The sequence below is a fragment of the Oncorhynchus nerka genome, linkage group LG15 (genome assembly GCF_034236695.1).
Source record: "Oncorhynchus nerka isolate Pitt River linkage group LG15, Oner_Uvic_2.0, whole genome shotgun sequence".
NCBI classification, from domain to species: domain Eukaryota; kingdom Metazoa; phylum Chordata; class Actinopteri; order Salmoniformes; family Salmonidae; genus Oncorhynchus; species Oncorhynchus nerka.
The window spans coordinates 76,795,140-77,043,256 of NC_088410.1; the positions used below are offsets into that span (position 1 = coordinate 76,795,140).

General features: G+C 45.8%; 2 protein-coding genes and 1 pseudogene across 4 annotated transcripts; 1 reads left to right on the top strand and 2 right to left on the bottom strand.

Moving 5' to 3' along the window:
• The first annotated feature begins 15,779 nt into the window (after positions 1–15,779).
• On the top strand, positions 15,780–91,017 carry slc25a26 (solute carrier family 25 member 26). 3 transcript variants are annotated; one of them, XR_010458844.1, is made up of 11 exons: positions 15,780–15,974; positions 17,556–17,712; positions 21,291–21,409; positions 30,785–30,889; positions 31,021–31,068; positions 61,878–61,922; positions 67,457–67,526; positions 71,279–71,343; positions 75,353–75,639; positions 85,783–85,856; positions 90,647–90,661. XR_010458844.1 is itself a non-coding variant. In XM_029683613.1 (10 exons), the coding sequence occupies exons 1-10, from the start codon at positions 15,942–15,944 to the stop codon at positions 90,741–90,743; spliced, it is 813 nt and encodes a 270-aa protein (XP_029539473.1). In that variant the 5' UTR covers positions 15,781–15,941; the 3' UTR covers positions 90,744–91,017. The 3 variants fall into 3 exon arrangements, 2 of the variants coding, with proteins under 2 accessions (XP_029539474.1, XP_029539473.1); XM_029683613.1 differs by lacking the exon at positions 75,353–75,639 and having other exon boundaries at positions 15,781–15,974; positions 90,647–91,017; XM_029683614.2 differs by lacking the exons at positions 75,353–75,639; positions 85,783–85,856; positions 90,647–90,661 and adding an exon at positions 75,708–76,370.
• An 895-nt stretch (positions 91,018–91,912) lies between these two features.
• On the bottom strand, positions 91,913–146,000 carry LOC115143321 (leucine-rich repeats and immunoglobulin-like domains protein 1). The gene is given in 19 exon segments (XM_029683611.2): positions 91,913–93,491; positions 93,494–93,679; positions 94,053–94,328; positions 94,467–94,598; positions 94,713–95,141; positions 99,256–99,537; positions 102,170–102,490; positions 102,731–102,894; positions 103,084–103,155; positions 103,581–103,652; positions 105,707–105,787; positions 114,728–114,871; positions 116,309–116,452; positions 116,734–116,877; positions 118,008–118,151; positions 118,278–118,415; positions 127,460–127,534; positions 128,455–128,526; positions 144,893–146,000. Coding segments are annotated over 19 exon segments (3,105 nt in total). The 5' UTR covers positions 145,096–146,000; the 3' UTR covers positions 91,913–93,465.
• A 70,791-nt stretch (positions 146,001–216,791) lies between these two features.
• LOC115143832 (U7 small nuclear RNA) lies at positions 216,792–216,850 on the bottom strand (annotated as a pseudogene).
• Positions 216,851–248,117: the final 31,267 nt, after the last annotated feature.

Genomic DNA, 248,117 nt, shown 5'->3' on the forward strand with positions numbered 1-248,117 from the left:
TAGAGAGAGAGAGAGGGCCTTGAGTGCAGATGCCTGGGCATTGTTGAACACACACCTCCTACCCTTTTTGTTTTTGAAACACACACACATACACGCCAGCACACACACACACACACGCATGCACATGGCTTTTCCGTAATTATTTTTCTTCGTGACAGACTGGGGTGAGAGAGAAAACGAGAGCTTCCAGTTCATTAAGGGGTGAGATACAATTTTAAAACCATTTTATTTAATTCAAAATATTAAGTACATACAGTTTAAAGCATGTCATAATTAATTACACCTTTTTACTATTCCTTTCTTACAGATAAAGGGCCTGGTTATCCCTGACCATTTTCGTATCCAATTCACCATCGCCATGCCGGGCTCTCATGCACACTCTAACAAAGCTCCATAAGTTTTCACTCCATGGGTAGATAATCAGTCGGGCTTGTAGGTCCTGGGTATGTCTCAAGGATAGCCGCGGCCAGCGCCATAATTGTTCACGATTTTGGAAAAGACTGTCCAGCTTATTCATAAGGGTTATGAATATGGGATAATCACTCCATTTAAAGCTAAACACTGGCATAAAAAGTTGACATCTATGCATGCCTTGGAAGATACATGAGAACTGACAGACTTTGTCGTATCTCCACTATATCTGTCATGTTACTGTGGTCTTTTTAAAAGTCAGTAAACATGTGTGTAGATTGTACACTTTTGTTTCACAGTAGATTTGTTTAAGCCAAACCAAGAAACACCTGATTTATCACACAGCATTAATGAATAAGATGGGTAGAAAATGAATCTGTTTAAGTCATAAGTAAAGGCCTTTCATAAAGAGGCAGTCATGATTGACTGTGGCACATATTTAACACGTATTGCTTGTTACAGAAGACTACTGTTGTACATTAAATATCCATTCATCCCTGTTACACCTTTATGTGTTGGCTCTCTATGTCTGTACATAGTGTGAAATGTGGTTTCCCTAAAGTTATTACACCCTAAACCTGAATCTGAAATGACCTTTAGGATCTTACTTACCCCCTATTACTTTGGGGTTCTAATCTCCCTCTTTCAAAATCCCCCCGGTGTACATGCACCGAACATCCATAGGCTGGAGCCACCTGGAAGCTCAGTGCATGTACATATAAAGAGAACTAAATAGGAAACTCAACAGTGTGTTAGGCCGAGAAGCATTATTTAGGTGGTTGTTTTATTGTTGTTGAAAGCTTGAAATGTACACAATGCGAAGGGACCTTCTTTCTAACACCCCATGCAGAGACACACACACACACACACACAATCCCCCTCCCAGACATTCCTGCTTCATAGACAACAACCCTAAGGGCAATAAAATAGGGAGTGTGGGGCCATTCTCTTTCAAATGTTCAAACACAGACCCCCCCCCCAGTTCAACCAGGTCCCTACACATCAATCATCATGACAACTTCAAAGGAATATACATAACTTCACACACCCTCTAAGGCGTGACAACAGGAACAGGAACAGGGTGTCCTGACCGGATTCCCTTTATTCTCTCTCCCATGATATTAACACTTAAGACCATGCCTCAGGACAACCTGGCCATCCCCAGTCCACCTGGCCGTGCTGCTGCTCCAGTTTCAAATGTTCTTCCCGCGGCTATGACACCCTGACCTGTTCACTGGACATGCTACCTTGTCCTAGGCCTGCTGTTTTCACCTCTCTAGAGACAGCAAGAGCGGTAGAGATACTCTGAATGATCAGCTATGAAAGCCAACTGACATTTACTACTGAGGTGCTGACCTGTTGCACCCTCGACAACCACTGTGATTATTATTATTTGACCCTGCTGGTCATCTATGAACATTTGAACATCTTGGCCATGTTCTGTTATAATCTCCACCCGGCACAGCCAGAAGAGGACTGGCCACCCCTCGTAGCCTGGTTCCTCTCTAGGTTTCTTCCTAGGTTCCGGCCTTTCTCTGGAGTTTTTCCTAGCCACCGTGCTTCTACACCTGCATTGCTTGCTGTTTGGGGTTTTAGGCTGGGTTACAGTACAGCACTTTGAGATATCAGCTGATGTACGAAGGGCTATATAAATCAATTTGATTTGATTTGATTTGAAACATTATAGTAAAACAAGCTTATATTTTGGGTTCTGATGGGATACGACAGTTAAACTAAGCTCATGAGTTATATTCTTCAAAAATATGAATTCATAAGTCTACAAATTGATGTAGCAATGGCCGATTGCCCCTTTAAGCTTTGGTAGCCATGTCTAATAGTTTGCTTTTGTGAGAGGTTTAGCAGTACTAACAGATGGCATGTACAGTCTCTGATGATAGGTAGAGGTACCGCAATCTGGCTAAGAAAACTGAGAGGGCTTACTTTTCTTATCGCTTTGGTGCAATTATCACAAGTATGTGGTCACTTTTCACAACTGTTAGTACAAAACTCAAACCAGTAACTAGTATTTCACAGTAAACATATTTTGGATCAATGGTTGTGTGGTGAAAGACGTGTACAAACAAAATGCACAACGAAAGCTTTTGAATGTACGACTGGCTGTTACCAGTTTGGAGTTTTATACTAAGAGTTTTAAAAATGTTCCACATACTTGTGAAAATAATAATAATAATACCTTTATAGAAAAGATAATTGGTTTGAATTCTTAAACGTTGATGAAATACTGCCTCTTGAATAAGATGGCTGTGATATTATCTGGATACCATCCCACTTTAAACACTACTAATATCAGTATGCAGTTGACACCCACAACTGTTTGGGAAACTTGAGATCTTACTCAAATCCCTTGTCAGCAGAATGACCATATTACAGAAGGGAGTAATCTTCAAATATACACTCCTTTATAACGAAAGGACGGAAGGCTTGGATCAATGGGCTGTATATCCAATCCCTTAGATATACAGAATCACTGACTGAAGTACAAAGCCAACTATAGAGCTTTTGAAGCTTCAATGTCATCATAGAACCCCCCTATAATGACTGCAACATTGGATAGATGTCCACTACTGTTGCATGCCTGTGTCTAAATTTCAATTGAGAAACTGCTCACTGTCAGGCAATGGAAGATTTCTTCAACAGTTCAGGTTAAGGTCCTTTCACATGAGGAATGTGAGGAATATTGTCAACAATGTCATAAGATACAGACAAAATGTCATAAGAATTAGTATTACATTTTTGTCATTTAGCAGATGTTTTAATCCAGAACGACTCCATGAGCAATTAGGGTTAAATGCCTTGCTCAAGGGCACATCGAGAGCAACATTTCGGTTACTGGCCCACTAGGCTACCTGACGCCCAGGAGTATCTCTGGCATGAGTAAAAATATAGGCTAAATTAAGCTGACATGCATGACAGTGATACATCACTCATTAGTAAGCCATAAGGAGCTGGGAGAGCTGTACTGGAAATGAGAGCTGTGATGTTGGCATTTAGGGTCGCTGGCATTTAGGGTAGCAGGGTAGCCTAGTGGTGAGAGTGTTGGACTAGTAACCGGAAGGTTGCAAGTCCAAACCACCAAGCTGACAAGGTACAAATCTGTCGTTCTGTCCCTGAACAGGCAGTTAACCCACTGTTCCTAGGCCGTCATTGAAAATAAGAATTTGTTCTTAACTGACGTGCCTAGTTAAATAAAGGTAAAATATTGATGGAGGCAATTATTGGAAAAAGTGAACTTGTACAATTAGCACACAAATTTGATATTATTGCAAAGAACGAACATGAGTCTCCTCGGTTTCAAAGACACATTATCACCAAAGCAGTTTTATCTGTCTCTTTTGTTGAAGGTCAACAGGCAATATGTTAATTTGTGACAGTTGATATATGGGATGACACACACACACACACACACACACACACACACACACACACACTCCCCGATTGTATCCAATGATGACTTGCACTCCTTGAATCACACTGTTTGTTGAAGACCACTTCATCTCTCTCTCTGTGGGGAAATGCAATGTTATTAGTAATAGTTTCAAATAACATATTTTCCATATAACAATGTCTGATTGAGATCACCTGTAAATTGATTGTGGTTCCTAATGTCACGATGAGAATTTTTTTGTTATTGTACTATTTCCCTGCGTGTTTCATGCCACTAGATGGCAATATAAGACCATGAATGGTTCAAATATGTTCTCAGCTTTTTTAAATCTGAAAGTCGATTTCTCCCTCAGCTCTGCTCAGCTCTGAGTCTTTGCTATCTGCAAGGTCGTTATTTCCACATAAGCCAAGCAAATTAAGATACTAAGCTTAGCATAATGTATTTTAATCAAAGTCATTTAAATCTTCAACATTAAGGCTTAGATAACTAATTCTCCTGTCCAGAAATTGAGACATTAAACCCTTGTAAAACATTGTAAAATATTGACAATAATGTTCATGCTGAGATTTGGTAACTGTATAAATCTGACGATCAAATCCTTGTAGCTCTGCATCCACATGGTGGCAGTGTTATGGTATCTTGAGTTTATCATAATACAGTAACACTGTCTCCCCAAAGACCTCTGTACATTAATATCATATCTGCATAATCCATCTTGGGAAAAGGGCAGGTTTATGCAGTACTGAATAGTATGTTTTGACAGGTTAAATCAACATCTAATCAAATAGAAAGAATTGGCTACTATGTTATTGTTATACCTGTAATATATCCAGACCCCTCTTGACTAATTTGGGATTTCTTGTGTTGTAGCTGAGATGTGTGTTATAGAGGGCTAAGTCACATGACGCTGTGAAAGGATTCCTCCCATAGATAATCCATGTTCCCATTACGGCTGACACATACAGTACCACAAATAGGATTGTATTGCAAGGCATGTTTGTGCATATTTCACAGAAATATCTGCTTTTCATTTATTGACCCAAACAGTCGATGACAATCAGTGACGTTCCCCCGGGCAAGCAGCAGGGACTCTCCTCTCTTTCCCCCTGCCTGAGGAGTGTCTGTAGCAGAGACACATCAATCTGTACAGCATTGCCATGAGAACCACTCAAAGACATTTAATTCCCACCAAGACAGGCACTCCTGCTATTGATCTATGCGCAGTGCCTGACTGGGGGGGGGGGGGGGGGGAGATTGACAGGAGGGTGGATGCAATCTCCTTTTACACATGTGATCTCTTGCTGCAGGCTGTGACCATTGTCAGGATAGACCACTGACTTGCCATTTTGCTGCATCCAGGTCCATGTATGAATGCCGTAAACTGTAATCCTGTCGAGAAAGGCCAGTTATTGATTGACTCCTGTCCCGTGATATAGAAGATAACGTCTGTGGATAGTAGCCCGGCTGTAGCTCTATGTGGTCCATTGATAAACTACACCAGGCTGCAGTGCTGATGATAGGTCAGTCACCTTATCCCTGCACAGTGCTACCTGTGGGAACATTTGAGACATCTATTGAGGTATTGCTATTGAGTCATAGAACACCTATCCTTCCATCCACATCTCTGCTTGACTGACTGACAGCTGGGGTGAGATTCTGAGAGATGATGTGGCACAACAGGAACCGTGTCTGGTGCCATGAATTTTAACACAGCATATACAGAGGTTTTTACATGTGGAGGAGGGAAGTACCTGATATCAGGCCTGAGGTATGCAAGAGCAGGAAAATCTTCCCTGACACATTAAAGAGATTCTCCAGTACTTTTGTCCCGGAAAATGTTGTACTACAGTACGTAGTAAGTCGCATCATTGCTCCCTCGCTCTGCTGTGTGTGCATCTTAGCTGTCACTCAAATGGCGAGAGGCTGAAGCTCATTGAGTAGAACTGGAATTGCTAGGGGGCTGACCCACGTAGCGGAAAATCTAGGTAAAATGGCGTAACACAGCTCCCAGAAAAACTTTTGCTTTCAAGCTAGGGATTTCATGTTATTACAGTTAAGACAGTAATTCTGCTCATAGACGATGCATGTATGAACTACACATGGACACATCCAGCCCAAAGCGGGAGGTTTAAAAAATACTTAGTAGTCGCCAACATTCCCGAGCATGTGTTTTAAATATAGAGCTTGTCTTTTCAGTTGTGTTGTAAAAACTAAAAGCATTTTTCATACAAACCATACATGGTAATATGGTGGGATTTCCCCCAAAGTTCTCAATGCCTTATTTGGGTATAAACAGGAGTCCGGGAGGTGATTGTTGATTGGCCAGAGACTTTAATGCAGGGAAACTTAATCAGTTCTACCAAATCTCTATCAACATGTTAAATGTGCAACCAGAGGGAAAAAAAAGTCTAGATCACCTGTACTCCACACACAGAGACGCGTACAAAGCTCTCCCTCGCCCTCCATTTGGTAAATGCGACCACAACTCTGTCCTCCTGATTCCTGCTTACAAGCAAAAATTAAAGCAGGAAGCACCAGTGACTCGGTCTATAAAAAATGGTCAGATGAAGCAGATGCTAAACTACAGGACTGCTTTGCTATCACAGACTGGAACATGTTCCGGGATTCTACAGATGATATTGAGCAATACACCACATCAGTCACAGGCTTTATCAATAAGTACATTGAGGACGTCGTCCCCACAGTGACTGTATGTACATACCCCAACCAGAAGCCATGGATTACAGGCAACATTCGCACTGAGCTAAAGGGTAGAGCTGCCGCTTTCAAGGTGCGTGACTCTAACCCGGAAGCTTACAAGAAATCCCACTATGCCCTGCGACGAACCATCAAACAGGCAAAGCGTCAATACAGGGCTAAGATTGAATCATACTACATCGGCCACGATGCTCGTCGGGGCCGGGCTTGCAAACTATTACAGACTACAAACGGAAGCACGCGAGCTGCCCAGTGACACGAGCCTACCAGACGAGCTAAATCACTTCTATACTCACTTCGAGGCTAGCAACACTGAGGCATGCATGAGAGCATCAGCAGTTCCGGACGACTGTGTGATCACGCTCTCCGTAGCTGACGTGAGTAAGACCTTTAAACAGGTCAACATACACAAGGCTGCAGGGCCAGACGGATTACCAGGACGTGTGCTCCGGGCATGTGCTGACCAACTGGCAGGTGTCTTCACTTACATTTTCAACATGTCCCTGATTGAGTCTGTAATACCAACATGCTTCAAGCAGACCACCATAGTCCCTGTGCCCAAGAACACAAAGGCAACCTGCCTAAATGACTACAGACCCGTAGCACTCACGTCCGTAGCCATGAAGTGCTTTGAAAGGCTGGTAATGGCTTACATCAACACCATTATCCCAGGAACCCTAGACCCACTCCAATTTGCATACCGCCCAAACAGATGCACAGATGATGCAATCTCTATTGCACTCCACACTGCCCTTTCCATCCTGGACAAAAGGAACACCTATGTGAGAATGCTGTTCATTGACGACAGCTCAGCGTTCAACACCATAGTACCCTCAAAGCTCATCACCAAGCTGAGGATCCTGGGACTAAACACCTCCCTCTGCAACTGGATCCTGAATTTCCTGACAGGCCGCCCCCAGGTGGTGAGGGTAGGTAGCAACACATCCACCACGCTGATCCTCAACACTGGAGCTCCCCAGGGGTGCATGCTCAGTCCCATCCTGTACTCCCTGTTCACCCACGACTGCATGGCCAGGCACGACTCCAAAACCATCATTAAGTTTGCTGACGACACAACAGTGGTAGGCCTGATCACCGACAACGACGAGACAGCCCATAGGGAGGAGGTCAGAGACCTGGCCGGGTGGTGCCAGAATAACAACCTATCCCTCAACGTAACCAAGACTAAGGAGATGATTGTGGACTACAGGAAAATGAGCACCAAGCACGTCCCGATTCTCATCGACGGGGCTGTAGTGGAGCAGGTTGAGAGCTTCAAATTCCTTGGTGTCCACATCAACAACAAACAAGATTGGTCCTAACACACCAAGACAGTCGTGAAGAGGGCTAAACTAAAAAGATTTGGCATGGGTTCTGAGATCTTCAAAAGGTTCTACAGCTGCAATATCGAGAGCATCCTGACCGGTTGCATCACTGCCTGGTACAGCAATTGCTCGACCGCAAGGCACTTCAGAGGGTAGTGTGTACGGCCCAGTACATCACTGGGGCTAAGCTGCATGCCATCCAGGACCTCTACACCAGGTGGTGTCAGAGGAAGGCTCTAAAAATTGACAAAGACCCCAGCCACCCCAGTCATAGACTGTTCTCTCTGCTACCGCATGGCAAGCGGTACCAGAGTGCCAAGTCTAGGACAAAATGGCTTCTCAACAGTTTTTACCCCCAAGCCATAAGACTCCTGAACAGGTAACCAAATGGTTACCCAAACTATTTGCATAGTGTGCCTCACCCCAAACCCTTCTTTTACACTGCTGCTACTCTCTGTTTATCTTATATGGATAATCACTTTAACTATACATTCATGTACATACTACCTCAATTGGCCCGACCAACCAGTGCTCCCGCACATTGGCTTACCGGGCTATCTGCATTGTGTCCCACCACCTGCCAACCCCTCTTTTTACGCTTCTGCTACTCTCTGTTCATCATATATGCACAGTCACTTTAACCACATCTACATGTACATACTACCTCAATTGGCCCGACCAACCAGTGCTCCCGCACATTGGCTAACCGGCTATCTGCATTGTGTCCCACCACCTGCCAACCCCTATTTTATGCTTCTGCTACTCTCTGTTCATCATATATGCATAGTCACTTTAACGATACCTTCGTGTACATACTACCTCAATAAGCCTGACTAACAGGTGTCTGTATATAGCCTTGCTACTCTTTTTTCAAATGTCTTTTTACTGTTGTTTTATTTCTTTACTTACCTACACACACACACACACACACACACACACACACACACACACACACATACCTTTTTTTCACACCATTGGTTATAGCCTGTAAGTAAGCATTTCACTGTAAGGTTTACACATGTTGTATTCGGCAAACGTGACAAATAAACTTTGACTTGATTTTGATTTGATTTGATTAGCTGATGGCAGTTCTGTGCCCAACACTTACTATTGGGTGGAAATCTATCTTCATCACTAGCAATTATGCCTAATTAAGTAATTGACATGTTTACATGTTGTATACACACGGCCAATTCATTACTGAAGCGCTGTAACGAACCAGAGCCAAACATGATATTACATTCAACAGACGGCTACTGGAGTGGACTGAGGTCTTCACAAGTCCAAACAGTAAAATGGTTGAATGTTGTAGGCTAAATCAAGGATATGCTCTGTTGTCCTTTGTTTAGAGTGATACAAAGAGCAACAAAAGGTTGCCTATTTGTGTGAGAGCCTTGGTGGAATGATTTATCAGTTTGTACGGAATGTAGCAGCAGTGTTATTTTATTTATTCACAGGAATGTTGTGAGGAGGCATTGTATTCGGGGCTCTCACCCCCTCTTCTTGAGGAGTTAGGGCATGACAAATACAACTGTCATCTCCCAATGTGAGGCAATGAAAGAAAAAAGTGTCTAAGTTGAATCCTGCAGGAGAGGGAAGTCACACAGGCTAGTTGTGATGAATAGACACTGTGTCTCCTTTGTGATAAACCATTTGTGTAAGTCACTCCCACTCAGGAGACGGTGACTGTGTATTTGTGCTCCTATTACACCGGTCATCCTCTCTCCTCTGGACAGACATAATCTGTTGGGTTTATTCCTGGTTTGGATCACTGTTATTCATACTCACATGGACACTTGTTCATTTCTTCTAAATACTCAAGTATGAAAGATGAATACATAAACACCATGCAATGTCTATGAAATTCACCTATTTGACCATTTGTCCTCTGTATGCACCAAGCAAGGCAAAATAAAGGATCGTACTACTTTCACGGTAGTGACTTCCATTATTAACATCATGTGCATATTCAATTAAGTCTACAGTACACTACACTGTCATCTCATTCTATGAGGTCATGTTGGATGCTGATGTGAGTGTGGAGTGGAGTGGGTGCTTCAGACCAGGCACTCTGGCCTCGACAGCTACAAGACTTTAATGATTACAAACCTCTCAACCAATCGATGGCTATCAGAACCTGGCCAGTGACAACTTTTTCCTCAGCCGCCCCGATCGCACAACGACAACAACAATAAAAAGAATGGGAGTAGGGAATTAATCAGCAACTGTAGAAGTTAAATTCATCATGACAATCGATAGCAGCCATTATCCCATTGGCACGGACGCGGAGGAGCTTTTGGGAGAGCTTTGGTTTGCCCGTGATATATCTATATTTAGGCAGGAGCGAGGCATGGGATCAATATGCTACAGGCAGCTCATATTTCAGCCAGGCAGCAACCAGGGACCAGGAACAAGGGAAGGGGGATGACATGGACTGGGGCAAACTACTGACAAGCAGGTACAGAGGCCATGATGGAAAGGAAAGGTAAGAGGAGGACAGGAGGAGAGGATGTGTGATAGCCTACTACTCCTACAGTATCATAGAGCAACTGGTTCTCTTTTGTCCACTGACTGTATTTTAATGTTGGGGTCAAGTGGTGCTAAATGATAATACTCCAGCTTTTGATCTCCTTACCTGTCTCTCACTTTTTCTCTCCCAAACTCTGCCCCCCAAACACACACAAAGCCGTTGTATTGTCCAACAATATGTAAACCACCAAAAAGCTACTGTTTGAGAAAGGCCTTTAGTCACATCACCCCTATGTTCCTCTGTCCTGATGATGCAACTGTTAGCAAAGTTAATGAACATGAAGGATGTTTTAGCTGAAGTTAGAGCACAACTCGACCCCCTGTCTCATGAATAATCTGAGTGTGTGTCACAGAGCGGAGATGTGTGTTCCCCTCAAGTCCCAATAAATGGCTATTACAGATGGTGCTCTCTCTAATCGCCTGTTCCGCAGAAGAAGAAGAAGAGAGAGAGCAGGATGTTAATGACGCACGGTGACTCTGTCCAGAGGAGCGATCTCAAAACCAGAGAATAATGAAACTCATTTCAAACTGGGGGGAACAATGCACCAACAATCTGGCCTTTAAGGCCAACACAACAACACAAAGTCAGGGGTGGGGAAACTATTTGAGCTTTTGAAAACTTTGTCAGCACTCTGAGCGGCCTTTCATCTCTTCACTTGAGTAGCTAAGGTGTTACCCGGGTAACCTTTTGAACCGAGGTGCACCCTCCCCGACGCTCGATAAGACGCCTCCAGCATAGACGACGGCTTCACGTTATTACAATAAACTGTGCTTCTGCCCGTGTATCTCCCCTCCCTGCCATAATCCTCAGTCGTTTGCCCTTTACCTTTTCAAAGGCAGCCTGCGGGGCAGAATTGCCCTGTGTTGAGTGGAAGCTGACAGTGAATAAGTTCCCATCTCGTCTGATGCCTTTTATCTCTGAGATTATACTCGGAGCAGGTCAAGATCAATGCTGCTCCCTGCAAATCGGCGAAACACACTCCGGCTCTGCTAACTCACTCTGCACACTCATATATCCCTCCAACAGTTTCATTCAAAGTTTTAGGTTCTGGGTCCATGTGTGTTTTCAGACACCTCAGGGTGGCAGTAGATGAAGTGTGCCAGCTCAGATCGCCACACCAGGAGATTATGGGGTTATGCCAACACTATAACACAACTGGATATAGGCTATGATATAGAGAGGTACAGTACAATGTGAGAGAAACATGACAAGACTGATTAGGTGACATTGGGTCGCTTTTGTTTCAGTGGCTTCGGCAAGTTACTTTAAAAACTGTGTTGCATTGAAAGTCTATAGCCTTTATTGTATCCCTTCTATCTTTCTATCTAATCTGGTCCTGGGGAACTTAATTTTCTGGGTCTGCTGAGGAGGAACAAACTGAACAAATTACAAGGATGTAGCCAAAGACAAGGACAAGGTATGACAGGGTGACAAATTACTTTATATGAGGAATCAGACAGGATACTGCAAACATCTCTGAACTGCACAACCACAGAAATCAATACAGTCCCTGGCTTAGAATTAATGCACCCCATATTGATTCAACTCAGAAACAAAACCCCAGTCCTGAGGGTCAGAAACAAAACCCCAGTCCTGATGGTCAGAAACAAAACCCTAGTCCTGAGGGTCAGAAACAAAACCCCAGTCCTGAGGGTCAGAAGCAAAACCCTAGTCCTGAGGGTCAGAAACAAAACCCCAGTCCTGAGGGTCAGAAGCAAAACTCTAGTCCTGAGGGTCAGAAGCAAAACCCTAGTCCTGAGGGTCAGAAGCAAAACCCTAGTCCTGAGGGTCAGAAACAAAACTCTAGTCCTGAGAGTCAGAAGCAAAACCCTAGTCCTGAGGGTCAGAAACAAAACTCTTGTCCTGAGGGTCAGAAACAAAACCCTAGTCCTGAGAGTCAGAAGCAAAACCTTAGTCCGGAGGGAGGAATTAAGTCTCATATTAAACTGTTTCATGGCTGCATTATATGTGTAGACATTATAGATATTATGGACAGTATGTTGATAGAATATTTAGTATATCTGTAGAATACGTAGGATAGAATATTTAGTATATCTGTAGAATACGTAGGATAGAATAGTATATATACAGCAATAGTTGAATAGGATGGACTTGACTAGAATACAGCATATACATATGAATAATAACTTTCCTCCCAAAACAACTGAAACTATTATTTATCCATATGAAATATTTAAATGAGAGAGTTTTAAGGCATCTGTAAAGGAAATGATGTCCTCCTCCTCACTCATTTCGTGGGAAGTTTTCCCAGGTCACACCAGTTGAGGCCGGCTGCTCTCAGTCATTTCTGCCTAGACGTCTCTCCAAATGTTTCTGGGTCGCCCCCTCTGTTTATTTGGGTCCTGGGGGTTGCATTTCAGAGACTGGCGAGTGATGTTGCTGACTGATTTTTAGTAGGCCTAAAAGGGCAGTAAACTATCTGTTGAATCTACACAGAGTGTACCAAACATTAAGAACACCTGCTCTTTCTATGACATAGACTGAACAGGTGAATCCTGGTGAAAGATATGATCCCTTATTGATTGTTAAATCCACTTCAACCAGTGTAGATGAAGGGGAGGAGACAGGTTAAATTATTTTTAAGCCTTAAGACAATTGAGACATGAATTGTGTATGTGTGCCACTCAGAAGGTGAATGGGCAAGACTACATTTTTTAAGTGCCATCCAGACAACTTGACACAACTGTGGGAAGCATTGGAGTCAACATGGGCCAGCATCCCTGTGGAACACTTTTTACACCTTGTGGCGCCCATGCCACAACGAATTGAGGCTGTTCTGAAGGCAAAATGGCTTCTGTCCTCCGTCCTATTACAGATCCGAGCAGTAGAGATAGAAGTCTATTCCTGCCACAGCTAAAGCTCTCGCCCAATGGGATCAGTCTGAGCGACACATCAACAAGATGGATGTTAGGCATGGAGCTTCAAACTGAGCGTGCTGGGCCCAGACATCATTGGGGCCAAGATGAGTAAAGGGTTGTAGCCCTTCTTCTGCCCCCACCTAATACGAGGTGCTGCCTGGGTGACAGGAGCCCATAAATAACCAAGCTAGCGTGCCAACTCACCTGAACACCGACATGGACCCAGCACAGCAGAATGCTATGGCAGGAGAGTACAGGGCACAAGACCGCAATAAATGCCCTACAACTTTGTAATGTCACAGGACAAGGAAGTGTGTGTGTGTGTGTGTGTGTGTGTGTGTGTGTGTGTGTGTGTGTGTGTGTGTGTGTGTGTGTGTGTGTGTGTGTGTGTGTGTGTGTGTGTGTGTGTGTGTGTGTGTTAGCGAGAGGACGAAGAACAAACACTAGTGTAAATATAACCCATATTTGTATTTCCTTTTGTACTTGAACTATTTGCACATCGTTATAACTCCTGAGTGGCACAGCGGTCTAAGGCACTGCATCTCACAACTGACTGTGATTGGGAGTCCCATAGGGCGGAGCACAATTGGCCCAGCGCTGTCCTGGTTAGGGTTTAGCCTGGGTAGGATGTCTTTGTAAATAATCATTTGTTCTTAACTGACTTTCCTAGTTAAATAAAGGTTAAATACATGTTTTTTAATAACGCTGTACATAGCCATAATATATTTGAAATGTGTCTATTCCTTTGAAACTTGTGGGTGTAATGATTCCTGTTCATTCTTGATTGTTTATTTCACTATTGTTTATTACCTCTTTCACTTGCTTTGGCAACGTAAACATTTGTTTACCATGCATATAAAGCCCTTTGAATTGAATTGGGAGAGAGAGAAAAAGTGTCACGATCGTCGTATGGAAATGTCGCCAACAAAACATTAATACAACAAACAACCATGACGCTCCGTAAGGCTATACATGCACAAGCGAAGACAACTACCCACAACTCCCAAAAGGAAAAAAAGCTGCCTATGTATGATTCCCAATCAGAGACAACGATAGACAGCTGTCCCTGATTGAGAACCATACCTGGCCAAAACATAGAATCAAACAACATAGAATGCCAACCCCAAATCACACCCTGACCTAACCAAATAGAGATTTAAGGCTCTCTAAAAAACGGCTCTCTAAGGTCAGGGCGTGCCAAAAAGAGAGAGAAAGAGAGAGTGTGAGAGTGAGAGCTAGGAGAGAGAGATAGACAGCGAGAGAGAGAAAAAAGGAGGATTAGGCCACAGACAACACAATTAAACTATATTCACAAAATCGTTTTATTCTTCATTCTTTAGCTTACCCCTTATCTCATTAAACATGCCTTTCATGTCTCAAAGTAAGGTTATCAGAGACTCAATATTTTGAATGGTCAGCCTTCCCACTGGGTAAAAACTGGTTGAAGCAAAATTGTAATTTCAACCAAAAGATTATGTGGTCACATTGATTTAACGTGGGAAACTGATTGAATTTGCAAAAGGTAATCAACGTAAGTGAATTTAGTATTTTTTTCACCCAACTTTGAAAGTAAATCCAATGACAGGTTGAAATGTTTTGTTGATTTCACATTGGATTCACATTAGTTGACAACTCAAGCAAACGTAAATCAAAACTAGACGTTATGTGCCCAGTGGGTTGTCTCTGAATTTGGCAAATCTGCTCATACAAAATTACAAATCCCTGCAATAGATTTAGCATGTAAACAGGCCCTTAGGATAGATGGATGTGGAGGAGCCAATGAGCAAGGCAGATGCTAAAGGAATGATACGGATGGTGGTGCAAAAATGGTGGTAACAATGAAACAGAGACACTAAGGTCTGGCATGTATTCCAAGTGCAGAGGAAAGTTGGGGAGGGGAGGATGGCAGGAAGAGGCAGAAGAGAGGAGGACATCTTTACGAGGCTGGGTGGGACACAGCCAGTTGATTAAGACATTAAATGTGATAGGAAAGCATCCAACAGGAAGGTGTGATTACTGCCAGGAAACAGAGACAGTGGAGCATGTATTGAGATAGTGTGGGCATTGAGGGAAAGAGAAGTTTTGAGATCCAGTCAGTGGAGGCTGCTGACGGGAGGACAGCTCATCATAATGGCTGGAATGGATTATAATTGAGTGAATGGAATGGTATCAAACACATGAAAACCATGTGTTTGATACCATTCCATTCACTCTATTACAGACATTATTATGAGTCATCCTCCCCTCAGCAGCCTCCACTGGATCCAGTATGAGGGAGAAGGGGTTACATGTATTGAATTTAAAGAGCATACAGAGTAAAACATCATTAGATACAGTCATATATTTTGTTATATTTTTTAAGAGAAACGGGTCTGACATATAGGATTTACAGTAGTTTCTCCGTGTCTCTGGGCCACACACCAGTACAGTAGGTGGCGGTAATGCACCATAACGTCAGATGCCAGCCGCCGATAAACCCCCCGAAGAAGATATTTCTCGTGATCCGCAGGTTACTCATAGGACGTCACGCGGAAATACATTCAACAAAGATGGCAGCGTCCTTGATAAGCAAATGTTGACTGCAGTGAAGTGTCAAAAAATGCCCCATAGTTGTAAATCATTCTCAGAACGGCAACGTGAAAGCTGACAATAGAAGACTGTGAACAGCTAACATGGAAAAAAGAGAATTCACTGCTTCGCTAGTGGTAATGTCTTTAATTTCCTCCATCGTGTAATACCACGCTGCTCGTCTTCTTATCGTGCTTGCAATAATAATTAAGCTAACTTGCAAGCAAGCAAATTGTCTGTATTTCGACTAATTTAACAGCCAAAACGATGTTGCATTATTGCCTAAACAAGTGCTCACGATAATGTTGCGTGCTAACTGTCCCTAGTCTTCAGCACCGCTGACAGCAAAGGTTTGGCTCACAATGAACTGTCACCCTCACTTGGAAGGTCAGTAATGGATAAGGAAGTACTGGCAACACCATTAGCTAGCTGAAAATGCTCAGCTACAACACCACTTGACCTTTTCAAGTGTGTTATTTTATGCAGTGTTGTGTGTCATTCTGCAAGTGTGCTTACTGTGCTTGCTATAATATGGTAAAGATGTCAGTGGTTATCATGGGTGAGTTTGATGAGGAAAACAGAAAGGTAAACGCAGCATAGTTTGATAAGGACCGTATGATCTGTCTCACCCATTCCAATAGTCAACATTGCTACACTTTTAGAGACTTATTTCCTTTGCACCAATGCAAAGTTTACGGTCTCCCGAGTGTCGCCGCGGCCGAGGCACTGCATCTTAGTGCTAGAGGCGTCCCAACAGACCATGGTTCATATCAGGCTGTATCACCACCGGCCGTGATTGGGAGTCCCATAGGGCGGCGCACATAGGGCCTCGTTAGGGTTTGGCCGGGGTAGGTCGTCATTGTAAATAAGAATATGTTCTTAACTGACTTGCCTAGTTAAATAAAGGTTACAACGTGTGCACCTATTTCAGAAGGAAAAATGACTAACACATACAACAGCCACTTCACTCCATTAGCTATTATGGTATTACAAAGCAAATACTAGGCTATGTAACAACATATTGACACAATGTTGTATCCTAAGTAATTACCGTGCTAATACACAGTTATAATAGCAACTTAGTATAAAGGGCCTTATGTTCTTATTCCTAAATGTGTGCATTGTATGACCATCTGGGTTAGAATCTGGGTCGTCTGCAGACCGCAGGACTATGCTAGCCCGCTGAGCTAAAGTCTTGGTATTTGCTCGGGAAACTAATGCAAATTTCCAGGTCAGGCAATGTAACTCATCACGGGACTATGGTCCAGCAAATCACTTCCTTAACAGGTGTAAATGTTGCACTGGACCAAAGGGGTTGGGCAGTACCCAAAGATAATGTCATTGCTCAACCATAATTATTTGAGTTAGTACCAGCATCATGGAAAACATTCAGAATGGCCTGTTCCTAATTATTTCCAAATGGGTTAAAAGTAGGGAAAGACAGTAACGTATCCAACTGTTCCAGGACATGTTCGTTATGGTGATGGCTCAGTGTGGGAGAAAAAACAATGGCTCCTTGTTGAATTCCTTATCACTATGCTGTCAGAATATCTCTTAAGTCTCTCAGAGGTAGGTAGGTGTGTGTATTTGGATTTTTGTATGAGTGTGAGTCGAGTTTCCCGGATGAGTGTTTGTCTCTGTGTGTCATCTCTCTCTGCTAGACTATGCAGTGTTTCTGAGATGCCTGAAGATGACTGTGTTTGTTCGCTACATGCTAGGCGGGGGGCTGTGCTGGGATGTGCGTGGACCTCACCCTCTTCCCCCTGGACACCATTAAGACCAGACTGCAGAGCCAGCAGGGCTTCACCAAGGCTGGGGGTTTCCGTGGCATCTATGCAGGGGTTCCATCTGCTGCCATCGGCTCTTTTCCCAATGGTGAGAAACGTATTATTAGTCTCTGTCACCACTAAGACCCCACAGAAAGACTACCTGTTGACACACCGTAATAAAGCCTACACATGGAGAGCATCTGATTGGCTTGTTTATTAATGTTTACTCAAATAACCTCTTCAATAATTAAGTAAATACATGAAACAAATGTTTTATTATTGTTAGCCTTTTCCTTGTACGACCAGCCTATGTTTGCCCACAACTGTTGATTGATTAAATAATTTGAATAATAAAATGAGAGCAGCTCACAAACGTATTAATGAGATGGGAAAGGCTACACGGACACCTCTGGTGCCCAAATTGACGACGTACAGTACCAGTCAAATGTTTGAACACACCTACTCATTCAAGGGTTTTTCTTTATTTTTTACTATTTTCTACATTGTAGAATAATAGTGAAGATATGAAAACTATGAAATAACACGTATGGAATCATGTAGTAACAAATCAACTTTGCCTTGATGACAGCTTTGCGCACTCTTGGCATTCTCTCAACCAAATTCATGAGGAATACTTTTCCAACAGTCTTGAAGGAGTTCCCACATATGCTGAGCATTTGTTGGCTGCTTTTCCTTCACTCTGTAGTCCTACTTATCCTGAATCCATCTCAATTGGTTTGAGGTCGGGTTATTGTGGAGGCCAGGTCATCTGATGTAACATTCCATCACTCTCCTTCTTGGTCAAATAACCCTTACACAGCCTGGAGGTGTGTTTGTTCATTATCCTGTTGAAAAACAAATGATAGTCCTACTAAGCGCAAACCAGATTGGATGGTGTATCGCTGCAGAATGCTGTGGTAGCCATGTTGGTTTCTAAATAAATCACTGACAGTGTCACCAGCAAAGCACCATCACACCTCCATGCTTCACTGTGGGAGCCACACATGCAGAGATCATCCGTTCACCTACTCTGCGTCTCACAAGACACGGCGGTTGGAACCAAACATTTCCAATTTGGACTCTAGACCAAAGGACAGTTTTCCACCGGTCTAATGTCTATTGCTTGTGTTTCTTGGCCCAAGCAAGTCTCTTCTTATTATTGGTGTCCTTTAGATAATGGTTTCTTTGCAACAATTTGACCATGAAGGCCTGATTCACACAGTCTCCTCTGAACAGTTGATGTTGAGATGTGTCTGTACTTGAACTCTGTGAAGCATTTATTTGGGCTGCAATGTCTGAGGCTGGTAACTCTAATGAACGTATATCCTCTGCAGCAGAGGTAACTCTGGGTCTTCGATTCCTGTGGGGGTCCTCATGAGAGCCAGTTTCATCATAGCGCTTGATGGGTTTTGCGACTGCACTTGAAACTTTGAAAGTTTTTGAAATGTTCTGTATTGACTGACCTTCATATCTTAAAGTAATGATGGACTGTCATTTCTCTTTGCTTATTTGAGCTGTTATTGCCATAATATGAACTTGGTCAATTACCAAACACATCTTCTGTATACCAACCCTACCTTGTCACAACACAACTAATTGGCTCAAACGCATTAAGAAGGAAATAATTTCCAAGTCACACCTGTGTGTGTATGTATATATATATATATATATATATATATATATTAATTTGTTTAACACTTTTTTGGTTACTATATGATTCCATGTGTGATATTTCATAGTTTTGATGTCTTCACTATTATTCTATAATCTAGAAAATAGTAAAAATAAAAATAAACCTTGAATGAGTAGGTGTGTCCAAACTTTTGAATGATACTGTACGTCATCAATTTGGGCACCAGACGTGTCTGTATAGCCTCTCTCTCTCTCTGTCTCCCCACTCTTTCGCTTTCTCTCGCATTCCCCTATCTCTCTCTCTGTCTCCCCACTCTTTCTCTTTCTCTCTCGCATTCCCCTCTCTCTCTCTCTCTCTCTGTCTCCCCACTCTTTCTCTCTCGCATTCCCCTCTCTCTCTCTCTCTGTCTCCCCACTCTTTCTCTCTCGCATTCCCCTCTCTCTCTCTCTGTCTCCCCACTCTTTCTCTTTCTCTCTCGCATTCCCCCTCTCTCTCTCTCTCTCTCTCTCTCTCTCTCTCTCTGTCTCCCCACTCTCTCTTTCTCTCTCTCATTTTCTCTCTCTCTCTCTCTGTCTCCCCACTCTTTCCCTTTCTCTCTCGCATTCCCCTCTCTCTCTCTCTCTCTGTCTCCCCACTCTTTCCCTTTCTCTCTCGCATTCCCCTCTCTCTCTCTCTCTCTGTCTCCCCACTCTTTCTCTTTCTCTCTCGCATTCCTCTCTCTCTCTCTCTCTCTCTGTCGCCCCACTCTTTCTCTTTCTCTCTCACATTCCCCTCTCTCTCTCTCTCTCTCTCTCTGTCTCCCCACTCTTTCTCTTTCTCTCACATTCCCCCTCTCTCTCTCTCTCTCTGTCTCCCCACTCTTTCTCTTTCTCTCTCACATTCCCTCTCTCTCTCTCTCTCTCTCTCTCTCTCTCTCTCTCTCTGTCTCCCCACTCTTTCTCTTTCTCTCTCACATTCCCCTCTCTCTCTGTCTCCCCACTCTTTCTCTCTCGCATTCCCCTCTCTCTCTCTCTCTCCCCACTCTCCCTCTTTCTCTCTCGCATTCCCCTCTCTCTCTCCCTCTCTCTGTCTCCCCATTCTCCCTCTTTCTCTCTTGCATTCCCCTCTCTCTCTCTCTCTGTCTCCCCACTCTTTCTCTTTCTCTCTCGCATTCCCCTCTCTCTCTCTGTCTCCCCACTCTTTCACTTTCTCTCTCGCATTCCTCTCTCTCTCTCTCTCTCTCTGTCTCCCCACTCTCCCTCTTTCTCTCTCGCATTCCCCTCTCTCTCTCTCTCTCTCTTTCTCTCTCGCATTTCTCTCGCATTTCTCTCTCTCTCTCTCGCTCGCATTCCCCTCTCTCTCTCTCGCTCGCATTCCCCTCTCTCTCTCTCTCGCTCGCATTCCCCTCTCTGTCTCTCTCTCTCTCTCTCACATTCCCCTCTCTCTCTCTCTCTCGCATTCCCCTCTCTCTCTCTCTCTCTCTCTCATGCTCACGCTCACTTTCACGCTGGTACTGTACGTCATCAATTTGGGCACCAGGCGTGTCTGTATAGCCTCCCCACTCTTTCTCTCTCTCTCGCTCACACTGACACACACTCACTCTCCCAATTCAATTCAAGGGCTTTATTGGCATGGGAAACATATGTTAACATTGCCAAAGTAAGTGAAGTAGATAATAAACAAAAGTGGAATCAACATAAAAAATTAACAGTAAATATTTCACCCACAGAAGTTCCAAAATAATAAAGTAATTTCAAATGTCATATGTCTATATACACAGTGGTAACGTGTCTCTCTTTCTCTCTCTCCCTCCCCCCACTGTTTCTTTCTCCCTCCTTCCCCCACTCTCTATCTCTCCCCTACTCTTTTTCTCTCTACCCACCCTCTCTCTCACTCTACCCACCCTCTCTCGCTCTCTCACCCCTACTCACCCTTCTTCTCCAATCCCTCCAACCCTCTCTCTCTACCCTCTTTCCAACCCCTCACATTTTCTCACTCTACCCAGTGTTATGAATTGCTGTATGCAGGTTGACTAATGATCCCTAAACTGTGACGGTTCTGCTTGGTTTCAGCTGCTGCGTTCTTCGTCACTTATGAAAGCACCAAGTCCGCGCTCGGAGCCCACGGAGCCCTCTCAGCCCCACACATGGCACCTGTCACTCACATGCTTGGTGCCTCCCTGGGAGAAGTAGTATGTCTCCCATCTTCTTTATTTCTCTTGCATGCATCACAGTCCAAATGCAGCATGCTTGTTTACTTAATTGCCTGAAATTTTCACAGACAAATATGCGCTGGGTTAGAATGTGGTTTTGGCTGTCGGCCTCGGGCCCAGCTGGGTCCTTGGGGTCCTTGGGCGTCTTAGCATTTCGCCACCAGCTGGGTAAATAAGAGCTCATTATTGGCTATTGACTTAGCTGTTTTCCACGCGAGGCCCCAGACTCCCTCAATTTTGTCTGGGGATTTGGGCTTTAAAGCGGTGAGGAGCGGCACAATTTCCTTTGTTGATCCAGTCCTAATCGCTCACTGCCAAGGAATCCGTCCCTTTGGGGCTGGCTGTTCACGTTGGCATGAGAGGAGGGGTTTCTCCTGTCTTCTCCTGCCACCATCTCCATCTCCACCACCTCCACTAGTACTGGTTCTTACTATTCATAGCTTTTGGATAGATGTCATTTAAAGTTTTACATGTTTATGAAATGCCTCTTCCAATTGTATTGTGAACATTGTAAGCATTTTCTGTTGTCTTTTTGTTCAGTCAGCGGTGAGGTGAGCGCTGCTTTTAACCCTTAACCCGCTACTGGGGATTTGAGCAGTTCAAAAGGGGAAGCCATGTAGCAGAGCAGGGGTGGTGCCCCGCTGCATTCTGAGTACGCGTTACGTGACTCAAAGGGAGTCATCTCCCGGCTTCCTCATAAAGGCCTAACCCAGGGCAGCCCAGAGAGACACCGACAAGCGAAAAACATCTCCCGGCTTACTCATAAAGGTCTAACCCAGGGCAGCCCAGAGAGACACCGACAAGCGAAAAACATCTCCCGGCTTACTCATAAAGGCCTAACCCAGGGCAGCCCAGAGAGACACCGACAAGCGAAAAACATCTCCCGGCTTACTCATAAAGGTCTAACCCAGGGCAGCCCAGAGAGACACCGACAAGCAAAAAACATCTCCCGGCTTACTCATAAAGGCCTAACCCAGGGCAGCCCAGAGAGACACCGACAAGCAAAAAACATCTCCCGGCTTACTCATAAAGGCCTAACCCAGGGCAGCCCAGAGAGACACCGACAAGCGAAAAACATCTCCCGGCTTACTCATAAAGGCCTAACCCAGGGCAGCCCAGAGAGACACCGACAAGCAAAAAACATCTCCCGGCTTACTCATAAAGGCCTAACCCAGGGCAGCCCAGAGAGACACCGACAAGCAAAAAACATCTCCCGGCTTACTCATAAAGGCCTAACCCAGGGCAGCCCAGAGAGACACCGACAAGCAAAAAACATCTCCCAGATTACGCAACTGTTTCCAAATGTCATTCTGTCTTCTACCCATGATGCATAGTTGGAGTTGATTACACATTTTTATATGAATTACAGTATATATACTTAACATTAGTGGATTCGGCTATTTCAGCCACACCCGTTGCTGACAGGTGTATAAAATAGAGCACACAGCCCTGCAATCTAATCTAATTTATGGGCTCCCTAGTGGCGTAGCGGTTTAAGGCACTGCGTCTCAGTGCAATAGGCGTCATTACAGTCCCTGGTTCGAATCCAGGCTGTATCACATCCGGCTGTGTTTGGGAGTCCCATAGGGCGGCGCACAATTGGCCCAGCGTTGTCCGGGGTAGGCATAAATGTAAATAAGAATTTGTTCTTAACTGACTTGCCTAGTTAAATAAAGGTTACATTTAAAAAAAAATCTCCGTAGACAAACATATTAATGCGTGTTATTTTGGAATGAGATGTTCGGTGTCCACATACTTTTGGTCTTGTAGCTTATCTCAGATCCCTAGATAATCATTGTATCAATTACAGAATTCTCAACAAAAAATAGAATTTGCCTTAAAGTACTTAAAGTAACTTTTTCAAAGTACCCGTGTCTCTGCCCTAGATAGAGGTTGAGTTAGAACTGAGGTGGTAATCTTTGTGACCTGTGCAGTCGTCATTAAGGAGATAATGAAATACACTGTATATCCCTGAGTTAAATCCCTCAGCTTCAGCCTCTGTCTTAGAGTTCCTGTCTCCACCACCAAGTTTCAGTTTAAAGTGTTCAAGTCTGGTAGCAGCAGTTGTGATGTGTGTGTGTGTAGCATGAATGTATGTGTGCATGTGTGTTAAGGTGTGGAGAATCAGAGCAGGTGTTCAGTCCAGTTCAAGTGTTCAGCAGTCTGATGGCTTGTAGATAGAAACGGTCTCTGAGCCTGTTGGTATCAGACCTTATGCTCTGATACCGTCTGCCCAACAGTAAGGGAGAGAACAGCTTTGAGAAGATATCCTGGATGGGTGGGAGCATGGTCCCGTGGTCGGAGCAATACCTGTACCAGGCCTTGATGCAACCGGTCAGAACGCTCTCGATGGTGCAGCAGTAGTATTTCGAAAAGGGTTGGCCTGCCTAATTTCTTCAGCTGCCTTAGGAAGTAGAGGCTGTTGCGCCCTCTTAACAAGAGTGTTGGTGTTGGTCCATGACAAGTCCTCAGGGATGTGGACGCCTCTAGCAGGGCGACTCTGCTGCAATCATCCAATCTGATAGGTCACCCTGTGCCCTATGACAGAGGGTATATATGAATCTTTGTATATATAATTTATTTTAGATCTATGGCTGCCTCAAATGACTATTTTCTTCTTTAACTTCTCTTCTTGTGCCCAACATGATGAGAAGTTGAGCTTCTGGAGAGGTTTGCCAGAGGCTCTGTTAGACACACACACACACACACACACACACACACACGTGTGTCATCAGGCCCCATCTTTGCTCATCTCCTGCACTTCTCTTAACAGATCAGGCCCACCTTGTCACCACCAAATGAAAACATCAGAATCCCATTATGTCCCCCACTTCTCCACATTACATTAACCTTCCTTTACTTCTGTCTGTTGCCAGGCAGGTACAGAGCACAGATGCCAGTTAGATTCTTCCATTCTCTCTCTCTCTTTCACTGTCTCTGCTTCGCTCTTTCTCTCTCTCTTTCTATCCCTCCCTCTCTTGATGATTCTCTGTCAGCAGCTGGCTGCAGGTATGGTCTCACAAACGCCAGAATGAGGTGTGATTTGGTCCTAGTCAAAACTCAGGGGACCCCATTTAGTTGTGTTATGCCACCTGTGTGCAGGTTGGAACATTCTGGACTAGAGGCACACAATCAGGATTCCAGTTTTGTCAGGGACAATCACGATTTACCACAGAAGATGTTTCTTTAGTTCACGTGTTTCGTCATCCTAGGGGAATCGTGGGTGACCTTGTTCTCCAAGGTTTGTTGCAGACGACAACTCTCTATTGTCTTCTTTTTGCAACCTTTCTAACAGAAAGAGAAGAGGAAACAAATAAAGAAACAACCAAAGACAGGGAGGAGGAGGAGGAGGCAGGAAAGAGAGAATAGGAGACAAGCCTCAGCTCCATTGTTTTAGTGACTGTCCCTCCCATAAAGAATGGTGGAACTGATGGTGTCTGTCAGGGGCTAGCAGGTTGTTATCCAACTATTATATCACATTTATCTTCATTCCCATTTGCCCGACACAGTCCCTGAAAGCTCATTTGTCAAGCGGAGGGAGCAGCTTTCTTGCATTTATAAACCTTGTCTCCTGGAGGATGTACTGGGAAACAGAGTGTGTGACATGACAAGGGGGGCGGGACGGGGTGGCAACTGGCAGCTACTTAACTTGGCACAGCCTGGAATAATCCATGCATGGGCTCCCTGAAGAGAAGAGATGGCAGTATGTGATTTATTGGGTGTGCATCATCCTCATCTCTCCCTCCTCACCTCGCCTCAAATTGAGTTGTGCTCCAAATTGGATGTTTGATGAAAATGCATGGTGTCAGTGGGAGATTGGCTCAGCCATGTCTAATATGACTATCCAGCCTGTCTGTTGGTCGTCATGTGTAGAAATTGCTCAGTGCCGTTGGTCATTGAGGTGTTTCTGCAGGACTGCTCCCAGGAGCCTCCTCATAGGTTAAAAAAACCACATTAGCAGGACGTAGCGGATGTTTATGCAGTTATTACTACCCAGAGGAGATGTCTGAATGGATGTTCTGATACAATGCTTACTTCCTGTGGGAAATACTGCTGGGCGGCTGAGGTGATCAGGGATGCCCCGGAAGTCTTCCTGATTCTGAAATAACTTCAGTGGAGACAGATAGTGTGTGTGGATAGCCATTGATTGTCTTATGAAAGTTAGACTGAAATGTGTGGTTGGCTAAAGTGAGATTGTGGAAAGATATAAGCTGCCCTCTATGAACTGCTGAACTACTTCTTTCACTGGTCAAATTGGTCACTGTGTTGGTCTGTGTTTACTGTCAGCTCCCCAGTGCTGCAAAAATGTTTAGTTATTCCATCTGTTTGAGTTATTTCATCCCACATCACATTGAGCCTGTCTCTCTCTGCTCACGCCTGAGGCTGCTCCATATGTGTGGATTCCACCCTGTTGCTTTAATGACAGTTCTTTCTATGTTAGTGAGACAGAGGGTTCTTTTAAAAGTGGCATTGCCAAAAACTTTGAATGACAAATGAATCAGTTGTCTTACCTGCTGTCTGGAGCCTTGCCTATTGTCTCTAAATCCTCTGTTCTTCTACCTGTGGCTCTCTTTGTCTGTCGCCCAGACTGGCCACAGGAGCAGGATTGTAGGGGATTAACTAGCCATGAGCCGGTGGGTGGGAGGGATGAAGGGAGGAAACGACTCAAGCCCTGGATTGATTTGCCTGCATGCTGATTGGTGCGGTGAGCCTTCGTTAATTTCCCCTGTTCCTTCCACAGCGTTTCCCTAGTGATTGAGTGTGGGCTCGTCAGTTGTTGTTTGGTGGCGTCGTGGAATTTGAAAGCCGTCGTCATTAGGATTTACAGCAGCAGCCAGGCAGGGAGGCAAGCCGGAGGAAACACAGGCTCAGATCACACACTACCTCTAATTAACGCCACACACTCCAAATTGCTTGTAAATAAAGATGAATTGCTTAGGGAATGTAAAAGACGCTGGCAGTGGATTTATCATACATTTAGCCTACCAGGCCAGCCTGTGGGATATGGGGGGGGGGACATGTCTGTCACAGCCACACACCTCCCTCTAAACGTGAGATAACAACCCAGTCCCAGACAACCCAGTGGGGTACACCTAAATCTGCCTCCACCCTGCCCATCACTCATGGGTCTGATCTCAGATAGTGCTTTCACACACATGCTCATAAAACCCTCCTCCTGAAATGATCTGTTCAGGGGATGTACACTCACTCCCCATAGCAGTCCTCAATTACTCCCAAATAAACAATGTCCCTCATTTATTTGGTATAATCTCTGTCTCATTCCGCAGCCTGCCGTGAGCCGATGTGAAAGGGCGCCCTCCACCACTACCAGCCCACAATATAATTGTCAGCAATTACTTGTCATAGTCACTTTTCTTTCCACTTAGCAGCATCATTCTGATCCTTTGGCGAATTAGGTGGGGAAACATGATATACAATGTATGATAAATGTTAACTTAGCCAAAGGAAGAGTAAATTAGATCTTAGAAATGGATCCTGTCAGGTTGTATAGCGGACAGACAGCAGCTAGTGCTCTGTCTCACCTCTGGGGGGTACTCTTGCACCATGATTTGGAGGGAGAAAACAGTCCTTGGAATACTGTAGAGAAAGGCTATGCTCACAATTAGACACCTTTGCTATGTGGGTTCTGGAGCAAGGGTTTGTTTCTTGTTTGACAGAACATTTCAAAGTCAGAAGCCATGTCATTCTAACCTCGGAGGAAGTGGAAACAGTCAGTACTCCAGGACCTGTTGGAGTGATATGAGACCCACATTCAACACATGCTGGTCTCCTGTACTTGGGTGACCTTGAAAATGATCTGAGACAAATTGTCAGCTACTGGTCACTTTCTATTCATTCCACTTGAACTGTAAAATTGCTGGCTGTTCCCAAACTGAATTCTCCATCTCTCAATCACCAGTGGTCACCCTCTCTCTACTCTCCATCCCCCATGTGCAGTCAATACATATATTACATGTAATGACCTGCTCTGGCAGAGGGGTACAGTGGGGGTGAAAGAGGGGAATATATGGGGATGTCCTAGCAGCTGGGCTGAATCCTGGCTAGACCCTGCCCTAGACCAGAGGGGGCTGACTGGGCTGAGAGCTGAGGATGGCCAAACCCGCATACCAGTAATCACCATGGTGCCACTATCACCTCAGTGTCATACTCTCCTTTGCGGAGTGAGATTGCCACTGCAACAGTAACGATAGCCATCTCGTGCCAGAGGGAGTCTGGTGCGGGGAGCTCCTCACCTCCCTCGGTCTGGGAGATTGCTTCCCGTTACTGGTGCTCTCCGCTGCAGCATGAATGGATATCAAGCGGAGCAGTCTGGCTTCAAGGGAGCAGGAGGCAGCAGTCATAAATATTCATTATCTTGACGAATTGTCTGCATTCCGTATTTCTGTTGACATGGGGGCTGTGTAGGAATTTGTATGGGTGAAGTAGGACGGATGGTGGGGCGGAGGGCTATGTGTGTTATGCAGAGTAGGACACAGATGGGCAATGAGGCGGTGACGGTGACCTTTTTACCTGCTGCTCAGGTGTCAATGTGATTAAGGGTTGGATTTTCAGTCACACAGGCCATTGCTGGGGCATAAATTGGCTTACAGAAGCACTGGGCCTACACTAACACAAAGACCAGGTAGTCTACTCGTAGTATAATTGCTAGGTCAGGTAGTCTACTCGCAGTATAATTGCTAGGTCAGGTAGTCTACTCGCAGTATAATTGCTAGGTCAGGTAGTCTACTCGCAGTATAATTGCTAGGTCAGGTAGTCTACTTGCAGTATAATTGCTAGGTCAGGTAGTCTACTCGCAGTATAATTGCTAGGTCAGGTAGTCTACTTGCAGTATAATTGCTAGGTCAGGTAGTCTACTCGCAGTATAATTGCTAGGTCAGGTAGTCTACTCGCAGTATAATTGCTAGGTCAGGTAGTCTACTCGTAGTATAATTGCTAGGTCAGGTAGTCTACTCTCAGTATAATTGCTAGGTCAGGTAGTCTACTCGTAGTATAATTGCTAGGTCAGGTAGTCTACTCTCAGTATAATTGCTAGGTCAGGTAGTCTACTCGCAGTATAATTGCTAGGTCAGGTAGTCTACTCGCAGTATAATTGCTAGGTCAGGTAGTCTACTCTCAGTATAATTACTAGGTCAGGTAGTCTACTCGCAGTATAATTGCTAGGTCAGGTAGTCTACTCGTAGTATAATTGCTAGGTCAGGTAGTTACTCTCAGTATAATTGCTAGGTCAGGTAGTCTACTCGTAGTATAATTGCTAGGTTAGGTAGTCTACTCTCAGTATAATTGCTAGGTCAGGTAGTCTACTCGCAGTATAATTGCTAGGTCAGGTAGTCTACTCGCAGTATAATTGCTAGGTCAGGTAGTCTACTCTCAGTATAATTGCTAGGTCAGGTAGTCTACTCGCAGTATAATTGCTAGGTCAGGTAGTCTACTCGCAGTATAATTGCTAGGTCAGGTAGTCTACTCTCAGTATAATTACTAGGTCAGGTAGTCTACTCGCAGTATAATTGCTAGGTCAGGTAGTCTACTCGCAGTATAATTGCTAGGTCAGGTAGTCTACTCTCAGTATAATTGCTAGGTCAGGTAGTCTACTCTCAGTATAATTGCTAGGTCAGGTAGTCTACTCGCAGTATAATTGCTAGGTCATTTCCTGCTTGGCACCTGTGGCATCTGGCAGCTTACATGTTTCTCTTTATCTAAAGCAAACAGACGACATACAGTACAGAATAATAGATAGCAACTATTTCTCATCTGTTTCCTTAACTGTTTTACTGTTTCACTTGAGTTTTAATATTCTTTATACAAATCGTGCCGACTACAACAGGTGTAGAACTTACAGTGAAATGCTTACAAGCCCTAACCAACAGTACAATTTTTAAGTAAAAAATATGTTTTAGGTAAACAATAGATAAGTAAAGAAATAAAAATTTCAAACAGTGAAAATAACAGTAGCGTGGCTATATACAGGGGGTACCAGTACAGAGCCAATGTGCGGGGGCACTGCTTAGTCGGGCTAATTGAGGTAATATGTACATGAATGTATAGTTAAAGTGACTATGCATAGATGATAAACAGAGATTTGCAGCAGTGTAAAAGAGGGGTTGGCGGTTGGGAGGGCACACAATGCAAATAGCCTGGGTAGCCATTTGATTACCTGTTCAGGAGTATTATGGCTTTGGGGTAACAGCTGTTGAGAAGCCTTTTGGTCCTAGGTTTGGCGCTCCGGTACTGCTTGCCATGCGGTAGCAGAGAGAACAGTCTATGACTGGGGTGGCTGGGGTCTTTGACAATTTTTAGGGCTTTTCTCTGACACCTCCTGGTATGGAGGTCCTGGGTGGCAGGTAGCTTAGCCCCAGTGATGTACTGGGCCGTACGCACTACCCTCTGTAGTGCCTTGCGATCGGAGGCCGAGCAGTTACCATACCAGGCAGTGATGCAACCAGTCAGGATGCTCTCGATGGTGCAGCTGTAGAACCTTTTGAGGATCTCAGGACCCATGCCAAATATTTTTAGTCTCTTGAGGAGAAATAGGTTTTGTCGTGCCCTCTTCACGACTGGCTTGGTGTGTTTGGACCATTCTAGTTTGTTGTTGATGTGGACACCAAGGAAGTTGAAGCTCTCAACCTGCTCCACTACAGGCCCGTCGATGAGAATGGGTGTGTGCTCGGTCTTCCTTTTCCTGTAAGTCCACAATCAGCTCCTTTTGTCTTGACTACGTTGAGGGATAGGTTGTTATTCTGGCACCACCCGGCCAGGTCTCTGACCTCCCTATAGGCTGTCTCGTCATTGTCGATGATCAGGCCTACCACTGTTGTGTCGTCTGCAAACTTAATGATGGTGTTGGAGTTGTGCCTGGCCATGTAGTCGTGGGTGAACAGAGAGTACAGGAGGGGACTGAGCACGCACCCCTGAGAGGCCCCCGTGTTGAGGATCAGCATGGCGGATGTGTTGTTACCTACACTTACCAACTGGGGGCGGCCTGTCAGGAAGTCCAGGATCCAGTTGAAGAGGAAGGTGTTTAGTCCCAGGATCCTTAGCTTAGTGATGAGCTTCGAGGGCACTATGGTGTTGAACTCTGAGCTGTAGACAATGAATAGCATTCTCACATAAGTGTTCGTTTTGTCCAGGTGGGAAAGGGCAGTGTGGATCTGTTTGAGCGGTATGCAAATTGGAGTGGATCTATGGTTTCTGGATAATGGTGTTAATGTGAGCCATTACCAGCCTTTCAAAGCACTTCATGGCTACGGGCGTGAGTGCTACGGGTCTGCAGCTAGCGAGTGAGAGTGTGAGAGAGATCTGTTCTGGGTGTTGTAATGTCCTGTTTTCCTCCCCTAGGTGGCATGTCTGATCAGGGTGCCTACTGAGGTGGTGAAACAGAGGACGCAGGCCTCGCTGTCCTCCAACACCTACCAGGTGCTGCTGGCCACTCTCAGAGAGGAGGTAGGCCGACACCATGACCCATCAATGCTACAATATTTGTTTTTACATTCTCTCCATATGTTTCATGCATGTGTGTGTATCCAGACTGTGTGTGGTGTGTGTTCCCTAACACCTATCTTATCCTTGTGCAGGGTGTCAGAGGCTTGTACAGGGGCTACAATAGTACGGTACTCAGAGAGGTAGGCCTGGTATCCCACACACACCTACCTTCTACACTGACAGTGCCAAAAGTACATCAAAGCTTTCTCATTGCATTAGCCTCTATCAAACATCATTGGCAGCTTCATGGACTTGGTAGTTTTTTGTCCCTCAAATGCTGTGTGTGTGTGTGTGTGTGTGTGTGTGTGTGTGTGTGTGTGTGTGTGTGTGTGTGTGTGTGTGTGTGTGTGTGCGCGCAGCCTGTACCACGGTAACATGCCAGGCAGTGTACTTGCAGACTGAGACTATTCAGAATTGATTCATTCATGATAACTGTGAAAGACGGTTGTATTTTCTCCCATTATTCCTCTGAAAGCCTTTTAAATCCCGCTGGGCAGAGAGGAGTGGATGGAATCACTCAACTATTCGGTTTTTCTCTGTTTCATTTTGCACAATTACTTAACCGAGACCGGTTCCCTCTAATGGAATATCTTGATTAATTAAAGTAATTAGAGATGTTATAAATGCAAAACAAAACAAGGAGTAAAAAAAGGAGAGATTGAACATTGAACCAGTCCTCTTGATGATGGCTCACCTTTGTAGTGGAGCGCCTACTCTGCTCCCACTCTTTGTTTCATTATCTGCTAGTTAATTGCACCTGCAGAGCAGGTCATGTGGGATGGATTCAGGAACGCTGCACCCCACAGGCTTTTTTCTTCTTTCTAATTTTCATTAGAATGAGAGAGAAACCACGAGAGGGGGGAAGAAAAATAGTATGTGAGGGTGACAGTTGTTCTCCCCTCTCTTTTTTTGGGTACTGTCCCCTACCGCTGTGCTAGCCTGTACTTATTTTCTGCCTCACTAAACCGATGTTATTCACGCAAATTCCATCTGGACAGTGAGGAAAAAAAGGACAACAAGGCTCTGTGATTTCTCCAAGGGGCTGTGAATAAATGAATACATTTGGAGGCTGGCACCTGGCCTGTGTGCATACTAAGGGCCAGATGAAACGGCGGGGAGAGGGAAAGAGGAGTGCGCAGGATCCTCCTCGTGATTGGCTTTGACGTGTGGCAGGATGGTAATTCATTTTCTCATCCGGCTATCCGCTATCTCATCCTGCTCGGCGACCCTGTCAAGATAACTTTGTTTATCCCGAGCAGTGCTCCCCCAGTACGGTCACCTAATTGAGGTCCTCTCCGTGATGTATATTCATTAAGGATCCTTCAGAAGTGATTTCTGATGGCAGAGATCTCTCAGGTGACTGCAGGAGGCCGGAGGGAGTGTAGCTGTGGCCAGGTCGAGGGGTATGAGCAGTAGGGAGGGGTGGAGGCCTAATTCACAGCTGACATGATAATGTTAGGTAGCACATCAATCTCTTAATGTATTTATATCTTCAGATCTATCGTTTTCTAAATGTAATATTTGCTCTTTGTAAAGCTGAGGTAGGAAATACCCAAGGCCAGGTGTCCTCAACTCTGACCCTACGAGCTCCGGAGCCTGTTGGTTTTCTTTTCTACCTGATAATTAATTGCACACACCTGGTGTCCCAGGTCTAAATCAGTCCCTGATTTGGAACAATGAAAACATTTAGTGGAACTGGCATCGAGGTCCAAAGTTGAATTTGAGGGCCCTGTGCCTAAATGAGAAATGCATAAATGCAAGCAAAGTGATTTCGCTTTGTCTGTGCCAAAAGAAAGTACTTAAATCCAAATACAGGTTCTGGGGAATAATTTGTTTGGATTCCTATGCACTAGGCTGTTAGTTGCAATTGTTGTCCATTTCAATCATTGTAAATGCCAGTAAATCACCACCATTAGTATTATGTAAATGCTCAACATTTAATTAAGGCCTTGCTTAGGTCTTTTGTTAATGTACTTTGGCATGTTCCCAGTTTGGGGGGTTTACGGTACGTTCTCTCGCCTCACCACCTGTTCAGAGTACTGTTCCTGTTCACCACTAGAGGGCAGAAGAAGATTATTCCACTCAGAATCGTATTATTTAACCTTTATTTAACTAGGCAAGTCAGTTAAGAACAAATTCTTATTTACAATGATGGCCTTCAGCGGAACAGTGCCTTGTTCAGGGGCAGAATGACAGATTTTTACCATGTCAGCTCAGGGATTCGATCTAGCAACCTTTCGGTTACTGGCCCAACGCTCTAACCACTAGGCTACCTGGCGCCCCTAATACTATGTTCTGAGAGCCCTTGCCTTCCTCTCCTCTCCAAACTGGTGTTATGACATTTATGAGCACCAATCACCCTGATGAAATTGATAGGCTTTTTCTGCATGACAGTAGTGAATATGTTTGAGTGCCATTATACTCTGGCATAACATAAGAATTTATCTTGGAGTTGAGCTAGACTGCTTTAATTACTTTTTCATTAATGAGCTTCAATTATGTTATTCGCTAGTAATTTAGTCATTTGCTAGTTTGCATTGAGGAGGGCTGTGTAAGTGAAGCAGACTGTCATTGCTCTGACAAGGTGAAATGATGGAGCTGCATTATCCTCTCTAACCCTCAAGCACAGCTCAATACTCCTATTGCTCTCCCTTTCTCTCTCTCTGTCTTTGCCTCTCTGTGTCTCTCTCTTCCCCCTCTTTGTCTCCTTCTCTCTCACTCAACTGTGGGCTCTTGTCTCCCAGGGAGTTGTTATAGGAGAGAGAGAGTGACAGAGAGCGAGAAAGAGTGAGCGACCTGTCTTCCGTGCATCTGTCTGACAGGAACAAAAGTGTGATGATTTATGTGTCCCCGGTCCTCCTCCCAATAAGACAGGGCTGGAACAGCCGTCTGGAGCACTGAACTGAAAGACAACCTGCAGTCTCTCTCTCTCTGTCTGTCTATCTGTCTCTCTCGCTAGCTCACTCTCTCTCTGCCTCAGCAGACAGGAGCTGGCATCCAGCTCAGGGAGAGCGACCAGTCTTACCAAACGCATTACTCCTCTATCCTGCTCTCCTGGGCTGAGACTCCAGAAGGAGTTGCTCTCCCTTGGGGCATATCTTTCTCTTAAAGCAGTCATATGTAACTATACATTGTCACCAAAGTAAATACACTTTAACTGCACAGGTAAAAGGGCAACTTTGACTATATAAATGAACTCGTCTGTTCTCCTTTTCCTCTCACTCAAATCTTCTCTCTCCTTTTCTCCCTCAAACACTGTTGACATGAGGGCCTTTGGCCCCTGTGGCTCAGGTCTAACCCCAGTTATTTTAATTGTTCTATCATTTACTTTCCTTCTCTGCCTCAGTCACAGTGGAAAATGTGTGTGTTCTGATGCAATAATGGTGTTATACACTGAGTATATATGACATTATGAACATCTGCTTTTTCCATGACAGACTGACCAGGTGAATACAGGTGTCAGAATAAGATCCCTTATTGATCTCACTTGTTAAATCCACTTCAAGCAGTGTAGATGAAGGGGAGGAGACAGGTTAAACAATTGTTAAGCCTTGAGACAATTGAGACAGGCATTGTATATGTGTGCAATGGTTAGGGCCAGTTTGCGCTGTTCTGTGAAGGGAGTATTACACAGTGTTGTACGAGATCTTCAGTTTCTTGACAATTTCTCGCATGGAATAGCCGTCATTTCTCCGAACAATAATAGACTGACGAGTTTCAGAAGAAAGTTATTTGTTTCTGGACATTTTAAGCCTGTAATCAAACCCACAAATGCTGATGCTCCAGATACTCAACTAGTCTAAAGAAGGACAGTTTTATTGCTTCTTTAATCAGAACAACAGTTTTCAGCTGTGCTAACATAATTGAAAAATTGTTTTCTAATGATCAATTACAGTTTTAAAATTATAAACTTGGATTAGCTAACACATCGTGCCATTGGAACACGGGAGTGATGGTGCTGATAATGGGCCTCTGTACGCCAATGTAGATATAACATAAAAATCTGCCGTTTCCAGCTACAATAGTCATTTACAACATTAACAATGTCTACACTGTATTGCTGATCAATTTGATGTTATATTAATGGACAAAAAAAATTCTTTCAAAAACAAGGACATTTCTAAGTGACCCCAAACTTTGGAACGGTAGTGTATACAAAGACATTTCTATAGAAAACAGGTGAAAGGAATCTAAATGCACCTAGTTTGCAGTCTTTCCAGTTTCAGTTTGAAGTGATTGTGTTAGCTGTGTTGTTGGCTAGCTCCTTTGAACAGTGTCCTGGAGAGAGAGCCAATGTTCTATGCCAGGCGAAATCTCGCATCATTTAGCTCATTGTTATGGATGTATCCAAATAAATGTCACTAGAAAACAGCTTAAGCAAACGCAAATGCAGCCACTTTGCTGTTATTCTGACTGCACTGTTTGACTCTAAGTTAGCCGTTATTGGCCAACTAGCAAGCTAGGGATAAGAACGTTGCCAGCCAGCATGGCAACGGAACATTTAGAACGTACGCCTGGATCTAGAACCAAGATATAGAACAAAAAGACTTAATGACTGGGTCGCGTCTCTGGCAACCTAACAGATAGAATGATTGACCTGCCGGCTTGTGTAGCAAGTAGCAACCCTAGATTTGTACCTGGACTATATCTCGTGGAATAATTAAATAGTAGGAATACATTCACCAAAATCATTATTTGAATATGTTGGTAACCCTTTGTATAAAAGTGATAATACCCTCGAAGACGGTGTTTGGAGGATATATTGGCACAACTTCCTCTCGGGCCTAACAACACCCGTGCCTATATATCCTCCAAACACCGGCTTCTCTGACATTCTCACTTAAACACCCTCATCTGACTCGCTGGCACAGATGGAGAAAGGGAAAGACAATATGGAAGATTTACTCTGCACATGTGAGGGAATGTAGGCTTCCTCCCTCCCTCCCTCCCTCCCTCCCTCCCTCCCTCCCTCTCTAACGTGGACACATGGGCACAGTCTGTTGTTTAATAATACTGGGTTGGACTGTATATCTAGTCCAGGGTTCCCTCACTAACATCAATATCTACAGTCCAAAATACTCCTCAAACAACCCCCCCCCCCAAAAGGGAGATGAGACTGGTACACATGTCAGTGTGGGTAAATGTAACTGGGTGTTGTTGAGAAGATGGAATCCTATTGATTCACATCTGCTTGTGCATTGCTCTGTTTACATAATGGGATCAATGAGTAGCAGGGAGGCCTGGCGGATATAATGGGCCTCGTTGACCTTTGTGTGTTTGGCCTGACCTGTCCGTGTGTGTAGAGGTCTGTGTTGTGTATGTGTGGGGGACAGAGAGAGAGGGAGGGGGAATATAAAAAGGTGTGTGTGGGGGGTGAGGTATCTGGTGTCAGCACATAGTTGGAGCTGGTATTGGCTGTGCAGACAGGCTGAGGGAGAGGAGACACAGCTGTTGCATGCTGTTCCTACCAGGCAGGGAGGAACCAACGTTCACACTACAGCCTCCTCGTTTCCCCTAGAACCCCTATCCCCTAGAACCCCTATCCTATAGCACTAATTAGGCCAATAGAATGAGATCAGAGACATCATTAAAAGGCATCATTGAATAAAACATTGAATGGAATTCCAAAGTTACAATGATGGAATTTGCAAACCCGTGTCCCTCACTGACTGACTCATATTCTGAACTCAGCTTTGAGTGACTCAACTATTATTACACGTCATTGGTTTAGCTTGTTGTAGTAGGCTACACATAGGCTATGTGCAAGGCCATCCCAAACTCATTTAACAGACTCAAGTCTGTTCTGGGGTGTTTGATGGTTTTCTGTGTCATGAACAGGAAGTCCCCCACACACATCATGATACAGACACATGCCCCGCCGTTCAGTCTACAGGACGTTGTAGAGACTAGCGTACTGTCTGTCTCTGTCAGAAACCTCACATTGGACTTTACTGGCCTTGTTTTGCCGTGGTTGGAGATTGAAGTTTACTATATATGTTTATGCTGGCTCTCCCCTCTTTTTGTTAGTAAGCTCTCTCTGGTTGATGTGTTTGTCAGGACTATGAACGAGGGTCTCTCCCTCACACACACACGCACGTATGTACACACTCCCAGTGGGATGCAGTTTGGCAGGTGCTCCTCGACAGCTCCTGGTGTATATCTGAGAACAAGCCTGGTGGCCTCCGCTAGAACAACAAGCAGAGGTACTGATGACTAATGGACTTGGATGAGGAGGTGGACTCTAGATGAGTACACAGGGAGGATGGAGACTGACAGACACCCCACTTACAGGTCCCAGGGTTTTATCCTTGGCTGGGGGACAGGACACGGCTGTGTTCAGCTGGATGAGGAGAGGAGCATGATGATCCATAGGAGGTTGAGCTACTGGACCCATGCATCCTACACAGTATCTCATGGTGTTGTGTGTTTCTGTATGCTGCGAAGAATTCCTCAGAACAACCACAGTGCTCAGGGAAGTGATTCATTTTGCAGTCCCGGGCTGGTTCAAACTAAAACCAATGATTATAAAGTTAAACAAACCATACAACTCTATGCTCAAGGACTACATTTAACTAATTCTAGTGAACAGTTTGCAAAACACATTTCTTGAACTATGGTGCAGATGCAGAGTTTGGTAACAGAATGATCTGCAATGATCTTCAAGAAAATGTGTACAAAAAGAGTTGTGTGGTTTGTTTAACTTTGCCATCATTGGTATTTGTTTGGCATACATTATTAAGTGAAGAATCTCGGCATCACTCTGTTACCGTGGAATTGCCCCTATACTAGTATTTATTTATTATGATTTATTATTTTACACCATGTTTTCTCCCCAGTTTCATGGTATTCAATTGGTAGTTAGTCTTGTCTCATCGCTACAACTCCCATACGGACTCGGGAGAGGCAAAGGTCGAGAGCCGTGCGTCCTCCGAAACACAACCCAGCCAAGCCGCACTGCTTCTTGACACAATGCCCACTTAAACCGGAAGCCAACCGCACCAACGTGTCAGAGGAAACACCATACACCTGGCGACCGTGTCAGCGTGCACTACGCTCGGCCCACCACCGGAGTCACTAGTGCGCGATGGAACAAGGACATCCCTGCCTGCCAGACCCTCCCCTAACCCGGACGACGCTGGGCCAATTCTGCGCCGCCCCAAGGCGGTTGCGGCCGGCTGCGACAGAGCCTGGAGTCGAACCCAGAATCTCTAGTGGCACAGCTAGCCAGTGCCTTAGACCACTGCTTTAAACCACTGCCTTAAACCACTGCCTTAGACCACTGCCTTGGACCACTGCCTTAGACCACTGCCTTAGACCACTGCCTTAGACCACTGCCTTAGACCACTGCCTTAGACCACTGCCTTAGACCACTGCCATAGACCACTGCCTTAAACCATTGCCTTAAACCACTGCCTTAAACCACTGCCTTAGACCACTGCCTTAGACCACTGCCTTAGACCACTGCCATAGACCACTGCCTTAGACCACTGCCATAGACCACTGCCTTAGACCACTGCCTTAAACCACTGCCTTAGACCACTGCCATAGACCACTGCCATAGACCACTGCCTTAGACCACTGCCTTAAACCACTGCCTTAGACCACTGCCTTAGACCACTGCCTTAGACCACTGCCATAGACCACTGCCTTAAACCACTGCCTTAAACCACTGCCTTAAACCACTGCCTTAGACCACTGCCTTAGACCACTGCCATAGACCACTGCCTTAGACCACTGCCATAGACCACTGCCTTGGACCACTCCGCCACGCAGGAGCCCCGCCCTATGCTAGTATGTCTTACTACCCACTCTGATTGTTATTAAACACAAACCAAAGTGACCAGAACACAATGAAGTGATTACAGCTTTTCACCCGTTTCTGATTATTTCCCAGGCCTCTGACCTATCAGAGAAGCAGCAGGGACACCTGCGCCTGATGTCAGTGTGCAGCAGATCCAGGCCAGGTCTGTAGCAGACACACGTGTACACAGGAAGTATGGATTCACAACCAATAACACTCTGACAGGGTTATTACAGCTGTATATCTATTATCCAGGGCTAGGAGATTGTTGCGTTTGACAGCGTTGTGTTGTTGTTTTTACTGGTTTCCCTTAGCATCAACTGTACTGTGAGCAGAGTTTTGGTGTCATGGTCAGTGGTGTGGTTGTGACCAACATGGCTGCCGTTAGCGATCGGTAATGAGTGTATATATCTCCAGGTCTGGGGGCTATGCTTTCTTCCCACAATTTTCTGCATGTTTGCCTCAATCCGAGCAGAAAATGATCCGGGCCTCACATGTGTTTCCAATAAGGACTGCATGCCTGGCGAGGAATTTAGAATCACAGAGTGGGGGGGGGTCAAGAGAAGGGGAGAGACTGGACTGGGTCAAGAGAAGGAGAGAGGGAGAGACTGGAGGGGGGTCAGGAGGAGAGAGGGGGAAACACTGGAGCGGGGGGTCAAGAGAAGGAGAGAGGGGGAGACTGGAGGGGGTTAGGAGAGGGAGAGACTGGAGGGGGGGTCAAGAGAAGGGGAGAGACTGGAGGGGGTCAAGAGAAGGAGAGAGGGGAGTCAACAGAAGAAGAGAGGGAGAGGGGGAAATACTGGAGGGGGTCAAGACAAGGGAGAGGGGGAGAAACAGGGGGATCAATAGAAGGAGAGGGGGAGAGACTGGAGGGGGTTAAAGAGAAAGAGAGGGGGGTAAAGACTGGAGATGGGTCAAAAGAAGGAGAGAGGGTGGAGGGAGGTCAAGAGAAGGAGAGAGGGGGAAAGACTGCAGGGGGTCAAGAGAAGGGAGAGAGGAGTCAAGAGAGGGGGAGAGACTGGAGGGGGTCAAGAGAAGGAAGGAGAGGGAGAGTCTGGAGGGAGGTGAAGAGAAGGGGAGAGACTGGAGGGGGTCAAGAGAAGGAGAGGGGGAGTCAAGAGAGGGAGAGACTGGAGGGGGTCAAGAGAAGGAAGGAGAGGGAGAGTCTGGAGGGAGGTGAAGAGAAGGGGAGAGACTGGAGGGGTCAAGAGAAGGAGAGTGGGGAGTCAGGAGGGGAGAGACTGGAGGGGCTCAAAAGAAAAGAGGGGGAGAGACTCGAGGGGGTCAAAAGCAGGGGAGGGGGAGAGACTGGAGTGGAGGTCAAGGAAAGGATAGAAGGGGAGACTGGAGGGGGTCAAGAAGGGGAGAGACTGGAGGGGTCAAAATAAAGCGGGGGAGACTGGAGGGGCGTCGAGAGAAGGAGAGCGGGGGAGAGACTGGAGGGGGGTCAGGAGAAGGAGAGACTGGAGGGGTGTCAATAGGAGAGAGGAGGATAGAGACTGGAGGGGGGTCAAGAGAAGGAGAGTTTGGGGAGAGGCTGGAGAGGTTGAGAGGGGTGATCATGACGGCCTGCAACGAAAACATGCGGTCTCTCCTTCACTGCAGCCGAGGTGAGTAAGACATTTAAACGTGTTAACCCTCGCATGGCTGCAGGCCCAGACGGCATCCCCAGCCGCGCCCTCAGAGCATGCGCAGACCAGCTGGCCGGTGTGTTTACGGACATATTCAATCAATCCCTATACCAGTCTGCTGTTCCCACATGCTTCAAGAGGGCCACCATTGTTCCTGTTCCCAAGAAAGCTAAGGTAACTGAGCTAAACGACTACCGCCCCGTAGCACTCACTTCCGTCATCATGAAGTGCTTTGAGAGACTAGTCAAGGACCATATCACCTCCACCCTACCTGACACCCTAGACCCACTCCAATTTGCTTACCGCCCAAATAGGTCCACAGACGATGCAATCTCAACCACACTGCACACTGCCCTAACCCACCTGGACAAGAGGAATACCTATGTGAGAATGCTGTTCATCGACTACAGCTCGGCATTCAACACCATAGTACCCTCCAAGCTCATCATCAAGCTCGAGACCCTGGGTCTCGACCCCGCCCTGTGCAACTGGGTACTGGACTTCCTGACGGGCCGCCCCAGGTGGTGAGGGTAGGCAACAACATCTCCTCCCCGCTGATCCTCAACACGGGGGCCCCACAAGGGTGCGTTCTGAGCCCTCTCCTGTACTCCTTGTTCACCCACGACTGCGTGGCCACGCACGCTCCAACTCAATCATCAAGTTTGCGGACGACACAACAGTGGTAGGCTTGATTACCAACAACGACGAGAGACGGCCTACAGGGAGGAGGTGAGGGCCCTCGGAGTGTGGTGTCAGGAAAATAACCTCACACTCAACGTCAACAAAACTAAGGAGATGATTGTGGACTTCAGGAAACAGCAGAGGGAACACCCCCTATCCACATCGATGGAACAGTAGTGGAGAGGGTAGCAAGTTTTAAGTTCCTCGGCATACACATCACAGACAAACTGAATTGGTCCACTCACACTGACAGCGCCGTGAAGAAGGCGCAGCAGCGCCTCTTCAACCTCAGGAGGCTGAAGAAATTCGGCTTGTCACCAAAAGCACTCACAAACTTCTACAGATGCACAATCGAGAGCATCCTGGCGGGCTGTATCACCGCCTGGTACGGCAACTGCTCCGCCCTCAACCGTAAGGCTCTCCAGAGGGTAGTGAGGTCTGCACAACGCATCACCTGGGGCAAACTACCTGCCCTCCAGGACACCTACACCACCCGATGTTACAGGAAGGCCATAAAGATCATCAAGGACATCAACCACCCGAACCACTGCCTGTTCACCCCGCTATCATCCAGAAGGCGAGGTCAGTACAGGTGCATCAAAGCTGGGACCGAGAGACTGAAAAACAGCTTCTATCTCAAGGCCATCAGACTGTTAAACAGCCACCACTAACATTGAGTGGCTGCTGCCAACACACTGTCATTGACACTGACCCAACTCCAGCCACTTTAATAATGGGAATTGATGGGAAATGATGTAAATATATCACTAGCCACTTTAAACAATGCTACCTTATATAATGTTACTTACCCTACATTATTCATCTCATATGCATATGTATATACTGTACTCTACATCATCGACTGCATCCTTATGTAATACATGTATCACTAGCCACTTTAACTATGCCACTTTGTTTACTTTGTCTACATACTCATCTCATATGTATATACTGTACTCGATACCATCTACTGTATGCTGCTCTGTACCATCACTCATTCATATATCCTTATGTACATATTCTTTATCCCCTTACACTGTGTATAAGACAGTAGTTTTGGAATTGTTAGTTAGATTACTTGTTTGTTATCACTGCATTGTCGGAACTAGAAGCACAAGCATTTCGCTACACTCACATTAACATCTGCTAACCATGTGTATGTGACAAATAAAATTGTATTTGATTTGATTTGAGATTGGGGGGATTGAGAGGGGGAGAGATTGGGGTGAGGGGGGGTCAAGAAAGAAAGAAAGCAATAGAAACAATACAGACATAGAGGCTGAAGAACTGAATAATCCATGTCCACAATGTCAGTGCTGTTTCACCTGAGAATGGGGGATGGAAGAGCGAGGTAGAGGATAAATCTCTGTATCACTGTAGAGGTGTTGGGAGGGAGCACCCTGTAATTAGAGGTTAACCTCACACTCGTTCAACAACGCAACCACTATTTCAGGAGGGGAAACCGCTTAGCTGGATCCCTCTCCTCTATCTCCACCCGGCTTGCTCTCACCCCTTTCATCACATGGCCATCTAATTCAATTTCAGCCAATTCAGGTGTTGAATTGAAAGTCATATTAATTAACAGTGTGTTCTAGCCTGGTCACTTTTAAATGGTGATGTCCTTTGTGGATTTGAAAATGAATAACCAAATCTAGAATATTTGTAGAAATTATTTTCTGTAAGTAAGCTCCTGTATTTCTGAAGCATGGATGTGTAGCATAGTTGTTCCCTGGAGGCTATAGTGCTGGGACGTTGGCCAGATGATGGCATCTGCTGCAGGCTGAGAGCCCTGGCCCTGTAGGACCCCAGCAGCCTGGCCCTGTAGGACCCCAGCAGCCTGGCCCTATAGGACCCCAGCAGCCTGGCCCTGGAGGACCCCAGCAGCCTGGCCCTGTAGGACCCCAGCAGCCTGGCCCTGTAGGACTCCAGCAGCCTGGCCCTGGAGGACCCCAGCAGCCTGGCCCTGTAGGACCTCAGCAGCCTGGCCCTGTAGGATGCCAGCAGCCTGGCCCTGTAGGACACCAGCAGCCTGGCCCTGTAGGACCCCAGCAGCCTGGCCCTATAGGACCCCAGCAGCCTGGCCCTGTAGGACACCAGCAGCCTGGCCCTATAGGACCCCAGCAGCCTGGCCCTGTAGGACCCCAGCAGCCTGGCCCTGTAGGACCCCAGCAGCCTGGCCCTGTAGGACCCCAGCAGCCTGGCCCTGGCCTGGGAGAGCAGAGCTCTGCTGACACGTCTGTTTAGTTTAGCTCAGCTAACAGCTCCGCTAACAACTAAACCCCCACTGGAAACATCTAGACCAGCCCAGAGAGATCAGGGGTCAGATGATGATGTCACTGCATCATGTCGAATGGAGAAGAAAAAACATTGACTATGTAATTAATAGCCATTCTCACCCCACCCCAACTCACTGGCTGTGGAACAGGCTGAGGGGGTTCTCCATCTGCTTCCCTGGAGCAGTCATGAACTGTGATGTTGTAGCTAGGCTAATTGAGTATCTTCATGACTGAAAGGTAAATGATTGCTTTATCTATTCAGTCAGTGACTGCGTAATGCGGTTTGTTTCTGAGGAGTTCTGTACAGTCTTGTTGAGGAGTGATCAGGTCCATACATGGGAGTGTTGGCTTCTCTCCTCCAGCAGTGTGTTTGACCCAGTCGGTGTGTTCCTACTGTCACTGCCAATCAGACCCCAGCTCTGCTATTCCCATCTGTGCTGAGTTTATCTGAATCCCAGCTGATAAAATGTGTGCGTGTTAGAGAGAGAGACTCCCTGAGTCTGTGTCTCGTGGCTCTGGGCTTGGCTCCCACAGTGCACAATGATGTATCTTTGGGGGGTGCACCAAGCCCAAAGACTCTCTGTTTATGTGTAGAGCTGGCAGAGGTAAAATGACTTGTTCTATTGGACTGAGCTTAATCTACTGTAATACTTTGATGACGCTCCCTGGCTCCTCCTCACCTCTCCTCACCAGCTCTCCTCTCCCCCAACCCTTCAGAGTCATTCCAGATTGTTCTGAAGTAGTTTCTGTGGTTAGAAACAGATAAGATTAGCATTCCTTCAACATTATTTTGTTGACATTGAATTTGATCTCTGAGAAATTAAGTCAATTGTTTGCACCCAAATTGGCCCTTTTTTAATTTATAGGATTCACATAATATTCAATGAATATAGGACCCGACATCCGATTTGGACCACAAAAGACATGAAGAATCCAATAAAATGGTTAAAAGCCACTCACGGACCCCGCACACCAGTCCCAACCCAAAAACCAATATACAGTACAGCGTTCTGTATAGGAGTATGTAGCTGCAGTTTGGAGTATTGATTCTTCATCCTTGGAAACTACATACATGATTTCAGCATAATCTGAGATGGATAGTGTCAATCCTCTTGTGCTTTTTGAGGTGGAACTACCTTCACCTTCATAACCACTCACTCACTTTGTAACCTCCAACGTAGGCTGTAGTCCCACCCATGCCTTCAGTCGGCCGTAGATCTCTTCCGAGCTGTCAGCACCTAATTGGTTGACCCAGAGGGCATCGTGTGTCATACCACAGGATAATTAATTGACTCCCTCTGACATCATCAGCAGTGGCGGTAGATACACACATAGAAAAGTCCTCCATTACACCGACCAGGCAAAGAGCCACACAACATCAAATGGAATCACGTCTCTCATGTCGATGGAATTGCTCTCTTGAATGTTTGCCAGCCTGCTGCTTCCAGCTGCGCTTTCTCTCTCTCCCCCTGGCCAGAGCTCAGAACAAGTCTTCATTGGTTGGGAATATTATTGCCCTCCAACTCCACCAACACCTTGTTGATCTGATGGGAAGCCGGGCCAGCTGGTCTGTAATTGGCTGGTTGGAGCACGGTGTGCTGGAGCCCTAGCCCTTGTTTGGTTCGAACACACACACACTGCAGCGTTGGGCCATGGCATTCAAAATCTGTCATGTGGAATTCTTTAGAAAGTGGATTAACACTTGTGCTGGGCTGCATCTGTACAGAACCAGAGGGGTAGGGAGGAGTGGGTGATTAAAACCCACTGAGCACTCCTTAGTTAACCCCCTATACTGAGCACTCCTTAGTTAACCCCCTATACTGAGCACTCCTTAGTTAACCCCCTATACTGAGCACTCCTTAGTTAACCCCCTATACTGAGCACTCCTTAGTTAACCCCCTATACTGAGCACTCCTTAGTTAACCCCCTATACTGAGCACTCCTTAGTTAACCCCCTATACTGAGCACTCCTTAGTTAACCCCCTATACTGAGCACTCCTTAGTTAACCCCTATACTGAGCACTCCTCAGTTAACCCCTATACTGAGCACTCCTTAGTTAACCCCCTATACTGAGCACTCCTTAGTTAACCCCTATACTGAGCACTCCTTAGTTAACCCCTATACTGAGCACTCCTTAGTTAACCCCTATACTGAGCACTCCTTAGTTGACCCCTATACTGAGCACTCCTTAGTTAACCCCCTATACTGAGCACTCCTCAGTTAACCCCGATACAGAGCACTCCTCAGTTAACCCCCGACACAGAGCACTCCTCAGTTAACCCCCGACACAGAGCACTCCTCAGTTAACTCCCGACACAGAGCACTCCTCAGTTAACCCCGACACAGAGCACTCCTCAGTTAACCCCTGACACAGAACACTCCTCAGTTAACCCCCGACACAGAGCACTCCTCAGTTAACCCCCGACACAGAGCACCCCTCAGTTAGCCCACGACACAGAGCACTCCTCAGTTAACCACGACACAGAGCACTCCTCAGTTAGCCTCCGACATAGAGCACTCCTCAGTTAGCCCACGACATAGAGCACTCCTCAGTTAGCCTCCGACATAGAGCACTCCTCAGTTAGCCCACGACAACAGAGCACTCCTCAGTTAGCCTCCGACACAGAGCACTCCTCAGTTAGCCCACGACACAGAGCACTCCTCAGTTAGCCTCCGACATAGAGCACTCCTCAGTTAGCCCACGACAACAGAGCACTCCTCAGTTAGCCTCCGACACAGAGCACTCCTCAGTTAGCCCACGACACAGAGCACTCCTCAGTTAGCCTCCGACACAGAGCACTCCTCAGTTAGCCTCCGACACAGAGCACTCCTCAGTTAGCCTCCGACACAGAGCACTCCTCAGTTAGCCCACGACACAGAGCACTCCTCAGTTAGCCTCCGACATAGAGCACTCCTCAGTTAGCCCACGACACAGAGCACTCCTCAGTAAACCCTCTACACATAGCGCTCCTTTGGGAAAATGCTTCTCCCCCGATCTCTCTCCCTCTCCCCCTATCCCCCACACCTTCCCAGTCCAGTTTTTCGTTAGGCCAGTCACAGACCCAGAGCTCCGTATCAGACTTCCCCTATTGATTGGCTGTATTTATTTATTTATTTATTTTATTTTTTATTTTATTTATGTGTTTGTTTATTTATTTAGAGGTCCTGTCCCAGAGGGGTGCTTGTACAGCCAGTCTCTAGCAAACTCTCCTGGTCCGGGTCCTGAATTGATGTGCTCATATGTTTGGCCAGCTTGGTGATTCAGCTCGGGCCTGTCCTACTCATGGAGGTGTGACCATACAGTGAATTGAAGTGGTTTGGACTGCATTTCTGCCAAATACATTTAAACTCAGTTTTTCACAATTCCTGACATTAAATCCTAGTTAAAATTCCCTGTCTTAGGTCAGTTAGGATCAGCACTTTATTTTAAGTATGTGAAATGTCAGAATAATAGTAGAGAGAATAATTTATTTCAGCTTTTATTTCTTTCATCACATTCCCAGTGGGTTAGAAGTTTATATACACTCAATTAGTATTTGGTAGCATTGCCTTTAAATTGTTTAACTTGAGTCAAACGTTTCGGGTAGCCTTCCACGAGCTTCCCACAATAAGTTGGGGGAATTTTGTCCCATTCCTCCTGACAGAGCTGGTGTAACTGAGTCAGGTTTGTAGGCCTCCGTGCTCGCACACGCCTTTTCAGTTCTGCCCACACATTTTCTATAGGTTTGAGGTCAGGGCTTTGTGATGGCCACTCCAATACCTTGACTTTGTTGTCCTTAAGCCATTTTGCCACAATTTTGAAAGTATGCTTGGGGTCATTGTCCATTTGGAAGACCCCTTTTCAACCAAGCTTTAACTTCCTGACTGATGTCTTGAGATGTTGCTTCAATATATCCACATAATTTCCCTGCCTCATGAGACCATCTATTTTGTGAAGTGCACCTGTCCCTCCTGCAGAAAATCACCCCCACAACATGATGCTGCCACCCCGTACTTCGCGGTTGGGATGGTGTTCTTCGGCTTCCAAACCCCCCCTTTTTCTCCAAACATAACGATGGTCATTATGGCCAAACAGTTCTATTTTTGTTTCATCAGACCAGAGGACATTTGTCCAAAAAGTACGATCTTTGTCCCCATGTGCAGTTGCAAACCGTAGTCTGGCTTTTTTATGGCGGTTTTGGGAGCAGTGGCTTCTTCCTTGCTGAGCGGCCTTTCAGGTTATGTCGATAGAGGACTCTTTACTGTGGATAGATACTTTTGTACCTGTTTCCTCCAGCATCTTCACAAGGTCCATTGCTGTTGTTCTGGGATTGATTTGCACTTTTCACACCAAAGTACGTTCATCTCTAGGAGACAGAACGCGTCTCCTGCCTGAGTGGTATGATGGCTGCGTGGTCCCATGGTGTTTACTTGCGTACTATTGTTTGTACAGATGAACTTGGGACCTTCAGGCGTTTGGAAATTGCTCCCATGGATGAACCAGACTTGTGGAGGTCTATGCTGATTTCTTTTGATTTTCCAATGATGTCAAGCAAAGAGGCACTGAGTTTGAAGGTAGGCCTTGACGTACATCCACAGGTACACCTCCAACGGACTCAAATTATGTCAATTAGCCTATCAGAAGCTTCTAAAGCCATGACATCATTTTCTGGAATTTTCCAAACTGTTTAAAGGCCTACACTACCTACTTAGTGTAGGTAATCTTCTGACCCACTGGAATTGTGAAATAATCTGTCTGTAAACAATTGTTGGAAAAATGACTTGTGTCATGCACTAAGTACATGTCCTAACCGACCTGCCAAAACTATAGTTTGTTAATAAGAAATTTGTGGAGTGGTTGAAAAACAAGTTTTAATGACTCCAACCTAAGTGTATGTAAACTTCCGACATCAACTGTATATTTAGGCAGGGAGTCCCATTGAGACCAAGGTCTTTTTTTTCAAAGGAGCTCTGCATGACAAGATTAACATAAACCTCAGGAAATTTGACAACAGAAAGAGAGAGAGAGAGTGTGTGTAATGTGGCTGGTGGCCAGTGGATCCAGTGTGCAGTCTGGCTGCATTAGCAGGTAATAAATGTGGACTTAAACTCTGGGCTGCTCTCTCTCTCTCCCCGTCCTTAGTCACTAACACATATGGGTTGTCATATGGCCCATGGTGCTCTGCTCTTTCTTCCTGCTCATTCAGACCATGCTGATGGCTAAACCATCTGAGCCCATCTGCTTCATGTTGTGCCCCAAGGCCTCCCTTCCCAACCCTGCTCTATAAAAGCACCAATAATGCCGCCGTCTGTCTACCAGGCTTTCCCTCCCCAGCTCCAGCCCCACTCTAAACCCCCCAACCACCCCTAATATGGCCGCCATCTGTCTTCCAGGCCGTCCATCCCCAGCTCCAGCCCCACTCTAAACCCCCCTACCACCCCTAATATGGCCGCCATCTGTCTCCCAGGCCCTCCATCCCCAGCTCCAGCCCCACTCTAAACCCCCCAACCACCCCTAATATGGCCGCCATCTGTCTCCCAGGCCCTCCATCCCCAGCTCCAGCCCCACTCTAAACCCCCTACCACCCCTAATATGGCCGCCATCTGTCTCCCAGGCCCTCCCTCCCCAGCTCCAGCCCCACTCTAAACGCCCCTACCACCCCTAATATGGCCGCCATCTGTCTCCCAGGCCCTCCCTCCCCAGCTCCAGCCCCACTCTAAACCCCCCAACCACCCCTAATATGGCCGCCATCTGTCTCCCAGGCCCTCCCTCCCCAGCTCCAGCCCCACTCTAAACCCCCTACCACCCCTAATATGGCCGCCATCTGTCTCCCAGGCCCTCCATCCCCAGCTCCAGCCCCACTCTAAACCCCCAACCACCCCTAATATGGCCGCCATCTGTCTCCCAGGCCCTCCATCCCCAGCTCCAGCCCCACTCTAAACCCCCTACCACCCCTAATATGGCCGCCATCTGTCTCCCAGGCCCTCCATCCCCAGCTCCAGCCCCACTCTAAACCCCTACCACCCCTAATATGGCCGCCATCTGTCTCCCAGGCCCTCCCTCCCCAGCTCCAGCCCCACTCTAAACCCCCAACCACCCCTAATATGGCCGCCATCTGTCTCCCAGGCCCTCCCTCCCCAGCTCCAGCCCCACTCTAAACCCCCTACCACCCCTAATATGGCCGGCATCTGTCTCCCAGGCCCTCCCTCCCCAGCTCCAGCCCCACTCTAAACCCCCAACCACCCCTAATATGGCCGCCATCTGTCTCCCAGGCCCTCCCTCCCCAGCTCCAGCCCCACTCTAAACCCCCCTACCACCCCTAATATGGCCGCCATCTGTCTCCCAGGCCCTCCATCCCCAGCTCCAACCCGCTCTATAACCCCTTCAATATGGCCACTGTCTGTCTCCTCTCTCTGCTCTCTGGACAGCAGAAACACCTCGGCGGGATAGGAAATTATTCTCACTTCCAAGTACTTTTTTGAAGTTCTGCCCTATCCTCTTCCCAGGAAGTGAAGAAGCTCACAGCCTTCTGTCTTGCAGACTAGTCTACCTTTGATTCCCTGTCTCTCCTCATTGGAGGAGCAGGACAGCTGTCCCCATTCTGCTGGAGATTTGATCTATCTCCCTCTCTTTCTTACCTCCTGGAACTGTGGTTACTGACTTCTCCTTTCTTTCTGATTGTGAGAGCTCGTAAACCAGCCCCTGTCCAGGCCTGCAGTGTAGTCCCTGCTCCAGTGCTGCTCAGAACAGAGGGAGTCAAAGAGGTAGATGACTAGACAGGCTTGGGGGTTGGAATGGTGCAGGAAAAGGCTTAGTGGTGTAGGTGGACAGCATTTAAAATGTGTAAAAGAGAGTGCTCGAGCAGCACCAGTCCAGCTGTGTCTGAGACCAGAGGTGTGTCTCTGTCTGTCTGGATCTGTTTGAGGGAATAGAGGAAAAAGCTCACGCGTCATCGGAAAAGTCTGATCAATGTCTGATCTAGTAGACTGGAACCGCTAGAGTCCTTAAGAATGGAAAATACGTTGAGTGAAGACAACAGAATCAAATAAAAATAGTTTTCCTACACATTTGTCTACTCTTAGCTACTGTAGTTAGTGCTGGCTGTTAGGGTACAGTAGTAGATCAAATCAAATGTATTTATAAAGCCCTTTTTACATCAGCAGATGTCACAAAGTGCTGTACAAAAACCCAGCCTAAAACCCCAAACAGCAAGCAATGCAGATGTAGAAGCACGGTGGCTAGAAAAAACTCCAGAGAAAGGCCAGAACCTAGGAAGAAACCTAGAGAGGAACCAGGCTACGAGGGGTGGCCAGTACTCTTCTGGCTGTGCCAGGTGGAGATTATAACAGAACATGGCCAAGATGTTCAAATGTTCATAGATGACCAGCAGGGTCAAATAATAATTACAGTGGTTGTCGAGGGGGCAACAGGTCAGCACCTTAGTACTCAGGTCCTCCGAGAGAGAGACTTCCGGCGCCGACAGAGATGGCCGCCTCGCTTCGCGTTCCTACTTAAATTCACACAGGACACCGGATGAGACAGGAGAAATCCTCCAGATATAACAGACTGACCCTAGCCCCCCGACACAAACTACTGCAGCATACATACTGGAGGCTGAGACCGGAGGTGTCAGGAGACACTGGCCCCATCCGACGATACCCCTGGACAGGGCCAAAGAGGCAGGATATAAACCCACCCACTTTTCCAAAGCACAGCCCCCACACCACTAGAGGGATATCTTCAACCACCAACTTACCATCCTGAGACAAGACTGAGTATAGCCCACAAAGATCTCCCCCACGGCACAACTCAAGGAGGGGCGCCAACCCAGACAGGAAGATCCGTCAGTGACTCAACCCACTCAAGTGACGCACCCCTCCTAGGGACGGCATGGAAGAGCACCAGTAAGCCAGTGACTCAATCCCTGTAATAGGGTTAGAGGCAGAGAATCCCAATGGAGAGAGGGGAACTGGCCAGGCAGAGACAGCAAGGGCGAGACAGCAAGGGCGGTTCGTTGCTCCAGTGCCTTTCCGTTCACCTTCACACTCCTGGGCCAGACTACACTCAATCATATGACCTACTGAAGAGATGAGTCTTCAGTAAAGACTTAAAGGTTGAGACCGAGTCTGCGTCTCTCACATGGGTAGGCAGACCATTCCATAGAAATTGAGCTCTTGGAGAAAGTCCTACCTCCAACTGTTTGCTTAGAAATTCTAGGCACAGTAAGGAGGGCCTGCGTCTTGTGACCGTAGCGTACGTGTAGGTATGTAAAGTAGGAAAAACTCGGAGAGATAGGTAGGAGCAAGCCCATGTAATGCTTTGTAGGTTAGCAGTAAAACCTTGAAATCAGCCCTTGCCTTAACAGGAAGCCATTGTAGAGAGGCTAGCACTGGAGTAATATGATAACATTTTGGGGTTCTAGTCAGAATTCTAGCAGCTGTGTTTAGCACTAACTGAAGTTTATTTAGTGTTTTATCCGGGTAGCCGGAAAGTAGATTATTACAGTAGTCCAACCTAGCAGTGACAAAAGCATGGAATTTTTTTCTGTCGCATTTTTGGAACACAGGCTTCCAGCAAGGGCAATTTTGGGGCTTCACCAAGTTTCATCGAAATGTACAGATGTGTGTCATCCGCATAGCAGTGAAAGTTAACATTATGTTTCCGAATGACATCACCAAGAGGTAACATATATAGTGAAAACAATAGTGGTCCTAAAACGGAAGCTTGAGGAACACCGAAATGTACAGTTGATTTGTCAGAGGACAAACCATCCACAGAGACAAACTGATATCTTTCCGACAGATAAGATCTAAACCAGGCCAGAACTTGTCCGTGTAGACCAATTTGAGTTTCCAATCTCTCCAAAAGAATGTGGTGATCGATGGTATCAAAAGCAGCACTAAGGTCTAGGAGCACAAGGACAGATGCAGAGCCTCGGTCTGACGCTATTAAAAGGTAATTTACCACCATGACAAGTGCAGTCTCAGTGCTATGATGGGGTCTAAAACCAGACTGAAACGTTTTTCTATACATTGTTTTGTCTTCAGGAAGGCAGTGAGTTGCTGCACAACAGCTTTTTCTAAAAATGTTGAGAGGAATGGGAGATTCGATATAGGCTGATAGTTTTTTATATTTTCTGGGTCAAGGTTTGGCTTTTTCAAGAGAGGCTTTATTACTGCGCCCTTTATTGAGTTTGGTACACATCCGGTGGATAGAGAGCCGTTTATTATGTTCAACATAGGAGGGCCAAGCACAGGATCCAGTGTGCAGCTTGAAGGTTTAGAGGCCATGCTGATTTGAGTCGCCAATGACTAGGGTTTTCAATGGTGGGAGGCTTCGGCGTCTCAGACCCCGTAACGGGAGTAGAAGAGACCAGAAAAGGCTCGGCCTCTGACTCACTGCTTAATGGAGAGAACCGGTTGAAAGTTTTTGTCGGCTGAATGAGCGGCACCGGTTGAGCATTCCTACAGCATTTTCCTCCAGAAGCCATAAGAAAGTTGTCCGGCTGCAGGGACTGTGCGATGGAATTTATACTACTATCTGTACTTACTGGTGGCACAGAAGCTGTTTCATCCTTTCCTACACTGAAATTACCGTTGCCTAACGATTGCGTCAGAAGCTGGGCTTGCAGCATTCTCCTGTGTATTATGAGTACAGCGACTGCAATTAGAAGGCATCATGTTAATGTTACTACTTAGCCTCGGCTGGTGGAGGTCCTGTCGAACGACTTCCAGATCAAGTGTCTGGAGTGAAAAGGTTGAATGAAGAAAAGTCACGAGAGGGAAAAACAAAAAATATAAAGGGTAATTAAAAAGTAAAAACCGTAAAGGTGTCAGGTAGCAGAACGTAAACAAGTCTACAAGTTGTGACGTGTAGACAGACGTGTAGACAGAGATATTTAAATTCTCCACCTTTTCTCTGTCTAACTATCCACATGCTTGTCGTCAGTATGCAGAGCTGAAGCCTGACCTACTAAAGTAATTTGTCAAATTGCAGCCAACTGCAAGCCCTCCAATCAGACTCAATGTATTTTGACATGTTTTTCCTGCTGTCGAGTGAGTGGCTAAGGGCCTGTGACGGCCTGAAGCGTCTCTGAATACTAATACAGTTAAGAGTACACACACCCTCTAAATGACTGTCGCCCCGTCGCACTTACCCATGTCATCATGAAGTGCTTCGAGAGGCTGGTCTTTGCCCACATCAAGACATGGCACACTGCACCCACTTCGATTTGCCTTCCACTCAAACAGATCCACGGAAGATGCCATTTCCATCGCTATTCACACGGCCCTAACACATCTGGTCAAGAGGAACATCTATACTTTGCCTTCGGGAAAGTATTCCGACCCCTTGACTTTTTCCACATTTTGTTACGTTACAGCTTAATTTTAAAATTGAATAAATTATGAGAAATAAAACTAATCTACATATAATACTATAACGACAAAGCCAAAACAGGTTTAGATTTTTTTTGTGCTAAAATAAACTGATATCATATTTACATAAATATTCAGACCTTTTACTCAGTACTTTGTTGAAGCACCTTTGGCAGCGATTACAGCCTCAAGTCTTCTTGGATATAATGCTACAAGCTTGGCACACCTATATTTGGGGAGTTTCTCCCATTCTTCTCTACAGATCCTCTCAAGCTCTATCAGGTTGGATGGGGAGCGTTGCTACACAGCTATTTTCAGATCTCTCCAGAGATGTTTGATCGGGTTCAAGTCTGGGCTCTGGCTGGCCCAATCAAGGAAATTCAGAGACTTGTACAGAAGCCACTCTGCTTTGTCTTGGCTGTGTGCTTAGGGTCATTGTCCTGTTGGAAGCTGAACCTTCGCCCCAGTCTGAGGTCCTGAGTGCTCTGGAGCAGGTTTTCATCAAGGATCTCTTTGTACTTTGCTCTGTTCATCTTTGCCTTGATCTTGACTAGTCTCCCAGTCGCTGAAAAACATCCCCACAGCATGATGCTGCCACCACCATTCTTCAACGTAGGGATGGTGCCAGGTTTCCTCCAGATGTGACACTTGGCATTCAGACCAAAGAGTTGAATCTTGGTTTCATCAGACCAGAGAATCTTGTTTCTCATGGTCTGAGAGACTTTAGGTGCCTTTTGGCTAACTCCAAGCGGGCTGTCATTATGAGGATTATGAGGAGCCACTGAGGAGTGGCTTCCGTCTGACCACTCTACCATAAAGGCCTGATTGGTGGAGTGCTGCAGAGATCGTTGTCCTTCTGGAAGGTTCTCCCATCTCCACAGTAGATCTCTAAAGCTAAAGCATTCAGGTTCTTGGTCACCTCCCTGACCAAGGCCCTTGTCCCCCGACTGCTCAGTTTGGCTGGGCGGCCAGCTCTAGGAAGAGTCTTGGTGGTTACAAACATCTTCCATTTAAGAATGATGGAGGCCACTGTGTTCTTGTGGACTTTCAATTCTGCAGAAATGTTTTGGTACCCTTCCCCAGATCTGTGCCTCGACACAATCCTGTCTCGGAGCTCTATGGACAATTCCTTCGACCTCATGGCTTGGTTTTTGCTCTGGCATGCACTGTCAGCTGTGGGAGCTTATATAGACAGGTGTGTGCCTTTCCAAGTCATGTCCAATCAATTGAATTGACCAATTTCGAACAGCTCGTGGCTGGGGTGTGTAGAGTCCTTGATGATGCTGCGGGACTTCCTCAGGCACCGTTTCAAGTAGATGTCCTGGATGGGTGGGAACACAGCCCCAGGGCATTGAGGTCGTGGATGGAGAAATTCTGTACCAGGCAGTGATGCAATTGGTCAAGACACTCTCGATGGTGCAGTAGTACTACTTGGAGAGGACGCGGGGTGGCAAAGAGGCTGAATACTTATGTAAATAAGTTTCTTTTTCATATACATTGCTAAAATGTTGTTATCATTTTCTCATTATGGGGTATTGTGTGTAGTAGATTGCTGAGGATATTTATTTTTATTTAATGCATTTTAGTATAAGGCTGTAACGTAACAAAATGCGGAAAAAGTCAAGGGGTCTGAATAATTTTTGAAGGCACTGTATATACGAAAGTATATGGACACCACTTCACATTAGTGGGTTCAGCTATTTCAGCTTCATTACTGAGAGGTGTATAAAATTAAGCACACAGCCATTCAATCTCCATAGATGAACATTGGCAGTAGAATGGCCTTACTGAAGAAATCAGTGACTTTGAATGTGGCACTGTCATAGGATGCTACCTTTCCAACAAGTCAGTTCGTCATATTTCTGCCCTGCTATTGCTGCCCCGGTCAACTGTCAGTGCTCTTATTATGAAGTGGAAAAGTCTAGGAGCAACAACGGCTCAGGCGTGAAGTGGCAGGCCACACAAGCTTACAGAACGGGTGCGCCGGGTGCTGAAGCAGATAGCGCTTAAAAATCATCTGTCCTCAGCAGCAACACTCACTATAGAGTTCCAAACTGCCTCTGGAAGCAACGTCAGTACAATAACTGTTCATTGGGAGCTTCATGAAATGGGTTTCCATGGCCAGCAGCCATACACAAGCCTAAGATCACCATGTGCAATGCCAAGCATTGGCTGGAGTGGTGTAAAGTTTGTCGCTTTTGGACTCTGGAGCAGTGGAAACGTGTTCTCTGGAGTGATGAATAACGATTCACCATCTGGCAGTCTGACAGACGGATCTGGGTTTGGTGGAAGCCAGGAGAACGTACCTGCCCCAATGTATAGTGCTGACTGTAAGGTTTGGTGGAGCCGGAATAATGGTCTAGGGCTGTTTTTCATGGTTCGGGCTTGGCCCCTTAGTTCCAGTGAAGGGAAATCTTAACACTACAGTATACAATGACATTCTAGACTATTTTGTGCTTCCAATTTTGTGGCAACAGTTTGAGAGGGGCCTTTACTATTTCTGCATGACAATGCCCACGGGCACAACGCGAGATCCATACAGAAATGGTTTGTCGAGATCAGTGTGGAAGAACTTGACTGGCCTGCACAGACCCCTGACCTCAACTCCATCGAACACTTTTGGGATGAATTGAAACGCAGACTGCGAGCCATCCAACATCAGTGCCCAGCCTCACTTATTCTTTGTGGTTGAATGGAAGCAAATCAAATCAAATGTATTTATATAGCCCTTCGTACATCAGCTGGTATCTCAAAGTGCTGTACAGAAACCCAGCCTAAAACCCCAAACAGCAAGCAATACAGGTGTAGAAGCACGGTGGCTAGGAAAAACTCCCTAGAAAGGCCAAAACCTAGGAAGAAACCTAGAGAGGAACCAGGCTATGTGGGGTGGCCAGTCCTCTTCTGGCTGTGCCGGGTGGAGATTATAACAGAACATGGCCAAGATAAATGAATAAATGACCAGCATGGTCGAATAATAATAAGGCAGAACAGTTGAAACTGGAGCAGCAGCACAGTCAGGTGGACTGGGGACAGCAAGGAGTCATCATGTCAGGTAGTCACGGGGCACGGTCCTAGGGCTCAGGTCCTCCCGAGAGAGAGAAAGAAAGAGAATTAGAGAGAGCATATGTGAGCAATGTTCCAACATCTAGTGGAATCCTTCCCAGAAGAGTAGAGGCTGTTATAGCAGCAAAGGTGGGACCAACTCCATATTAATGCCCATGATTTTGGAATGAGATGTTCGATTAGCACGTGTCCACATACTTTTGGTGATGTAGTGTATGTGAGAATGCTATTCATTTACATTTCAGCTTTCAACACTATTGTTCCCTCCAAGCTCAAAGCCCTGGGTTTGGACACTACCATTCAACTAGATCCTGGACTTCATGACAGGCAGACCACAGGCTGTGAGGATTGGCAACAATACCTCCATACTGACTCTTAATACAGGGGCCCCCAGGGGTGTGTCCTCAGCCCTCTGCTGTACTCCCTGTTTACCCATGAATACAAGGCTTTGCACGACACCAACTCCATCATCAAGTTTGCTGATGACACCACGGTTGTAGACCTGATAACCAAAAACGACAAGTGAGCCTCCTATGGAGGAGGTAAGTGATCTGGTGTGTGGTGCCAGGACAACAACCTCTCCCTCAACAGCAGCAAAACGAAGGAGTTTGTTGTTGACTTTAGGAAGCAGAGGGAACACACCGCGATCTGTATCAACGGGACTGCAGTAGAGAGACAGTTTTCCTTTCTGTCCACATCACAGATGACTTGACATGACTAATAACACCACTCTTGTCAAGAAGACGCACAGCTCCTCTACTTCCTAAGACGTCTGAAGAAATGAGGCATGCCACCCCGCGTCCTCTCCAAGTAGTACTACTGCACCATCGAGAGTGTCTTGACCAATTGCATCACTGCCTGGTACAGAATTTCTCCATCCAAGACCTCAATGCCCTGGGGCTGTGTTCCCACCCATCCAGGACATCTACTTGAAACGGTGCCTGAGGAAGTCCCGCAGCATCATCAAGGACTCTACACACCCCAGCCACGAGCTGTTCACTCACTTACCGTTGGGCAGACTGATAGAAACTGTCTCTGAGCCTGTTGCTATCTTCAACCCATGAGACTCCTGAACATTTGAACTGGACTGACCACCAGCACTGACTCTCCACACCTTAACACACACACACCTTAACACACACACACACACACATTCATACTACACACATCATAACTGCGTCTACCAAAATCAAATCATTTTTACTATTGCTAATACTTCTCAATTCAAACACTTGCCCCCTCAATCTCCCTCTCCCCAAAACACATACGTTTCTGTATTATACTTATGCTAAAATGTATTCCATTCTACTGAGCCATTTACTTTGTTCGTATTCTTATCTTTTATTATTTCTTATTGTTGCATTGTTGAGAATAAACCTGCAAGTAAGTATTTTGTTGGAAGGTGAATACCATGTGAATACCATGTGTATCCTGTACATAAGACTTGAAAACACACACCAGCATGGCCATGTGACTGACTGACACCCCATCCTCTATCCAGTGTAATCCTGTCAGGCTGAAGGACCTGGGAGCAGAGGCTGACTCTGAGCTGTCATGCAGTGGAATGGTGGTGTGGTTGAGAAATATCCCCCACTCTGGTGTCCCTCACATTAAGGAGACATGCTACGCTTTCCAAAAACAGACATGAATATGTCTGATCTCTCAATTTTCTCTTGTTCTGGTCTTTAGACCACAAACCACAATAATGTTTTTGTTTTAGTAACACGACTCTTACCGTGACTCAGCGGCTTTGTTCTCCTATGGCTCTTGCATGTCATTATGACACCTGTGTACTTAACCAAACGTTGGAAGAAAACCTTCAATCTGTTTCAATAGGTCCAACAAACACCTGCCTGCCCTGCAGCCTCTCTGCTCTCTGTTCCACCAACACGGCGTCTTTTTAAATCTACGAGGCGTTCGGTTCGCCACACTGTCTGCTGTCGATACTCCCATTCGTCTTCTGCCCGTCTCCCTATTTGACGTGTTGAATTAGCTCATGGCTGGGTAGCCTATTTGTTTAAATGACTTGTTTTATGTGTTGGTGAGGGCTGCGTGTTGTGCCAGGCCTACTATACGCTGCCCTTATCTCCAGTCTGTTCATCAGTGGTTTAATTGGGCCTGGCCGTGTGGTGTTGTGTTATCATGCAGAGCCAGAGTAGTGACACGCGCTGGGGCCTTCTGACCCAGCCTGGTCCCTCTCTAGTCCTCCCCGGCCCGATCTGGCCCGACCCGACCCAGCCCACTGGCCTCAAAGGCAGGCAGGTTTTACAGAGGTGAACACCGTGCTCTCATTCTGCTGGGCCGTTATAAGAGGCGGAGGCTGGGGGCCGAGGAGCAGAGTAAGCACAGGACGTATCTGCCTTTTATACGTGCTGGCGTGCCTCTCCCTGCATGTGTCGGGCAGATTTGTGGCAGGGCCCTCTGAACTCTGGGAATATTAGTATGGCTGTGCTGCCTGGAGGGGACAGGGCTCATTGCAACAGTCTGAGAGGAAGGGAGGGAAGAAAATGACTCGCTCTCTCATTCTCACTTTTTTGGGTTAAAGTACTCACCTACACAGCTGTTCAATGGTCTCACGAGTGGAGCAGCGGTCTATGGCACTACAGACCCTGGTTCGATTCCAGGCTTTATCACAACCAGCCGTGATTAGGAGTCCCATAGGGCGCCGCATTATTGGCCCGGTGTCATTAGGGTTAGGGTTTGTCAATGTAAATACGAATTTGTTCTTAACTGGCTTGCCTAGTTAAATAAAGGTGAAATCAAAAGTACGATGGCATCACGAGTTATGACTGTCCTATGAGCTGTCTCCGTTGAGTCAGTCACCTGCTCTGCCACCCACATCAGGTAAAGAGATACTTCGGGATTTTGGCATCTACTTCCCCAGAGTCAGATGAACTGGTGGATACTATTTTTATGTCTGTGTGTAGTTTGAATGACTGGAAGTCTATGGGTAACTGCTCATTACGCTAATGCTGGTTAGCATTGGACACCAAGACATACAAATGGTCTCCACCAGTTCATCTGACTCTGACTATAATTTTAACTTCACCCCGTCTCAATCACTGGATTTACCTTATCATCCCACGTCTACCCCTGTATCAGTGTTAGTTGGATACACACACACACTCCCTCTCTCCCAGGAGTGTGTCAGGAGTGTGTGAACAGTCTTCCTCAGCCCTCCCATCATAAATGGCTTATCAATATAAATCTGACCATATGTGGCTTTCAGGCACTCCATCATTGCCAGATGGACTGACACACATACACACAGACACACTGCCAGAGGTGTAAAACTTGTGCATAAATCAGTGGTGGATCAGGGGCTTCTCAGAAGCCATCTCTCTAGCAGCAGTCTGGAAATGTTGAATTCATCTCAACCCTAATAGAAGACAGGTGTCTGTTATAGTGATCCTCTCCACTGAAACCAATGCTCTCTTCTTGCCATGAAGCTCACAGCACAGCTTGGGTAAGTACAGTATGTTCCTCATAACAAATATGTCTGCCAAGCTGAGAGAGAAACAAAGATGGGGAGAGATGTCTGAGGGATACCTGAGTGAGAGAAAAGTACTGTCTTGCAGACATTGAGAACCTATCATTGGGTTTAGCTGTTTTCTATCCAGAAGTAGCCTATAAAGAGCTCTATCCAGAAGTAGCCTGTAAAGAGCTCTATCCAGAGGTAGCCTATAAAGAGCTCTGTCCAGAAGTAGCATATAAAGAGCTCTGTCCAGAAGTAGCATATAAAGAGCTCTGTCCAGAAGTAGCCTATAAAGAGCTCTGTCCAGAAGTAGCCTATAAAGAGCTCTGTCCAGAAGTAGCCTATAAAGAGCTCTGTCCAGAAGTAGCCTATAAAGAGCTCTGTCCAGAAGTAGCATATAAAGAGCTCTGTCCAGAAGTAGCATATAAAGAGCTCTGTCCAGAAGTAGCCTATAAAGAGCTCTGTCCAGAAGTAGCATATAAAGAGCTCTGTCCAGAAGTAGCCTATAAAGAGCTCTGTCCAGAAGTAGCATATAAAGAGCTCTGTCCAGAAGTAGCCTATAAAGAGCTCTGTCCAGAAGTAGCCTATAAAGAGCTCTGTCCAGAAGTAGCCTATAAAGAGCTCTGTCCAGAAGTAGCCTATAAAGAGCTCTGTCCAGAAGTAGCCTATAAAGAGCTCTGTTGGAGTGAAGTGAGCATGCCATCCAGAGAAGCAGTAGCAGTGTGAGGGGCTAGAGGAGGGTTAGGCTGGTTGGTGTATGTCTGTCCAGACCCAGACTGATACACTATTAAATTAGGATGAGTTTGTCTTGGTAATACTGTCCAATTGAGCTTCAGAGACATTAATAAATGCTGCTGTTGTTGGTAGGATCAACGGGGGTGACATTTTGTGTGCGTGTGTCCGCTCTCCGTCCAGCAGGCAGTGACATTGATTTCCTCTCCCTGTAACTTCCTGTGTGAGCTGATAGATAGTTTCCAGTGGCAGCCCTCTGTCTCACTGACATACTATTTTAATCCCCATCTCCTTCTTTCATCCCTCCATCCCTGAGCTCCAGACCACAGCCCTCTCATTTATTAATCATCACCACTGATCTCCGAGGGAGGGAGTGTGTGTGTGTGTGTGTGTGTGTAGAAGAAGAAGAAGGAATTAGAGGGGGAGAGAAATGGAAGGAGAGAGAACCAGGCCCTGGCTTTAAGTATACACTTTCTCCACATCCATCTCATTAGCTTCATATCTGCATCTCTTCACCCCTCCATCTCGCCACGGTCCAGATCCAAGACATCCCGTCTGTGTGGACGACATGACGTCATGCAGCTTAGCTCAGGAGAGAGAGAGAGCACTAGCATGGCTCTGCTGTGAATTAAGGATACTCATGACATCATTCACTTTTCCAACGTGTTATGTAATGGATTGCAGTATGAGAATCATTGTGACCTTTGACCATGTAAAGCCATGGTGAAGTCACAACTCCAAAAGGAAATACTCATTTGGTCGTGTACCAAGTACCGAGTCTTATCGTCCTTATCAAGGTGTTTGATAGAGGCTTTTGGTTTGACATTTTCTTTTCTTTGAGATGATTATCTGTCAGAGTTCTTATAAATATGATGTATTGATTGATAATGACATGCTATATATGTTTATCACATTTGAGTTTTCTATTTTCAGATCCCGTTCTCTCTGGTCCAGTTTCCACTGTGGGAGTATTTAAAGGTATGGATCCTCCTCTGTCTCTCTGTGCTGTAATGTGTCCCTGTAATGAAGGTGCCATAAAGTCGTAATAGGATGCTTATGTTCTGACACATTTACAGTGGAGTCGGCCCGACTTGGCCATGTCTCCTCGGCAGTAGAGGTTGGGAAATTACTGCCTCGTTTAATGGGTCACCACGGCTACCATCAAATGGAGCTGCAATTAGTCATCATCTCCTAGCGTGGTCAACTCCCTCTCTCTCTCTCTGTTGTTCTCCTGCGCTATATCTCTCTATCGCTCCTTCTCCATTGTCTGGTCTTGGACACATAAAAGCAGTTTTTCTTTGAAAGCGTTTGTGAGAGTGACATCATGTCTCCGGGGGCGCGGGCAGCATAACATTCCATTAACGTTAGGCCCAAACGGGCAGTGCAGTGTGGACCGACCAGGAGGGGAGGGAGGGGGGTGTGCGGGAGCGGGGGACGGAACTGCACCCCCTGCTGCAGAGTAAGACGTGTCATTCACAAGCCCCTCTTTGTCACAATCTCAAAGGCCTTCACTCCAGGCTATCTGCACACAGCCATTAGGAAAAAAGTTTAACTGGACAGGCCAGCTCTGGAATCTGGCCCCTCTCCCCAAACTCTGCTCTCCCCTCCTCTCTCTTGTCCCCTCTGCCCATCTACCCTTCTATCCTATCTCCTCTCTAACCTCTCCTCTCGCCTACCGGCCTTAATGAGTTGTAGTCTCTCCTGGAGATCCCTGGCTTGAAAACCATAAAAGCGTAGAGGGGACAATAGAGAGAACCTCAAGCTTCACTTAGAAAAACGAATAGCTAGCTAATGGTTAAATGTATTTTTTGGCTGTTTGGAGAGCCAGGAGACTGGTTAATGTGTGTTAATGTGTATGTCTGTGTGCGCCTGCCGTCTGTGTGTGGCATTCTCACCCTGAGCTCCACATCTGCTCCGGGGTAGAAATGTGCTGCTTTACGGCTTTTTATTTGTGTTTCATACGGAGCCAGCAGCACAGCTGTCAGCAGACACCCAGAGCTCCTCACACATCACCCAACCAGTACAGACCAACAGAGACCTTCCTCATCCCATTAACATGCTATGGGATCAATCTATACTAAGAAATACAATATATATACAATCTATACAATCGTTCATGCTAATATCTCACTGACATCAATGCATGATTTTATGTTAAACTTGCACACACATTTCACAAGTTAGGATTTAGCCCCTATGTCAATCGAATTCACTCAACAAATGAGCCAGAGCAATCAGCAAGCCAACACTACGTACCTTTTAACCACCAGATCCATTAAAATATCCCCAACACACACACTGTCTTCCTCCCATAGTCCACCAAACCAACACTACGTACCTTTTAACCACCAGATCCATTAAAATATCCCCAACACACACACTGTCTTCCTCCCATAGCCCACCAAACCAACACTACGTACCTTTTAACCACCAGATCCATTAAAATATCCCCAACACACACACTGTCTTCCTCCCATAGCCCACCAAACCAACACTACGTACCTTTTAACCACCAGATCCATTAAAATATCCCCAACACACACACTGTCTTCCTCCCATAGCCCACCAAACCAACAAAGCTTATTACAAACATGTCCATCACCACATAAGTCTACACCACACACACACACACACACACACAGTAGAAGGAGGATGAGGTAGGTCTATTTTGAACAGGCATATTTCCCTCTTATTAGTCATTCAGGAGGGAGAAGTGGAGAGGCTTCCCACCATGCAGGCCTTTGATGTGGAAAACAAAGTCCCCCTTTCAATCTGCAACCTAATGGAATAAATACGACACATCCTCTCCCTGCTCTCCCAAATCTACATGTGTGTTTACGTTTGAACGTGTGTGTATACACGTGTGTGTGTGTGTGTGTGCGTTTATTTTCAGCAAACTTAACATGTGTAAATATTTGTATGAACATAACAAGATTCAACAACTGAGACATAAACTGAACAAGTTCCACACACGTGATTAACATAAATGGAATAGTGTGTCCCTGAACAAACGGGGGGTCAAAATCAAAAGTAACTGTCAGTATCTGGTGTGGCCACCAGCTGCATTAAGTACTGCAGTGCATCTCCTCAAGGACTGTACCAGATTTGCCAGTTCTTGCTGTGAGATGTTACCCCATTCTTCCACCAAGGCACCTTTAAGTTCCTGGACATTTCTGGGGGGAGTGGCCCTAGCCCTCACCCTCCGATCCAACAGGTCCCAGGCGTGCTCAATGGGATTGAGATCCGGGCTCTTCGCTGGCCATGGCAGAACACTGACATTCCTGTCTTGCATGAAATCATGCACAGAATGGGCAGTATGGCTGGTGGCATTGTCATGCTGGAGGGTCATGTCAGGATGAGCCTGCAGGAAGGGTACCACATGAGGGAGGAGGATGTCTTCCCTGTAACTCACAGCGTTGAGATTGCCTGCAATGACAACAAGCTCAGTTCGATGATGTTGTGACACACTGCCTCAGACCATGACGGACACTCCACCTCTAAATCTATCCCGCTCCAGAGCACAGGCCTCGGTGTAACGCTCATTCCTTCGACGATAAACGCGAATCCGACATCATCCCTGGTGAGACAAAACTGCGAATCGTCAGTGAAGAGCACTTTTTGCCAGTCCTGTCTGGTCCAGCGACGGTGGGTTTGTGCCCATAGGCAACGTTCTTGCTGGTGATGTCTGGTGAGGACCTGCCTTACAACAGGCCTACAAGCCCTCAGTCCAGACTCTCTCAGCCTACTGCTGACAGTCTGAGCACTGATGGAGGGATTGTGTGTTCCTGGCGTAACTCAGGCAGTTGTTGTTGCCATCCTGTCCCGCAGGTGTGATGTTCAGATGTACCGATCCTGTGCAGGTGTTGTTACACGTGATCTGCCACTGCGAGGACGATCAGCTGTCCGTCGTGTCTCCCTGCAGCGCGGTCTTAGGCGTCTCACAGTACAGACATTGCAATTTATTGCCCTGGCCACATCTGCAGTCCTCATGCCTCCTTGCAGCATTCCTAAGGCACATTCACACAGATGAGCAGGGACCCTGGGCATCTTTGTTTTTGTGTTTTTCAGAGTCAGTAGAAAGACCTCTTTAGTGTCCTAACTGTGACCTTAATTGCCTACTGTCGGTAAGCTGTTAGTGTCTTAACAAACGTTCCACAGGTGCATGTTCATTAATTGTTTAAGCATGGGAAACAGTGTTTAAACCCTTTACAATGAACATCTGTGAAATTATTTGGATTTTTACTAATTATCTTTGAAAGACAGGGTCCTGAAAAAGGGACATTTTTCCATGCTGTTCCTCAATTGCCTGCCCCTTTATGAAATCATCCCTGCTTCGCCTGTTCTATGACAAGCAAACTGTTACAATGTGTTTTCAAGAAGGGCCAGCAATTATCTGTTGGCCGAACCTGCAGCCCAACTACATCCAGAACTCTACACCAGAATCGAACACAACCAAAAAGCATTCAGACCTGCCATGCTCACCAATGTTGCGGAGAGAGGGAAAGGATGGCATGATGGTTGTTTTATAGCAGCAGCTAGGAAACCCCAAACAAGACAAGTATAGGTTGTGTAATTAGCGGTGAGGTATTGTGTAATTAGTTGGGGTTCCAGTCCATCCTGTTTTATATGACGTTAGCCCAGATAGTGCCTTCTGTCACAATATTTGAACATAAACACAGAAATATGGAACACAGAGGCCTGAACTGATCCAACATAAGCTCAACACTCAACGTCAACAAAACAAAGGAGATGATCATGGATTTCAGGAAACAGCAGAGGGAGCACCCCCCCATCCACATCGAAGGGACAGTAGTGGAGTGGGTAGAAAGTTTTAAGTTCCTCAGCGTACACATCACGGACAAACTGAATTGGTCCACCCACACAGACAGCGCGGTGAAGAAGGCGCAGCAGCACTCACAAACTTTTACAGGTGCACAATCGAGAGCATCCTGGCGGGCTGTATCACCACCTGGTACGGCAACTGCTCCGCCCACAACCATAAGGCTCTCCAGAGGGTAGTGAGGTCTGCACAACGCCTCACCGGGGGCAAACTACCTGCCCTCCAGGACACCTACACCACCCGATGTCACAGGAAGGCCATAAAGATCATCAAGGACAACAACCACCCGAGCCACTGCCTGTTCACCCCGCTATCATCCAGAAGGCGAGGTCAGTACAGGTGCATCAAAGCTGGGACCGAGAGACTGAAAAACAGCTTCTATCTCAAGGCCATCCGACTGTTAAACAGCCACCACTAACATTGAGTGGCTGCTGCCAACATACTGACTCAACTCCAGCCACTTTAATATTGGAAAAATTGATGTAAAAATGTATCACTAGCCACTTTAAACAATTCCAATTAATATAATGTTTACATACCCTACATTACTCATCTCATATGTATATACTGTTCTCTATACCATCTACTGCATCTTGCCATCTTGATGTAATGTATCACTAGCCACTTTAAACAATGCCACTTTTATATGTTTACATACCCTACATTACTCATCTCATATGTATATACTGTCCTCTATACCATCTACTGCATCTTGCCTATGCCGTTCTGCACCATCACTCATTCATATATTTTTATGTACATATTCTTTATCCCTTTACACTTGTGTGTATAAGGTAGTTGTTTTGAAATTGTTAGGTTAGATTACTCGTTGGTTATTACTGAATTGTCGGAACTAGAAGCACAAGCATTTCGCTACACTCGCATTAACATCTGCTAACCATGTGTATGTGACAAATCAAATTTGATTTGATTTGAAGCTCCATGGTGAATGTAACTCCATAAGCTCCATGGTGAATATAACTCCATAAGCTCCATGGTGAATATAACTCCATAAGCTCCATGGTGAATATAACTCCATAAGCTCCATGGTGAATATAACTCCATAAGCTCCATGGTGAATATAACTCCATAAGCTCCATGGTGAATATAACTCCATAAGCTCCATGGTGAATATAACTCCATAAGCTCCATGGTGAATATTGAACAAATGTTGTTTCTTCCACATTTGGCAAGATAGTATAGACTGCAGACAGCTCTCTTCAGCTGGGTTCATTCTGTTCCCACTTCACTTGGATGAGACCTAACCCCCATGAACATGTTCAAAAAACAGAGCTTAGCTTCTCTTTACTGACCGAGTGAGTCAATTAGTTCACATATGAGTACAGCATAACTTTATCAGCCAGGGCTCTTCTGCTGAGCAGAGGAGTTTTGGGGACCTTTACTGCACTTTTTTCTTGTCTTTCCCTTTCCCCTTCCCCCTCTCTTTCTGTCCCGTAATGTGCTTGGGAAAAGAGCGAATGACATCATTCTGGAGATGGCGAGGGGAACACAGAAATAGCCGCGCAGTTTGGTTCCCAGCCCCAGACCGATTCCAATGAGGTTTGAGATGTGTTTTTAATGCGTCTGATAACTCCAATAACCACCCCCTCTTTCTCCCTCTCCCTCTCACTATCTCTCTTCCTTTCTCTCTCTTCTTTCTCTCTCCTCTCAGACTCAGTGGTCACGGAGGCAAGGTCACACTCTCTACTCTTGGCAGGCTGCAGTGTGCGGAGCTTTTGCAGGTGCAGAGGATTATATGCTGCTTTGGGAAAGGCAGAGAGGGAGGGAGGATGGTAGAGGGCCAAGAATATAGAAAGTTTAACCAAGCCACATTCCTGAAGAATTCTACACCGGTTGCCTCGGTTGGCACAGTGTCTTTTACCTGCGTCAGAGGCCTGGAAAGACAGGAGACCGTTGGAAAAAAAGAGAAAGCACTTTTGATTGATCGAATGTTTTTGCTGTAGATAGAGGTGAAATTATTGGTCGATTGACTCACTCTGTCAGTAAGTGCTGCACACATAGAGGCTAGGTTTCAGTGTTGTGCCTCAGCACAGATGAGCATCAGGGGAATGGAAGAAAGGAGGAGAAGAGATGGGAGTCCAGGAGGGGGGAGAAGGCACTGGGGCCCATGCAGCTGTCTGACATCCTGAGCAATGAGGCCTGAAGCGGTCTCAGGCAGAGAGAGAGAGAAACCGAGAGGGAGGGGGAACAAAATAGTGAGGAAGAGAGGCGGAGAGTGTGAGAGAGTACATGAGTAACAGAGAGGGAGAGATGGATACAGAGACAAAGAGAGAGAGAGACTAAGAGAGAAAGAGAGACAGTTGGGCCATAACTCTTTAGTCTGCGTGACAGGCCAGACAAAAAGCAGATTTGTAGGAGCTGAGGGCTGGGGCTGAGGACACTGCACCCTGAGGACCATAGACATGGCCAAAAGCCACCCCACCTGGAGCAAACACACACTGGGGAGGAGAGGGGGGGTGGAGAGGAGAGAGAGAGAAAATATGGGGGGTGTAGTAGATGGAGAGAAATTGAGAGGTGAGGAGTAGAGATGGAAGAAGAAAGGAGGTAGAAGAGATGGGGGAGGAGAGAGAAAGCCAGGATGACAGAGGGGGAGACGGTGTAATCTCTGAGTCTGAGTTGAGTTGAATTCCCCACACAACAGAGGACCAAGAGGGATGCTCAGGTTTCACTCGACTTCCCCACATCATGCCTTATAAAGTATGTGATCCAGTCAGCATAGGAAATAGTCACACTTCATATATTATTCTACTTGTGCGGAAGGCTAAGAGACACATAATGGCACTGTTTCTCATCTTCTATGAACCGCCTGTTGAATCGACACTTTCATTGCCAGACCACAAAGCTGGATTACTTAATTGACTGATTTGACATAATTGACTGATTTGACTTGATTGACTGATTTTTAAACAGGGACATAATGGGCTACTGAAGAGCAGTGAAGGAGAGGAGCTGATGCTTGGCCTTGCTTGTAATATCGATCACATCATGTGATTTTACACCAGTTCTAGATCCCAAACCCAAAGCGACCCGGCTTATTAGATTTGCATGGATACCATATGCTTTGAGGGACACCCAAGTATCGTAGAATCCAGTATGTTTTATCAACACAGAATCTACAGTATACTTGGTGAGGGTTGGGAAAATGAAGTCAGAGAAGTCAGCAACATACTCCCAGCTAGTCAAATCCATACTCATTCTCAGAACAGTGCTTACAACAATGGTAAAAGTCCCAAAGCATATAAAGATGGTTATTGGAAACCTCTTATAACATTTAAATGTATGACAGTTACATGGCAAAGCATCAGCTCCTCTCCCTCACTGCTCTTCAGTAGCCCATTATGTCCCCGTTTACTGTCAGCAGTTGCTATGTAACGTAGACTGGACGATAGTCAGTCAGACAGACAGACACTGAGAGGGTGTAGGGGTTTTGGCACTCTCCTCCCCCTCCTCTCCTCTCAGTGGGGACACCCCTGAAACCTTCAGAGTGTGGGCATCCAAACTTGGCCTGGGTTTAGATTGGGGGTAACCGCTCCTGTAGCTCTGCATAAAGAAAAGCAGCCGGGATGGGAGGAGAGGGGGTGAGACCGACAGACAGAGACAGACAGACTGACAGTGTGAGTCGTGTTTAGTGAGGCGTGGGCCTGACTGACGGGATGGGAGGGGGGGGGGGGGGGTGAGACTGACAGACAGAGACAGACAGACTGACAGTGTGTGTAGTGTTTAGTGAGCGTGGACCTGACTGACGGGGTGGGAGAAGGGGGGTGAGACTGACAGACAGAGACAGACAGACTGACAGTGTGTGTAGTGTTTAGTGAGGCGTGGGCCTGACTGACGGGATGGGAGGAGAGGGGGTGAGACCGACAGACAGAGACTGACAGTGTGTGTAGTGTTTAGTGAGGCGTGGGCCTGACTGACGGGGTGGGAGGAGGGGGTGAGACTGACAGACAGAGACAGACAGTGTGAGTAGTGTTTAGTGAGGCGTGGGCCTGACTGACGGGGTGGGAGGAGGGGGGGTGAGACTGACAGACAGAGACAGACAGACTGACAGTGTGTGTAGTGTTTAGTGAGGCGTGGACCTGACTGACGGGGTGGGAGGAGGGGGGTGAGACTGACAGACAGAGACCGACAGTGTGAGTAGTGTTTAGTGAGGCGTGGGCCTGACTGACGGGATGGGAGGAGGGGGGTGAGACTGACAGACAGAGACTGACAGTGTGAGTAGTGTTTAGTGAGGCGTGGGCCTGACTGACGGGGTGGGAGGAGGGGGGTGAGACTGACAGACAGAGACAGACAGAGACAGACAGTGTGAGTAGTGTTTAGTGAGGCGTGGGCCTGACTGACGGGGTGGGAGGAGGGGGTGAGACTGACAGACAGAGACAGACAGTGTGAGTAGTGTTTAGTGAGGCGTGGGCCTGACTGACGGGGTGGGAGGAGGGGGGTGAGACTGACAGACAGAGACAGACAGACTGACAGTGTGTGTAGTGTTTAGTGAGGCGTGGACCTGACTGACGGGGTGGGAGGAGGGGGTGAGACTGACAGACAGAGACAGACAGTGTGAGTAGTGTTTAGTGAGGCGTGGGCCTGACTGACGGGGTGGGAGGAGGGGGTGAGACTGACAGACAGAGACAGACAGACTGACAGTGTAAGTAGTGTTTAGTGAGGCGTGGGCCTGACTGACAGGGTGGGAGGAGGGGGGTGAGACTGACAGACAGAGACAGACAGTGTGAGTAGTGTTTAGTGAGGCGTGGGCCTGACTGACGGGGTGGGAGGAGGGGGTGAGACTGACAGACAGAGACAGACAGACCGACAGTGTGAGTAGTGTTTAGTGAGGCGTGGGCCTGCCTGACGGGGTGGGAGGAGGGGGTGAGACTGACAGACAGAGACAGACAGTGTGAGTAGTGTTTAGTGAGGCGTGGGCCTGCCTGACGGGGTGGGAGGAGGGGGTGAGACTGACAGACAGAGACAGACAGACAGACAGTGTGAGTAGTGTTTAGTGAGGCGTGGGCCTGCCTGACGGGGTGGGAGGAGGGGGTGAGACTGACAGACAGAGACAGACAGTGTGAGTAGTGTTTAGTGAGGCGTGGGCCTGCCTGACGGGGTGGGAGGAGGGGGGGTGAGACTGACAGACAGAGACAGACAGTGTGAGTAGTGTTTAGTGAGGCGTGGGCCTGACTGACGGGGTGGGAGGAGGGGGGGTGAGACTGAGACAGAGACAGACAGTGTGAGTAGTGTTTAGTGAAGCGTGGGCCTGACTGACGGGGTGGGATGAATAGTGCATCTGGTCTAGGAATGGAACTGTATTGGGGAAACATCTTTGAGAGTATCAATGTATCCCGTTGAATCATGAAATGTAGCTAACTATTATTTTGATGTCATAAGAGTGTATTTTGTCATTACAGAACAGAAATGTTTGCAGTGCACTCATCTTGTTTTTTTGCGTGTGTGTGTTTGTGTGTGTTATTCACTGCGTTTCCAGGTGGAATAGCAGCATTCGTGACCACTCCCCTGGACGTGGCTAAGACCAGGATCATGTTGGCCAAGGTAAGTGTCACGACTTCTGCCGAAGTCGTTGCCTCTCCTTGTTCGGGCGGTGCTCGGCGTTCGACGTCACCGGTCTTCTAGCCATCATTGATCCTTTTTTCATTTTCCATTGGTTTTGTCTTGTCTTCCCACACACTTGTTTTCAATCCCATTCATTACCTGTTTTGTGTATTTAACCCTCTGTTTCCCCTCATGTCTTTGTCAGAGATTGATTTGTTGTCTGTGTAGTGTGCTTGTTTGTATAGGTGCGCGTCGGGTTTTCGTACCCATGTTTTGTTTGTTTGTACATTTATTGTTATGGAGCATACTCGTGGAACTTTATTAAAAGACTCCATATTTAAACTCCATTTTGACTCTCCTGCGCCTGACTTCCCTGCCACCTATTACACCTATGCGTGACAGAATCTCTGACCAAAAATATATGAAGTCAGCAGGAGAAGACACTATACCCATGGACCTGGAGGAACGCGTTCAGGAACAAGCGAGGGAGCTTGACTGTATCAGCTCCGTCATGGAGCACATAGTCCAGAAAATGGATCGCTGGGAGAGACAGGGAGTTTCTCCAGCGCCACCACCACCACAACCGGAATCTCCCGTGAACATTTTTTCCTCTCCGGAATCGAGGATCCATTTATCCCTACCTACGGGATACAATGGAGATACTGCCGGCTGCCAGGGTTTCCTCCTCAAGCTAAACTTATATCTAGCCACGGCCTCCCCAGTACCATCTGACCGTGAGAAGAGTTACGCCCTCGTCTCATGCCTCACCGGGAGAGCCCTGGAATGGGCCAGCGCTGTGTGTAGAAGGGAGGATGCGGCGTTGGACCATTTTGAGGAGTTCACCCGCCAATTCCGGATAGTATTCGATCACCCACCTGAAGGCAAAGCAGCGGGTGAGCTTCTCTATCATCTGAGGCAGGAGACGAGGAGTGCACAGGATTTTGCTTTGGAGTTTAGGACCTTGGCTGCCGGTGCTGGATGGAGCGACAGGGCCCTGATCGACCATTACCGATGTAGTCTACGCGAGGATGTCCGTCGGGAGCTGGCCTGTAGAGACACCACCGTCCCCTTCGACCAGCTGGTGGACATGTCCATTAAGCTGGACAACATGCTGGCTGCTCGTGGACGTCTAGATCGGGGTCTGGTTGTTCCATCCTCGCGCACCCTCTCTCCCGAAGCTATGGAATTGGGAGGGATGGTGCGCAGGGAGACCGGAGGGGGTTCCCGCTTGAGCACCATTCATGGTCGCAGAGGGCACACTGCTGGTCGGTGCCGGGTTGGTTCCTCTGGGAATAGAGAGGGCAGGCAGGGCATTCTGGCGTCACCCCAGGTGAGTAGGCACCATTCTCATCCAGAGCCCTCTGCTGCACTAATGTTTGTCTCTGTCTTTTTTCCTGATTTTTCACTGCATTCCCAGTATAAGGCACTAGTTGATTCAGGTGCGGCTGGGAATTTCATTAATAAAAGTCTAGCTCATAGTTTAGGGATCCCTATTGTTCCTGTGGATATGCCTATCCCTATTCATGCCTTAGATAGTCGGCCATTAGGGTCAGGGTTTATCAGGGATGTTACCGCACCTTTGTGTATGATAACGCAGGAGGATCACAAGGAGAGGATTAGTCTTTTCCTTATTGATTCTCCTGCATATTCTGTGGTGCTAGGCCTACCCTGGTTAGTTTGTCATAACCCCACTGTTTCTTGGCCACAGAGGGCTCTCACGGGGTGGTCGCGAGAGTGCTCAGGTAGGTGTTATGGGGTTTCCGTTGGTGCTACTACGGTGGAAAGTCCAGACCAGGTCTCCACCGTGCGCATTCCCCCCGAATATGCCGATTTGGCTCTCGCCTTCTGTAAAAAGAAGGCGACTCAATTACCACCCCATCGACGGGGGGATTGTGCGATAGATCTCCTGGTAGACGCTGCATATCCCAAGAGTCACGTGTATCCCCTATCGCAAGCGGAGACGGAGGCTATGGAGACATATGTCTCTGAATCCCTGCATCGGGTTCATTCAGCCATCCATTTCACCCGTCTCCTCGAGTTTCTTTTTTGTGAAGAAAAAGGATGGCGGTTTACGCCCGTGCATTGATTATCGAGGTCTGAATAAAATCACAGTGAAATATAGCTACCCGCTGCCTCTGATCAATACGGTTATTGAGTTAATGCACGGGGCACGTTTTTTCACAAAATTGGATCTCAGGAGTGCGTACAATCTGGTGCGTATTAAGAAGGGTGATGAGTGGAAGACGGCACCTCAGGTCATTATGAGTACCTGGTCATGCCATATGGGTTGATGAATGCTCCATCAGTTTTCCAATCATTTGTAGATGAGATCTTCAGGGACCTGCACGGGCAGGGTGTAGTGGTGTATATCGATGATATTCTGATATACTCTGCTACACGCGCCGAGCATGTGTCCCTGGTGCGCAGGGTGCTTGGTCGCCTGTTGGAGCATGATCTATATGTCAAGGCTGAGAAATGCTTGTTTTTCCAACAATCCATCTCCTTCCTAGGGCATCGGATTTCCACTTCAGGAGTGGAGATGGAGAGCGACCGCATTACAGCCGTGCGTAATTGGCCGACTCCAACCACGGTAAAGGAGTTGCAGCGTTTTTTGGGGTTTTCCAATTACTACCGGAGGTTTATCCGGGGTTTTGGTCAGGTGGCAGCTCCTATTACCTCACTGCTAAAGGGGGGCCCGGTGCGCTTGCAGTGGTCGGCTGAGGCGAACAGGGCTTTTGAGCACCTGAAGACTCTGTTTACCTCGGTGCCTGTGTTGGCTCATCCGGATCCCTCTTTGCCATTCATAGTGGAGGTGGACGCATCTGAAGCTGGGATAGGAGCAGTGCTCTCTCAGCGTTCGGGTGCGCCACTGAAACTTCGCCCCTGTGCTTTCTTTTCGAAGAAGCTCAGCCCAGCGGAGCGAAACTATGATGTAGGGAACCGAGAGCTGTTAGCTGTCGTAGAAGCCTTGAAGGTGTGGAGGCATTGGCTTGAGGGGGCTAAACACCCTTTTCTCATTTGGACTGACCACCGCAATCTGGAGTACATCCGGCAGGCGAAGAGATTGAATCCTCGCCAGGCAAGGTGGGCCATGTTTTTCACTCGTTTTGTGTTTACTCTTTCTTACAGACCAGGCTCCCAGAACGTTAAGGCAGACGCATTGTCTCGGCTGTATGACACAGAGGAGCGGTCCATGGATCCCACTCCCATACTCCCAGCTTCGTGTCTGGTGGCGCCAGTAGTGTGGGAGCTGGACGCGGACATTGAGCGGGCGTCACGTGCAGAGCCCTCTCCCCCTGAGTGTCCAGCTGGTCGTCTGTACGTTCCGTCTGCTGTCCGCGACCGATTGATATATTGGGCTCACACGTCACCCTCCTCTGGTCATCCTGGGATAGGTCGGACGATGCGCTGTCTTGAAGGAAGGTACTGGTGGCCCACTTTAGCTAAGGATGTGAGGATTTATGTTTCTTCCTGTTCGGTGTGCGCCCAGTGCAAGGCTCCTAGACACCTGCCCAGAGGTAAGCTACAACCTCTACCCGTTCCTCAACGGCCATGGTCGCACCTGTCGGTGGATTTTTTGACTGATCTTCCACCTTCACAGGGTTACACCACGATCCTGGTCGTTGTGGATCGGTTTTCAAAGTCCTGTCGTCTCCTCCCTTTGCCCGGTCTCCCTACGGCCTTACAAACTGCAGAGGCCCTGTTTACACACGTTTTCCGGCACTATGGGGTGCCTGAGGATATAGTGTCTGATCGGGGTCCCCAGTTCACATCAAGGGTCTGGAAGGCGTTTATGGAGCGTCTGGGGATCTCGGTTAGTCTTACCTCAGGTTTTCACCCGAGAGTAATGGGCAGGTGGAGAGAGTTAACCAGGATGTGGGTAGGTTTCTGCGGTCTTATTGCCAGGATCGGCCGGGGGAGTGGGCGAAGTTCGTGCCCTGGGCAGAGATGGCTCAGAACTCGCTACGTCACTCCTCCACTAACCTTACTCCCTTTCAATGTGTATTAGGGTATCAGCCGGTTCTGGCTCATTGGCATCAGAGCCAGACCGAGGCCCCTGCGGTGGACAATTGGTTTCGGCACGCTGAGGAAACCTGGGAGGCAGCCCACGTCCACCTTCAGCGTGCCATAAGGTGCCAGAAAATTGGCGCAGACCGTCGCCGCAGTGAGGCCCCAGTGTTCGCACCAGGGGACAGGGTCTGGCTCTCGACCCGAAACCTGCCCCTTCGCCTGCTCTGCCGGAAGCTGGGTCCGCGGTTTGTGGGGCCGTTTAAAGTCCTGAGGAGAGTGAACGAGGTATGTTATAGGTTACAACTACCCACTCATTACCGTATTAATCCCTCGTTCCATGTGTCTCTCCTCAGGCCGATGGTGGCTGGCCCGCTCCAGGAGGCTGAAGTGCGTGATGTTCCTCCGCCTCCTCTAGACATCGAGGGGGTTCCGGCGTACTCTGTTCGATCCATTTTGGATTCGAGACGTCGGGCGAGGGTCCTTCAGTACCTCGTGGACTGGGAGGGGTACGGGCCGGAGGAGAGATGCTGGGTTCCGGTGGAGGACGTGTTAGATCCTTCCATGTTATCAGAATTCCACCGTCTCCATCCGGATCGCCCTGCACCTCGCCCTCCGGGTCGTCCCCGAGGCCGGTGTCGACGCGCAGCTGGAGCCGCGCGTCAGGGGGGGGGTACTGTCACGACTTCTGCCGAAGTCGTTGCCTCTCCTTGTTCGGGCGGTGCTCGGCGTTCGACGTCACCGGTCTTCTAGCCATCATTGATCCTTTTTTCATTTTCCATTGGTTTTGTCTTGTCTTCCCACACACCTGTTTTCAATCGCATTCATTACCTGTTTTGTGTATTTAACCCTCTGTTTCCCCTCATGTCTTTGTCAGAGATTGATTTGTTGTCTGTGTAGTGTGCTTGTTTGTATAGGTGCGCGTCGGGTTTTCGTACCCATGTTTTGTTTGTTTGTACATTTATTGTTATGGAGCATACTCGTGGAACTTTATTAAAAGACTCCATATTTAAACTCCATTTTGACTCTCCTGCGCCTGACTTCCCTGCCACCTATTACACCTATGCGTGACAGTAAGGCCCAATCAAGCTAACCCAGGCCAGGCCAGCTACAGGACTGTTCAACACTGTCTGTCTGCTGAGTGACGCCTCACAGTGAACTGCAGTTCTCTAATGTAGACAAAGCTCATCAGAGACACACTGCCATGGAGAACAGAATATGGACAGTAGTGACACGCACATTCATTCTGTGTTCTCCACAGCCCAGCGTTGAATGGACAGTAGTGACACGCACATTCATTCTGTGTTCTCCACAGCCCAGCGTTGAATGGACAGTGGTGACACGCACATTCATTCTGTGTTCTCCACAGCCCAGCGTTGAATGGACAGTGGTGACACGCACATTCATTCTGTGTTCTCCACAGCCCAGCGTTGAATGGACAGTGGTGACACGCACATTCATTCTGTGTTCTCCACAGCCCAGCGTTGAATGGACAGTGGTGACACGCACATTCATTCTGTGTTCTCCACAGCCCAGCGTTGAATGGACAGTAGTGACACGCACATTCATTCTGTGTTCTCCACAGCCCAGCGTTGAATGGACAGTGGTGACACGCACATTCATTCTGTGTTCTCCACAGCCCAGCGTTGAATGGACAGTGGTGACACGCACATTCATTCTGTGTTCTCCACAGCCCAGCGTTGAATGGACAGTGGTGACACGCACATTCATTCTGTGTTCTCCACAGCCCAGCGTTGAATGGACAGTGGTGACACGCACATTCATTCTGTGTTCTCCACAGCCCAGCGTTGAATGGACAGTGGTGACACGCACATTCATTCTGTGTTCTCCACAGCCCAGCGTTGAATGGACAGTGGTGACACGCACATCCATTCTGTGTTCTCCACAGCCCAGCGTTGAATGGACAGTGGTGACACGCACATTCATTCTGTGTTCTCCACAGCCCAGCGTTGAATGGACAGTGGTGACACGCACATTCATTCTGTGTTCTCCACAGCCCAGCGTTGAATGGACAGTGGTGACACGCACATTCATTCTGTGTTCTCCACAGCCCAGCGTTGAATGGACAGTGGTGACACGCACATTCATTCTGTGTTCTCCACAGCCCAGCGTTGAATGGACAGTGGTGACACGCACATTCATTCTGTGTTCTCCACAGCCCAGCGTTGAATGGACAGTGGTGACACGCACATTCATTCTGTGTTCTCCACAGCCCAGCGTTGAATGGACAGTAGTGACACGCACATTCATTCTGTGTTCTCCACAGCCCAGCGTTGAATGGACAGTAGTGACACGCACATTCATTCTGTGTTCTCCACAGCCCAGCGTTGAATGGACAGTGGTGACACGCACATTCATTCTGTGTTCTCCACAGCCCAGCGTTGAATGGACAGTGGTGACACGCACATTCATTCTGTGTTCTCCACAGCCCAGCGTTGAATGGACAGTGGTGACACGCACATTCATTCTGTGTTCTCCACAGCCCAGCGTTGAATGGACAGTGGTGACACGCACATTCATTCTGTGTTCTCCACAGCCCAGCGTTGAATGGACAGTATTGACACGCACATTCATTCTGTGTTCTCCACAGCCCAGCGTTGAATGGACAGTGTTCTGTGGACATGTTTGTGTTCATGTTTAATGTTAGCTGTAGTACATCTGGACAGGCCAGAGTAGTTTCCAATGGAACGGACAGGACAGACAGGCCTCTCATCTCTCTCAGAGAGAGCAGGAACAGCTCTGCCTGTCCTGGGTTTATCATGCGTTTACTCTGCTAGCTCCTGTGTTTGTCTGACTGTGTCTCTCTGTGGTATGTTAGTGGGGGTGTTGTGAGTTCAGTTGAACCCAGTCGTTGTGTCCTTGGATAAGACAAAGTGTTCTGTGCTTTTTGTTCTCCGCCATGACAAATGAGATACCACTCTGTAACACTTCAGTTGGTTAGACGTGGCGCTTGTGTGAAGATGGTAAAAACAACGTTGTATGATGTGTCAAAACATTTGCCATAAACATGTTTTAGCAGGGGTTATAGAGTTAGGGGTGAGGTCACTTGTGATTTAAATATTAGCTGGTTGTTACATTAATTCATGTTTTTAGTGCTAAAACACACAATGGAGCATTTTCTGACTCTGTAAAACCCCACATAAGATCACCCATGGTAGTTCATTTCCCTTCTTTACCTCACTGGGGCCCTGAACGCCTGTTGCACAAGCCCAGACAGCACTGAGGTGTGGGGCCCTGAACGCCTGTTGCACAAGCCCAGACAGGACTGAGGTGTGGGGCCCTGAACGCCTGTTGCACAAGCCCAGACAGGACTGAGGTGTGGGGCCCTGAATGCCTGTTGCACAAGCCCAGACAGGACTGAGGTGTGGGGCCCTGAACGCCTGTTGCACAAGCCCAGACAGGACTGAGGTGTGGGGCCCTGAACGCCTGTTGCACAAGCCCAGACAGGACTGAGGTGTGGGGCCCTGAACGCCTGTTGCACAAGCCCAGACAGGACTGAGGTGTGGGGCCCTGAACGCCTGTTGCACAAGCCCAGACAGGACTGAGGTGTGGGGCCCTGAACGCCTGTTGCACAAGCCCAGACAGGACTGAGGTGTGGGGCCCTGAACGCCTGTTGCACAAGCCCAGACAGGACTGAGGTGTGGGGCCCTGAACGCCTGTTGCACAAGCCCAGACAGGACTGAGGTGTGGGGCCCTGAACGCCTGTTGCACAAGCCCAGACAGGACTGAGGTGTGGGGCCCTGAACGCCTGTTGCACAAGCCCAGACAGGACTGAGGTGTGGGGCCCTGAACGCCTGTTGCACAAGCCCAGACAGGACTGAGGTGTGGGGTGAAGAGAAGTGGGAGTGGAGGGGAGGAGGGGTGAAGATGGGATATGGCGGTGTTGGAGCTTACAGTAGTTTCCTCCTGTTCCAGAAGAAAAGTCAGAGCCAGAGGTGGGTCTGCTGGCTGGGACAGGGGTGGGTCTGCTGGCTGGGACAGGGGTGGGTCTGCTGGCTGGGACAGGGGTGGGTCTGCTGGCTGGAACAGAGGTGGGTCTGCTGGCTGGGACAGGGGTGGGTCTGCTGGCTGGGACAGGTGTGGGTCTGCTGGCTGGGACAGGGGTGGGTCTGCTGGCTGGGATAGGGGTGGGTCTGCTGGCTGGGACAGGGGTGGGTCTGCTGGCTGGGACAGGGGTGGGTCTGCTGGCTGGGACAGGGGTGGGTCTGCTGGCTGGGACTGAGGTGGGTCTGCTGGCTGGGACAGGGGTGGGTCTGCTGGCTGGGACAGGGGTGGGTCTGCTGGCTGGGACAGGGGTTTGTCTGCTGGCTGGGACAGGGGTGGGTCTGCTGGCTGGGACAGAGGTCGGTCTGCTGGCTGGGACAGGGGTGGGTCTGCTGGCTGGGACGGGTGGGTCTGCTGGCTGGAACAGAGGTGGGTCTGCTGGCTGGGACAGGGGTGGGTCTGCTGGCTGGGACAGGTGTGGGTCTGCTGGCTGGGACAGGGGTGGGTCTGCTGGCTGAGATAGGGGTGGGTCTGCTGGCTGGGACAGGGGTGGGTCTGCTGGCTGGGACAGGGGTGGGTCTGCTGGCTGGGACAGAGGTGGGTCTGCTGGCTGGGACAGGGGTGGGTCTGCTGGCTGGGACAGGGGTGGGTCTGCTGGCTGGAACAGAGGTGGGTCTGCTGGCTGGGACAGGGGTGGGTCTGCTGGCTGGGACAGGGGTGGGTCTGCTGGCTGGGACAGGGGTGGGTCTGCTGGCTGGGACAGGGGTGGGTCTGCTGGCTGGGACAGGGGTGGGTCTGCTGGCTGGGACAGGGGTGGGTCTGCTGGCTGGGACAGGGGTGGGTCTGCTGGCTGGGACAGGGGTGGGTCTGCTGGCTGGGACAGGGGTGGGTCTGCTGGCTGGGACAGAGGTCGGTCTGCTGGCTGCTGGTTCAGAGAGACTGCTCGGACTGTTCCTCAGTGGCCAGCAGGACCTAGAAAAACACAGAACAGGACTCTTACCATGCTGCACTGCCCACAGCCTGGCAAACAGCACTGTGTCCTCTGAAACCTGCACCCCAGTCTGAGCATGGCACATCCCTTCCTTTGCAACTGCTATAATAGGTCCCCCCATCACCCAGACTAACTTACTGATCAAACTGCCTACATCTACTACAGGGTTTAGGGAAATTGAGGAGGGGAGAGGGGGAATAACAGAAGAGAGAGAGAGAGACATTACATACTCACCAGTGAACCCCACTGCTACAGTACAACAGGTGCCCAGATACACCAAGTGACAGATATAATGAGGGGATATATGTCAGAAAAATGTAGTGAGCCAAATAGAGAGAGTGTGCATGTCAGCGTAGGCCTGTTCTAAGTTGCTTGTGGTCTGTGTGTATTTTGGACAGAGAGATTCTCCGTTCCTCCTCTCTATTGCTGAGGAAAAATACAACTTGTGGGACAAGTGAGGAAGAATGAGGTTTCTCAGCCCCTCCAACAGAAACGGGAGAATTCAGATGTAGGAATCAACAGGATTCCCCTGTGATTTCACCAATAATAAGGGTCCAAAGTCACAAGGTCCATGAAGTCAATAACTTGCTTGTGACAGATGACCTTCATATTCTGACTATCTCTGAAACTCACTTAGATAATACCTTTGATGATACAGTGGTAGCAATACATGGTTATAACATCTACCGAAAAGACAGAAATGCCAACGGAGGTGGTGTTGCTGTCTATACTCAGAACCACATTCCTGTAAAGCTTAGAGATGATCTAATGTTAAATACTGTTAAAGTAATATGGCTACAGGTTCATCTGCCTCACCTACAGCCCATTCTTGTGTGAAGCTGCTATAGACCACCAAGTGCTAACAGTCAGTATCTGGATAATATGTGTGAAATGCTTGATAGTGTACAGTTGAAGTGGGAAGTGTACATACACCTTAGCCAAATACATTTAAACTCAGTTTTTCACAACTCCTGACATTTAATACTAGTAAAAATGATCTGTTTTAGGTCAGTTAGGATCTCCACTTTATTTTAGGAATGTGAAATGTCAGAATAATAGTAGAGAGAATAATTTATTTCAGCTTTTATTTCTTTCATCACATTCCCAGTGATCAGAAGTTTACATACACTCAATTAGTATTTGGTAGAATTGCCTTTAAATTGCTTAACTTGGGTAAAACATTTCGGGTAGCCTTCCACGAGCTTCCCACAATAAGTTGGGTGAATTTTGACCCATTCCTCCTGACAGAGCTGGTGTAACTGAGTCAGGTTTGTAGGCCTCCTTGCTTGCACACACTTTTTCAGTTCTGCCCACAAATTTTCTATAAGATTGAGGTCAGGGCTTTGTGATGGCCATTCCAATACCTTGACTTTGTTTTCCTTAAGTCATTTTGACACAACTTTGGAAGTATGCTTGGGGTCATTGTCCATTTGGAAAAACCCATTTGCGACCAAGCTCATTTCCCTCCCTCATGATGTCATCTATTTTGTGAAGTGCACCAGTCCCTCCTGCAGCAAAGCACCCCCACAACATGATGCTGCCACCCCTGTGCTTCACTGTTGGCATTCTTCGGCTTCCAAGCCTCCCCCTTTTTCCTCCAAACATATCGATGGTCATTATGGCCAAACAGTTCTATTTTTGTTTCATCAGACCAGAGGACATTTGTCCAAAAAGTACGATATTTGTCCCCATGTGCAGTTGCAAACGGTAGTCTGGCTTTTTTTATGGCGGTTTTGGAGCAGTGGCTTCTTCCCTGCTGAGCGGTCTTTCAGGTTATGTCGATATAGGACTCATTTTACTGTGGATATAGATACTTTTGCACCTGTTTCCTCCAGCATCTTCACAAGGTCCTTTGCTGTTGTTCTGGGATTGATTTGCACTTTCGCACCAAAGTACGTTCATCTCTAGGAGACAGAACGCATCACCTTCTATGACGGCTGCGTGGTCCCATGGTGTTTATACTTGCGTACTATTGTTTGTACAGATGAACATGGTACATTCAGGCGTTTGGAAATTGCTCCCATGGATGAAGGCCTACAATTTATTTTCTGAGGTCTTGGCTGATTTCTTTTGATTTCCCCATGATGTCAAGCAAAGAGGCACTGAGTTTGAAGGTAGGCCTTGACATACATCCACAGGTACACCTCCAACGGACTCAAATGATGTCAATTAGCCTATCAGAACCTTCTAAAGCCATGACATAATTTTCTGGAATTTTCCAAGCTGTTTAAAGGCATGGTCAACTAAGTGTATGTAAACTTCTGACCAACTGGAATTGTGACACAGTGAATTATAAGTGAAATAATCTGTCTGTAAACAATTGTTGGAAGAATGACTTGTGTCATGCACAAAGTAGATGTCCTAACCAACTTGCCAAAACTAGTTTATCAATAAATTTGTGGAGTGCTTGAAAAACAAGTTTTAATGACTCCAACCTAAGTGTATGTAAACTTCCGACTGCATAAACTTTCAACTGTATATTTTCTGGGTGATTTAAATATTGACTGGCTTCATCAAGCTGCCCACTCAGGAAAAATGTATCACACTTTTACTAATAATGCAGATATTTGCTTTAAAGCAGTATCAAAATCCATAGGATGTAGTGATCACAATATAATAGCCATATTTAGGAAAACCAAAGTTCCAAAGGCTGGGCCTAATATAGTGTAAAAGAGGTAATACACAAAGGTTTATTGTGATTCATATGTCGATAATGTAAAGAATATTTGCTGGTCTGTGGTGTGTAATGAGGAGCAACCAGATGCTGCACTTGACGCATTTCTGAAACTATTTATTCCGGTTACTAATAAGCACGCACCCATTAAGAAAATTACTGTAAAAACTGTTACATCCCCTTGGATTGATGAGGAATTGAGAAATTGTATGGTTGAGAGGGATGAGACAAAATGTATGCCAATTAAGTCTGGCAGCCCAACTGATTGGCAAACATACTGCAAATAAAGAAATCATGTGACTAAACTAAATAAAAAGAAACTACACTATGAAATAAAGGTCAATTATATAAAGAATGATAGTAAAAAGCTTATGGGCAACTTAAATGACATTTTGGGGGAAAAAAGCCAACTCGGCTCCTTCATTCATTGAATCAGATGACTCATCACAAAGCCCACTGAGATTGCAAACTACTTTAATTACTTTTTCATTGGCAAGATAAGCAAACTTAGGGATGACATGCCAACAACAAACACTGACACTACACATCCAAGTATATCGGACCAAATTATGAAAGACAAGTATTGTACTTTTGAATTCCGTAAAGTCAGTGTGGAAGAGGTGAACAAATGATTGTTGTTTATCAACAATGACAAGCCACCAGGGTCTGACAATCTGGATGTAAAATTACTGAGGATAATAGCAGATGATATTGCCACATCTTCAATTGAAGCCTACTAGAAAGTGTGTGCCCTCAGGCCTGGAGGGAAGCTAACGTCATTCCGCTACCTAAGAATAGTGAAGCCCCCTTTACTGGCTCAAATAGCCTACCAATCAGACTGTTACAAACCCTTAGTAACCTTCTGGAAAAAAATGTGTTTGACCAGATACAATGCTATTTCACAATAAACAAATTGACAGAATTTCAGCATGCTTATAGGGAAGGACACTCAACAAGCACAGCACTTACACAATAATGACTGATACATGGCTGAGAGAAATTGATGATAAAATGATTGTGGGGGCTGTCTTGTTAGACTTCTGACATTAATTTGTAAGTCGCTCTGGATAAGAGCGTCTGCTAAATGACTTAAATGTAATGTTAAATGTAGTTAGCTTTTGACATTATCGATCATAGTCTGCTGCTGGAAAAACGTGTTATGTGTTATGTCTTTACACCCCCTGCTATAATCTGGATAAAGAATTTTTTTTTTTAACAGAACACTTCGGGTGTTCTTTAATGGAAGCCTATCCAATATAAGCCAGTTATAATCAGCAATCAGCAATTTTTACTAACAACATGCCACTGACTTTGAGTAAAGCCAGAGTGTCTATGTATGCGGATGACTCAACACTATACACGTCAGCTACTGCAGTGACTGAAATGACTGCAACACTAGTAGTTTCAGTGTGGGTGGCAAGGAATAAGTTAGCATTGTATTTGGAACAAAACACTCACTAAACCCTAAACATCCAACTAAATCTTGCAATAAATAATGTGGAAATTGAGCAAGTTGAGATGATTAAACTGCTTGGAGTAACACTAGATTGTAAACTGTCATGGTCAAAACATATTGATGCAGTAGTAGCAAAGATGGGGAGAAGTCTGTCTATTATAAAGCGATGGTCTGCCTTCTTAACAACACTATCAACAAGGCAGGTCCTACAGGCTCTAGTTTTGTCACACCTTGACTACTGTTCAAAAAATGACTTAGGAAAATTGCAATTGGCTCAGAACAGGGCAGCACGGCTGGCCCTTGGATGTACACAGAGAGCTAATATTAATAATATGCATGTCAATCTCTCCTGGCTGAAAGTGGAGGAGAGGTTGACTTCATCACTACTTTTATTTATGAGAGGTAGCATGCACAGAGCTGTCTGTCTAAACTACTGGCACACAGCTCGGACACCCATTCATACCCCACAAGACATGCCACGATGTCTCTTCACAGTCCCCAAGTCCAGAACAGACTATGGGAGGCACACAGTGCTACATAGAGCCATGACTACACGGAACTCTATTCCACATCAAGTAGCTGACGCAAGCAGTAAAATTAGATTTAAAAAAGAGATTAAAAAACACCTTATGGAACAGAGAGGACTGTGAAGCAACACAAACACTGGCACAGACACATGCATACACACAAAATAACATACACACTATACATACACATGGATTTAGTACTGTAAATATGTGGTAGTGGTGGAGTAGGGGCCTGAGGGCACACATTGTGTTGTGAAATCTATGAATGTATTGTAATGTTTTTAAACTTGTATAAACTGCCTTAATTTTGCTGGACCCCAGGAAGAGTAGCTGCTGTTTGGCAGCAGCTAATGGGGATCCATAATAAATACAAATACTGCTGGGCACACAAAAATACACAGGGTGATTTACAGTCCAGGCCGCAGTTATGCTAACCCCGCACCCCACCCTTCACTTCCCCTCCTCTCTTTAATCACCCTCCCATTCCTCTTGCCATGCTAGACCCTCCCCCCTCACGCTTAACTACTTCTCCCACTCTCCCCAATCCTGAGCCCACTCCCCCCAATCAAGACCTCTGGCATAAAACTGCAACAGGTGGAGTGTGGGTGGTGGATTGTTATGGATGTCACCTGTGTTGCCACCGATGTCTGTGGGGGGAGAAGTGGGAGGAGGTAGGATGGGAGAGGAAGACTCAACAGGGTGTCTGTCCAAGTGGCAGGAAGTGGAGGAGACTATCCATCTATCATCACGTCTCTTATTTGTTCTCTCTCTCTCTTAGGCTGGGACTAGTACAGCGAGTGGAAACATCCCACTGGTGCTGTTAGATGTGTGGAAGACTAGGGGCTTGACGGGGTAAGTATGGCCCATCACACGCTGCTGTTCTGGGGGAACCTGAGGACTAGGCTGGGGTAGCCTTCTGTACCTATGTACACATTTCAACAAGTGTCTCTGACTAGGTATCCCCTTCCCCTTTCTATTGTTGAAAGACTATGTTTATAAAAAATCTTAAACCATTTCTCTTAGCCTGTACATTTTTGGGGACTTATTATTATCTGATTTAAAGTCATACAGTTCTTTGCATAATCAGGTTTGCCTGCTGGTAGGAACACTAGTCAGGGGACATACATTCAGCACAGAAACCTGAAAAATGAGAATTAAGAGCTTTCCAAGAGACATAACTTTTCTGAATAGTCCTATTGATTAAGACATTAGTAGGGCCAACGGTAAGGTTTATGTGTGGAGCTGAATGTGTGATGTGTTTATGACATCTCCTAATGAAAAGGCCAGGTCAGGAGGGAATGATGGCCTGCCAGCCCTAAACCAAACAGCCCTGTGAATAATAGTCTGGTGTGTATGAGCAGCCATCATTTAGTTAAGATATACAGGCCCTGATGTTAATAGCAGATTTGGTTTGGGGTGGTGCCAAAAACAGTCTCTCAGGCACAATCAGAGATTGTTTGAGTAGGCTGCAGTAATGGAATCTAATCAGAGAGTGCAATTCTGTTGGGAAGAGGTTCTGATTCAACATTAACTGGCTGTTTAATAACCCCGGGGTAGTTCGTTAATCTCACTCCGCTGGGGAGAGAGAAGACCAGGGACGGGGTGGGCTTCAACACACTCCACTGGGGAGAGAGAAGACCAGGGACGGGGTGGGCTTCAACACACTCGGCTGGGGAGAGAGAAGACCAGGGACGGGGTGGGCTTCAACACACTCCGCTGGGGAGAGAGAAGACCAGGGACGGGGTGGACTTCAACACACTCGGCTGGGGAGAGAGAAGACCAGGGACGGGGTGGGCTTCAACACACTCGGCTGGGGAGAGAGAAGACCAGGGACGGGGTGGGCTTCAACACACTCCGCTGGGGAGAGAGAAGACCAGGGGACGGGGTGGGCTTCAACACACTCGGCTGGGGGAGAGAAGACCAGGGACGGGGTGGGCTTCAACACACTCCGCTGGGGAGAGAGAAGACCAGGGACGGGGTGGGCTTCAACACACTCGGCTGGGGGAGAGAAGACCAGGGACGGGGTGGGCTTCAACACACTCCGCTGGGGAGGAGAAGACCAGGGACGGGGTGGGCTTCAACACACTCGGCTGGGGGAGAGAAGACCAGGGACGGGGTGGGCTTCAACACACTCCGCTGGGGAGAGAGAAGACCAGGGACGGGGTGGGCTTCAACACACTCCGCTGGGGAGAGAGAAGACCAGGGACGGGGTGGGCTTCAACACACTCCGCTGGGGAGAGAGAAGACCAGGGACGGGGTGGGCTCTAACACACTCCGCTGGGGAGAGAGAAGACCAGGGACGGGGTGGGCTTCAACACACTCCGCTGGGGAGAGAGAAGACCAGGGACGGGGTGGGCTTCAACACACTCCGCTGGGGAGAGAGAAGACCAGGGACGGGGTGGGCTTCAACACACTCGGCTGGGGAGAGAGAAGACCAGGGACGGGGTGGGCTTCAACACACTCCGCCGGGGAGAGAGAAGACCAGGGACGGGGTGGGCTTCAACACACTCCGCCGGGGAGAGAGAAGACCAGGGACGGGGTGGGCTTCAACACACTCCGCCAGGGAGAGAGAAGACCAGGGACGGGGTGGGCTTCAACACACTCCGCTGGGGAGAGAGAAGACCAGGGACGGGGTGGGCTTCAACACACTCCACTGGGGAGAGAGAAGACCGGGGACGGGGTGGGCTTCAACACACTCCACTGGGGAGAGAGAAGACCGGGGACGGGGTGGGCTTCAACACACTCAACTGGGGAGAGAGAAGACCAGGGACGGGGTGGGCTTGTTATTGAATGGCTCTTCTTATGCTCATGAAGCCGTCATACAGAGGGATCCCTTGTAGAAAAGTCTCTACCCTAAGCCTCCCAGCTGCCTCGACAAGCCGCCCCTAATTGAAAGAGTATTCTTTGATGTTCCCCATCTTCTTCGATATTTTGTCTCTCTTTTTCTGGTCTTTTTTTCCTTCTCTTCTCTAACTCTTGGTTTACTGATAAGATAGCTGCAGAGGGAGGGTTTCTGTACAGCTGAAGGAGCAAGCATAATAAACCGTACAACATGGAGTTCCCTAAATGCCTTCCCCTGATAGTGATAGACACAGTCTCTCTGGGACAACCAGAGGAAAAGCAGTGTCGTGATTCCATAGGGAAAGGACTTGGCAGTTACGCCTGGGCTGGGGCTTTAAAGCTTGAATTATGGTAATAGGCCCAGTTGCAGTCTAGTGAAGCCATGAAGTGCTTCCATCTGTTTGCTGTGCCCCAGAGCCCTGCCGAGCCCTGCCTGCCTTTCAACTGGGTTAGACCAACTTTACACACCTCCTCACCACACTAACCAAAACACATGGATAGCCAGGACCTCCCCACACCAACCAGAATGAAGCTGAAACACGCCAAAACAATGTAAACCTGAGTTCACCAAGTCCACTCCACTTCGCATGACCTAAATCTACTGCTCAGACTTTGAACCCAACTGTCTGCTCCAGGGTTGGGGTCAATTCTGAATTGAATTGCAAATTGCATTTTAATTCCAATTCAATTCTTGAATTTGAATTGATTTTGAATTGGCCACAACCCACAGGTGAAGAATTTAAATAGAATGTGAATTAAAGGAAGTAGAATTTAATTTAATGAAATTAAGCAGATGATTAATGAGAAGAAAACTGCTCCTGATCAAAAGGAGGTGAAGACGTGGTGTATCTAAGACCACTGGTTCTCAGCATGATTAAGACCAAAGCCTGTGATGAGCAGCTCTCTCTCTCCTGCTGAGGACTCTGGGTATTTTAGGCTGTGCGGTTAGGAGGCTGTGAGGTGATTGGCCAGTGTTCAGGGCCTGACTGATCTGTGTGGCTGGTGGGCTGCTGATGTCAGTGAGTCAGCGAGCCCCAGAGGTTTATGGGAGAAGTTCAGCCATCTTGTTCCACAGGTGGGGCTTCTCCCAGACAGGAAGTGACACACTGTTGTGAGCCAGAACACGTGGAGGTGGTCTAGAGAATTTAGAATCTTAGAACTTTAAGAACTGTGCTGACCCATTGCCAAATCAATTTTTCACATGGGCAGATACTGAAAATGGGACATTATTTTCTATCTATTGCTTTCCTTGGCTTATTGTTAGAAACAACATTGGCTTCACTGGCAGCCTACCACATGAGCATTTCGAAAAGTACTGTATTTTGATATATAACGCGTGTGATGGAAAAGGTTGAGATTCACACACAGTGGGTGTTAACTTCTATTTCAGTCGAAGGTGATAACTCTGCAAAGAGCAAACTGAAGGGCAGGATGACAAGCTTTGAGAAATGTCCCCTTGCTCATTTGTTCCAGCTTAAGCATTTACACACCCACACGCGCTCACACACACACACACGAGCGCAGCCTCTCCAAAACACCCGATCCGACTAGGAGCATTCCTAAACGTGCAGTTCTGTAAATGGCTGGGATAGTTGAGAGATCCCTGACGTGCTTGGCACCTTGTACAGATTTGCAGTTGACAAAATTGATGTATTAGCGGTTAGACCATTTGTCACCCCATTTCTAAATGGAGGGCCATAAAACCTCAGCACAGCCCCCACAGGTGTCCCAGGCCTCTGGGGTCTGTTGTGTTACGTAGGTCAGCCCTGGAGCATCCAAGGCACTGAGAGCAGTTCGAGCTGCTGGCCAGAGCAGAGGCAGGGTAGACAGATCGACGAACCGACCGAGGAGGGTAGGGGCGTAGTGGCAGAGTGGGGGTTCTCAGTAAGCAACAAAACACTCCAATGGATAGGACCCATTATATTTCCAGTCTGTGGGGAGAGTGGAGAGAGAGAGAGTAAATGCTATAGTGTGTGTACAAGAGAATGGAGAAGAGAGGGGGAGAAAAAGAGAGCGAGGAATGACTGGGCTGATCCGGGGTGTGTGAGCTGAGCCAGTTGAGGCTGTTGCTGGACGGCCGCACGAATGGACAGCAGAGGGGCGTGTGTGGATGTCATCTGGCCATCAGTCAGGCAGACAGATCAAGCTCCAGGGAGGCCCATCAGGGGGTTCAGCAGTAATCCACAAAACAGCTGTGTGGAAAAGGGCCTTGGGAGACTGGCGTACTCTCATGGCCTGTCACCATCCCCTGACCTCCACAGCATCAACAGTCTGGAGAGTCCCCTAACTTCTAAAACTTTCTTTGAAACAACTTTCTACTCCCCTAGCTTCTAAAACAGCCAATCCACTCCCCTGTCTTTCTAAATGGACTGAAAAACATCCTCCCCAGTGTCTCCTGTCTTCAATAACTGACTCTAAAACAGCTTTTCAGTCTTCAGTCTTTAAAACAGCCTCTCCACTCCCGTCTTCTAAAATGGACTCTAAAACATCCTCTCTAGTCCCTTGTCTTCGAAAACTCACTCTAAATCATCCTCCCCAATCTCCTGTCTTCTAAATTTGCCTTCAGAACAGCCTCTCCAGTCTCCTAGCTTCTAAAACTGACTCAGAAACAGCTTTTCTGTTCCTTAGCTTCTGAAACTGTCTCTAGATCATCTTAATAGGCCCCTGTTTCCTAAAATAGCATGAAATCCCTCTCAGAACATACATCTTAGCAGAGAAATATGGAACAAGACCTAGTCAAATAAAACAAGTAACATGTTACTCTTGCATAATACCTGATGCAATTTTGTCTGTCTTTTCAGTCTGTTTTCTGGCAGTATACCTCGAGTCACGTCCATCAGTCTGGGAGGTTTTATCTTCCTGGGTGCTTATGAGAAGGTCCGACGCACTCTGCTATAAAGACCCTGGCCTGGGGATGAAGGCAGGTGGGAGAGGGCCCTGTGCTGTGCTGACCCAGCCTGAACTGGCCCCGAGGAGGGACACCTGGTGTGAGTCATCCCTGATCGCATTACCCAGAGGTCTGCGTTCCTGCTCATCAGTGCGCTGCAGATTGAGTTTAACTGCGTGAATTCCATTTTAACAACAAGGATCGCATATCTCTGAGCCGAGTCTTTTCACTGTGTGACCATGTGAGTGGAAACGGTATTAAAAGCCATATTTTTATACAATGTCACCACTTTCTCCAGTTCATTGTCTGAAGCTGGGTAGTTAAATGGTGGAATAATCACCTCACAGTAGTTTGTCCGTCCAAGGTTACTGCTCTCCGTTATTCAGTATGGAAACACGGTGAACAAAACCACCTGCAGCGAAGAGCCACCAGAAAGCCTATTAGAGAAGAAGCATCATGAGCTCATCCACCTGCATCCACCTGTCATCTCAGTGCTAGATGGGACCGGAGACCTAGGGCCTGTGTTTCTGCTGGATTAAACACTCATTTACTACAGGATTTGTCACAACTGTCGCCACATTAATGCAGATGGATGGACAATGTACTTTAGCCAACTTCCGTCGAAGGGATAGTATTAAAACATGTACCATTTAATGGACCGGTTTTTCCTTGTATTAAAAACAGGACATCCTGAATAGATTAACCTTTTACTCTAATGCATTGGTGAACATCGAGTATTGAGCAAGCATCAAAATGTTTCTCGGAATATAACATTGGTTTTCCAAAAACACTTGTCAATAACTCCCATTGTGTCCTTCAGATGTCAGTTGAGGGGGAAGGTAAAGACCATTCAAGCCTGGGAGAACAATGTTACACAGGTGGGTTTACCAGAGGGCTAAGTCCTGTCCTGGAGGCTGTCAGTTAACTGACATACATCCGGAATGTACATTCTGTCCAGCCACTGTCCCTCATTCAATATGGACATTCGCCAAGCCTATAATTTACAATTAAAACCTGGCTTTAGAGATGAACCTCCAATGTATTTGCATAGAGACAGAAGCAACATGAATGAGTTCGATACCTTTGACAAACCTGCTAATTCAAGTAGTCTATATAATTTTGCTTTGCCTGGCCCCCTTATAAATTTGAGATGACATTGAACCACAAAGGCAAGGAAAAACACACTCCACAAAATGTGATTTTATTAGACACTAATGTTTAAACTTTGACATTGGTACAATGGATTCAGTTTACTGAAATAAATTACTGCATGTCACCCCCGTGGGATGATATGACAACTGACTGACCATCTAGAATTACTCTTCTCTAAAGAATATGCTAAAATGTCAAACAATTTGAGCCTTTGATACCGCAAATAGCAAGTGTTTACAGAAAAGAAATACTTTGTAAAATGTCATTCTGTTTAATCTGACATTCAGTGTATCCAGGCATAAAGATGGGGCATTTTTCCTAGCTTTGGCAAGAGTACATTTCACAACTTTCCCAGCAGTAAGCAGTTTTATAAAATGGAGATTGTTTGTACCGGTCAAAAGTTCCTGAATGATTAAACAGGTTGTACTAGTAGCATAATGATGAGGATGTGTGGTACTATGACAAAGGCTAAATACTGGCCATTCCCTGTGTGAACAGTGTGACAACTGTCTCAAAATGCCTCCTGGTGAGTTTCCCTTTACAGCATGGCAGGTTCATGTTATAGCTGAACATATTGGGATGGGGGGGTGGGGGACTAATGATTTGAAAAGTTGGACCAACATTCATGACAAATGTGAATTCAAAGGATCTGGGCCTTTAGTTGGACAAAAGAAAAATGGAAATAAATGGGAGCTGAGGCAGCATGGAGGACGTAGTCCCTAAACCAAAGCCAACTGAAGTGCAGTGGTGGTCAGTACCTTGACATTCCATCGCTATGGAAATGTGACACGTTTCCTGACTAAGAACTCTTACATTCCTATTAGGTATGAGGAGTACAAAAGTGCTTAAACATCCAAAACCTCATTTTATATCCCAAACCCCCCTTGTTCCATGTTGTACCCAAATCAAAGCCCTTCCTTCATAAAATACCAGTAAATATGAGTTATGGTTTAAGGCCATGATGGGCAGCGTTTGCATTTGTCAAACAACATTCCAAGTGCAATAAAGTGTTCCATGGTATGACAAAGTGTACCGATAGCTCTCACATCTCTGCTATACTAAGAGTCCGGTTAGTGGTTTCTTTGATCATGCAATAAGGCACGGCAGTTGAAGCAGGTAGGTAGAGGCTGACAAGGCTTGTTAAAGACAACAAAAAATACCATCACTCCGTTCCTTGTCATGCACAGAATAATTTCAAATACTCTTTGTAAAAGTTATATAATATACATGAAACTCTTATGTACAGTCAATTGTCCAATGGTATAGTTCTCTCTTTCACACATTACTCTACAATATTACCTACATTTGCATGCTTCAAATGCAAGTCACATTTAGGAGCTAAGATTGGTTGGCACCTCCTAGGAGAAGGTTTTCAGTATGTACATCTGATACGCTCAGACGGGACACCACCCACACAAGCACCGCCTTAAACTCCAGACGCTCCTCCCTGCTCCTGCCTCGTTAGTCCAAACAGGGGACAGGATCAGATCTTTGCCTCTCTGTTTGAGGTAGCAGTTCCCAGTGCAAAGAACAAGTCAACTCAGGGCTAGTGAGTGGTAGTGTCAGGGTGGGGAGAGCCTGCTAGTCACTGGCTCTCCTGAGGGGGGTGCATGGCTCTGGAAGGCTCTGGGAGTATGTCCATTAGAGAGGAGAGTCTGTCTGAACTCTGGCTCACAGTCTGTGTCCAGTGTGTATTGGCTTGTTACGGGGCAGAGTTTCACCGGCTTGTGGAAGGCCTCCTCTTGGGAAAGGGAGCACACTAACGTTGTCTGTCCCGTCCTGTTCACTGAGGTATCTGGGAGGGAACACCGAGAGAGAAGAGAACACACAATCAAAACCCCTATCTGTGCAGAGCTCAAGGCTATGGATTGCATCCATATGGCTAATTTGACATTATGAAGCAAGGATCGGATTCTGACCCCTAATTCCTCCCAGACCGTTCCTTGCCAAAATGTACAGCATCCCAGGACAAGACCTGACCTGCTCCCCTGTGAGTCAGGCAGTGACGGGAACTCAATGCGGCTTTTCATCAAATTCCCTTCACTGTGATTTGTCATGGCAGGCTGATCTACACAGCTAGGGCCCCATCCACAGGGCTCCATCCATAACATCATTTCTACCATTCCTCATCCTGTCCTCAACAGTGTGGAATAGAAAGAGCACTCTACCTTTTCTGTCGTTGTGGTTTCTCTGTGATGACAATACATTGTGGTTGCTGGGAAACGCAGGTGGCTGGTCGTCCCTTCTAACTCCATTGGAGGTCCCATTGCAGAGGGAGGCGGCGTAGGGTCCTGTGTCCACCCCTAAGGGTACGCTGTAGTCCATGTGGTGGAGGTGTTGTTGGTACTCCAGGCCTACAGGTCCCAGTCCCTGGGGAAGGTAGTCTGAGTCTGACTTGGAGTAGCTATTCCCATTCTCCATACACACTACAGCCTCACCGTAACCTAGACCAGACAAGAGAGAACGTCATTATTACCACGCCCACCCTTTTCCACAGTTAGAGGCGATGTAAAGAAAACATTCACTGATCAGTCATGGGTGAGTATTGGAGGTTCATATGGAAATCAAATGGAACACACTACCTGTGTTGTCTGTGTGCGTGTTGGGCAGAGGTCCACCACCAGCCTCCACACGGACACACACATCCTGGCGCTCCGAGAGGGTCCCCTGGGAGGACAGGTAGCTGGGGACGTCCGGGGGCACATTGGTCTCATCTGGGAGGGGAGAGAAACCATCACCATCAGCACAAACTACGGTCACCAACGCAACACATGGATGGTGAACAGCCATTCCCTGTGACGAGTAGAACTGCATGAGTGCCCTCTCACCCGTGTTGGTGACGCTGCACTCCTCGCTCTTCTTGCGCGTCTGGTAGATGATGCACACCCACACCAGAGAGGTCACCACGATGCTAGTCACCACAGCGATGACGATGATGCCCACCGTGACGGTGCTGGGACCCGGCGTAGCGGCGCAGGCGGAGTGGCGGACACTCAGCTGGCTGTGGGCACGCTCCGTGCCCAGCCTGTTGGACATGACGCACGTGTACCTCCCAGCGTCCTCTACGGCGGCGCTGCCGATGACCAGCAGCTGGTTGCCGGGGGTGAAGTGGTGTCGGTCGGAGGGGCGGAAGGGCTGGTCGTTCCTCAGCCAGGTGATTTTGGGTAGGGGACTGCCTAGCGCCTTACACTGCAGGACTACAGTCTCCCCCACCACCACACTACGGTCCTCCAGCTCCTGGGCCAGGTGGGGTGTCTCTGTAGACAAGAGGGGTCACAGGTCAAAGTGTAGTCATCCCACCAGAGCAGACTGGTCAATCCCAACTCTACTCAACACTTCATATCACACTACACAATGACAACGGGTGATGGTCCATTATGCTTTGTTCAACACAGAGTGATATAGAACATCATGATCTCACTCGATCTACTCCACCTCTTCAGACTGGGCCTCAGCTCTGACTTTTCTTTCCACATGCATGACTAAACATTACAAAGCCACTCCTGAGGGCTGTTGCTACCTCGTGTCCCTGGGAGGAGTTGTTCTGGACTAAAAGCACTACATAAGGTAGAGCAGACCAAGCCCTTACACATCCACAGTACTTGACAATATGTGATCTCATCAAATTCACATAGCTGTAGACCAAGCCCTTACACGTCCAATAGAAGCCCCTCTAGAAGAATGGAGGCCTGCAGTCTCCCTCCCACCCTGAGGGGTGAGAACGGTTAACAAAAACCCCTCTGTGAAGTCCCTCTATCCTACCCTCCCCCATCTGACCCCTACCCTGACCTCTGACTTCGAGGAAGGCCACAGCTGCCAGAAGCATTTCATTCTGGGACCAAGGCTCACCAGTTCACAGCTGGCTTTAGAGCAGTTTTATATTATGGTCATGTGAAGGTAAGCCATGAATCCTCAAACATTGAGGGCTGTGTGTTAGTTAGGTGGCATTATGTAGGAAGCGCTATGTAGGAAGTATGCAGGAATGATAACTGGCCAGATGAATGTGATGTATGTACAGGGCAGGGGAGACTGGTGGGAGGCGCTCTAGAAATAATAATAATAGTGAACTCACCCTCCCCCCCACTAGCTCTGACTTTACTGATATCTACTGTATTGAGGAAAAATGTACTTAATATGGCTGTGATGTGATTGTACCACCTAGCGATCTTAAAACGAATGCACTAACTGTAAGTCCCACCTAGCTATCTTAAAACTAATGCACTAACTATAAGTCCCACCGAGCCATCTTAAAACGAATGCACTAACTATAAGTCCCACCTAGCCATCTTAAAACGAATGCACTAACTGTAAGTCCCACGAGCCATCTTAAAAACGAATGCACTAACTGTAAGTCCCACCGAGCCATCTTAAAACGAATGCACTAACTGTAAGTCCCACCGAGCCATCTTAAAACTAATGCACTAACTGTAAGTCCCACCGAGCCATCTTAAAACTAATGCACTAACTGTAAGTCCCACCGAGCCATCTTAAAAACTAATGCACTAACTGTAAGTCCCACCGAGCCATCTTAAAAACGAATGCACTAACTGTAAGTCCCACCGAGCCATCTTAAAACGAATGCACTAACTGTAAGTCCCACCGAGCCATCTTAAAACTAATGCACTAACTGTAAGTCCCACCGAGCCATCTTAAAACGAATGCACTAACTGTAAGTCCCACCGAGCCATCTTAAAAACTAATGCACTAACTGTAAGTCCCACCGAGCCATCTTAAAAACTAATGCACTAACTGTAAGTCCCACCGAGCCATCTTAAAAACTAATGCACTAACTGTAAGTCCCACCTAGCCATCTTAAAACTAATGCACTAACTGTAAGTCCCACCTAGCCATCTTAAAAACTAATGCACTAACTGTAAGTCCCACCGAGCCATCTTAAAACTAATGCACTAACTGTAAGTCCCACCTAGCCATCTTAAAAACTAATGCACTAACTGTAAGTCCCACCGAGCCATCTTAAAAACTAATGCACTAACTGTAAGTCCCACCTAGCCATCTTAAAACTAATGCACTAACTGTAAGTCCCACCTAGCCATCTTAAAACTAATGCACTAACTGTAAGTCCCACCTAGCCCATCTTAAGACTAATGCACTAACTGTAAGTCACTCTGGATAAGAGCATCCTCTAAATGACTAAAAATTTAAATGTATGGGAGGCTGAGCTCATTGTAATGGCTGGAACGGAGTCGAACATGTAGTTTCCATGTTTGATACTGTTCTATATACTACAATGAGCTCAGCCTCCCATACATTTACATTTGAGTCTTCCTATAGCTCCTCCCACAAGCCTCCTCTACTAGAAGGGAGTGGGAATAGGCTGCCGGTAGGCGTGGGTCGAGGCTGCCGGTGGGCGTGGGAATGGGCTGCCGGTGGGCGTGGGAATGGGCTGCCGGTGGGCGTGGGAATGGGCTGCCGGTGGGCGTGGGAATGGGCTGCCGTGGGAATGGGCTGCCGGTGGGCGTGGGAATGGGCTGCCGGTGGGCGTGGGAATGGGCTGCCGGTGGGCGTGGGAATAGGCTGCCGGTGGGCGTGGGAATAGGCTGCCGGTGGGCGTGGGAATAGGCTGCCGGTGGGCGTGGGAATAGGCTGCCGGTAGGCGTGGGAATAGGCTGCCGGTAGGCGTGGGAATAGGCTGCCGGTGGGCGTGGGAATAGGCTGCCGGTGGGCGTGGGAATAGGCTGCCAGTGGGCGTGGGAATAGGCTGCCAGTGGGCGTGGGAATAGGCTGCCAGTGGGCGTGGGAATAGGTTGCCAGTAGGCGTGGGGCGAGGCTGCCAGTAGGCGTGGGAATAGGCTGCCAGTAGGCGTGGGAATAGGCTGCCAGTAGGCGTGGGAATAGGCTGCCAGTAGGCTGGGAATAGGCTGCCAGTAGGCCTGGGAATAGGCTGCCAGTAGGCGTGGGAATAGGCTGCCAGTAGGCCTGGGAATAGGCTGCCAGTAGGCGTGGGAATAGGCTGCCAGTAGGCGTGGGAATAGGCTGCCAGTAGGCGTGGGAATAGGCTGCCAGTAGGCGTGGGAATAGGCTGCCAGTAGGCGTGGGAATAGGCTGCCAGTAGGCGTGGGAATAGGCTGCCAGTAGGCGTGGGAATAGGCTGCCAGTAGGCGTGGGAATAGGCTGCCAGTAGGCGTGGGAATAGGCTGCCAGTAGGCGTGGGAATAGGCTGCCAGTAGGCGTGGGAATAGGCTGCCAGTAGGCGTGGGGAATAGGCTGCCAGTAGGCGTGGGAATAGGCTGCCAGTAGGCGTGGGAATAGGCTGCCAGTAGGCGTGGGAATAGGCTGCCAGTAGGCGTGGGAACAGGCTGCCAGTAGGCGTGGGAATAGGCTGCCAGTAGGCGTGGGAATAGGCTGCCAGTAGGCGTGGGAATAGGCTGCCAGTAGGCGTGGGAATAGGCTGCCAGTAGGCGTGGGGCGAGGCTGCCAGTAGGCATGGGAATAGGCTGCCAGTAGGCGTGGGAATAGGCTGCTAGTAGGCGTGGGGCGAGGCTGCCAGTAGGCGTGGGAATAGGCTGCCAGTAGGCGTGGGGCGAGGCTGCCAGTAGGCGTGGGGCGAGGCTGCCAGTATGCGTGGGGCGAGGCTGCCAGTATGCGTGGGGCGAGGCTGCCAGTAGGCATGGGAATATGCTGCCAGTAGGCGTGGGAATAGGCTGCCAGTAGGCGTGGGAATAGGCTGCCAGTAGGCGTGGGAATAGGCTGCCAGTAGGCGTGGGAATAGGCTGCCAGTAGGCGTGGGAATAGGCTGCCAGTAGGCGTGGGGCGAGGCTGCCAGTAGGCGTGGGGCGAGGCTGCCAGTAGGCGTGGGAATAGGCTGCCAGTAGGCGTGGGAATAGGCTGCCAGTAGGCGTGGGAATAGGCTGCCAGTAGGCGTGGGAATAGGCTGCCAGTAGGCGTGGGAATAGGCTGCCAGTAGGCGTGGGAATAGGCTGCCAGTAGGCGTGGGAATAGGCTGCCAGTAGGTGTGGGGCACGGCCAGTAGGCGTGGGGCACGGCCAGTAGTAATAGGGGGAAAAAAATCTATACAGTTACATATCGCAATATTATTTTGATACTTTGACTTAAGTATATCTTTTTTTTCTTGCTAGGTAGGATTAGTTGGCTGTACCTGTGCCAAAAATACAGGATCCTGTTCTCCATCTTTTTAAAATAGTGAGCCAACATGTTTTCCGCACTTTTATTTCCATGACTAATCAACACTCATTTTCTCATGCCCTCTCTGCAGCAGAGAGCAATTTGTTTGGAACGTCATATAGAATCGTGAGAATCGCAATACATATCGTATCGGCACCTAAGTATGGTGAAAATGTATTGTGAGGTCCCTGGCATGTCTCAGCCCTAATGACCAGCAGTCAGTCTTACCCAGCACGGTGAGGGTGGCGTTGGCAGACACGGTGCCCGCTGTGTTTTTGGCGGTGCAGCTGTACACGCCCATGTCCTCCGGCTTGACGTCCATGATGAAGAACACGTCATCATCCGGCATCACATGCATCCGCCGCTCGCGGGCCGCCGGGAAGTCCGTGCCCCCATCCTTCTGCCAGGCAATCTGGGGGGTGGGGTGCCCCTCAGCAGCACACTCAAGCTTGGCAGTGGTGCCCGTACGGATGGTGTTGTCTCCAGGGGTCTTCACAAACGTAGGCAAGACTGTGGGAAAGGAAGATATGACACACTGGGTTAGCCACAACAGAGAAGTACAGAGGTTAACACAAGAGTCTCTGTTTTAGGGAGAGGGTTTGATTTGGGTGGGCAGGGCAGACAATCACTCAGCATCTGTTGGCCAAACTGACAGGGCGTGTAATAGATGGGCACTGTCAGCTCCACAACGCGCCTAAATCAATTTGTTCCAAATTCCACACAGAGACTCACACACAGAGACATGCAGAGAGACTCACACACACAGAGACATGCAGAGAGACTCACACACACACACAGACATGCAGAGAGAGAGACATGCAGAGAGACTCACACACACAGAGACATGCAGAGACCCACAGAGACATGCAGAGAGATTCACACAGAGACATGCAGAGACTCACACAGACAGAGACATGCAGAGAGAGAGACACTCACACACACAGAGACTCACACACACAGACATGCAGAGAGAGAGAGAGACATGCAGAGGGACTCACACACACACAGAGACATGCAGACACACACACACACACGTGTAGAGAGACACACACACACAGACATGCAGAGGGACTCACACACACAGAGACATGCAGAGACACACACACACGTGTAGAGAGACACACACACAGACATGCAGAGAGACACACAGAGACATGCAGAGAGACTCACACACACACAGAGACATGCAGAGACTCACACAGACAGAGAGAGACACACACACACAGAGACATGCAGAGAGACACACACAGAGACATGCAGAGAGAGAGAGAGAGACACACACACACAGAGACATGCAGAGAGACACACACACACACAGAGACATGCAGAGAAACTCACACATACATACAGAGACATGCAGAGAGAGAGAGAGACATGCAGAGGGACTCACACACACACAGAGACATGCAGAGACACACACACACACAGAGACATGCAGAGAGACACACAGACATGCAGAGGGACTCACACACACAGAGACATGCAGAGACACACACACACGTGTAGAGAGACACACACACACACACAGACATGCAGAGAGACACACAGAGACATGCAGAGAGACTCACACACACACAGAGACATGCAGAGACTCACACACAGAGAGAGAGAGAGACACACACACACACACAAAGAGACATACAGAGAGACACACACACACACAGAGACATGCAGAGAAACTCACACATACATACAGAGACATGCAGAGAGAGAGAGAGACATGCAGAGGGACTCACACACACACAGAGACATGCAGAGACACACACACACACACACACAGAGAGACACACAGACATGCAGAGGGACTCACACACACAGAGACATGAAGAGACACACACACACGTGTAGAGAGACACACACAGACATGCAGAGAGACACACAGAGACATGCAGAGAGACTCACACACACACAGAGACATGCAGAGACTCACACACAGAGAGAGAGAGAGACACACACACACACACAAAGAGACATACAGAGAGACACACACACACAAAGAGACATGCAGAGAGACAGAGAGACACACACACACACAGAGACATGCAGAGAGACTCACACACACACACAGAGACATGCAGAGAGACTCACACACACACACAGAGACATGCAGAGAGACACACACACAAACACAGAGACACACACACAAACACAGAGACATGCAGAGAGACACACACACAGAGACATGCAGAGAGACTCACACAGACAGAGACATGCAGAGAGAGACAGAGACACTCACACACACACATGCAGAGAGAGAGAGACACACACACAGAGACATGCAGAGAGAGACACACACACAGAGACATGCAGAGAGACAGAGAGACTCACACACACAGATGCAGAGAGACAGGGAGACTCACACACACAGACATGCAGAGAGACAAAGAGACTCACACACACAGACATGCAGAGAGACAAAGAGACTCACACACACAGACATGCAGAGAGACAAAGAGACTCACACACACAGACATGCAGAGAGACAGAGAGACTCACACACACAGAGATGCAGAGAGACAAATACTCACACACACAGAGATGCAGAGAGACAAAGAGACTCACACACACAGAGATGCAGAGACAGAGAGACACACACACAGAGATGCAGAGAGACAAAGAGACTCACACACACAGAGATGCAGAGAGACAAAGAGACTCACACACACAGACATGCAGAGACAGAGAGACTCACACACACAGACATGCAGAGACAAAGAGACTCACACACACAGAGATGCAGAGAGACAAAGACTCACACACACAGACATGCAGAGACAAAGAGACTCACACACACAGACATGCAGAGACAGAGAGACTCACACACACAGAGATGCAGAGAGACAAAGAGACTCACACACAGAGATGCAGAGAGACAAAGAGACTCACACACAGAGATGCAGAGAGACAAAGAGACTCACACACACAGACATGCAGAGAGACAGAGAGACTCACACGCACAGACATGCAGAGAGACAAAGAGACTTTGCTCAAGCTAAGAATTACCACTAGAATAACACTGAGTTTAACTGGGCAAAATATCTACTGAATCAGCATATTACAGAGAGAAAAGGATCCCACCACATGCAAACACACACACTCTCATACTGGGAGACCCTTAACCCTTCAGGACCTGACGGCGTACCGTTGACAGTGAGGCGGGCCTGGGTAGAGTAGGAGGAGCCAAAGTGGTTGGTGATGATACACTGGTATCGGCCCTCGTGGGTGAAGGTGACATGACGCAGGTGCAAAATGGTGGTGTACTCCATCACCCCCCCGTGGTGAGCGCGCAGGTGGGCGAGGTTCTCCACCTCTGCATGGCGGAGCAGCTCCTGGTCTTTGCGCCAGGCGAAGGTCATAGGTGAGCTGCTGCTGCTGGCCACCGTGCACGTGAAGCGCACGTCACTACCCAGAACCGTCACTGTGGTCTCTGGCTGCACCGTGATCTGGGGCTTAGGCAGGTCATCTACAGGAAGAGGGAGATGGAGGGACGACAATAAACCTACATAAGCATTATTCTTTGTAACCAAATGTTTTCTCAGTGACAGAAGATATGTATACTATACATACAAACAAACAAGGAAGGATTAGCACATCACAGATCAAACACAGTAAACAAGCAAGAGCTGGAATGTAAAACACCATCTGGTCTTAGCTGCTGGCTGCACGGTCTGACAGAAAGCCCTAATACACACGCATTACTCACCACAGACAAAGCTCTCTGGCGGGGCCTGGAAGATGCTGGCACCCTTCAGGGTTTCAGGATGGGCACAGGTAGCCTCTACGCCCGTCTGTAGCCCCCGGGTCAACAGCCACTCAGGGAACCAGTGGAGCTGACAGTCACACACGAACCTGTCACTCTGGATGAGCCTGGGGGGGGGGGGGGGCTGTTAGGACTGAACAGTTTGGCATTCTCCTTTAAAGACTTGCTTTGATCTGAAAGAATGAACTGCAGCAGTATTGTGTAGCCGCCATATCATAACATTGTGAAGACAATCACAGTTTCCAGAGACTAAGTGTGAGGAATGTGTGTGTGTGTGTTCATCATTGCAGACTCACAGGTTCCTGAGGCTCCTCATCTTGCTGAAGGCCTCTGGCTGAATAGAGCGGATGGCATTCTCTCCCAGATTCCTGTTGAGACATTAGACAGAGGGCCACCCATCAGCACTGACATAAATGGGACACGGGAACACACACAGCGGTGTCACGGCCAGCAAGGGCTTCCTTTCAGCAAGGTGGAAAGATTCAGGCGTTTAAGACCAATGTCACTTTTCAGCTTTTCAAAATCACTTTTCTCCTAACAGTCAGTCTGTGAAAGAGCTTATATAAATTCTATTTATTGTACCAAACTGACCATATGCTCAATCACTTCTCTCCGCTGCACCAGGGAAAAAGACCAAAGTTGAAGCTGCCTCTAACGAGAGGGAAGCAGCTTGCCCCACAAACTGCCTGTCTTCTCCTTTAACAAAGACGCTATTTCATTTCTAACAGCCCTCTTAGGCAGCTACTTTTGGCAGCCGCACTTGGGGGCGTGCAGTGCATTGTGGGATACTCACAGGTGCTCCAGGGCCTCCAGGCCTAAGAAGGCTTTCTTGGCCACCGACTTGATCTTGTTCCCAAACAGAGTTCTGCAATTTCCAAACATGAAGGGTGCCGATAAACGTGAGAGAAAGAGAGAGAGAAAGTGAGAAAGTGAAAGAGAGGAAGGGGTAAGGGAGGAGAAGAGGGGGAGAAATGCACAATTAGTGGGGTTGAATCTGATAAGACCAGAAGATTGAGGTATTGGAAATCCGAACTGTGTGGAGATTAGGAGGGTGAGGGACTCGGGGCCCTGGCTCTCCCGGCCCTGCTCTTCAAAGACCACTTTTATCTTTATTAGTATTTAATAGCGATGACAGGGTGGGGCTGAGCCAGGGGGAGGCACATGAAAAGCAGGTTGTCTCACTGAGGGACAACACAGCTTGTAGAGTAATAAAAGTAGCCTTGTCAAGGCGGGTTCAAGCAAGGAACAAGCAGCTCTGGGGGTCTAATCCCAGCCTCTCTTCAAAAGACACCTCTACCCTCCCTCCTTCCGTCCGTCCGTCCGTCCCTCCATCCTTCCTTCCTTTCCCTTCTCTCTGCCTTCCTTCCCAGGAGGAGCGGATGGACACAGTTGGCTGGTTTAGAGTTAAGACCCCTGCATCAGAACCTTTCAATCTTGTCATGCCTCCTCCACTCTCCCCTTCTATATGGACCCACTGAAAATCTACACAGTGCAATGCGAATACAAACCATGTTTCAAAACCCACTGGGCGTGCATCTGTTTGGGGGAGATTAGCTAACACTTAGATGCATGTTGATAAGAGGTATTGCGTTCTATAAGAAAGCCTCTGTGTTTAGGGGCCCCCAGGCAGACGACTGGTCATGGACAGAACCGGTCAGCTCCTGACAGAGATGTCACTCACTACTGACCCCACATCAGCCAGAGGTCTATGTTTCTAGACTACAGAGGGAGACTGGGAGCTGCACAGCAGGCTTCATCACAGACAACCACTACTCACTAAGTTACTGCACTTCCATCCAATGTATTTAGCATTTTTAAATAAATATTTTTTAAATTGTTCTTATTCCCAGCATCACATCTAACAGTCTGCATTGCCTTTCATTCCAATCACATTGTCTTCATGGAGTAATCAAATTTAGGAAAAAATGTAATACTTTAATGATGTAACTAAAATTTCTACACTCAATATATTAATGTATCTTTCCAAAAGAGCAATGAGAAAAACGTTTTTTTTTGTGGCCACTTGTGAGAGCACAAGTTAACTCCGAGCATTCTCCCTTCACAATCTGGGACACAAAGCGTGTGGAGGACACTAATGTCCCGCCCCTCTCGCTCTGTTTTTCCCAGGGCTGGGGAGTGTTGTTTTCCGGCGGGATGGAAGGATTGTGCCAGCGCTGGGCCAATTTCACCCTCTTTCAGTCCCTAACAACAGGCAGGAAGGCATGGCCGTGGAGCAGAGAGAGAGTAGCAGGGCTAGAGACCGACAGAGCTGCTGAGGCTCATATCCTGCAGGCTGATAGAAAAGCCCTTTCAATAGGCTAGCACTCACAGGGAACGGCCTTGGTTGGACACCATCTTTTATCCCAGGATTGTTTAGGGCCCACTATGTTCATTGTGGTATGGTTTAATAGTTATTCGAGAGATCACAACAAATTGACATAGTTTGACTGTCAAGGCAGTTCAATTCCCACCAACAGACACTCTGAACTTGGACACAATTGTAGTTGAGAGTCTGGTAAACCAAATGAAAACCAGATTCATGCTTGTTTCAAGTCTGTTGCCATTAAAATATGAACCTGCATGCTTCATGAAAAAGCCTAATAAAACTTGGAGCAACTTTTAGAGTCATCTCTCAGTGTTACACTTCCAAATGACGTGTGAGGCCCAGACGTAAGGGAGAGATGGAGCTGGTCCTGTCTGAAGCCAGGTCTGGGAGAACTAGATATAGGCTATAGGTAGGCAATACTCCTCAGAGGAAACTATTGGATTGCAATGGAAAACCCTTCACACTGGACTGAAGACCTGCAGACAATCATCAACCAGTGGCAGGGCAGCCAGCTTGAAGGGACCGGTTCTGGGGAGAGGGGGATGAAGAAAAGGCGGGGGTGGGGGGTGAGAGAAGGGGGGGGGGATACTCACAGCTTGTTGAGGCTGTCCAGTCCAGAGAAGGCCCCATTGGTGTCCTCTATTGTGCCTGAGATGTCGTTATGGTCCAGCTCCCTGTGGAGAGAGAGAAGGGATAAGAGAGATAGAGGAGGGGAACAGAACAGGCTGCCAGAGTTGGAGCATTGTGTAGCCTTGGCAGAGATGGGGCTGGTAGTCACGGGTTACTCCTCCACCCGTCCTGCACCTGGTCTAAAGAGCAAGCCTCTCTGCTGATTTGCTCTGCCAGCCAAGCACATTCTTTCCTTTGTGGGGAGGAGAGGGGTGAAGGCACACAACCCAACACAGGGATACACATGTATAATTCATAACAGCATGGAGGGGTTGGCGGGCACACTTTGTCTCTGCATTCAGACAGTCAGTGGGCATGGCCTGGTCTGGCCCGGCAGTGTGGTGGCAGGTATGTCAGTCCCACCACATGTCAAGCCAGAATAAGACTCAATAAAATCTCAAATTTCACTTGGAGTCTGCCAGGAAGTTTCTAAACGCATGTTGAATGCAGTGGAGACTGCTGAGGGGGGGACGGCTCATGGCAGGAACAGCGCTAACGGAATGGCATCAAACATGGAAACCGTTTGCTTGTTACCATTCCACTGACTCCGCTCCAGCCATCACCACAAGCCAGTCCTCCCAAATTAAGGTACCACCAACCTGTGGTTGAATGCAATTAATTAGCTTTTCTGACACTACTAACTCAGGGGGTTTTCTACATTAAAATGCAGCTTAGGTGGTGGGCGCGGAGGAAACATTGTGCTTTTTTAAGGCAAATTTCCTGCAATTCTACACATTTTGCCATGAGGCTAAGAGAAAAATGTGCAGTTTTAAAGCAAAGTTCCTGCTCTTCTACATATTTTGCTATGACTTATGCTATCGGAGTGACTCAAACATCTAAAATATTTTTTACATACTTTATATTAACTTTAAACTGAAAACCTTTTCCCATCCTGAACCAACCACCCACCCCCCCAGAAAAAGCGTCACGAAAAAAACACTTTGGCAACCCACCAAAGACTTTTCTATGCAGAGAAAACCATGTAACTGCTGAAGTCATCTGGGCAAAGGAAACATTTGAATAATAATTTCAGTCCTTCCCTCACCCCCTTTGGTTACTTTGCCTCCATGGCCGGAGTCAGCTGCCAATTCCCTATTCTTTCTGGCTGGCTGAGTGTGAATGTCCGTTGCCTTGTTAATGTCGGCAGTGGCTGCCCAATTAAACCCGCCTCAGCTCCCTTACAGCCAGGGCCCGCTCCTACCCAGCGCTTCACTGATTATATTAGACCTGCCTCAGCTCCCTTACAGCCAGGGCCCGCTCCTACCCAGCGCTTCACTGATTATATTAGACCTGCCTCAGCTCCCTTACAGCCAGGGCCCGCTCCTACCCAGCGCTTCACTGATTAGATTAGACCTGCCTCAGCTCCCTTACAGCCAGGGCCCGCTCCTACCCAGCGCTTCACTGATTATATTAGACCTGCCTCAGCTCCCTTACAGCCAGGGCCCGCTCCTACCCAGCGCTTCACTGATTATATTAGACCTGCCTCAGCTCCCTTACAGCCAGGGCCCGCTCCTACCCAGCGCTTCACTGATTATATTAGACCTGCCTCAGCTCCCTTACAGCCAGGGCCCGCTCCTACCCAGCGCTTCACTGATTATATTAGACCTGCCTCAGCTCCCTTACAGCCAGGGCCCGCTCCTACCCAGCGCTTCACTGATTATATTAGACCTGCCTCAGCTCCCTTACAGCCAGGGCCCGCTCCTACCCAGCGCTTCACTGATTATATTAGACCTGCCTCAGCTCCCTTACAGCCAGGGCCCGCTCCTACCCAGCGCTTCACTGATTAGATTAGACCTGCCTCAGCTCCCTTACAGCCAGGGCCCGCTCCTACCCAGCGCTTCACTGATTATATTAGACCTGCCTCAGCTCCCTTACAGCCAGGGCCCGCTCCTACCCAGCGCTTCACTGATTATATTAGACCTGCCTCAGCTCCCTTACAGCCAGGGCCCGCTCCTACCCATCGCTTCACTGATTAGATTAGACCTGCCTCAGCTCCCTTACAGCCAGGGCCCGCTCCTACCCAGCGCTTCACTGATTATATTAGACCTGCCTCAGCTCCCTTACAGCCAGGGCCCGCTCCTACCCAGCACTTCACTGATTAGATTAGACCTGCCTCGGCTCCCTTACAGCCAGGGCCCGCTCCTACCCAGCGCTTCACTGATTAGATTAGACCTGCCTCGGCTCCCTTACAGCCAGGGCCCGCTCCTACCCAGCGCTTCACTGATTATATTAGACCTGCCTCAGCTCCCTTACAGCCAGGGCCCGCTCCTACCCAGCACTTCACTGATTAGATTAGACCTGCCTCGGCTCCCTTACAGCCAGGGCCCGCTCCTACCCAGCGCTTCACTGATTAGATTAGACCTGCCTCGGCTCCCTTACAGCCAGGGCCCGCTCCTACCCAGCGCTTCACTGATTAGATTAGACCTGCCTCAGCTCCCTTACAGCCAGGGCCCGCTCCTACCCAGCGGTTCACTGATTAGATTAGACCTGCCTCAGCTCCCTTACAGCCAGGGCCCGCTCCTACCCAGCGCTTCACTGATTATATTAGACCTGCCTCAGCTCCCTTACAGCCAGGGCCCGCTCCTACCCAGCGCTTCACTGATTATATTAGACCTGCCTCAGCTCCCTTACAGCCAGGGCCCGCTCCTACCCAGCGCTTCACTGATTAGATTATACCTGCCTCAGCTCCCTTACAGCCAGGGCCCGCTCCTACCCAGCGCTTCACTGATTATATTAGACCTGCCTCAGCTCCCTTACAGCCAGGGCCCGCTCCTACCCAGCGCTTCACTGATTATATTAGACCTGCCTCAGCTCCCTTACAGCCAGGGCCCGCTCCTACCCAGCGCTTCACTGATTATATTAGACCTGCCTCAGCTCCCTTACAGCCAGGGCCCGCTCCTACCCAGCGCTTCACTGATTATATTAGACCTGCCTCGGCTCCCTTACAGCCAGGGCCCGCTCCTACCCAGCGCTTCACTGATTATATTAGACCTGCCTCGGCTCCCTTACAGCCAGGGCCCGCTCCTACCCAGCGCTTCACTGATTATATTAGACCTGCCTCGGCTCCCTTACAGCCAGGGCCCGCTCCTACCCAGCGCTTCACTGATTATATTAGACCTGCCTCGGCTCCCTTACAGCCAGGGCCCGCTCCTACCCAGCGCTTCACTGATTAGATTAGACCTGCCTCGGCTCCCTTACAGCCAGGGCCCGCTCCTACCCAGCGCTTCACTGATTAGATTAGACCTGCCTCGGCTCCCTTACAGCCAGGGCCCGCTCCTACCCAGCGCTTCACTGATTAGATTAGACCTGCCTCGGCTCCCTTACAGCCAGGGCCCGCTCCTACCCAGCGCTTCACTGATTATATTAGACCTGCCTCGGCTCCCTTACAGCCAGGGCCCGCTCCTACCCAGCGCTTCACTGATTAGATTAGACCTGCCTCGGCTCCCTTACAGCCAGGGCCCGCTCCTACCCAGCGCTTCACTGATTATATTAGACCTGCCTCGGCTCCCTTACAGCCAGGGCCCGCTCCTACCCAGCGCTTCACTGATTAGATTAGACCTGCCTCAGCTCCCTTACAGCCAGGGCCCGCTCCTACCCAGCGCTTCACTGATTATATTAGACCTGCCTCAGCTCCCTTACAGCCAGGGCCCGCTCCTACCCAGCGCTTCACTGATTATATTAGACCTGCCTCAGCTCCCTTACAGCCAGGGCCCGCTCCTACCCAGCGCTTCACTGATTAGATTAGACCTGCCTCAGCTCCCTTACAGCCAGGGCCCGCTCCTACCCAGCGCTTCACTGATTATATTAGACCTGCCTCGGCTCCCTTACAGCCAGGGCCCGCTCCTACCCAGCGCTTCACTGATTATATTAGACCTGCCTCAGCTCCCTTACAGCCAGGGCCCGCTCCTACCCAGCGCTTCACTGATTATATTAGACCTGCCTCAGCTCCCTTACAGCCAGGGCCCGCTCCTACCCAGCGCTTCACTGATTAGATTATACCTGCCTCAGCTCCCTTACAGCCAGGGCCCGCTCCTACCCAGCGCTTCACTGATTATATTAGACCTGCCTCAGCTCCCTTACAGCCAGGGCCCGCTCCTACCCAGCGCTTCACTGATTATATTAGACCTGCCTCAGCTCCCTTACAGCCAGGGCCCGCTCCTACCCAGCGCTTCACTGATTAGATTAGACCTGCCTCAGCTCCCTTACAGCCAGGGCCCGCTCCTACCCAGCGCTTCACTGATTATATTAGACCTGCCTCAGCTCCCTTACAGCCAGGGCCCGCTCCTACCCAGCGCTTCACTGATTATATTAGACCTGCCTCAGCTCCCTTACAGCCAGGGCCCGCTCCTACCCAGCGCTTCACTGATTATATTAGACCTGCCTCAGCTCCCTTACAGCCAGGGCCCGCTCCTACCCAGCGCTTCACTGATTAGATTAGACCTGCCTCAGCTCCCTTACAGCCAGGGCCCGCTCCTACCCAGCGCTTCACTGATTATATTAGACCTGCCTCAGCTCCCTTACAGCCAGGGCCCGGGTGAGAGGGGAGCCAAACAGAGGGCCTACCACACAGCTGAACCCCCTCCTCTCTCTCCTCCCCCCAGCCCAACGCTCCCCCTGTGCCAGCAGAGAAAGGCCTGTATACGCCTTGGCTTGTCACCCCCCTGTGAGAAAGGCCTGTATACGCCTTGGCTTGTCACCCCCCTGTGAGAAAGGCCTGTATACGCCCCTGTGAGAAAGGCCTGTATACGCCTTGGCTTGTCACCCCCTGTGAGAAAGGCCTGTATACACCCCTGTGAGAAAGGCCTGTATACACCCCCTGTGAGAAAGGCCTGTATACACCCCCTGTGAGAAAGGCCTGTATACACCCCCTGTGAGAAAGGCCTGTATACACCCCCTGTGAGAAAGGCCTGTATACACCCCCTGTGAGAAAGGCCTGTATACACCCCCTGTGAGAAAGGCCTGTATACACCCCCTGTGAGAAAGGCCTGTATACACCTTGGCTTGTCACCCCCTGTGAGAAAGGCCTGTATACGCCTTGGCTTGTCACCCCCTGTGAGAAAGGCCTGTATACGCCTTGGCTTGTCACCCCCTGTGAGAAAGGCCTGTATACGCCTTGGCTTGTCACCCCCTGTGAGAAAGGCCTGTATACGCCTTGGCTTGTCACCCCCTGTGAGAAAGGCCTGTATACGCCTTGGCTTGTCACCCCCTGTGAGAAAGGCCTGTATACACCTTGGCTTGTCACCCCCTGTGAGAAAGGCCTGTATACGCCTTGGCTTGTCACCCCCTGTGAGAAAGGCCTGTATACGCCTTGGCTTGTCACCCCCGTGAGAAAGGCCTGTATACGCCTTGGCTTGTCACCCCCTGTGAGAAAGGCCTGTATACACCTTGGCTTGTCACCCCCTGTGAGAAAGGCCTGTATACGCCTTGGCTTGTCACCCCCTGTGAGAAAGGCCTGTATACGCCGTGGCTTGTCACCCCCTGTGAGAAAGGCCTGTATACGCCTTGGCTTGTCACCCCCTGTGAGAAAGGCCTGTATACGCCTTGGCTTGTCACCCCCTGTGAGAAAGGCCTGTATACGCCTTGGCTTGTCACCCCCTGTGAGAAAGGCCTGTATACGCCTTGGCTTGTCACCCCCTGTGAGAAAGGCCTGTATACGCCGTGGCTTGTCACCCCCTGTGAGAAAGGCCTGTATACGCCTTGGCTTGTCACCCCCTGTGAGAAAGGCCTGTATACGCCGTGGCTTGTCACCCCCTGTGAGAAAGGCCTGTATACGCCTTGGCTTGTCACCCCCTGTGAGAAAGGCCTGTATACGCCTTGGCTTGTCACCCCCTGTGAGAAAGGCCTGTATACACCTTGGCTTGTCACCCCCTGTGAGAAAGGCCTGTATACGCCTTGGCTTGTCACCCCCCTGTGAGAAAGGCCTGTATACGCCTTGGCTTGTCACCCCCCTGTGAGAAAGGCCTGTATACGCCGTGGCTTGTCACCCCCCTGTGAGAAAGGCCTGTATACGCCTTGGCTTGTCACCCCCCTGTGAGAAAGGCCTCATCTCCAAAGCAAAGGTCTGACTCTTTTCTCTGGCTCTCTGGGAAGATCCTGGGCCAAAAAGACATTAGCAGAAGGACCCACACCCCAGCCTCCCTCTTCTTCTCTTTCTTCCTGTTCAAGGCGCGTGCATAAGGGTGTGGGGGCAGAGAAGTCTCCCATACTGCTTTTCACTGCTCCGTTTAAAAAGGCAAATCATCTACAGGGAGGCAGAGGACAGGGAACACATCCAAAATCGATGGGAATCAACGACCGAAAATAGGGAAGATGAGAACAGACGCACCAGAATAAAAGTTCTCACAGAATGAAAACATGAAAGGTGACACATGCACACCTCAAACAGATACGTGAATATGCAGGAAAGCAATGGTCTGAAAAGTAAACAGCTAACTCCACGTTGTAAATGGCGCCAGAGGGGCTTAATAAAGCCATAGTGTATATTGAATCCACATGAATAAACGGAATTGTTCTTAAAGGCCAAGTGCAGTCAAAATGATGTTTTCCTATGTTTTATATCATTTTGTACAACAACTGATTAAACTAACACTGTAAAAGTGTGAAAACATTTGATCAGTGTTATTTCCTGATAGTTGCTGGTTTAAAATACAAATCTACACAGGAGCTTCTAAATCAGCAGGTTTGCATGGTGGGAGTTTAGGCTTTCCATGGTAAATGGTTAATAGACAAACCTCTCTGCCAATGGTAAATGGTTAATAGACAAACCTCTCTGCCAATGGTAAATGGTTAATAGACAAACCTCTCTGCCAATGGTAAATGGTTAATAGACAAACCTCTCTGCCAATGGTAAATGGTTAATAGACAAACCTCTCTGCCAATGGTAAATGGTTAATAGACAAACCTCTCTGCCAATGGTAAATGGTTAATAGACAAACCTCATGGGTGGGAGTTTAGGCTTTCCATGGTAAATGGTTAATAGACAAACCTCTCTGCCAATGGTAAATGGTTAATAGACAAACCTCTCTGCCAATGGTAAATGGTTAATAGACAAACCTCTCTGCCAATGGTAAATGGTTAATAGACAAACCTCTCTGCCAATGGTAAATGGTTAATAGACAAACCTCTCTGCCAATGGTAAATGGTTAATAGACAAACCTCTCTGCCAATGGTAAATGGTTAATAGACAAACCTCTCTGCCAATGGTAAATGGTTAATAGACAAACCTCTCTGCCAATGGTAAATGGTTAATAGACAAACCTCATGGGTGGGAGTTTAGGCTTTCCATGGTAAATGGTTAATAGACAAACCTCTCTGCCAATGGTAAATGGTTAATAGACAAACCTCTCTGCCAATGGTAAATGGTTAATAGACAAACCTCTCTGCCAATGGTAAATGGTTAATAGACAAACCTCTCTGCCAATGGTAAATGGTTAATAGACAAACCTCTCTGCCAATGGTAAATGGTTAATAGACAAACCTCATGGGTGGGAGTTTAGGCTTTCCATGGTAAATGGTTAATAGACAAACCTCTCTGCCAATGGTAAATGGTTAATAGACAAACCTCTCTGCCAATGGTAAATGGTTAATAGACAAACCTCTCTGCCAATGGTAAATGGTTAATAGACAAACCTCTCTGCCAATGGTAAATGGTTAATAGACAAACCTCTCTGCCAATGGTAAATGGTTAATAGACAAACCTCATGGGTGGGAGTTTAGGCTTTCCATGGTAAATGGTTAATAGACAAACCTCTCTGCCAATGGTAAATGGTTAATAGACAAACCTCTCTGCCAATGGTAAATGGTTAATAGACAAACCTCTCTGCCAATGGTAAATGGTTAATAGACAAACCTCTCTGCCAATGGTAAATGGTTAATAGACAAACCTCTCTGCCAATGGTAAATGGTTAATAGACAAAGAGTTCCAAACCTCTCTGCCAATGGTAAATTGGTTAATAAACAAAGAGTTCAAAACCTCTCTGCCAATGGTAAATGGTTAATAAACAAAGAGTTCCAAACCTCTCTGCCAATGGTAAATTGGTTAATAGACAAAGAGTTCCAAACCTCTCTGCCAATGGTAAATTGGTTAATAGACAAAGAGTTCCAAACCTCTCTGCCAATGGTAAATTGGTTAATAGACAAAGAGTTCCAAACCTCTCTGCCAATGGTAAATGGTTAATAGACAAAGAGTTCCAAACCTCTCTGCCAATGGTAAATTGGTTAATAGACAAAGAGTTCCAAACCTCTCTGCCAATGGTAAATTGGTTAATAGACAAAGAGTTCCAAACCTCTCTGCCAATGGTAAATTGGTTAATAGACAAAGAGTTCCAAACCTCTCTGCCAATGGTAAATTGGTTAATAGACAAAGAGTTCCAAACCTCTCTGCCAATGGTAAATGGTTAATAGACAAAGAGTTCCAAACCTCTCTGCCAATGGTAAATTGGTTAATAGACAAAGAGTTCCAAACCTCTCTGCCAATGGTAAATTGGTTAATAGACAAAGAGTTCAAAACCTCTCTGCCAATGGTAAATTGGTTAATAGACAAAGAGTTCAAAACCTCTCTGCCAATGGTAAATTGGTTAATAGACAAAGAGTTTCAAACCTCTCTGCCAATGGTAAATTGGTTAATAGACAAAGAGTTCCAAACCTCTCTGCCAATAATAGCTAGTATTCAATATTCCCCTCCCCATTCAGACCACTTCCAGACAGTCTTAGCTAAATTCTTGCTTGAAATATATATTTTTTGCTAAAGGCAAAAAAGGTACAGTAAGGTTAACTGTTAACCAGAAATGGTTTGATATTGAAATAAAACGGCTGTATTGGACCTTTAAACTAGTAACAGGATGAGTCTACAGTGTGGAACCATAGTTGTGTGTGCTCTGGGTGTGTGTGCTCTGGGTGTGTGTGCTCTGGGTGTGTGTGCTCTAGGTGCGTTCAAGAGGACTTACAGGAGGCGCACGGCCTTGAGACCTCTGAAGGCCCCCTCAGTGATGTGACTGATGGAGTTGTGCCCCAGACGAAGGGTGTGGAGGTCCCCCAGCACCGCCAGACTCCCCTCGTCCAGACGACTCAGGTTGTTATAGGACAGACTCCTACAGGAGGAAATGAAAAATAAATACATGCGGTGTCAGGCATGGACCAGAAGGACAAGATGGCACAGCACTAAGGTAACCTAACCTACCTGAAACATCATTATTCTCTATTTTATATGGCCTTATTCAATGTCTTCTTGCCTTTGGATAGATGCTGTATTTTTCCACAGTGGCGTTGGCTCAATATCTGTTCATCCACAGCAGTTTCCTATCATGCTTGATAAGGAGTCAAGACACAAACCATTTACAAATTGTGTAAATTTCCAGTTGGACAAATGGACACTTCTCTGATGTCTTTCCTAGAGTTACGGTCTTGTTTAAGTAGGTACACTGTGCGTCAGAGGTGATAAATATGTCTTGCTTATCAGCACACATGGTCAAATGGTCTGTTGTGTGAGTGTCTGGGATGTGCCTCTCTGAAGGGGTCTAGTGTGGTCATGTCTCTGTGATGCCCCGTCAGGCAGGCTGCCGTCTCATCCACTCTTTTACACCTGGGAGCTAAACGAGCCACTATCCCACACAGTCACCATGGATACACTAATGAAAATCATAGAAACCCGAGTTGCAACACAGATACAGACCAATCTGGCTCTCTCACGCACAGTACCCAGACACAGGAGCCTGACAGGCAGCCGTGTCGTTAGCGACGCCTGAGCAGAACTGAGCTCTACATTAGTGTAGTCTCTCTCTCTCCTTCACTAGACGGGGAGATCCCGCTGCAATTACCACAATATCCCTACCAACCGAGGGTTGTACGCCCTCTACCAACCTGACAGAGATGTGAATACACACTCTTGCATGGGCTTAAGTACTGTCAATCTTACCGCTCATTATGGGATAAACAGGCTTATAGTGAGAGGAGCGTGTGGTATTGAGCGTTAAGTGAGTCATGTAGCTGTCGTGAAGGTACGGGGAGGGGCGGAGCAGAGAACAGATTCACGGTTATGTTCTTAGGGTTGTGTTTGGGGATCAACAAGAAGAGACGGGGTTTGAAGTTGGAGGCATGGGTAAGACTTTGGGGTCCATATCTGGGGGCTGAATAGGGGATTCATATTTTTGTTTGTTTCTCAGGGGTTGGGGATGAGGCAGGAATTGGTTCTCTATTTACAAGGGTTGGGAGGGTTTTGGTGTTTTGGTGTACAGGGGTTGGGAGGGTTTTGGTGTTTTGGTTTACAGGGGTTGGGAGGGTTTTGGTGTTTTGGTTTACAGGGGTTGGGAGGGTTTTGTTGCTTTGGTTTACAGGGGTTGGGAGGGTTTTGGTGCTTTTGCTTACAGGGGTTGGAGGGGTTTTGGTGCTTTGGCTTACAGGGGTTGGGAGGGTTTTGGTGTTTTGGTTTACAGGGGTTGGGAGGGTTTTGGTGTTTTGGTTTACAGGGGTTGGGAGGGTTTTGGTGCTTTGGCTTACAGGAGTTGGGAGGTTTCTGATGTGCTACTCACAGTTCTCGTAGCCTCTGGCAGAACCTCCAGCCATCTGGGTTGATGTGGGAGATGGAGTTGTAGCTGAGGAAGAGCTGCAGAAGAGAAGACAGGCCATACATGGAGCCACTGTTCACCTCCCTCAGGCTGTTATAGTCCAGGTGACTGCAGGGGAGGAGATCACAGACAGGTTCAGACTAGGCATCATGGGTAATGTAGTTCGGTATGACAGGAGATTGGACATTACAGGTAGTCCAATTGTGGTTCATAGTTTAGCTCAATGTTAATGGACAATTATAGAGCATAGAGTTGCTTGTGAAACAATTGTTAAGAGAGGAAAGTAATACGAGCGGAGTAGGAGAAAGTGATCCTAACAACAGTTATTGAGGACAGCCAGTCCTCATGGCCAGGCAGGGAGTTGGGAGCGGTATGTTTCTGTAACTCACAGCACTTTCATCTTGGCCAGGCCCCAGAAGGCTCCGTCGGTGAGCTTACTGATGTTGTTCCTCTGCAGCTTGAGGACCTCCAGATTGGCCAGGCCCTGGAAGGTCAGCCCCTCCACCTGCCTCACACGGTTCCTGTTCAGCTCACTGGAGGACAACACAACCCAGCAAGGAGTTAGAGAGAGATGCAATGATGATGAGAGATAGAGATGAGAGGAAGAAGTATGGTCCTACAGGAAAAACCTGTAAAGTAATACATTAACACACATCTTAGCAGCACCGTTCAGCCCCACAAAAACATAAGAGGCCGTACACGGTGGTATCTAGGTTTGGGTTTACAGAACAGGGTCCAGTTCTGACCTGGGCATCGCACCACGTGATCACAAACCTTCATTAATCATGCTAGGGTTAACTAAAGGATCCATCTCTTCCACTACATTCAAACAGCACTGGATTGCAGCCACACATGCCTTGAAGGGCAGGGCATCTGCATTCACTTCTGAAACCGAGGAGGCTACTTCTGTCCGGAGCATACTGTATACAGCTAATCGCTCAGTGTCATCTCAGGGACAAGGTAAAAATACAAATGACCCCCCGAGATAAAAAAAAAAACATTGCCTTCTGAGAGTTCTCTGATAGCTTCGTACCAGTGAATCTGTGCCCCTGGCGTGTGAGGTTTAACATCACAGCCCAGGAGCATAGCTGAACAATAAACATCCACACACAGCGTCTTTGTATGTCCTCAATGTTGCCACAAGCATCCACAGATACAGTGTCACCGGGACCACCTGTTGAACAATACCCACCTGGGGAAACTGGGAGGGCTGTGAAGAGAAGGCAGCCCCGTCTACAATGGAGGAGAGTATCATTACATGCGTCTTTACTCCCCAGAGTGGGAGTGCTGAGGTAAGGATGGGTCTGCACTAGCCCCATGCTGCAGGGGAGGGGGGAGACAATGACAGAGAGCATGGCTCAGAGAGGACAGAGGCTATAACTCAGCCATGGTATTGGTCTGATGTTTACTAATGCTGCTACACTCTCCTCAATAAATGGGACGGTGTCAGAGGAGTCAGGTTTTGTCTAACTTCCCAGTTATTTTCCCCATAACGTCGGTGGGGTCATGGACTATGGTACTATACACTGTCTTTATCTGGCCACGGGTCAATGGTTGTTTCTCTAACGATGGTTGAGGATAGGCTAGGAGGTGAGTAGAGAGACTTAAACATGTGCCTAAGTGAGCTGAGAGGTGCCTGGAAGTGGTATGAAACAGTACTCACAGTTGGGTCAGCTTGGGGAGCTGGAAGCTTTTGACAGGGACCTGGGAGATGCGGTTCCGACTCAGTCTGAGAACCTGCAGGGACGAAGAGAGCTGGTCCAGAGCACCGGCCTCCAGGAGATGGATCTTGTTGTTGCTCAGGTACCTGGAAGACAGCATATCACACTGTCATGGATCCAAGACATACATTGATAACATTGGTACAACATTTACAATTAGATGACAAATGTAGGAAAAATGTTTGACATAAGAAGAAAAGGGATGATCTTACAGGTCTTTGATCTGGAGGCCTGCGGGGAAACCTTGACCTCTGACTTCTGTGATGTCATTACTGCTCAGGTCCAGTGTTTCCACGGAGACCAGGTCTCTCATCCGCCTTCCATCGATGGCACGGATCTTATTATTCTGTCTGAAAATAAACAACCACAACCGCTGTTAGAAAACTTCAGGGGCAAAGATGAAGGAAAACCTGAGGAGAGAAACAGGAGAAGAACACAGCTCCTAGTATTTAGATACTTGTTTTAGAAGCAGCAGTAAAGCAAACACACTCTTCTTTTCCAAACCTACTCAGGAACAAAGAGAGAGTACAATGCCAAATATCACTGCTTCAGGAGCATGTCCACCAGACATGACGCTTGGCATTCAGGCCAAAGAGTTCAATCTTGATTTAATCAGACCAGATAATCTTGGTCACCTCCCTGACCAAGGCCCTTCTCCCCCGATTGCTCAGTTTGGCTGGGCGGCCAGCTCTAGGAAGAGTCTTGATGGTTCCAAACTTCTTCTATTTAAGAATGATGGAGGCCACTGTGTTCTTGGGGACCTTCAATGTTGCAGAAATGTTTTGGTACCCTTATCCAGATCTGTGCCTCGACACAATCCTGTCTCGGAGCTCTGTGGATAATTCCTTCGACCTCATGGCTTGGTTTTTGCTCTGACATGTCACTGTCAACTGTGTGACCTTATATAGACAGGTGTGTTCCTTTCCAAATCATGTCTAATCAATTACATTTACCACAGGTGGACTCCAATCAAGTTGTAGAAACATCAAGGATGATCAATGGAAACAGGACGCACCTGAGCTCAATTTCAAGTCTCATAGCAAAGGGTCTGAATACTTTTGTAAATAAGTGTTTTTTTAATATTTATTTTAAAACCCTGTTTTCGCTTTGTTATTATGGGCTATTTTTGTGAATATTAATGAGGAACAAAAGTAATTTAATCAATTTTAGAATAAGGCTGTAACGTAACAAAATGTGGAAAAAGTCGACAGGTCTGAATACTTTTTGAATGCACTGTATTTACCCCCCCAAAATGAACCGCTAATTAGCTGCTAATGTTGCTATCAAAGAACTACAAATATCATGATGATCTGCATGAGACTGCCGAATCGAGGCAAAGGTAAGAATCCCCGGATTAACCACCTAATGTTAGCTAAATGTAATAATGAATAAATTGACAATTCTGAATTGCCTAGTGCAAGTTTTAAATTGACACAACACCTGTTAGCAAAGGTGTCTGCTAAATATGATGTGCAGGAGCTTGCAGGGATTTGACATTTTACATGTCTACTTCGATGCTAATTATCATTTTTGAATCAGAGTAAATTGAGCCGAATATATTTATAAGTCACCTTGTCCGAGAGAGATTGACATGGTTATCAAAACATCCCGCCAGGGTAAGTCTACATGAAACACAGCCCTACGACACCGCCACTGTGGGACTCTATTGGTGATCATTGTAACCGACTACTTCCAAATCAAATGGAGAACGACTTGGCTAGATGAAAGGACTTACATTGTCTAACTCTGACCCCCCCTGACAGTCCAGTTAACCATGGCGTAAGAGGCCTCAGAAAGAAGTTTTTACAAAGCACATTTGGATTTTGGCCTGCTCTCTGCAGGAATGGTGGGTCAGTCTCTCTCCACATCTGTGATTTATTTTGGTGTTGGCTGGGAGAGATCCACTTCAGGGCTGCAGCCTGACAGACGGATGGACAGAGCTGCACAGGAATCTCAGTCACTTCCCTGTTTACCTTTACCCAGCACAGGGCCAACACACACGCATAGACACCCACAGACGTATAGAGGCCTAGACATACACAAACACGTGCACAGACAGATACAAACAGACAAATCCACACTGACCGGACACAGAACCAGACTTCCTTTTGGTTGACCAAATGTCTGTCAGTGCGGCCGTCTGTACGTGTGTGTGTGTGTGTGTGTGGGTGGGGAGAGCTAGTGAAGGCCAGTGTTATCCGAGCAGGGATGAAAACCATACCGCAGCCATGGTTGCACTTCCCTGACACTCCGGCTAGCGTTACAAAACAAAACACTTACCCTGCCCCCACTGGACATTTATCCTTGTTACAGTTGTAAATATGTATATTTGTTATTACTGTTTCATTCATGTCTCATTCCCCCTGCTGCTCCCCCTATGGACATCCTACCCCCAAGTCTCTTCACAAATTGAAGATAATGACATTTGGTTTCAAATCAAGTCCACGAGTAAAACAGAGTCAACACAAGGAACCTAATTTAGAGTCGACTCCCAGCCTGAAACAGTGTTTGGTAAAATCCTATTTTTTTCCTTTGGTATCTCCAGACAGGTGTTTCACCAGTCAAACTGCAGCAAAACAAGGTCACCCCCCCCCCCCCCACACACACACACAGATGGTCAAATAAGACTCTGTAGGGCGTTTACTCTGGGCCATGGGGGGGGGGGGGTCTCCCACTGCAGCCCAGAGCCCACCTGAATAAACAGTGGTGTAAAGAGTAAAGGATGAGCCTCAGCCCAGGCCCTGCCCCTCTCCCCTCCCTCCTGACCCTACAGGAAGCTCCTGGGGAGCAGCAGCAGAGAGGAGGAAGACTGTCTGACAGGGGGAGAACTCAAGCTCTTACTGATCAGGGTAGGGAGGGATAGGGACTAGGGGTCAACAGCTGCTGACCCTTGCTGGGAAAAACTAGGCAGAGTTGTCTGAAACAGGAGGGAGAGGCTCTCTCTCACTGTCTCTCAGAATCTGACCACAACAGTTGAGCTCTCCCTCTCTTCCTAGTCCAGTTCCTCATTCTCTCGCTCCTCTTCCCCATCCTCCCACGGCCAGAAGAGTCCAGCTGTGTGACAACCAGAGGAGGTGTGAGGCGAGAGGTGGTGGCGGGGTAGGGTGGATGCAGACAATAGGTTCATTTATAAAGCGCTGGTTTTCCCCCCTCTTTTTACATTTTGAGTCCTTTAGCAGACTCTCTTATCCAGAACAACTTACAGAAGTGAGTGTGTACATTTTCGTACTGGTCCCCCATGGCAATCAAACACACAATCCTGGCGTTGCAAGCCACATACTCTACCAACTGAAGAACACAGGATCTTTGACGCTGGGGGTACATTCAACAGATCGCTTCATTCCAAATTTCATCATCCCATTTAGCCATTTGATTTTCCTACAGTCAGTTTTGACACCTTGATGTTGAGGGTTGATAATAAAAGGAGTTAACACTACTGCCCAGGTTAAAGAACAGTTCATTTAAATCATATCGTCCCATTAACCATCATGTGATTTTCATGGAGTTGTTTTGACACCTCTCTTTGATGTGGGAAGGGTGGATGCCTGACAATGGAGAAGTCTCACTCTCCCCTGGCCCATGTGATTCTATTGGGGTTTGGTGGCCTGCAGTGACATTGGAGCATGGAAGCCCTGCTACATTCTGGGAGAGCAGGATGACAGGTGCATTATGGGAGTGTGCTAGCCCCAGGGTGGGAGCTGATCTGACTGACTGATCTGAGAGCAGTGATTAATCCAAGCCAAAGCCCCGCGGCCACACAGACTAGCTGGTTTGGGCCGCTTTGATTGGCTTATCAGCCTGATGAACTCCACAAGTGAGAGGATCAAAAGATCCGCAGGATGTGTGGGATAGAGAACGATTGAGAGAGAACGAGAGAAAACAAGAGTCTGGTCTGGCACCATGCTTCAATGTCACCATACGCTGCCTCTGAAACAACAGTCTGTTGGAGGAGAGGCCCAGGGAGTAGACAGCACAGGCCAGGGAATGGTGACCCTCTGTTCTAACACCCTCTCTTTCCCCCTCCCGCTCTCCCTGCAGCTACAGTCTTACACAGCACCGGCAGAGGAATTCAGACTGCACTGCCATCCAGACAGGATCTGCAATGGCAAACAGAGCACAAGGTGTGGGGGGGGGTTACTTATGGGCAAACTGAGCTCCAGTACTCCCCCCTTGTGTCGGTAACGGTGATGTCATCCTGATCCAGCCCGCCTCCCGGTCACCTTTTTACAGTAAGCCCTGTGAGTGACAGCTCCAGCTGCAGGTTCAAATGCTTTCAGCTGTGCAGCTTTGGAAAGATATGCATCTTCCCATCATGCACTGAACTTCCCGTAGCAACAGGCTTAGAATCAGGCCAAAAAAAGAAGCCAGTAGAGCTCCACACAGCCTGCTGAACTAGCGTTCATTTCAAACACCTAACTATAAACCTTGGATTTACAGTGACCTAGAATCAGGCAGACTACAGTTCGAGGCAATGAAAACACTCAAAATCAACCTCCAACATATCCTAATGTTGGACATGGAGTTTCAGACATTGTCATAAGTTAATCAGATGACTGAGTTAGTGAGCACAGTACACAGCCTATTTGAGGGTCTGATGGGTGACAGGGAGAGGCAGGGATGACTATTACAAAGACTGAAAGTGATACATGGTGATGGTGCATTTTACAGGAGCCTCCTGTGTACCGTTACTACCACAGAAGTGACAGAATGAAAGTGGGTGTTAGAGGTGTAATACAAACACACAGACATGCTGCAAACTGTCTTTAACGTTAACTGTTGAGACCGAGCCGAAGGGCTTTCTCTTGTTTCAGGATGAGTGAGAAGCTAGTGGGGATGTGCATCTTTCCCTTTCAAGACGATTCGATGCATGGGCTCCGATACAGGAACGATACGTTTTAGTTTGAAACTATTCAGTACGATTCATTAGAGAATATTTGTAGCCATTTTTTTTAAATATATATATTTTTTTATTTTATCTTTATTTAACCAAGTAGGCAAGTTGAGAACAAGTTCTCATTTACAATTGCGACCTGGCCAAGACAAAGCAAAGCAGTTTGACACATACAACAGAGTTACACATGGAGTAAAACAAACATACAGTCAATAATACAGTAGAAAAATAAGTCTATATACAATGTGAGCAAATGAGGTGAGATAAGGGAGGTAAAGGCAAAAAAATGGCCATAGTGGCAAAGTAAATACAAATTAGCAAGTAAAACACTGGAATGGTAGATGTGCAGTGGAAGAATGTGCAAAGTAGAGATAGAAATAATGGGGTGCAAAGGAGCTAAATAAATAAATACAGTAGGGGGAGAGGTAGTTGTTTGGGCTAAATTATAGATGGGCTATGTACAGGTGCAGTAATCTGTGAGCTGCTCTGACAGCTGGTGCTTAAAGCTAGTGAGGGAGATAAGTGTTTCCAGTTTCAGAAATGTTTGTAGTTCGTTCCAGTCATTGGCAGCAGAGAACTGGAAGGAGAGGCGACCAGAGGAAGAATTGGTTTTGGGGGTGACCAGAGAGATATACCTGCTGGAGCGCGTGCTACAGGTGGGTGCTGCTATGGTGACCAGCGAGCTGAGATAAGGGGGGACTTTACCTAGCAGGGTCTTGTAGATGACCTGGAGCCAGTGGGTTTGGCGACGAGTAGGAAGCGAGGGCCAGCCAACGAGAGCGTACAGGTCGCAGTGGTGGGTAGCATATGGGGCTTTGGTGACAAAATGGATGGCACTGTGATAGACTGCATTTATTGAGTCGGGCATTGGAGGCTATTTTGTAACTGACATCGCCAAAGTCGAGGATTGGTAGGATGGTCAGTTTTACAAGGGTATGTTTGGCAGCATGAGTGAAGGATGCTTTATTGCGAAATAGGAAGCCAATTCTAGATTTAACTTTGGATTGGAGATGTTTGATGTGACTCTGGAAGGAGAGTTTACAGTCTAACCAGACACCTAGGTATTTGTAGTTGTCTACATATTCTAAGTCAGAACCGTCCAGAGTAGTGATGTTGGACCTTGGATCTTCAGTAGACTTGTGCAATATGTTACAAGATAAATAATTATTTTACATTATGAGGCTTACTGTAGTCCCCCAGAACAGGGTTTGTTTGTAAATAGCACAACGGGAGAAAGCAGGACCAGGTCAGTCCAGCTGTGTATTGACAGGGGTGCCGTTTTATATTGGGTTAAGTGGTTTTTTGCTTCAATAGAGTGATCAGGGACATGCAACTAGTTTACCTTCTCCTGTAACTACTCCCCAGGTCGCGCTTGTGAATGAGAACGTGTTCTCAGTAAACGTACCTGGTAAAATAAGGGTTAAATAAAAATATATAAAATAATGTCAAAGTGGAATTATGTTTTTAGAAATGAATTAAAAATGAAAAGCTAAAATGTCTTGAGTCAATAAATATTCAACCCCTTTGTTATGGTAAGCCTAAATAAGTTCAGGAGTAAAAATGTGCTTCACAAGTCATATAACAACTTACAATTATCTGTAAGGTCCCTCAGTCGAGTAGTGAATTTCAAGTTCACATTCAACCACAAAGACCAAGGAGGTTTCCCAACGCCTCAAAGACAGGTACCTTTTGATAGCTTAAACAAAATAAAAATAAGACATTGAATATCCCTTTGAGCATGGTGAAGTTATTAATTACTCTTTGGATGGTGTATCAATACACCCAGTCACTACAGGAGTCCTTCCCATCATGACAGAGTTTGAAGAATTTTATAAAGAATAATGTGCCAATACCCAGAAAGACTCACAGTTGTAATTGCTGCCAAAGGTGATTCTAACTTGTATTGATACAGGGGTGTGAATACTTTTCGGTTTTAAGAAATGATAGATGCATTTCGTAAAAATATTTAGGTAAATTAGATATCTGTATTTCATTTTCAATAGATGTGCAAACATTTCTAAAAACACGTTTTCCATTTGCCATGATGGGGTATTGTGTGTAAATAGGAGAAACAAACATTTCATCCATTTTGAATTCAGGCTGTATCACAACAAGTCGAGGGGTAAAAATACTTTTAGCATTTGAATGCTGAAGGTGCCACACAGATGTACATGATCAAGAACAAGCAGTCTACCTTGCGTTTCTCAGCATGTGAAGCTGGGCACAGTAGGCAATTTCACTAGGCTTCTGATATTCCCTGGGGTTGTTCGGCATGCAAAATGACTTGTCGATCAATGTCTGTCAAAATCATTACATGCTTAGTTTGACACTGAAGGAGAGGGCGCATCAGTTGTCACAAAGGAATACATTTTCTGACTGATGCACGCTACATTTGAATCGGTTTGGCGTCCGCAGACCGATGCTCTCGTATCTTAAACATTTGAATCAGACTGATTTGAATCGTTACATCCCTAGAAACTAGAATGTTCTGTAGCCACAGAAGGCTGGAAAACAACAAAGACTGACTTACTCTGTAGGCCAGGCAAGCAGGACAGTGTCACAATTGTGTGTCTGTCGAGGGTCAGCCACTGGGCTCACAGCTGTGACACACACACACAGCGGCTCTTCCAAAATAGGGCAGTAAATCTCCTGTGAGATGCCAGCGCAGGCAGTCCCTCCAGGCAGAGTTTCACAAACTGTAACCAGGATAGAACTCTGGAGCACTAGTCTCAGTGCTCAGCACAGTCAATGCTTCACATCCATTAAAGAGAGGCAATCAATGTACACTACATGACCAAAAGTAAGTGTGAGCTTTGTCCCCCCTTTGCGGCTATAACAGCCTCCACTTTTCTAGGAAGGCTTTCCACTAGATGTTGGAACATTGCTGTGGTGACTTGCTTCCATTCAGCCACAAGAGCATTAGTGAGGTCGGGCACTGATGTTGGGCGAATAGGCCTGCCTCAGAGTCGGCGTTCCAATTCATCCCAAATGTGTTTGAGGGGTTGAGGTCAGGGCTCTGTGCAGGCCAGTAAAGTTCTTCCACACCGATCTCGACAAACCTTTTCTGCATGGACCTCCTTTTGTGCACGGGGGAATTGTTATGCTGAAACAGGAAAGGGCCTTGCTGTTGCCACAAATCTGGAAGTGCTGAATTGTCTAGAATGTCATTGTATGCTGTAGTGTTAAGATTCCCCTTCACTGGAACTAAGGGGCCAAGTCCAAACCATGAAAAACAGCCCCAGACTATTATTCCTCCTCCACCAAACTTTACAGTTGGCACTATGCATTCAGGCAGGTAGCATTCTCCTGGCATCCACCAAACCCAGACTTGTCAGTTGGACTGCCAGATGGTGAAGCGATTCAGCACTCCAGAGAACACGTTTCCACTGCTCCAGATTCCAATGGCGGCAAGCTTTACACCACTCCAGCCGACGCTTGGCATTTCGCATGGTGATCTTAGGCTTGTGTGTGTGGCTGCTCGGCCATGGAAACCCATTTCATGAAGCTCCCGATGAACAGTTCCTGTGCTGACGTTGCTTCCAGAGGCAGTTTGGAACTCAGTAGTGAGTGTTGAAACTGAGGACAGATGATTTTTACACGCTGCGCACTTCAGCACTCGGCGGTCCCATTCTGTGAGCTTGTGTGGCCTACCACTTTGCGGCTGAGCCGTTGTTGCTCCTAGACCTTTCCACTTCACAATAACAGCACTGACAGTTGACCAAGGCAGCTCTAGCAGGGCAAAAATCCTATGACAGTGCCAAGTTGAAAGTCACGGATCTCTTCAGTAAGACCATTCTACTGCCAATGTTTGTCTACGGAGATTGCGGTGTGGTCAATTTTATACACCGGTCAGCAACGAGTGTGGCTGAAATAGCCAAATCCACTCATTTGAAGGGGTGTCCACATCCTTTCGTATATATAGTGCATCTCTGACATACTACCGTCATAGCATATCAATTCAAATAGAATGAGTGTCTCACCAGTATTCTTGGCAGGGGCATCATTTTTTAACATAGGGTATGGCAAAGTTAACAGGTTGCCGGGGGTTCTTTTTTTAAATACAATTTAAGCTCATTTACTGCATTTCTACATCGGGATTAAAAACTCTAGTTAAGTTTCTTGTCAGGCCAGTTACCTAGCCATCTACTACATCTGCACTGTTATGAGAGAAAGAGTTGCGCTGTTCACTGCAGCTATGTCGATAAACTCTCCATCAAACAGCCTGCCCACCAGCTCTGAGCCATCCGCATGGTCCTAAAGCCAGCCTGACAAACGGCATTTTCCTTTTAAAATCGGGATTGAAATGATTTTCGTGGCCTATTTTAAATTGTTGGTGTTGAGCTGGGGTATGACGACCTCCATACACAATTGATGCCCCTGATTCTTGGTCATAACTAAACTTGCACTCAAACACACATTGACAAGTCAGTGAGGGATAGCAGTTTGAGGACAGTGGGATGCCAGCTTGACGTCCCCATGCTGGTAAATGAAAGGTGTACTCACAGGTAGAGGAAAGCGATCTTAGACATAGCCTGACCTAGATCAGGGATGGACGTCAGCTCATTATGGTCCAGGCGCCTGAGGGAAACACAGACGCAATGATGTTAGAGGACATAATGGATTGAAAGGAGAAAGTAACAGAACATTGTATTGAGATAACATGGAACTGAAGTAACAACACAAGGTTTCCTCTTGGGGTTGACAGTGTAGTTAGGAAATAGTTATGGAGTTACTGTATCCATCTGAAGTGTGTAAGATTCATTCCTAGAATAACAGAATTGTATGCGAGTAAAACATAGCTGGATAAAGCTGTGTCCGACTAGTGTGTGTGCTTGGGCTCTAACAGATGTCAGAGTGTCTGTGCCCTCCCTACCTGGGTTGAGATCGACCCTCCTGAATGTATCAAATATTTACAAGCCAGGGTTCAGCCTGACCGGTGTCAAGTGATGGAGAAAGCTTAATATAGAAACCACCAGCCCTACTTTATTCTCAATTGGACTAATTTCAAGACAATACATACAAGGATGCTAGAATGTAGAGTGTGTGTGTGACAGAATTTCTGTCCATTGACACTACTGTCCTACATAGCAGTTAGGGACCTGACAATTATGGTGAGTGTTCCATGTGTGAGATGGCGATCTACCGACATGTTTGTTCAGGGTACTGTCCAGTAAGGACATAACTGATGCCCCGTCTAATACCATCATTGGGAAGCCTGCTAGGCCTACTGCTAACAGAAAGCATTTCATTAGACTAAGCACACATACACACAGGGCAGTCCATTAGAACGTGAAGGGGAAGCACTTTGTGAGGAACTGCGTTCATAGATCATCTGTCTGCTTGACAATCGATACTGTGCTGTTCTGAATGAGGGCCATTTAAAAAGGCTGAGCCCAGTGCACACACACACACAAAGCCAAGGGGAACTCCTGGGTGAGAGAAGAATACTCACACAGAGAGACAGAGGGAGGAGAGAGTATCATGTCTGAGGAACTTACAGCTCTCGTAGGTTTGGGAGGTTCGAGAAGACTTCGACGTCAATGGCTGTCAGCTTGTTGTGGCCAAGATGTCTGTAATAAAGAGAACAGACTGATTAGTATTGTTGATACACCCACCACCACCTGACTCTCCATTTTACAGGGGTTTTCCCCCAACTGTGAGAACTCCCTCTAACATTGTGACAACCCTATAGTCCCATTTGGGTACTGTTCCATTTGGGTACCGTTCCCAATCAATACTGATTCTGACTTGGTTTACACAATGGATACACAGACATCCATCTGTGTACAAGTCAATTTGCAGTTTAGACTAACAATGCATTTAATAGCCACCACTTCACTTGCACAGAGACTAACATTAACTAGGCAAGTCAGTTAAGAACAAATTCTTATTTACAATGACAGCCTAGGAACAGTGGGTCAACTGCCTTGTTCAGAGGCAGAACGACAGATTGTTACCTTGTCGGCTCAGGGATTTGATCTAGCAGCCTTTCGGTTACTGGCCTAACGCTCGAACCACTAGGCTACCTGCCGAGATAAGTCAGTCTCTACAGTATACGTGTGTGTGAGGAGATAAATGGTAGAGTGTGTGGGCCCCGCAGGCAGCCCTGATAGGGCGGTGTGTTACGATAATTGGCAGGGCCCTCCCACCGCCATTGTACCACAGATTGCTAAATTGCTGTCCCTGTTATAGGAGACAATTACCTCATTATACTGAAGCAAAGTGAAAAATCACAGGGTTTCCTCTGCCAGGCTGGGCGGCACCGGAAGGTACAAACACAGCTGAGAACACCTCAGTGAGCGACACCGACCACAGTAATCTTCCACAACAATCAGCGCCAGCCTTTAACAAGGCCCTGATCAGTGCAAACTGAGGATAATAAAGCTTAACTGGAGAGCTCCTCATTACAAACAACCAATAAAACACCGTTCAGAGGAGGGCTGCTGCCCCCTCAACAGCTTTCAGAAGGAAAAACAAGCTGAGTGCTATATTGGTATAAGATAAAAGAACTACAGAAATATAGAGCATGTCGGTCATTGTTTGCTGTTGTCCATTTAGAATAGAGAGGTGGTCACATTGGGAGAAAAATCTGGTGCCAGAGACCACAATAACAAACAAACGGTGTGTGTCTGTATGTATTCTCAATCTCAGGAAGGCCAAGGGAGTGTTTATACAACTCCAGATTTGTCTTCCCTTGTTCATTCACCTTCATTGTCTTGCCTATCTGATCAGATAAGTTTCAGTGTGTTTTAACACCTACGTTATGAGCAGCTGGTGATAACACCATAGCTTCCTTCTGTTCTACAGTCACAAGTAGAGGGGGTGGTATTACGCCTCACTGACTGGGGCTAACATTCTCCAGAATCAGCCATACCATAATGATTCAGGGGCACAATCCAATGTACTGGGCACAACACAGGTGGAGAAGGCTATGGGACAGAAAAAGCCCAAAAACCTAGGCATTAAAAATGTAAATTTAAAGTCTAGGACAAAAAGGCTTCTCAACAGTTTTTACCCTCAACCCATAAGATTCCTGACTATTTGCATTGTGTGCCCCCCCCCCTCAAACCCCTCTTTTACACTGCTGCTACTCTCTGTTTATCTTATATGCATGGTCACTTTAACTATACATTCATGTACATACTACCTCAATTGGCCCGACCAACCAGTGCTCCCGCACGTTAGCTAAACAGGCTATCTGCATTGTGTCCCACCACCTGCCAACCCCTCTTTTTACGCTTCTGCTACTCTCTGTTCAGCATATATGCAGTCACTTTAACCATATCTAAATACTACCTCAATAAGCCCGACTAACAGTAAAAATGTATTTTTACTGTTGATTTATTTCTTTACTTACCTACCTACCTACACACACACACACACACACACACACACACACCTTTTTTCGCACCATTGGTTAGAGCCTGTAAGTAAGCATTTCACAGTCTACTACACCTGTTGTATTCGGTGCACGTGACAAATAAACTTTGATATGTCCAAAAACTCTTAACCTCAATGATCTCTGTGGTCAATTTATCAGTCCAAAAACACATTATTTTGAAAGCTAAGAGAAATCTGTGATGGAGTGTGGCGAACACTACAAAAAGTTATTCCCTCTGCTGAAACTCTGGAATGGTGAATTCCATTGCATGGCACAGCAAGAATTCTGCTGTTTATCTAAATGAGCAGGCTTGTTTAACATTAGTCAGCATGATCAAGATCACATCGCTATGTTCTTGACCAGAAAGTGTCAGCAAGGTAATTCATGCCTAGCTTTTAGCCAAATAAATAATGGAGGAAAAAATACATAAATCAGCAGGTCTACAAGGGGGGGGCAGTTTCCCCATCCCTGATCTAAAGCATGCAAGGAGTTGCGCAACCAGGATCAACTGAGGTGAAGGTGGAAGTGGAGGATGGAGAGGCCTAGACTGAACAGACTTGTCTAGGAATACATACTAGGCCAGGTGATTTAATCTACTGCCACTTCCCAGTCCACCTGTTGCCCTGAAGCACAGTCTACTCGAGACCTCAGGTCAATAGCAACACAGTTAGAGGTAGCTCAGGAGGGTACAGGTTCTCTTGACCACTCAGACCGCATTAGAGCAGTGATAAAGCTATAAAACCTGTCTGACAAGACAATCTGACCTGCCTCAAACCTCCCAAAACATTCAAAGCCCCCCACAGCACTAGACTTCAACCATTACACATTGTTGGATTGACGTCATAAACCCTTCATCACGACTCCCAAAAAACACCACATTGACTTGTTTTGTATTCCGTCAAAGAGCTTGGGAGTGATGTTGTTTCTTATGACAGTGCTCTCATAATTAAAGGCAGACTGCAGAGGGGAAGGGGGTGGGGAAGGGTTCTACTAGACCGGAATCTTCTATCTGCTCATCTCTATCGCTGATAAGATGTGTGAACTTCGCTCTTTGGAAGTGTGAAATGATATCAGCAATAGGGCCTCTGTGATGCAGCTGGGAAACAGCGGAGCTTTTATGTGGTCTGACCAGCCATAAATTGGTCAAAGAATAACCTTCCGTCTGTCGGGGAGCTAGGAGAAGAGGGAGAGCGCCCATAGGCCAAACAGAGGGCCAGCCAGACAGAGGCAAAGAGAGCACAATACAACACTGTGCTGTCTCCCGTCCCCCCCTCCCCTCCTACCTTCCTGTCATAAAGGCCCATTTACAGCCAGGCAACGGCAGTTCGAGCATACACAGGAGTTCCACCACCACTGTTCTGGACTCCCGCAAAACACAGGCAAGAGAGGGTGGACAAGACTGAGAAAGCAGCCACAAACAAAAACATTTTTATTTAAAAAGTGTCACAATACACCCAGTGTTTCAACAATATTCATTTAGCAATGGTGCCCCACCACACCAAGAGGGCTGGGCGATATGGCCGAAATATCGGTAAGTCAGCATTATGTTTCTGAATGATTACATTTCTAAATATTTTGAGTAGTGCAGGACCCTAGGATGGTAACAAATGAATATTCAGTGGCTTCAATGGGATTTCTCCATTCTGATGGTTTTATACTCAACCAAACTGAAAGAGAAGTAGTCAATTTTTGTTTAACTTTTAATTTAGCACTTTATCAAAATAACTTTGTAGACTGGTTTGTAAAAATCCATACCGGTATACCTTAAAACTTGATATATAGACAAACAGGGCTCAGCATGAACTTAGGCCCAAAGATGCCACGAGGGAGGAGCACAACAGTCTCATGCACAATACACACCCGGATTGGAGTTTGATAGCAAATCCTCATTTGTTCTACAGTCGCTAGACTCCTTGATTACGAGCAAAAGGAAATGAACCGCCTCAATGAATCTGAAAGAATAACATCAATATGTCCATTCTGAGGGAGTATTGTTCCAGTTCCCTCTTGACTAGCCGCTGATCTTATATTCTGTACTTCAAAGTGAAGAAAATGACTGATCATTGAACAATATATTTCCCCCTGCTTAATGTTTATTATGCTTGCAAAAAGAAAAGCCTGCAATAATTACACCATCATCCACAGAGAGAGAATGGGGCCAAATACAGGCCTGAACTTTATAAACAACTGTATGTAGGTCTGTGTGTGTGGATTTATGTGCAGGTACTGAAAGGCTCTGTTTTCTACTAAATAAGTGGACACGGCCACTGCAGGGTTTCTGGAAGGTAAGAATGCTTGGCTCTGGTGAGCACACAGCTATCAGCTCTTGGTTGTGGCGGCCTGTTTACAGGGTTCTCCACTTCGCAATACCTCTCCAAGTCGCTCTCTTTTCTTTTTAAATCAGGTTTCCAAACTCTTACCAGATGTAGGCCTACAGAATTCACAGATGATTCATTTATCTAACCAACTTTGTAGACACTGGCTTAAACAAAAAGGAAAAGAACTTGGCGCCCCAGTGTGTCTTAACAAAAAAGGCCATCTATTCTGTTGACTGGATTCCTATGCAATGACTTCTGGCAGCAGCTGTTCAATTACAGTGAACACAGCGATGAGCTCACTTCATAACTTCATGTAAATGTCAACTTTTATCTATAGTTATGAAAAGGACTTCTCTACTCACTTATTGCTGCTAATGTGTTTGTCTAGATAGATGGATATAGATATTATCTATATCCATACATACATAACACACGTTTCATTTTAAACTGTAGTATAAAAGTTTACATTTACATAAAACAATAAATAAAAGCCATACTTTTCTATTGAGGCAAGCACTGAGCATCTATCTACTGTAAATATCAAACATTAGCACCAACAGGATTATTTTTAGGAATGATCAAATCAGAGCACTATGGATATAATGGTAAACCCCAGGAAACTAGAGAATGATGTTGCTTTAGAGCCTAGGGACATAATAGGCGTAAGGCCCCATTGTTGTAATAACCTGCTAAATTCCTTCCATCTTGATTCCCTGGTGCCGCTAGGGACGTTTAGCACTCTGGTGTTAAATTAATTAAGGAATGCAATTGTTTCGATTGATTGTAATGGTTTATTTGTTGAAAATTTACCTTTTTTTTTTTACTACTTTTGTTATTTTGGAATATAAAATGTTATTATGAAACATTGTGAATGAGACCCTGGACTCAAATTGGGCTCCCCTGAAATTAATCCAAGACTACTAAAAGCATTCTCAATACCACAAGTTTACTAGACTGCTTAGAAAGAATTGCCCTTGAAACCAAAAGAGCCACAGTCCTGCAGTCTGTACAATTGCTGTTGTATGGCTGTTCCACTGTGGATATGTCCATCTGGGGTTAAGGAAATGGAGATAACCGCTTTGGTTTTAGCTTTTGTTTCATTATGGCAGTTTGATCTGCTATCAATCATTCCTTCATTCATACCACCTGGCTCAAGATGCATGGTAACTAGTCACACGATGGCAACATCCTTGATTACCAGCAACAGCAATCTCCTCTGCAAAGTTTAAGTGTTTATTTGCATGTTGATTGTAGTTGGTTCAGTCAGACTACAGAACTTTCATCCAGTTAAACCAGACATGCACTAGACTGATGTTGACAACACTTACAGGCAGCAGGCAGAAACCCCCCAGCAGAATCTCCACCCCCAACACCCCATCAGTGCACCCCCTCAGGCCAGGTGAACTGGACCCAAGATCAGAGGAACCACCAGACCAGAGCCTGTCAGGAAACCACCAAAACAAACCCATTTCCTTTGGGCAAAAGCCAAACCATAGAGGTTGAAGGCAGAGGGGCATATGATGCAGTAACAGAAAGTCTGTCATAGTGTTGTCACAATACCAACAACACTAGTCCAAATAATAGATACCACGGAGAAAATAAATAACAAAGTGGCCTAGCATCCTGTCCCCAGACACTTTTCCCCTTTTCAAAACGTTCTCCAAAAACCTTTCACTGAAATGCACTTAAATTCAATATGTTGTATAGAGTAGAACTTCACACTGTATTATAGAATACTGCATAGAATGGCGAATAGACTGACCAGTGATTTGGCTAGAGTAATGGGAGGAAGGACTATACATGCATAATGATCTGCATGTCATTGTGGCAGTATGGGGAAAACACTGCCTGAAATGTTCTTTGCTCTTCAGTTAACACAGACCTCTCCCTCCCTTCCAAACAGAATTGAAGGAGGAGCAGAAATAAATGTATTTGATATAGTTTAGACTTACATTAGGCCTATATGAATCCTACCTTTGAAGCACGAGTAGCAGTCCCTTTTCCTTTCTTCCTGTGCCAATCAAATTTGCCTAAAAACATAAAATGTCAAGTTACCAGGCTACTAACTAGCTAGGTAACGTGACTGAACAACCGTGTTTGTTGTCAAACCAATAATTAGCAACCTGGGATTAGTTTAAAGTGGCCAGCGACATGATTTGTGAAATTATATCAAATGCGCGCCAATTTTTAACTGCTTAGGCTGGAGACTGTTTTCTTTGCTGTAAAGCTGCAGGCATGCCTTCAGGCTCAATTTCCCCTCTCTGACACTCAGAGGCTGCATGACAATGAACTTGCAGTCAGTCTACTCAGACTGGTCTGTGCGCTTGGTTATAACAGGCGATGAAATTATACAATGTATCAACATTGCTCGCTTTGCGTGCTGCTCCAATGTACAAGTCTAACAATAGAAGACTAATCAGAGTATGGATCTGCATCACCGCTCGCCATCAAGGCCAAATTATATTTAAAAGAACTGACGGAGGAAAAGATGCACATGAAAAGTAGACGGAGAGAAGCAGGTGAGTGAGGGCTGTTAGGGGATGAGGCTGGCTGATTACAGCTGCCACACGTGATATGTGCATGATGAGCTGACGAAGAGAAGCAGGTGAGTGAGGGCTGTTAGGGGATGAGGCTGGCTGATTACAGCTGCCTCACGTGATATGTGCATGATGAGCTGACGAAGAGAAGCAGGTGAGTGAGGGCTAGTAGGGGATGAGGCTGGCTGATTACAGCTGCCACACGTGATATGTGCATGATGAGCTGACGAAGAGAAGCAGGTGAGTGAGGGCTAGTAGGGGATGAGGCTGGCTGATTACAGCTGCCACACGTGATATGAGCATGATGAGCTGACGAAGAGAAGCAGGTGAGTGAGGGCTGTTAGGGGATGAGGCTGGCTGATTACAGCTGCCACACGTGATATGTGCATGATGAGCTGACGAAGAGAAGCAGGTGAGTGAGGGCTGTTAGGGGATGAGGCTGGCTGATTACAGCTGCCACACGTGATATGTGCATGATGAGCTGACGGAGAGAAGCAGGTGAGTGAGGGCTGTTAGGGGATGAGGCTGGCTGATTACAGCTGCCACACGTGATATGTGCATGATGAGCTGACGAAGAGAAGCAGGTGAGTGAGGGCTAGTAGGGGATGAGGCTGGCTGATTACAGCTGCCACACGTGATATGTGCATGATGAGCTGACGAAGAGAAGCAGGTGAGTGAGGGCTGTTAGGGGATGAGGCTGGCTGATTACAGCTGCCACACGTGATATGTGCATGATGAGCTGACGGAGAGAAGCAGGTGAGTGAGGGCTGTTAGGGGATGAGGCTGGCTGATTACAGCTGCCACACGTGATATGTGCATGATGAGCTGACGAAGAGAAGCAGGTGAGTGAGGGCTGTTAGGGGATGAGGCTGGCTGATTACAGCTGCCACACGTGATATGTGCATGATGAGCTGACGAAGAGAAGCAGGTGAGTGAGGGCTAGTAGGGGATGAGGCTGGCTGATTACAGCTGCCACACGTGATATGTGCATGATGAGCTGACGAAGAGAAGCAGGTGAGTGAGGGCTGTTAGGGGATGAGGCTGGCTGATTACAGCTGCCACACGTGATATGTGCATGATGAGCTGACGGAGAGAAGCAGGTGAGTGAGGGCTAGTAGGGGATGAGGCTGGCTGATTACAGCTGCCACACGTGATATGTGCATGATGAGCTGACGGAGAGAAGCAGGTGAGTGAGGGCTAGTAGGGGATGAGGCTGGCTGATTACAGCTGCCACACGTGATATGTGCATGATGAGCTGACGAAGAGAAGCAGGTGAGTGAGGGCTGTTAGGGGATGAGGCTGGTTGATTACAGCTGCCACACGTGATATGTCCATGATGAGCTGACGGAGAGAAGCAGGTGAGTGAGGGCTAGTAGGGGATGAGGCTGGCTGATTACAGCTGCCACACGTGATATGTGCATGATGAGCTGACGGAGAGAAGCAGGTGAGTGAGGGCTAGTAGGGGATGAGGCTGGCTGATTACAGCTGCCACACGTGATATGTGCATGATGAGCTGACGGAGAGAAGCAGGTGAGTGAGGGCTAGTAGGGGATGAGGCTGGCTGATTACAGCTGCCACACGTGATATGTGCATCATGAGCTGACGGAGAGAAGCAGGTGAGTGAGGGCTAGTAGGGGATGAGGCTGGCTGATTACAGCTGCCACACATGATATGAGCATGATGAGCTGACGGAGAGAAGCAGGTGAGTGAGGGCTAGTAGGGGATGAGGCTGGCTGATTACAGCTGCCACATATGATATGAGCATGATGAGCTGACGGAGAGAAGCAGGTGAGTGAGGGCTAGTAGGGGATGAGGCTGGCTGATTACAGCTGCCACATATAATATGAGCATGATGAGCTGACGGAGAGAAGCAGGTGAGTGAGGGCTAGTAGGGGATGAGGCTGGCTGATTACAGCTGCCACATATAATATGAGCATGATGAGCTGACGGAGAGAAGCAGGTGAGTGAGGGCTAGTAGGGGATGAGACTGGCTGATTACAGCTGCCACACGTGATATGTGCATGATGAGCTGACGGAGAGAAGCAGGTGAGTGAGGGCTAGTAGGGGATGAGGCTGGCTGATTACAGCTGCCACACGTGATATGTGCATGATGAGCTGACGGAGAGAAGCAGGTGAGTGAGGGCTAGTAGGGGATGAGGCTGGCTGATTACAGCTGCCACACGTGATATGTGCATGATGAGCTGACGGAGAGAAGCAGGTGAGTGAGGGCTAGTAGGGGATGAGGCTGGCTGATTACAGCTGCCACACGTGATATGTGCATGATGAGCTGACGAAGAGAAGCAGGTGAGTGAGGGCTGTTAGGGGATGAGGCTGGTTGATTACAGCTGCCACACGTGATATGTCCATGATGAGCTGACGGAGAGAAGCAGGTGAGTGAGGGCTAGTAGGGGATGAGGCTGGCTGATTACAGCTGCCACACGTGATATGTGCATGATGAGCTGACGGAGAGAAGCAGGTGAGTGAGGGCTAGTAGGGGATGAGGCTGGCTGATTACAGCTGCCACACGTGATATGTGCATGATGAGCTGACGGAGAGAAGCAGGTGAGTGAGGGCTAGTAGGGGATGAGGCTGGCTGATTACAGCTGCCACACGTGATATGTGCATCATGAGCTGACGGAGAGAAGCAGGTGAGTGAGGGCTAGTAGGGGATGAGGCTGGCTGATTACAGCTGCCACACGTGATATGTGCATGATGAGCTGACGGAGAGAAGCAGGTGAGTGAGGGCTAGTAGGGGATGAGGCTGGCTGATTACAGCTGCCACATATGATATGAGCATGATGAGCTGACGGAGAGAAGCAGGTGAGTGAGGGCTAGTAGGGGATGAGGCTGGCTGATTACAGCTGCCAGACGTGATATGTGCATGATGAGCTGACGGAGAGAAGCAGGTGAGTGAGGGCTAGTAGGGGATGAGGCTGGCTGATTACAGCTGCCACATATGATATGAGCATGATGAGCTGACGGAGAGAAGCAGGTGAGTGAGGGCTAGTAGGGGATGAGGCTGGCTGATTACAGCTGCCACATATAATATGAGCATGATGAGCTGACGGAGAGAAGCAGGTGAGTGAGGGCTAGTAGGGGATGAGGCTGGCTGATTACAGCTGCCACATATAATATGAGCATGATGAGCTGACGGAGAGAAGCAGGTGAGTGAGGGCTAGTAGGGGATGAGGCTGGCTGATTACAGCTGCCACATATAATATGAGCATGATAGTGAAGTGGATATTATTGGACCTGCCCATACAAGAGACTAGAGGCTGTTGCTTCAATTCAACTGAGCTTATAAAAAGGGCTGAAAAATTCTGTAGCATCATATGAAACAGTACTAAGCTATTCTAAAATGTTGGTATCATAAGTAGGGATGCAAGATATATCGGTGAACATATCCGATATTAGCTAAAAATGCCAACATCGGTATCGGCCCGATGTCTAGTTTAATACCAATGTGAAAAAACGATGTCAAAGCTGACGTGCATACCTATAAAACGTAGGTACATGACGTAATGACGCCACGTAAAATTTTGGCTACCCAGCATTCCTAACCTAGCCCACAATGTCTGCGGTGTGGATCACACAGTCATTTGAAAGAGTAAGAACATTTCAGCGAGACAACTCAAAGGCAAAATACATTAAGGCCAAGATAATTGAATTCATTGCCCTTGACAATCAACCGTTCCCTGTTGTGGGTGATGTTGGCTTTCGCAACTGGTCGAGCACCGGTACACACTAACGTCACCAAGTGCGCTATTGTTCAGATGTTGCCTTACCGGAGTTACACAGTAATAGCTTCACTGCTAGTAACTTCATGACATACTATGGAACGCCGTTTGGGTCTTTGCGTGTCAAAAAAGATACATGTCAAATAACACTATGACGCGTTAAATTAGCTTTTAATTTGACACGTCAAATAACACAGTTCTATTATCGAATGTTGTGTGTTCTGAATTTGCACATGCAAAGCCAGGCGCCACCACTACTATCAGTAGCACTGTCAAAGCTGTACAAAAAATAAATAAACAAGCGAACACCGGCCATGAACGATGTGTTTACAATACCGAGGTGGTAATAAAGCATTATTTTTTCAACTGCAACTTCTGGAGTAGCTAGCTAGCTTTAGCTTGGTACCAATACAAAGCTAGTACCAACCAGCCTGAAAACAATTACCAGTAGAAATTGCAGTCATTTTCACTGCTCTTAGCAATGATTTAGGAATCCTTGTAAGGGTTAGCTAGGTAGCCACTTGTTGTTCGCCTATTGAAATTGAACTTCAGTTCATGAAAATAAATACCTAGCCAGCTACTTAACCCTGTTGCCCAAAGCTAACGTTAAAAGCAGCCAGGTAGCTTCATCTGGCTAGTGAGGTTCGACCTGACCGGTTGTGGTGTGAAGCTAGCCACAATAGTGGAATTTGCAGTTTGCCATCAAAATAAAAGTACCTCTCTGAAAGTGATGCAGAAGGTTACAATTGGTGGAATCGTGCCATATTTAGACTAGATCATGTTAAACAAGGTTGGAATGTGAAGCAATGAAATGGGGTATCAGTCTACTCGGTGACACCCAGAGAACACAACTGTGAAGAGTTCACGTAAATATTGGCGTTGTAGCTCTTATCGCAGGACTGTGACTGTGTGAAATCATCTCCCCAGTTAGCCTATTGTGTGTATTGACATTCATATTGCACTGTAAAGTTTTACCTAAGGATTGGAGATCAATGAAAGGAGCAACAGTCTACTCCATACCCAATATATTTTTTCCCAATGTCCTCCTCAGAGTTATCTGACTCCAAAACATCCACGCAGTATTGTTTTTCCTCAGGAATAGTGTTCAATCCAAATAGGTTGACAATAAATGTGGCTCAATTCACAGTTGTTTCAGAGTCCCGCAATAAGAGCTACAATGCTAATGTTCTCTGGGTGTCACCGAGTAGACTGATACCCCATGTCATTGATCCCCAACCCATAGGTAAGGCTGTACAGTGAAATAAGTATGCCCCAATGCAATTCTAAAGTAGAATACATCCAGTGTGATTGCAACAGATGTCAAATTATTGTATTTTGTTAATTTTATATAACATTCCAACTTCGTTTAGCACAATCTAGTCAATTATGCCATAATTCTACTATTTGTATTAATTTGCATCACTGTCAATGACATACTTTTATTTTGAAGGCTAACCGCAAAGTCCACTATTGTGGCTAATCTTTATTGTTGCTAGCGTCACAGATGTTCCGACCACCATTAATCAAATAAGAACTGTCTTATAAATTAGGGTTATTTTTGATGACACCTAGTTATATAGTTAGCTAGCTAACGATAGCTACTGAAACAGATTTCGTTTTCCTCTGTTTTGAGGGAAGAACATTGTTTGCATCCATCCATGAGCTAGCTAGCTTTAAAAAATATATATATATATATAATCAGCACTGTAGGTGTGCGAGACAACTTTACCAGCATCATAGCATACATATCGCTGAATCGTTGTGACATATGAAATACGAGTGATAGTGTAATCAATGTGTAATAACTACATCGAAAACGTATATGAATGCATTCAATTATTATGTGACTGTGCAGTCATATTCAGGTCCTGATTGGTCAACCTGCTTATTTGGCAAGTCAAATAGTGTTATGTGACATGCAAAAACCCAAAAGGTGTTTCATATAAATCCTGGTTGAGAATTAAATGACTGAACAAATGAACAACGAAACAGCACAGCAAGTAAGTGAAAGAAATAGGTTTTGATTATGTTTTACTGGTAATGGGGACATAAGTAAAAGGCAACTAAATAACTTTTTGGTCAGTGTGGTGTGTGTAACCTTTATTAAAACTAGGCAAGTCAGTTATGAACAAATTCTTATTTACAATGCCGGCCTACCCCGGATGACACTGGGCCACGTGTGCGCCGCCCTATGGGACTCACAACCACGGCTGGATGTGAAACAGCCTGGATTCAAACTAGGGACTGTAGTGACACCTCTTGCACCGAGATGCAGTGCCTCAGACCGATGTGTCCATGCGCGTGTGTTAAATAGTTAACTGTACTAGAATGCTTAAAAGGCCGCTAATGTTTTTTATATCAGTATCGTTTATTTTGGCAAGGAAAATATTGAATATCGGTATCATCCAAAAATGTGATATCGGTGCATCACTAATCATAAGTATCATGATGTTTTGGTACCGTGATACTGGTATACAGCGCAACACTTGTTTGTCAAAAGAGGCAGTGAGTAGTTGGTTGTCTGTCAGGGCTTGACATTTCTTGCCTGTGTAGGAAACCACTCAGCAAAAGCTGGTTTGTAAAAGGATCAATCCAGAGAATTCTCCTTCCTGTTTGAGTGAATATAGGTGACACTAGACCACAGCCGTAGAAATGAAGGACAAAGCAGGAGAGACTTCTTAAAGACACAGAGACTCTACCTTGTCCCTGTATCAAACCACATCGATCGGAGCCAATGTTAATAATGTTCATGCTTTTATTTACTTCTGTAAAACCCATAACACGGATGGCATTGCAGGCAGAGACACTTTACAGTGACCACAAACGAGTCAAACCACCACTCGAGAGAGATTCTCAACGAGTGAGAGGGATCCTACAATGGGTATCATTAGGCTATTCATCAGAAAACTACTAGAGCACTTATCTAGGGAACAATCTTTGTGATGTGTTTACAGCCTTATGGGCATGCATAATTACCACTATATTCTGATACGTTTAATAAAGGCAACAGCAAAAATATAGAATACCCTTAAATCTCTCGCTTTGAAGTACAGTATATGAACATTCTCCCTAAATAACCAGTGGTCACTCTCACCAATTTCCCCATCTAATTATTTCAATGCCTCATCATCTCTCCCTGTAAGATCAATCTCCTCTGCTTTCCCTTTGGCTGAATATGCCAAACACCTGCTTGTTTCCTACTATCTCCATCAAGGCAGTAGTGACACAGGGGAGCTGTAAAAACAGGGCAGAACAGGGAAACTATTTTTGACAACTGGAAGGCATTATGGCTCCATTTTTCACCAAGCTGTGCCCAGAGTTTCCTCAGAAAACTTTCACTCTTACTGACGGATATACTGTAGAGGAGCACCCAGTCTCTGCCCCATCTACCCCTAATAAATCCATGCTACTGTAGGAGTTGTCATCACTACACTAGGCCTATATAAAATATAACCACAACAGCAAGTCACTATTTGTTAATGAGCACAGAGTATATGAAGAGAATGAGAAATGTAATTCTTGTAATTATTTTAAACAGTTAAAGAATTTAAATAATAGGAGCATTACAAAAAATGATCTAGGACTTCAGACATTTTTAAAACTCAAGCCATCATGACAAGCCGTCCATCTTGTCCTAACCAACACAATGGCGTTCTGCTACAGAAGAACCAGTTCAGAGCAGCTCACTGTGAGCTGGACCAATCTTGTTTTTATAGACACCCAACAGTAATGTCCGCTTACCCACCTCACTGACTGAACGCTATTACTGCTAGCATCTACCCAGGTCAGGTCTAAACATAACAGGGACACTTTATTCCCCCCACTTGGCACATTTTCCCCAGAGGTTGAGAGAAACCCAGCATGGCCTGGACACTTACACAGTGGTCTAAAACTAGGATCTCAATGAATCCTAGTAAGGTTTTATTTTAAAGTTTAGATTCAAAATTCATAGTAGTCCAGTTTAAAATTTATTTAAATAAATGTAGACCTGATTTATGAGATTATCACATTTTACTCCATCATTATAGGATTAAGATTGAGGATTAAAGGTATTTGTTGATAAAATGTTCATGTTTAATATTCTCCTTCCTTACGTGATGCATTGAGTGAGTCTCTGTGGACCTTTCTTCAGACCAGGCCAAACCATGAGGCATATCCGTTTGACCATAAATTATAGAGGTAGCTCCAGCCGACCAGTGAGCCGTCCACAGTGGCTGCCCATTCATCTCCACCTCTCTCCCTACACAATGTGTGCAGTAAACTTTTAAACGCCCAGCTTTTTGAAGTGCCAAGAGGGGAAAAAAAGTGCATGCTTTGTAATGAGCGAGAGTGAATGGCAGTTCCCCTGTGCCCAACCCCCATCCACACACACGTTTTGTAAACAGAGTGAAATATCCACCTATACGAATGCATCTCCTCCTTTCAACAAGTCAAATGAACTGGGATAAGAGTTTTAATGGGATCACATACAGTCTCAATAGAAAACCAGAGAAGAAAGTCTCCCTTTGTGGCTTCTACAAACGTGGAGAAATACACGGCCTAAGTGATTTAGAGATTAATTCAATGCAATAAAACCATTCAATTTGAAAACAAGAGTATGTCACAGCTTAATTTTGACCAATAAGGTACTTACAGATAACAAGTATGCTAACACATACATATATATACATATACATATATATATATTTGGTCTAGACATGATCCGCCAGGCACCAGATATCACACCACAATGTTTGCTTTTAGCCATTCCAGATGAGAAACTTGTCCCCATTGCTCTAGTAGTGGTGTTGTTGAAGATAGTATAGTACTGTATACTTATGCATCAGTGTTACATTATGCCATAAACACCACTGTGGTGCTAAAGGGCAAGAAGGCATCATTACTCACATTTTAGAGGACTTTTTAAAAGTTGCATTCCTCACTTCCCAGGGGAAGACAAACTGCCTCAAACAGGAACCTGGGAGTCTGAGAAGATTCACTTTTTAACCCCCAAGCCCCAAAAAAAGACGTATAAATATCCCTCTCGCTCCTCCTCAACAGTCCTGCAAAGCAGTTGAATTGTCCTTAAGATTCACAATTGCCATTGAAACAGTGGTCCCACTGCTGCTTGAGCCAAAATTATGATAGAAAAAAAAAGTAACTGGTCTATAAACAACCTGTGTCATTTCAATGGGATGAGGAATGAAATGTTCTCAAATTCAAGACACATTCCAAGAAAATGTTTCTCAATTGGCTCATTTCCTAAACAAACCTGCAGACTGCCCCCCCATTGTGGCCAATGATGTCTTGAGAATACATGCTTAATTTACTAGAAATCCAATTTGTGGGCCACAGCCACAGAACCAAATAGAGGATAAAGGACTAATATTGTAAGTGTCATAAATCTATATGAAGGTGATGTTTAGACAACACAGAGGTTTAAATCCAATGAGATTTAAGTTAGTCAATTTCCTTGGAAAAATGATTCGCCCAAATACATAAGTAGATATTGTTTAGATTGTTGAAAATGTATCTACATCTTCCTAATTGACACGATTTAGTTATATAGGCTATTTTCTCCCAAATGTATATATTTTTGGTCACCCTTAAAGTAGCCTATTCAGAGGTGGGGAGTAGCCTAATACGTCAACAAAGCCTATTATTGAAGGGGATAACAATTGAAAGCAACTTGTTAAGTAGTTTCAGATTCAGTGGAAATGACAAAAATCGACAAAGATGTTGTTTTGACATTATCCATATTCCGCTGTCCATGCATGTATAGCCCATTTGGGTTCTGGTACAAAGTAATAAGACAACCATGCAATCAGGCAAGTTACAACTCCATAAAAGTTCATTGAAATATTAATTTATGTCCTTGCAACAATGATTCCGACAGTCGGTGGAGGGCTGCGTTCCCTTCGGCATCATTGTATGTTATCCTGATATTGGGTGGTCAATTAATACGGCAGCTCGAATCTACTTACAGGGAAACTGTCCGAATCGGCAGGTCCAGCGGTGTATCTGTCAAATCCAAATTACTACAGTCCACAGAATCTCCATTGCAGGTACAGTTCTGAGCACATGGTAAATCTGAGCTCAAACCGTAATTGATTAACAGTTCCAGCGAGAACACTAAATAAAAACCATAGTGGGAACCCGATCCAATTCGCTCCAGGGGCGCCGCCATTTTGTATCCAGTTTAATCGAGCGGCCACTGATCTCTCCTCAAATTGGAAATATGATACAGTTTTAGAGAGAGTGAGGTCTGTTATAGTACATCAATTGCGTTGTGCTACAATTAAGTAAAAACAAACACTTGTGACGTAGACAATAGGTCTACTCTTCCAAATAAGTAATTTAAAACAAGTTATCAGTCCAACTTTCTCCTCGTGTCCTATGTGGTCTGAAATCAAAGTTGATTCACGGTTTACTTAGCAATAAGGCTACAAACTTGTCAAGTAAACATAATTAAATGGAAGTAGAACTTGTCCATAAAAGGCTGAAAACGAGGACTCTTGGCAAAGCGATTCGTTTTTGGAAAACATTGAAATAATAGGGAAAAAGATGGCAAACATCAAAGACGGATCCTCATTTTCAATACAACTTTCAGCATGTCAAACATACAAGTGACACACACATTTTCCTAGAATAATTTGACACTATCTAAATACTAGCCTATGCGCGTTGCCTCCGCACTCAAAATAAACGTTGAAACGTATCTTCTCTTCATCGCGGGCTTGGAATGTTGGCTAAAACCTGGACTGTGAAACAATGTTCCATTGCTATGCAAATGTGGCAGGCAAAGTTTAGTGCCGAAAACTATCGTTGACTTCTCGTTTATGACGCTTGCAAAACGCCAAAAAAAGAAACACCTTGCTAGTGCCAATTGATCCCAATTTCGCCGCACCCTCGACGCGTTATGCTATCCGACGAGCCTAGGAAATGTTTATCAGTTGCTGTCCGATTATTAACAAATTCAGTCCCCAACTTCAGACTGTATCCACTATGAGTTGTTTATTCTTGATTTAGTTTACTTTTTTCAGTCTTCGTTCCATAGTAGTCCCACTTTGGATGCACAAGGGAACCTCCCATTTCCCTTGCAATTGGCTGTTCAAATTTGAGGAACGGTGAACTCCTAATCTCACTGGCTGTTTAGGATTCTACAGGCCAGTGACCAGCTGTCACTCACCAGTCGTTGACCCAACCCATGTTTCTCACCCCGGGTGTGAAACCGCACCACCTCCTTTCATGCTCACCGCGTCTTAAAGGGGCGATCAGCAGTTGCTATATACATTTTGGGACTTATACATTAACGATATGTACCCATTGATTCTTGACTAATATAGCTTATAAAGGCCTCATGAGCTTAGTTCAATTGTCGTACCCCCATCAGAACCCAAAATATAAGATGGTTTTACTCCAATGTTTGTGAACAAAGAAAAAGTAAACACACACTACGTAGCCTCAAAACATGGTTAAAACGATCATTTTGATATCTAGGAATTGGAGAGTGATACAATTTATCCAACCCCATCCCTCAGCTTTTTACCAAACCAGGGGTGAGGATTAGGCAATGTTATTGTTTTTACTGCTGAGTGCCGCTTTAAAGGGACAAGGACCAGGTTAAAGCACTATAATCGGATAATGATAACCTTCCGTAATAGATAGCAGTGGAAATGCTGCAAATGCTGTATATAATTCTGATACTACTTAAGACTGGAACATAGTATCAACAGGAACTGAAAATATAGTTTCAACAACACACAACACACTTACAATGTCTCTACCACTGATTCTTAATTGCATACTAAAGCAAAACATTACTCATTGTACTTTTGTACTTACAGGTGTTCCTATAATGTACAGATATTATAAAATTCCTTTCACCATGAATAATGTTTTTTCGCCCTTAACTTAAAAAAAGATCAAGTAAATCTGACCCTAGGTTGTTGCATTCAGTATGCATTGTAGTTACATAGTAAGGGAGTTGAGCTGTGTTTGTTATTAACATAGGGACTGTCCTATAGTAATTACATTGTTATTATACAGGTATAAGTAGTGTTACCATTTAGTTTACAAACAAAATATATAATCCATTATTGTTGCAATGATGTTGAACTTTTCCTCATTTTAAAAGGATAAAATATCTTTGTTGGAGTTGAGTTGTGAGTGTGTATTCAGAATGATCTTTACGTGATTCAGAGGTGTCCTATAATGGGTCTCATGATTACATTTACATTACATTTAAGTCATTTAGCAGACGCTCTTTTCCAGAGCGACTTACAAATTGGTGCATTCACCTTATGACCTCCAGTGGAACAGTAGTGCATCTAAATCTTTTCAGGGGAGGGGGTGAGAGGGATTACTTTATCCTATCCTAGGTATTCCTTAAAGAGGTGGGGTTTCAGGTGTTCCGGAAGGTGGTGATTGACTCCGCTGTCCTGGTGAGGGAGTTTGTTCCACCATTGGGGGCCAGAGCAGGAACAGTTTTGACTGGGCTGAGCGGGAATTACTTCCTCAGTGGTAGGGAAGCAGGCCAGAGGTGGATGAACGCAGTGCCCTTGTTTGGGTGTAGGGCCTGATCAGAGCCTGAACTGAGGTGTTTTTTAGGCAAGCACCATGGTCTTTAGCGGATTTTTTCAACTGGAAGCCAGTGGAGGGAGCGGAGGAGCGGGGTCATGATAGCGCATAATTCTTTCCAAATGGTGAAGTCATGTCCTCCCGTTGTCTCAAAATGCACATCTGCAATAAATTGTTGAACTGGTTAGCCTTTAGGCCTTGTGAACTGTTTTTTTCCGTTTACTTTTTTGTGGCTCTGACAGGTCCTATTGATTGACTCAGTATGAGCTATTGCTACATGTTAGGATAAGTCCTGAATTGTCATGCAATTAATGAATCACTACACCGGGGACATGGATATTCACACCTGCAGCACTGCAGATGGTCCTGTTCCTTTTTCATTTTGCAATTAATAGTTCTAGGTTTCACATTGCTTCACAAGTACTGATCTATGCATAGACAGTGTGCTAGCCCACAGGTGGGGTGAGGTGTTTGTTGCATGTTGTCCCTGATGTTTCCTTGACTGAAACTATGGGCGGTTGAGGGGATACAATCACAGCCATCTGAAATATGTGGCCTTGCATTTTAATGTTCTTTTAAAAGATATGGCATTTAGATCAGGTATTTTGGTGATCTATTTTGAGAATACTGTTGACATGTTTTCCAATATGATTTATCTGGTGGTGGGGCTTCTTCTGGTGCGCAAATGACTTTTGTGTGACTTTTGGAGTCATAATTCTGCTGTACCAGCTGTGAATGTGCATGAGGATCTGTCAAATTAAACCTTAAAGTTCATCTTGTTGATAACAAATGAAATATTAGTTGAATTAATTCACAGTATTATAATTCACCTTTGCCCAGGGAAGGTCTACATGCCATAAATGTTATTCATTGTACAAAGAATGTAACTATCACTAGATAATGTACCAAACAAACTAAAGAGATAGAAAGATAGCTCACCAGATATTTTACACTTTGTTCAATACACGTACTGTAAACTTGTGTGTTGAATTACTACATCCTGTGATTTTATTTTTAGATTTTTTATTTCACCTTTATTTAACCAGGTAGGCTAGTTGAGAACAAGTTCTCATTTGCAACTGCGACCTGGCCAAGATAAAGCATAGCAGTGTGAACAGACAACACAGAGTTACACATGGAGTAAACAAATAACAAGTCAATAACACAGTAGAAAAAAAAGGGGAGTCTATATACAATGTGTGCAAAAGGCATGAGGAGGTAGGCGAATAATTACAATTTTGCAGATTAACACTGGAGTGATAAATGATCAGATGGTCATGTACAGAGATATTGGTGTGCAAAAGAGCAGAAAAGTAAATAAATAAAAACAGTATGGGGATGAGGTCGGTGAAAATGGGTGGGCTATTTACCAATAGACTATGTACAGCTGCAGCAATCGGTTAGCTGCTCAGATAGCTGATGTTTGAAGTTGGTGAGGGAGATAAAAGTCTCCAACTTCAGCGATTTTTGCAATTCGTTCCAGTCACAGGCAGCAGAGTACTGGAACGAAAGGTGGCCAAATGAGGTGTTGGCTTTAGGGATGATCAGTGAGATACACCTGCTGGAGCGCGTGCTACGGATGGGGGTTGCCATCGTGACCAGTGAACTGAGATAAGGCGGAGCTTTACCTAGCATGGACTTGTAGATGACCTGGAGCCAGTGGATCTGGCGTCGAATATGTAGCGAGGGCCAGCCGACTAGAGCATACAAGTCGCAGTGGTGGGTGGTATAAGGTGCTTTAGTGACAAAACGGATGGCACTGTGATAAACTGCATCCAGTTTGCTGAGTAGAGTGTTGGAAGCCATTTTGTAGATGACATCGCCGAAGTCGAGGATCGGTAGGATAGTCAGTTTTACTAGGGTAAGCTTGGCGGCGTGATTGAAGGAGGCTTTGTTGCGGAATAGAAAGCCGACTCTTGATTTGATTTTCGATTGGAGATGTTTGATATGAGTCTGGAAGGAGAGTTTGCAGTCTAGCCAGACACCTAGGTACTTATAGATGTCCACATATTCAAGGTCGGAACCATCCAGGGTGGAACCATCCCCCCCCTATCCACATCGATGGAACAGTAGTGGAGAGGGTAGCAAGTTTTAAGTTCCTCGGCATACACATCACAGACAAACTGAATTGGTCCACTCACACTGACAGCGTCGTGAAGAAGGCGCAGCAGCGCCTCTTCAACCTCAGGAGGCTGAAGAAATTCGGCTTGTCACCAAAAGCACTCAGAAACTTCTACAGATGCACAATCGAGAGCATCCTGGCGGGCTGTATCACCGCCTGGTACAGCAACTGCTCCGCCCTCAACCGTAAGGCTCTCCAGAGGGTAGTGAGGTCTGCACAACGCATCACCGGGGGCAAACTACCTGCCCTCCAGGACACCTACACCACCCGATGTTACAGGAAGGCCATAAAGATCATCAAGGACATCAACCACCCGAACCACTGCCTGTTCACCCCGCTATCATCCAGAAGGCGAGGTCAGTACAGGTGCATCAAAGCTGGGACCGAGAGACTGAAAAACAGCTTCTATCTCAAGGCCATCAGACTGTTAAACAGCCACCACTAACATTGAGTGGCTGCTGCCAACACACTGTCATTGACACTGACCCAACTCCAGCCACTTTAATAATGGGAATTGATGGGAAATGATGTAAATATATCACTAGCCACTTTAAACAATGCTACCTTATATAATGTTACTTACCCTACATTATTCATTTCATATGCATACATATATACTGTACTCTACATCATCGACTGCATCCTTATGTAATACATGTATCACTAGCCACTTTAACTATGCCACTTTGTTTACTTTGTCTACATACTCATCTCATATGTATATACTGTACTCGATACCATCTACTGTATGCTGCTCTGTACCATCACTCATTCATATATCCTTATGTACATATTCCTTATCCCCTTACACTGTGTATAAGACAGTAGTTTTGGAATTGTTAGTTAGATTACTTGTTGGTTATCACTGCATTGTCGGAACTAGAAGCACAAGCATTTCGCTACACTCGCATTAACATCTGCTAGCCATGTGTATGTGACAAATACAATTTGATTTGATTTTGATTTGATTTGGTGATGCTAGTCGGGCATGCGGGTGCAGGCAGCGATGGGTTGAAAAGCATGCATTTGGTTTTACAAGGGTTTAAGAGCAGTTGAAGGCCACGGAAGGAGTGTTGTATGGCATTGAAGCTCGTTTGGAGGTTAGATAGCACAGTGTCCAATGACGGGCCGAAAGTATATAGAATGGTGTCGTCTGCGTAGAGGTGGATCAGGGAATCGCCCGCAGCAAGAGCAACATCATTGATATATACAGAGAAAAGAGTCGGCCCGAGAATTGAACCCTGTGGCACCCCCATGGAGACTGCCAGAGGACCGGACAGCATGCCCTCCGATTTGACACACTGAACTCTGTCTGCAAAGTAATTGGTGAACCAGGCAAGGCAGTCATCCGAAAAACCGAGGCTACTGAGTCTGCCGATAAGAATATGGTGATTGACAGAGTCGAAAGCCTTGGCAAGGTCGATGAAGACGGCTGCACAGTACTGTCTTTTATCGATGGCGGTTATGATATCGTTTAGTACCTTGAGTGTGGCTGAGGTGCACCCGTGACCGGCTCGGAAACCAGATTGCACAGCGGAGAAGGTATGGTGGGATTCGAGATGGTCAGTGACCTGTTTGTTGACTTGGCTTTCGAAGACCTTAGATAGGCAGGGCAGGATGGATATAGGTCTGTAACAGTTTGGGTCCAGGGTGTCTCCCCTTTGAAGAGGGGGATGACTGCGGCAGCTTTCAATCCTTGGGGATCTCAGACGATATTAAAGAGAGGTTGAACAGGCTGGTAATAGGGGTTGCGACAATGGCGGCGGATAGTTTCAGAAATAGAGGGTCCAGATTGTCAAGCCCAGCTGATTTGTACGGGTCCAGGTTTTGCAGCTCTTTCAGAACATCTGCTATCTGGATTTGGGTAAAGGAGAACCTGGAGAGGCTTGGGCGAGGAGCTGCGGGGGGGGCGGAGCTGTTGGCCGAGGTTGGAGTAGCCAGGCGGAAGGCATGGCCAGCCGTTGAGAAATGCTTATTGAAGTTTTCGATAATCATGGATTTATCGGTGGTGACCGTGTTACCTAGCCTCAGTGCAGTGGGCAGCTGGGAGGAGGTGCTCTTGTTCTTCATGGACTTCACAGTGTCCCAGAACCTTTTGGAGTTGGAGCTACAGGATGCAAACTTCTGCCTGAAGAAGCTGGCCTTAGCTTTCCTGACTGACTGCGTGTATTGGTTCCTGACTTCCCTGAACAGTTGCATATCGCGGGGACTATTCGATGCTATTGCAGTCCGCCACAGGATGTTTTTGTGCTGGTCGAGGGCAGTCAGGTCTGGAGTGAACCAAGGGCTGTATCTGTTCTTAGTTCTGCATTTTTTGAACGGAGCATGCTTATCTAAAATGGTGAGGAAGTTACTTTTAAAGAATGACCAGGCATCCTCAACTGACGGGATGAGGTCAATGTCCTTCCAGGATACCCGGGCCAGGTCGATTAGAAAGGCCTGCTCACAGAAGTGTTTTAGTGTGCTAAAGCAGTGAGTAAAACAAACTTAGGGAGGAGGCTTCTGATGTTGACATGCATGAAACCAAGGCTTTTTCGATCACAGAAGTCAACAAATGAGGGTGCCGGGGACATGCAGGGCCTGGGTTTACCTCCACATCACCCACACAACAGAGAAGGAGTAGTATGAGGGTGCGGCTAAAGGCTATCAAAACTGGTCGCCTAGAGCGTTGGGGACAGAGAATAAGAGGGGCAGGTTTCTGGGCATGGTAGAATATATTCAGGGCATAATGCGCAGACAGGGGTATGGTGGGGTGCGGGTACAGCGGAGGTAAGCCCAGGCACTGGGTGATGATGAGAGAGGTTGTATCTCTGGACATGCTGGTTGTAATGGGTGAGGTCACCGCATGTGTGGGAGGTGGGACAAAGGAGGTATCAGGGGTATGAAGAGTGGAACTAGGGGCTCCATTGTGAACTAAAACAATGATAACTAACCTGAACAACAGTATACAAGGCATATTGACATTTGAGAGAGACATACAGCGAGGCATACAGTAATCACAGGTGTTGAATTGGGAAAGCTAGCTAAAACAGTAGGTGAGACAACAACAGCTAATCAGCTAGCACAACAACAGCAGGTAAAATGGCAAATGGCGTTGACTAGGCAACGGGGCCGACAGATAAAACAAACAAGCAGAATGGAGTACCGTGATTAATGGACAGTCCAGCGTGCATCAGCTATGTAGCCAAGAGATCAGTGTCCAGGGGGCAGCGGTGGATGGGGCAGGGAAGCTGGACTAGCGAGTGTTATCCAGGTTTAAAAAACTAACAATGACTAAATAGCTTGTAGCTAGTTAGCTGGTTAGCTTCTGGAGGTTCTTGAGTGTGTTCTAAAAATTAAAAATAATAGTGATTCCGTATCACATTGGGTGAGGCAGGTTTCCGGAAGCTATAAACAAATTAAAAATCGAAAAGAGGTCCAGTGAGTGTTTGGGACGCGGCGATTCAGACTGTTAGCAGGCCTGTGCTAACAAGCTAACAGTTCGTAGGCCGGGACTAAACAAGGTAGCAGTTAGCGGACCGGAGCTAAACAAGCTAGCAGTTAGCAGGCCGAATTAGCAAGCAAGGAGATAGCAAGGGCTAGAGAGTTAGCCTTTGGGGGACGTCGCGATGGGGTGAGTCTGTTTATTCCTCTTCATGCGGTGACATCGATAGACCGGTCGTGGGCCCGGGTATTGTAGCCCAGGAGTATGCTACGGTGGTAGCACAGGTGCTCTGGCCGGGCTAGCTTGGAGTAATCATCCGGGGTTGCGGTTTAGCTAGATAGCTAGTTGTGAAGATCCAGCTGAAAAATGTTCCGTTTGCGGTGGGAATCCGGGGATGAAAAATAAATAGGTCCGTTATGCTCTGGTTAGAGTCGCGTTGTTCAAACTGGCGAGAGCTTTCCGAGCTAAAGGTTAGCTGATGACCGGTTAGCTGAAGACCGCTAGCATAGCTGGTGGTTAGCTGGCTAGCTTCAGTTGAGGGGTTCCGGTTCCGAAGTAAATATAAGTAAATATAAATACTTTAGGAAAAATAGCTACATTGGGTGAGGCGGGTTGCAGGAGAGTATTTGGAAGCTTAGGTTTAGCAAAATGTTTTTAAAGAGATATGCGAAGAAAAATATGTAAAAACGAAAAAGAAACGATATATACAAGGGACACGACACGACAGGACGACTTACTGCTACGCCATCTTGAAAAGAATGTGAAAGTCACTCCATCACAACACAAGACAATGGCACCATCCTGCACCACATGTATGTAGCCTGATTCCATGGAGACGTTAGACATATTTCAACAACTTTGAATGGATTGACGGATTGATTTATGAGTGTGGCTGCTCGGTCTGAGGGAGAGAGGATCCACAGCGTGAGGAAGGCATTAACAGCTATGGCTGCCACAACTGGACTTCTGCTTTCCATGTGGTCCCCATCTGGGTCTGACTCTGTGAAGTTTGACTGATGGGAGAGTGGACGTGAATTTCTCATGAGAGTGTGCTGTAAAGGAGGTCATGAGCGCATCAGATGAGCGAACCTCCTTCTCTCTCTCTCTCTGTGCATGGAAGCTTTTTAACACCAACAACAACCAATATTGACTTTGATCTCAGGCCCCTTCTTATGAACACATTTTCCTTCATGAACAAGTTTTATATATTGAAAAATGATTAGCTTATTAGCGTACACCTAATATGTTCCCCCTGTTGAGGATGTTCATTATATATTAAGGTTGAACCAATATTACATGTAACAAAAATGAAATACAAAATGATGTGAAATTGAATGAAACAATAATGTATGTTGACGCTAATATGATGTACAATATTCCATTATGTTTCTATAAGATAACAATAGCATAATATATTTAATATACCATGTACTATTTTTTAACAGTTTCACTAATTCATTTTAATTAACTTAATCATTATGACACACCCCTCACCACTGTCATTGGTTACACTAATTGCACTGTGTGTCTATATAACCTGGTTCAAGTATTTATGACATTACCCTGAGGAAGGCACAGTGATGCCAAAACGTTGGTAAAGACCCATTAAATTGCTGGGAGATTATACATGAAGTGAGCGATTTTCTTTATTTTGATAGTTTAACACTAACCATACCATGCGTTTGCACAGCTGGAATGGGATGAAAGCGGGAAGTGGAGGCCAGGCAGTTAAAAAGAAGGTGCAATGCATAAAGATGTTTGGACTTGGTATGGAGAGAATGGTGCTGAGGAGAATTTTGTTGGTGTGTTAAATACTTTTCACATTGTGAGATTATTCCACAGTTTATTGAGGACGGAGGCTAGAAGAGGGGATTGTGGGGCCCGGAATGATTTGTCACACTTGTCTTACTGGAGTCTTCAAAGATAACGAGCCATCTGCTTGAGCCAGTCATCAACAATACAACAGAGAGGTGTGAAACGAGGCCAACTCATCAAACTCTCATTGGATGGCTAACGGGTGTGCGTGAGCATGGAAATGCCTTGCTATTGGGTAGCATAGACAGTTGGACATGTCCTGTCATACAAGGCTGTTTGCTAAGTGGCGTGATGCGTGATCTGAGAGAGAGCAGGGGGGAAAGCAGAGGCACACAGATGTAGGTCGACGGTGAGAAGGGGAAAATATGAAAGGACAACACTCACTAATAGAGTTAAGCCCTCTTGGGAAGGAGTGCAAGTTTCAGTTGCACTCTTTTGAGCACTCACTCTCTGCTAAAGGGACTATTATATCTTTCACTTATCCCTTTTAATCTCTTGTATACGCTCTCAACTTGTCCAATTTGGGTCAGTGTATTTAGAAGTATTGAGAGATGTGGGCCATAAAAACCTGTTTGTAGAAAACCAGAAACAAGTATACCACACAGGTCATGAACCTAACACCTGTAGCTGGAGGAGGGTGAAAACAAAGAGCGTGCTGAATAGACAAGGCTGTGGTGCAATGAATTCCACACAACCAACCACTCCCCACCCAGGTGTCCAAACAAGATAACTGGATTTTCTTTTTTTATATTTATTGAAAGTGTGTACTAACATTTACATTTCTCACCATTGTTTGTTTAATGAAGTGAGTAAATCTCACCCAGCTCTTCCAAGTTGCTGTCATTGGCCAGGGCTTGCCGTTCAGCGGCGCAAGACAATGAGCTATGCCTCCTCCTTCCCTTCCCCAACCTGCTCTGCTGAAGGGTGGGCGTGGCATACACTCCAACACTGTATTTTACTCATGTACCTCAGTCAATGTCAACTACATTGAAGGCATCCATTGTTAAAAACAGGACTGTGTCTACAGTTTTGTTTCCAATGCTTTTCAACAGATGTTTACCTCTGTCGTACGTCCCTCATGTCCTTACATCAGACAAAGTTGAACACAGTACACTGGTTGAGTCAAGGCTTCGGTTGGGAGGAGAACGGGTGACTTATTTGTTTATTTGACTGTGTTTGTTTTAATAGGCCTTGAAGCGATGGCCTGGAGCAGTTTTTGTTCTGTCCCAGGAAAGGAATGTTATAGCTCTTTGAAAGGTGACTTCTGTGTAGCGTGGCCGCCCAGCATTTGTCTGGGAGCTTTCTTTGTTCTGTGCTTTTAGTGCGAATGCATTAGTGCCAAGACTTTCTCTCTCTTCTTGTCCCTCTCTTCAAGTTTCTGCTTCATTGGCCCCAAGAAAGACTTAAAGGCCCAGTGCAGTCAGAATTCAGCGGATAAAATAGCACTGTAAAAATACTGTATAAAACAATTGTATCAGTGTTATTTCCTGATAGTTGCTGGTTGAAAATACAATCTACACCTGAGCTTCGAATCAGCCGGTTTGCATGTGTAGGGCTTCCCATGGTGACATCATCATGTGGTAAATTGATTAATATTGATATAGAAATGTCTGCATTGGGCCTTTAAAGTAATCTATTACAGTAAGGTACTTAAAGCGCCATTTTAATCTCAAGTAGTCTGGCGCCGACAGTGATGTTCACTTCGCTATTAGTTTCTACTGACTCTGAAAAACACCAAAAGAAAGATGCCCAGGGTCCCTGCTCATCTGCGTGAACTTGCCTTAGGCATGCTGCAAGGAGGCATGAGAACTGCAGATGTGGCCAGGGCTATAAATTGCAATGTCCGTACTGTGAGACGCTTATGACAGCGCTACAGGGAGACAGGACGGACAGCTGATCGTCCTCGCAGTGGCAGACCACGTGTAACAACACCTGCACGGGATCGGTACATCTGAACATCACACCTGCGGGACAGGTACAGGATTGCAACAACAACTGCCAGAGTTACACCAGGAACGCACAATCCCTCCATCAGTGCTCAGACTGTCCGCAATAGGCTGAGAGAGGCTCGACTGAGGGCTTGTAGGATAGTTGTAAGGCAGGTCCTCACCAGACATCACCGGCAACAACGTCGCCTATGGGCACAAACCCACCATCGCTGGACGAGACAGGACTGGCAAAAAGTGCTCTTCACTGACAAGTCGCGGTTTTGTCTCACCAGGGATGAAGGTTGGATTTGCGTTTATCATCGAAGGAATGAGTGTTACACCGAGGCCTGTACTCTGGAGCGAGATTGATTTGGAGGTGTAGGGTCCGTCTTAGTCAGGGCCGGTGTGTCACAGCATCATCGGACTGAGCTTGTTGTCATTGCAGGCAATCTCAACGCTGTGAGTTACAGAGAAGACATCCTCGTCCCTCATGTGGTACCCTTCCTGCAGGCTCATCCTGACATGACCCTCCAGCATGACAATGCCACCAGCCATATTGCTTGATCTGTGCATGATTTCCTGCAAGACAGGAATGTCAGTGTTCTGCCATGGCCAGCGAAGAGCCCGGATCTCAATCCCATTGAGCACGTCTGGGACCTGTTGGATCGGAGGGTGAGGGATAGGGCCATTCCCCCCCAGAAATGTCCGGGAATGTCCAGGTGCCTCGGTGGACGAGTGGGGTAGCATCTCACAGCAAGAACTGGCAAATCTGGTGCAGTCCATGAGGAGGAGATGCACTGCAGTACTTAATGCCACACCAGATACAGATCGTTACTTTTGATTTTGACCCTCCCCCCCTTTGTTCAGGCACACATTATTCCATTCCTATTAGTCACATGTCTGTGGAACTTTAGTTTATGTCTCAGTTTACCAAGAAAGTAAAGATAACTGAACTAAATTACTACTGCCCCATAGCACTCACTTCTGTCATCATGAAGTGCTTTGTCAAGGATAATATCACCTCCACCTTAGACCCACTTCAGTTTGCATACACCCCAATAGGTCCACAGACGACACAATCGCCATCATACTCCACACTGCCCTATCCCATCTGGACAAAAGGAATACCTATGTAAGAATGCTGTTCATTGACTACAGCTCAGAATTCACCACCATAGTACCCTCCAAGCTTATCATCAAGCTGGAGACCCTGGGTCTCCTGGACTTTCTGACGGGCTAGCCCCCAGGTGTTGAAGGTAGATAACAACATCTCCACTTCGCTGACCCTCAACACTGGGGCCCCATAACGATGCGTACTCAGCCCCCTCCTGTACTCCCTGTTCACCCACGACTGCGTGGCCATGCACACCTCCAACTCAATCATGAAGTTTGCAGACAACACAACAGTAGTGGTCTTGATTACCAACAACGACGAGACAGCCTACAAGGAGGAGGTGAGGGCACTCAGAGTGTGGTGTCAGGAAAACAACCCGTCACTCAACGTCAACAAAACAAAGGAGATTATCGTGGGCCTCAGGAAACAGCAGAGGGAGCACCACACCTATCCACATCGAAGGGAAAGCAGTGGAGAGGGTGGAAAGTTTTAAGTTCCTTGGCGTACACATCACAGACAAACTGAAATGGTCCACTCACAAAGACAGTGTTTTGAGGAAGGCTCAACAGCGCCTATTCAACCTCAGGAGGCTGAAGAAATCCTGTCGGGCTATATCACAGCCTTGTACGGCAACTCTACCACCCTCAACCGCAAGGCTCTCCAGAGGATGGTGCATTCTGCACAATGCATCACCGGGGACAAACTACCTGCCCTCCATGACACCTATAGCACCCGATGTCAAAAAGATCATCAAGGACATCAACCACCCGAGCCACTGCCTGTTCACACTGTTACCATCCAGAAGGCGAGGTCAGTACAGGTGCATCAAAGCTGGGACCGAGAGACCGAAAAACAGCTTCTATCTCAAGGCCTTCAGACTGTAAACAGCAATCACTAACTCAGAGAGGCTGCTGCCTACATTGAGACCCAATCAATGGCCACTTTAATAAATGGATAACTAGTCGCTTTATACAATGCATTCTAAATAATGCCAATTTTAATAATGTTATCATCATATGTATCACATGTATATACTGTATTTTATACCATCAATTGCACCTTGCCTATGCCGCACGGCCATCGCTCATCCATATACTTGCATGTACATATTCTCATTCACCCCTTTAGATTTGTGTGTATTAGGTAGTGGTTGGGAAATTGTTAGATTACTTTGTTAGATCTTACTGCATTGTCAGAACTACAAGCACACGCATTTCGCTACACTTGCATTAATATCTGCTAACCGTGTGTATGTCACAAATAAAATTTGATATCAAATCATTTCTGGTTAACAATTAAGTGCCTTACTGTGATTATTTTCAATTAAAGGAATGATTCACCCTTTTTGAATGTTATATTGTTTTTGTGCATCTCTGAGAGATGTTCTATCTATTCCCTGGTCATTTAATGTTTTCTGAGCTATTGCCGTTCAAGCAGGCAGAAATTCAGCTGGTATGACGTAGCATTGCGATAAAGCCACTCTCACTACACTGTAAGTTAATAAGAATACATATTTTAGATCACGAAAATGTCTATCATACTTGTCATATTTCAATACGGGCCGATGTCATAACACGTAAGGCTCTTCTCTTGAATGAGCCATTGATCCTATTTTTGCAATATTCCTACCCTGAGAAATATGTCATTTAACACAGGGTGCAGCACATTTCTCCTACAATATTTGTCTGCCTATTCAGTCCAGGGTGCATTGCATTGTGCCATTGCATTTCTGTTGCGAATGTCAGACTACATTCTCTGAGGCACATCAATCTGCAGGTTGAACATGGTGTGACTGTAGACTTCTAAATTGATAGTGCAGTTTGTTTAGGTGATTGTACAGCTGACTAGCTACTTCACATGCTGATATTGACTTTAGTATTATTGCTACCTAGCTAGCTACCCAGCCCATAGAGAGAGCACTGCATTGTGGGTTTGGTAGTCAACTTGAGCTGCAACAGATTTCCACAATGATATTTACTTATATTAGTGTTATTTAACACAGTCAATTATATGAATTAGTGGTTTTGCGTGGATTATTCCTTTAAAATTGTCAAAAAGAAACAAAAGAACAATTTCTCAAGCAAGAATATTGCTATGACTGTCTGGGAGTGGTTTGAGTGGGGAGGGGAAAACTGAAAATAAGCAGTTATTGGCAGAGAGGTTTGGAACTCTCTTAAAGGTCTGTTAACTAATTTATCACATGGTGATGTCACCATGGAAGGCCAAAATTCCCTCCCACCAAAACAAGCTGAAATTTCAGGCGGTCTTTTCAAACAGCTCTTACACTAAATGGGCATTATCATACTTTTCACAATTTCACAGTATTATTCCAAAGTCATAGTGTGGAAATATAAAACAAAGGAAAATCATGTCTACAGGTGTTTTATGTTAAAGCTAGGTTCAATATAGTGCAGTTCTCTGCCCTAGCCTACTATGGGTAGAGAAAGTAATACATTTATACTATAAACACTTAAGAATAAGTATATATTGTAATTGTGCGTCACCATTGACTGCACATGCGTAGAGTGTTTACAAATCCACTAAGTAGTTTAATAAGCCAGCTAAATCAGAATGACCCCTGGGTATAAATTAAATTATGCCTTCAAACATGCTCAATAAAAGTACAGGCCAGAGGTGGAAATATCCATTTATTTGAAGTAACATGATCCCCATTTACCTCCACAAAGGAACATGTGGCCTCTGTGTGTGTTGTATATGTTTACGAGCAATTCATATGACATCATTACATTATCTTAAGTGTATCATTAACTGTGGAGAAATGGCAATTAGCGCTTGTGTTAGCTCTAGCAGTGGGGCTGGTCAGCTTTGCCTGTGCTGTGCTGTGTATGTGTTCCATCCCAGTCTGACAGGATAGACAACTTGCACAGACATACAAATTGAGATTCTCACTCCTCTTTGCTGTACCAATGACAGTCATTTGCTGTAATAAGTTTACACATGACTGAGATTATGCCAAAAAAGGCCCCAATAACATGCTATCAGTGAAATGAATTAACGTGAATAAGACTCATTAGGAACACTTTGTTAAGGACTAGTATAGCTATTGGATATTAAGAAAAAAACAGTGGTTATCCCTCCATTCTACTCTGACAAAGTGGGACTGGTGAATATGAGGTTCTGACACTGTTCAATGGGACTGGAGGACTGTGGCTCGCTCATGCAGAGAGCTCCCAGCCCCTCAATGCCCCTCTATACCTGAAGCAAAGAACAGCCAGCTGCTGCTACAGCGGCTTTTTTCCTGGGCTGAATAGAGCCACTCTGAATGGAGTGAAGGACAGGGAAGTTGAATAAGGAGAGAGTGAAGGATGGAAGGAGAGAGGGAGGAGGGTAGGGGGCTGCCCAAATCCATCATTACCACCATAGAGTGCTGTGCTCACTGGGCCGGTTATGACAACGAGGAGGGGGGCTTGGTTTAATCGATCATAATAGAAATTAGCATGGTGTGATGAACCTGCTGGAAAAGCCATTATTTAAGCAGATCAAAGGGGAAAGTTACTTTGGAGTGCAGAATCTGCTGCCTCCAGCCAAATCTTAATTGGCAGACGGCCTTTGCCTCTATTAATTTAACGCTACGAAAGCCAACGTGAAAAAGTGTGTTCAAAAGTCACATACTGTAGATTTACTGTTGAGAAAACAGACCTAGATTTTCTGTATTACAGTTTTTCCCCATAGTTTGTAAGTATGTATTAGCATATTCGGCAACATTCTCTAGTTTTCTCCTTGGGTGTCTAGTAAAAACAGTTAACCATCGATGCCGTGGTGCTTTGGAAAGTATAAGGATAAGCCATTGAGGAAAGTGTCATGATGTTTAATACGTTTCTAAAGAGTGAAACATTTACCATAACTTTATTATCTTTTTGAAGCAGATACTTTGCCATAGTATAATAAACCATTTAAAAAGTTCATAAATGATACTTCCATCAAATTGCACAACTCAGTGAGAGAAATTGGTAATAATTGTGACCGAACCCTCATGTAGCCCAACCGACCACTTTAACCTCTAACACAGAAGGAGCGTGTGACAGCAGTCCCATACACTGTTATAGAGGGTATGTGAGATTAACCAAGGGCTCATCTGGGACCCCTTGAGACCTGCCAGGGCCATTTGGTATTTGGTGCTGTGGTAAATGCAGGGAACTGAATGAGGATCTCCCAGGGACGTCCATTTTGTTCAACTCAACACATCAGACAGATGACAGCTCCACCATTCTCTGAGCTCAATGACTGCCTCATTCCTCAACTCCTGAGCCTATACACTCACCACTTAATTAGGGTGTTTCTCTGTTTAATATAAAGGCTTACTGAATGAGAATTTCAGAGTAAGTGGATGTTTTAATCATAAGGAAAGTGAATAGTCATTTTTGTTCTGCTGGATATCAAATCAAAGTGTATTTGTCACATGCTCTGAATACAACAGGTGTAGATCTTACAGTGAAATGCTTACTTACAGGCTCTAACCAATAGTGCAAAAAAGGTATTAGGTGAACAATAGGTAGGTAAAGAAATAAAACAACAGTAAAAAGACAGGCTATATACAGTAGCGAGGCTATTAAAGTAGCGAGGCTACATACAGACACCGGTTAGTCAGGCTGATTGAGGTAGTATGTACATGTAGATATGGTTAAAGTGACTATGCATATATGATGAACAGAGAGTAGCAGCAGCGTAAAAGAGGGGTTGGCGGGTGGTGGGTGGGACACAATGAAGATAGCCCGATTAGCCAATGTGCGGGAGCACTGGTTGGTCTGCCCAATTGAGGTAGTATGTACATGAATGTATAGTTAAAGTGACTATGCATATATGATAAACAGAGAGTAGCAGCAGCGTAAAAAAGAGGGGTTGGGGGGGGGGGGCAAATAGTCCGGGTAGCCATTTGATTACCTGTTCAGGAGTAAAAACTGTTGAGGTAAAAACTGTTGAGAAGCCTTTTTGTCCTAGACTTGGCACTCGGGTACCGCTTGCCATGCGGTAGTAGAGAGAACAGTCTATGACTGGGGTGGCTGGGGTCTTTGACAATTTTTAGGGCCTTCCTCTGACACCGCCTAGTGTAGAGGTCCTGGATGGCAGGCAACTTAGCCCCAGTGATGTACTGGGCCGTATGCACTACCCTCTGTAGTGCCTTGCGGTCAGAGGCCAAGCAATTGCCGTACCAGCCAGTGATGCTCTCGATGGTGCAGCTGTAGAACCTTTTGAGGATCTCAGGACCCATGCCAAATCTTTTTAGTTTCCTGAGGGGGAATAGGCTTTATGTGCCCTCTTCACGACTGTCTTGGTGCATTTGGACCATTCTAGTTTGTTGTTGATGTGGACACCAAGGAACTTGAGGCTCTCAACCTGCTCCACTACAGCCCCGTCGATGAGAATGGGGGCGTGCTCGGTCCTCCTTTTCCTGTCGTCCGCAATAATCTCCTTAGTCTTGTTACGTTGAGGGATAGGTTGTTATTCTGGCACCACCCGGCCAAGTCTCTGACTTCCTCCCTATAGGCTGTATCGTCGTTGTCGGTGATCAGGCCTACCACTGTTGTGTCGTCTGCAAACTTAATGATGGTGTTGGAGTCGTGCCTGGCCATGCAGTCGTGGGTGAACAGGGAGTACAGGAGGGGACTGAGCACGCATAATATTCTTCAATTAGTAATACTATTGTAATAACAAAAGTACATTTCAGGTCTATCTTGACTTTCAGCCAGGTTTAAAAGTATAAACTGCACAGCAGATGTTTTGCTCTTTATGATGTGTGTTGAATCACATTACAGAGCATCTTATCTCTGAAGCCTGCAAACTTGTTTTGTGTCTGTCTATCTGTCTCTCTCTCTCTCTCTCTCTCACACACACACACACACACTCACACTCACTCACTCACTCACTCACTCACTCACTCACTCACCACCACTCACCACCACCACTCACCACCACTCACCACCACCACTCACCACCACTCACACACACACCATGGAAAAGAACCAGGGAGAGAAGAGATATAGATCTCCCCTAGCTAATATGATTTTTTTCAACTCCACCATAAACCATGGAGTTACTGGAGAAAAACTGGAGAAAAAACAGAGCCCAAGTTTCTGTCAGTTTGTTGGAACCATAACATTTTAACATGCTCCTCAGCCTCCTGCTTTAGAGTTGGACCTGAAGGAATGCTGGAGATCAAGAAATCACAACACAGTGTTCTGATCTGATATGCTCAATTGTGCAAAATTCTATAAATACACACACGTGCGCGCGAGCATGCACATACATACATACACACACACATGCACACATCCTCACTTTATTCTGCATGGTTTGCATAGCCACATTTGAGGCCTCACTCCCTTTACTCACTCCAACCGACATTACAGTTTGTACACCTTGGAACACAGAGTTCAAGGTCAGGAATACCTCATTTGGATGAATGATGAACCTTTCAAAACAAACTTGAAAGTCAAGCACACTGTTTAAATTAACATTCCAAAGCAACTTGACAAATGTGACATTCTGGAAGAAGTGGTTTGTGAATTTTTGTTGTTTCCATACTATCAAATGTGATCATTTAACATCTAGCATTATACAAGATCTGGACAATGGCTTCCATATTGTCACGCCCTGACCTGAGTATTCTTTGTTTTCTTTATTGTTTTGGTTAGGTCAGGGTGTGACATGGGTGATGTATGCATTTTTTGTACTGTCTATGGGTTTTGTAGGTTTTTGGGGTTGTTTACTATCTAGGTGTTTATATATGTCTATGCTTGCCTAGATTGGTTCTCAATTAGAGGCAGCTGTTTATCGTTGTCTCTGATTGGGAACCATATTTAGGCAGCCATCTTCTTTGGGTATTTTGTGGGTTATTATCTATGTCTAGTTGCATGTACATTATATAGCGTCTGGTTTGTAAGTTTGTTTCAGTGGTCTTTATTCATTAAATATAGAACATGTATTCATATCACGCTGCGCCTTGGTTTCCTTACTACGACGAACGTGACACGTGCTGATTTGAATGCTTAATACTGTACATTTCTCCTTTGTTATTTCAGTTAGTAGCATTTGGCACCAGCAAAAAGGCACAAAATACCTACGAATTAGAAGTTCTTTGGTAGATTAAGGAAAGATTATGCATTAAACATTGGTAGGCTGTACAGTGTGTTACAATGAGTAAGAAAATATATTAGATCCAAGTTAATCCAGAAGTGGTCATCTAAGATCTATATTTGTAGTATTTGCCCGAACACAATGTACTACGTGTCAAACCTGCGTGGGGTTCCCATTCACACAGCTTCGTCTTGCTAACACACACGCACAAAAGTTCACACAGCTTCCTCTTGCTAACACACACACGCACAAACGTTCACACAGCCTCCTCTTTCTCTGGGGTCATTGCGCTTCTTTAGCGTTGGCTCTGCAGCCTGTTTGATGGCAGGAGTGTTACAGGGCAGATGCACTACACTTGTGCATGTCTAAATCCAACCAGACGCGTGACATCTCCCTCCAGGTTTAGGCCAGACCCATAGAGGCCTGGGACAGCCTGTCCCGCACCTGCCCCCTGGTCCTCACAGTGGAAGAACCCATAAACACCAGAGCCTGGCTGTACAGAGTTCAGATCAACTTGGTTTGAGATTTAGGGCCCTATTTTCGGCTGGCGTTAAGGCGGCACTAGTGTCAAACGCACGTTAGTTTGCAATTTCGTCGTGTAAAAACTGGCGCACTGGCATTTTCCAGCCCAAACGCCAGATTCGGCAATTTACCTGTCTCATATCAGCTCGTTTACGCTGTGATGGGCAGGATCCAAAGTGGTCATTTCAGCAGCGCTAATAGGGATATTTAAGAGCAACCACAAACTTTCTTTTTTGCTGTAACAGTTGGTTATGGCATGAATTTTGACAGCGGAAACGCAGCCTATCCAGCTGTGATGCACACTGCCCATTTGTGAATGGAACAAGAGTAGCCTAATGTGCTTTTGGTGCCTTTATACTTCGTAATTTAGAAATATAAAAACTTGTGTTTTTTCCCCATTTCGTTTTATTTGGTTTAGAACTAAGCTTAGCCTTTTTTGTCTTGCCCAATGCAATCGCGACGTAGTCAAGACTGTCGATGAAGGGCTTAATTCCTGGCACTGCTTGGAAATACATCTTAATCACCAAAGCTTTATTAAAATATCAAATTTGAGAGGAGTAAAACAGTGAGCTGATGTTCCCTTTTTACCTATGCATTGTAGGCAGGGCCACATTTTAGCATGCAGGTCCCGTTTTGGATGTGCGTAAAACCCTCCATCGTCTGCGTTGTTTAATATTATATGCCCACGGGGAGAAATGATGGTTCCTGTAAGTGTGACATAGCTTATTTAAAACAAGTTGTTGTTTCGTTTTGTTTAGAATTATTTTATTCTAATTATGCATTATCTTTAATTATCTAATAATTAAATGCAAATTAATTACTTAAAAATCATACAATGTGATTTTCTGGATTTTTGTTTTCGATACCGTCTCTCAAGTTGAAGTGTACCTATGATAAAAATTACAGACCTCTACATGCTTTGTAAGTAGGAAAACCTGCACAATCGGCAGTGTATCAAATACTTGTTCTCCCCACTGAATATTCTTTAATCGATTGTTGACAATGTCTGTTTATATGTCGATTAATTGTCTGACCCTTGTTGGACTCTTGTTGGATGTGACTACAACCAATATGTGAGTCTGACTGGCAGCTTGTTTGTACAGTATGTGTTGATGTTGCGATGCAGGTTTCATGTGAGTGTATTTCTGGCTGTGTATGTTGAGTGTCTACAGATATGTAAGCATGCTTGCATACCTGCATGTGTATATAAGTGTGTCATGTGGATGTGGCCATGTGTGTTGTGCAATAAGTGCCTGTGTGTGAGTACCATGCACATACAGTATAGCAATGCCCCCCTCTCTCTCTCTCTCTCTCTCTCTCTCTCTCTCTCTCTCTCTCTCTCTCTCTCTCTTCTCTCTGAAAGCAGAACAGACAGGAAATGCTTCCTAATTGGGAGATTAGTGAAGACTGCCAGCTGTAAAGGAGAGAGGCTGTGTAAGGCAGGAATGAGAGAAACACTCTCCTGCTGGACTTGTTGCCTTTTAACTCTTTACATGTCATGACCACACTCTGGAATACAGGGGGCAAGCAAGAGGAACGTGGGATATACTGAATATGGTTCCATATAGGATCCATTATATGTTACAATAAAATTACACTCATGTCGTAAACTGAACAAAAATATAAACGCAACATGCAACAATTTCAAAGATTTTACTGAGTTACAGTTCATGTAAGGATATCAATCAATTGAAATAAATTCATTAGGCCCTAATCTATGGATTTCATATGCCTGGGAATACAGATATGCATCTGTTGGTCACAGATACCTTAAAGAAAGGTAGGGACGTGGATCAGAAAACCAGTCAGTATCTGGTGTGACCACCATTTGCTTCATGCAGCAGGACACATCTCCTTTGCATAGAGTTGATCAGGCTGTAGATTGTGGCCTGTGGAATGTTGTCCCACTCCTCTTTAATGGCTGTGTGAAGTTCCTGGATATTGGCGGGAACTGGAACACGCTGTCGTACACATGGATCCAGAGCAACTTGCACATCATCCTCTGCACATCTATCACTCCAGTGTTAATTTGCTAAATTGTAATTACTCCGCTACTATGGCCTATTTATTGCCTTACTCCTTACTCCATTTGCACACACTGTATATAGATTTTTTTATTGTGTTATTGACTGTACTTTTGTGTATCCTATGTATAACTCTGTGTTGTTTTTTTGTTGCACTGCTTTGCTTTATCTTGGCCAGGTCGCAGTTGTAAATGAGAACTTGTTCTCAACTGGCCTATCTGGTTAAATAAAGGTGAAATAAAACAAAAAAAAACAAAAAAATCCCAAACATGCTCAATGGATGACATGTCTGGTGAGTATGCAGGCCATGGAAGAACTGGTACATTTTCAGCTTCCAGGAATTGTGTACAGATCCTTGTGACATGGGGCCGTGCATTATCATTCTGCAATATGAGGTGATGCTGGCAGATGAGTGGCACGACAATGGGCCTCAGGATCTCGTCACGGTATCTCTGTGCATTCAAATTGCCATCGATAAAATGCAATTGGGTTCGTAGTCCGTAGCTTATGTTTGCCCATACCATAACCCCACCACTCCAATGGGACACTCTCATGCGGTTGTGAGGCTGGTTGGACGTATTGCCACATTCTCTATAACAACGTTGGAGGCGGCGTATGACAGAGAAATTAACATTAAATTATCTGGCAACAGCTCTGGTGGACATTCCTACAGTCAGCATGCCAATTGCACGTTCCCTTAAAACTTGAGTTATCTGTGGCATTGTTTTGTTTGACAAAACTGCACATTTTAGAGTGGCCTTTAAGTGTCCCCCCAGCACAAGGTGCACCTGTGTAATGATCATGCTGTTTAATCAGCTTCTTGATATGCCACACCTATCAGGTCGATGGATTATCTTGGCAACGGATAAATGCTCACTAACAGGGATCGAAAATAATTTGTGCACAAAAATTGAGAGAAATAAGCTTTTTGTGCGTATTTCAACTCATGAAACATGGGACCAACACTTTACATGTTACGTTTATATATTTTTTACAGTAATTTTACAAAATTAAAGCCCTGCAATGACTATGGCAATAATAAGTTATCATTTGGTTATGAACAGTGGGGCAAAAAAGTATTTAGTCAGCCACCAATTGTGCAAATACTTATTTTCCACCATAATTTGCAAATAAATTCATTAAAAATCCTACAATGTGATTTTCTGGATTTTTTTTCTAATTTCGTCTGTCATAGTTGAAGTGTACCTATGATGAAAATTACAGGCCTCTCTCATCTTTTTAAGTGGGAGAACTTGCATGATTGGTGGCTGACTAAATACTTTTTTGCCCCACTGTATGTGGTTGTCCAAAACTGCTTTGAATCTGGCAGTTATATGAAGACACTGCTCATGGTTGTGACACATATATGATTTCACATACAAGTCCATGTGAAATAGGAGTTTGCTCTAGGGTATAAGTGTCTACATGTCAGCCCCATGCCACTGTTCTGTTTCCACCCTGCCTATAGTGACTGAGTGTGGAGGTAGGTAGGATAACTTGGCAAAAACACTTTGATCTTTATTCACGCTCCTTGTGACAGCTATGATGGAAAAATATTTTTTACCCAGAACTACTGCTCTTTCAGCCCCTAATGCATGTTGAGCACATTCAGACTCTTTGCCAGTTCTATATAGTTAAACCTTTTCCAAAAGTTGGATGAGTTTATCTGCCACAAACAATGAAGTCCCTTTCATAGACTGGTCTGACCAGAATAGGCAGAGAGCAAACATCTCATGAAAATCTCCCTCCTTCAGGAAAGCTGTAAAGTTGCAGAGGCAGTTTGAGTACAGGATGTTATTCATGGCCGTGGTTGGTCCAGAACCTTCACCAGTTGCTATTTCAATCACTGAACAGCAGTTCTTCTGCATGTCAACTGCCTGGTTTCAATCAACCTGCAGAGCATCAACTCCTGATTGTGACTTGAGAACGTACAGTTTGTCATGTTTACTAACTTCTAAAAATACCACAAAGAGTTCTGAAAAACCACCACTAATGTTTACTACTTACAAATGAACAATGACCACAACACAGTTGGATAACCCCTTAATTATTGATAGTGCATTCTCATTATGTTTAGGTACCTCACCTCGCTCATCAACTCATCCCTGACCGCTGGCTACGTCCCTTCCGTCTTCAAGAGAGCGAGAGTTGCACCCCTTCTGAAAAAACCTACACTCGATCCCTCCGATGTCAACAACTACAGACCAGTATCCCTTCTTTCTTTTCTCTCCAAAACTCTTGAACGTGCCGTCCTTGGCCAGCTCTCCCGCTATCTCTCTCAGAATGACCTTCTTGATCCATATCAGTCAGGTTTCAAGACTAGTCATTCAACTGAGACTGCTCTTCTCTGTATCATGGAGGCGCTCCGCACTGCTAAAGCTAACTCTCTCTCCTCTGCTCTCATCCTTCTAGACCTATCGGCTGCCTTCGATACTGTGAATCATCAGATCCTCCTCTCCACCCTCTCCGAGTTGGGCATCTCCGGCGCGGCCCACGCTTGGATTGCGTCCTACCTGACAGGTCGCTCCTACCAGGTGGCGTGGCGAGAATCCGTCTCCACACCACGTGCTCTCACCACTGGTGTCCCCCAGGGCTCTGTTCTAGGCCCTCTCCTATTCTCGCTATACACCAAGTCACTTGGCTCTGTCATAACCTCACATGGTCTCTCCTATCATTGCTATGCAGACGACACACAATTAATCTTCTCCTTTCCCCTTCTGATGACCAGGTGGCGAATCGCATCTCTGCATGTCTGGCAGATATATCAGTGTGGATGACGGATCACCACCTCAAGCTGAACCTCGGCAAGACGGAGCTGCTCTTCCTCCCGGGAAGGACTGCCCGTTCCATGATCTCGCCATCACGGTTGACAACTCCATTGTGTCCTCCTCCCAGAGCGCTAAGAACCTTGGCGTGATCCTGGACAACACCCTGTCGTTCTCAACTAACATCAAGGCGGTGGCCCGTTCCTGTAGGTTCATGCTCTACAACATCCGCAGAGTACGACCCTGCCTCACACAGGAAGCGGCGCAGGTCCTAATCCAGGCACTTGTCATCTCCCGTCTGGATTACTGCAACTCGCTGTTGGCTGGGCTCCCTGCCTGTGCCATTAAACCCCTACAACTCATCCAGAACGCCGCAGCCCGTCTGGTGTTCAACCTTCCCAAGTTCTCTCACGTCACCCCGCTCCTCCGCTCTCTCCACTGGCTTCCAGTTGAAGCTCGCATCCGCTACAAGACCATGGTGCTTGCCTACGGAGCTGTGAGGGGAACGGCACCTCAGTACCTCCAGGCTCTGATCAGGCCCTACACCCAAACAAGGGCACTGCGTTCATCCACCTCTGGCCTGCTCGCCTCCCTACCACTGAGGAAGTACAGTTCCCGCTCAGCCCAGTCAAAACTGTTCGCTGCTCTGGCCCCCCAATGGTGGAACAAACTCCCTCACGACGCCAGGACAGCGGAGTCAATCACCACCTTCCGGAGACACCTGAAACCCCACCTCTTCAAGGAATACCTAGGATAGGATAAAGTAATCCCTCTCACCCCCTTAAAAGATTTAGATGCACTACTGTTCCACTGGATGTCATAAGGTGAATGCACCAATTTGTAAGTCGCTCTGGATAAGAGCGTCTGCTAAATGACTTAAATGTAAATGTAAATGTAGGTAAATACTGCCTCTGAACCATTGGTGATTGATTAAAACACTGTGGCCCATTCAATAGCCTCAGCTGCAAGGCGCTATGCAGACCGATGGGAAATAAGCCACCATTACTTACTATTACTCACTTATCGTTAAACTGCTGCATTTAAACTTAATTATCTCTATTGGCGAGCAAATCGAGACAAGACTACCCAGGACATCTGCATGGACCGTGGAGTGGGGGGGGGGGGGGGGGGGGCAGACATTCCATCAGAGATCCTTTGCCTTTTCATCTAAAAACAGCATTTCATACACCACAACGCTCGTGCACAGACAGATGCTGTAATACTTTTACCCATGTTTTCACAGCTTAGATTGTCACAGAGCTTTATGTCATGCAGCTGTGTTTAGACCATAATCTAATGTTGACTAGATTCACTGGTTATCTTAAACATTGTAACCTGTTTGTTGGAATGGTGTTACTTTACAGAGGACTCTGTATGTTTCAGTTAGCAGAATAACAGGAATATAACATCATTCCCACCTCTTTACCTCCCCGTTTACCTGCTGGCTGTGTAACACTAATGAAGCATAGCTGCCTTGAATAATATCTAGTTAACCACAAAGGAGATGGACGTTCTAAGCAATCAATAGTGATTGTCAAGTGAAGGTGTGCATACAAATCCCACACAAATGAGCTGTAATGTTCTATAGAAAAGGGCTGCATTGACCAAAACGTGTACATAATAGACGCACGGAGGAAGGAATGTGTGCAGGGACATGTTCTTTCTACTGAGCAACTATAGGCCTGCCCAGGAGGTTGTTCCTACCAACAGCAGCTCAGCTAGCCCCAGGCTCCCAGAGCACAGGTGCAGCTCTGGCATCTCTTCCCCCCCACAGCGACTACATTTATACGTAAACAAATAACTGTCCATATATTGGTGGCCAAGGTTGTTATTTAGATTTTTTGTTTTACCGGTTTCAGCTTTTGGGGTAGTTTCCGTCCACAAAGCTACAAAGCAAATATAATTCCCTGTATGTTGAGGTAAAGGGTTAACATGGGTTGTTGTGACGTGTGTGGTGAGTGAGTGCTGGTGTGTGTCTGATATTGCTGACATTGAGCCCTGCACAATGTTTTTTCTGGGTTATATGCTTTGAGAAGTCTCTCCCTGCCTCTGGCTCACCTGTTGAGGTCTGACAACAAAACAAATGGCTTCCAACGCGGCTGTGGGTGACCTATGACCCTGTCTTCAGTTGCCCTGCGGAGCCAGGGAGTTTGTCAAGTCTCCGATTCAATAACATATTTCCCCAATGAGCTTAAGCGCTTAGCTGTTTAACACCTGTAACGCCATCTCTGCAACTTATACACTATATATACACAAGTATGTGGACACCCCTTCAAATTAGTGGATTAGGCTATTTCAGCCACACCCGTTGTTGACAGGTATATAAAATTGAGCACACAGCCGTGCAATCTCCATAGAAAAACATTGGCAGTAGAATGGCCATACTGAGGAGCTCAGTGATTTTCAACGTGGCACCGTCATAGGATGCCACCTTTCCAACAAGTCAGTTCATCTAATTTCTGCCTTGCTAGAGCTGCCCCGGTCAACTGTAAGTGCTGCTATTGTGAAGTGGAAACGTCTAGAAGCAACAATGTTTCAGCCGCGAAGTGGTAGGCCACACAAGCTAACAGCACGGGACAGCCGAGTGCTGAAGCGCGTAGAGCATGAAAATGGTCTGTCCTTGGTTGCAACACTCACTACCGAGTTCCAAACTGCCTCTGGAAGCAACGTCAGCACAAGAACTGTTCGTCGGGAGATTCATGAAATGGGTTTCCATGGCCGTTTCCATGGCCATGCACAATGCCAAGCGTCGGCTGGAGAGGTGTAAAGCTCGCCGCCATTGGACTCTGGAGCAGTTGAAACACATTCTCTGGGGTGATGAATCATGCTTCACCATCTGGCAGTCCGATAGATGAATCTGTGTTTAGCGGTTGCCAGGAGAATGCTACCTGCTCAAATGCATAGTGCCGACTCTAAAGTTTGCTGTAGGAGGAATAATGTTCTGGGACTTTTTTTCATGGTTCGGTCTAGGCCCCTTAGTTCCAGTGAAGGGAAATCTTAACCCTACTGCATACAATGACATTCTAGACAATTCTGTACTTCCACTTCTGTGGCAACAGTTTGGGGAAGGCCCATTCCTGTTTCAGCATGACAATGCCCCCGTGCACAAAGCAAGGTCCATACAGAAATTATTTGTTGAGATAGTTGTGGAAGAACTTGACTGGCCTGCACAGAGCACTAACCTCAATTCCATCAAACACCTTTGGGATGAATTGGAACACCGACTGCGAGAAATGTTCCAACATCTAATGGAAAGCGTTCCCAGAGGAGTGGAGGCTGTAATAGCAGCAAAGGGGGGACCAACTCCATATTAATGCCCATGATTTTGGAATGAGATGTTTGACGAGCAGGTGTCCACATACTTTTGGTCATGTAGAGAATTTAGTTAGAGATGGTCTCCTTACATATAATAATAATAATAATAATACTGCTGATACAAAGCACTGACTGATAGCAGTCACAATGTCACGGCTGTTAAAAGGAGCGGACCAAGGTGCAGTGTGGTGATCGTACATGTTCTTTAATTAAGAAAAGACGCTGAACAAAACAATACACACTACAAAACAAAACCGTGAAGCTTAAGGCAAAGTGCCATAAAGAAAGTCAACTTCCCACAAAAACAGATGGGAAAAAGGGTACCTAAGTATGGTTCCCAATCAGAGACAATGATAGACAGCTGGACTGGAGGGCGACACTGGAGGCTCTGGATTGGAGGGCGTCGCTTGAAGCTCCGGACTGGAGGGCGCCTCTGGAGGCTCCGGACTGGAGGGCGACACTGGAGGCTCCGGACTGGGCGCAGGCACAGGACTCACCAGGCTGGGGAGACACACAGGAGACCTGACTCTGGGAGCAGGCACAGGACTCACCAGGCTGGAGAGACCTACTGGAGGCCTGGTCCATGGAGGAGGCACAGGATGTGGGGGAGCACTGGAGATCTGGTTGTTTAGCCTTGGCACCACTCTTCCAGGCTGAATGCCCACTCTAGCCAGGCACCTCCAGAGCGCAGGCACAGGTCGAACCAGGCTATGGGGGAGCATTGGAGCTCTGGTGCTTAGCACTTGCAATGCTCCTCTTGGCTGCATGCCACTTTAGCCCGACACGTGCGGGGAGCTGGAACAGGCCGCAATGGGTTCTCCTGGCGAACTGGGGAAACCGTGCCTAGAGCCGGCGCAGGACTCACCGGGCTGTGGAGGCGCACTGGAGGTCTGGAGCTCCAAGCTGGCACAAGACGTGCAGGGCTGGGGAGGCGCACAGGAGGCCTGGTGCGTGGGGCTGGCACAGTCTTCACCAGACGGCTAGCACGCACCTCAGGACGAGTATGGAGAGCTGACTCAGGTGACATCAACTCGAGGACACGAATGTCGTACCTCATGCACCAACACAGCAGCTCTTTCATAACTCTCTCCTCCAATTTCCCCATCAACTCCTTCACTGTCTCTGCTTCGCTCCCTTCGCTCACCTCCAATTTATCCCCGACTGGCTCTGGTTCCATCCTCGGCTCTGCCGTCCGTTCCCTGTCCCCCCAAAAAAATATTTGGGGGGCTGCCTCTCCTGGCCACGCTGCTTGGTCCTTTGGTGGTGGGAAGTTCTGTCACGGCTGTTGAAAGGAGCGGACCAAGGTGAAGCGTGGTGATCGTACATGTTCTTTAATTAAGAAAAGACGCCGAACAAAACAATACACACTCCAAAACAAAACCGTGAAACTTAAGGCAAAGTGCCATAAAGAAAGTCAACTTCCCACAAACACAGGTGGGAAAAGGGTACCTAAGTATGGTTCCCAATCAGAGACAACGATAGACAGCTGTCCCTGATTGAGAACCATACCCAGCCAAAATATAGAGATAGAAAATCATAGAAACACAAAACATAGAAATGCCCACCCCAACTCACGCCCTGACCAAACCAAAATAGAGACATAAAAAGGATCTCCAAGGTCAGGGCGTGACACACGACTTCTACCGAAGTCGGCTCCTCTCCTAGTTCGGGCGGCATTCGGGTATCGACATCACCGGCTCTCTAGCCATCGCCGCTCCATTTTTCATATGTCCATTTGTTTTGTCTTGTTCCATACAGACCTGGTTTTCATTCCCCAATTAATCTACAGTATATGTATTTAGTCTTCTGTTCCCCATCATGTCTTTGTGTGTATTTGTTAATTGTTTATGGTGTATGTTCACGCAAGATGCGTTATAGTTTATGTTCCGTGGTTTTGGGCACTTATGTCATTTTTTGTGCCTATTGTTGAACGGAATAAAAGTGTGCCTGTTTACTCTGCTCTGCTCTCCTGCACCTGACTTCACCTCCCTTACACCGCCATAACAATAGCGTTTTTAATAAATGCAAATATATTCTTCAGACATAGTAGTTCATGATTTTTAGCTATTTCTTGGTTCTCTCTCTTAACTAAGCATACACCTCCGTGCACATGTGTGTGGACATTAAACTCTACCCCAAAGTCAGCCAAAGTAAATGGAACCACAAGCCATTTCGATCTGTTTAGCCAGACTAAAGAATATTCAATATGTAGCAAAGGCAGAGTAAATTTCAATAATTGACATAACATAAAACTACGGTTGAAAGATTGAATATACAAGTTTATTGAAGCCAAATTTATGTAAATGTACTTATGTAAAAATGCTATAAAGTACTACATAAGTCTTTTTTGGGGGTATCTGTACTTTACTATTTATATTTTTGACAACTTTTGCTTTTACTTTACCACATTCCTATAGAAAATAATGTACTTTTTACTCCATACATTGACACCCAAAAGTACTCGTTACATTTTGAATGCAGGAAAATGGTCCAATTCACGCACTTATCAAGAGAACATCCCTGGTCATCCCTACTGCCTCTGATCTGGCAGACTCACTAAACACAAATGCTTGGTGTGTAAATGATGTCTGAGTGTTGGAGTGTGCCCCTGGTTAGCTGTAAATTATAAAATAAATACAAAATTGTGCTGTCTGGTTTGCTTAATATAAGGAATTTTAAATGATTTATACTTTTACTTTTGATACTTAAGTATATTTCAAACCAAATACTTTCAGAATTTGACCCAAGTAGTATTTTACTGGGTGGCTAACTTTCACTTGAGTCATTTTCTATTAAGGTATCTCTACTTTTACTCAAGTATGACATTTGAGGTACTTTTTCCATCACTGCCGAATTGACTAGAGGGAGCTAAGTATTGGCTGTGTAAAATCTACTGTGTGATCCGATATAATATTCAGAACCTTTCATAAACTGAACCATAGTTTGGTGCAAGATAGTGCCACAGCTCAATCCAAACATTCTGTGATGAGAAAAAGAAATACAAAAGAGGCATGAAGTGAAGCATTTTGAGATGCATGTAGGTTAAGTGTTGGGGAATGGGAGCCATCTGGAGCAGGCCTGACTCTCTTCTGCGACCCACAGCCCACCTCCGTGCCCTGGCTGCCAACGAACTGTGCAATTATAAACACATCCGCCTTCAAGGTGCATGGTACGATCAAACATGTGCCACTCATCAGTCCTCCAGCTCAGAAAGGAAGGGGAAAGAACCTCTGAACACACAAGTGTTCACTAGCACGTACACACTAATGCAGGTATCCACAAGCCTGCACTACACACATAAACACACACACATTGACACAAACTGAACTTGGTGCTTTAGGTTCAGACACTGAAACATTTGCAGACAGGATTACACATGCTTACACACTATGTCCTCTGACTGAACATTCTCCCTCCATCCCCTCTCTCAGCTGGTCATTAAAATGCAATATGCAGATTTATAAGCTCCCAGATCCCGATGCTAAGTAAATAAGCACAAGAGACACATCAAACCGGACAGTGTTTTACTCATTCTCTGGAACAGTGCAGGAGCACATGCACTCACCCATGCACGCACAGATCCACGTGCACTGTAAACACATCCCAAATTAAAACCTGACAGTTTTTCTTCCACTGTAAGCCAACCCCAGCTATGGGCCCAAACAGTGCATTAAGCATTTTCATATGACAGACAGCCTTAGCTCATATCATTGGATAATAACTATGTAATTGTTGCGCAATGTGACAGTGAAAGTATACAGACCACAGTCACTAAATGCTAAACATGTATGGTAACTGATGCTATAGGTAGGCCTTTGAAGGTTGATCTGCTGCATAGGTCTATGAGGACGTAACACATCGCATCAAGCTGATGCAAACACACATTCAGAACCATTCAACCAGCTTCATACAAAGCCAGATCTGTTGATCAGTCTGCTGCCAAACACCAAAACAAACAACAGCAGCAGCACCTGGAACTGTGTCCATATGTGTGTGTCTGTGTGTGTGTGTGTTGTTGTGTAAGTATATTTCCCTCACTAACTTTAAACATAAGCTATCTGAGCAGCTAACCGATCGCTGCAGCTGTACATAACCCATCTGTAAATAGCCCACCCAATCTAACTACCTCATCCCCATAGTGTTTTAATGTACTTTTCTGCTCTTTTGCACACCAGTATTTCTACTTGCACATCATCATCTGCTCATCTATCACTCCAGTGTTAATTTGCTAAACTGACATTACTTCACTACTATGGCCTATTTATTGCCTTACCTCCTCACACCATTTGCACACACTGTATATAGACTTTATTTATTTTATATTGTGTTATTGACTGTACACTTGTTTATTCCATGTGTAACTCTGTGTTGTTGTTTGTTTCACAACGCTTTGCTTTATCTTGGTCATGTGGCAGTTGTAAATGAGAACTTGTTCTCAACTAGCTTACCTGGTTAAATAAAGGTGAAATAAAAAACTAAATGCTGAGCCATGATGAATGCATGATGAAGCAGGATGGGATTTGGTCATGAGACCTGATGCATCATCAGCTGTTTTTTTGCTGTGGATGTATGTTAAAATATGGAGCATGGACCTCCCAGCCCAACACAACAACACTTTCCATTGTCTCATAGCACTACAGTGATGGATGTGGTCCACTTTTTGTTTGGTTGTATGTGTCTTTGTCTCACAGTATTAGCTGATAACAGATGATGTTATGGGTTTTGGCTCACATCCTCTGCAGGAGTGTTTTATGTGTTATATCACACTATAATAGGTCTCAGTCATGGACTGCATCCCTGCAATTGACCATCTGGTAATATGGTTGTGAGTAGTTTATAGCACCTTTGACAATAATAAAACATATCTGAACTTGAAAACAAATAAACAGAGAGACAACCAAACAGACAGACGCGCAGGAACGCAGGCACACACACACACACACACACACACACACACACACACACACACACACACACACACACACGGCAACATAAATCAGCCCCAAGGGAACTCAGCCACTTCTAGTCCATTGAATGGTTGAGGGAGGAGCTGTGTGATGTGTTTAGTGGGGGTATTTTGAGAGTGTATTCGGAGTACACAGAGTAAATAAATATTTGATGACAGTGCCACCTCTCCGTTGCGCCGTGGGAGGGCCAAGCAGATCATCTTGTGACCTTCAGACACCCAGAAACAGATGAATAATTCAGCCAAGTGTTGTCAATCATCCTGTTGGGTCCAGATGGAGTAGAGATGAGATGCATCATGGTGCTCTGGAGGGATATCTGAGATGACATCTCACTGGGGCGTCAATCAACAACACGTGTTGATTTGAACACTCTTACTGAGATTTCTGCAATCACTGAAAACATAACCTTTTCAATGATTATAACTACTGCCCTACCAGCATACAGTATGCCAGTGGGATATATAAAACAAGAAGATGTCTCAGGGTGTTGCATCTCTGATTTGAGTTGCGCTGCAAATGAATATGGGATGGAATCCAAAGTACATTGCATCAGGCTGTTTACCTTTCAATGTCAATGTATCCATCCCTCCCCTTCAATAAACCATTACAGTAAATTAGGTTGAATTACTGTACTGTAAAACAGGTCATGAATGAATGCAGGTCTGGGACTTGGCCATTAGGTGTGAGTGGTTTAGAGTTACTTTATTCTCATGCCCCTGAGAGACGACTATTGAACTGATGGTGGACTGCTGAGCTTTGTTTGGGTGGACCCCTCAAATGTAGCACTCAGCTGTTCAAATCTGCTGTTTATATTGGCCTATAAGTGTGTGTGTGTGTGTGTGTGTGTGTGTGTGTGTGTGTGTGTGTGTGTGTGTGTGTGTGTGTGTGTGTGTGTGTGTGTGTGTGTGTGTGTGTGCCCGTCAGCATTTCCTGGGGCCTGGACCCAGTGACTGATGCAGGCCGGAGTAACCTTCTCGCATGAAGGTGTCGCATATGATACTTCCTCAAGCCTGATCCCTGATCCAACTCCACACCTGATCCCTCCCTCCTCCTCTTCCCTGCTCTAGTTGTTTGCCTTGATCCCTCTCCATCCCCCTCTGTCCCTCCAAGCAAACGACTGAGCTCAACTTCCAGCTGAGGGGCATTTTTGTTTAACTTTGGGTGAATGTTGAACAAAGGTCACACAGTGAGGTCAATGACTCATAGATCGGGTTGTTCTGAACAGAATGAGCCTACGTATGCTTGTCGTATTGTGAACACATTTGGCGAGGAACACGAATCTCTATTCTATGTGCACCAAAACTACAATCTGCTTCTCTGAATTGCCTTGTGAAAGCCTAACACTGTAAGATATATTTTGTATGTATTGTATTTTGCCACTTAGCTAGTCAAATCAAATCAAATCAAATTTATTTATATAGCCCTTCGTACATCAGCTGATATCTCAAAGTGCTGTACAGAAACCCAGCCTAAAACCCCAAACAGCAAGCAATGCAGGTGTAGAAGCACGGTGGCTAGGAAAAACAGCCTAGAAAGGCCAAAACCTAGGAAGAAACCTAGAGAGGAACCAGGCTATGTGGGGTGGCCAGTCCTCTTCTGGCTGTGCCGGGTGGAGATTATAACAGAACATGGCCAAGATGTTCAAATGTTCATAAATGACCAGCATGGTCGAATAATAATAAGGCAGAACAGTTGAAACTGGAGCAGCAGCACAGTCAGGTGGAAGTTGAAACTGGAGCAGCAGCATGGCCAGGTGGACTGGGGACAGCAAGGAGTCATCATGTCAGGTAGTCCTGGGGCACGGTCCTAGGGCTCAGGTCAGTTGAAACTGGAACAGCAGCATGGCCAGGTGGACTGGGGACAGCAAGGAGTCATCATGTCAGGTAGTCCTAGTCATGTTTTCAAATTATGCCCACCCGACCCAGATTGCCATTTAAAATGGACTGCTTTTGAAATGCGTAAACAACAACAGTAATTGTGTGATGGCAGGGATGAAGGGCTGTTTGTAACATTCTGGGTGTAGTGGGTGAGAAGTCAGGCACAGGAAGCAGAGTTCAGGGTAGTGCTAATTTAATGAACAAAACGGCGAACATAAGCCAACCCCACGAAAACACAGGGCGTACAACAAAACAAACGCCCCAAACACGGGGACTTAAACTGTCCAGCAAAACCCACGAAATGGGAAACACGTAACCCACAGACGTGCACACAAGTTACACAAATCAATCCCGCACAAAGAGCAGGCGGGCCGGCTGGCTAATAAAGCCCAACCAATCAGCAAATAGACAACAGGTGTAACCAATAAACCGACAAGGAGGGGGAGGAAAGAATCAGTGGCAGCTAGTAGGCCGGTGACGACGACTGCTGAGTGCCACCCGAACAGGAAGGGGAGCCACCTTCGGTAGGAGTGTGCTTGCTGTAGCTCCTCAACGGCACAGCTAGGAGAGCTCAAAATAAACTATAAGGTTCTAAGACTCTACTTTGAGTCATAAAAGTGCATTGCAATTATGTGGGAAATGTGAACACTTTGGAGAGATGTGTGGCCACTTGAAGATACCACTTAGACCTCTCACTCAAACCTTTGTCATTTGTTTGTCTTTTGTTGCACCTACCGCACATTTTCCATGACTATTCTTATCATGTTACTGAATGTATCCAGCGTATTTTCACATGTTGTTATCAACAGTCTTGTGTCAGATGAACTGTTTTGTCCAAACCTTTAGTCTAATAATTGTCTCAATCTCAAACTATTCCCTTTTAATTGCTACCATGGTTATGCATATGGATTTCATATTTATTCTGTAAGGAACATTCATATTTAAGGAATGAACGTTATTTATATTAAAGGGTTACCAGGAGAAAATCCGACCTCTCTGAAATGAAAATGGATGGCCCTCCGTTCAGCAAAATATATATTTTTAAACCTGCCTGAACGCTTGAAAAAAAGGTGACCCTCCCCTATACCCCGAATATATATATTTTTTTACATAAAGTGGATAGCAGAGAACATGCCTTGGATATGCAGTTTTAGCAACTGTTCTCTGTCCTGTAAGCATTACATGGCAACGCAGGAATTTTTATATGGCACAGTGCTGCGAATCAGAAGGTTGTGGGTTCACAGACCACTGTGGACAAGAGTAGGGATGGAAAGATCTTCTTTATAGTAAAAATATTGCATGAATTTATCATCGTAATTTGCGGGTCAAAGAAAAATTAGAATGTTATAGAAATGTCATGCAATTCTACATCATTTTACATGACTGGAGACCTTAGGATAATGTTTTTTAATACCACACAAATGTCCAGAATTACAGGATAAGAATGGACAGAGAGATAAGTCTATGCGTTCTTCTTATCATATTTCTCCAATGCCAAATTAGTGTGTCTTGTTTTGCAACTGTCCCTGTTTGCAAATATTTCAATCTGAGACATCGTTATGAATCTGAGCATAATACTTTCAAAAGTTGTGCCTACCTTTCCACCCCAGACAAAGTTGTGCCTACCTTTCCACCCCAGACAAAGTGGGCCTACCTTTCCACCCCAGACAAAGTTGTGCCTACCTTTCCACCCCAGACAAAGTTGTGCCTACCTTTCCACCCCAGACAAAGTGGGCCTACCTTTCCACCCCAGACAAAGTTGTGCCTACCTTTCCACCCCAGACAAAGTTGTGCCTACCTTTCCACCCCAGACAAAGTTGTGCCTACCTTTCCACCCCAGACAAAGTGGGCCTACCTTTCCACCCCAGACAAAGTTGTGCCTACCTTTCCACCCCAGACAAAGTTGTGCCGACCTTTCCACCCCAGACAAAGTTGTGCCTACCTTTCCACCCCAGACAAAGTTGTGCCTACCTTTCCACCCCAGACAAAGTTGTGCCTACCTTTCCACCCCAGACAAAGTGGGCCTACCTTTCCACCCCAGACAAAGTGGGCCTACCTTTCCACCCCAGACAAAGTTGTGCCTACCTTTCCACCCCAGACAAAGTGGGCCTACCTTTCCACCCCAGACAAAGTGGGCCTACCTTTCCACCCCAGACAAAGTTGTGCCTACCTTTCCACCCCAGACAAAGTTGTGCCTACCTTTCCACCCCAGACAAAGTTGTGCCTACCTTTCCACCCCAGACAAAGTTGTGCCTACCTTTCCACCCCAGACAAAGTTGTGCCTACCTTTCCACCCCAGACAAAGTTGTGCCTACCTTTCCACCCCAGACAAAGTGGGCCTACCTTTCCACCCCAGACAAAGTGGGCCTACCTTTCCACCCCAGACAAAGTTGTGCCTACCTTTCCACCCCAGACAAAGTGGGCCTACCTTTCCACCCCAGACAAAGTGGGCCTACCAAAGTGGGCCTACCTTTCCACCCCAGACAAAGTGGGCCTACCTTTCCACCCCAGACAAAGTGGGCCTACCTTTCCACCCCAGACAAAGTGGGCCTACCTTTCCACCCCAGACAAAGTGGGCCTACCTTTCCACCCCAGACAAAGTGGGCCTACCTTTCCACCCCAGACAAAGTGGGCCTACCTTTCCAACCCAGACAAAGTGGGCCTACCTTTCCACCCCAGACAAAGTGGGCCTACCTTTCCACCCCAGACAAAGTGGGCCTACCTTTCCACCCCAGACAAAGTGGGCCTACCTTTCCACCCCAGACAAAGTTGTGCCTACCTTTCCACCCCAGACAAAGTGGGCCTACCTTTCCACCCCAGACAAAGTGGGCCTACCTTTCCACCCCAGACAAAGTGGGCCTACCTTTCCACCCCAGACAAAGTGGGCCTACCTTTCCACCCCAGACAAAGTGGGCCTACCTTTCCACCCCAGACAAAGTGGGCCTACCTTTCCACCCCAGACAAAGTGGGCCTACCTTTCCACCCCAGACAAAGTGGGCCTACCTTTCCACCCCAGACAAAGTGGGCCTACCTTTCCACCCCAGACAAAGTTGTGCCTACCTTTCCACCCCAGACAAAGTGGGCCTGCCTTTCCACCCCAGACAAAGTGGGCCTACCTTTCCACCCCAGACAAAGTGGGCCTACCTTTCCACCCCAGACAAAGTGGGCCTACCTTTCCACCCCAGACAAAGTGGGCCTACCTTTCCACCCCAGACAAAGTGGGCCTACCAATGCAGAAACATTTCAGTTTAACTGTTGGCTACTCTTCTCCCGTGGCTTAACCCAATGAGAGATCACAAGTGGCTGGGTTTAAACATCTTCTATTGTAAAGAAAGTGAACAATTGACAGTGACAGAATTAGATTACTTACTAAGCAAAGTCTTTTTTTTTTGTCTCCTCGGCTATAGAAGGTTGTCTCTCAGCCTCTGAATGTGAAAGAAACGAAACAATGATATCCCCATATCCATCGCAGTCATGTCTTCCCGTCTATTTCACAACTTGTTTCTAGCATAACGCATCACGGACCAAAGCGCTGTTATACATCACTTTCTATATTTTTATTTTTATTTCCTTCAAAATCTTACGTTAACAAGGGGTAGAGTCTATGCTTTTTACCATTTTCTTTCATTAAAGGTAGGCCTATGGCATACCTTTTCATACCCCTCAATTCGAGTCTTGGTTTTAATTTAACAGTCTTTCACTAACATGGAGGTAGGTTATTTAAAGAGCGTTTGGAGGAATTCATTATTAAGAAGGTGTTCCTAATGTTTGGTGCACTCAGTGTATAGCCTAATAAGCAACTAATTCTATAACACTGATAAATGTTGAAATTTCAACAATTACAAATTACATGACCATCCCATGGGCTAGATAGAAAACATTCTTAACACTCCCCCTGACTGAAATTTAAAAAGCATAAAAAATAATGACCCTCCCCCTCCTCCCTCAGGTCCCTATTATGTCAATTTCAAACCATTCCTTATCCCTATCCATATAGGCCAATTCCCATGACTGTCAATATTTGAGAGCATATTGGGGAATGCAGGCAGTGAATTATATCTTTTTTGAAGGGAGGGTGTCTGGCCAAACTCAGAGTGCCGTTGACAGGGGTTTCAACCATGACAAGAAGAGGACATGAGCAACAGCAGAACATTCCATTTAGCGATTTAGATAAATGCTCTCAGGCTGACCTAATCAGATTTCCAAGGAGGCAGCTTTGGTTAAGTCCCCTCTTCAGTGACAGGTGACATTGGTGTTTGTCAAAGTCAAAAGCATGTGAGGAGAGGGGTCAGTGTTGTTGATACACCACAGATTGCTCTGTCACTATGTGGTTCAGGTCTTAAAGGAGAACTTTTCTTTTTTACAACCAAAACTCTATTTGTGATGTAAATGGCACGTTATAGAAGGGTCCAGAACCCTTTTTTGGTGATTTCACATGTTTTTGAGAAATGTACCCCAAACAGCAAATCACTCCCTCATCCACGTTGTGTAGTATGGGGGCCCCCCAAAAAACATGAACAAAGGTTCCAAAAACACCCAAATACATCATTAGAAATGACAAAGCTCTCAGTATAATGATGGAGGTCTTAGATGTTGTACACATGAAATTGTGTCATTCCGAACTTTATGTACAATGCTATATTTCCGTTTTGCGTGACTTGAGCCGTTTCCCCTATCCAGCTGTTCCATTCTCCATGTAGCCTGCTGCTACAGGTAACTGCCTAAATAAAGGAAAAAACAACATAAAGAGTCTTAATAGGGTATTGCACCCCCCCCCACGAGCCACCAGAACAGCTTCAATGCGCCTTGGCAAAGATTCTACAAGTTTCTGGCACTTCCTGTGTGGAAGCACCCCATGCTTTCAATATACTTAGTATCCCTCATTTATTCAAGTATTTCCATTATTTTGTCAGTTACCTGTAGAATGGACGGAGAGTTGTAGCTCGAGTCACAACAATATGGAATATAACGTTGCGGATAAAGTTCGCAATGACAACATTTCATGTGTACAACATCTAAGACCTGCATCATTATACTGAGAGCTTTGTCATTTCTAATGATGTATTTGGGTGTTTTTGGAACCTTTGTTCATGTTTTTTGGGGGGCCCCCATACTACACAACGTGGATGAGGGAGTGATTTGCTGTTTGGGGTAAGTTTTTCAAAAACATGTGAAATCACCAAAAAAGGTGTCTGGACCCTTCTATAACGTGCCATTTACATCAAAAATAGAGATTTGGTTGTAAAAAACTAAACTTGTCATTTAAAGATATGCATGTCAATATTCCCTTTATAATCCTGACAAACTGAATTAGAATGAGTACAACTGAATAAGACAAGATGTGATCGTGTCACTATGGGATGAAAATGTTGACTTTTAATTTAGCTTTACATGTAAAGGACTAAAACCAACATGCTATTAACCTTCAAAGAGACCCTCTCTCTCATATGAACGACAGACACATGCACACATGCACGCACACAAACACACACACACGCACACACACACACACACACACACGCACAGACACGCACGCACGCACTCACTCACGCACACACATGCACGCACACACACTTAGTTTATTTCAAACATGGCCCTTTTTGCTTTCTCTGCTATCTCAGCTCTGGGCGCCAAGGGACACGTTCTGTTTCACGCTTGGATTGTTATGTATTTCCTAAGTGAAAAGACAGCCTCATCCTCTGCTTGGGATACTCCCCCAGTTTGTAGAGATGGCTTTTCCAGGGACACCCCATTCATATACAGTACTATCCATTCATGTTGTGCTGTTCCTCTCCTGTCAGCAATACTAGAGAACAGGCCAAACTCAGACTGTTTCTCTTCACATTAGCCTTAACATTTGCCAGAAAATAGGGCAATTGTTTAGAGTCAAGAACCAGACTGATATCAGCTTCCCAAGAACCATTTTCAGATTCAAGGACTTGTATGTGACTTTATTTCACCATGACCACGAAAAAGCAATGTGTGTGCTAAGCAAGGCAAAGCAATGCATCAGCTCCCCTCGTTAATATTTCAGAATAAAATATAAGATTAAAATATGTGTGAAGTAATAAACTACAGCACATTTTCCATGAATAATTGTGTCATTTCATCACCTTCAGCCCTCATTCCTGCCTGTCAGTTTTCTCTCTCTGTTTGCTGATGTGTCTGTCTGAGTGCCTGTAGAAAAGAGCTGACTACATTTGCATCTCCCTCCTGCTGCCAAGATCCACCTCAGAGAGCGGCTCCTCAGCCTGCCTGCCTGTCTGCCGGCTGCCCCACCTATGGGGATTCAGATTCCTGTGAGCACAGGGAAAAACACTTATTTCACAATTAAACTGAGCGACTCCTATTAGCTCAGGGCCCCTTGGGGACAGCTCAGGGGAGGTGGTGACAAATTGCTATTTGTTCGGAGGTATAGTTCTGTTATGAATGCCTTGAAGGGATTGTTCACCAATCACTGTATTCTAGTGCTGAAAATACAGCTTTCTTTTCAGTGGCTATTCAATCTAATTTTGTTTTACAGAAAGTGGTGACTTGAAATACTTTTCTCTTTTTTGATGAGAGCTTGTTGATGAGTTTTATCTCAAGTGTGTTGCTTGCCATATCCATTTTATTATACATTGAACATCTTTCTGAGAACTAATGAATCAATGTATTCTTGTGACTTCTGCAATCATTAAACACTTTCCATTTCCTGTCAGAATTATTAGGAGAACGCCAGAACATTACAAGAATCCAAGGAGCATATTCAATCATTTATTTTAGTGGGACGCTCCTGAGTGAGTGAGGGAGGGAGGGAAAGAGAGTGAGTTTGGCTGCGGTGCCTGGTGAACTTTTCCCCAGTTTCACCTGGCTGCATCGGAGGTCTTTCCAGCCAAGACGGGCCCCTGGGATCCGGCGCTCATCGGAGCGGCCCGTGCTTATGAGCTGTGATCAGGACTTGGGTGGTGGTGGGGTTGGGGGGTAGGAAGTTGGAGGGGCCCGGAGAGACAGCTGTCCGGCTCATCTTCCCCTCACGGCCGCCTCATTTATAATTAACATAGATGACCAGGTGGCTATGTTCCTCTGTCCCTGCCAAGGCATACTTCCGACTGACCTCCGACCTTCTATCAGACATTCCGAAGAGGAGAATCAGTGAAGGATCAATTGATCATGTTTACTGTTGAAGTACTGCTGGCTCACTCACTGTGTTAGCTTTTTAAAAAACACTGTTTAGATAAATGCACTCTTAGAAAAAAAGGTGCCATCTTGAACCTTTAAAAGAAGGTGCTATCTTGAACCATGAACCTTTAGGGCGGCAGGGTAGCCTAGTGGTTAGAGCGTTGCACTAGTAACGGGAAGGTTGCAAGTTCAAACCCCCAAGCTGACAAGGTTGGGGGTTTGTCGTTCTGCCCCTGAACAGGCAGTTAACCCACTGTTCCTAGGCCAATCATTGAAAATAAGAATTTGTTCTTAACTGACTTGCCTAGTTAAATAAAAAAAGGTTCTTCAGCTGTCCCCATAGAAGAACCCTTTATGGTTCTACAAAGGGCTCTACATGGAACCCAAAAGCCTTCTCCTATGGGGACTGCCAAAGAACCCTTTCGGAGCACTTTTTTCTGAGTGTACACAGGACAGAGAGAGAGAGGGAGAAAGGGAGAGACAGACAGAGAGAGAAACATTTTAAGTGAAGAAGAGAGGGACACGGGAAGACAGAAAGACACAAAATAAAGAGTGAGGAGTGGAGCCACAGAGAGAAAGAAAAGCAAGGAGAAAGAGAAATAGAGAGGGAGAGCCAGACACAAACAGAAAGAGAAAAATAAAAAAGGTCTTTATAGCTTTGGCTGGGCTGAAGGCTGAGGTCCACTGGGAACTCCCACAGGTCCAGAGCTCATATGAGGCCAGGTCTGGGGAACAGGACGCACTGGGCACAGACGTCAATCCAACGTCTTTTCCACGTTGGTTCCATATAATTTCATTGAAATGACGTGGAAACAATGTTGATTCAATAAGTGTGTGTCCAGTGGGGAAGTTATGGAGGCACCTGCGATTCTCATTCCCGCTTCCCCAGACGACAACAGCCCTGCAGAAGTGCTAGAGCAGCAGTACAGCTGTGCTAGCTAGAGTACAACGTTCCCCGCATGGAGCTCCTAAAGCTCTTGTCTGCTCCATCTCTGACCCTGGTCACTGACTGACTGAGCCCAGACAAACAGACAGCAGTTTGGGCCCCTGGACCTGCTTAATCAAAACCACAGACTACAACTGACCTCTAACATATATCCCTCCTGGCCAAGCACTCTCCTTCCACCCCTAACCCCACCCCCATTCCCCCTGCGTGCCGTTGCTAGGACAACCTTAAAGGTTTTTCCAGATGTGTCTGGGATTCATGAATATACACCATATATTCAAAAGTATGTGGACACCCCTTCAAATGAATGATTTTGACTATTTCAGCCACACCCATTACTGTCAGGTGTATAAAATCGAGCACATAGCCATGCAATCTCCATAGATAAACACTGGCCATACTGAGTTCAGTGACTTTCAACGTGGCACCGTCATAGAATGCCAACTTTCCAACAAGTCAGTTCTTTAAATGTATGCCCTGCTAGAGCTGCCCTGGTCAACTGTAAGTGCTGTTATTGTGTAGTGGAAACGTCTAGGAGCAACAACGGCTCAGCCGCGAAGTGGTAGGCCGCACAAGCTTATAGAACGGGAGCGCCGAATGCTGAAGCGAGTAGCGCATAAAAATCATCTGTCTTCGGTTGCAACACTCCCTACCGAGTTCCAAACTGCCTCTGGGAGCAACGTCAACACAAGAACTGTTCGTTGGGAGCTTCATGAAATGGGTTTCCGTGGCCAGGCAGCTGCACACAAGCCTAAGATCACCATGCATGCAATTACATTCTAGATGATTTTGTGTTTCCAAATTTGTGGCAACAGTTTGGGAAAGGCCCTTTCCTGTTTCAGTATGACAATGCCCCCTTGCACAAAGCAAGGTCCATACAGAAATGGTTTGTTGAGATCGGTGTGGAAACACTTGACTGGCCTGCACAGAGCACTAACCCTCAACTCCATCAGACACCTTTTGGATGAATTGGAAAGCTAACTGCGAGTCAGGCCTAATCGCCCAACATCATTAATGGTTTTGTGGCTGAATGGAAGCAAGTCCCCGCAGCAACATCTAGTGGAAAGCCTTCCCAGAGAGTGGAGGCTGTAATAGCAGCAAAGGGGGGACCAAATCCATATTAATGCACATGATTTTGGAATGAGATGTTCGACAAGCAGGTGTCCACATACTTTTGATCGTGTAGTGTAGTTCTGCACCGTCCCTGCAACACTGCCTGCATCCCCAAACAACGTTTGGATTATTATTACGCCTGTGGACCCATCCAATAACAGACTGACCTCTAGAATAGGTTGAGGCTAACACATTCTCTGTTCTCTTCTATCGTCACCATTATAATGGTTCGGGGCTAAGGTCCAGACTGGGACCCAGGGTTAGGGAACAAGCCATATCCAGTTTCTTTTTTGTAACCAGAGTACCTCTGACTTCCTGTGCACAAGTTCTGGGTAGTGTTCATGTCTGACTCTGAGTGATCGGCTGGGCCATTAGAGGACCTGTTAGAACTTGATTCACTCTTTCATCTGTTGGTTTCTATACTTTTAGGAATCCTGTTGTGATTATGAACGGAAACAAATGATACCCACCGTTTGGCACCGTTTCTCCCTGTTTTCTGCATTTCAGGTTTATTCTGCTGCAGAGTTAATTCAGCACTTTGCCTGGTCCACAGCCAGTGGAGTGACACTGTGCTGTGGAAACTCCTCTCTCCTCTCTGTAAAGGGCAGGGCTGTGGCCCACTAATCTCCCAATGCCCGCTCTACCCTTCACTGGCTGCCCCACCCAGCCCCACCTCGCCTCTCATTGTTTGCTTTGGCAGTGGGGAGCACATCCATCACGCCACCTGCCACAGCAGGCCGCAGCCTGCACCTCCTTCTCTGCCCATGCCTCTACCAGTGTGCTAAAGGGCGGGCCACGTAATCCCACCACCCCCTAAACGGGTGATAATACTGCTGTCTTCGCCCGTCAGGATTAGGAGCTAACACTCTGCTCCCTGTCATTGGGCTGCTGGGAAGGAGAGGGGGTTATGGGAGAGAAAGAGGTGTGTGATGTTTTTTTAAAGACATGGCCCACATGTGGGGAGCACATTTTTCTCTGTCCACAGAACTAGAAGAGAGGTGTCATGCTGAGGTGCAGTGTGGGTGGGGAGGGGGAATGGGAAGAAGGGTGAACAGGTGATACAGGGTCTTCAGATGGTTTGAAATGTTGTCCAACTCTGACTGTATTATTTTCCCGTTTGTCCTGGGACCTCATTTATCAAAGATACATTGCATGCGCCAGTTTTCCTGCAAAGGTTGCTATTTATCAAATTTGAACACGATGTCTAGGCATACAAAAACCCCTAGACAATACAAAAACTAAACAAACCACCCTTGTCACACCCTGACCTAACCAAATAATAAAGAAAACAAAGATAACTAAGGTCAGGGCGTGACAGCAGGTAATATCTCTACTATTCTGACATGATTGGTTTATTTCCTCTACAATTGCTTAGGCTTGAAACAAATATTTCCATTCATCCATCCCTCAATCATGCTGTAAAGTAAATATAGCGGTAGCCTGTTTAAAATATTTGACAATAGGTAAGCTATAGTATTGGCAGAAGCGGAGGTAGCACGAGGACCGTGGGTGCGACCGCCCTAGGGCCCATGCACCTACAGGGCGAGTTAAAAGAAAAAAAATGTAATGTACCAAAAATAACCAAAAAGAGAAAACATTCTCTAACGTTATAAACCATGGCAAATGTATATCAGATGATATACTGTATATAATATTATTTCATAAAATCCTGGAAGCAATTTACAGCTGTGTCTATCGCTATACCCCCTTGAGGGGCCCCCTGGCCTGGGACTGGCCTTGCCTTCAACGTGCTGCTGTTTGGCTGCTGGTGATTATTTTATTTAACCTTAATTTAAGCAGGGAGTCATGCTGAGACCACGGTCTCTTTCGCAGTTGAGACTTGCATGAAGACATCAATAAACAATTACACTATACCAGTGGCAACCCATTATTCAGGACAGAGCCCCACCTATTTGCGGCTTGTTTTGCATGTTATTTTGGCATTAATGTGTTGCATATCAGTTTGCAAACAATGTATAAAAAATAATTTAGTTAATAAAGCCACATCCAAACATGGTCTCATTTTGCTTTTCATTATGGATATATTATCAAGGCTCAGGAAAAGACCCAGATGCAGACAGTTTCGAAGTAACAAAAGTTTATCACAGAAACAGGGGGGCAGACAAACAACAGGTCAAGGTCAGTAGTCCAGAGCAGAGTCTGAAAGGTACACAACTGCAGGCAGGCTTAGGGTCCGTGCAGGCAGAGGTCAGTAATCCAGTGTAGTGTGACAAGGTACAGAGCGGCAGGCAGGCTCAGGGCAGGCAGAATGGTCAAAACCGGGAAAGCTTGAAACCAGGAACTAGTCAAAGACAGGCGCACGGGAAAACAGCTGGTAGGCTTGACAAAACAAAACAAACTGGCAACAGACAAACAGAGAACACGGGTATAAGTACACTGGGGATAATGCGGAAGATGGGCGACACCTGGAGGGGGGGGGTGGAGACAAGCACAAGACAGGTGAAACAGATCAGGGTGTGACATATGCAATGGAATAGCCTTATTTGTTAATTTAACATAAAGTACATGTATATTCCTGTGTCCTTACTGCAGAGATAGCTTGCAAAGTTCTGTCATACTTTCCAGGTCTATGCCCAAACAGTTCAAGCTTCTAATTTTAAAAATGAATCTCTCCAGAAATAAGCCTCTCACTGTTGCCGCCTGTTATAGACCCCCCTCAGCTCCCAGCTGTGCCCTGGACACCATATGTGAATTGATTGCCCTCCATCTATCTTCAGAGTTAGTTCTGTTAGGTGACCTAAACTGGGATATGCTTAACACCCCAGCAGTCCTACAATCTAAGCTAGATACCCTCAATCTCACACAAATGACCAAGGAAACCACCAGGTACAACCCTAAATCTGTAAACATGGGCACCCTAATAGATATTATCATGATGAATTTGCCCTCCAAATACACCTCTGTTGTTTTCAATCAGGATCTCAGCGATCACTGCCTCATTGCCTGCATTCGCGTCCGCGGTCAAACGACCACCCCTCATCACTGTCAAACACTCCCTAAAACACTTCTGCGAGCAGGCCTTTCTAATCGACCTGGCCCGGGTATCCTGGAAGGATATTGACCTCATCCTGTCAGTCGAGGATGCCTGGTCGTTCTTTAAAAGTAATTTCCTCACCATCTTAAATAAGCTTGCCCCTTTCAAAAAATGTAGAACTAAGAACAGATATAGCCCTTGGTTCACTCCAGACCTGACTGCCCTTGACCAGCACAAAAACATCCTGCGGCGGACTGCATTAGCATCGAATAGTCCCAGGGATATGCAACTGTTCATGGAAGTCAGGAACCAATACACACAGTCAGTCAGTAAAGCAAAGGCTAGCTTTTTCAAACTGATATTTGCATCCTGTAGCTCTAACTCCAAAAAGTTTTGGGACACTGTAAAGTCCATGGAGAACAAGAGCACCTCCTCCCAGCTGCCCACTGCACTGAGGCTAGGCGACAGGGTCACCACCGATAAATCCATGATAATCAAGAATTTCAATAAGCATTTCTCTACGGCTGGCCATGCTTTCCCCCTGGCTACCCCAAACCCGGCCAACAGCTCTGCACCCCTCGCAGCTACTTGCCTGATCCTCCCCGGCTTCTCCTTCACCCAAATCCAGATCGCAGATGTTCTGAAAGAGCTGCAAAACCTGGACCCGTATAAATCAGGGCTAGACAATCTGGACCCTCTCTTTCTAAAATTATCCGCCGCCATTGTTGCAACCCCTATCACCAGTCTGTTCAACCTCTCTTTCATTTAGTCTGAGATCCATTAAAGATTGGAAAGCTGCTGCGGTAATACCCCTCTTTGAGGTGACACTCTAGACCCAAATTGTTACAGACCTATATCCATCCTGCCCTGCCTTTCTTTAAAAAAAAATTTGTTTCCCCCCAATTTCGTGGTACCCAAATGTTAGTAGTTAATATCTTGTCTCATCGCTACAACTCCCGTACGGGCTCGGTAGAGAGGAAGGTCGAAAGCCATGCGTCCTCCAACACAGCGCGCACCCAATCCGGAAGCCAGCCGCACCAATGTGTCAGAGGAAACACAGCGACCTGGTTGGTGTGCACTGTGCCCGGCCCGCCACAGTAGTCACCGGTGCACGATGAGACAAGTGTATCCCTACTGGCCAAACCCTCCCTAACCCGGATGACGCTAGGCCAATTGTGCGTCGCCCCACGGACCTCCCGGTCGCAGCCAGCTGCGACAGAGCCTGGGCGTGAACCCAGGGTCTCTGGTGGCACAGCTAGCACTGCGATGCAGTGCCCTGGACCACTGCGCCACCTGGGAGGCCCCTGCCCTGCCTTTCTAAAGTCTTTGAAAGCCAAGTTAATAAACAGATCATTGACCATTTAAATCCCACCGTACCTTATTCGCTGTGCAATCCTGAGCTGGTCACGGGTGCACCTCAGCCACGCTCAAGGTACTAAACGGTATCATAACCACCATCGATAAAAGACAGTACTGTGCAGCCGTCTTCATCGACCTGGCCAAGCCTTTCAACTCTGTCAATCACCGTATTCTTATTGGCAGACTCAAAAGCCTTGGTTTTTCTAATGACTGCCTCGCCTGGTTCACCAACTACTTTGCAGCCAGAGTTCAGTGTGTAAATCCTGAGGGCCTGTTGTCCGGACTTCTGGCAGTCTCTATGGGGGTACCACAGGGTTCAATTCTTGGACTCTTTTCTCTGTATATATCAATGATGTCGCTCTTGCTGCGGGTGATTCCCTGATCCACCTCTACGCAAACGACACCACTCTGTATACATCTGACCCTTCCTTGGACACTTTGTGCTAACTAACCTCCAAACGAGCTTCAATGCCATACAACACTCCTTTCGTGGCCTCCAACTGCTATTTAACGCTAGTAAAACCAAATGCATGCTTTTCAATCGTTCGCTGCCCGCACTCGCCCGCCCGACTCGCATCACCACCCTGGACGGTTCCGACCTAGAATATGTGGACAACTATAAATACCTAGGTGTCTAGCTAGACTGTAAACTCACCTTCCAGACTCATATTAAACATCTCCAATCCAAAATCATTCTAGAATCTGCTTTCTATTCTGCAACAAAGCCTCCTTCACTCACGTCGCCAAACTTACTCTAGTAAAACTGACTATCCTACTGATCCTCAACTTCGGCGATGTCATCTACAAAATAGCTTCCAACACTCTACTCAGCAAACTGGATGCAGTCTGTCACAGTGCCATCCGTTTTGTTACCAAATCATCTTGTACCACCCACCACTGCGACCTGTATGCTCTAGTCGGCTGGCCCTCGCTACATATTCGTCGCCAGACCCACTGGCTCCAGGTCATCCACAAGTATATGCTAGGTAAAGCTCCGCTTTATCTCAGGTCACTGGTCACGATAACAACACCTACCCGTAGCACACATTCCAACAGGTATATCTCACTGATCATCCCCAAAGCCAACACCTCTTTTGGCCGCCTTTCCTTCCAGATCTCTGCTGCCAGTGACTGGAACGAATTGCAAAATTTGGATAACTTTATTTCCCTCACCAACTTTAAACATCAGCTATCTGAGCAGCTAACCGATCGCTGCAGCTGTACATAGTCCATCTGTAAATTGCCCACCCAATCTAACTACCTCACCCCCATACTGTTTTTATTTGATTTACTTTTCTGCTCTTTTGCAAACCAGTATCTCTACTTGCACATCATCATCTGCTCATTTATCACGCCAGTTTTAATCTGCTAAATTGTAATTATTCGCTCATATGGCCTATTTATTGCCTACCCCCTCATGCCTTTTGCACACACTGTATATAGACTTACTTTTTTTCTACTGTGTCATTGACTTGTTTATTGTGTTATTGGCATGTTTATTGTTTACTCCATGTGTAACTCTGTGTTGTTGTCTGTGTCACACTGCTTTGCTTTATCTTGGCCAGGTCGCAGTTGCAAATGAGAACTTGTTCTCATCTAGCCTACCTGGTTAAATAAAGGTGAAATAAAAAATAAATAAAAATAAATCTAAAGAACAAGGTGTACAGTAGCCTAGGCCTAATTCTTTCTCCACTGCTCTGACTTGTCTGCTCATTGTAACAATCTGTGCACTAGCTATCCAGGTACATGTATAGCCTAATTAAAGACATGCTCTGGTACTTTGGTGACTAAGAAAGTATTTTTTACACCTCCCACTTTGGGCTGGATGTGTCTACATGTGGTTCATACATGCATAATCTATGAGCAGATTTACTATTTTACCTTAATTAGCCATGAAATCCCTAGTTTGATAGAGTGTTTTTTTTTTAAAGCTGTGCCATGTCATTTTGCCTCCATTTCCCCCCCTAGCAATTTTAGTTCAAGACAATGAGCTTCAGCCCCTCGCATTTGAGTGACAGCTAGCAAGTCCTGCCCAGCGTTATCCAATGACGTTGCAGTGCGGGCCCAACGGCTCAGTGGACACAGCAGAGAAAGAGAGAGAGAGAAGAGACGGAGAGAGAGAGAGAGAGACATGACGTGGTGCATATATGTGACGTAGTATGCTATTTTCGTGGGCGAATTTTGGCTCTTGAGTGCTACTTCAGAACTACTGGCAAAAAAGTATACAAAAGTAACAAAGAATCTCTTTAATGATAATGTCACGTTCTTTCAAAATCGAACCCAGAAGCAGACCAGGACAAGGAGAGTAGGAAAAAGGTGAGTATTTATTTACAAGTGAATGTGAATGGGTAGATATATCCAGGTGGCGTAGCGGGCAGCGGTGGTGAGTTGATGGGAGTAAATAGGTGGATCCAATGGGGTAGCGGAATCCTCCGATGACCAGGCGGGAATGGGGTAAATGATCCGGGTGAGTAACTAAAGACAGAACAAACGGAGGTAAGTTTAAGGCAAGCAATACGTAAAAAACAACAAAACAAATTCTATCCAACTTGAGGCTGATACTATGGCACAACATACTGTTCAGGGCTAACGATCCAGCAGGGAATGGATGTCAGGTCAGAGCTTTTGAAGGGGAGAGGTGATGATCAGGACAGGTGTGCAGATTACTGATGGGATACAGGTGCGGGTGAACATCGAACTCCCAACAAGCTAATTCGCCCGGCAACCAGACAGGGTGCGTTCCAGGACACCGGAAACACACTCCAGGACAGAAACACAGGCAAACGCAGACTCAGGAAGCGGGATTCGTGACAGATAATTGACAACCATTCAAGCATTAATGCATTTATGATACCAGCTACTCCTCAAATGTTTTTCGTCCCCCCTGTGGTGAAACCCTAGCTCAGAGTATTGGTATTGTTGTGCGATAGGAGCGCAAAATCATAGCCTATATAATATAAGCACATATAAAAGATATTAAAGAAACAGGGAATAGAAACAACAATCTATCGATAAACAAAATATTGAACAATAGTTTGTCTTTTGGTCTGTAGAGTTGACTTTTAAATCGCTTGAATAGGCAATCAATCTTGCAGACATAGCAGCCAGTGTATAGCACTCGCTATAGACAGCATGCGTGTTTAGTCAAAAATATTCACTGCAAAAGATGAAAGCGTTCTGCATACACTGCTACAGAAATGTGATCAAAGGTACCATTGCTCTTTCTTTCAGAAACTGTCATGGACCACTTCCAACATTTCCAAGTCATACAGCAAATTTAGGGCATTTTCGCCACTATACAAGTTGAATGGAGGCGGGAGTTGTAATGCTCGTTCACGTGTTGAATATCAATAACTTGTTGTGTATCTAAATCCTAGAATCTCCATGTGCGCCAGAATTCTGTGATAAAAGTACCCACGGTTGATAAAGAAGACCCCTGGTGAAGACTAGAGAGCCTTCAGCACACTACACCCAAACTGGGATTTTGGACCTTAGTTTCAAAAGCTGCAACAAATACATGAATACACTATTTAATTGCGGTTTACAATTCATCATGACACAACATCAATGTTGAACGCACAAACAGTGTTATAATGTCAGTTGGTCTGTTGGAGAGGACCCCTCATTTCACTAGTGGAGATGTGTGAAGTGGGCCTCCTGTGTATTGTTGCTGGCCTGAATGCTGTGGTCCGGTGGCCGATGTGAATTCAGCTCTGAGTTCTTTGAGGAGTGGTGGCATCTCCACACACCTTCATCAAGGCCTCTTTGTCCTGCTGCCCATATGTGCAGTGCAGAGAACCAGTGTCCCTGTGAGCACGCTAACCAAGGCCACAACTAGGCCACAGTGAAAGAGGGAGCACTTGCTTTTGTCCACAATGGTCCCTGTAATGGACTGATAGGATCACTCTGACCTCCACCTCCTCCTCTTCTTCCTCTTATTAGTAGTCTATCTTGGCTATTAACGGCCTCGTTGTGTGTGTGATACTCTTAACCTTTGCCTAGCCAGAGATGGCCAGATCTCTCCCCTCTGATAAGGAGCTGAGAGGAGGGATGTATTGGGTACATAAAAGGTGTATCAATTCTGAAACTAACCCTTGGGATTCACATCAGTGGGGATGATTCAATTCGTAGTCTAGACCACGCAGCCATCAGACAGAGCAGAGGAGAGAGCTGACTCTCATGGGTCCCATGCTCCCATGCAGGTGAAGGGTTAGGAGAGGTAGGATCACCCCAGTGTCAGACCTCCCAGGTCCCCTGGCCACCCTCCCTCACAGCCAACATTATCTCCCGATTCTTTCACCATGTGAGAAGACCTCTGTCACAGAGCCCCGAATGAAAGAGAGTCTTTCTTCTCCTCCATCCCTGGGCCAACTGTAACCAGACACTCCTCCTCCCCCTAGCTGATAGGACTCTCTGCTTCTCTCTTCCCTCGCTCCTTTCCTCTCTCTCTATCACCCTTTCTTTCTTCCTTTCCTCCTTATTTTTCAATTGTGGTGGCAGAGATCCACAGAGAGGTGATCGTTGGCAGTGCAGGTGTCTGATTTTCATTAGAATTGCAAATTGAAGTGGATGCCGGATCTGATAAGGAGACTCGCTGGGCTCTCTTTCAGCTCAGGGAGGTCGAGCAGGGATCATCACACTATACAACACACCCACTCACCCCCCATTCCTCCACCCCTCACCCTCCTTACCTCCACTCCTCTCTCACCTGCCACCCATGTGTCACATTGGACAATGCCAGGGGGCCATAGACCTCCAAAGGAGTCTGGGATGAGACAAGACTTCTTCTTAGTCTCCCAGGTGTGCCATATCCAAACCATGTCAATCAATTTCCCATAAAACAATGTTATTAAGGAAATGAAAGGGGGATGCAAAGTCAGTTGTACAACTGAATGCATTCAACTGAAATGTCTTTATTACAGTGGTGTTACTACAGTAACTACTGTTTAATTACTGCGGTACAAGAGGAAACTTAAGTGTTACTATCACATCCTGAAATTGTAATCATGTCATCTACACTGTTACAACCTGCATGTCATTACAAAGACACTATAAATAGTGAAGATGATAATACGACTTCAACATCAGGCCTATTAACTTACAGTAAATGGATCTAAAGTGATACAGGGCTGTGGATGAATAGCACAGAGCACCAACAGCTGAACTTTAAAGCAGGGAACAACAGCTGTGCTTTACATTTCGCCCCTCTCCATGCAATATCACACCATATTTCTGCCACCAAAAATCACAATCAACAAAGAGGATTTGCTCAGGGTATCAACCTTCCAAGTTTGGGGAAACAACCGATTTGCTGTGTTCTGTGAAAACCACCACAGCTGGGCCACATCATGCTTGGTTGTTTAATCAGACTGAAGAGTCCAGTTTGTAAAAGGGGGCTTTTGTTTTTTAAATGTCCTTCTAAATGTAATTCTTCTTCTCTCCATGTGAGAAACGTTCTCCACCTGTAAAGACACACTTCCTCCCCATAGTCAGTCCCCCCTCCCACAGTCCCCCGGCGTGAAGTGTTGAAAATCATTGTTTCCCGTCGGCCTGTTGCCTTAGTGAAGAATTGCAAAAACACAGTTGATTGGCTGTTGTGCTCCCAACATGCACCTGGATGTGTTTGTGAAAGGACGGGACAGGCCGGAACTAAGGAATGGGAAAAACAAACATTTCTGAATGAAGTTATTTCCCCCTCTATCGTAGCTCACCCCCCCCCCCCCCCCCTCAAGCACACATACACACACCCCACACTCACAGACATACACACTGCAGACATTGTAAACTAAAAAGAGACAATTACATTTTTCTCCTACAATTGTAAATTTGAAGTCCTATACTCTTCAGCTTTGAAAGAGAGTAAAACAAAAAGCTGTTTTTGTATCTCCCTCTCTTTCTGTATTATGCTGAAATTAAACCCTCTTTTCAATTAGGATTCTGCAAACAATACTGTACGATATCATTCATATGTCACTGATATATCTGTCAAAACCCAGTGGAGCATGTTTCGAAGGCTTGCTATGGCCTAGCTCTCTATCTCTCTGCTCATGAAGAGGCCTCAGGGGCAGATCCACTCTAGCCCGTACCCCTGACTGACCCTGCCCTGGGTCGGGTTTACAGTTCTGCCTGGTTCAACACACAGATTCTCTATGCAGCTGGACATGGCTGTAGAGCACACTAGGCCAACCCAGTCCTGGCAGCATCCATATTCTCACAACGTTGTGCCCTTCCACAGCACCTGTTGGTAGAACCGTCGGCAACAGATGTTCCAGCCACATACCAGCAGTATGACTATTGATTTGAAGGAAATCCCTGTCAGGATCCAACACAGCATTTGCTTTGAGCTGTGTTGTGGGAGCATTGCAGAGCAATACTGTCCTGCTCGGAAACTAAGGCAGGAAAAGAGTGTCTCACCCAAAGCCAGGAAAGCAGTTTCCTATCATGTCATGACACACACACACACACACACACACACACACACACACACACACACACACACACACACACACACACACACACACACACACACACACACACACACACACACACACACACACACACACACACACACAAACACACTTGTAATTCAATGTGTCAAATTGTTTTTATTTATGTCCAGTGAAAGGATATAGACATGTTCATACAAGGAAATGAATTCATGCTGCATCTTTTCCTCTATGTGACTCGATACAAACGTACAGTATTACATCTGAACAGATTGCTTTCTCTGGTCCCTTGGTGGTGTAACATGATATGTGGCAGTCTGAAGATATGGATCACAGAGCATATTTGCTGAGGAACAGGAGTGTCGAGATGAAGCACGGCTTGACAGCCTAACAAGTGGGTGACTCATGGAGCAAATCGTCCTTACAACACTATCTCCTCACATTCAGAGATATCTGACAGTGAGAGAGGGACGGAGAGAGTGACTACGAGCACATGAGTGAGGGAGGGAGGGTTACTGAAATAATTCATTTGTGAATAACTGATGAGTGAATGGATGAATGAATAAGTGAGTGACAGTGAATGAGAGAAAGAAAGGGAGGGAGAGGGCTAAGGAGGGTTGGTCCTTGGTACTTTTAAAAGAAAGAGAGTGGGAGAGCTTTCACCTCTTTGGCCATTATCGTCCAACTTCCACAAGACAGCTCTTTGAGAGAATAGGCTGTACAGCTGCAACTCCCACAAAACGTATGGACAATTACAGATTTTGGTTGCCGTGGCGATGTCATTTCCGACAGAGCAATGCCATTTACCACATAGCCAAATAACTTCAGCAGAGTGAACTACAGATCAACAAAAGTCCGTTGGACGTTTACTTTTTTCTCCTTCTTTTCCATAAAATGATGCATTCTTCCTCAGTCCCGTCAAACGGACCAGCTACAAAAACATTATTGTTTGTTTCCCTGCATTATAGTTCGTCAGATACAGAGACACAGGCCCTCCTCTCAGGGGCTGAGGTGTCCTCAACCCCCGACGCTTTTCTTGTCATTGTGCAGTTTTTGTGGGGTCTGGCGTGGGTGTGTGTGTGTGTGTGTGTGTGTGTGTGTGTGTGTGTGTGCGTGTGCGTGTGTGACCCTGTGTGTGTGACTATGTACCACACACACAAACCCCATCTGTTTGATGGCCGGACACAGTCTGGGAAAGGGTTTTCAGACAAAGAATTCACACAGAGCACAAAGGTCCAATTATGAGCCCACACTCTGAGGAGGGAGGAGGGCTGAGTCGTAGGGGGATAATAGGGGCTTGTCCATCTCAGAGGGGTGTGAGGGCTTCCTTGCCGCTCCTACTGCGGCCCACCACCAGTACCACAAACAAGTATGTGTTAACTAGGATGAAGTTGGTGGTTAACGTTACTCTTAAGCAAAATTTAAAAATATATTCATACTTTTCCATTTCAAATGACATAATTTGAGATCTAGTAAGACTGGAGAAAATAAGTATATTGACATTTGCGGTACTACTTCAGGTTAAACAGTTTTCAAATAGTCGTTGACACAAGAAAACAAAACATTGAACAGAGTCATCTCCGTGTTGAGCTTCTGCCGTCTTGAAAACCCGTAAAAGCCTTAAGACACGGATCAGTGAGCACCGCAGCAATATACGGGCAGGTGAGACAAAACATCTGGTTGCTGTTCATTTTGTACAAGCTGGACATCCTATTAGTTCTCTGAGATACATTGGAATAGAATTGTCAAGATGTCACACAGGGGAGGAGACATTGAGAGGAAACTTCTTCAAATGGAATCTTTCTGTATCCACAGGCTCAACACACTGTCTCCTCTTGGCCTTAACAAGGAGTTTGACTTGAAACGGTTTATATAGTTTCAAAATGTATTTTAAAAAAATCCTAATTGAATATTATATGTGTACGTATATTACTGTAAATATTGATCACATTCCTTGTGTATGATCATATATTTTCATACATTGAATGTTAATATTGTGAACCTATGTCATACATGTTTTAGTCTCTGAGTACTGCATCTATATACAGTGGCTTGCGAAAGTATTCACCCCCTGTCAGAGTCGTGTGTATAGGTGGCAGAGAAGTCAGGCGCAGGAGAATCAAACTGAGTGTAATGGAGTTATTTCATAAAAACAGACGAAAACATAACATAACTCTAACACTAAATGTAACAAATAAAACAAAGTGGGTACGAGGACCCAATTGCGCACAACACTGAAATAACAATCTCTGACAAAGACATGAGGGGAAACAGAGGGTTAAATACACAACAGGTAATGAATGGGATTGAAACCAGGTGTGTAGGAAGACAAGACAAAACCAATGGAAAATGAAAAATGGATCAATGATGGCTAGAAGACCGGTGACGTCGACCGCCGAGCACCGCCCGAACAAGTAGAGGCTTCGACTTCGGCAGAAGTCATGACAGTACCCCCCCCCCCCGCACGTCGACACCGGCCTCGGGGACGACCCGGAGGGAGAGGTGCAGGGCAATCCGTATGGAGATGGTGGAATTCTCGCAGCATGGAAGGATCAAATACGTCCTCCACCGGAACCCAGCATCTCTCCTCCGGACCGTACCCCTCCCAGTCCACGAGGTACTGAAGGCCCCTCGCCCTACGTCTCGAATCCAATATGGATCGAACGGAGTACGCCGGGACCCCCTCGATGTCCAGAGGGGGTGGTGGAACATCTCCGCACTTCAGCCTCCAGGAGCGAACCAGCCACCACTGGCCTGAGGAGAGAGACATGGAACGAGGGGTTAATATGGTAATTAGTGGGTAGCTGTAACCTATAACATACCTCGTTCACTCTCCTCGGGACTTTAAACGGCCACACAAACCGCGGATCCATCTTCCGGCAAAAGATGGAGACGGGTAAAATGGAGAGCTGAATGTACCCCTGACGCAGGGATTCGGAGAAAAATGTCTCCATAGCCACCGTCTCCGCTTGCAACAGGGGATACACATGACTCCTGGGAAATGCAGCGTCTATCAGGAGATCCATCACACAATCCCCCTGTCAATGGGGTGGTAATTGAGTCGCCTTCTTTTTACAGAAGACAAGAGCCAAATCGGCATATTCTGGGGGAATGCGCACGGTGGAGACCTGGTCTGGACTTTCCACCGTAGTAGCACCAACAGAAACCCCTAAACACCTACCTGAGCACTCTCACGACCACCCCGTGAGAGCCCTCTGTTGCCAAGAAACAGTGGGGTTATGAAAAGCTAATCAGGGTAGGCCTAGCACCACAGAATACGCAGGAGAATCAATAAGGAAAATACAAATCTTTTCCTTGTGACCCCCCTGCATTACCATACGCAAAGGAGCGGTGGCCTCCCTGATAAACCCTGACCCTAATGGTCGACTATCTAAGGCATAAACGGGGAAAGGCATATCCATAGGAACAAAGGGGATCCCTAAACTATGAGCTAAACTTTTATTAATGAAATTCCCAGCCGTGCCTGAATCTACTAGCGCCTTATGCTGGGAATGCGGGGAAAATTCAGGAAAAGTGACAGAGACAAACATATGTGCAACAGAGGGCCCTGGATGAGAATTGTGCCTACTCACCTGGGGTGATGCCAGAGTGCCCTGCCTGCTGCCTTGATTTCCCAGAGAAACCAACCCGGCACCGACCAGCAGTGTGACCTCTGTGCCCACATATGGTCCACGAGCGGGAACTCCCTCCGGTCTCCCTGCGCACCATCCCTCCCAACTCCATGGGTACAGGAGAGAGGGTGCAGGGGATGGATGTTGTGCAGCCTGATGGACATGTCCACCAGCTGGTCGAAGGTGAGGGTGGTGTCTCTGCAGGCCAGCTCCTGACGGACGTCCTCGCGTAGACTACAGTGGTAATGATCGATCTGGGCCCTGTCGCTCCATCCAGCGCCGGCAGGCAGGGTCCTAAACTCCAGAGCAAACTCCTGTGCGCTCCTCATCTCCTTACTCAGATGGTAGAGGCGCTCACCCGCCGCTCTGCCTTCGTGTGGGTGGTCGAATACTGTCCTGAAATGGCGGGTGAACTCCTCAAAATGGTCCAACACCCCATCCTCCTCTCCACACCGCGCTGGCCCACTCCATGGCTTTCCCGGTGAGGCACGAGACGAGGGCGTAACTCTTCTCATGGACCTGGTTGGACCGTGGCCAGATACAAACTTAGCTTGAGGAGAAAACCCTGGCAGCCGGCAGTATCTCCGTCGTACCCCTTAGGCAGGGATAAATGGATAAATGGATAGAAGACCGGTGACGTCGACCGCCGAGCACCGCCCGAACAAGGAGAGGCTTCGACTTCGGCAGAAGTCGTGACACAAATTATAAATTTGTTCTATTTTGTTGCCTTACAACCTGGAATTAAAATAGATTTTTGGGGTGTTTGTATAATTTGATTTACACAACATGCCTACCACTTTGAAGATGCAAAATATCAAATAAGCATCACAAAATCTGAAAACTACATAACTATTTAACCCCCCCAAATGCAATAATTTGTAGAGCCACCTTTTGCAGCAATTACAGCTGTAAGTCTCTTGGGACATGTCTCTATAAGCTTGGCACATCTATCCACTGGGATTTTTGACAATTCTTCAAGGCAAAACTGCTCCAGCTACTTCAAGTTGGATGGCTTCCGCTGGTGTACAGCAGTCTTTAAGTCATACCACAGATCAGTTCTGAGCTTTGACTAGGCCATTCCAAGACATTCAGATGTTTCCCCTTAAACCACTCAAGTGTTGCTCTAGCAGTATGTGTAGGGTCATTGTCCTGCTGGAAGGTGAACCTCCGTCCCAATCTCAAATCTCTGGAAGACTGAAACAGGTTTCCCTCAAAAATGTTCCTCTATTTAGCTCCATCCATCATTCCTTAAATTCTGACCAATTTCCCAGTCTCTGCCGAAGTAAACATCCCCACAGCATGATGCTGCCACCACCATGCTTCACTGTGGGGATGGTGTTCTCGGTGTGATGAAAGGCGTTGGGTTTGCGCCAGACATAGCGTTTTCCTTGATGGCCAAAAAAACCTCAATTTTAGTCTCATCTGACCAGAGTACCTTCTTCCATAAGTTTGGGGAGTCTCCCACATGCCTTTTGGCAAACACCGTGTTTGCTTATTTTTTTCTATAAGCAATAACTTTTTTCTGGCCACTCTTCCGTAAAGCCCAGTTCTGTAGAGTGTACGGCTTAAAGTGGTCCTATGGACAGATACTCCAATCTCCTCTGTGGAGCTTTGCAGCTCCTTCAGGGTTATCTATGGTGTCTTTGCTGCCTCTCTGATTAATGCCCTCCTTGCCTGATCCGTGAGTTTTGGTGGGCGGACCTCTCTTGGCAGGTTTGTTGTGGTGCCATATTCTTTCCATTTTTTTATGATGGATTTAATGGTGCTCCGTGGGATGTTCAAAGTTTATGATATTTTTTTATAACCCAACACTGATCTGTACTTCTCCACAACTTCGTCCTTGACCTGTTTGGAGAGCTCCTTGGTCTTCATGGTGCCGCTTGCTTGGTTGTGTCCTTTGCGTAGTGGTGTTGCAGACTCTGGGGCCTTTCAGAACAGGTGTATATATACTGAGAGATGTGACAGATCATGTGACACTTAGATTGCACACAGGTGGACTTTATTTAACTAATTATGTGACTTCTGAAGGTAATTGGTTGCACCAAATCTTATTTAGGGGCTTCATAGCAAAGGGTGTGAATACATATACACGCACCACTTTTATGTTTTTTATTATTTTATTTTTTTCACATTACCAATTTGGATTATTTTGTGTTTGTCCATTACATGAAATCCAAATAAAAATCTGTTTAAATTACATGTTGTAATACAACAAAATTGGAAAAAATGCCAAGTGGGGTGAAAACTTTTGCAAGGCACTGTACAGGACCTTCCACCCCCACCGGGTATATGGATGCCTGATGAAGACCTAAGGGTTAAAACGGTGTTATACATAAATATCACATTTTCATTTCTGTTTTCCATTTGTCTTGAAAACTTTACCTTCACTCTTTGTGAATTCTGTGAAACGGATTAGAGAAAGCCTCTATTGGGAGGCGGCGATAATGCCCTGTAAGAGTCACCTTTCATCAGGTGCAGTCACAGGGGTGACAGAAGCTGTGCCAGCTCACAACTTTGATTCCTTATCTCACATTTCAACAATCTACTTTTGGTGGTTTTTTTCCCCTCCTTCATTACACAGGACATATAAGGTTGTGATTTACTTCAGCTCACCCATCTTGTTTTAACTGGTACGGAGTGACTTCCCATGCTGTGATACCAGAAGCTGGGACTGTCTACTGGTCCAGGCTGGGAGTATTTACTGGTTTAGACTGGTAGTGTCTACTGGTCCAGGCTGGGAGTGTCTACTGGTCCAGGCTGGGAGTGTCTACTGGTCCAGGCTGGGAGTGTCTACTGGTCCAGACTGGGAGTGTCTACTGGTCCAGACTGGGAGTGTCTACTGTTCCAGACTGGGAGAGTTTACTGGTCCAGGCTGGGAGTGTCTACTGTTCCAGACTGGGAGTGTTTACTGGTCCAGACTGGGAGTGTCTACTACTTTAGGCTGGGAGTGTCTACTGGTCCAGACTGGGAGTGTCTACTGGTCCAGGCTGGGAGTGTCTACTGGTCCAGACTGGGAGTGTCTACTGGTCCAGGCTGGGAGTGTCTACTGGTCCAGGCTGGGAGTGTCTACTGGTTCAGACTGGGAGTGTTTACTAGTCCAGGCTGGGAGTGTTTACTGGTCCAGACTGGGAGTGTCTACTGGTCCAGATTGGGAGTGTCTACTGGTCCAGGCTGGGAGTGTTTACTGGTCCAGGCTGGGAGTGTCTATTGGTCCAGATTGGGAGTGTCTACTGGTCCAGGCTAGGAGTGTCAAATGGTCCAGACTGGGAGTGTTTACTAGTCCAGGCTGGGAATGTCTACTGGTCCAGGCTGGAAGAGTCTACTGGTCCAGGCTGGGAGTGTCTACTGGTCCAGACTGGGAGTGTTTACTGGTCCAGGCTAGGAGTGTCAAATGGTCCAGACTGGGAGTGTCTACTGGTCCAGGCTGGGAGTGTCTGCTGGTCCAGGCTGGGAGTGTCTACTGGTCCAGGCTGGGAGTATCTACTGGTCCAGACTGGGAGTGTCTACTGGTCCAGGCTGGGAGTGTCTACTGGTCCAGACTGGGAGTGTCTACTGGTCCAGGCTGGGAGTGTCTACTGGTCCAGACTGGGAGTGTCTACTGGTCCAGACTGGGAGTGTCTACTGGTCCAGGCTGGTAGTGTCTACTGGTCCAGACTGGGAGTGTCTACTGGTCCAGACTGGGAGTGTCTACTGGTCCAGACTGGAAGTGTCTACTGGTCCAGGCTGGGAGTGTCTGCTGGTCCAGACTGGGAGTGTCTACTGGTCCAGACTGGGAGTGTCTACTGGTCCAGACTGGGAGTGTCTACTGGTCCAGGCTGGTAGTGTCTACTGGTCCAGACTGGGAGTGTCTACTGGTCCAGACTGGGAGTGTCTACTGGTCCAGACTGGGAGTGTCTACTGGTCCAGGCTGGGAGTGTTTACTGGTCCAGACTGGGAGTGTCTACTGGTCCAGACTGGGAGTGTCTACTGGTCCAGGCTGGTAGTGTCTACTGGTCCAGACTGGGAGTGTCTACTGGTCCAGACTGGGAGTGTCTACTGGTCCAGACTGGGAGTGTCTACTGGTCCAGACTGGGAGTGTCTACTGGTCCAGACTGGGAGTGTCTACTGGTCCAGACTGGGAGTGTCTACTGGTCCAGGCTGGGAGTGTCTACTGGTCCAGACTGGGAGTGTCTACTGGTCCAGACTGGGAGTGTCTACTGGTCCAGACTGGAAGTGTCTACTGGTCCAGGCTGGGAGTGTCTGCTGGTCCAGACTGGGAGTGTCTACTGGTCCAGACTGGGAGTGTCTACTGGTCCAGACTGGGAGTGTCTACTGGTCCAGGCTGGTAGTGTCTACTGGTCCAGACTGGGAGTGTCTACTGGTCCAGACTGGGAGTGTCTACTGGTCCAGACTGGGAGTGTCTACTGGTCCAGGCTGGGAGTGTTTACTGGTCCAGACTGGGAGTGTCTACTGGTCCAGACTGGGAGTGTCTACTGGTCCAGGCTGGTAGTGTCTACTGGTCCAGACTGGGAGTGTCTACTGGTCCAGACTGGGAGTGTCTACTGGTCCAGACTGGGAGTGTCTACTGGTCCAGACTGGGAGTGTCTACTGGTCCAGACTGGGAGTGTCTACTGGTCCAGACTGGGAGTGTCTACTGGTCCAGGCTGGGAGTGTCTACTGGTCCAGGCTGGTAGTGTCTACTGGTCCAGACTGGGAGTGTCTACTGGTCCAGACTGGGAGTGTCTACTGGTCCAGGCTGGTAGTGTCTACTGGTCCAGGCTGGTAGTGTCTACTGGTCCAGACTGGGAGTGTCTACTGGTCCAGACTGGGAGTGTCTACTGGTCCAGACTGGGAGTGTCTACTGGTCCAGGCTGGGAGTGTCTACTGGTCCAGACTGGGAGTGTCTACTGGTCCAGACTGGGAGTGTCTACTGGTCCAGACTGGGAGTGTCTACTGGTCCAGACTGGGAGTGTCTACTGGTCCAGACTGGGAGTGTCTACTGGTCCAGACTGGGAGTGTCTACTGGTCCAGACTGGGAGTGTCTACTGGTCCAGGCTGGGAGTGTTTACTTTACTGTTTAATTGTTCGCCAAAGCAACTCAATATGTTTTTGTAATCTACAGGTTATATGCACTGCCAGAAAGGAAATATATGCTAAATGCATTTCTCACTTGTAGCATTTCAAATGCATAGACATTCAGCTGCAGAACATTCCCTGGACAATGTGTTCCCGAATGAGAAACTATTCCATATCATATCTTAACATTGCATCTTGTGCTTTGTTGCAGTTGTGTGTTCAGGATCATGTGTTTGTGCATACCATTAGGGATACAGGCTCTGGAGAGCACATGTGAGAGTGAGCGCAAGGGTATATGTGCATGTGTATGTGTGTGTGTATGTGTGTGTGTATGTTTGTGTGTTCTGTTGCTGACATCGGAGCATCAGCAGCTGTTAAACTCTTCTCACACACCAGGTGCAACCTGTATCTCTCAGCACTGTGTCAGCACATGGTCTGGCAACATGTCACTGTCTAACACAACGGACACACACATATGCACGCAAGCATACACACCTGTGCAGTGCGTCTGTTAGGTCAGTTGATGCATCCGTGTGAGAGAGAGAGAGAGAGGCAGACCTGTCATAGCCACATTGCTGATTTCTGAAGTGATAGGGGCACACAAGTGACAGAGGTAGTAAATCCACATCGGTCTCTTGCCTGAGTGTGTATAGTCATAACCACATCACAGCCACACAACCAGGCGATGATGACCATGTTCTGTCCTACAAAAAATATTAATATATACAGTAAGGGTTCCATGATCATGTTATGCAGTGCCAATGATGGTATAAAGCCTAAAGTTCTGTCTAAAAGGAAAAGCTATATTGAGTAGGTAATTTACTTTTTTGTTATTTTACACACGGTTTTACAATGAGCTATTTATGGAAATAATCATGCCATGTCTAGCCTACTTATGTAGAGCAAGTTCAGATCGTGTCCTCTGTCTCAGTTTGACCCATTCCAGGACAAGGCATCAACTTTTCCCAATTACTGGTTAACAGTAAGTACTTTATTGAACCAGGATAATCTGCAGAATGAATATGTTATGAGAAAAACAGCGGCGTAGGGCAGCAACTGATATGAGCGGACGCTGACAGATGCTGTGAGAGAGGAACACTGGTCCAGGCCTCTCCAACAGACCGCGCTGCAAACTTTCCAATCGTCTCCAAATTCACATAATCCCACCGTCCGGAATGATCAATTATTGCCTGTGTTCTAATCTTTGTCTCAGGGGTCATCTTTCAGGGCTGAGGTGACTCTGCGGTGAACACTGAAGGATTGTAGCAGAACGGGATAATGTAGTGTTGATGTAACACACAGCATCCCAATCCCCGCATAACGCTCATTAACTTTGATGGAAATCATCTGTGATGACCAACATGAGGGCGGTTACCTTGTTAATGATATTGCTCAAGGCAGTAGCAGTAGTGATGGGTGCATAGAGAGGTACAGGCAGGGCAGGGCAAACATGAGGGCGGTTACCTTGTTAATGATATTCCTCAAGGCAGTAGCAGTAGTGATGGGTGCATGGAGAGGTACAGGCAGGGCAGGGCAAACATGAGGGCGGTTACCTTGTTAATGATATTCCTCAAGGCAGTAGCAGTAGTGATGGGTGCATGGGGAGGTACAGGCAGGGCAGGGCAAACATTAGGGCGGTTACCTTGTTAATGATATTCCTCAAGGCAGTAGCAGTAGTGATGGGTGCATGGAGAGGTACAGGCAGGGCAGGGCAAACATGAGGGCGGTTACCTTGTTAATGATATTCCTCAAGGCAGTAGCAGTAGTGATGGGTGCATGGGGAGGTACAGGCAGGGCAGGGCAAACATTAGGGCGGTTACCTTGTTAATGATATTCCTCAAGGCAGTAGCAGTAGTGATGGGTGCATGGAGAGGTACAGGCAGGGCAGGGCAAACATGAGGGCGGTTACCTTGTTAATGATATTCCTCAAGGCAGTAGCAGTAGTGATGGGTGCATGGGGAGGTACAGGCAGGGCAGGGCAAACTGGGAGGCCGGTTGAATGTTTGAACACTGAAGTGGGTAACACCTGTTTCCCGTTTCATCTCCGAAGTCAAGTTGAGTCTCTGCAGCCAGGGTGAAACTGTGTTGTAGGCATTGGGGGGGACGAATAGTAGACGGGAGTGTATGTATGTGTGTGTGTCATGACATGATAGGAAACAGCTTTCCTGGCTTTGGGTGAAACAGTATTTTACCGCCTTAGTTTCTGAGCAGCACAGTATGGCTCTGCAATGCCCCTACACCACATTCCCTGCAATTCTACACAGTTTGACATGACTTATTATTCCTCTTTTTAGGGGTATTTTGAGGGGTATATGGAGGGGTATTTTGAAAACATAGTATAAATTGAAGGATAAGTCCTCACCATCATTAATGAAGGTATTTCAAGGCAACTATTAACAAGACACAAAAGATGAGTTGACTGAGATGTATTATAATGTGATGCACACATGCATATTTATTTAGGAAGATGAGAAAGCGGAAGACTGAGTTTTATTTTAGTTGGAGTTTGCCTACCTTATGCCCAGTCCATTTTTTTGTGTGTGAGCATACATACTATGGTTGAATGTTGATCCAGACTCCATTTCTCCCGACCGTATTCTGTCAGCAGATAGAAATGTTTTTCCAAATCAGTATTTTCTTCTTCAATCTGAGCCAGATTGACAGTGCTCTGACCCAATGAGAATGGGGGAGCACCAAGGGTCAGAGTGCCAAGGGCCAATCACATTTCAGGGAGGGACATGTTCCCCCAACCCTCGTGGCAATTTATCGACTTCAAGCCTACAGTTGGTCCATATACAATTGAATTAATTTATGTGTGAGCATCTGGTAGGTTCTAAAGAAAGTATATAATCACTAGAAATGTGAATGGAGACAGTTTGCCCCCTTGTGGGAGCTTAGAAATTTGTTTTGTTGACCTTGCGCAGACAATCAGAAGGCCGCACATCTCTATACAAATTCACACAGCTTGCCTCACACTATACAGGATCATGGTCTGTTATGAATCAGATACTACAGTCCAATCAAAGTGGCAACTTCTAGGCTTAAACAATCTTTCTTTCATGAAAATTGATTAAAAGCAGTGTTTTGCGACTCCTGTGGCGGGACGGGCGCAGTGCGCGCTAACCAAGGTTGCCAGGTACACAGTGTTTCCTCCAGCACATTGGTGCAGCTGGCTTCCAGGTTGGATGTGCGCTGTGTTAAGAAGCAGTGCGGCTGGTTGGGTTGTGTATAGGAGGACGCATGACTTTCAACCTTCGTCTCTCCCGAGCCCGTACGGGAGTTGTAGCGATGAGACAAGATAGTAGCTACTACAATAATTGGATACCACGAAATTGGGGAGAAAAAGGGGTAAAAGTTTAAAAAATAAAATAAAAAATAAATTTAAAAAAGCTGTGTTTTAATAAGGTAGGCATGTAACATTGTAGGCCTACATTCGATTTCTTCATGTTTTGGGGAAAACACTGCTTAGAAACTCCTCAAATAGCTTAGTATTGCTTCTTACCTGCTGCTAATGCAAATAACATCAGTTGCAAAGATGAGCATAGGTTTTGAATAGCTAAACAAGCCAACCAGCACGTCCCCTGCCCAGCTGGCCTCGACCTCAGGGCATTATATAAAATGTTAATATCTTTTTCTATGAGTGATGGAAAGAAAATTGGCCTCAGCGACAATTATTTGCATAATTCAATGGATATTTTGTGCACAAAGGTGATGAAATGTTCAAATTTGACTTGTCTATGGGGCCGTCTCTAGGAATTGTCTTTCTGGGCCAGGCGTCAGTTAAACTGCAGTACGGAAGCAATACTGTAGGAGCAGTCCAAAAAAGTGCTTACAGACCGGAACCCTGGCCCCTTGATTGCTACTCTACATGGATAGAGTAGCAATACAACCAATACGACCTCACAAACGAGAGCCAATCGTAGGGAAATATAGCCTATAGTTGTCCTCACAGGCCAATCAAAAAAAGCAATTCGTTTTCTCCTGGATTTATATTCCTCCATTAGTTCTACTACTATTTGTAGTTGACAGTTTGCGATATTTGCAGATCATTGAACACGTAACAGGTTACATTGTAGGCTATTACGTTCCTTTTGTAAGGGTCTCATTCAGAGGTATTCTACATATTTTCCTGTGCAAACTAATATTAACCCATGTGTTTTGTGTTGTCATGGTCAGGCTGTTTGGCTGTTACCTTTAACATATGGTCTTTTATAATGTGGTATGCATGCCCTTATGGCAGGTTTGTGTTGTCATGGTCAGGCTGTTACCTTTAACATATGGTCTTGTATAATGTGGTATGCATGCCCTTATGGCAGGTTTGTGTTGTCATGGTCAGGCTGTTTGGCTGTTACCTTTAACATATGGTCTTGTATAATGTGGTATGCATGCCCTTATGGCAGGTTTGTGTTGTCATGGTCAGGCTGTTTGGCTGTTACCTTTAACATATGGTCTTGTATGCATATGGCAGGTTTGTGTTGTCATGGTCAGGCTGTTTGGCTGTTACCTTTAACATATGGTCTTGTATAATGTGGTATGCATGCCCTTATGGCAGGTTTGTGTTGTCATGGTCAGGCTGTTTGGCTGTTACCTTTAACATATGGTCTTGTATAATGTGGTATGCATGCCCTTATGGCAGGTTTGTGTTGGGAAGGCTCTTAGTCATTTTTATTAGCCCCCTGTTTCCCAGTTGAGTTCTCTGCAGCTGAGGCGTGAAACTGCTCTGTGTTTAGGGCCATACCCGCAGCTGCACAATAACTCAAGGTGCAACCACTGTATATAAATGCTGGATTGCTGATACTAAATGTATTGGCCATTAAGAGGCTTTGAAGCCACCAGTAGGCCATATTGGCATTGCCCAGTAGGAGCAGTCCTCCATAGGGATGAATGGAATTCTATATTATTTCAATTAAATGTTTCAAGGACAAAATAACATGTATTTAAGTCATTTTTGTTGTTGTAGTGGACACAGTAGCATTAGTAATCTCAAAGAAATACATGAAGGAAAATGTTTTTATATATTTTTCTGACTTGTAGTTTGTATGTTTAGCTCACATAATACAATTTAAAGTATGCATTAAGTATGCATTAAGGTGTCTGTTGGCCTAATAGAATAAATGTGGCAAAAATGAATGTAGACATCAATAAATTAATTTCTATAGCTTTGAAAATATTTTCTACAATGGTATGGGAGTACCAAGATGGAGGCATGTTGGCTTCAACACAGCACCCCCTACTAGTCATGTAGTGTACATAGAAATCGTTTGGGTGCAACCCATACTCCTTCTCCCTCCTGCTTGGTTTGTAACATGCAAAAGCACTTACCCCTGAGCAGGGTTCTCTCTCTCTCTCTCTCTCTTGTCACTCCCTCTCCAAAACCATTACACAGACAAGAGTGCATCCACATGTAGACCAATGCTAAAAAGAATGACTCCATGGCATATGTTAAACACGACTGCACTGAGGGACACATGTTAGTCATTGTTGAGTAGATCCTATAATAGCACAGTGGAGGTAGACAATAATGGCAGAACCATACAAAACTAAAACCAGTAGATGGCATCAGTGTGCCATAACTTCACTGTAATGAAGGAACACCTTCCTAATATTGAATTGCACCCCTTTTTGCCTCAGTTTGTCGGGGCATGGACTCTACAAGGTGTTGAAAGCATTCCACAGGGATGCTGGCCCATGTTGACTCCAATGCTTACCACAGTTGTGCCAAGTTGGCTTGATGTTCTTTGAGTGGTGGACCATTCTTAATACACACTGGAAACTGTTGAGCGTGAAACACCCCGCAGCGTTGGAGTTCTTGACACATAAACCTGTGCGCCTGGCACCTGCTACTATACCCCGTTCAAAGGCACTTAAATCTTTCGTCTTGCCCATTCACCCTCTGAATGGCACACATACAAAACCCATGTCTCAATTTTCTCAAGGCTTAGAAATCTTTCTTTAGCTGTCCTCCCCTTCATCTACACGGATTGAAGTGGATTTAACAAGTGACATCAATAAGGGATCATTTCACCTGGATTCACCTGGTTAGTCTATGTCATGGAAAGAGTTCTTCATGTTTTTTATTCTCAGTGTAGATCTTAGATGACCACTTCTGTTCTGATTATCTTGGATCTAATGCATTTTCTTCTACTGTTTCTTAGTAATTGTAACACACTGTACAGCCTACCAATGTTTAATGCATAATCTTTCCTTAATCTACCAAAGAACTTCTAATTCGTAGGTATTTTGTGCCTTTTTGCTGTTGCCAAATGCTACTAACTGAAATAACAAAGGAGAATTGTACAGTATAAAGCATTCAAATCAGCGCATATGGAAGCCATTGTCCAGATCTTGTGTAATGCTAGATGTTAAATGATCACATTTGATAGTATGGAAACAACAAAAATTCACAAACTACTTCTCCCAGAATGTCACATTTGTCAAGTTGCTTAAGAATGTTAATTTGAAAAATGTGTTTGACCTTCAAGTTTGTTTTAAAGGTTTATAATTCATCCTAACGAGGTATTCCATGTCGTACCTGTCTCAAGGCTTAAAAATCCTTCTTTAACCCGTCTCCTCTTCTTCATCTACACTGATTGAAGTGGATTTAACAAGTGATATCAATAATGGATCATAGTTTTCACCTGGATTCACCTGGTCAGTCTATGTTGTGGAAAGAGCAGGTGTTCCTAATGTTTTGTACACTCAGTGTATTTCTCTGGAAAGAGAACATTGGACTAGTCAATGTGGGGTTTGTGTGGTATTGTGAAGAGGACAATAAAGGTATCGGATGTTAAGAAGATATTCAAATCTTGCAAATGAGCCATCTATCACTGTAAAACACGTCTTAGACAACTGTCATATTTCTATTCAGTTGGCGTGGACATATTGGCTCTCCACCAAAACTAGTGCTAGTAATGCCATGCTTCTGCCCCCTAGAGGATTTACCTCAAATGATTCATCCCAGCTAACTCTGACAGGCATTTCCCCCATCATTTATGACTATTTTACTTGTTTTTTAAATTTTTTAAATATTTTTTATTGAACCTTTATTTAACTAGACAAGTCAGACCATTTTATTTAATCTCTCATTCGTATGGCAGCCATCAAACATGCTTTCTCATCCAGGCTTGTAGTGTGATGTCATCTCTGCTCCTGGTACTGTACAGTGTAGTGAGTTCACTCTTGTGCCCGAGCCAGGTGTTGTCACCGTGGGAATGTGCCTCATTGACGGCAGGTGGGGGACAGCTGTATGGGCAGAAAGAAGTTGTTCAGCCAATCTGGCAACTCGTTCTCTAGTTCAGATGGGGAGGTTGGCTTGGTAATGAAATTTAGCATCCTGTCAAATAACTTCTGATTCATAATTAGTGAGGCTCCCCACGTTAAAAAATACTATAGTATACTATGGTATAAATACTGTAGTATCACTATATTTGTATACTATAGTATTCACTGTAGTGTTTTTGCAATTTTTACTGTAGTATACTGTAGTATTTACTAAGTATAAATACTGTTGTATTACTATTGTTTAAAAACTATAGTATATACTATACTAATTACTGTAGTGTTTTTGCCGACATTTCTGTAGTATTTACTGCAGTAATGTTTTTATTTTACTATCTTTGACATAGAAGTGGGGTCTTTCTCCTTGAGAAAACCTACTGGACAAACACTAAAAGAGCACCGTTTTCTTAATCTGTAGGTAGGACTGCGTCTGAATGGAGAGTTACTTTGTTCTCTAACTTGTAGAGAACACAATATATGGTCTATGCTTAACATATAGGTTTCTCACTCCTGGGTGGCACAAATTGGGATATTGGGGATGGGAATGGGTGGGGTAAATGCAAATTAATTTTTGTAGTATCGCTAATCGTTAAAAACCGGTAGTGTTTTTGTGGACACTGTAGTGTTTTTGCAGACATTACTGTAGTGTTTAAATGCAGAGTTATACAGTATGCTACAAAATGCTATAGTAAGCACTAGACGATTGTGGGATACTACAGTGTGTAGCATAGTATTCTACAGTATATTACAGTTTACTACATAATTCTATACATTTATATATAAGCAAAACAATGTAATGTGGGTCTACCGTCTACGTAGCGTCTGGATGATATTATCTATTGAACAGTTTAACATCAGCATTTCAATATGGCTAAATCTACAGTGTGCTGGACTGAGCTTGCTTTCTGAACCATCTCTGTATGTTTCTGAGCAACTGAATTTCTTGCAACTCTATCAATTTTGCCATGTGCAGAGAGAAAAAATGTAAGTTTAACAGATCATTTCCTGAAATTCTACACATTTTGCCATAATTTATGCCATGTTAACATGATATCTGAGTGAGAGTGACTAACCAAATGAATGGGGCTCCCTGGAGGTCAGGGCCCCTTGGCACGTGTCCTTCACTCCCCTCCGGTAATTCTGCCATGATTACTACAAGTTTAGATAGCTATCGACCGGGGGCCCTAAGCGGCCACTTATGTCGGTTATGCCTAGGGCCGGCCCTGGGTGGAGAATTTATCGATCTAGCCACTGAGCTGAGGCCTCATTTGTCTCCCTCTCACAGGCTTTTCAGATGACGGGATGCTGCCTTTTCCCCCAGCTGGTGACAGCCTTCCTCAGATAGAGAGACAACTTATTAATCAGGCTTTCCCTCCTCCTCATCCACCCCTCCTCAGCAGCCCCTCTGAGTCCCTTTCAGACTGTGCAGCTGCAAACAACGGAAATGAGCCTTGAAAGTGTAATTAATGAGTGTAATGGTGAGATAATTATAGGGAACAGAAATATTGATCAGGGCCATGAACTCCCGAGTCTTACAAAAATGGAGTGGCGCACTCAGCAGTTACCTCATCCATGTTTCAGGAAATATGGCATGAGGTCATGCAATACCTTGGACCATTTTATTGCAGTGAAGGATTATTGGGATAGATAAAGAACACTCAATCAAAGAAGAGACAGGTTCTTAGTTGAACTCTCGCTTCTTTTGATTTATGAGAAAGTATCTGAACTGGGGAGAATGATTGCTGTACTGCTCTGCTGAGCAAGTGACTTTATTAGACTGTTAAATTAAAGTGCCATAAGCCATCCAGCAATATATGTCGTTCTTGTTTTAGAACTGGCTGAGTCAAAGTTTACAGTAAAGCTGTTGGTAAAGTTTCATGTGTGAAGTAACTGTGAACTTTTGAAAGAAAGACACGATCAATGAACCAAAACTACTAGCAGAATAGAATAAATAATACTATATTGGTTCTGCATAACAAACGGCCAGTGTTTCTTGGTTGACTGATGAAATTAAGTCACAAACTGGACACGATCAATGAACCAAAACTACTAGCAGAATAGAATAAATATTACTCCAACATACTCATTGAGACCTTAATATGATCTCAAGGAGGAACTTCTCAACACTTATCCTGTCCTTACATACTCCTAATATATCACACTCAATATATCAATTCAATATCATGAAATAAGGACATCAATACAACAGCCTGTTTCAACACATTACGGCACACTTTCTAATAGTAATGCCACATCAGGCACCACTTTGAAATCATCACTGAAATATTGATTTCACACGAAAAAAGATGCAGAAGATGATGATATTGCCTGAAATGAGATCAAATGATTGGCTGACACACAGCATGCTCTCCTCTCCTCATATGGTTTGGTTAATGAGGCTATGTGCTGATGGTGAGATGGAAGATGGTCAGTCATGGTGACAGGTTTATTTTGGGGCTCATACACGAGCAGGCATGAAAAGGACATGCCAGGCTGAATAATTCAGCAGCTCTCAGCTCTACTGATCCGTCCACAGATCAATAGACACCATTCAGATGGATTGTGCCATATGTCCTCTAAAACTCGACATCACAACTATGCTGGTTCAATTAATCTTAGTTAACCTTTCTAATGTCCAAACAACCAATAACTAAAAGGCAGTGGCATGTCCAGAATATTTTGAATGGAGTGGCCAAGGTAGGGCACAGACCCAGTTTAGGGTGGCCATAACATTTTGAACCTTAATCGAAGCAAGGTGGATTTATTAAATATAATTATGATGGTTCAACGCATTAAATGCTTCAGTTTAGGTTTGGTACATTTCCCTGTTTAAATAAATCACAAATCAATTCTAAAAGTTACAGTTGTTTGCATTCCAAGTCAAGATTTTATGTAAGGACATTAGCATAAAACAGTCAATTCACTTAGCGCTCTAAGGCACTGCAACACAGTGTTGTGGCGTCACTACAGCCTGGGGTTTGATCCGAGGCTGTGTCACAACCGGCCGTGACCGGAAGTCCCGTATGGCCACGCACAATTGGCCCAGCGTCGTCCGGGTTAGGGGAGAGCTTGGCCGGGTAGGGGCTTTACTTGGCTCATCGCGCTCTAGCGACTCCTTGTGGCAGGCCGGGCACCTGCAGGCTGACTTCGGTTGTCAGTTGAACAGTGTTTCCTCCGACACATTGGTGCAGCTAGCTTCCGGTGTTAAGAACCATGGTTTTTCTGGTCATGTTTCGTAGGGCGCATGACTCGACCTTTGCCTCTCCTGAGCCCGTTGTGGAGTTTCAGCGATGAGACAAGATCGTAATCATGAAATTGGGGAGAAAAGGGGAGTAAAAAAAACAAAAACAAAAAAAATGTAATTGAAGGTCTCTATTTTAACTTATAAAATTATTTCTCATTTATGTCTATCTCGGTTTCATAATTTTCTTTCATTTCGCAAGAGGCTGAATTTATTTCACCCATAGAAATAGATAGAGGACTCATCTTTGAATCTGTGCCATTATAGCACCTGTGACAGCATAGGCAGCACTATTGAGGCAATCTCCATTTTGAAATAAAACGTTTTCTGTTTCACGATTGGCTGATCCCTCCTGATGTCCTGGTTGGACACGACTCCAACAGAGTCACCAGGAGGGATAAGCCAATGAAGTTGGAAGTCCCACCCAGTTGACTACATTAAAATGGTGGAAACCATCAATGGCGCTGCCCATGCTAACACAGCCTTTTTGCCACCAGAGACCTCTATCATTCTCTATGATTTCACCAGTGAAAGCATCCGAGCTAGGCAAACAGCGTCCCTCTTCTTTAATATCTGTAGCCCATGTATTTTGTATTGGGCTTCGAAAGGTGGCCAGAAGTGCAACAGCATAAGGTGGCAAATCAGATGATCTCAGAACTCATGTTTGATTGAATGCAGCCCTACGTGTTTTTTCTCTGTCCGTTAAGTGGCAGTGCTGCTCCCTGTGCAGGGATTAGAGTGTTTTTATTTCCTAAAAGGCCCCTGACCTCTGAGGCTCCCTGACAGGGTGAAGCATTAGCCCCTCGTGGTGGCGTTCGTCCCCAGCCCCTGGATGTAAATTTCATGTCACAACATCAAACGCTCATCTGATCAAAGGTCAGCTCTCCTTTGTGTAGGTGTTTGATATAGAAATGTTTATTTTATATCCAGCTGTCAGAGTATGTTAGGGTGGAGAGAGAGATTCATTGAAGAGAAGCTAAAAAGCCTGTCATTTTTTGTTGAGTGTTTATTTTTTATCGCTATGTGTTTACATTTAGCAAATGGTTTTGGTTGGTTTGAGCAATACAGTTTGGCACTGTGAAAGTGAGAGCAGATTACCTGATTATTCCTGTATAGTTAGCCAATTGCTCCTTAAAATCCTACCCCAGCTTAATGTGAATATTAGATTGTGTTTTGGACATGCACCTACACTCACACAGATACACACACAAACAGATACACAGACACTCAAACATTATCCTACACATGATTGATAGCAATAATGATACTGAACAGCTATTATGATACTGAGCTGCTATTTTATGTTTAATAAAATGCCTTATTTGGGTTTTACTGGCCCCTCACCTCAAATGGCATTGTTGTTATTTCCCCATGTACTTCTCATGAGCCACAGAAGATTGGAGAGGAAAGGAGGAAGGAAGTTTGAATTGATGCATCATTCCGATTAATTAGGGACATGATTTGCTGCTGCGCCTCTGAAATAAACCAATCTGAATGTGAAATTAGGATTCATCAGAGAACAGCGTGGCCAGGAAGCATCCAGATCTGTGACATTATGCATTAAATTACGTTTAAAAAAGAAACCATCCCTACCAATCAGTGACAGAGTCTTATTTCATTCAGGTGTGTGCGTGCATGCGTGTGTGTGTGCGTGTGTGTATGTGAGAGAGAGAGAGAGAGAGAGAGAGAGAGAGAGAGAGAGAGAGAGAGGCAGCCAGGTGGGCTGTTGAGGCATGTGGTAGCTGAACAAACACACAGCCATGTCAGACTCATGTTTACTTACTTGCACCACCGGAGGTGTTATACATTATCTCCATAATATCTCACTGAGTCTGGCCACTCTATCTGTGTGCTACACTGGCACCATATTTGCCTGAAGAAATGAAATAAGATTCATGGTAGGCACCAGTGGAACACCATGGCCTGCAGCACCAGTGGAAGACCATGGCCTGCAGCACCAGTGGAACACCATGGCCTGCAGCACCAGTGGAACACCATGGCCTGCAGCACCAGTGGCACCATGGTGGAACACCATGGCCTGCAGCACCAGTGGAACACCATGGCCTGCAGCACCAGTGGAACACCATGGCCTGCAGCACCAGTGGAACACCATGGCCTGCAGCACCAGTGGAACACCATGGCCTGCAGCACCAGTGGAACACCATGGCCTGCAGCACCAGTGGAACACCATGGCCTGCAGCACCAGAGGAACACCATGGCCTGCAGCACCAGTGGAACACCATGGCCTGCAGCACCAGTAGAACACCATGGCCTGCAACAAAGGGATTGTTATTATTTAACTTTATGGAAGCACCAGAAGATTTGTCAGCTCAATGCAGACCATAGGAATAAATCTCTGAACTGCTACATGTAGCCAAGGCCATGGTGGTTGTACTATTATGTGCTTGATAAGTGTCACAGCAGGATGGCACAGAGAGACAAATAGGGAGCGTTCTAGTTACAGTATCTCCTGTTTAGGGTCATAATATGTAGTCCCCTGTCTGTCTGAATAGCCCTGACATTTTTTGATTGATACAAACTCTGAAATGAACTACTCTTGTATTTTACCTGTGGTAGCACAGAGAGACCTTGGTATCAGAGCCTGCATAGTTCAGGTCTCTTTCTGTTCATAGTTGCCTGATTATCGGGGAAGCAATCTCCAACCCTGTTCCTGGAAAGTTACCCTCCTGTAGGTTTTTTCACCATTTCCCCAGTTGTAACTAACCTGATTCAGCAAGATCAGGGTTGAAGTGAAGTATATAGCCAATCCTCAATTACTATCCTGTTTTTAAGGCAGATGAAGCATGTCATTCCCTTTCTAGATGATAGATGGCAATGTTGCTCTTCCAAAGAATCCCATCCAGTCAAGTTGGCGGCTAATAAATGTGACTGTATTCCCTCTCTGTCCCTTTGCTAATGTAAATGACTGTTCTTGTGAGAGGACAATTCATTTAGGTACAATACAACATCATTCAACAATACATCTGACGTTACTACACTAAATGTTACAACTAAATCCACAGGTAACTTTTTTCAACTATGTCTTTATAGCAAAGCATAAAAAAATACATACATTTTGAGAGCAACATTGAGTTTGTTGGCTTAATAGTAGGCATACACAATCATAAAAGATACATGTAAATATTCTTCACCACAGCTCTCATCATGTACAACATCATTTTGAACCATCAGACATGTCCCTCCATCCTATCCAGTGAAACATTACATTCTCTCTTTGGCTAGTTCGATGTGAATTATTGCACAATTCATAATGATGAGAGATTTATAGATTCAGTGATAATAAAAAAGGCCAGACTACGGATGATTTGGGGGAAGGGGAAGAATTTGCATTGCTCACAGGGGGCCCAAATATTCTGACTATAATCCATAAAGGAAAGTCTGTATGTGAGAAGAAAAAAAGCGAAGGAAACGGTTATCTCTTAAACAGATTGCCTTATCATCTCAAATATCAAATGAATCAATGGGGAAGAGATAGATTCATTCCACTGGGTAATTTATTCTCTCCCTGCTGCAAATGAAGGTCTGGTCTCATCTCTGTGGCAGTGAATAGGCTTTGTTTATGACTAAGCCTTGGTGCCCATAGACTGTTGCATTAATCGGCTGACAGCCCAGCGCTGACCAGGCCCATAGAGAGGAATGAGGGTGGGGGACCACAGCGAGAGAGAGGAGGGGAGGCAAGGATTCACGGTCCTTTATTTGTGTGTACTCCACCTTATCCACAGTGAGATTGGAAGAAAAGAGAGCTCAAGAAAGAAAAATGAACAGAGAGGGAGAGAAATAGAAAGTGAGAGAGAGAAAGTAAGAGAGGTTAAGTTAAATAGAAATTAGGACAGTTGAAGATAGGCTGAGAGGGGTAGTAAGAAAGAGCTAAAAGAGAGTAGGGGAGATATAGGGAGGGAGAAACACAGTCAGACAGAGAGAAACTATGATCTTAGTACAGAGTAGGGATTAACATGGGTAACCTGGGACTGTCCCTGAACACTCTTCACATTTCCCTGACAAAATAAAATGGCAAGACCCTGGGAATTACAGCATTTCCCCCCCAATGTAAGCACTAATGCTATTCCACAAAAGCTACGACAAGAGCAGCATCAGATTAGCAAACAATAAAATAGCATATTCTCCATACACGTTGTCACATGGAAGTCTTTAGCCTAGTGTATTTAACCTACTTCACACACAGTTGGCATACATTTAAAGCACACGCATAACTGACACTGCATAATTGACACTGCCTGACTAGGGATTAACATGGGTAACCAGGATCCTGGGACTGTCCCTGGACACTCTTCACATTTCCCGAAAAATAAAATGACAAAACCCGGGAAATTACAACATTTTCCCCCAAATTCTGCACTAATGAAATTCCACAAAATACACAACATGAGCAGCATCAGATTAGCAAAAAATGTCATAGCACATTATTCAAACAGGTGGTCACATGGAAGTATTTCGCCTAGTGTATTTACTTCACACAAAGTTGGCATAATAAATTCAAAGCACAAACATAATTGACACGGCCGGACTGCACACGTACCCGAATGCAGTTAATAAACCCTAAAGGAAACCCCTACAGTTTTGCCTATAAAAGAACGTGTGCCACTTTGAACTGTCATTGGGACTCTTCAAACATTCACAAATGTGATAGGTGTACGCACAATTCACTACATATGCGTCTCTTTGAGGGATGAGGGAAAATGCTTTCTTCTGTCCTAGAGCCTATGCTATTTTCCTATCCAGTCCCAATCCCACTGAAACCCCAAATCCTAACTCCTGTTTTACATGAACATTCAAACTTGATTCTGTATAGGTTGCATTATCAAAGCACGCCTCTCGTTTCTGCATTCCAAAATACCTCTATAACATTTCTCCTGTCTCGTAGGCTACTTGCTGCCCTTGTGAGAGCTTCGGTAGAGAACGTGTGATCAACCAACGGTGTGATTAATATATCTTTTTTTTAAATGTTGGTACCAGTTAAGGCACCTTGATATTTAAACTATTTGCACTCTCCATCTCCCAGTTATTGATCTGATCTGCTATCTGTATAATCACCGACTTGATTTAGACAAATATAGGAGATATTCTGCAATTTGCTGAAGGAGGTTATCTAACACGTTTAACAACTTTGGTCATTTGACTTTAGTCATTCGACTACCGTTACAACGTTTGTGTGATTCGACAACCCTATATTCGGGCTGCGCTCTCTGTGTCATCGGTGGCCTCTGTGTCGAGATAGCCTACTGCTTAAATGCGCTGAATTAATTGAGGAACATGATAACGCTCGGAATTTATGAACGGACTGTTTGGAACTTCACAACAACTTCATCATTGGCGATCAAACATAGTTACTCTATCATTACTAAATCTCAATTTAATTTGCTCTGAAATGTTTACATAGTGCCGCCCCTCTTTTGTGGGGAGAACCCTGGCATAATGATCATATCTTGGTTTTAAACGCTTTAAATGGACACCACCAATTTTTGTGATATTTCCCGGGAAACATAAACATGAATTATTCCCGGTATTGAAATTTGGTAGATTCTCTGAAAAATATGAATCCCTAGTACAGAGCTCCAGATGCTGTTTAAATCTCCCTTTTCCACTGAGTGCCGCCTAGGTGGCTCCAGCGCTGCTCCCCTGTGTTGTGGCTGCTTCTGAAGCTGAAAGCTTAATTAACACACACACACACGCACACACACACACGCACGCACGCACACACACGCGCACGCACACACACGCGCACACACACAACCACTGCATGGCTAGGATATGTCAAGCAGACACGTGTTCCATCTCTCAATTCTGATATAAAGATTTATTCAAGATCAAAATGTGTTTTCAGATGCAACTTATCACAGTGTGTATTGGAGTGCACGGGAGTGTATATTTCTCCATCACTTTTGCCTCCACACACACTCTAACACATAGCGTTAGGATGCAATGTGGTGTGGGTGTGCTTTGTGATTAGGCTAAGTTGATGAGGGAGAGGAGTGGTGGAGGAGATACTCAGTGACATTTCCTCTCTCTCCATGGCAGGCAGGCAGATGGTGGCCCCGTCCCCAGCCCCTGCTGCTCCTGTGTCTCTGCTCTACCTCGCCACCTCAGGTCAGTGACTTTGATTCACTAAGCACCCTCATTAGTATTCCTAGAAGCTCCACAGCAGACACCCAGTTTCTGGGTGAAAAACATTCGCTTGTGTCATTGTAGGACTCACTTTCCATGTGCCATATTATTCCAGAGATTAACATCAAGGGATGAGGAGAAAGTGAGATACTCTCAGACGTCTTAATAAAAGTGTGAGATGTTATCTTAGGTAAAACTAACGGAAACAGGAGTATCGACCACTTTCATGATATTTGGAGGCACTGATGACACACACATGTGCACACACACACACACACACACACACACACACACACACACACACACACACACACACACACACACACACACACACACACACACACTGTCACAGAGCTCTCATGATGTCAACCGAATAATATTGAGCTAAATGAATGAATTCTCTCTCTTATCAAAATGGTACATTTTGGTGCACAGGAAAATGTCCATATTGAAGGAACATTAAGAAATCACGTTAGAACATTCTAATAAACCATGTTTTCAGATATGCAAATACCTCTGTGGGGTTTGGCTTTTTTTGTTGCTGAAATGGAACAGTGGCAGAGAATGTGTATACAGTGAGTAAATGCTAAATTAAAAAACAAATTACTGCTCAAGGACATGAGCTACATACATTTAGGCAGTTAAGGGCAGTATTAGGATGTTTTGTGGAATAGCCATTAGACAAATTCACTATGAAAATTACAACAACCTTTAAATCAGAGACAATAAGAGGACAAAACCTGTCCATGTCCTTTACTACTTTTCCCTCTCACATGTCATATTCCATGTGCGCACTTTATCTATAGAAAGAGGCCAAGTATGTACAGTATGTGGTTGTATTGATTGAGGCTAGGCACAAGGTAATATACAAGAGGCCACATGGGTCCAATTTCCAAAACATCTATTATTTTCACATGCATAATGGGATGGACTTTCAGCAGAATTGTAAGTTCACTAGGACAAGGTTGTCTGCTTATATTGCCTAATATTGAGTTAAGAACTTGTAAACTTAAACAATCATGGCCTTGCCACACAATTATATGGGAGTATCTTAGTGTGAATACCTTGTTAACTAATTCATTTTACTGACTGGTCCCTGGTCATGAGATTAGAAAGACTAAGAAAGAGGTCACGCATACTGGTAGCCTTGAATAGTAGGTTGCACCATTTGTCACTTCTAAGGCAAGTGAATAAAACATGCGGTTGTCCGGCCCAACCAGTAAACCAAGGTCACTCTCAGTCAGTAAAAGGCCCTTGTCTAACCGGTTAGGCCCCCTGAGGCTGATTCAGACAGGTCTATTTGGAACAGTCTTGCTTGACCTCCCACTATGTCTTCGCCTGGGGCCATGTATGCAGTGAATCAATCACATGATAATACACACCTCACTATTCATGACCTCACCATACACACACAGGTACACATACACAGTCACACACCACTGCCTCTACTCGGCCAGTCCCTCTCTTTGCTACCATAATGTAGCAGGCAAGAAGGTGTTGTACACTTAGTTGGTAACATGGCACTCCCAGGCAGAACCGTTGAGGATGCAACAATACAGCCATCCATGACATGTATGCCATCTACTTATCCAGGGTTGCAAACTGACGCTATATTACTGGAAACTTTTGAAGGTTACGATTAAACTACCAAAATATTGGTGACTTTCAAGGTTTAATTGGCCTTTTTGGGTACTTCAGATGATCACTAGCGTCTGTAATTATCTTTGGCCCTCTGTGAGGGCTTATCACATATATCAACTAATCAAATATTTTCAGACCAGCAGTTCATTGTTATGCACTGCTCCTCTAGAGATTACCAGACCCAAATGTTTTTGCCAAACAAATAGTAGTTTTCACTGGTATGGTGTAGTGGCTCATTTTCTGTGGTATCCATAATGCAAAAGTTTTGAGCTGAAAATGCTCAGCAGTCAATTGGGTTCGTGAGTGTAAATTCTTCAGCAGGTCCTGTATAACATCACACCCTACTGAGCTATTTTTCCGCATGGCATAACTTCACTTATAAAGCAAGGTTTCAGCTGGTGCATTGGTTTCTGGTGCTTCAAATGAGAGAGGGCAAATGGAGGGGCAGAAGCCCTAAGACAAGATGGGGAATACAACAGTGCACCCGATGAGGAATGTGGTAACATATTGTTGGGAGAACGATCAGATAGACTGGTGTGGTCTGTATGGGTGAGATGATTAAGTGCTTAAGTTGCATTTTCTTCTCAGAGCAGCCAGCCTGGGGCTGGGAAGTTGCATGATTGCCTCTGTGCGCTACATTACATTGACATGATGGAGAATACTCTCCTGGGGTCTGGAATAATGTAAAAGGGGAAAAAAGCCCATTCCAGCCAGAACCTCAGAATTCTCAGTATGCAATCGGATTTGCTGATGTATCTCCCTGCGCCAGCACCTCAATATTGATGACAGGCAGAGCTTTCACACAGGGGTGAGCCGCACACATCGGGGGAGTCCTCTGAGAGAACCAGGCCTCCCAGCTGGGTGTCTCCCGGCCCGCTCCCCTTCACACCAAGAGAGCTCAACCGTGCCTACAGGAGAGAAAAAAAACTGAGCTGGAAGCTAAGTCAAAGTGGACGAAATGTGTATTTTCTTTCTTCCGTAATTAGAGAAGGGCAAAAAAAGGCTGATTTGATCAAAACCGAATCCATCAGCCAGACAACTGGAACAAATGACTCAACCTCACAGCGGGGAGCTGCAGCCTTATTCTTTTGCTTTTGCAACTTGAAGGGCACATGACGCATGGTCATCTGGCCCAATGAACTGTCCCCAAAGTTAAGGTGGATATACATTCGTAAAATATGTGTAGTGAGATCTATCTCTCTTCAACATCAGATATGCAACTTTTCTGTTTAGACTCGCCTTGTATGTGATTTGGCCAAAGCCACTGCTTCATGTAAATACTATAGTATATAGACAAATAAAATTATGATAGAAATTTAAACTATACAGGAGCTCCTCCAAACAATATTGCACATGGTGTTGCACACACTTGATAAATGCAATGATTCACAAATGTGTGGATATTTTTAAAGCCTTTCATGTTCAATTTGGCTACGAGAGCAGAAATGCTGTCTGCTAGTATTCTGGTATTTAAGGTCATTGTCTTTACACTGTACCACTCAGAGGGGGTATGTGGTGTGAGAGCCATTGTGATTAACACTGTACCACTCAGAGGGGGTATGTGGTATACAGTAGATGTCTCCTACACTACCACTCAGAGGAGGGATGTGGTGTAGATGTCTCCTACACTACCACTCAGAGGAGGATGTGGTGTAGATGTCTCCTACACTACCACTCAGAGGAGGGATGTGGTGTAGATGTCTCCTACACTACCACTCAGAGGAGGGATGTGGTGTAGATGTCTCCTACACTACCACTCAGAGGGGGGATGTGGTGTATATGTCTCCCATACTACCTCTGGAGGTAGCGAATAATAAAGATCACATCATCATCTGGACCTCTTCGTCTTCTTCTTCTTCTTCTTCTTCTTCTTCTTCTTCTTCTTCTTCTTCTTCTTCTTCTTCTTCACCGGTTGATATTTATTGAGATGAGTCTTGCACTGGAGGCATGAACTGAGCAATTTCCGCAAGATGGGCCAGGCCAGCTGCAAAGTCAAAATTGGCTACATTGTAAAAATGTATGAAAACAAAAATGTGCTTTTTGGTCTTCATTTAAGGTTACCGTATTGACATTAGGGTTAGCAGTGTGGTTAAGGGGAGGGTTAAAGTTAGGGTTACGTTTAAAAAATCAAATTTTCTGACTTTATGGCTGTGCCAGCTAGTGACCACCCTGCAGAGCTGCCTACAGAGTAAGATTCATGACGAAAAACAATTACCTGAAGAGAACTGTAGAGGATTGTTTTTGACTCATTGACCATACCGACTTTCAATGAACTAAAGTGGTTTCCAATTCTGCTGTAATTCAACTCATAAACAATAGCTATTGTAGTCATTAAGAAACATCCTCATCAGCAGTGTTCATGGGGTTGTGCTGAAACTAGCCAGATAGGCTCAGAGTAAAAGCTGGGGTATTCATCCAGCCCCACAGATGGGGCTAGAAAGACACATTTGAAACATGAAGTGGGAACTCCAGGTCTGTATTTACATCAGCCTCCCATTGAGCTCCTATTTGTCTCACCTAGGTGGCAAAGGAGACATAGACAGAACGAGAGAGGCTTCATAACATCAGCAGGCGTTCTTCCACAGGTCCCTAGAGGCATATAATAACCTATTACCTCCATCTCTGACAAAAACACACATTTAAACTACAATTACACCCCCTGCCTCCTCTCCCTCATGCATTCCATCTCATCCCCTCTTCTGTTCTGCAATTCAATCACTCCCGACCCAAGGCTCCTCCGCTTAACCCTTTCTTTCATCCGCCATGGAGAGGTTGCAAGATTGTCTCACAACTGGAGAGAGGCCTTGTGGGCAGGATAGGGAAATTCATCATAATGTGCAATCCTTCTATGGCGCACACACACAAACACACACACTAAAACACTTTGATTCCCACATTCACGTAGACATTGGTTATTTTTATGGAGTAACATCTGTTGTGTAATTAAATGACTGTACAATACGTACCAAATAATTACATTTGGATTCCACAGGACAATATAGTGCTCATTGTCTCAGCAGGTTCTTGTTGCTAAGGGTAAACATCTGAGAAAAGGCAGGGCTAAATGAGGACATCACTAATTTTCCAGAGGAATATTTGATAGCATCGCTCTTTTTTAATACCGAATGCATAAATGTTTCCCCCACTCAAACGAGGCTCTGTGACCCCCACCCCCACCATAAAATAATGGTATCTTAACAATGTGTATCAAAGGATTACATTTTTTAAACCATAAAGTATCATTCTCTAAGCCTATAACTGCATGATAAAGATCATCCAAAATATTGTCCCTTGGTAGTAAAACATCAGCCTACAAGTTTAGACTACAGTCTGAGGATAACCAACAAAATATGACCCCATCTATTCCCATTCTCTCAGTCAACATTCCCCACATTTGCAGCAAATCACACAGCAAATCACACTGTTTTTAAAGTTGAGACAGAGTAGAAAGTGCCACAAAATAATGAATACTTTTTCAGTATTACTTTGACCTGAAAACGCAGTGCTACGTGCAAAAAAATACACCGTTATAAAGAGAAGATATATCAGGAGATCGGTTTCAATGTATAAAAAGGGAACATTCTACAGAAGTAAACATAAGCCAAAGGTATCATTAAATTACAGAAACCCCAGGAAGCCGCTTTCCCTCATCCCAGAGCAGCTAGGCCCTATTTCACAGCCTGTGCTGCAGCTGAAGGGGAAGAAATTGGAAAAAAAAATGTGAAATCGATTGCAGTTCTATTTTATTTGACTCTCCTTCTATCATTTTACAATGCTATGCAGCGTTAGTCAATTTCCAGCCTGCACTGTGCTGATAATGGCAAAAAGAGCAGTCAGGCTGTTGCCTGTACTGTAGTATTGCAAGACACAGACATCCTGAGCAGGAAATAGAACTAGCCCAGGCCAGGCCTGGGGTGGGGTGGAGATCAAATCAAATCAAATTGTATTCACATGCTTCGTAAGCAACAGGTGTGGACAGCAGGTGTGGCCATGTACTCTTATAATATCCACCCGGCACAGCCAGAAGAAGATTGGCCACCCCTCAGAGCCTGGTTCCTCTCTCGGTTTATTCCTAGGTTCCTACCTTTCTAGGGAGTTTTTCCTGGCCACCGTGCATTTACATCTGCATTGATGCTGTTTGGGGTTTTAGGCTGGGTTTCTGTATAGCACTTTGTGACATCTGCTGATGTAAAAAGGGCTTTATAAATACATTTGATTGAATTTGATTGATTTAGCTCATCTGGTAGGCTTTTGTCAAAAGGCAGTTCATTGATGGGTTTCCCTTTGTAGTCCGTAATAGTTTGCAAGCCCTGCCCCATCCGACAAGCATCAGAGCCGGCGTGGTAGGATTCCATCTTAGTCCTGTATTGACACTTTGCCTGTTTGATTGTTTGTCATTGGGCATAGCAAGATTTCTTATAAGTGACCGGATTAGTGTTCCTTGAAAGCGGCAGCTCTAGCCTTTTGCTCAGTGTGAATGTTGCCTGTAATCCATGGCTTCTGGATGGGATGTGTATGTACGGTCACTGTGGGGACGGCGGCGTCGGTGCACTTATTAATGAAGGCTATGACTGATGTGGTAAAATCCTTAATACCATCGGATGAGTCCCGGAACATATTCCAGTCTGTGCTAGCTAAACAGTCCTGTAGTTTAGCATCTGCTTCATCGGTCTGCTTCCATATTGAGCACGTCACTGGTACTTCCTGTTTGAGTTTTTGCTTGTAAGCGGGAATCAGGAGGATAGAGTTATGGTCAGATTTGCCAAATGGGGACAAGGGAGAGCTTTGTATGAGTCTCTGTGTGTGGAGTAAAGGTGATTTAGAGTTTTTTCGACTCTAGTTGCACAGGTGACAAAATGGTAGAAATGAGGTAAAACGTATTTCAGTTTTCCTGCATTAAAATCACCAGCCACTAGGAGCGCCGTCTCTGGATGAGCATTTTCTTGTTTCCTTATGGCCCCATACAACTTGTTGAGTGCGGTTTTAGTACCAGCATCAGTTTGTGGTGGTAAATAGACAGCTACAAAAAATATTGACATAAACTCTCTTGGTAAATAGTGTGGTCTACAGCTTATCCATGGGGTATTCTAACTCAGGCAAGCAAAACCTCAAGACCTCCTTAATATTAATGATTGCGCACCAGCTGTTTTTAACAAAGAGACACACACCACCCCCCTTGAGCTTACCCGACGCTGCCGTTCTGCCCAGCTGATGCATAGAAAAGACAGATAAATTGATATTATCCATGTTTCCGGGAAACATAGCATATTACAGTTTTACAGGTCCCTTTGATATTCATTTATTTTTATTTAACCTTTATTTAACTAGGCAAGTCAGTTAAGAACAAATTCTTATTTAAAATGATGGCCTCCTGCGGGGATAAAAAAAGAATTGGACAAAACACACATCACGACAAGAGAGATATCACAACACTACATAAAGAGAGACCTAACACAACGACATAGGATGGCAGCAACACATGAAACACAGCATGGTATCAACACAACATGACAACAACATGGTAGCAACACAACATGTCAGCAGCACAACATTGTAGCAGTACAAAACATGGTACAAACATTATTGGGCATGGACAACAGCACAAAGGGCAAGAAGGTAGAGACAACAGTACATCACACGAAGTAGCCACAACTGTCAGATAGAGTGATTGCCCATGATTGAGTCGTTGAATGAAGAGGTGATAGGATAGTCTCGAATGGAGCTCATCCAGTTTGTTCTCCAGTGATTGTACATTCGCCAATAGAAAAGAGGGTAGAGGCGGTTTATTTACTCGCCGCCATTGTTTCATCATGGTACCTACATGTCGGCCTCTATATTGTTGTCTCTTTCTCTTCAGAGTGTTGGGAATTAGGGCCTGGTCCTGGGTGACCAGTATGTCTGCGCCGCCGACTAGTCGAAGTAGAAATCTTCATCCAAATTGAGGTTAGTGATTGCTGTTCTGATGTCCAGGAGCTCTTTTCGGTCATCAGAAGCAATGGTGGAAACATTCTGTAAAGATCGTCGCAGACAAAAACACATAAAATAGCAGAGCAAATGTCAGGCGTCAATAAAACAGCCAGGAAGTTGTTCTACACAGCCATCACTGGCCTGGACTAGAAACATGTCCTGTTCTGCATTAATAAAAAGAACAAACAATACAGACAAAACCATTTTTCTCTCCAATGTCAGTGCACATGTAGCCTATACACAGGAATAAAATGTCCAAAAAGGTCAAAAAATATGCCAGGGTCAATGAATTGTTATAGCCACTAAAAGATCATGTACTCTTGCATGTTGATGTAATTCATCTAATAATGCTGCCAGAATATATATTCTAATTAAGAGCAATATAGATTAAATGACACACTGCATTACCATTTGGAAATTACAAGATAATTGTATGGCTTATAAGAGCAATTACCCTGTTTATCTTGACAGCATTAGATTGCAGGTGGCACCTCATGTGCTGAATGCCAAGAGGCCCACAGCACACACTCACAACTGTATTGTGATTGAGAGCTTAAATAGAAATTATTTGCCTTTCATGCATTCTTATGAATTACGGAAAGGGCATTCCCTAACGCTAATGTTGACAACAAGCTTGATATGGTATCTTTACTAGCATAGGAAAAAAAACAGATTACACAAAAGTATTTGGACACCCTACAAATTAGTGGACTCGGCTATTTCAGCAACACCCGTTGCTGACAGGTGTATAAAATCGGGCACACGGCCATGCAATCTCCATAGAAAAGTAGAATGGCCTTGTTGAAGAGATCAGTGACTTTCAACGTTGCACTGTCAAACTGTAGGATGCCACCTTTCCAACAAGTCAGTTCGTCAAATTTCTGCCCTGCTAGAGCTTCCCCGGTAAACTGTAAGTGCTGTTATTGTGAAGTGGAAAGGTCTAGGAGCAACAACAGCTCAGCCGCAAAGTAGTAGGTCACACAAGCGCACAGAACAGGACCGTCGAGTGCTGAAGTGCGTAGGGTGTAAAACTCATCTGTCTTCGGTTGCAACACTCACTACTGAGTTCCAAACTGCCTCTGGAAGCAACGTCAGCACAAGAACTGTTTGTCGGGAGCTTCATGAAATGGGTTTCCATGGCCGAGCAGCCGCACACAAGCCTAAGATCACCATGCGCAATGCCAAGCATCGGCTGGAGTGGTGTAAAGCTCACCGCCATCGGAGTCTGGAGCAGTGGAAATGCGTTTTCTGGAATCATGCTTCAACATCTGTCAGTCCGACGGACTAATCTGTGTTTGGCGGATGCCAGGAGAACGCTACCTACCCCAATGCATAGTGCCAAATATAAAGTTTGGTGGAGGAAGAATAATGCTCTGGGGCTTTTTTTCATGGTTCGAGCTAGGCCCCTTAGTTCCAGTGAAAGAAAATCTTAACGCTACAGCATACAATGACATTCTAGACGATTCTGTGCTTCCAACTTTGTGGCAAAAGTTTTGGCGAGGCCCATTCCTGTTTCAGCATTACAAGGCCCCCTTCACAAAGCGAGGTCCATGCAGAAATTGTTTGTCGAGATCGTTGTGGATGAAGTTGACTGGCCTGCACAGAGCCCTGACTCCAACTCCATCGAAGACCTTTTGGGTGAATTGAAACGCTGACTGCGTAATTGCCCAACATTTAATTTTTATTTTACCTTGATTTAACTAGGCAAGTCAGTTAAGAACAAATTCTTATTTTCAATGACGGCCTAGGAACAGTGGGTTAACTGCCAGTTCAGGGGCAGAACGACAGATTTGTACATTGTCAGCTCGGGGTTTTGAACTTGCAACCTTCCGGTTACTAGTCCAACACTCAAACCACTAGGCTACCCTGCCGCTAGGTAGCTAACTAACTAGATGGTTAGCTTTGGCTAACCCTGAATCTGACAGACAAAGTTTAATCTCCTGTTTTTAGCTCCCCATAAGATATGTGCTTGTTGGATAACTAGCCACCTTGTCATAGGCATAAAGAGTGATTAATCAGATATGTGTGGCAATAGCTAACATTAGGGACAGTTCAAATTGACTGGGGTACTGGTCCAACTCAAGGCGTCATGAAAAATAAATGCACCCCCCTCCTCAACATAAAACATATTTTCACAAGACCCTTACCTACTACTGTAAAATAAATTGCACACCCTTTCCCTCATAGAATTATCTAAAAATAATGTTTATGACAATAAATAACAATAACTGTAGCGACCCTGTGTTTATAAGTAGTGACTTCACCGCTTCAGCGTGCTTTTGTGGCACGCAGTGCTATGGGTCAGAAGGTTGAGGGTTCACCAAACCATGGTCGACCTGACTTCCGGCGCCGACAGAGATGGCCTCCTCGCTTCGCGTTCCTAGGAAACTATGCAGTCTTTTGTTTTTTTACGTGTTATTTCTTACATTAGTACCCCAGGTCATCTTAGGTTTCATTACATACAGTCGAGAAGAACTACTGAATATAAGATCAGCGTCAACTCACCATCAGTACGACCAAGAATATGTTTTTCACGACGCGGATCCTGTGTTCTGCCTTTCAAACAGGACAACGGAATGGATCCCATGCAGCGACCCAAAAAAACGACTCCGAAAAAGAGGGAAACGAGGCGGTCTTCTGGTCAGACTCCGGAGACGGGCACACCGTGCACCACTCCCTAGCATTCTTCTTGCCAATGTCCAGTCTCTTGACAACAAGGTTGATGAAATCCGAGCAAGGGTAGCATTCCAGAGGGACATCAGAGACTGTAACGTTCTTTGCTTCACGGAAACATGGCTCACTGGAGAGACGCTATCCGAGGCGGTGCAGCCAACGAGTTTCTCCACGCATCGCGCCGACAGAAAGAAACATCTTTCTGGTAAGAAGAGGGGCGGGGGCGTATGCCTTATGGCTAACGAGACATGGTGTGATGAAAGAAACATACAGGAACTCAAATCCTTCTGTTCACCTGATTTAGAATTCCTCACAATCAAATGTAGACCGCATTATCTACCAAGAGAATTCTCTTCGATTATAATCACAGCTGTATATATCCCCCCCCCCCCCAAGCAGACACATCGATGGCTCTGAACAAACTTTATTTAACTCTTTGCAAACTGGAAACCATTTATCCGGAGGCTGCATTCATTGTAGCTGGGGATTTTAACAAGGCTAATCTGAAAACAAGACTCCCTAAATTTTATCAGCATATCGATTGCGCAACCAGGGGTGGAAAAACCTTGGATCATTGTTACTCTAACTTCCGCGACGCATATAAGGCCCTGCCCCGCCCACCTTTCGGAAAAGCTGACCACGACTCCATTTTGTTGATCCCTGCCTACAGACAGAAACTAAAACAAGAGGCTCCCACGCTGAGGTCTGTCCAACGCTGGTCCGACCAAGCTGACTCCACACTCCAAGACTGCTTCCATCACGTGGACTGGGATATGTTTCGTATTGCGTCAGATAACAATATTGACGAATACGCTGATACGGTGTGCGAGTTCATTAGAACGTGCGTTGAAGATGTCGTTCCCATAACTACGATTAAAACATTCCCTAACCAGAAACCGTGGATTGATGGCAGCATTCGCGTGAAACTGAAAGCGCGAACCACTGCTTTTAATCAGGGCAAGGTGTCTGGTAACATGACCGAATACAAACAGTGACGCTATTCCCTCCGCAAGGCTATCAAACAAGCTAAGCGTCAGTACAGAGACAAAGTAGAATCTCAATTCAACGGCTCAGACACAAGAGGCATGTGGCAGGGTCTACAGTCAATCACGGACTACAAGAAGAAATCCAGCCCAGTCACGGACCAGGATGTCTTGCTCCCAGGCAGACTAAATAACTTTTTTGCCCGCTTTGAGGACAATACAGTGCCACTGACACGGCCTGCAACGAAAACATGCGGTCTCTCCTTCCCTGCAGCCGAGGTGAGTAAGACATTTAAACGTGTTAACCCTCGCAAGGCTGCAGGCCCAGACGGCATCCCCAGCCGCGCCCTCAGAGCATGCGCAGACCATCTGGCCGGTGTGTTTACGGACATATTCAATCAATCCCTATACCAGTCTGCTGTTCCCACATGCTTCAAGAGGGCCACCATTGTTCCTGTTCCCAAGAAAGCTAAGGTAACTGAGCTAAACGACTACCGCCCCGTAGCACTCACTTCCGTCATCATGAAGTGCTTTGAGAAACTAGTCAAGGACCATATCACCTCCACCCTACCTGACACCCTAGACCCACTCCAATTTGCTTACCGCCCAAATAGGTCCACAGACGATGCAATCTCAACCACACTGCACACTGCCCTAACCCATCTGGACAAGAGGAATACCTATGTGAGAATGCTGTTCATCGACTACAGCTCGGCATTCAACACCATAGTACCCTCCAAGCTCGTCATCAAGCTCGAGATCCTGGGTCTCGACCCCGCCCTGTGCAACTGGGTACTGGACTTCCTGACGGGCCGCCCCCAGGTGGTGAGGGTAGGCAACAACATCTCCTCCCCGCTGATCCTCAACACTGGGGCCCCACAAGGGCGCGTTCTGAGCCCTCTCCTGTACTCCCTGTTCACCCACGACTGCGTGGCCACGCACGCATCCAACTCAATCAGCAAGTTTGCGGACGACACAACAGTGGTAGGCTTGATTACCAACAACGACGAGACGGCCTACAGGGAGGAGGTGAAGGCCCTCGGAGTGTGGTGTCAGGAAAATAACCTCACACTCAACGTCAACAAAACTAAGGAGATGATTGTGGACTTCAGGAAACAGCAGAGGGAACACCCCCCTATCCACATCGATGGAACAGTAGTGGAGAGGGTAGCAAGTTTTAAGTTCCTCGGCATACACATCACAGACAAACTGAATTGGTCCACTCACACAGACAGCATCGTGAAGAAGGCGCAGCAGCGCCTCTTCAACCTCAGGAGGCTGAAGAAATTTGGCTTGTCACCAAAAGCACTCACAAACTTCTACAGATGCACAATCGAGAGCATCCTGGCGGGCTGTATCACCGCCTGGTACGGCAACTGCTCCGCCCTCAACCGTAAGGCTCTCCAGAGGGTAGTGAGGTCTGCACAACGCATCACCGGGGGCAAACTACCTGCCCTCCAGGACACCTACACCACCTGATGTTACAGGAAGGCCATAAAGATCATCAAGGACATCAACCACCCGAGCCACTGCCTGTTCACCCCACTATCATCCAGAAGGCGAGGTCAGTACATGTGCATCAAAGCTGGGACCGAGAGACTGAAAAACAGCTTCTATCTCAAGGCCATCAGACTGTTAAACAGCCACCACTAACATTGAGTGGCTGCTGCCAACACACTGACACTGACACTGACTCAACTCCAGCCACTTTAATAATGGGAAATGATGGGAAATGATGTAAATATATCACTAGCCACTTTAAACAATTACATTTACATTACATTTAAGTCATTTAGCAGACGCTCTTATATAATGTTACTTACCCTACATTATTCATCTCATATGCATACGTATATACTGTACTCTATATCATCGACTGCATCCTTATGTAATACATGTATCACTAGCCACTTTAACTATGCCACTTTGTTTACATACTCATCTCATATGTATATACTGTACTCGATACCATCTACTGTATCTTGCCTATGCTGCTCTGTACCATCACTCATTCATATATTCTTATGTACATATTCTTTATCCCCTTACACTGTGTATTAGACAGTAGTTTTGGAATTGTTAGTTAGATTACTTGTTGGTTATTACTGCATTGTCGGAACTAGAAGCACAAGCATTTCGCTACACTCGCATTAACATCTGCTAACCATGTGTATGTGACAAATACAATTTGATTTGATTTGATTTGATTTGACCTCACTCTCCCTGCCTGTTTCATTAAACTACAATCAGAGACAATGATCAGCTACACTCTTATAAAAAAGTGCTCCAAAAGGGTTCTTCGGCTGTCCCCTTAGGAGAAGCCTTTTTGGTTCCAGGTAGAACAATTTTGGGTTCTACCAAAATTGATTGATTTAATTTGTCAGTAAAAATAAATATATATCCACACAGTACAAAGATGTTTAAAAGGGACTTATTTCAATTGTTGTCCCTATTTTTTTACATAAATAGATATACAACTACATTCAGTGGGGAGAACAAGTATTTGATACACTGCCGATTTTGCAGGTTTTCCTACTTGCATGCAATAAATGCAAATTAATTACTTAAAAATCATACAATGTGATTTTCTGGATTTTTGTTTTAGATTCCGTCTCTCACAGTTGAAGTGTACCTATGATAAAAAAAAATACAGACCTCTACATGCTTTGTAAGTAGGAAAACCTGCAAAATCAGCAGTGTATCAAATACAGAGGGGCAAAAAGTATTGTCAGCCACCAATTGTGCAAGTTCTCCCATTTAAAAAGATGAGAGGCATTACAGAGAGACAGACACATTAAATAGATAGACACACATTAAATAGATAGACACATTACAGAGATACAGAGACATTACAGAGATACAGAGACATTACAGAGATACAGAGACATTAGAGAGATACATTACATAGATACAGAGACAGAGAGATACAGACACATTACAGATACATTAGAGAGATACAGAGACATTAGAGAGATACAGAGACATTACAGAGATACAGAGATACAGACCCATTACAGAGATACAGACCCATTACAGAGATACAGACCCATTACATAGATACAGACCCATTACATAGATACAGACCCATTACATAGATACAGACACATTACAGAGGTACAGACACATTACAGAGATACAGAAATGCTCAACCCCCAGACGAGTATGAGGGGCGAGTTTGAATATAATTCTTACAAGCTTGTTTGGCTGGTAGTTTATTCTTCAGATGTTTGGGGCTGCTGGTGAACCATGATGTGCAGGCATAGTCAAAGTGACACTGGACTAGCGCACCTGCCAGAGTCTTTAGGGTGTCAATAGCTGGGTTTCCATCCAGTTGGGGACAGATTTTCATGGGAATATTCTAAAATCTGCATGAAAACAATATGCACATTTTCCCATCACCTTTGTGTTTCCACCAAATTGAGTTGTTGCTAATTAAAGTCTGTGAGTAAATACGTAGGGCACATCAAAATAACTTTGTGGGGTAAATTCCCATGTACTGAATAAAAATACAAGTAAAATGGGTTTCCGTAGCATTTTCCACTGTAGGGCTACTGATGGATTTGTCACAAAAACATTGTGTAGGTGTAGTGAATGTGCCCTCTATGGTATTGGCATGTGCGCTCTAGCCAACAGCTCACAGATACAGTGCGGGTGTTACGAATCCCTTTTGGCCCGACAGTCTAGGGGGGATGGTAATGAGACCCGTAACATAACTCATGCAAATTATTATTGTGACAAAGTAAAAGTGTGCACGAAATAACCCCGACAACAGAAATCTACCGTCAAACTCTAGGTTTATTTATAAACACACGGTAATGGGGGGAGCAGGAAAAGGGGCTGAGCTGGACCCAAGAAAAGAAACAATAAGTATTCAAAAACACCCCTAAGCTAGACTAGCCTACTTTAACAACAGCTAACTAACTAACCAAAAATACAGTGGGTGGTCCGCCCAGTTCTAACTAGTGTATTTAACAAAGTTCACCTACGGGTAGTGTATGCCCATGGGCGACTTGTCTTGGTTTCCCCCTTTTCCCACCAGCAACAAACAAACACCATAACCAAAAACAATACTCACAGGTGATGACAAAGTGCTATGAGGTGCTTAAACAAAAGCGAGGTTAAGACACAAAGCGAGAGTGAAACACAGAGACCTACAGACATGGCATTTACAGAGAGATTGAGCTAGAGATTGAGCTCTAGAACAAACAAATGATGGGGTTCTTAAACCATGGGGAAGGAACTGTGATAGGATAGGAAGTAGGAGGAGGTGTGTCTTCTGATTGATGATTGATTGTTGACTGATTGGGGAGTGATGGTTTTCACCTGTGAGGGGAGAAGGAGAGAAAAGAAACACACACACAGGATACACACACACACAGGATAACTGTATCCGTAACAGCGGGTATAGCCTGCTACATAATGAGATTATTATACACAAAAGTGAGATTATTTATTATTTGTCGAATGGCAGCCAAGCATCGATCATCATGTCTCCAGAATAAAACCCTTGATATTTATTAAAAGGAGCATCAAGCGCATCACCATGCACTTTCACCACCCTGTGAAGTTCATCATAATTGATTTAATCTGTAGCCTAATAAACTGCAAGCTTTCCCATGATATCCTGACATGTTTTATCTGACATGTACTTTCCTCGCATAAAAAGGTTGGATGGAAACCTGGTTAAATGTCAAGCCATTTTGAGGATGCTATGATTATATTTTGGACAAATGTGCACATGCCTACAGGAGACTTTGAAGTAGCCTAATCAGATTAAAATGTTGACTGGTTGTGTTTATGCCACATATAAAAGGTTATATATTTTAAAAGTTAAATGACACATATTTTTGATATATTGAAGCATTAGGTTATAGGTGTGAGAGAAATAGCCACTTGGATTGGAGACAGAGCTTTGCGGTAAACTTTTCTGAATAATTGGGCCTGTCGGGAGCATACAGTATGTGGCAACATTATTATTGGACTACTTGGGAGAATGATGATCTGCAACAGACAGCGCATCTCAGTATCAGAAGTAAAAATACAGTCAGACTGGCCTGCAACTGTGTCTTTCTAAACTGTCCAGAGGAAACCCACAATGGATCCAAATGGAATGAAACATTCAATTCACAGGACTTTAGCGCCGTTATTCAGATGACATTTTCACTGCAGCCTAGAGTATAATTTTGTACCCACTTGAAAGCAATAATCCAAGTATTTGTTGCATTGTGGTGTTGTAGGGTACTATAGTCTAGGTAGGTTAATTGTATTATCCCCAAACAGGATCAATAGGAGAGCTTTTGAGCTGATTGTTTCATGTCTTCACTGTTCTTTCATATGCAATGATGCACCTCACCTCTCCGCGTTGCATCGTGCCTAAGAACAGCTCTTACCCGTGGTATATTGGCCATATATCATAAACCCCTGGGGTGCCATATTGTTATTATAAACTGGTTAATAACGTAAATAGAGCAGCATAAATGCATGTTTTGTCATACCCGTGGTATACGGTCTGATATACCTTGGCTATCAGCCAATCAAGCATTCAGGGATCAAACCACCCAGTTTATAATAAAAGTTAGCACATGGAAAAGCATAGTTCATAAGGGAAGTACCAAAACACCTTGATATGGGGAAGGTGCATGCAAGCAGATGAGGAAATGTGGATAGCATGGAAGAAATTCTATAGTAAAACCTGCAAAACAGCTAATGTAAACAAGGGAAAAAACACACTACCCCCATTAAAAAAAACACAACCCTCCCCAAAGCAAACCCCTGCCCCAAAGCAAACCCCTGCCCCAAAGCAAACCCCTGCCACAAAGCAAACCCCTGCCTAGTAAATGTTTATCTGTCCCTTAGCTAACTAGCTGCAGTGTAAAATATGTAGCTAGCTAACATGAGCTGGGTCAGTCCAGCGAAGCATCCTCCCACTCTACTGCTCTCTCTCACTCTGTGTGTATGTGTGTCTAAATGTCATAAGCACATCTACCATACAGGCGGTTGATCATCCTAGTAAGCTTTTTGTACAACATATACTAGAAATCAAAAATGTTTGTGTGTTTGTCTTTTTATTTACAACTTGTAGTGGCACAACAGAGGGGAATGAGAATGTGCCAACAAAGAAAACAAAACCCCCCTCAAGGTGGAAAGGAGAGGTTTGGAAGAGAAGGAGGATGGAGGGTAAATCCCTTTTTGTCTAGAAGGGATACAGCTTTTGTCAAAATTGTTCATTTAATAGCAGGTTAGGAGAATTGATGTAGAAAATGTTATACCATGCTGAAATGTGTCTGATGTGCATACTATTAACATGATTGATAGTAACATTTAGATATTGATTGTTGTTTGACTGATCAACCTTGATATTTCATTCTGAATGAAAAATTGAACATCACACTTGGAACAAATCGTTTTAGTACGCATTCACCATCACATCTACTTGTAAAAGTAATTGTCATTAATGCTATTCAAATTGTAAAATTTGAGTACCGTTGACCTTTTTATGAAATTGAGCACATTGATAGATATTAAGTGAACTGTGTAAGACCTTAATTGAAACTGTCCAGCCTGTCCAGCCTACTGTCAGTCTTCATTGTAAACTACCTGTGCTGGAAGACATCTCCACTATGGTGCTGGAAGGCTTAATTAATAAATTGCACTAATTTGTTGTCGCTGTCACAGTTTGCCATGAGGTGTAAAATGAAATGACCAAACAAAATGTTTAACTAGTACTTAAATAGTTTTCTGACTGGATACGTTTTACTCTTACTTGAATAGTTTCTTAAGAGGCATACTTTTACTTGAGTAAATTACAATCTAAGTAATAGTACTTTTACTGAAGTACATATTTTCTGTACTCTACCCATCTCTGTAAATTATACATAATCTAATTATAAAATGTGGGTGAGAATCCACACTGGAGGAAAGTAGCCTAATCAGAGTGTTTCATAATTATAGATCACCCCTTGTTCCTGTGGCCGAGCCCATCAAGGCTCTGATTAGTGAACCACTGATCCATTCACAGCTCTTTGTTTGTTGGCAAGATTAGGGATTTCACACAATGCTTTTAACATACAGTGTTTTTCCAATTGACATATTTGACACACTTTAACATACATGATTACATTGTGCATGTTCATTTATACAGTAGTTATTATTCAACATGTCCTCCCTTGGGAGTTTAACTCAAAATCTCTTTGTTCACGGCATTCCGATCTTCTTCCTATGCCACCATGTCTGTGTCATTTATCAGTTAATCTGACTGTTCTCTCATCGTTGATTTGATTGACTTATTTCAGCAATTTTCGGGCTTTTTGTATAGTTGTCTAATGTTGGTGGGGTATATAACCCTGTTTTAATGTTACTCCATTCCTGAATCACTATGATCAATAAAATAGTTTTTCTTGAGTGTACTTTTAACAGACCTGAGATTTGCATTCATCCTATTGCTTACACCTATCCAGTTGTTTCAGATCAAGGGTCTAGGGAGAAGGGGTTAGGATTTGTTTACGGACATGGCCTAACTATACTGGCTCAATAAGCACATGCGTGCCCTAGGGCAGGGGCACTCAAATACTATTTGAGAAGGTCCAGTCACACCAATTTCCTAGGTGACAAAGGTCCGGATGGATATTGTCATTTATCGGCATAGTAACAAATGCCCAACTCAAATCAAATCAAATGTTATTTGTCACATGTGCCGAATACAACTTACCAGGAAATGCTTACTTACAAACCCTTAACCAAATCAAATCAAATGTTATTGGTCACATACAGATGGTTAGCAGATGTTAATGCGAGTTTAACTAAATGCTTGTGCTTCTAGTTCCGACAGTGCAGTAATATTTAACAAGTAATCTAACAATTCCCCAACAACTACTTAATACACACAAATCTAAAGGGTTGGAATAAGAATATGTACATATAAATATATGGATTAGCGATGACCGAGCAGCATCGATTGTTCCAAGATGGCATAGCAGTTCAGAAGTCTTTTGTCCTCGTCTTGTCGTGTCCCGTATATATATATATATATATATATTTACAACTTTTTTCGCAAACCTTTTTATATATATTTTTTTATTTTCCATAAACTCATCTTCAAAACACTCTCCTGCAACCCGCCTCACCAATTTATATTTATATTAAAAAATATATATTATTTACCTCAAATCTGTAATCCTCCATAGAAGCTAACCAGAAGCTAACCAGAAGCTAATCAGAAGCTAATCAGACGCTAGTTAGCTTCTTTACTGGCTAATCGTTAGTATTCAGCTAACCACGGTTTGTGGTCATCAGCTATCCATTAACTCGAAAATCTATCGCCAGTTTTGTACGGCGCGGCTCGGACCGGAACATACCGGACCTATTTTTCTCTCCATGACCCTGGATTTCAACCGCTAACTCTGGACATTCATACCTGGATCTCGCAGCTAGCTAACTGCTATCCGTGTGACTATCGGCTTTCGTCGATACCGGAGCAAACATCAATTATTCCGGAGCTAGCCAGCTGAAGAGTTCCATCAATCACTCCTGGGCTACAATCACCTATCCGGACCCGTTTTATTGCCAACGCGGAGCCCCACCGGGCCTTCACAACTGGACTACCGACGAAGAAGTTATCCGGCTGGCTCCTCCGTCGCGACGTTACCTGAACGCCCATCTGCGGTCCGCTAACCGTCAGCTGTCTTATCGGCTGCTACCTGAATAGACAATTTATTCATTTTAATTTTGATTTTTTCTTGGGCCTCTATAACTATATCTATTGTTTTTTTGTTTTTTGTGTGTGATTTGGATTCATCCCCTCTACCACACGGAACACCACTAATCCTACCGACGGAAACGCACGAGGTGGCTAATAATAGACCTCCATCCTATGCTAGCTTGCTACCGATGGCCCGGCCAGCTGTCTAAATCGCTGTGACCCGAACCAATGGTTTCTAGCTTCCCTGAACAGCTGCATAAGAACACCTCCTCCCAGCTGGCCATGCTTTCCACCTGGCTACTCCTACCCCGGTCAACAGCACTGCACCCCCCAGAGCAACTCGCCCAAGCCTTCCCCATTTCTCCTTCTCCTTCAAATCCAGTCAGCTGATGTTCTGAAAGAGCTGCAAAATCTGGACCCCTACAAATCAGCCGGGCTAGACAATCTGGACCCTTTCTTTCTAAAATTATGTGCCGAAATTGTTGCCACCCCTATTACTAGCCTGTTCAACCTCTCTTTCGTGTCGTCTGAGATTCCCAAAGATTGGAAAGCAGCTGAGGTCATCCCCCTCTTCAAAGGGGGGGACACTCTTGACCCAAACTGCTACAGACCTATATCTATCATACCCTGCCTTTCTAAGGTCTTCGAAAGCCAAGTCAACAAACAGATTACCGACCATTTCGAATCTCACCATACCTTCTCTGCTATGCAATCTGGTTTCACAGCTGGTCATGGGTGCACCTCAGCCACGCTCAAGGTCCTAAACGATATCTTAACCGCCATCGATAAGAAACATTACTGTGCAGCCGTATTCATTGATCTGGCCAAGGCTTTCGACTCTGTCAATCACCACATCCTCATTGGCAGACTCGACAGCCTTGGTTTCTCAAATGATTGCCTCGCCTGGTTCACTAACTACTTCTCTGATAGAGTTCAGTGTGTCAAATCGGAGGGTCTGCTGTCCGGACCTCTGGCAGTCTCTATGGGGGTGCCACAGGGTTCAATTCTTGGACCGACTCTCTTCTCTGTATACATCAATGATGTCGCTCTTGCTGCTGGTGAGTCTCTGATCCACCTCTACGCAGACGACACCATTCTGTATACTTATGGCCCTTCTTTGGACACCCTCCAGGCAAGCTTCAATGCCATACAACTCTCCTTCCGTGGCCTCCAATTGCTCTTAAATACAAGTAAAACTAAATGCATGCTCTTCAACCGATCGCTGCCTGCACCTGCCCGCCTGTCCAACATCACTATTCTGGACGGCTCTGACTTAGAATACGTGGACAACTACAAATACCTAGGTGTCTGGTTAGACTGTAAACTCTCCTTCCAGACCCACATCAAACATCTCCAATCCAAAGTTAAATCTAGAATTGGCTTCCTATTTCGCAACAACGCATCCTTCCCTCATGCTGCCAAACATACCCTTGTAAAACTGACCATCCTACCAATCCTTGACTTCGGCGATGTCATTTACAAAATAGCCTCCAATACCCTACTCAACAAATTGGATGCAGTCTATCACAGTGCAATCCGTTTTGTCACCAAAGCCCCATATACTACCCACCATTGCGACCTGTACGCTCTCGTTGGCTGGCCCTCGCTTCATACTCGTCGTCAAACCCACTGGCTCCATGTCATCTACAAGACCCTGCTAGGTAAAGTCCCCCCTTATCTCAGCTCGCTGGTCACCATAGCATCTCCCACCTGTAGCACACGCTCCAGCAGGTATATGTCTCTAGTCACCCCCAAAACCAATTATTTCTTTGGCCGCCTCTCCTTCCAGTTCTCTGCTGCCAATGACTGGAACGAACTACAAAAATCTCTGAAACTGGAAACACTTATCTCCCTCACTAGCTTTAAGCACCAACTGTCAGAGCAGCTCACAGATTACTGCACCTGTACATAGCCCACCTATAATTTAGCCCAAACAACTAACTCTTTCCCTACTGTATTTTTTAAATTTATTTATATATTTTGCTCCTTTGCACCCCATTATTTTTATTTCTACTTTGCACATTCTTCCACTGCAAATCTACCATTCCAGTGTTTTACTTGCTATATTGTATTTACTTTGCCACCATGGCCTTTTTTTGCCTTTACCTCCCTTATCTCACCTCATTTGCTCACATCGTATATAGACTTGTTTATACTGTATTATTGACTGTATGTTTGTTTTACTCCATGTGTAACTCTGTGTCGTTGTATGTGTCGAACTGCTTTGCTTTATCTTGGCCAGGTCGCAATTGTAAATGAGAACTTGTTCTCAACTTGCCTACCTGGTTAAATAAAGGTGAAATAAATCAAATAAATAAAAATAGGCAAG

Coding starts and splice junctions, on each gene's coding strand:
- slc25a26 (XM_029683613.1), top strand. CDS start 15,942: ATGGAAAAAAGAGAATTCACTGCTTCGCTAGTG. Junction 61,923..67,456: donor CACTGTGGGAGTATTTAAAG/GTATGGATCCTC, acceptor CTCTCCTCTCAG/ACTCAGTGGTCACGGAGGCA. Junction 85,857..90,646: donor AAGACTAGGGGCTTGACGGG/GTAAGTATGGCC, acceptor CTGTCTTTTCAG/TCTGTTTTCTGGCAGTATAC.